This window comes from Dromiciops gliroides, chromosome 3, assembly GCF_019393635.1.
Source record: "Dromiciops gliroides isolate mDroGli1 chromosome 3, mDroGli1.pri, whole genome shotgun sequence".
NCBI classification, from domain to species: Eukaryota; Metazoa; Chordata; class Mammalia; order Microbiotheria; family Microbiotheriidae; genus Dromiciops; species Dromiciops gliroides.
Genome location: NC_057863.1, coordinates 305,842,426 through 306,130,783, shown reverse-complemented (window position 1 = coordinate 306,130,783; position 288,358 = coordinate 305,842,426). Strand labels below are relative to the sequence as shown.

Below are 288,358 nucleotides of genomic sequence, written 5' to 3'. Positions count from 1 at the left end.
ATAGAAAATGTTCTCCACATCTAGGAAAAAAGAACTGTGGAATCTGAATTCAGATTGAACCATACTGTTTCTACTTTTTAGTTGTTGCTTTTTGTTTGTTTGTTTTTTAATTGAATTTTATTTTCCAAAATATATGTAAAAAGAAAATTTTAACATCAATTTTTTTAAAACTTTGTGTTCCAATTTCTCTTCCTCCCTCCATCCCCACCCTCCACCCACAAGAACTCAAGCAATTCAAAATAAGTTATACATGAGTAGTCATGGAAAAATTCCCATATTAGCTAGTTGTGAGAGAAAACAGTAAAAAAAAAAAAAACCCTGAAGGACTTATGAAGATTGCAGCCCATCTGCAGAGAAAGAACTGATAGTATCTGAAAACAGATGGAAACACATTTTTAAATTTTTTTTCTTTTTTGAGGTTTTTCCCTTTTGTTCTGATTCTTCTTTCACAACATGGCTAATGCAGAAATATCTTTAATGTGATTATACATTTATAACTTATATCAGATTGCTTTCTGGCTTAGAGAAGGGAGGGGAAGGGAAGGAGGGAGAAAAATTCGAAACTCAAAATGTTATAAAAAACAAATGTTGAGTAGCTAAGGCACCGGCCTTGGATTCAGGAGGACCTGAGTTCAAATCCAGCCTCAGACACTTGACACTTACTAGCTGTGTGACCTTGGGCAAGTCACTTAACCCTCATTGCCCCCCCCAAAAAATAATTAAATAAAAATAAATAAATAAATAACAAAACAAATGTTGAAAACTATCTTTGCATGTAACTGGAATATAATAAAATAATTTTATGATAAAAAACAATAAATGTTGACTGACTGACTCAACTATGGGAACACTACAGGACAGTCACAGGAATGACTCCTGAGAATATCACATGCTTCATTCAATCAGTTCTGAAGCCAGAAGGAAGCTTTAGAAATCATCTAGTCCTAAAGTATCAATGTACAGCCTGAATCAGATTACAATGTAACTAGGAAGTATTTCCTAAAATAAATTAAATTGCAATAGAACATAATGCTAATCTGTGCTTTTCTAAGTCAACATGTAGCCAGCAGGGATCCTTATGTATGTGGTCTCCCTTTCTATTTGAGTTTAACATCCCTGGTCTAGTCCGCACTTCTCATTCTATGGAGCAGAGAACCGAGGCTCAGAAAGGAGACACCTCCTCATGGTCCCACGGGTGAGCCCAGAATACAAGACTTTGAAGTCAGTGTTCATTCTTTTATCAACCTGCCTTTCAGGTTGGCTCAAGGCCCGGGCTCACGCCTTCAGGTTGCTCTATGAGGTTTTTTGTCTTGTCCACAGTGGATTTCTGGGCCCATGGTCAATCTAACCAGAAGGAAGACCTGGATTACAAAACATCTCCATACCATGTCAATGCTTTGGTTGAATGAATGAGCTTTACAAATAAAGCCTGTTCTAAAGCTGAGTCTATTATCTCACTCATTTGCTATAATGGGGTGAGGTATGATGCAGTGGATGGTTCCATCCCTTGAAGATCATGACAATGTAAAGATTAAGTAAAAGGAAAATGCCTCCTCCGTTAACTTGTTTTCCTTGGCAATCCTTGGCAAGTTTACACAGCCCAGCTCTATCACTAGAGTGACAAAGGAGAGTTTATCCACCCCCAGATTGCTTTCTACTACCCTTCTCATAAAACAGGCATAAAGAAAAGAGAGAAATAGAGACCGTGTAGGTTAAGTATTTTTATTCACATATAAATTTAAACATATGTCAACCCATGCAGCTGTTACTTGGGAGTGCCTTGTTATCTCCATTGGGTCCATTCTACTACCAACAGATATCCATAGCAAGTGCTAGTGAAGATAGGGCATTGGGTGGATAATCAGCAAGAAAGATGCAAAGTCTCTGCTCCAAAAGCCATTCACCCATTAGCATGGAGGGCACGTTAATTCTGAGTTTACAACAGGATATTGTGCCTGGATCTGTGATTTCATTGGTATAGGGTACTCTCAGGTAATGAAACTCCCTCTACCATGGCCCATCAGCATTTTCTCTGTATCATAGCCTTAGAGAATTGCCAATGGCAATTGTGATTTTGCTCAGTCACACAGCCAGTATATGTCAGAGGTGGGACAGGATGAACCAGGTCTTCTAGGCTCCAAGGCCAGTGCACCATCCACTACACCATGCTTCTTCTAAATTCTGTGTTTAATAAGTTACAAATGGTTGCAAGTTTAACTCAGATAACCTAAGCCCCATCTCAAGGAAAAATAATACATATCTTTTTTCCATGTGCAACATCAGACATTAGGAGGATGGGCTAAATTGTCAGGGAAACCCCACTCAACCCTCTAATTCCATGATTAAAGTGCAAAGTGAACCATTCTCCAAATGTACACCTGGGCCTAAAATCAACACATGCAAATTCTTTAGCAAGGTGAGAGAATACAGTATGCAGAGACTGACCCTTACAGGAGCAGCTGCACAAAAGGGCAAAATAAACTATCTTGAAGTTGATTTTTACAAGGCTAGTCACATAAGGAAAAACAAGAATAAGAGCACAAACGTAGACAAACCATGTTTGCAGACATCAAAGTCAGAGCCTAAATGGAAAAAAGATAGGGACGCCTAACAAAATTAGATTTCTTCTTCTGATTCTTGGTCTCGTTCAACATTTTTCAGCAATCTCATGTCAGAAGGAAAGGTCTTCTTAATTTTTGATCGGATTAACCTGAGAAGAAAGAATAGTTTGTCATTAGACATAGTTAAACAGGTTTGAATTGGGGCCATTAAGAATCAGATGAAAGGAAATAAGACACAGTGAAATATTAACTTTGCAAATTAAAAGGGTAATCCAAAACAGTTCATGGTTGAACGATCACTTTCATTTTGCCACCTCCTCCTTTGTGGCAGCTTCTGCTCCCTGGCCTTTATAGTCATGGTTCATTGCCTATTTCTCTAACCTAATTCTGTGTCTCCCATGCCTACTCCTCACCCTCCTCCCCTCCCTTACAAGTGGTTTGTTGTAGATCCTCTTGTTTCTCTACATTGTCTCCCCAGGTGATCACATCTACTCTGATGACCAATTATTTTTATACCTATGACTTCTAAAGTTATATATTTACCATCACCCTCTTTCTAGAGCATCACCCACTTTCCAGTTCTGGAGTCATCATCAAAACCAACTCAGGGGCAGCTAGGTGGTGCAGTGGATAGAGCACTGGCCCTGGATTCAGGAGGACCTGAGTTCAGATCTGACCTCAGACACTTGACACTTACTGGCTGTGTCACTCTGGGCAAGTCACTTAACCCTCATCGCCCCACAAAAAAAAAAAAAAAAAAAAAAAAAAAAACCTCAATGCTCCTGAAAAAGGTATATCACTCCCTTATGGTCTGTCTTACCATCCCAATAACTTTCCAATCCAAAATATCCCTCTCTGGCCCCTGTTCTGCTAGATGTAGTATCTCTCCCTAGTAGAATGTAACCTCCTTGAGGACAGGGATTGTCTTTGCGTTCATATTTGTTTGCTATTTGGTGCATAAGTGCTTAAATGCTTTTTCATTTATTCATTCCTTTATTTCCAGATATCTTTAACTTTTCCTTCTCCTCAAAGTCACCATTTGTGAAGTGCACCTGAGCAATCTCTCTCCTCTCTATTGCACTCCCAGGAAAAACACCTTCATATGGAAAGAAATTCTCTAGACTATTATAATAGCCTCCTAATGGGGCTGTTTGTCTTAAGTCTATCCTCTCTCTAGCTCATCCTCTACACTGCTGTCCAAGGAATTCTAACACGCCACTCAGATTATGCCTCTCCTCTATTCAAAAACCTTAAATGGCTTCCTGTTTCCCCCTAAATAAAGTATAAACTTGTCTATGTATAAAGGCAATTAAGTATTGCAGTGGACCTGGAGTCAGGAAGACCAGAATTCAAATCCAGCTGTGTGACCCTGGGCAAGTCACTTAATCTCTCTGGGCCTCAAGTTTCCTCATGTGCAAAATGAGGGCATTGGATTCAGTGACCTTCAAGGTCCGTTTCCAGCTCTATATCTAGGATCCTGTGAGTCTTCAGACCTGAGCTTGGTAATTATAATGATTTTTAATCACACTAACACTAAATTAATTCCTTTTCCCTGCATAGGTACTTTGTGATCTCTTCCTGGAAGGGCTGAAATCACCCCCCCCCCCCAGATAACAAGATTGGAGGTGAACTGAGCCCTGCCTAAGCTGGCCTCTCTGCATAGGCACTGTTCTCTGAAGCACTTCCAACCCTTTCTTGTCCTAGTCCCCTAGTCCTTTTAGTAGTCTTTTTGTTTCTTTGGTAGCTTGCCATCTGAGGTGGGTTTTTGGGGGGGCAGGGGGAGGATGATTGGATTTTTGAGAATGAATGAGGTGAAAGGAGGGTACTTGCTACCTCTAGGCAGAAAAAGAAACACAAATAATTCAGTTGATTTTACCCCTTGCCCAGCTCTAATATAAACTAGATTCAGTCAAGTGCTTTCCTCATAGTCATTGTTACGTGAACCCATTAAAAACCATTTGGCTGTGTTATTTGTTGAGGAGAATGGGCAATTACTTAATTGTACATGAATAAACTATATCTGATTATTTACTAACTCAGGGAGGGGAGAGGGAAGGGAGGGAAGGAGGCATAAAATTTGGAATTCAAAACTTTAAATAAAAATGTTTATTATTTAAAAAAAAGAATGGGCTGTTACCAGGTCAACAAACATTGTTACTGTGGAATAACTGCAAAGACAAAGTCTGGTAGAGCCAGAGGAGACTTTGGGAATCATTGTGTTCTACCTTGTTCTATTACATATGAAGAAAAGGAGGCCCAGTGGAATTGAGTGGTGATCCAGACATAGCATGGTGCTTCCAAGGTCCCATAGTAATTGGGGAAGATGGGAGATCTGGGTCAGAAATTCAGTTTTTCTGACTCCTAGTAAAGTACTCTTTTCACCTTACCATACTATCCTCTCTTGCAGCTTTGTTAGAATCCTTGTAATTGGCTTTTATTTATATCTGTAGTAGCAAATACTTTGCTTTGCAAATTAATAGCACAAACCATATATTAGCTTGCATAAGATAAGGCTAACAACAGCATCATTTTTTTATTTGTGTAATTTTTCAATTCAGTAAACATTTATTAAGTACCTACTATGTGCCAGGCAGAGCAACTAGGTGATGAAGTGGGTAGAGTGCTTGGCCTGGATTAAAGAAGACTCATCTTCTTAAATTCAAATCTGACCTCAGATATTTACTAGCTGTGTGATCCTGGGTAAGTCACTTAACCCTGTTTGCTTCAGCTTCCTCATCTGTAAAATGAGCTGGAGAAGGAAATGGCAAACCCTTCCAGAATCTTTGCCAAGAAAACCCCAAAAGGGTTCATGAAGAGTAGGACATGATTGAAACTAGTGAACAACAGCAACAAAAATGTGCCAGGCACTATGTTGACATGTTAATTACAAATGAACCCCACCTAGTGTAAAAGTTCTCTAATTCTCCAAAACCATATGTCTATAGGCCCATCATTTAACCTCTTCAAGGCTCAATTTTCCCATCTTAAAATGAGGACAGTATTATTTGTATTGATTCATAGGAATGTGTGAGGATCAACTGAAACCATGTACCAAAGAGTTTTCAGACCCCAAAACACTATATAAAGGAGTTGTTTTGATCATTGCTAATGAGTAGCAAGGGTTGCACTAATTGGAGAAGGGGAATGACTAAACATGGATGCAATGGAATATCACTGTGCTATAAGAAATAATGAATATAGGGGCAGGTAGGTGGCGCAGTGGATAAAGCACTGGCCCTGGATTCAGGAGGACCTGAGTTCAAATCCAGCCTCAGACACTTGACACTTAACTAGCTGTGTGACCCTGGGTAAGTCACTTAAACCTCATTGCCCTGAAAGAAAGAAAGAAAGAGAGAGAGAGAAAGAAAGAAAGAAAGAAAGAAAGAAAGAAAGCAAGAAAGAAAGAAAGAAAGAAAGAAAGAAAGAAAGAAAGAAAGAAAGAAAGAAAGAAAGAAAGAAAGAAAGAAAGAAAGAATATAAAGGCTAGAGAGGTACACGGGAAGACTTGTGTGAACTGATGAAATGTGAAGGAAGCAAAACCAGGAAAACAATATTCATGTAACTATAATGATATAAATGGAAACCACAAAGACTCATGAAACTTAATGTATATAATTAGAATGACTAAGCTTGGTCCTGAGCTGCTTCTGGGAAAACAGGGAGCTCCTGCTTCTGAACAATGAGAATTTGTTCTAGGGTCTAAGCTGTGTTTCCTTCATGCAGATAACTGGGACCACCTGGCTCTCAGCATCTTGCTGAATAGCTTAAATTTAGCCTTGACTTATAATTATTACTTATCTACTGTAGGAACCACACAAGCCCATTTAACTTCTCTGTATTTGAGTATATCATAATTGTGAATGTCTTGCTGAGAAAGTGAGAACTCTAAGAGAGACAAAGGAAAAGGTAAGAAGGGGAGCTTATCTAGGAGAAAGATGGTGAATTTGGTTTTGAACATATTAAATTAAATGGTTTGGTCCATTTGACTTGGTCCAGTCCTATTACTTCCTCAGGAGTGAGACTCCTGGGGTACAAATTCCCTCCATGAATGAGGGTTTACAACTCACCTATATCTTAAATTCCTAGAGGGTTGCTGACATGCTGAAAAGATATGGCTTGTCCATAGTTACCTAGCTATTGTGTATCAAAGACAAGACTTAAACCAAGGTTTTGCTGAGTCCAAGACCAGCCTGTAACTACAGTGCCATGACTCTGTTTAAGTATCAAATACAAATCCAGTTGATGTTCAAAAACAAACAAAAAAATGAAGAGATAACGACTGTTTATTTTTTCAATACAACATTAATTTTTTTTAAAATCAGTCAAAAATCATGTGAATGCAACTTAACTCCTTCCCCTCATTCATGACTTAACTGGATACTAATGGTACCATGAAGAAAGAAAGAACGAAAGATGAAAGGAAGGAAGGAAGGAAGGAAATAGAAAACAAAAGAAAATTCACTTGTTAAGCAGCTTTACTTATCTTTCTGCCTAATATTGCTGTTTCATGACCCAATATTTGAGGAGAATTTAGCATTAAAGACCTCTCAGTGCCCCCCCAGGAAACTCTCTAGGACTTTTAGTTACAATTGAATAGTTAATGAGCATCCTTGAAGTTTCCATTCTAGGACTCCTAAAGTGCAGGTGTGACCATGTCACTCCCCTATTCAATCAACTATAGTGGATCCCTATTACTTCCAAGATCAAAGATAAAATCTTTGGTTTGGCATTCAAAGACCTTCATAATCTATCCTCCTCCTACCTTTCCAGGCTTCCTATACCTTATTCCCCTCCACACACTACAACCCACAGGCATCTTCTCCCCCCACTCCCACATCATTCTCAGTTAGTTTTGGAGGTGGCTAGAGAAACACCAAACAGGGTTCGGTGGCTTCAGTGGTGCCAAGAGTGGTTCAAGGGATTTCTGGGGCCTCAGATGATGCTCTGAATATTCAGAGGACCTCTCTAGATGTTTCCTTACACTGAATCAGCTGAGGTGATGAAGCATAGGAGGATGTATTTGGCATCTTCCAGGCTTCTGAATCCCTAAATTAGGGATTCATTGGCTGGCTAAGATGAATTATCATTTAACATCAGGATAGGCAATGTGCTAAAAAAAAAAAAACAATCAATTAAAACCACAGTCTTTTGCCTCTTTTTGTATCCCCAGTGCTTAGCACAGCACCTGGCACATAGTTAGTGCTTAATAAATGTTTGTTGATTGACTGATTGATTGCTAGCTGACAGTTCAGCCAAGTAATGACATTTAGAGAAAGAAGGAGCAGGAATAAATATTTCTGGGGTCCCATTACTATACAGTGCCCAGAAAAATCTTAACAAAATACAGCTGTGATCTTTATTGGCTCTTCTTACCTGCCAAATAAAATCTAAACTCCTTTGCATGGTATCCAGAAGCCTCAGTAAGTCCCTTTTTAAGCAGTAATGTTATTGTCTACACAAAACATTGAGTAAACTTTCCTTTTCCTTTACTTTCATTTTAAATGTCAAAGACCCTCTGAATGAATCAGAATTCAGTATCACCAAGCTTCTATATACCTTAGAATCTGTAGAACTGGGGACAGCTAGGTGGTGCAGTAGATAAAGCACCCACCCTGGATTCATGAGGACCTGAGTTCAAATCCAGCCTTAGACACTTGACACTTACTAGCTGTGTGACCCTGGGCAAGTCATTTAACTTTCATTGCCCCCCAAAAACAAACACACACACACACACACACACACACACACACACACGCAGAATCTGTAGAATCGATCCCTAATGACCAATTGCAGTTAACTTACCAGGTGATAAAAGCATAATTCACACCCAGGATGAAATAAGTGAATGCATAATGCCAGCAAAAGCACATGGTCAGAAACAGCATGTTGCCGTGATCTGTTTCGTTCCATTCGGGGCTTCCATTAGGAGGATACAGTACGAAGCCGATCTGTCAGAGAAAACAAAAAATCATCATTGAAGTCGTCAGACTCAGCATAAAGATGGTGAATTTTTAAATATGGTTTCAGGCTTAATGACAAGCCATATACCCAGGACCCTGATTGCCACAAACAGTTTTACAAAAATGAGCCTTTTATTCTTTCTAGTAATGAGGCCTGCAGCTGCCTTAAGCACATAAAGCTCAGGTGTAAGGGTCCACCACATCACCTCTCAGACTTCCTAGGATTTGGAACTAGGAGGGTGTAGAGGGGACAGCTAGTTGGCACAGTGGATAAAAGCACCAGCCCTGGATTCAGGAGGACCTGAGTTCAAATCCGGCTTCAGACACTTGACACCTACTAGCTGTGTGACCCTGGGTAAGTCACTTAACCCTCATTGCCCTGCCCCTCTCCCCCAAAATGTAGAAGTGTGTAGAGATCATCTACAAATTTCTTTTAACAGATGAGGAAACTGAGGCTTAGGAAGCCTGCTGCTCAGTCAACGAGCATTTTTACTTTAAATTTTGAGTTCCACATTCTCTCCTTCCCCTCCAGCCCCTCCCCCATATACTGAGAAGGCAAGAAATATGATACCCACTATACACATGGAGTCATATGAAACATTTCCATATTAAAAATATTGTAAAAAAAAAAAGCAAGAAAAATAAAGAGAAAACATGGCTTAATCTGTACTCTGAGTCCATCAGTTCTCTCTCTGGAGATAGGTAGTATTTTTTATCATGATGCCTTTGGAATTTTCTTGGATCACTGTCCTGATCAGAGTTGCTAAGGCTTTCACAATGGATTCTTATTACAATATTCTTCAACAAGCACTTACTGGGCACATACTCTATGCTGGGCACTGTGCCAAGTGCTAGGAATACAAAGAAAAGCAAAAAACACTGTCCCTGATCTCAAGAAGCTTATTTTCTAGAGTGGGATATGACATAACAATGACTACATACATACAAGATGCCTACAGGCCATCTCGGAGGGAAGACACTGGCTGGGAGGAGGGGAAAGGAGGAGGACTGAGGAAGGTCTCCTGCAGCAGACAGGATTCGAAATGAGCCTTGAAGGAAACTAGGGAAACTGAGAGGCCCAGCTAAGGAGGGAAGGCATGGAGTTGGGCCAGGGAAGCCAGCTGAACGGTGCAGTGTATGTGGAAGGGACTGAAGTAAAACAATGCAAAAGTAGGAAGTGGCTAGACTGTGAAGGACATTAATTGCCAAATGGAAGACTTTATATTTTATCTTGGAGATATTAGGGAGCTACTGGAGTTGATTTAGTAAGGGGTAACATAGTCAGGGGGCACTGTGGATACAGCAGTGGGCCTGGAGTCAGGAAGGCCTAAATTCAAATCTGACCTTCAGACACTTCCTAGCTGTGTCACCCTGGGTAAGTCACTTTCCCCTGTTTACCTCAGTTGCCTCATCTATAAAATGAGCCGGGGAATGAAATGTCAAACCACTCCAATATCTTTGCCAAGAAAATCCCAAATGTGAACATGGAGAGTTGGACATGACTGAAAACAACTGAACAACAACGACAAGTCAGACCTGTGCTTTAGGAAAGTCATTTTGGCAGCCGAGTGGAGGAAGTATTGTAATACGTAGGAGATCAATGAGAAGGTTGTTGGCATAGTCCAGGTAAGATGGAAGGAGGGCCTTTATTAGAGTGTTAGCTGTGTAAATGAGAGAAGGGAAGGAAACAAGTCTTTTTTGAGTACTTACTATATGCCAGGCACAATGTGCTACATGTTTTATAAATATCATTTGCTTTGATTTTCACAATCTCCATTTTACAGTTGAGGAGACTGAGGCAAACTGGGATTAAGTGACTTGGTAATTTAGTGAGGGTCACAAAGCTGGGAAATGTCTGAGGCTGGATTTGGACTCAATTCTTCCTAATTCCAGGCCCAGCACTCTACTCACTGCACTGGCTAGCTGCCTCTATAGATGTTGGGAAAAGAGAAACAACACAGTTTGATCACAGATTGGATAAGTGAGGTAGGTGCAGTCAAGGATGACACTAAATTGGTGAGCCTGGGAGACTTTGAGGTTATAAGTACTCTCACCAGTAACAAGAAAGTTGTGGGGGACAGAAAGTTTGTGGGGAAAGATAATAAACTTCTAGCCTAGAGGAGATAGGGAGACTTACCCTTTTTTAAAAATATAATTGTGATAACAAATTTTATTTACAATAAAAAATGATAATAAAATTATAGTAACTAATACAATAAAGGCCTATTGTTTTATGCATTACTGGCTTGTATGGTTCTCTGTGAAAGCCTCCTGACAAAACTGGGACGGGAATAATGGAGGAAAAGGAATGAAGGATTATTCCAAAGTTTAATCTGGTCCTTGACAAATAACAGGAAATTAGCAAGGTGAATCAACTGAGGGAGGAAATAAATTCATTTTTAGACAGTGTGGAGACAGTCATGACAGAGTGGGAAGAACATCGACCCCTGGAGTCAGAGACCTTCGGTTCAAATCACATCCTTGATGCTACCTGTGTGACCTTGTATAAGTCATTTAACTTCCCTAGACCTCAGTTTCCTTGTCTATAAAATGAGGGGAGAATCTAGATGGTCTCTGAGGTCTCCTCCAGTTCCAGATCTATACTCCTAGGAACCCAAATTGAGTCTGAGTTGAAAGAAGGAAAAATCTCTTTGTCAAGTATAAGGTACTATATCAATGCTATCTATTACTGTTGTTGCAATAATCAGCCTCATGGGTTTATTGTAAGGAAATCTCCCCTTAAAGTATATAAATATAGTTTACTATAGAAAGAAGGAAAAATCAAATGAAAATAGCCAATCAAGAGCTGAAGATGCAAGGCCAGCCTGAAGTCTAGAAGAGATTCAGGGACAGACCTGGGAATTTGCGATTTCTTTCACACAGAAATGACAAGCCTAGAATGCAGACAAGATTTCTAAGAGAGAGAAGGAAGAGAGAAAAAAGTCAAAGCCTGGGTACTGAACTCTTAAGGAGGAAGCCTACAAACTGGTGACCCTCCTCAACAAAAAGAAGGGGTTGAAGTGAATAATCTAAAAATAAGCAGCCACAGGAAAGTGGAAAACTACAGTGATTAGCTTGATAATTCATGAGCAAACCACCCAGAATATAGGATGGAGTCTTTTCTTTAGCTCTTTTCCTCTTTTTTTCCTTTTTTCCTTTAATTTTTAAAAACCTCTATCAATTTTCATATCACCTTTATTTTCTAATATGTCCCTCCACCCTCCTGGACCCAATGAGCCATCCCATGTCACAACAAATAAAATAATAAAGAAAAAAAGATCAGTTTAGGAAAATCAACCCTGAGTTGTTAGACCAAGTTTGACAGTAGATGCAGTATTCTTTACCCATAGTTGCCTGCCTCTGCAGAAGAAAAAGGAAGGTGCTTTTTTCCCTCAATTCTTCTCTATGACCAAACTTCTTAGTCATTATAATTGCATAGCACTAAATTTAGTTTTGTTGTCATTCTTTCCATTCACATTGTTCTAGTCATTGCATTCATTGTTTTCCTGACTATGATCACTTCACCTTCATCTATTCATTCAGCTCTTCTCAAAGAATTCTAAGCTGGTTAAATCAATGCTCTCATTTGCATTACCTAAACAGTTTTCTCCATTGGCAGAGACATTACCTGAAGACCTGGCCATCCAAAGAGCTCATAACTTTGTGTATAAAGAAAATAAGACTGTGGTCTCAAAGATGGTTCATATGTGGCAAGTCTGAGAAGGCAACTACAGTAGCAAATATCATGGACCAATTCACTGAATTCATCTAGACACAGTCATGGTGTTGGCCTTAGGCCTTCTCCTTACCCAGAAACTCACAAAGCACAAAGAGAGAGGAGAAGGTCTTCTGAGACTATAACAACAACTAATCACATTTATATGGTTCTTTAACAAGTAAAAAATAAAATAAAAAAGCACATTCCTTAGAACCCTGTAAAGTAGGTAGTATGAATAAGATTATACCTATTTTAGAAACAAGCTCAGAAAGATGAATCGACTTGCCCAGGGCCATACAGCTAGCAAGTGCTATAATGTGAAACCAGGTCTTTTAAAACCATGTGCAATTCTCTTTCCACCACCCCATAACTCTACTTTTTTGTTTGTGTCTCTGTGTCACCAACAACCAGTTACTTCGGTGGGGAAAAACAAACAAAAAATCAACCATAGAGTTATTTGGGATCATGAAAATAAAATAAGCAGCAAATTATCTGAGTTTTTCATTTGTCAATTAGCAATAGAGAAACCATGCTTTTATAAAGGGATAAAATATTGGAAATATCCGATTTTCCAGTGTTACTGAAGGCTTCACCATCATGGACTGTGACTCTCATCATGGACTGTGACTCTCAACAATGCCAGGAAGGAAGATACCTCTGTGTCAGAAAGAAGGAGAGATCCAAGGGCTTCACCCTTCTAATCCCAATTAGTAACAGAGATAACACTGATACTGACACTGAGTGATGGAGATGTTGCTCAAACACATCTAGTTCTGCTTATAAAGGCAGATAAATAAGGGCCTCCTTCAGAACTATGGCTCAACTCTGATGAGGCAAGGCATCAACCTGCACCACCAAGCAGGATTGCTGTCAGGCTTCAATCCCATGACTGAACACACCCATCATGAAACAGGAGATGCAAGTCTCTTAATAATAGGATGTCCCATAAAGCAAATGACTTCACTCCAACAACTCCACATAAGGAACTGGGAAATCAGGGTATAGGCCATGAAGAGAGCCCGCCAGCCCTGTCCTCTCCCCCCCATCCCACTGCTGCCTCCAACCCAAGAGCTACCAAGTGTTCTTTCTTTTAAAAGGGTCAGTAGATGTTGGGCACTGGCTGAATACAGTTCTACTATATGAAATGTAGACAAAGATGGTTTCAGAGAAACCTGGGCAGACTCACATGAACTGATGCAGGGTAAACGGAACAGAACAAGATGAGCACCAATATTGTAAAAATGAATAATTTTTAAAGACTTAAGAATTCTGATCAATGCAAGGATCAACCATGATTTCAGAGGGCCAATGGTAAAGAACTCTGCCTCATGACAGAGAGATGATGAACGAATAAGCAGAATGAGAAACACATTTTTTTAATGTGACCAATGTGGGAATTTAATGTGACCAATTTGCCTGACTATGCCTACAGGATACAAAAGCTGTGTATTCCTTTTCCTTTCTTTCCTCTTTTTTATTTGTTGGTTGGAGAGAAGAAAGGTAGAGAAATAAATGCTTGATAATTGAAAATATATAAAGAAAAGTTTAAAAAGAAAAGTCAGCAGATGGACAATGATATACTTAACTATCTTCCATAGCAAAAGCACCAACCTTTTGACCTTTGGTATCTGGAAAATAAGGAACGGGTTACTATCTTCTAAAAAAGAAGAAAGAGGAAGGAAAACTACAAGAAGAGACATGATGCAGCATCTCAGGTTTGGGCTGAAGGGAAAATCAGATCAACACCAGTCTGCCACCAACAGATATTCTTCCCCAAACCTGTTCACTCATACAGTGTATGATGGAGACCTGCTGGAGTATTTTATGGATGTGTATGGTCAAATAGTGGGAAGAAGAAAGGGGGCAGGAAGAGGTCACAGAAGATCTCTGCCTTCTGTCAACACCTTCCTTGAATCTCCACACCCCCTCCAAATTACCTCTTTCCAGAGGCCCAATCTCCTAATTTAGTAAATCCCTTTGTGGTCCCATGCATTGTACTTGATGCATTATAAAACATTATTGTGACAATAGGGTCGCTAGCATCAACAGACCTTCAAAGTTGGGGGGGGGGGGTGGAAGATTGTAAGTACCACCATGAACTTTCTATACACTGAGGAGTCTTAAAAGGAACTCTGTTCGAAAAGTAGAGATGCTAAGGCAGGCACATACCAAAGATAAAACTTCTGGTAGAGAATATTCATATACCCCAAGAGGAAATGTACCAACTAAGCAACAACAAATTCTCAGGCACTGGACATATTTCTCACAGATGGACTTTGGGAAAAGCTGAAGTTGAGGCTTTCATTTCCTGACAGTGTGCATGCTTCCTTTGGCCCTGGCCTCAAATATTTTAAAGTTATTATTTGGTCTGGCCACCAGGTAAAAAAGGAAACCAGTCTAGACGTTCATAGAGGAAAGGAAAATATTAAAAGAGTTATAGCATTAGTGCTTAAGAATATTGACCTCCTCTTCCATCTAAGAGCAGAGTTTTAGGAAACACAGACTCATGAACAAATGTGACCTGAATGTAATCTCCTTGAGGGCAGGAGCTTTTTCATTTTTGCCTTTGTAATGCCAGTTTGGCACCTGGGTGGCACCTCAGTGTTCATTGATTTAAATTAAATGCGTCCTTTACACATGAAAGGATGGTGTGATTCACTGGTTCTTTTCTAAGTCTGTTGATGGAGCCAATGGTCTTGTACTGGTACAAAGCTACAATAGAAACTCTAAATAAAACTCCTCTTCCCTTTCTCTTTATTTTAAAGGTGTCCAGAATTCAAAGACATGGAACTGTAGGAGGCAAAGTCATAACAATCAAGAATAAGGTAAGGGTTGACAAGTGTCCATGCCATCTTTGTCCTGTGCCATACTATATGACATGCTCACTATAAGAAAGCAGAAAACGAGTTTCTCCTTCTTTTCTTTAGGAGAACACAACTTAATTATATCCTCCCTGTCAAAGAAACACCATAGACACAAATTCATTCTTTTAAAGTCATCTAAATTATATTATTAAAATTAAATTATATTATTAAAGTCATCTAAATTTCCAGTGCTTAGTTTCCTGGAAGTCAAAGACACACTGCCAATATACCAATTTAGCTGGGATAAATTTACCAAAACTCAATCACTTGAAAGGAGGGGAGGGGATAAGAATTTATTAAGCACCTACTATGTGCCAGGTGCTACGCTAAGAACTTTACAAATATCTCATTTGATCTTTACAACAACCCTGAGAGGTAGGTGCTATTATCATCCCCATAATGATAATCACCATCATTATCACCCTCATTATTATTATAGCTAACATTTCTATAGTGCTTACTAAGTACCAGGCCCTCTGGTAAATGCTTTATACTTATTCTCATTTGATTCTCACACCAACCCTGGGAGGTAGGTGCTATTATAATCCCCACTTTCCAGATGAATAAACTGAGGCAGGCAGAACTTGATTTACTTGCCCAAGGTCTCACAGCTAGTAAGTGTGTGAGGCTGGCTTTGAATTCAGGTGTACCAGACACCAAGCCTGGTGCTTTATCTGCCACACTACCTACCTAGGACATCACTCCATCATTCCTGCCTCCTTGTCCTTTTTTCCCCAGTTTCCCACAAAGCTCAGCTCCATTTCCACCTCCCACACCCAAAAAATTATCTTGTATTTATTTTTGTATATAATTTATATGTAATTATACATGTACATTTCTCCACTGAGAAAAATGTAATGACTACTCATGTATAACTTATATTGAATTGCTTGAGTTCTTGGGGATGGGGGTGGGAAGGGAGAGAGGAAGAGAAGTTGGAACACAAAGTTTTTAAAAATTGATGTCAACATTTGTTTATACATATATTTTGGAAAATAAAATTCTAAATAAAAGGGCAAAAAAAGAGAGAGAGAAATGTAAACTCCTTGAGGGCAGGGATGGTTTTGTTGTTTTCACTCAATAAATGCTTGCTACTGACAGACTTGAGTGACTGATTTCCTTCTTCAGAATAACTACAAATCTGGTTTTTCTTTCACCAGCGTCCTCTTCCTCAGCCTTTTAATCAACACTCCTTTCTGCCCAAATTGTTACGTCTTTCCTATTGACTTAACGGTGTCCTCTACCTCCTCCTAAAGCCTCCCACAACTGCTTAATATTTATGAAATTATTGCTTAATTTTTATTAGTTATGAAATTATTATTTAATTTTTATTACTTAGCACTTATGAAATTAAAACTCATAACTAGACCATAAAATTTTCATCTGTCATCTTTCATTTGTCATCTTCTTTCTGCCCTTATCAGTGATCACTACAAATTGAATGTTCTCTTGGAATTCTTCCCTAATTAGTCCAGATCTACCCACCATTTTTCTACCTCCCTGAATCTGTATAGGTATGTTAGTCATTAATGTGTTCTTTATTACATATGCATACTTGCATCATCTGTAATTTTGTCATTGTGTGTACTCATTCTACCTACATACATCTCAATTCTGCTCCAACTTAGTAGACATCACCTGGACCCTGTTTTTATCATTCCATTAGACTGCAAGGTCTTGAGGACAGGAACTGCTTTCTAACTAAAACCCTGTAAATCCCCAGGAAGGGGCTCCTTCCCAGCCAGTCCCCAGTGAGGTTCCCACTGGGGTGTCTCTATGCATTCAGGACATCTCTTTCCCATTGCAAGTGCCACCTCTGGTGAGTGGAAGCACTGGCTTACCTGCCAAAACCAGCTGCCTTGAAGCAAGACAAAGCTTGACCTGAGGAGCTCTAAAACAATGTTGCTCCGGAAGAAAAATTCCATGAATATGCAGATTGCTGCTCCGATGACAGACAGGAACAGCAGCTGATGTATGTATATGTCCAGCATTGCCCGGCCATGGGTGTGGAAGTAAAAGATAAAACCTGATGGATGAGAGAAAGAGGCTTTTTACTTGAACTGAAGCCAAAGTTGATCTTAGTGCTTTACCACTAAGGGGTGTGTGTGTGTGTGTGTGTGTGTGTGTGTGTGTGTGTGTGTGTGTGTGTGTGTGTGTAAGAGACACAGAGACAAAGATAGACAGAGAAACAGAAAGACTGAGAGACAGAGACACCAAGAGACAGAGAAAGATAGAGATAGCTTTCCTCATTGACTGTTGTGAGAATAAAGTCACATGTGTAAAGTACTTTGCAAACCTCAAAATGATATATGTTAGCTGCTATTACCATCATTATTACTCTTGCCATTATTCTCTCTCTCTCTCTTTCTCTCTCTCTCTCTCTCTCTCTCTCTCTCTCTCTCTCTCTCTCTCACACACACACACACACACACACACACACACACACACACACACACACACACCACCTCATACAAATGTATAAACATTTACAGATTTGGATATTGTCAGATGGCAGCAACAGCATATCCCTGAAATGTGCTACACCTGAAGCTAGGCCTTATCCTTAAGTATTTCTAAGGCTTCACTTCTCATTGGCACCACCCAACCTTGGTGTGTGTTATATTTCCAGTCCACTACCATATCCATTCATATCCTTTTTCCATCTTTCCTCATCATGAAATTGTCAACTGATCACACTTGAATTTCACATGATGTTGACTCTGACTCCCTATACTTAAAAAAAATCCTTCATAGAAAAGAAAATTCTTTATCTTTTCATTTATATGGTAATGGAAGAAAATTCTAGTTCCAACAACCAGGATCAAAGAAAAGCTTCAAGGCTCAACAGACTAGCAAAAAGACTGGTACCCACACGAGTAAGCAGTCCTTTCCAGCTCTGAAGCTATGAGTAGTAACTATTGATTAGCTATTTTTCATCTTACTGCTCACCTCCAAAAATGGATATAATGGTAATATCAGGGCAAACCAAAGTGATATAGTTAGCAAACAAGCGCTACTACATGCAAAGTACTGTGCTTGGTGACTGGGGGAGATTCCAAGGTAAATAAGACTAGATCCCTGCCTTCCAAACAAATTCATTTTCGCTGCCTCTCAAAGAGATGGAAAATGGAAAAAAGGCATGTGGAGCACTACTGAGTTTTTATGGTTCTAGTAAAGACTGAAACATTTCAATACTTTCAATGATCTCAATTTCCTCCTTAGTGGGAGTGCTCCCTCTCCCAATGTTTCCTGGGCTGCTGTGTTCACAAAAGTTTATCACTTGGTCACTAATCTTCAGGTGATGAGTCTCTCAGAACTCAGGTGAGGCAACGCTCAGACAATAGCCCTTTACAAAACTAAACCCATTTCAGTACGATCTATCAGTGCTTCATCTTCACTGGCTGAACCTTCAAGAAATCAGTCACCTCCTTACCTTAACATGGTATGTCAATGGATATACAAGGCTACTACAGGAAAGACATAACACATACTCTCATCTAACAGGCATTAAAACTGTGCCACCACAGTGCAAGGTAAAGATGGTGAGGTAGGTAAGTAGATCTGTCCAACTTTTCTGGAAAAAGATTTGGAATCATCAGAGAAAAGTCACCTCCATTGTTCAGAGCCTCAGTGATCTCACTGCAAGGCATATATCTCAAGCAAGTTAAAAAAAAAAACAGAAGGAAAGATCCTATATATACAAAAATATTCCCAGATTTGGTTTGGTTTGGTTTGGTTTGGTTTTTTTGAGGTATCCAAAATTGGAAATACTGTGGGTAACTGTCAACTAGGGAATGGCAAAAAATATGGTGACACATGAATGTAAGGGAATACTCTTGTGCCATAGGCAATAATGAAGTAAGGGGAAGCTGGGAAGACCTGCACGAACTTGGGAGGTGGCATGGTTTAGTGAAAAGAGCACTGGCTCTGGAGTCAGTCAAGAAGTGGGTTCAATTCCCACCTCTAAAACAAGTTGTATGACCTTGGGGAAGTCACTTAACATCCATAAACCTCAGCATCCTGTAAAATAATAAGGCTGGAATAAACAGCCTCTGAGGGCCCTTCCTGCTCTAAATTTATATCCTATGAACTGATCTTGAGTAAAGTAATTAATCAATCAATAAACATTTATTAAACTGCTAATATGTGCCAGTTTGGGGATAAAAAAAAGACAAAAGGCAGTTCCTGGCCTCAAGGAGCTCACAATCTAATGGGGGAGACAATGTGCAAATAAATATATACATATATATTTATTATTTATTATAAATATATATGTGATATATATTTATAATAAATTAATATATTATATATAATATATAAATTAATTATAAAATAAATCTATTATAACTATAAATTTATTATATATATAAATACTGAATAAATATTGTTATTCAGTCATTTTTCAGTTATTTCCAACTTTTCATGATCCCATTTGGGGTTTTCTTGGCAAAGGTACTAGAGCAATTGGCCATTTCCTTCTCCACCTCATTTTACAGATAAGGAAACTGAGGCAAATAAGGTTAAGTGACTTGCCCAGGATCACATAGCTAAGAAGTTTCTGAGGCCAGACTCACAAAGATGATTCTTCCTGACTTTAGGCCCAGCATGCTATCCACTGTGCCACCTGGCTGCTCATGCAGAATAAACAGGAAATAATTAAACAGAGGGCAGGAACTGAAATTAAGCGTGGTTGGGGAAGGTTTCCTGTAGAAAGTGGTATTTTAGTTGGGACTTAAAGGAAGCCAGGAAAGTAGGCAGAGATGAGGAGGGAGATTCCAGGCATGGGGGACAGGTGGAGGGAATGCTTGCAGCCGAGAGATGGAACGTCTTGTTTGTGGAACAGCCAGAAGACCAAAGAGTACATGATCAGTAGCCAAGGGTAAAAAGCCTGGAAAGATTAAAGGGGGCTAGGTTACAAAGGGCTTTTAATACTAAGCAGAGGAGCAGCTAGGTGATGCGATGGATAAAGCACCAGCCCTGGATTCAGGATGACCTGACTTCAAATCCAGCCTCAGACACTTGACACTTACTAGCTGTGTGACCCTGGGCAAGTCACTTAACCCCTGTTGCCCTGCAAAATAAATAAATAAGTAAGTAAGTAAATAAATAAATAAATGAATAAAGGGAGCCAAATGCTGATTAGCTGCAGTATCCCATTGCTGTTCCAGGAGGACAGATGATAAAAAACACTTTGCTCCTCTTTGCAGAAAGATGGAGGCTTATGGGTATAGAATGGTTCCCATGTAATCACACACAGCTACTGGGTTGACTGGTTTAGTTTAATTGTCATTGTTACAAAGAAGGGTTGAAACTGGACACCTATTGCATGCACAGCATTCCATTGTTATCTTTGTTCAGGCTGCCTGCCCCCACCCACAGCCCTAAGTCTCTAATGCCCTCCCTCCTTGCCTGGACCTCTTAGAATCCCTAACTCCCAACAAGGCTCAGCTCAGGGGCCGCCTACTATATGAGGTGTTTCCTGATTTCCCCTCCAGTCACTCGCCTCCTCCTCCTTCTCCTCACCTGAAACATGTTCACTGGGCAGACATTTCCTATTTGCTTATATGTGTATATGTTGTTTTGCTCTAATTCCAGGGTTGGAAAAAGTTTAATTTTTATCTTTATTTCTTCATGAGGTAGGTGTTTAATGACTGAATAGGCATGTGCCTATTGGGGAATAAAAATGAAAAAGAATCAATAACAATGAAAAGAAGGCTAAATGTAGAGTCAAGGGCCCTGGGTTCAAATCTTGGCTTCATTCCTTCCTATCTATGTACCCTTAAACAAGTAAGTAAACCCCTGGGCCACAGTTTTCTCATAGGTAAAGAGAAGAGGTTAAACTAAAGTATGGTCCCTTTCCAGTTCTAAATCTAAGACTGGATAATGCTACCCTGTCTCATAGGACTGCACTGAGAAGTCAGCCATAACTTGCATTGAGGGCAAAGTATTGCCTCATCTATAAAATTAAGAAACTATTTTAAATGGCCTCTGAGAACTCTTCTAGCTTTAATATATAATTGTGTGTAGGTATATGTAGGTGTGTGCACATCTACATGTACACGTGTGTACATATGTGTGGGGCCATACACGTGCTCGTGCATGTGCACATGTATGCATTTCCTAATACTGAGTGGCGAATGATGAAAATACCCACTCAGGCTTACCTTCCACAAAGAAGGCATTGGAGAGCATCATCTTACTTAAGGAAACTGGCAGCGCGTGGGTGGTGAAGCACAAGATGTCAACCAATCCAGAGAGTCCAAAGAAGAAATACATGGTCGAGTGCTGCCAACCCATGAGGTGATCCCAGTGTTTCTCTTCATAGTTGTATAAGTTCAGGTGGGGTCCATCGGGAACAAACTGTTCTGCTGTCATGCCTACATGGGAGCAAACAAACAAAATTAAAGGCCCTTTCTAGTAACCTTGCCTATAATATAAAAATATACCAATTCGTAAGTGCCACATCTTGCCTCTATCTGATCCATCCTCTGGGATGGGCAAGGCAGTAGTCCTTCACTGGCATCTCCCCTTCTAAACAGTCATTGCCATGCTAGGGAAAGGCTTTTAGACTGATTTCTAAAACTTCACAGTGTGGGGGGCAGCTAGGTGGTGCAGCGGATAAAGCACTGGCCCTGGATTCAGGAGGACCTGAGTTCAAAATCTGGCCTTAGACACTTGACACTTACTAGCTGTGTGACCCTAGGCAAGTCACTTAACCCTCATTGTACCGAAAAAAAAATTCACAGTGTGGATCCAAGGCTCTCTTCATTCTAAAGTCATGAATGAGGATGATTCCATATCTCCTGCATCCATCCGAAATACAAAAGAACATACCTTGTTGACTTTAGGCAAGGCACTTAGTCTCTCTAAGCCCTGGTTTCTTTATCTTTACAATGACAACTAGAACTAAGGTGTCAAACCTGCAGCCTCCCTCCTGCTGAAGTCACAACATTCTCAGGGTCCTGCCCAAACCAGAATAAAATGTAGTTGGGAAACATTTGACAAAATAGACAATAGAACATGGATAATGTTAATATGTGGTTTTCTAAGTTGATATGTGGTCCACGGGGATCCTTAGAATGGTTGTATCCCCATTTCTATTTGAGTTTGATACCCCTGGACTAGAGGATTACTAAGGTTCCTTCCAGATTTAAGATGCTGTGGTTCTAAGTCTCAACGCAGTGGAGTACAATAGAAAAAAGTAATGGTAGTAAGTGAAAGACCTGGAATTGAAACCCTTGTCCATGTATTCCATTAAGTTATAGATAGTTGGGTTCTGCATTGGTAGAAGGAATTCCTAACATGGATGAAACCACAGCTATTGTAGGAATTTACACATATAAATGTCAGTCATTATAGTAAACCATTGATTTAGAAATGAAAGGAACCTGAGAGATCAACTCATCATTATAATGTGGTCTTTGCCTTCTCTGAATCAGTTTGGTTCAACCAGGTCAGCCTTGTAGAGGCTGAAGTGGCCTTCGTGGGCACTTCACTTTAAGGTAACTTCTTTTTTTTTTTTTTTTTTAGTGAGGCAATTGGGGTTAAGTGACTTGCCCAGGGTCACACAGCTAGTAAGTGTTAAGTGTCTAAGGCCGGATTTGAACTCAGGTACTCTTGACTCCAGGGCCGGTGCTCTATCCACTGTGCCACCTAGCTGCCCCTTTAAGGTAACTTCTACCAGGCAGATTATGGTTGCACAATCAGAGAGTTCATTTTCTCCAGGTATGGACAGCTATGGAAGAACAGAGATGACCCAACCAATTGTATGAATACAAGTAAAAGGTCATTTCCTCCCAGATGCCACTGAGTGATTATCATGCAGAACTCAGGCGTCCTTTTACCCCTTTTGAAAAAAAAAATCCTTTTATTATTATGAATTTGACCAATAGCAACAAACAGGAATATTTCTATAGAGAGAGAAAATCAGAAAAGGAAGTCATGAATTTCCACCATGTACACTTTGGTATTTAATCTAGATATCAAATTTTACACGTGTCCCCATCTGAACTTTCTTCAGTTTTCTCTTGTTTATTGTTTTAATGATTCATACATCGTTTTTCTTTTTTTTAGCATTACTAATATTTACCCCCATTGGACCCTAACTCTCTCCCACAAAAATTCTCTCTTTACAATAAGTATAGTCACAAAATATTGGACATGCATTAGCCATATATGAAAATGTCTTTTTGTATTGTTAAATTTTTCTCATTTATCAAACACTTATTTTTTTTCTTCTATATCCCCTGTTTGTCCATGAACTCTTCCCCTACTCAGAGATACAAAAGTTGTTTTTTTCCCTTGTTCTTCTCATGTGTTTATGACATGATCTTTACATCTAGGTCATATATCTGTTCTGAGCTTATCTTGGTATTCTGTGTGAAATGTTGCTTTAAAACTAATTTCTGCCAGACCACTGCAGGACTACTCTCCAACAGTTCTGGTCAAACAGTATGTACTTACCCCAGTGACTTGTATCTTTGGATTTATTGAATACTAGGCCAATAGGTTTTGTTTGCTTCAGTATGTTGTGTACCTAATTTATTACAATGATAAACAGCTCCATTTTCTAAGCAGTACCAAAATGTTTTGATGACTACAAAGCAGTCAGTCAGTCATCAAACAGTCAGCTTATAGGTTGGAATCTGATTCTGGTAGGTCGCCTTCCTTCTCACATTTTTTAAAAATTATTCCCCTTAAGATTCTTGACCTCTTTTTGTTCCTCCAAATGGATTTTGTTATATTTTCTATTACTATAAAGTAACCCTTTGGTAGTTTCATATGGAGATGAATCTGTAAATTAATTTAGGTACTATTATCATTTTTATTATATTGACACACCCCCAACCCTGGGGAGAAACTAATCTCTCTCTAATTATTTAGGTCTATATTTCTGTAAAAAAGATTTCATAGTTGTATTCATACAATTCCTGTGGTAGTCCTGTAGATGGACTCAAAGGTCTCTTACACATTTTCCAGTTTTTTTCTCTCTCTCTTCTCTTTGAGTTATGTTGGTAGTATATAGAAAAGTTGAATAGGTTTATTTTATACCCTAAATGTATTCATTGTTTCAATTAATTTTGTTTGAACTCCTAGGATTCTCTAACTAAAGAAGCAAGTCATCTCTAAAAAGTGATCATTTTGTTTCCTCTTGATCTATTCTTATTATCTCAATTTCTTTTTCTTGTCTTATTCATTTAGCTAGCATTTATAGAACTATCTAAATAATAGTGTTGACCACAGACATCCTGGTTTTGCTTTAGTCTTATGGGAAAGGCCTTAGTAGAAATGAGAAAACTTGTATGAATTGATAGAGTTATGAGAAAATAATTATTAATAATGGATTTCTAGGAGAAACCCAGACATTAATTTAGTTGCTCTCTCCCCCTCACCCCAGAAATGTCAGTTCCTGGGATGAGCCCAGGGGAACAAAGGAAATGCAGATTGATTATTTTGTTTAGCAAGAGGAAGAAGCACACCTAGACACAGGAATTTACCCTCTTTAAACCACCCTCAAGTCATGTCAATTAATGGAACTGAATGATGCTATAACCAATTAGCTTAGATCAATGTATTGGTGACCCGCCTCCATCTAAGAGGGATAAAACCCCTGGCCACACCAGGGTCAGGCTTTTTGTGCTGCCTGCTTGCCCCTCTCTGATTGCTCTCCTGCTTAGGGGTATGTTGGTCCATAGGCCCGAAAGCCTAAGGCTATGAGGAAGTCAGAGAGACACAAAGTCAATTCTTTACTGGTATATATGATATTAAATAATAAATGCTCACTGTCAAAACAGGTACAATAGCCATCAATATATAAGTAGCAATAATTTTAGAAAGTACAGTTTAGCAACAATAATTCAAAAAATGCAAAGTGAAGTGAGCAGAACCAGGAGAACAGTTTATGTAATAATAATAATTGTAAAGTTAAATAACTTTGAAAGACTTAAGAACTCTGATCAACACAATGACTAAACAAGCAGCATGCTAAGGACCTCAGGGAGCAGCATAAGAAATATATCTTTTGGACATGGTCAATATGGAAATTTATTTTACTTGACTATGCATATTTGTTACAAGGATTTTGTTTTTCTTTTCTTTTTCAATGGGGGCAAAGGTGGGAGGTAGAAAAAATAGATTTTTGTTCCTTGAAAGAAAATATATATAATTTAATTTTTAAAATATGTATTTTAATGTTTCTCTATTACAGATAATACTAGTCCTTTGTTTTAGATGGATACTATTTACTATTTTTAAATGGTCATATTATTTCAATATTTTTTAATTTTTTTAAAACATAAATGTGGAGGCAGCTAGGTGGCACAGTGGATAAAGCACTGGCCCTGGATTCAGGAGGACCTGAGTTCAAATCCGGCATCCGGCATCCGACACTTGACACTTACTAGCTCTGTGATCCTGGGCAAGTCACTTAACCCTCATTGTCCCGCAAAAAAAAAAAAAACCAAAGACCAAAAACCAAAAAAAAACATAAATGGGAAAATTAAAAAATTAAAAAATTAAAAACATAGATGGGTATTGCATTATATCAAAAGGCTATTCTCAATCTGAGGATATAATCATGTAATTTTTTTTGTTTTTATTATTAATATGGTCTAGAAGTTTACAGGCACTTGGATATCAACTGGGCCTGTTGATTTCATTGTTGTAGGGAACTTGTGGATGAGAAAATTGCATCCACTAATAAAAGTCAACACCTTTCCTGCAATTTATAATCTTAAAGAATTACCTAGAACAGTGAGAATATATGACTTACCCAAGGTCACAAAGCAAGTATGTGTCAGCGGTGGGATTCAAACCCAGATTTTTCTGGCTTCAAGGCCACTATACCATCCTAACTTTCACTTTTGTATTCATAGCTTTTCTAAATTAAACCAACCTTGCATTCCTGGCATAAATCCAACTGAGTCATAGTCTATAATTATTTTAATATGTTGTTATTGTCTCTTTGCTAATATTGTACTGAATATTTTTACCATGATATCCATTAATGATTTTCTTTCTCTGATTTCCCTCCCCTTGTTTTAGGTATCAAGACTACATTTATCTTTCTTTTTTCGTTCCTTTTCTTTTCTTTTTTTTTTTTCTGGGACAATGAGGGTTAAGTGATTTCCCCAGGGTCACACAGCTAGTAAGTGTCAAGTGTCTGAGGCCAGATTTGAACTCAGGTCCTCCTGAATCCAAGGCCAGTGCTTTATCCACTGAGCCACCTAGCTGCCCCCACATTTATCTTAAAGAATAAGTTTGACAACATCTTTTCCTCCTTATTTTTGCAAATAATGTTTGTAATATTTTAATTATGGTTGATGAATATTTGATAGAGTTACCTGTAAGTGCATCTAGTACTAGAGATTTTTTCTTTGAAAGCTCCTCTAGGGCTTTTTCTTTTTTCTTTTTTTTTTCATTTTTTTGAGATTTGTTTATTTACATTTTTATTTCTTGTTTTGTTTATCTGGGTATTTTATATTTGTAGATATTCATCCATTTCATTTATCAATTCTGTTAGCAAATTACTGAACAAAATAGCTTTTAATTATTTTCTTTACTTTCTTTTCATTCATGAATTTACCCTTTTCATTTATGATATTGGCAATTTGGTTTTCCCTTCTTTAAAAAAAAATCACATTAGTTAATGGTCTAATTTATGTTATTGATTTATTTCCCAAAAACTAAGCTCCTAATTTTATCGATCATTTCAATTATTTGTTTTGGGGTTTGTTTTGTTTTGCTTTTGCTTTTGTTTATATTATCCAACCAAGAACAGCTAACATTAAGATATTGAGCAAGTCACTTTTCTGGGCTTTAGCTTCTTCATCTCCAAGCTGAGTATCATAAAAAATCTGTTCTGCTTCCTTCACAGTGTTGATGCGACACATTAGATGGTACTTCAGTCAGGGCGCAATGAAAGAAAAGTAATGTGAGCTCCCCCAAAAGGAGTACCCTGAGTATTTGTGTGGTAGAAATTCACTCACTAAACTCATTAGAACTAAATAAGAATCAACAGAAAATGGATGAAGCTATACAGAATCAGAAGTCTCCTTCCTATCCTTACACCCAAGTGCAATTTTATCAGTGTAGAGACCTCTACCATAAGGACATCCCATCCTTCAATGCAAATTAGCACCTGTTCCTTAACTTATTACTTTTTTTTTTTTTTTCAGGGCAATGGGGGTTAAGTGACTTACTCAGGGTCACACAACTAGTACGTGTCAAGTGTCTGAGGCTGGATTTGAACTCAGGTCCTCCTGAATCCAGGGCCAGTGCTTTTATCCACTGAGCCACCTAGCTGCCCCTGTTCCTTAACTTATAAGTGACTTGCCTAATTTGTAAATATATCAATTATGGAACTGAGGGGAACAAGGGAAGAGTAAGGGGAAAGAATTAGTCTCACAGATCATGAAGGGATGATCTGAACTTTTATACTCAACTACAACAATTAAAAACTATAATTTGTCACTTAAGGTTTGGTTCAACAGGTGAGCAATTAAAATGAAATGCTAATCCTTTTACCAAAAAAAATCCAAAACAAAATGATAAAACGTTCACATTCTCCTAAATCCAGTCCTGAATCTGGATACACAAATGGAAAAGGGTGGAGGGGTGGATCTGAGAAATAACCAACTTACCAATTAAAGACATGGAGACTTTGATCAGTCCTTCAATAATTTCCAAACGTTGAAACCCTGCTCTGGATCCAAGGAAACAGGTCCTCTTGTTCTTTTTGCAGACATATTTCATTATGTACTTCACACTCCACCAGAAGCCAAAAAAAAGGAAAAAGCTCCCAGGGAGGGCGTGACCTCTGAAACTCCCCATCCTACCCTAGCACAGCAAAACCTAGAGGGGAAAAGAAAAACAACATTTATGTCATTTCGGAAAACATTTCAGGTATCCCCCATCCCCATAAATGATGAGTGAGTTGGATCATCTGACCCATGAAGATCCGGGAGTTTCCCTGTCAGAAAAAATATTTTGCTACCATGGAACTCTTGTGAGGCATTAGTTGTTGGGTTGTTGTTTTTTAAGGTTTTAAGTACATGCTTTTATTGATACTTTTGCTGTTTACATCACCTACAGATGAAGGGTGATGGTACTTAGCACAGTGCCTAGCACACAGTAGGTGTCTCACTGTTGTTTGCCCTTCTGTTCTGGAAGAGGACCATGACATCAGGGTGATGTCATGACTTGCCATGAATTGGAGTTTAGTGAGGGAGGGCTGTGCAAGGTCACTATCCTCAGTCACTCCCTCCTCCAGAGCCATCTGGGACGAGTGGCAAGATACATATCAGGACAACTGAAGATGACCCTGGATGTTTCAATGACTTGCTCAGGGTCACACAGCTAGTAAGTATCTGAATTTGAACTCAAGTCCTCTTGACTCTAGATCCTGCACTTTATCCACTGAAATTGGATAATAAAATAAATATACAGTAAAACATAGATCATAATAATATGTGGTTCTCTAAGTCATTATGCAGCATAGTTGATAGAGCAGTGAGCCTCAAGTCAGGAAGACTCATATTTGTGAGTTTGCCTCAGTTTCCTCATCTGTAAAATGAGCTGGAAAAGGAAATGGCAAACCACTCGAGTGTCTTTACCAAGAAAATCCCAAATGAAATCACGAAGAGTCAGATATGACAAACAACTGTACAATAAAAAAAGTCACCATGAGGCCCAAAGATAAGGAAACTGAGGCAAATAGGATCAAGTGACTTGAGCTAGTAAGTGTCTGGGGCCAGATTTGAACTCAGGAAGATGAGTCTTCCCGACTCCAGGCTGGGAACTCTATGTACTCTGGCATCACCTGGCTGCCCAATATGTGTGTTATTAGAACAAAAGCTCCTTGACAACAATCCTACCTTCCTTTTCTGTTACTATTTGCATTCTATTTTTTTATTCTATTTGTATCCCCAGCATGCTTTGCAAAGTGTTCTGCATATAGTATGTGCTTTAAAAATAGTTTTTCATTCATTTATTGAACAATACCTTTTAAACACCTACCTACCACATGCAAAAAAAACAAGCTAGGCTTAAAGACACAGTCCCTGTTCTCAAGCCATTAACAATCTAACAGAAAATAATAAAATAGAACGAGAAATACATTATAAGAAGTGCACATTGCTATTATACATAGGTCTGATCTTGTTATTTTTCTCCTCAAAAATCTTCAGTAACTTCCCATCAACTATCAAATAAAATCCAAACTTCTTAGCTTAGCTATGGAGGCCTTCTACAACCTGGCTCCAAAATACCTCTCCAGTCTTATTTCATACTACTCTCCTTCATGTACTCTATTTAAATATAAATAAGACCACAAAAGTAGAGCTAGAAGAGATTATCTAACCCAATTCCCTCATATTACAGATGAGTAACTGAGGTCCAGAAAGGATTATGTGACTTTCCAAAAAGTCAGGAAGGTTGTAAGTGGCAGAGACAGGATTCAAACTCAGATCATTTGATTCCAAATCCTGGGCTCTTTCCACTGATTTTTCTATTTTTTTTTTCATCTCATCCTGCCCTCTCCTACCTTCTTGCATTTGTGCACATCATTTCCCATTCCTGGAATGATTTCTGCCACATTTACTCATTTCTTTTCTTTTCTAGCTTTGGTACCATATTTGATATGAAGACTTTCTGATCCCAACCAGCTAGATACATAACTCCCCCTTCCTCTAATGGAAAATATGATTCTGTTTGATTTCTCCTATGCCCTTATCACATTCTAACTTGTATCATAATAAATCTATGTATATGTCATATCCCCACAATTAAATTACAAGTTCTGCAAAGGAAGGCTTTCTCCATCTTTGTGTGCCCAATGCTTTACATTTTATATATATATATATATACACACACACACACACACACACACACACACACTATCTATATATATACACACATATATACATATACATACACATGTATACATATATACATATACATACACATATATATATGTGTATGTGTGTGTATATATATTGCGGGACAATGAGGGTTAAGTGACTTCCCCAGGGTTACACAGCTAGTAAGTGTCAAGTGTCTGAGGCCAGATTTGAACTCAGATCCTCCTGTGTTTTATCCATTGTGCCACCTAGCTTCCCCGCTGTGTACTATATTTTAAAAAATATTTTATTCTGAACTTAAACACCAAAAAAGAGCATTTCATATATACAGAATACAAAAAAGATTGTATATGAAACTATGAAGCTATTTCATACTGCTAATTTTAAAGTATGTAATAAATTCCATATATTATTTTCAAAACTGTCCTGCTTGTGTATCTTTCTGAGCTTCTTTTTGTTCTCTTTTTCTCATTTTTTAGAAATGTTTCAATGGCTCTTTTTTTTTTCCACATCACTTTTGCTAATCCTCCCTTTCACTGAAACTACCTACTTAAAGTACATGGGGGGGGGGGGGAGGAGACTTGTTAACAAATGAGCACAGCCAAACAAAACAAATCCATACAATAGCCACGTCCAAAAATGCAGGTTTCTTTCTGCACCTTGAGTCCATAACTTCTATATTAGGAGGTGACTAACATGCTTCATGGCAGGTCTTCTGGACTCCTGGTCAGCCATTGCATTGACCAATTAAGTCTTAAGTCCTTCAGAATTGTTTTTCATTACAATGTTATTATAGCATAAATTGTTCTCCTGGTTCTGCTCACTTCACTCTGCATCAGTTCATAGTACTAAGGATTCTTTGAAATCATCTCTATCCTTACCGCATATGGTACAATACCATTCCATCTCATTCATATACCACAATTTGTTCAGCCATGCCACAACTAATTAGCTTCCCTCCTTAAATTCCAGTTCTTTGCTTGGCTTTTTTTTTTCCCTTTTAATCCCCCATTCAGAATCAGGAAGTTTGTTTTGCTTCTGACTCTTCTCTCCCTAGCATTATTTTCCCTCTTAACTTCCTCTTTCCTATTTCCACCTGTTTCCCTGTTGAATCTGATGTATTTCAAAACCTGTGTGTGTGTGTGTGTAGCCAACCTTTCTTTATCCAGCTCAGATAAGAGTAAAGTTCATCCAATGTCCCTCCTTGTACCCCTTCGTACATATTTGTACACTCTTCTTGTCACACCCCACAACCATGAGAAATATCAAGTTTCACCTCCTTATTTTTCCTTTCTATTAGTATGTCCTTTTTACTCTCTCTTCTCTTAAAATTCTTAGAACAGAATGAATCCTCTGTCCTCTCTTTATCCTCCCTCCATACCAAAAAAGACATTAAGATTCTGAAAAACCACTTGTTTCTTTTCTTCCTATTAGAATGTTAGCATGATGCCATCAAACATCTTCTAATTGTTCAAATAAATTTGCCTTTCTTGGTTTTTCTTGACTCTTGCGTTTGCATTTCAAAGTTTCTACTTGGACCTGGTCTTTTCCTCAGAAATGCTTGAAAAGTTCTCTCTTCATTCCCTACAGAATTTTATTTAGCTTTGAAGAGCAAATAAAATAGTGCTACATGCCCCTATCTTTTATGTTTTAGAATACTGTATTGCTACATTTCCCCTCTCTTGCTCTTTTTTTTTTAAGTTCCCCCATGTTGTATCATCCTGGCTAGAGTTCCTTACTATGTGGAATCCTTTGTAGATACTAGCAATATTTTTTCTTTTCTGTGGGAGGTCTGGATTTTGGCCATGAGATTCTTGGGACTTTTCCTTTTAAGATTTCTTTAAGGAGTCAATCAGTGGGTTCTTTCTGTCTTCGCTCTACCCACTACCACTGTCTGACCAACAGAGCTAGACAGTTTTTATTTAGAAATTCTTGAAATATAGTATCCAGAATTTTTTAAATTACAATTTTCAGGGAGTACAATGATTCTTAAATAATCTCTCCTTGACATGTTTTCCAGGTATGTTTTTCTTTAATCAGATTATCTTATATTTCTTTCTCTTTTTTCAGTCATTTGACTTTGTTCTAATATTTCTCACTGTCTCATTGAGTCATTGATTTATATTTTGTCTTTTTCAGCTTTTTAGAGTTTTTTTTTTTAGTTGGGTAAGGTTTGCCCCTTTCTCTTTTAAACTCTTTATTTCCTTTCCAAGTCTTTTCTCAATAGCTTTTATTTGATTTTTTTCCTGTTGCTTCTTATCTTCTAGGTATTCATGTAGTCCTTGTATAAAATCCAGTTATTTCCTTTGAATCTCTGCTTGCAGTTGATACAGAATTAATCTCTCCTTCCAGACTGTTTTGGGGAGATCTCTAATAATTTATTATACTGATTGGGATCTTCTTTGGCTTACTCATCTCTCTAGCTTTAGTTGCTGAATTGGAGTGTTGTGCCAGGGCCAAGCTCCACCCTACTCCTATGTGCCTTTGGGTAGGGTGGTTAGCCCTGCTTGATTTCTACCTAGTTCATCCAGACTCACCTAGTGACCTCCTCCTCCTCGGTTAGCCTCAGCCCATCCTCCAGATCTTTGGGTTTCATAGTGCTTGGTCTTCAGGGCCCACTCTGGCTCTCAGGACACAGTGCTAGGGACCTTGCTCTGAGCCTAGCCTAGTGTCTCTCCCACCCTCATTGACTGCTTCTGGTCGGGGGCTGCCAACATCCCCATTGCACACTTACAGTTTTAAATTTAGAGGTTCTTTGAGGGGTTTGCTGGAGTAGATAAATGGGGGATTTGGTCAGCCTGCCTGCATTCAGGCATCCATCTGGCCACCATAGACAATTAATAAACAGTTGCTGAGCTTAATTGCATTTGAGTTTACTCAGAGTTAACAAGAAGGGAGGGATAACTTACAATGGCATAGACCAGGTAAGGCTTTGTTAGAAGATGAGATTTGAACTGGGTCTTAAAAGATGTTTTTCATAGAGACAAAGGGGAAGTTAACTGAAGTATAGAGGTGGGAAACTCTAGGACATGTTCGTTGAACAGTGAAATATTGAGTAGTCCAGTTTGACTGAAGCATTAAGTATACGTAGTGATAGTAATAATAATGGTTAATATTTCTATAGCCCCTTAAGGCTTACAGAAATGCACTATACATATATTACCTAATTTGATCCTCTCAACCACCCTTTGAGGTAGGTGCATTTATTGTCCCCATTTAACAGATGATTAAAGGTTGGCCAAGAAAATTTAACCAGGTTCAGCCAGGTAGTGAATGTCTGAGGGAGTATTTGAAATTCATCTCTTGAGAAATAAGGCTGGTAAGAAAGGTTAGAACAAGATTGTGAGAAAGCCTGAATGCAAGGCTAAAGAATTTATTCAATTAAAAAAAAAAAAAACCAAAGACAGTTTTTGAACAGTGATATGAGATGATCAGATCCATGTATTAAGAAGATAACTCTTTCAGCAGACATGGGGTAGACTGGTACAGAGAAGAAATCCCAAGATCCTACTGCAATAAACCAGGTCAGGGGTGACAAAGAACTAGATAAAGGTAGTAGGCTGGAGGAAGAGAGGGAACATATCAAAGAGTATATGATTATTTATATACATTGTCTTAAGATGTTATCTTAGCTCATGTGTGTTGAGTACTTAAAAGCAATTACTGATAAGATTCTTTTGATAACCATTCATGATTTTCTGCCATCTCATAGACTGTTGTTAGCTAATTCTAGTAAGATAGAATGTAATACAGATAAATATAAAATCCAACACTCGGGTCTCTATGAGGCAGAAGTAAGGAGAAAATGGGCTCCGGGAATGGGGGAGGAAATGGAAGGCGAGGCACCACTGCTAATTCAATAAGCCCAAACGTCTATGATCCACAAGATGAAATCAAACTTAAAAGTCAAAATTTATTTACATAACACTTTAAGGCTTGTAAAATGCTTTATCATCTCCAATGAGCCTCACAACAACCCCATGGGGGGCAGGTACCACAGGTATTATATTCCCTGTTTTATAGAAAAGGAAATTGAGGCTCACTTCATTGATAACGCTCATGGTGTACTCGTATAGGACACCGGACTTGGAATCAGAAAGAATTGGGTTCAAATTTCTCTTTAGGAAAGAGATCAGGTATTAGTTGATGTTGTTCCATCGTTTCAGTCATGTCCGACTCTCCATGACCCCATTTGGGGTTTTTTTAGCAAACATACTGGAGTGGTTTTGCCATTTCCTTCTCCAGCTCATTTTACAGATGAGGAAACTGAGGCAAATAGGGTTAAGTGACTTGCCCAGGGTCACACAATAAATATCTGAGACCAGTTTTGAACTTATTAAGGAATGTTCCTGACTCCAGTCCTGGCATTCTATCTCTACTCTGTCACGTAGGTGCCCTATTATTAGGAAGCCAGAAGAGGAGATTAAAAAACTCTTTTCTTGGCCAGGTTATATCACTAGAATGGTGATGGTAACATTGCTGCCTGGGCTCCAAGCCACTATAAAGAAGTATGGGCAGCAAAGAGGCCAGGTCTTCAGGATCCAGTGGCATCTGCCTAGTCTGAGGTTATGCAGTCCGTGGCAGAGTGCCCATTTGTGCACTGCTTCATCCTTTCACACACTGCAAAGCCTCTAAAACAACAAAGCTACTCTATACCAAGTGACTAACAGACTCCAAAAGGACCCTCCCCTGACCTAACTTCTCCTACTTCATTTCTTGTTCCCTACGTGCACCCCATCCTCTGTCTACACTGAATTTACTCATGAAAACCAGCAATGGACTCTAATCTGAAAAACAAAGAAGGACAAGTGGGCATTGCACAAAGATATCGAAGAATTCTTGACCCACTGCTGGGGAAGGCACCTGCTATACAGGCCAAAGAGATGACCAGGGACCCTGCATATGAAGAAATTCTTCAACCAACAGCTTAAAGTTTTGACTCATAAAACTCTTAGAAAAGTGTTTCTTAGGGCCACAGGTGGTAGGGAACATACTATAGGCCCTGTCAGCATCCCAGGAATGGAACAGAGACAAACCCTCTTTAGGCTGCAAGCTAACTCACTTGATATTGAAGTTTAAAACCTCAGGAAACCCAGTGATAATTCCTGATGAGCTGCAAGGTGATGTAGTGGAGAGAGTGCTGGGCTTGACCTTAGATGATCACTATCTATGCAACCCTGGGCAAATCATTTCACCTGTCTGCCTCAGTTTCTAAATCTGCAAAATGAGGATAATAATAGTACCTACCTTCCAGAATAGGGAAGATAAAATGTAAGAATGTTTGTCAAGAACTTTGCATTTATATAGAGCTTTTTTAAAATATAGAGCTTTAAAAAAAAAGCACTCTAAGTGCTTTTGATTTTCTTAGTCATCTTAATATGGGCTGTGATCCTGAAGAGAATCTTTTCTCTTTTACATGTAAAAAAGTGGAGAGTGGAGCAGAAATGCGGGCTTCCTGAGATAGATAGCTGACTCTAGGCCTCTTTCTCTCTCTCTTCACCAAATTCTTATGCTCCTTAATAAATGCTTAAAAATCTAAACTCTTGCTAAAGCTTCTAATTTATTGACGACCACTGATTAGATTTTTAGAGTCTAGCTAGATAGCAACTTCACACTATCATCGTCATCATTATTGTTATGACGCACCTGGAATTTTGGAAAGAAAAGTCTGATATTACTATAATTTTTAAATAAATATAATTGGACCTGTTGCCCTTTTTGATACCTTAGAACTTCCCCAGTTTCATTTGAAACACTGTAGTTGTTGGGAATATTTCATGGAAATTAAATAGCTCATTTTTGTAGTAAGAGATGGCAACACCCTAACTAAGCAGAAAAAGTCTCATAGGCTTTGGCCTGGGAACAGTGATAAACACCAAAGCAAAGTCCAATGACAGCCTTACAAGAACAAGTCAGTTAAGTTGCACCTGTCAGACAGGACAGAGCAAGGAAGACAAAAACCATAGTTATGCACTGGGGAGAATGAGACCATCTCAACAGCTTTAATACAAGTTGTTTTCTTTGTTTTGGCTATATGTACAATTTAAGCTATTAAAATGTGTACAATATTTAGGTTCCTAAATCCCTTCTTAAACACTAATCTGTGTGGCCCTGGGTAAGTCTCTTCACTGCCTTGTGCCTCAGTTTCTTCATCGGTAAAATGAGTTGGACTAGTCAGTGAGGTCAAACTCAAAGTCACCTATGAAGTTAGAAAACTACACACTATATTGTATTGTGTCTTTATTTATATTGTTAACTATTTCCCAATTGCATTTCAGCTTGGTCCTAGCAACACTGGGGAGTTTTAGATGCCATAAATAGGCAGTGCATCTCAAGCATGGGGGCACAACCTGAGGAAGGAACAGGAAAGACAGACAGAATGTTGTGTGTAAGAAATAGAAGAGAGGGCAGCTAGATGGTGCAGTGGATAAAGCAGCAGCCCTGGATTCAGGAGGACCTGAGTTCAAATCCAGCCTCAGACACATGACACTAGCTATGTGACCCTGGGCAAGTCATTTAACCCTCATTGCCCTGCAAAAAAAGAAAAGAAAAGAAATAGAAGAAGGCCAGCTTGGAAACGTACGAGGGGAGCAGGCAATGGAGGAAAAATATCTTTGAAATGAGTTTTTTCTGAAAAGGGTCTCATTTCCAAGCTATATTAAGAACTGATTTAAAATTAAAAGATTATAAGAATAAGAACCATTGACCAAATGATTGGTAGTCAAAGGATATGAACTCTCTAAATAGATAATGTAGATATGTATATACATATATCTGTATAGGCATACATACATCAGGGCTGAGTGTGAGAGAAGGTTGTTAAGATGCCAACAATTAAGGGAGAATGAGTAGAATATATATATATATATATATATATTCGGGACATTGTAGTTGTTGGGAATATTTCATGGAAATATTCAGCCAAGTAATGAATAATAACAGAAGAAAGTGTCATAAGCTTTTAATCAACAAAACTAGAACCTCATGGAAAAATACTATGTTAAGGTCAATATACTAGCAGTGGGGTTAATGATCAGTAAATAATGAGAATTAGAGACCCATTTGATCATGTGCAATTTCCTGAGAATTTTTCATTTTAGCTTTCACACTCATTTTTTTTCTTGAGTTCTCATTCATACAACTTAGCTAACTAAATTTCACTTAAAATCTATATTAATTAAATAAGATCTTGAAGAAAATCACAAATTCTAACTCAAGTAAGAGAATTGATTTTTACATCTTACTAATAAATTCATGGATAATGCCTGATTTTGACTATTTCCCCTCTGCATAACCACAGATCATTTAATCCATCCCCCTGCTTCAGCAGAAAGGAATAAGTATTTAAGTGCCTATTATGTGTCAGGAACCATTAAGCATTTACCAATATTTTCAAGGCAGGGGTGAATTTAAACCATCTCAAAGTTTCATACCCCATCTCTAGAGAAAAAAAGATTCATAGAATCTCAGGATTGAAAAGGATCCAAAAAATAACTAGTCTATTCTCTAACTTAGCAGAATTCCCTCTTTACACCATATAAAAACTGGCCATTCAACAACTTCAACCTGCACACAAAGACTTCTTGTAGGAAGGTGTATATATGTGTGTATGTATGTATATTAAAACATACATACACATATTATGCATACATGCATGCATATACCTCTACTCTGCTTTTGGATAACTCTCATTGTTCAAAAGTATTCTCTAATATTGAGCCTAAATGTGTCTTGCCACAATTTATACCCATTGCTTCCAGCACTACCTTCCCTGGTAACATGTTCAAATCTCACAACCAAAAGCATTACAAGACAAATACCATTATGACAAATACTAAGTAATACAAGTTCCTTCTCCCCACCTTTAATCTTTTCCCCTTCCCCCAACTTCACTATGAAAAAAAAATATTTTTATAACAAGTAGTATTCATAAGTAGTATTCAATCAATATTTGCTACAACAAAGCACTTTGGACAGTTCCTTGCAATTCATTGTCCTATTTGCACACCACCCAAAGCCAGAGTGAGACAAGCATATGCAGTTTTTAAAAAGGTCTGGGTTGGTTTGTTTGTTTGTTTGTTTAACCTTCACTTACTTACTTCATTCATCTATACTCACTTTACCTCAGAATTCTATCCCCAATGCCCTCACCAGTTTTAAAGGATAGCAGATTTCCTTTGTCAAATCTCACCTTCACACTTCCCATCCAGGTGAACTACAACTTGCTGCTTCTCTTCTTCTAAGAGCTTGAAACAGCTCCAGTGATAAGGAGTGAAAACAAAAGACTACTGGCCCTAATTCTGAAGTTGCCAACTCTGTCTCCTCATTGGCTGAACTGAAGTCCTATCTTTTAAGCAGGAAGTGAAACAGATAAGTTTTCAGAATATGACACAAAGCTGTTCATGGCTTTATGTTCAAAGAGCACAGCCCTTGAAACATACTCTGTGTCTAAACTATCTGTGCCAAAAATCAGCTCTAAATTAAACTCACCCTCCTAACTATACCCTACCCTTTAAGGCTCTGAGGAATAATCATTAATCCTGACAATTAAGCAGACTGTGCAGACTGACTTGGAAAGCATATCTGTCAGGAACAATCAAAAGGGAGACTGAGATGAAAAGAAAGGACTGATTACATGAACATCAATGAACAATGGAAATAAAAATAACAAAATAATAATAAATAGTAATAAATATAATATAAATAATTCAGATGTAAATAAATACATAGGTAACTAAATAAATAATATTATTTTTTAAAACCTCTTTCCTAAGAGGGAATCAAACTTCCCATAAAGGGGTTAAACAAATCCTGGACTACAGGATAGAGTATACTTGACCTAGAGAGTTAGGCTGTTGATGTTCATTCATGTCAATTGTGTCCACCTCTTCATGACCCCAATTTGAGGTTTTCTTGACAAAGACACTGAAGTGGCTTGTCATTTCCTTCTCCAGCTCATTTTACAGATGAAGAAACTGAGGCAAACAGGGTTAAGTGACTTGCCTGGGGTAATACAGCTAGTAAATGTCTGAAGCCAGATTTGAACTCAGAAAGAGGACTCTTCCTGACTCCAGACCCAGTGCTCTATCCACTTCTCTAGCTAGCTGCCCTAACATATATACACATATACACATACAGGCATAGGATTTAAGGGAGTATTGGATCAATCAACCAGGTTCATCAACCCTAAGATGTTAGTTGCTATGAATACTGAGGATGTATAAACTCCATAGAAAAAAACCTAGGTTTCTGGGGACACTAGAGATTAAATAACACCTGCCTTCCAGAATCCTACAGTCTAAGTTAGAAGATTGAGCCCCTGAAATGTATAAACATGTCTTGCCAAGTGCAACTGTTCATCAATTTTTTTTTTCAACTTTAGTTATTCAAGTATGAAGTACTATCTTACATCAATCAGACTGGTAAGATTGACCAAAAAACAGGGAAATGATATATGCTGAAGATGTGAGAAAACAAGTACATTACTATACTGTTGGTGGAGTTGTGAACTGAGCCAGCCAGTCAAGAAAACCACTTGAAACTATGTCCAAAAAGCTATTTAATTGTGCATACTTTCTGACCCACTGCAGGTCTATGCCCCCAAAAAGATCAAAGAAAGACAAAAAAGAATCTAGATGTACAAAAATACTTATAGTAGCTCTTTTCATGATGGAAAAGAATTAGAAATGGAGGGGATTCCCACCAAATGGGGAACTGCTGAACAAATTATGAAATAGTCAAGAGATGCAATACTATTGTGCTATAAGAAATGGTGATGGGGGTGATTTCAGAAAAATCTGAGATGATTTGTATAAATTAATGCAGAGTGTAGTGGGCAGGAGCAAAGCGATTATAACAATATTGTAAATATTAATAATAGCAACAATATTGTGAAGATAAACATCTTGATGAAACATGTTAGTGTTGTGTTTGTGGGCATAGGATTGGGTAGTTATTATCCATTCACCAGGCAAAGATAATCTGAAATTGCTGAAAGACCATAGAGTGATGCAATTTTCTTACTGTAAAGAAAGTTGTAAAGAAAAGCATTGTTTCATATGCTATCATAGGATCACAGACTTAAAGTTATACAAGATCTCAGAGATCAACTAGTCTAACCCTCTTATTTTACCAATGAAGAAACAGACGCCCAGTGAGTTTAAATGACCCACTCAAGTCACAGATGCAGAAAGTTGCAAAGCAAAGCCCCCTACAGTACTAACATTGGTATTAACACTAACATTAGTGACTGAATTCAAGACTAAGAGATGATAGTCAATCAGATTCTCCATTTTTCCGTGTGTGTGTGTGTGTGTGTGTGTGTGTGTGTGTGTGTGTGTAACAGGGAACTAGCCAATAAACCTAGTCCCCACAAGCATGCACAGATTGCCAATAATGTAACTTATCATATGGAAGAGGCTGGGGAGATTATGTCCGGTTAAGTTGTGAAGTAATGGAAGTACCCTGATGAGACTTTAGAGCATGTATAGCCATGCTATAGCTGGTTTCTGGTCTGTTAACCACAGAGTGGACAGCAGCCTCTTAGATTGGCTGCATTGGCAGATCTGGAACTGGAGGTACCTTCAAAAGGTTTTAGTAGGCCTAGGCTTCTCTCTCTCTCTCTCTCTCTCTCTCTCTCTCTCTCTCTCTCTCTCTCTCTCTCTCTCTCTCAGTTAGTCTCTTCTCTTGAATAGATCCCTTCAAGAAGATTTAAACTTCTCATAATGTAGAAAACTCTAGTCTTCAGTTCTAATCCCTAGATAAGTTTCTTTCATAATAAACTTTAAAGAAGCACAACCCAGGGTCTTCAACTACCAAGGCCTCCCTTAAGACAGCCAGTATATGCCTTGCTGGAATAACCATTACATTCACACAATGATAATGTTGGTGGACAATGCAAAATAGTCAAATTAATTTCCTAACAACAAATTAAGCATAGTTAATAAACTACACGTGTGATGAAAATACAAAACAAATGTGCAAGAGAGAAAAATAATAAAAGAGGAGCAAGCAGCAATAGGAGTAATTGTTTCTCCAGTTTCACTTGGGACATTGTGAAGTTGGGCTGTTCACCTGTTAGATGCCCTTGCTTTTCTGTGACCTGCTAACCTGTCAATCCCACACCAGTGCTAGCTGATGGTACTAGCTGATATGAATTATAATCCTGACTTCTTAAATCTGAGTTTATGGAGGACCCAGGCTACCTAGCACTGTACTTAGTTCTTTTTTTGGGTGGGGCAATGAGGGTTAAGTGACTTGCCTGGGGTCACACAGCTAGTAAGTGTCAAGTATCTGAGGTCAGATTTGAACTCAGCTTCTCCTGAATCCAGGGCCAGTGCTTCATCCACTGTGCTACCCTTTAACTTATTTTTTGTGTGTGTGCGTGTGTACTTAGTTCTTATGTACTTATGTACTTAATTCAATATGCAAAGTCTTCTTCATTTGAAATATCTGCTTCTGAACCTGTTTGGGTCAGGTAGACTTTGTACAACTGACTAGTGGTCTCATTAGTTTAGAGATCTCCAAGATGAATGTCCATCATCTCAACTTGTTCCTTATGGAGTTCACAACTAACTTACTTATTAGCAGTAAGTGATTGTGGTATACCATCTTAACAGGGCCACTTATGCAATAAAAATGTTTGTCCTTTTGCTAAATCTCTGTCTCAGCTATTCCTTCTATGATTCTGGTGCCAGGAAATCTCCCAAATCAAATTTCTCTGGATCTATATTAGGAGTTGAAAGCAGAAAAACAGGAAAAAAAATTTATACCAAGTATCTTTGATCAAGGCCTGGTTTCTCAAATATATAGAGAACAAAGTCAAATTTGTAAAAGTACATCATTCTCCAATTGAGAGTCAAAGGATATCAACAGGCAGTTTTTAAACAAAGAAATCAAAACTATTTATAGTCATACTGTTGTTCAGAAAAATGCAAATTAAACAACTGAAGCTACTACTTCACACCTATCAGATTAGCTAATATGATAGAAAAGAAAAATGATAAAGGTTGGGAGGAATGTGGGAAAACTGGGACATTAAAGCACCATAGGTGGAGTTGTGAACTGCTCCAACCATTCTGGAGAGCAATTTAGAAATATGCCCAAAGGGCAATAAAACCATGCATAGCCTTTGATTCAGCAATACCACTGCTGGATCTGCATTCCAAAGAGATTTTGCTTTTTTAAAGAGAGAAAGAAAGACAATAACCCATTTTTAGAAAAATATTTATAGCAGCTCTTTTTGTGGTGACTAAGAATTAGAAATTGAAGGGAAAGGGGCAGTTAGATGGCGCAGTGGATAAGCACTGGCCCTGGATTCAGGAGTACCTGAGTTCAAATCCGGCCTCAGACATTTACTAGCTGTGTGACCCTGGGCAAGTCACTTAACCCCAATTGCCTCACCCAAAAAAAAAAGAAAGAAAGAAAGAAAGAAATTGAAGGGATGCCCATCAATTGGGGAATTCCTGACCATGTAGTGGTATATGATTATAACATAATATTATTATGCTATGAAAAATGACAAGCAGGGTGATTTCAGAAAAACCTGGAAAGACTTACATGAATCGATACAAAATAAAGTGAGCAAAACCAGAACATTGTACACAGTAACAGCAATATTATATGATGAGGAACTGTGAATAACTTAGCTATTCTCAGCAATATAATGATGCAAGACAATCCCAAAAGACTCATGATAAAAAATGCTACGTGCCTCCAGAGAAAAAACTGATATTATCTGAATAAAGACTAAATCATACTATTTTTTACTTTTTTTTATTCGAAATTTCTTGCACAAAATGACTAATATGGAAATGTTTTACATAATTGCACATGCATACCAGATTGTTTACTATCTTGGGGAGGGACAGAAGGAGGGATAGAATTTGGAACTCAAAACTTTTTTTTTTAATGTTAAAAATTGTAGGGGCAGCTAGGTGGCACAGTAGATAGAGCGCCAGCCCTGGAGTCAGAAGGACCTGAGTTCAAATCTGGCCTCAGACACTTAACAGTTACTAACTGTGTGACCCTGGGCAAGTCACTTAACCCCAATTGTCTCACCAAAAAAAAAAAATTGTAGTGGGGGGTGGGAAGGGAGGGAGGAAGAGAAATTGGAACACAAAGTTTTTTTTTTTAATTGATGTCAAAATTTGCTTTTACATGTAATTTGGAAAATAAAATTTAGTATATTTTTTTAATGTTTTTGCATGTAACTGGGGAGAAAAAAGAAAATACTATTTTTTTAAAAGAAGAAGCTGAAAGTCCAGGACTCTTATGCTTCTGCCCCAGCTGAATGGATGGTCAAAGTATGTAACATAATGAGTCTTAGCATAATGTTGACAGTATTCTGATAATATCCTAAATAGATTAGAATTATTCTAATCAAAGTTAACACTACATTTACCTATACTTATATCTGAGCATACAAGGACCAGAATATTCATTTCCTTCTTGACACCAGCAATATCTTCAAGGAATTCTAAAAGTTAATTCTATGTATCCTCACATATGGATAGGTTTTTGCCATTCGGTCCTCGAAGGCCAGAACCTTCAAGAGGCTACATGTACTTTCTTCAAATGTTTCTCATAGAATAATGAACACTAGGGGCAGCTAGATGGCGCAGTGGATAGAGCACCAGCCCTGCAGTCAGGAGTACCTGAGTTCAAATCCAGCTTCAGACACTTAACACTTAACTAGCTGTGTGACCCTGGGCAAGTCACTTAACCCCAATTGCCTCACTAAAAAAAAAAAATTAATTTTAAAAAAAGAATAATGAACACAACAATCACTTGTGCACCATTGTCTAGGACAGGCATTCAGTCTACATTTTCAATTTTCACAATCACCCCTGTACAAAATCTAACCCAAAGCTAGTCCTATTATCCTGAAGTGCCAGTACTTCCAGAATGATATTCTCTTTCTAGGTGCATGTGTCCTGTTTGTGGCTATCTCCTTCACAACCATAACAGAAAGACCATCTGACTGTCTGGTATCCCTCTGATGGTGATGTTTATGTTTTAGGCCAACTTGCCTTTCTTTCCTTTATATAAAATCTTGCCTGTTGATACATACCAGCAGTGTGTGGCCCTAGACAAGTCACTTAACCTCTTTGTGCTCTAGGAAAACCTATAAAATTCTCAGTTGGAGTGAAAGTTATTTTTCTGGGTAGGATGGATTGGTCTCTGGATACATCTTTCCCTATAAGTTCTATGAGTTCCTTCAGTTAGTTGAGTCACCACCTATAATAAGGCTGTCCCCCTGCTTAGTCCCTTGTTACCATGTTCAGATAAATGTCCCCTTATGGTTAGAAATGAGCATTTGTCAAGTGAGACAGTCTTCACTCTTCATCCACATATTCAAATGTTTCATATACATAGGTCTGTATTCATTTCAGTGCTGTGAAAATCTTTATAATTCCTTTCTGTTTTCAAAGAAACAAAAACAAGATTGGAACCCAGGTCTTCCTGACTCTTCTTCCTTCACTCTACCCATTGCACCACAAAGTGATGGGAATGTGTGCAAGCTTAATGAATTCCCTAATATCTAGGGTCACACTGATCATTGAACTGAAGATACCAGTACCCAGAACCCAGCAAAGTAAGGCAAAAAGGAGGTTTCCCTCTCTATCCTTGGCCTTGTACTCATCAGTGTACTCATCAGAGCTTACACAGCTCTGGCCGTGGCAAGGACTATCTGTGTAACATTTTATTGTTTTGGTTTGGTTTTTTGCGGGACAATGGGGGTTAAGTGACTTGCCCAGGGTCACACAGCTATTACGTGTCAAGTGTCTGAGGCCAGATTTGAACTCGGGTCCTCCTGAATCCAGGGCCGGTGCTTTATCCACTACACCACCTAGCTTCCCCTCTGTGTAACATTTTAAAAGCTCAAAAGACAGAGTTTCTGAGTAATTAATCATTTTATTAATACCATATTGCCAATAAAATTGGTCAGTGACACTCAAATGCCAAAGACAAAACATGGTGGTGGGCTCACAGTTTATATGCCCTTGGAAAAGTGACTGTTCCTGAGGGTGGCAATCAACTCTGATTGGTAAACAATTAATGAGAAACTACTAGGTCTATATCCCGAAAATATCATAAAAAAGGGAAAAGGGCCCACATGTACAAAAATATTTATAGCTGCTATTTTTATGGTGGCAAAGAACTGGAAATCAAGGGGATGTCCACCAATTGAGGATGGCTGAAGAAGTTGTCATATATGAAAGTAATGGAATACTATTGTGCTGTAAGAAATGATGAGTAGACAGATTTCAGAAAAATCTGGGAAGACTTACATGAACTGATGCTGAGTGAAATGAGCAGAACCAAGAGAACATTGTACACAGCAACAGCAACATTGTGTGATGATCAACTTAGCTCTTCTCAGCAATACAATGATCCAAGATAATTCCAAATGACTCATGATGGAAAATGCTCTCCACATCCAGAAAAAGAACTATGGAGTCTGAATGCAGATCAAAGCATTCTATTCTCACTTTTTTGTTGTTTTTGTTTTTTCTTTCTTGTGGTTTTTCCCTGTTGTTCTAATTCTTCTCTCACAACATGACTAATGTGGAAATACGTTTAACATGATTGTACTCTATGACCTATATCAGATTGGTTGCTGACTTCAGGAATGGGGAGGGAAGGAGGGTGGGAGAAAAATTTGGAACTCAAAATCTTACAAAAATGAATGTTGAAAACTATCTTTACATTTAATTAGAAAAAATAAAATAAAATACTATTTTTAAAAAAACAACTAATAAGAGAGAATGAATATTACAATGAGAGGTGGATCTATTCTAATGAGGAGCTGGGGGAAATGTAACTTTGATTATGTCATTTACTTATAAGTTGCCCGGCCTTGGGCAATCTAATCAAAGAATTTGTCCCCACCCATACCTGGTAGAGAACAATGGGTTTCCCCACCTTAGATTAAATTCCTTGTATGATTGGGTGGAATCTGAACAAGGTTGAAGATAAAGTTAATTCAATCTCATTATCATAATGTGCCTCTAAAAAAATCCTGGTCCTAATTCAGTAACAGATCATTAATATGAGCAAGAAATAATCCTTTCTCTCATATGCAAGACCTAATAAGTTTTTGCCAGGAAGATCTTTTATTCAGCCATCCCCAACAAGCCATGGAGGAGACAGCCGTAGGATTGGGTGGTGTGCCAGTAACAGGATATCCAAACATTCTGCAAGTTCCATCCAACACACTTCAGGGCAGTCCCCCCGGGGTGTTCTAACTGAAGCCAACCATAGCAGGGTGGATCACGTATTAGCCATGAGTCTAATAAAGAAAGCTTTCATTTAAACACTTGCCAGATTCTACACTACCCTTCTGAAATGCTAGCCAGCCCCCTTGGGACTTCAGGGAATGTAATAGAACTGTGAGGGTAATGGACTGATGAGAACAAATAAGGACAGTGGAACTATGTCATAACTCCCCCCACGGGAATGTGCATTTGCACATGGCTGTGTAACTGTCCCACTGTTCCCTGTGCTAGTTAGACCACATCTGAATTATGGGATTTGGTTCTACTATAACAGTATGTTCATTTTAAGAAGAGACGGACTAAGAATAGGGCAACCAAGACAGGGAAAGACTTGAAATCATACCAAGCAAAGCTTTTTTTTGTTCTTTAAGGGACTGGGGACATTTAACCTGGAGAAGTTAGGGTAAATATCATGAATAAATGAAAAAGCATTTGTTAAGTACCATGTCTCAAATGCTGGGCTAAATGCCGATTGCAGTTTTCATGAATTTTGAGGATTGTCAGATTAGACTTTTTTCTTCCTCCAGAGGGGAGAAGTAGAATCCTTGAAGTTACAGAGAAACAAATTTCAGCTCAATATAATAAAAAGGTCTGACAATAAGAGCTATCTAGAAAGAGAATGGGCTGCCTTATAAGACAGTGTGTTCTTTGAACCTGAAAGTGTATGAGCAAAAACGTACACATTGGCATGATGTTTTCTGGATAGAGAATTCCCAATCTGAGCAAAATAAGGCACTAGAAGACCTCCAAAGGCCATTTGAACTCTTGTAGCTTACCATTCTATGATATTGTCCTTATGCCTCAAAGAACGATAAAGATAAAAAGTCATTATTGAAGGGCAACATGGCTTATTGTTGTCCTTTGTACTTGAAGAGGACCAAAATGACATCACTTTGTTGGGCTCAAAGTATAAAGTGTCCAACTGTGGCTGATCAGACAAAAACAAGTTCAGAAAGCTCTACCACAGGTCTGGCACAGAACAGTCCATATGAACATCTGGAATGGAGATGTCCCTAAATTTGTGCATCTCACATTTCTTTTGAGCTTCTGAAATTCTGCTTTGCTCATAGAGCAGAGCACCTTCTTGGATTCGGGCAAGCCATGCCGGGCAGTCCTGTGCCAGTGTTTCCTGTGTCTCACAATCAAGTCCAAAGTCAGAAAGGGCAATGTAAAAGGTGAGTGATGTTCATAGACAGCAGAAGGGGCAGTCCCACCTATTTTGCCTTGCTGATTTAGGTGAGACGTGTGGGCTGATCTGGGCATCGATCACTAAGGGTCCCATCTTTTCTTTTCCATTCTCATTATTTCCATCCAGTGCAAGCCCTATTCTCTGGACTCCTGTAATAGCCTTCTGCCCATGCATTATAGTTTCCCTGAAATTTAAAGGGAACTTCATAGAAGAATCAGGCTGGATAAAAGCAAGAGGCCTTTACTAGACACACTTTAATTTATACAAGAAAAAACTTGAGATTTAAGAGATGGGGGGTAGTCAAAAGTGGGCACACAGAGAGGGGGAAGCAAGAGCAACAAGGGAAGAATATAACTAGGGTAGCACTTGTTTTCCCCTCCCACACACACACACACACACACACACATCTAAGGCAGCATCTGGCATTTCCAAAGCAGAGTGGAGAAGCACAGGACAGGGATACATAACCAGGGATAGCATTAGGGGTTTATGCATAATGATCTTCAGGCTAGGGAAAGAGGAGGAAGTACATAGTGGATCTTTAAGAGGTCATTCTCTGGATTTGGCATTTCTAAGTAACCAAGCTTCCAGGCACTCTTTGAACTTCAAAGAATGGAATGATAGTGTCTTATTAGGAATTAGGGCAGCTAAACAATGAAGATTAAGAGGGCCTGGGAACTCAAATGGGGGAAAAAATTATATCTTTATTTTCATTAACCTCTGAGTGAAATTTAGCATTTCCTTCAATAATATTATTCTTCAACAGGCTTCCCTAGACTGACAGTGGAGTTCATAACACATAAACAAACTGAGAGAAATTATTATGTTATTAAATTAAAAACTAATTATTAATTTTCAATCCACCCTTTTCCTTTCATTTCTGTTAAAAACCCAACTCCTGAAAAGGTCAGTCAGTCTCTGAAGGGCATGACAGAGTGATGAGACTACTTCTAGCCCCCTAGGCACATCCTCCTTAACTAGGTTGTGAAGGATACAACTGGGAAACCTAATTTCTGTTTAGAGTATAAACAAAATCCAGTCTGAGGGAGCCTTTGCCAGGGGGAGGAAGCCCCTGTCCTTGGTTCCCCTCCATTAGAGTTTGGGACAACCCAACTCTCAGGAGAAAACTAGACAGAGAGTCTGGATGGAAATGGCTTCCCTTGCCCAAATGCCTTGAGGCTGCTGAGTCTCATGATTAAGCCATGTTCTCAGCAGAAGAAGATGAAGACTTTTAGCCTACCTCTTCATTAAATGTCCACCAATCCAGCTTGAATTTCACTTGTCAGGGGATTTCCCTTTTAGAAGGGATCAAAGGCCTTCCAAAGTCTCTGTTATCATCTTTGGTTACTGAGAGAAACCACTTACCATCAATTTGTTAATTATAGGCCAGCCTAATCAATAAATTGATTATTAATTACCTGGAAATTCTGGCTCTCAGGGATTTTCATTCATTACAAAACAAAAGGTTAAGGAAGCATGATCTAGAAGCACTACACCTCTTATATCATAGAAAGAGGTGCCAATTACCAAAGTTTTAGGGGGCATTGAAGGTTCTAGGAATAGAAGATTACAGAAAGGGGAGCAGGTTGGGGTACCAGGCAGGAGAAAATGGAAGAGATATCTGTCACAAGAAAGGTTAGTCCTAGAAAACCAGAAATGTTTTTCTGGATTACCTCATCTCCTATCTCATATGTTCACTTCTAGGTACCTCCTCTACCCTATCTTATCTAGCCTACATATTACCACATTAGGAACTATGTCATTATCAGTAGATTTATGATTCCACTAGTACACGCAACACCCAGATGGGGAAACTCCCTCCTTACCAGTGCAGATCAGACCTGCTTTAAAACTTGTGGGGGATGTAGTGATCTCCCCTACTTTACACATCCCCCACCCCCCCTCAAGGTCTAGTTCTTCTTGAAAATAAGATTATACGTATCTCTTGGTCAGGGCCATCCAAATGAACCAGGTAAAAGCTATTGTGCTCCTATCAGCTTGGGTGGGAGTAGGATCTACATTCTTTCTTTGATGTCTTTTTTTTTTTTGCAGGGCAATGAGGGTTAAGTGACTTGCCCAGGGTCACACAGCTACTAAGTGTCAAGTGTCTGAGGCTGGATTTGAACTGAGGTACTCCTGAATCCAGGGCCAGTGCTTTATCCACTGCGCCACCTAGCTGCCCCCTCTGATGTCTTTTTGACCAGGATTTGAGTAGCCTAAGTCATGTATCCCAAGACCTCATTTTAAAATAATTTACCTTCAATCATGACAGCCAATTAGATCTGATTGCTATAGGAAGGGTATATAAACTGTGAGTCCACTGCCATTTTGGTCTTTGGTCTAAGAGAGATGACCATTGACCATCTTTTTATTAATAGCCTGCTGGCCCATTAATAAAAATTATTATATTACCCAGAAACTATTTCTCTCATATTTTTAATCCTCACAAACTTCAAGTATTAGAGTTACCTAGAATACTGAGAGGTTAAGTGAGTTGCCCAGAATCACAAAGGCTATAAACCCTTGCTCCCTCTCTCTCTCTTTTTCTCTCTCCCCCTCCTCTATTCCCCCTTTTTCTTCCTTCCCTATCCTTTATTTTCTTAAATTTTTTTCAATCAACAAAAACACACCTTTTTTCTTTCCCACTTCCTCTGCCCAATCAAGAAAGAAAAATGAAGCCCCTGTTACAAACATGTATAGTCAAGTAAAACAAATTGTTGTATCAGTCATGTCCAAATACATATACATTTATACACACATACATATACATATGTGTATATATACACATGTGTGTGTATGTCTATAAATCTGTTCTCTTAGTCCTTCACCTCTCTATCATGAGGTGGGCAGTGTGTTTCATAATGAACCCTTTGGAATTATAGTGATGGTTGTGTTGATCAGAGTTGCTAAGGCTTTCAGTGTTGTTTGTTCTTTTTTTTTTTCTTTTTTTTTTTTTTTAGTGAGGCAACTGGGGTTACGTGACTTGCCCAGGGTCACACAGCTAGTAAGTGTTAAGTGTCTGAGGCCGGATTTGAACTCAGGTACTCCTGAATCCAGGGCCAGTGCTTTATCCATTGTGCCACCTAGCTGCCCCTCAGTGTTGTATGTTTATAAATTGTTTTCCTGCTTCTGTTCACTCTACAGCAGTTCATACAAGTTTTCCCAGGTTTCTCCAAAATAGTAATTCTCAAAGTGTGGTTCAGGAACACTTAGGAATCCTTAAAACTCTTTGGGGGGGGGGGGCAGGAGCAGCTAGGTGGCACAGTGGATAAAGTACCAGCCCTGGATTCAGGAGGACCTGAGTTCAAATCCAGCCTCAGATACTTGACACTTACTAGCTGTGTGACCCTGGACAGGTCACTTAACCCCCACTGCCCTGCCAAAAAAAAATAAAAAAAGACTCTTGGGGGGGGGAATCTTTCATAATAATATTGACACTAATACTACTATAATAATACTAACACTTTAAAAATTCTGATATGGTAAATATCAATAGGCACAACACACACACACACACACACAAACCCCTTGGGGGAGGAAGGTCCTTGATAATTTTTAAGAATATAAAAAGGTCATGAGACCAAAAAGCTTGAGAATCACTGCTCTAAAAAATCCCCTTCATCAGTTCTAAAAGCATAAAGTATCCCATCACATTCACATACCATTTTAAGTTATTCAAACATTTTCCAATTGTTGGACAGCCCCTCCATTTCCAATTATTTGCCACCACAAAGAGACCTGTTATAAATATTTTTGTACATCATTAGAATTTGTTTTGTTTAGGACTGATCCCTCCTTTAACCTACCTTCCCTCTTATTCTCCTCCTCATCCTTCCCCATTCAATCTAGTTTCCCAATTGAGTGAAATGTATTTCTGTATACAGTTGTATGTATTCTTCCTTCCTCTGACCAATTCAAATGACAGTGGGGCTCAAGTGTTGCCTGATCTCCTCAACTCTTCCCCCTTGTTTGTATAGAATTCTACTAGTTCACTACAATTACATGAAATGATTTTCCCCATTCATCCTCATCCTTTCTCCTTTTCCCCCAGGGTGTTCTTCTTTCCCTCCATTTGCATCCTTCTTTTAAGATCATCAAAACATAATAAAACTACTCCCAGGGCCTCTGTCTAATTAGACTGCCTCTCTCACTCCTGATGATGATAGGGTTCGGAGAATACACATGCATATAGCATCTCCCCATATTAGAATGTAAACAGTTCATCCTTGTTTATTCCCCTATGATTGTTTCCTCATGTTTACCTTTTTGTTTCTCATGAGTCCTGTGTTTGGAATTCAAAGTTTCTATAAAGCTCTGGTCTTTTCATTGGGAATGCTTAAACGTCTTCTATTTCATTCAAAATCCATTTTTTCCTAGTAGGATTATATTTAGTTTTTCTGGGTAAGTTATTCTTGACTATATACCATATCCTTTGCCTTCTGAAATACTGTATTACAAGCTTTCAGCTCCTTTATAGGGATGGCTGATAAATCATAAATGATCCTGACTATGGCATCTTGGTATTAAATTCTTTCTAGCTGGGGACAGCTAGGTGGCGCAGTGGATAAACCACCAGCCCTGGATTTAGGACGACCTGAGTTCAAATCCAGCCTTAGAAACTTGACACTGACTAGCTGTGTGACCCTGGGTAAGTCACTTAACCCTCAATGCCCTGCAAAAAAAACAACAACAACAACAACAATTATTTCTAGCTGCTGACAGAATTTTTTTTTTCTTTGACCTGGAAGCTCTGGGTTTTGGTTATGATATTCCTGGGAGTTTTTATTTTAGGGTTTCTTTTAGGAGCTAACTTCCATGTTTATATTTTTACTTTGTTCTCTGGTTCCAAGAGATCTGGGCAATTATCTTTCACAATTTCTTGAAATATTATGCCTACATTCTTTTTTTTGGTCATGACTTTGAGGTAGTATGGAAAATCTTAAATTATCTTTCTTCAATCTGCTTTCCAGGTCAATTGTTTTTGCTATGAGGTATCATATTTCCTTCTATATTTTTCAATCATTTAACTTTATTTTAATTTTTTTCTTCCCTCACATAAACATTAACCACTATTTGGAAGACTTTGTTGCATGGGTAAGGTTTTGTATTCCTTGTGCAAATTTTTCATGTATTAATTCCTATAATTTTTCCTACAGATCTCATTTCTTTTTCAATTCTTTCCTCTAACACTTTCATTTCATTTATTTTTTAAAAATTGAACATTTAAAAAAACAACCTCAGGGGCAGCTAGGTGGTACAGTGGATAAAGCACTGGCCCTGAATTCAGGAGGACCTGAGTTCAAAGCTGGCCTCAGACACTTGACACTTACTAGCTGTGTGACCCTGGGCAAGTCACTTAACCCTCATTGCCCCGCAAAAAAAAAAAGTAATAAAAAAACAACCTCTTGCTTCATCTCTTCCATGAATTTTCATTGAACTTGTCCAGCTATGGCTTTTCTTTGAGGCTTTGCTTTTAAATATTTTGGAATCACTCTCTTCTAACTTTGGGGCTTGAGTTTCCATATCATATTGTGTTGTTATTCCAGGATCTCAGGGGATCTCAGACTGGGGACCTAAAAGTTTTCAATGCTCCCAAAGTGGTCTGACCAAGGGCAAATATCTGATTGCTGCTCTCCTACCCTGAGTTCTGCAAGTTCCTGACCTGGGTTTAGGTCTCAGCAATACAACTGTGAGCTTGCCCTGGTTGGAGTTTCAGAAGACTGATGCTGGAATCGGTCACTATCTATCTGCTTGTTTAGAGTGACAGAATTTCAGGCTCTCCTTTTGTCTGGAGTTCCTGCTCCTGTTCTTTCACTGCAGACTTCAGACTGTGCTAGAGGCTGGAACTGAGTCTCCACTTTGCTCCTGCAATCAGAGCCACATAGCTATTACTCACTTCTGAACTTGCTCTTTGCTCAGCACAAAGCTTAAAGAACACAGTCATTCCTAATCCTGGAAAGCCACCTTTAGCACAGTTCCTTCCTCAGTTGGCCCTTGTTTTGTGACTGGAACTGAGTAGTCAGCTGTCAGGGGGCAATCTATTCTTATACCCTGCTCAAGTTGAGGCCCCTAAGTGCTGGATCTGGAACTTCTTGGCTCTTTGAACTGTTTCTTCCTGTGTTGTGGCTGTTCCTAGTTAGTGCCCTCCCCAGTATCCACAGATCTTTCTATCTCCCTTTGTTCATCTGGGCTGGAAAAATGACTCACTGTGATTTTTTTTCTTACATGTTCTGATCAGGACTTAGTATGATGAGTTTTTTAGATCTGTGTGGAGGATTTATGGATTTGATCTTGGCCATACTTCTTCCTGATACTTCCCTGGCAGTGGTTGCCCATTGTCTACATAGATCATAGAATAGAAGAATTGGGAAAAGGCAAGATTTATATGAACTGATCCAGAGTAAAGCAAACAGAAATATGAAAAAATATACATAGTAAACACGACAATATAAGAGTAAAGAACAAAAAGATAAAAATGGATGTTGTGATTGTGATGACCATGAACACTGGTGCTAGAGAAGGAGGGAGAAAAAAATGTATCTCCTTCCCTTCTTCGAAGGTTGGGGAAAATGCACAACACTCAATACCCCAAGAAAGCAATAGCTATGGATATGAAATAGTGTACACATTGTCAGAGTCTGTTGATATGTTTGTTGATTATATTGAACCGTCTTTTTAAATTTTTTTAACTCTTAAGAGGAAGGATATATTTGGAGATCAAATTTATATAAAAACAAGATATCAATAAAAAAATAAGGGCATAGATTTAGAAATGCAAGGGACTTTCAAGGTGATTTGGTCCAATCTTAGCATCATAAAGTTAATAAAACTAAGACTCAGAAAGGTTAAACTTGCACAAGATAACAAAGGTAGTAAGTGGCAAGACCCCAGGTTTGTGTCCAAGTTCTCTGACTCCAAATTCAGCCCCCTTCTCCCCTCACTATATCCTATGCATCCTTTTCAGACATATTCACCTGTCTGCCCTCACAATGACTCCAGACCAGAAAATAAAACAGATTTCAACAGATTCTAAACCCAGTATTTCCAAGGCAGGGGATCCAGGGAGGTCAGGGACAAAGATCTTCCTTCAATCTTTGAGGATAGCTACAGTACCATTGTCCTTGCAGACACCTTTCCACTGTTTCCTCCTGACCCATCACTTCTGTACCTGTGCTGGATGGAAATTGTGAGTAGTTGGACATATTATAGTTTCAGCCAAAAAGGCAAGAATACATGCTCAGCCTCCCTTCTCCCATCAAAAGCCACCTACAGAGGTATAAGATGCATTTCATTATTTAAGGAACACACTTTTGCAAGCTTACCTGTATCCATCATCCATCAAAATTCCATCTTATCACAGTGACTTCTATGTCAAAACAACATGTTGAAAATAACCATTGGCAAGGTGGACTTGATTACCACTCCAACTTAGAACCAGAGTAGTCTAAAATATTTCAGCTTTTATCTAGTATTGGGTGACATTCTCAAAATACAATGGGCAAAGAGCCACAATGATCAGCATTAGGATATAAGAGGCCTCTGCAGTCCCCTCCTACTACTGGACCAACCCAACAACTACAGGTTGTCTTACAAATGCCAAGGTAATCCAAAGCTGATGCCCACCCCTATGCTATCTATACCTTCACCTCCTCTTGACTTCTATGGGAATAGTGTGTGCAGAACAGAGCAGGATGAGTGTGAAGGGAGGCGGCTGAAACTAAGCCTTGGCCTCTTACTGAATACTAAAACTTTCCCCAAATGTGGTAAATTCATTAGATGAAAACTGATCCCATACAAGCATCTTTCATATAGACTGCTGTTCACAACACTATGAGAAGGAATGTACTATATTAAAACTCTCTACCCACTTAGACTCTTGATCATCACCATAAGCTATGACTTTGGCCAAAATCTACCATAAATCAATCACCAGCCATAGAAGACGTGCCTGAGAGCAGCTGCTGCTCCTGGCAAATCTTGCTGGATCATCTGGAAAGACTAGCATATTACAACAGCATCAGTCTTGCAACAATACCAAAGAAACCACTTTTTACCTTCCCACTCACTTCTCTCGCCTTGGGGGCTGCAATCACTACCAGCAGCCTCCACCCCAGCTTATAGTATCTCATCCAACAAGCACCTAGTAATTACTGTCATAAGATTCAACCAGTCTGGCACTCAACCAATCATTTTCCAGTTGGAATCATGCCTCCAACTTATCATTATTCACTGCCCTTTGTACACAAAGTAGACACCATTGACTTGCCATTCTCTGTGTGGTTTCTCCATTAAGAGGTGATGGATTTTATTTGATCTATACACCCTAGCGCATACACACACACACTTTTTTCTGTGTCTATCTTGAGTCTACCACTACACATCCATTAAATAGGTTATAGCACATGACTGAAGCAGCGATGGAACCTGGCCCTTGCTTGTGTCATGAATATGGCATACTTATGATGACCAACATTTAACACCACCTTCTTCTGCATTCATGAACCCTTCCCTGATCCTCCCCAATTGCTAGTGCCACTCTCCCAAACTACCTTGTATTATAAACTGCTTCTTACATATTTGTATTGGTTCACTTTACATTTATGTGGCATATAGGCTATTATACATATTTGTCGACTCCTCCATTAGGATGTAATTTCATTGTGGGTTGGGATGGTTTCATTCTTTGTACCTATATCCCCACCACCACCACCACCCGCAAATTCCTAGAAGAGTACCTGGTGAATAGTAGGTGCTAAATAAAAGTTTGTTCACTGGTTGATTGATATAGTACTTTAAAGTACTATACCACAGAACTTCACAGACACACAAATAGCTCCTTTGAGTCATACCTCATTGGAAGGCAGTCAATTGAGACTGAATTTTTAAAATGCTTATTAAGTGCCTGCTCTGGGTCAGGCACTGTGCTGTGTTCTCAGAATACGTAAAGAAAAGATATTATAGTCATTCCTTCCACATCGCTGGGGTTTAGGGACATGGTGCCTGTGTAAAATATTTTGGCCCTCCCTTCATACCAGAGAAGAAGTCTGATTTTTTTTCTTTTTTCTGTTTTTCTTTTGTGGGGTGTTTACAGTACTGTATTGTAAAATTTGGGTTAAGTATTTGGTCATAGGTTATATGTAGGTCAATATTAAGTAAAAGTACTGTATGAAAAAGAACTTTTTCTGTGTCATCTGTAACCTCCACAAAACTCCAAAAAAATTCCTATTTAATTTTTTATGCTGACCTGTGTTATAATGAAACCGTGATGGGGAGAGCCGCAATGCAGAAGGGATAACTGTACTCAGTTGCTATCAGCCCCATTCTACAGATGAGAAGACTGAAGTTCAATGAGGTTAAATGCCAGAAGCTATATTTGAACTCAGGTCTTCCATATCAGAGGGTCAACACTATCCATTTTACTACACTGCTTTTTCAACTGCCAAACCAAGCAGAATCTAACAAATCATTACAGACATTCTAAAGCTATCTAACAGCAATGAATAGGCACAATTCAGACTTAAATGTGGTCCCCAGAATTACACCAGAAGGGGAGATATTTATAATGGATAAAAGAAGTATCTCCAAGTTTCTTACTACAAGCAGAGTAAAAACAGTTGACCACAAGACATTTATCAGAAGACAGTCTCTTTGAAGTTCTGGAATAGGGCTTAGCCTAGCCTGCTAAACTACAGGTGCAGAGCTGAGAAGACTGAAAGCAAGAAGACCAAATGAGACATCTTCATGGCTTTGGGGTGAGCCTGATATTCCTAACATGGCTGTGCTTATGTGACTGTGTTCCCCTTGGTTGTGTATGATCCTGGGAAATGTTTGTGTACTGAGACAAGCCACAGGCTATAAAGGTCCTTAGGCACAAACAAGGATGATGACTTGTAGTTATTGAGCCCTTCCCAATTCCCTCAGGCATGTACCTTGTGTCACAGGTTATAGATCCCTGACAATGACACCAGGATGTCATGGAAACTCTCCTCCCATCCCATCTATCCATTCCCATAAGCTTTGTTGCTGTTGTTGAGTTGTTTCAGTCATGTCTCACTCTCTATGACCCTGTGTAGGATTTTCTTGGCAAAGATACTGGAGTGATTTGCCATTTTCTTTTCCAGCTCATTTTATAGATGAGGAAATTGAGGCAAACAGAGTTAAGTGACTTGCCCAGGGTCACACAGCTAGTAAGTGTCTGAGGCCATTGTTGAACTAACAAAGAGGAATGTAGACCCATCATTCTATCCACTGTCCCAGCTATGAACTAGAAAGTCTAATAAAGGCAACACACAGGCGAGAGCATCCACTCTGCGATTACAACCAGATGATTGCCACAATTGTAGTATAGCAGGAAAGTCCTGGACGGGGGAGCAAGGCAACTCTACCAACAATGCCCTTGCAGCAGTGTTGAGCCAGTCGTTGCATCTCCAAACCCCTTTCTACCCTTCCAAAAGCAACAGGAATAGCATTTCCTTCCCAGACCACTGTGAGCCCCACTTTCACTTTACACCAGAAACATGGCAAGCAGAACCATAACAACGACAGGGCAACCAGTGCACTTCCCCAAGCCACTGAAATTTAGAGGCCACAAACTGCATTGTCCTAGGGGACGCTAGTTCCTCTACCCAGCCTCCATAGCTGGTAATGTACTTATGTACATATTTAAATATAAAACATATGCAAAGTCACTTCTGGAGTGGAGGGCATAGACCTAATATGAAGAACAATTAAGAACAGAATGAGGGTATCTGTACGGTGGAAGGCTAGCATAGAGAGAGATGGGCTTGGGGAGGGATGGAACCAACACAGAGGGGTCTGAGGGGGTGGAGAGAAAGACAGAGAAGGGAGCTTTCAGCCTATACAGCTCAGTTCTCAGAACCATGGGGATTCTGACTCAAAGCCATAAGGCAATCAATTGTCATGCTCTTTATTTGTTTTTATTTTTATTTTTGTGAGGCAATTGGGGTTAAGTGATTTGCCCAGGGTCACACAGCTAGTGTTAAGTGTCTGAGGTCAAATTTGAACTCAGGTCCTCCTGACTCCAGGGCCAGTGCTCTATCCACTGAACCACCTAGCTGCCCTGTCATGCTCTTTAATGAAGCAATAATAATGTTGATTATCAGCCTGAGCAAAAATAAAGAATCCTAAGCCTAGACATCTTGCAGGTGTGATTGATTTGACCATTTAGCTGAATGACCACCTAAAAGACAACAAAAAAGGGGCAGGCTTGGGACCAGGAAGCAAGGTACAGTGGAAAGAGCACTGAATGTATAGTCAAAAGGCCTGGGTTAGAACCCCAGTTCTTCCTCTTTCAACTGTTTTGATCCTGAACAAGATGATTAATTAGGCCCCAGTTTCCTCATCTATAAAAGGGGTTAGACTAGATACCTGTAAATCTATAATTTCCTGACTATACAGACTCTGGGGTAGAAAGTGATTCCTAATCCCAAGTGGCTAAGGGCAGTTCCATAAAAGGCAGAAATACAAGGCATAAGCTGATCCCCTTAGGGGTTCTTTGTGTGTGTGTGTGTGTGTGTGTGTGTGTGTGTGTGTGTGTATACGCACATGTATGTATGCCTATATGTGTTTGTATGTGCACACACATGGGCACATCATGGACCACTTTAGCAGTCTGGGAAAGTCTATGGACGGGGGCGGCTAGGTGGCGCAGTGAATAAAGCACCGGCCCTGGAGGCAGGAGGACCTGAGTTCAAATCTGACCTCAGACACTTAACACTAGCTGTGTGACCCTGGGCAAATCACTTAACCCCAATTGCCTCAGTTACCTAGAACAGAGATAAGGAAAGACAACCAACCAGGAGAGACCTGCTAGGAGCAGGGAAAGAAGCCCCAGAGGAATAATAACAACCATGGCAAGAAATAACAATGATGCAAAAATAACAAAGGAGAGGCAGTCAACGAGGCAGGAAGATATGAGCTCAAGTCCTGCCTATTACACATACTGGTTGTACATCCCTGGACAATTCATTCAACCTGTCAATGCTCTGCCTTCAGCAATTCTTTAGGACTCTACATAAATTGCAGCAGAGTTGTTTATTCAAGTGTATCTATTGAAAGATTTGCCTCACTGGTACACCAATGAGATCAGTACCATTATACCTCAAAAATGGATTGTTATTACTATTATTATTATTATTATTAACAACAATGAATAATAACATGGCATTTATGTTACTGTTTATAATTTGCAAAACCCTTTACATACATTATTTTATTCGATCCTCACAAGAGCCCAATTAAGTAAGGACTACAGATATTATCATTCTTATTTTACAGATGAGGAAACTGAGGCTGATGCCGGTTAAGTAACTTACTCAAGGTCATATAGTCAATAAGTGTCCAAGGTAGGAGGTAAACTCAGGTCTCCCAGACTCTGACTTCAGTGCTCCTTCTGGATATGAAGAAAGTACTTCCCTTGGGGCTGCTATGAGAGAAGTATATGGCTACAGGCAGTGGCCAGGGCAGTCCAGGCAGACATATGCCCTGTAATTCCAAGGTCTCAGGGTACCATATTGTCTATAGCTAAACAGTGAGGTGGACTGTACCACTCCAGAGGAAAATTATCCCTAGACCAATGTAGTAAACGCAACTTTCTTTAGATTATGCCACCTTGAAAGAACTGAAAATTTACAAAGCCCTAGAATTAGCTCTGAAAATAGCTACACACACACACACACACACACACACACACACACACACAACAACCTGAAGCTTGGGACAGTGCCCCTCCACCCTGGGAAGAGAGAGCCCAACTTTAACATCAAGTTAAAAGTTGGGGGCAGTTAGGTGGTGCAGTGGATAAAGCACCAGCCCTAGATTCAGGAAGATCTGAGTTCAAATCCAGCCTCAGACACTTGATACTTACTAGCTATGTGACCCTGGGGCAAGTCACTTAACCTTCATTGCCCCCTGCCCCCCCCAAAAAAGTTACTATAGTGATAGGGAAGATCAAAATACAAATTCAGAATAAGACAACAAAGTCAAAACTTCTTTATCTAAAGCCTCAAAGCCAAATGTGAATTGGTCTCAGTACCTGGAAGCACTCAAAAAGGATTTTAAAAAACAAATAGGAAAATCAGAAGAAAAATTGAGAAAATAAATTAGAGTGAAGCAAGAAAATCATGAAAAAAAGAGTCAACAGCTTAGTAAATGAGGCAAATATAGAAGAAAATGACTACTTAAAAAACAGAACAGGCCAAATGTGTTTTAAAAAAAAAAAAGGCAAAACAATCCAATGATGAGAACTCCTTAAAAAGCAGAATTGGCCAAATAAAAAAGGAGATATAAAAGCTCAATGAAGAAAATAATTCCTTAAAAATTAGAATTGAACAAGTGGAAACTAATAATTCCATAAGACATCGAGAAACAATAAAACAAAATCAAAAGAATGAAAAAAAATAAAAGAAAAAGTGAAATATCTCATTGGAGAAACAACTAACCTAGAAAATAGATCCAGGAGAGATAATTTAAGAATTACTGGACTACCTGAAAACCATGATCATAGGAAGAGCTTAGACATCATATTTCAAGAAATTATCAAGGAAAACTGCCCTGATATCTTAGATCCACATGGTAAAATAGAAATTGAAAGAATCCACCAATCCCCTCCTGAAAGAGATCCAGAAATGAAAACTCCCAAGAATATTAGAGTCAAATTCCTGAGGTCCCAGGTCAAGGAGAAAATATCACAAGCAGCCAAAAAGAAACGATTCAAGTACTATGGAGCCACAGTCAGTATAACGCAAGATTTAGTAGCTTGTACATTAAAAGATCAGAGAGGGCAGCTAGGTGGTGCAGTGGATAAAGCACCAGCCCTGGATTCAGGAGGACCTGAGTTCAAATCCAGCCTCAGACACTTGACACTTACTAGCTATGTGACCCTGACCAAGTCACTTAACCCTTATTGCCCTGCAAAAAAAGAAAAAAAGAAAAAAAAAAGATCAGAGGGCTTGGAGTGTGATATTCCAGAGGGCAAAGGAACTAGGATTACAACCAAGAATCACCTACTCAGCAAAACTGAGTATAATCCTTCAGGAGGAGAATAGATATTCAATTAAATAGAAGATTTTCAAGCATTCCTGATAAAAAAAAGGTCAACACTGAATAGAAAATTTGACTTTCAAATACTAGAAATAGAAAAAGGTAAACCAGAAAGAGAAATCATAAGGGATTCAATATGGTAAAACTTTTACATTCCTACATGAGAAAATAATGCTTGTAACTCCTAAGAACTTTATCATTATTAGGGTAGTTAGAAAGAGTACATATAGACAGAGGGCATGGATATGAGTTAAATATGATGGAATGAATATCTAAAAAAAATTAAGGGGGCAGCTAGGTGGCGCAGTGGATAGAGCACCGGCCCTGGAGTCAGGAGTACCTGAGTTCAAATCCGGCCTCAGACACTTAACACTTACTAGCTGTGTGACCCTGGGCAAGTCACTTAGCCCCAATTGCCTCACTAAAAAAAAAAAAAATTAAGGGGTGAGAACGAGGACTGTAGTGGGGAAAGGTGAAGGGAAGAAGTAGAATAGGGTAAATTGTCTAACAGTGGAGGTGAAGATGGGGGAGGGTGGGGAGTGTTTGAACCTTACTCTCATCAGAATTGGCTCAAAGAGGGGGCAACATCCATACTCTTTTGGATATAAAAATCTCTATTCTCCTACCAGAAAGTAGGAGGAGAAGGGGATAGGAAAAGGAGGGGCTGATAAGCAAGAGGGCAGATTGGGGGAGGCCATGGTCAGATGCAAAACACTTGAATATGGACGGGGGAAAGGAGAGAGAATAGGATAAATGGGGATAATAAGATGGAGGAAAATACACAGTAATCAGAATTTAGAAACATTTTGCACCAAGCTTCTCTGATAAAGGCCTCATTTCTCAAATATATAGAGAACTGAGTCAAATTTATAAAAATAAGAGCCATTTCCCAATTGAGAAATGGTCAAAGGATATGAATTGGCAATTTTCAGGTAAAGTAACCAAAGCCAAAATCTAAAATCACTATTGATTAGACCTAGACCTATCAAATTGGTTAATATGACAGAAAAGGAAAATGACAAATATTAGCGGGAATGTGGAAAAATTGAGACACTAATGCATTGTTGGTAGAATTAGGAACTGATTCAACCATTCTGGAGAACAATTTGGAATTATGCCCAAAGGACTTTAAGCCATGCACACCATTTGATCGAGCAATACCTTGGCATAGTGAATGGAGCACTGGCCCTGCAGTCAAAAGGACTTGAGTTCAAATCTCACCTCAGACATCTATGATATACATCTTGCCACTGGACCCAGATGGCTCTGGAGGAGAGTGACATTGATGACCTTGCACAGCCCTCCCTCACTTAAATCCTTGCAATTCAGTGCAAGTCATGACATCACCTTAATGTCATGGTTCTCTTTGAGAACAAAGGACAAACAACTACAACTACAACTACTACTAAATCTGTATCCCAAAAAGATTTTTTAAAGGGGGAGGAGGGTGGAGGGAAGGACTTATTTATACAAAAAATTTTATAGCAACTCTTTTGTTGGCAAAGAATTGGAAATTGAGGGGATGCCCATCAATTGGGGAATTGCTGAACAAGTTACAGTATATGAATATAATGGAATACATTATACTATAAGAAATGATGGGGCAATGGGGCAGCTAGGTGGCACAGTGGATAAAGCAGTGGTCCTGGATTCGGGAGGTCCTGAGTTCAAATCCAGCCTCAGACATTTGACACTTACTAGCTGTGTGACCCTGGGCAAGTCACTTGACCCCAATTGCCTCAGCAAAACAAAAACAAAAAGAAAAGAAAAGAAAAGATGGGCAGGATGATTTCAGAAAAGCCTGGAAAGACTTATGCAAACTGATACACAGTGAAGTGAGTCGAACCAGGAGAACACTATACATAGTAATAGCAAAATTGTACAATGATCAATTGTCAATGACTTAGATATTCTCAGTAAAGATCTAAGACAATCCCAAAGGACTTATGAAAAATACTATCCATCTCCAGAAAAAAGAACATTAGTTCTGAATGCAGATGGAAGCATAATCTTAAAAATTTATCTTTATTTTTCCTATTGTTGGGTGGTTGTCTTTTTTATCTGTATCTTCTTTCACAACAATGACTAATATGGAAATATTATTTTGGAATAATTGGAAATATATTTTGGATATATTTGGAATATATGAAAATATATTTTGCATGACTGCATATTTATAACCTATATCAAATTACTTGCCTTGTCAATGAGGGGGGGAGAGGAGGGGAGGGAAGGAAAGTATTTGGAACTCAAAAATTTAGAAAACAGGGGGCAGCTAGGTGGCGCAGTGGATAGAGCACTGGCCTTGGATTCAGGAGGACCTGAGTTCAAATCCAGCTTCAGACACTTGGCACTTAACTAGCTGTGTGACCCTGGGCAAGTCACTTAACCCTCATTGCCCTGCCAAAAAAAAAATTAGAAAACAAATGTTAAAAATTGATTTTACATGTAATTGGGGAAAATAAAATATTAAATATTTTAAAAGAAAGGAAAGAATTGAACACAACTGAAAAACAACTCTACACTGTAATTGTGCACCATTCATGCTGAAAGAATAAGGGAACCATGTAAAGACCTCTTTATGAAACTGTAGTATGGCTATGGAGGTTGGGTAACTTGGGAGGCTTTCCCTTGTTGTGTCTGTATACATCCATATTGTATCGATACCTAAGAAAGTCTTATGTATTGGGATAACTATTCCTCAAGCTACTAAAGATCAGAAAACATTTAAAGGCTGAGTGATGATGACTCCATACCAAAAAGACAATAAAAGTTGCATCTTTTGATGACATCCTCCAAATCCTTCAGGTGTGGCTGTCTCAGAGATCATAGAACCTTTGTATGCAGTAAGAGGTTACTGAACCCTAACACTTTGATTTGATTATAGGGAATCTAGCTATCAACAATTGTTTTCTATTATTTCTTAAGTAAGAAACAACATTTAATGGGGTGTGGGGAACATCCATGAGGACATGAAGTTGTGCCATGTCTCATTATTGTACGCAAAAGAAAACATTACATTCAAGAAACAGTTTATTTTACAATGACTATAAGCTCATGGCTGACTCATTGATTTAACTGTGGATCATGAACCAGTTTGGGGACTACCTTGATAAAAAAGCCATTGAGAATGATCTTAAAAGATTATAGGGGTCAGCTAGGTGGCACAGTAGATAAAGCACCAGCCCTGGATTCAGGAGGATCTGAGTTCAAATCTGGACTCAGACACTTGACACTAGCTGTGTGACCCTGGGCAAGTCACTTAATCCTCATTGCCCTGCAAAAAAAAAAAAATTAAAAAAAAAAAGCACCAGCCCTGGAGGCAGGAAGACCTGAGTTCAAATCCAGCCTCAGACACTTAACACTTACTAGTGGTGTGACCCTGGGCAAGTCACTTAACCCCAATTGCCTCACCCCCCAAAAAAAAAAGATTATATGCTAATTAAGTGAGTGCAATGAAATAAAGGAAGATGGAAAGAACTTTTAAAAAATTTTATCTGGGGCGGGGGGGGGGCAGCTAGGTGGCACAGTGGATAAAGTGCTGGCCTTAGATTCAGGAGGACCTGAGTTCAAATCCAGCCTCAGACACTTGACAATTACTAGCTATGTGACCCTGGGCAAGTCACTTAACCCTCATTGTCTTTTGTTATATCACCTTCATTTCTAAATATATCTTTCCTCCCTACCTTATCCATCAAGCTATGCCTAACAACGAATAAAAACAGGAGAAAAAAAAACAGTTCAAAAAAAACTAATCATTGATAGTGTCTTATAGTACATGCAATAAATAGTCTATACTCATAGCCCCCTATCTCTGCCAAGAGAAGTAAGAGGTGCATTTTCTCAATTCTTATCTATGATCAAGACACAAACTATTTTATAAAATATTCAACTGACTTAAAAGACTTGGATCTTCTGCACCTAGTGGACAGACAAAGAAGTATGTGGTTTTTTCCCCTCAATTTTACTGTGCCCTCCCAACCCCCAAATTGCCTTCCATTTTGGAAGTTTCTGCAATTCAGCCTCAGCTGTTCTCCCAAATCCATTGCCCTGAGAGATTTTCATCCTCCACATTCCCATCCAGAATCATTGATGGAGCACCACAAACCTGTTTCCAACTGTATAGTGGCTAAAGAGCGCACCTAAAGTTCAACTCATGTGAAATTTAGCTTTGAGAGTGTGAAGGGACCTGGAAGCTGTTACACAGTATGAGTGATGCTCCTTTACATCTCCCTACCCAGTTTCTCAAGTGTGGTCATACCCATTATAGTCTCTAAAAGCACAAGGAGAGAGCCCTTGTTGATTCTCACTCCACTCAGGTACAAGCTGGAGAGTAAAGGACAGGTTTTTCCTATCTTGAATAATACAGTCCAATATTTACCCAAGTCCAGTGTCTGTACATCATCAGCTAGTGTCCTTTTTACTTGTATAAAATTCACTGAGCCTAGTCTTGGCTTGCTGGGCAAGGATACAAGGGCTGAGTTTGCTGTAGTTTCAGAAGCTAAAGAACAATAGCTTTGTCATAACAATCCACCGCCTGTCTACATTGACCCAATGGACTTCCCCTTTGCCTAGTTTTACAGGACCTCTCTGGCCACCAACCTAGGAATATGGCTAAAACTCCATGAAGAGTAGGCACAAAAATACAGCAAGCATTTGTATGAATGAAGCAGGATAAATAAATTTGTTTTCCTTGGAAAACTTGTGAATTTTGTAATGAATACTCCTCTTCTATTCCCCATTTGGCTTTTCTGTAACTTCCTTTGATTGTTAATTCTCCATCTTCATTGTCTACCTCCCCCCAAACTCCCAAGCCCCAACTCAGCTCCAATCCCACCTTCTGCAAGAGGTCTTTCTGGATCTCTATCCCTACTAGTGCCTAATTTCTGAGGTGGTCTCTGATTTACCCTGTATATGTCTAATTTGGACATAGCTGTTTGGTTGATGTCCCTCCCATTAAAGTGTGAGCTCCTTGGACATAGACTTACTACCTTCTAGTTTGAGGCTGCTTCACCTTTTTTATGTCATAAATACCTTTGGCATTCTGATGAAACCTATGGACCTTATCTCAGAATAATGGTCTTAAATGGGGGCAGCTAGGTGGCTCAGTGGATAGAGCACCGGCCCTGGAGTCAGGAGGACCTGAGTTCAAATCTGACCTCAGACACTTAACACTTACTAGCTTGGGATCCTGGGCAAGTCACTTAACCCCAATTGCCTCACCAAAAAATAAAAAAATAAAAAATAAAATTAAAAAAAATAATGGTCTTAAATGCATAAAAAATACTCATTTTTTTAAAATTAAAGCTTTCCATAAAGGAAAGAAATTATATTGAAATAGTTATCCCAGGAGGCAGCTAGGTGGTACAGTCGATAAAGCACTGGCCCTGGATTCAGGAGGACCTGAGTTCAAATCCAACCTCAGACACTTGACACTTACTAGCCATGTGACCTGGGCAAGTCATTTAACCCTCGTTGCCTCACCAAAAAAAAAAAAAAAAAGCTATCCAAAAAAATTTAAAGTTCACAGAGTCCATATTGAGAAGCTTTTCTGTAGTTTTCCAAAGTCCCAATTGGAACTGAACAGAAGACCCTGTGCTCTGAAATCCTTTGCCTCATCTTGCTATATCCAGGGAACTCTGGCAAAGACATACTCAAGATAAAATAGAAGGGAACATTCCACTCCAAACAACTTTAAAATAGCACCTCAAATAAAATTTTAGAGCAGCAGAGCCAACAAAAACTCAGGGTCAGATTTTTTGCTGTCCTAAGAAAATTTAAAAGAGAGGTAGTAGTAGTCTGTAAAACCAAAGTGAAGGTCTGCTGGAGGTCTGCTGAAGCCCAGGCATGCCTTGGCAGCAACAGTGGCTGCAGCAGGAGGAGCAGCTTTGGGAACTCTCAGCCCAGAGACAGTAAGGGGGTCAGACAACTGCTAAGAAAGAGCTAGAAAAATAAGCAAATAACAACAACAACAAAAGAACCCGACCATAAAAATATACTACAGGAAAGACCAAGATACAGACTGAAAAGCAGACAACAGTGTGAAAACACCTATAACTAAAGCCTCAAAGAAAAATGCTAATTAGGCACAGGCCAAACAAAAATTTCTAGAAGAATTACAGAAAGAAATAAGAATGGTAGAGGAAAAATTGGGGAAAGAAATGAGTGATACAAGAAAATTATGAAAAGAGAATTTATACTTGGTAAAAGAGGCACAAAAAATACTAAAGAAAAGAACACTTTAAAAAACAGAAGTAGTCTAATGGTTTAAAAAGGCACAAAAATTCACTGAAGAAAAGAAAGAAAAAGTAAAAAGTAGAATTGGGCAAGTAGAAGCTAATGACTCCATGAAACATCAAGAAACAATAAAAACAAATTTGACAAAAATAGAAGAAAATGTGAAATATCTCATAAAAAAAATAACTGGCCTAGAAAACAGATCAAAGAAAGATAATTTATGAATCACTAAACTACCTGAATGTCATGATCAAAATAAAGGGCTAGAGCAGAATCTAATATGCTTCAAATTAAGTTAAAAAGGCAGGAGTAGGAGCATCTAGGTGGCGCAGTAGATAAAGCCCTGGCTCTGGATTCAGGAGGACCCGAGTTCAAATCCAGCCTCAGACACTTGACACTTAGTAGTTGTGTGACCCTGAGCAAATCACTTAACCCTCATTGCCCTGCAAAACAGTAGTAGTAGTAGTAGTAGTAGTAGTAACAATAAGGCAGGGTCAGAAATCATTATTTCAGACAAGGGAAAAACAAAAATAGACCTAATTTAAAAAGATAATCAAGGAAACTACATTTTGCCAAAAGGTACCATAGACAATGAAGTAATATCAAAAAATTTTGCAGCAAGTTTCTCTGATAAAGACCTCATTTCTCAAATACATACTGAGTATAGAAATCAGTCAAATTTACAAAACAAGAACCATTCCCCAATTGATAAATGGTCAAAGAATATGAACAGGCAGTTTTCAGAAGAAGAAATCAAAGTGATCTATAGTCATATGAAAAAAATGCTCTAAACACTATTGATTAGAGAAATACAAATTAAAACAACTCTGAGGGGGGCGGCTAGATGGCGCAGTGGATAAAGCACCAGCCCTGGATTCAGGAGTCCCTGAGTTCAAATCTGACCTCAGACACTTGACACTTACTAGCTGTGTGACCTTGGGCAAGTCACTTAATCCCCATTGCCCTGCAAAAAACAAAAAACAAACAAACAAAAAAACAACTCTGAGGTAGCACCTCATACCTTTAACAAATGCTGGAGGAAATGAGGGGAAAATAATCAACTATTAGTGAAGTTGTAAACTGATCCAACCATTCTGGAAAACAATTTGGAATTAGACCCAAAAGGTTATCAAACTGTACATATCCTTTGACACAGCAATACCACCACTAAGTCTGTATCCCAAAGAGATCAAAGGAAAAGGACCTATATGTACAAAAATTTTATAGCAGCAGCTATATGGTGGCAAAGAATTGAAAATCAAGGGGATATTCATCAATTAGAGAATAGCTGAAGAAGACAGTGCGTGAGATAATTCCATAATATCATGAATATTAGGTCTACAAGAGACCCTCATGATCATTTAATCCAAACCCCTTATTTTATTTTTTAAAAAACCTTTATGGGCAGCTAGGTGGTACAGTGAATAAAGCAACAGCCCTGGATTCAGGAGTACCTGAGTTCAAATCCTGCCTCAGACACTTGATACTTACTAGCTGTGTGACCCTGGGCAAGTCACTTAACAACCCTCATTGCCCCGCCAAACAAACAAACAAACAAACAACAATAACAACAACAACAAAACAAAATCCTTTGTTAAAAACTTAATAACCAGCTGACAAAAACCTGTTCTTTACTACCACAAAACGAACTGCTCTAATAGCTTTGTATGTATGAAACCTTTCCCTTTCTCTGATCTCTATATGGTAGGCATATACCACAAAGTGATATGATCATCTTCAATAATTTATTGCACTTGCAACTTGCAATTGTTTGACAATAATGCATGTCTAGGGGCAGCTAGGTGGCAAAGTGGATAAAGCACGAGCCCTGGATTCAGGAGTACCTGAGTTCAAATTCGGCTTCAGACACTTGATACTTACTAGTTGTGTGATCCTGGGCAGGTCACTTAACCCTCATTGCCCTTCTAAATAATAATAATAATAATAATAATAATAATAATAATAATAATAATAATAATGCATGTCTTTTCTGAACTTGAGACTGATATGAATAATTTCTGATTCAGAGGTCAGTTCTCTCTATTCACTTTACCAAATACATTATTCCTTTCTTCCAGATGTAAAAAAAAATAAAGATCACCAATCCAATTAGAGTTTATTGTAGTGGGTATAGTGAATAGAGACCTGACCTCTGAATCAGAAACCATTCTGGAAAACAATGGCAAACCACTCCAGTGTCTTTGCTAACAAAACTCCAAATGGGGTCAGGAAGAGTTGGGCACAACTGAACAACAACAGGTAGAAAGCTATGCCCTCATTAAGGCTATTAGTAGCACCTGATGTCTCACTGTCCCCACAGATCAACTACCTTCCCTTGAAGATTGTGGTAACAATATCCTCCCTCTATGGCCTAGGGCCTCATGCCCCTGGAGATAGGGAAGCAACCAGTGCCTTAAAGGTCTCTCCATATATACTGCCTGGGATCTGTTGCCTCTGCTGCCTCTCCATATAAAAAGACCTATAAGGCCTAGCTCAATGTATCCCTGTTCTGCAATGATTTTTCTTTTAGCTAGTATTCTATCCTGCCTTTTCCTTAAGGGCTATTTCAATTATCCCCTCTTGTATTTTCAAGATACTATCAAAAGGAGTGAATTCTTGGCTCTTTTGCTCCCTTCTCTTTCTATGGTCTCTACCTGGAGGTAGAAAGCACGCTTCCCCAAAGACTTCTCACCCCTGGGAATGCTGGTCCTACTTTACTTGAGGTCCTCCTCGGGGTTTTGACAACTTGCAACTCCTCTCACTAAGTGACTCTGGATTATTAGGCTCTTCTTTTGTAACAATAGCACCTAGTGGAGAGGTAGGGAAGGAAGGAAATAGACTCATCCCAGAAAACCATCTTACATATGTTCATTGCCCTTATATATAGTCAAGATGGGGGTCCTTTAATCCAGCAAACCCATCACTAGGTCTGTAACCCAAAGAGATTTTTTTAAGTGGGGTGGGGGAGGGGCAAAGACCTATTTGTACAAAAATATTTCTAGAATCTCTTTTTGTGGTGGCTAAGAATTGGAAATCAAAGGGATGCCCATCAATTGGGGAACAAGCTGTGGTATATGAATGTAATGGAATACTGTTGTGCTATAAGAAATGATGAGCAGGCAGTTTTCAGGAAAAAAAAACTGGAAAAATTTACATGAACTGATGCAAAATGAAGTGATCAGAAGCAGGAGAACATTGTACACAGTAACAGCAATACTGTACAAAGATCAACTATGAATGACTTGGTTCTTTTCAGCAATACAATGGTCCAAGACAATGCCAAAGGACTTATGATGGAAAATGTTCTCCACAAGCAGAGAAAGAACTGATAGAGTCTGAATGCAGATTGAAGCATACCATTTTCACTTTATTTTTTTTCATGGTTATTTTTCTTTTGGTCTGTTTCTTTTTTAATAACATAACTAATATGGAAATATGTTTTATGTACCTGCACATATGTAACATAGATCAAATTACTTATTAGCTTAGGGAGAGGGGAGGAGAAGGAGGGAGGGAGAAAATTTGGAACTCAAAAACAATTTCAATGAATGTTAAAAATTGTTTTATGTGTAATTGGAAAAAATAACTATTTTTTCAAAAAAGATAAGGGGGCAGCTAGGTGGCACAGTGGATAAAGCACTGGCCTTGGATTCAGGAGGACCTGAATTCAAATCCAGCCTCAGACACCTGACACTAGCTATGTGACCCTGGGCAAGTCACTTAACCCTCACTGCCTTACCAAAAAAAAAAAAAAGATAAGGACCCTGCTGCATGCTCCAATAAGCAAACTAAGCAGGGCTACCTCACTGAAAACACAGGTTCATACAACCCCTACATAGCCACAGTTTGGTGGACTAAGGATCTCTGGCTCACTCACATAATCCTAGCTTTAACTCTTTCCTGCCTTCTCTAGGGCTGTCTTTCATTGTCCCAAACCCACACTCATTAATGATGTAAGCCCAGATAGATGACCAAGAGTGCCACAGGCCATCAGGAGCCTATTATTGTCCCTGAGGACCTTGACATTGTTAGCTGATCCACAGTTCCACTGGCTCAGTTCTATCTTACCTTCTCAAGATCACCCCCGAAACATGTCTTTTTCAGGACTGAATTCAACTCCCCTTCTGTTCTTTTGGTTGGACATTTAGCTACATGAGCCTAACCATTAGCCTAGTCTATGTCAATAGTTAGTTTTCTTTTTTCTTTTTTTTCTTTTTTTTTCCTTTTTTGGTGGGGCAATGAGGGTTAAGTGACTTACCCAGAGTCACACAGCTAATGTCAAGTATCTGAAGCTGGATTTGAACTCCTGAATCCATGACCAGTGCTTTTTCCACTGCGCCACCTCGCTGCCCCCTGTCAATAGTCTTCTAATTGGTCTACCTGCCCCAAATCTCTCCCCATTCCTGTCCATCCTCCATTCAGCTTCCAAAATGATTTTCCTAAAACATAGGTTCATGTCAGTACCCCCACCCCTGACTCAATAAACACCACTGTCTCCCTATCATGTCCTTTTTTTGGCATTCAAAACCCTTTTTAACTTGTCCCACATACAACCACCTTTCCAGTCTTCTTATACCTTACTCCCCACCACACAATCTGAGATCCAGTAGCATTGGCCTCCTTGCTGTTCCTCAAGTAAGACACTCCATCTCCAGACTGGGCATTTTCTCTGGCTATTCCCCATGCCAGAAATTCTCTTCTGTCTCCTGGCTTCCTTCAAGGCCCTGCTAAAATCCTACCTTCTACAAGAACCCTTAATGCTAGTGCCTTCCCTCTAAGATTATCTCCAATTTTATCTAGTGTATATCTTGTTTGTACATAGTTGTTTGCATGTTGTCTCTCCCAATAAACTGAGATTCTTGAAGGTAGGGAATGGTTTTTTTACTTTGTTTTGTAGCCCCATTGTTTAGCACACTTCATAGACACTTGAATGCTTGTTGCCTGACTGGCCGATATTAGACTACATTGTCTGAGAGGACAAAATGCCCTTGTCAACCAATCTTGGAACTCCTCATTTAAATCCTTCCCAGGGTATTCCTACATTCCTCCTAGTGCTTGATTTTTATAGTTATTCCACAAACCTCTGCATCACAATTGCAATACCTTCCAAGGTGATGTTCCCTTTGGAGAAGTCAAATTCTTATCAAGCCAGAGTCTAACAACAACTAATATAAGGATTCCCAAGAGAACAGGGAAGGGCTCAAATGGTATTGCCCAGAACTTACCTTTTTGCTTGGTTGTGTTGGGGGGGGGGGTGTTATAAGGAGGGTTTTACTAAGGTTAGAGAAATGACTAGGAAATGGTGCTATTTTTTAAAAGAGCATCAGTAAAATATTTTAAAAGAAAAATAATGTCACAGTCTCTGACCTTGTTGTATGAAACAGAGTTAGTACCTACCAGCCACGACCCACATCCTCGGGCAGCTTATAGCATAGCCCAGTGAACAAGATTTGCTCATGTACACACATCAAAGGAAAGCACAGACACATGAGAAAAGTCATCCTGGGGTCTAAACCAGCCCCCAAGACAATAATATTTTTTCCAGAAAAAAAAAAAGAAACTCTCTTGCTCCCCCTTCCTGAAATCCCAACTTAATGACTAGCCTGAACACTATAATAGTTTTTGTTGGAGAGGTATATATACATATACATACATGTGTACACATGCATGTGTATATGTATATATGTACATGTGTATACATGTATATGCGTGCATATAACACACATGCGTACATAGATGCATGCATACGATGTTAGAATCAGGAAAAACCTGGACATGTATCCCATCTGACACTTGGGAGCTATGTGACCCTGGTCAAGTCAAATACTTCTCAGCCTCAGTTTCTTCATCTATAAAATGGGGCTGGCTTGTAGTCTACAACTTTCCTCATAGACATGTAGTGAGGAAATTGCTTTGTAAACCTTAAAGTGCTCTATGAATGCAAGCTGTTATTATGGTCTATGACTTTTGAAAGCATGAAAATCTCATTAAAGTTACAAAAGCTTTTCAGATTTCCTTTTTCTTGTTTCTGCAAGACTACTTATGAGTCAACTCTATCTTCCAAGTTTGCTATATCCTCTAAAATAAACAGCCATCAAAAAATTAAAAATAAAATAAAATAAATGACTATCATCTGCCGAAGCGGCACTTAAAGGATCGTGCAGGTCTAAATTTCCAGCCAACAAGACAGGTGAGGTGAAAATCAGTATGGTTCTCAACAAGTAGGATTCTAAACAACACTTTGAGGGGTATCATACACCCCAGTGAAGGAGTGCTCAATAACTGTTTTGCATATTTCAATTTTTACAAACACCAATTTTATCCCAAAGCAGTGACCCTTCAAAATCACAATTTGTGACACCCACCTCACCCATTCAGTGGCTTCCCATCACTCTTTCAAACTGCTCCTCAGTTCCTAAGACATTGTTGTGAGGGAAGGGGAGGGTTAGGGTAGTAGCCAGAACAATAGAATCTCTTGATTTAAATTTACAAGTAGATCAGGAACTCCAACCCAAAAATGAGGGAGGGGAGAAGGAGGGAGGGAGGGGGAGACAGATGGATGGAGGGGGGTAACAAACAGATGGGGGAAGGGGGAGGGAGAAAAGGAGGAAAGAAGGGAGGGAGGGCGGGAGGGAGGGACGGAGGGAGGAAGGGAGAGACAGAGACAGAGACAGAGGAGAGAGAATATTCTCCTGCTGAATCTTGTGAAATTTTTTGTGTTTATAAAGCCCTAAAGAGGGTTACTCATACAAGTGAGGTTAAATAGAGAAGTCAAGTGGAAGAAGGGTGTGAGGGATTTGTAGAGTGAGGATGAAGGGAAGGGACAAAAATTAGAGAGAGAAAAGTACAAGGCTTAATGAGACTCCTGTCAAATATCCACTAGTAAACATAACTTCCAGCAGTACCAATGAGAACCCAGACAAAAGAGTTCTTAAAATTTGGTGTCCACTTGTCTCACTCAACACCAAAAAGCACTTAATGCATCCACCAAGATTAATGGAAACAGTGGCCTAAATTTGGAGAAGACATTGATGAGCTGCAAATGTTTCTGACTTTGTCACACCAAGTCATCACCTCACACAGTTCAGATTAAAGCTGAGTAGATACAAGATTCCCCAACATAAACACAATAAAGGAAAGCAGAGCCACACGTAGCCCTCAAATCTGGTGTTTGCCAGAGCAGACATGATCATCATCACTGGTCACATCCATCAAGCAAAGTGCATCCCTATGCTAATTTTGAACAGTGTGGCAATACAGAAGACACACCCCTCCCCAAATAAGCCTGTTAGCACCCTGCTAGACAGTGACCAAGATTCCTTTTTGCCCACTTCTCTGTTGTGAAACTGATGACTTTGTTGTGCTCACTAAAAGCATTAATAGGAACCTGCTTTTTCCCCTAGTATGATAGGCGGAAGAACTATTATGCCTTTAGATGGTACACCATCCTTACCTGTTATTAAGTATTCATAGACTCAGAGTTTTAGAGCCAGAAGAGACCTTGGAAATCAACCCCTACCTTCATTTTACAAATGTGGAAACCGAGCCCCAGTGATTTGCCCAAAGACATACATGTGGTAAGTAAAAGGGCTGGAATTTGAACCTAGGATTAGAGGGATGGTAATCATTCTCCTATGAGTGAAGGTGTCACACTCAAGAGCATTCTGGGTCACACTGATATTGCTAGACAAACAAAATGGTAGAGAAAAGTTAGTTGGAAGGAAGTGGTAACCATGTTCCCTGCAGGAAAGGTCACTAAAATCAGATAGGGCAATAAATTGAGTGTGGTCATGGGACAGGGGATGATGTTGCAGTGAGAGGAAAAAGGTTTTCCTGACCCTTTCCTAGGAAACCAGTGTTCGGCTCCCATAAAATATTCCTTTTTTCCATAGTTTCTTCTCTATCCATTTCTGAAATCATGGGCTTTCTAAATGTTCCAAATTATTTCATACCTTTGCAATTTATTGCATAGTGCCTTTTATTCTAAAAGTGCAAAGAGTTACTAGAATATTTCCTTTAGGATCTGTTTTCTCCTCTATAAAATGGGGGGGGGCAGGATTTGATGAGATGATTTCTAAGATCCCTTCTGGCTCTAAATCCTATGACTGTATGATTGGATTCACAATAGTCACGGAAGGATATTTTTAAATTGCCCATCTTACAGAGAACCAAACTGAGGCATTCAGAGGTGTGTCTGCAAATACAAACTGAGTATGAATACTAGCAGGCTTAACTCATCAAAATGTCACCAAAAAGAAAGTCACATTCTGTGAGGGTAGTCCAATTCATACCCTATTCAGCCACTAAAGTGGTTTTCCTAAAACACAAGTCTGATCATGTCACCCCCGCTACTCAATAAACTCCTGTGCCTCCCTATTGTAGCCAAGAGCAAATACAAAATACTCTGTTTGGCATTCAAAGCCTTTCATAACCTAGCCCCTTCCTACCTTTCCAGTCTTCTTACACCTGACATATGCTCTTCAGTCCAGTGACATTGGCCTCCTGGCTGTTCCATGAACAAGACACTCCATCTCTCAGCTCCAGGCATTATCTCTAGCTGTCCCCCATGCCTGAAATGCTCTTCCTCCTAATCTCCTACTGACCTCCCTGACTTCCTTTACATCCCAGATACAATTCCACTTTCTACAGGAAGCCTTCCCAACCCCTCTTAATTCAGTGCTTTTCTCTTTTTAAATTATTTCCTATTTATCCTGTACATGCTTTGCTTTGTATATATTTGTCTGTATGTTGTCTCCTCCGTTAGACTATAAACTCCTTGAGGGCAGAACTGTCTTTTACTTCTTTTTGTATCCCCAGTGCTTGGCACAGTGCCTGGCACATAGTAAAAGTTTAATAAATGTTTACTGAATTATTGAATTGAATATAACAGTGTGAGGAAGAGGTATCATTTCATCTCTGATCCTGTGTCCACTACAGAAATGGGGAAGCTGAGGTACAATACTGTAAGTCAGTGCTGTTTGCTTTTAAGGAGCTTACAATCTATTAGTAAAAGGAAACTATATAAATGAAACAAAAAAATTACAAAGTAACACTTTTAAAATATATACACTGAAAATAAATGTCAAGGATATAGAATAATAGATTGACCAGAATCCAAAATGGTCCATTTTGATTTAAAAAAAAAGAATGGCAGAAAGGGGAATACCTTCAGGAATCAATGAATTTTGAGTCAGATCTTAAAAGATGCCTCAGATATTGATTGTGTGGGAGAGGATAAAAGGATTCAAAAAAGGAGGGACATGCAATGACCAGTTGGGATATAGCCATGCTAGGGATGGCATTTGGGTTCTTGAGTAACACCATAGATACTGCAATGAAAATGGTGTTTCAGGAAAATAGTTTCATAGTTTAGCAATTATACACAGGGTAGAAAGGAAGATGGGGGCAGCTAGGTGGCGCAGTGGATAGAGCACCGGCCCTGGAGTCAGGAGTATCTGAGTTCAAATCCGGCCTCAGACACTTAACACTTACTAGCTGTGTGACCCTGGGCAAGTCACTTAACCCCAATTGCCTCACTAAAAAAAAAAAAAAGGAAGATGGAAAATCAAGAGGCAGGAAAATTAAACTAGAATAGAAACAGATAGGAGATGTATATATGTAATTCTGAAGAGAGGACAGACTATTTCAGACTTAAGTTTTATGATGCCCATTGCTCATCTCTGATCATTGGAGTCCATTTGCTGCCTGCTACTACTGAATTTGGACCTGGGTATTTAACAGAAATCACATGGATGGAGTTGAGAGGGAGGGTATCATCTTATTATAAGAACAACATATTTGGGAAAACATATCCCATTATTGAAGAAGTGCTGCCAATTTGGGAAATTGGAAGAGTGTCAAATGTCAGGCCAGATCAGTCATTCTACTCCCTTAACACAGTGACCTACACCAGTCACACAAGCAAAGCTTGCGGCTGATGATTACATCAGGTACCCAATAGATGCCTTCTGCTGACTACAGCAATCACCCAATAAATGCTTGCTGCTGTTTATAACAGGTACCCAATAAATATTTGCTGTTGATTACAGCAGGCACCCAATAAACATTTGCTGCTGATTACAGCAGGCACCCAATAAATGTTCTCTGCTGATTACAGCAGGCACCCAGTAAATGCTTACTGCTGGTTATAGCAGACACCTAGTAAATTCTTGCTGCTCTGGATTATATCATTCAAGTCCTAAGATCTACTCCAGGTCCTAAATGATCTTTTTAATATTTTATTCTATACTACACCATGCCCTGCTTATTTCTCCACCAGGTTGAACTAGGACAAAACACCCATTTTTCAGGTTAGCATTTGAGTGTCTCCCCAGTCTGGGGAGACATCTATCTTTCCAGTGTGATTTCATGTTATCCCCCAAAACATCACCATCATTACTATCATCATCATTGTCCAATAATAAAAATTTATCATGTAGTAAAACTAGTTTATTAGATGTTGCCTGTGCCAGGTATTTTAGTTTGTCTCTGAAGTCTTTGTAAACTTGCTCTCAGATCTGGGATTCACTCTCTCCTAAACTCGAATCCCTACTGCACAGGCACTGTGCTAAGTGCTAGAGATCCAAAAGATATCAAAAAGAAATCCCCTCCCTCAAGAAGCTGATATTTTAATGGTGAGAAAACATGTAAATAAATAGGTATATAAAAGATACATACAGAGTAGATGGATGGTAATTTTAGAAGGGAAGGCTTTAGCAAGTGGGGGAAACCAAGAAAAAAGTCCTTTAGAAAATAAATAAATAAATAAATAGAAAATGGATGAATGAATGAATAGGTGAATAAATGAATGAATGGATAGATAGATAAATAAGTAAATGGATGAATGAATGAATACATGAGTGAATGAATACACGAATAAATAAATAAATGAAGAGTAGACAAATAAATAAATGATTGAATGAATGAATAAGTAGATAGATAGATAGATAAAAGTAAATAAATAAATAAAATAAAAACCTCCTGTAGAAAGTGGCATTTGAACTGAGATTTGAAAGAAGACAGGGATTTTAAGAGGTGCAGGTGAGAGGGGAAAACATGGGGGAGAGGATGGGAACAGCAACGGCAAAGGCATGGAGTGTCATGCATGGAGAAGTTCCAAGAGAGCAGGAATAATTTCATTTTTACCAAGCATAGGACCTTAGATAGAAATGCTTGTTGAATTATAACTAGAACAATCTAAGCTTTGCCATAGAATCTGAAGAGTATTGAAATTTTATAAGCTTTAAAGTACAATGTCAATATTTTTGTTACCATCACTATGTCACTTTGTGGGGAATGATAGAATCAGAAATAGAGAAAGAGGGGCCAGTGTGGACCTTAGTGCCAGGATATTATGTCTAGTGACCAGACAGTGGAAGAGTTTGCCCAACATGTTCTGTGGAGACCATCTGGCCCTGATCAGGGTCAGAAGGGTTGACCAGTTTGGTCTAGTCCTTAGGGACAATAGGATATCAGAGCTAAAGGAAAAAAAAATACTTTAGAGATCATCTAGTTCTACCCCTTAACTGACCAAATATCAGACAATCATTTTCTATTTCCCCAGTGGTTGACTTATCCAATCAAGAGCTAAGGAGGCATAATTGCTTCAAATCTCTCATGATCAAGGAGAAGTAACAAAAGGACAATAAGAAAAGAATGGCAAAATGGAGGCATCCACAGAAATGAGAAAACGACAAGCATATGCTTCCTTTGGTAACATTGGCTTTGTCTGGAACAATAAATTAATTGTAGAGATAGTTTAAGGGGACTTTTGAGAAGATGGTGATTCAAGAAGTCATTAGGGAGTCTACATCTTTGGAGTGCCTGATACAATCACTCCAAAAATCTCCAAATAATGCCATAAGACAATTCCTGGAGCAACGGAACCCATAAAAGGACGGGCTGAGATCATTTTCCAGTCAAAGACAGCTTAGAAGTTTGGCAGGAGGGATCTGCTGTACCGGGGCAGGAGTAGAGCCCAACCCCATGGTCACACCAACACAGATCCAGCCCCAGGCAGGCCATGACAGAGAAATTTACCCCCAGAGCCTCCAAATCAGCTGCACTGCCAGTGTCTTCTGGAACTAAGCTCAGTTTGGTGAGAGGGCTGAAGGGTTGGCGGGGCGGGGTGGGGGGGAGAATACAGGGGTCTCTGCTGGAGCTGAAGCAGAATTCACTTGTTCTTCCCCAGCTGCTAGGAACCAGGAAGCAATCTTGAGTGGCAGCCCAGGTTGGGGAGGGGCACAGGCTCACCGGAGCTATTAACCCAGTGAAACAAAATTTTGTTTCCTGATTGGATAGCAAGTATGCTTGGGGTTATTTACAGACCAGAGTACAGGCCAGGTGAGTGAAGAACCTGCCCCTCCTTAAAGCATACCACCTTGGACCCCCTGAAGCTTGGGACAGTACATCCTGGAAGCAGTGCCCCACTTTAAGAAGGAGTTAAAAGTCAAGAAATAGGTGGGCAAGATGAGCAGACAGAGAAATATGCAGACCATAGGAAGTCTACATCTTCAAAATTTTCCTCAAAACTGATGCCTGGGGAGTCGTGCCTTCTTGTTGAAGGCAAATGAAAACAGACTATCTCCATTCAATTCCCAAAGTCTTTCTTTGAGGGATTGCATTGGATTATAAAGATGACTATTTTCTTTGCCCCTAAAAACTTAATAGCCAATTTAAACAAAACACACCCTACAAATTAGCAAAGATGATAGTAAATCAGAACACTCAATGATAGAGAGGCTGTGGGAAGGCAATCAAACTAACTGTTGGTAGAGTTCTGAATTAGTCCAACTATTTTAGATAATAATTTGGAATTATGGAAGAAAATAACCACACTGAGGTACCACTTCATATCCATCACATTGGCAAAGTTGACCAAAAAAGACCATGACAAATGCTATCTCTAGTATCTGGGTGGGGGTGGGGGAGGGGGAGAGATATACCGATACACTATTGGTGGAATTATGAACTGGTCCATCCATTCTGGAATGAAATTTGGTACTATGCCCAAAAAACATAAAGTGTGAAGACCCTTCAACCCAGTGATATTACTACTAGGTGTATACCCCAAAGAGATCAAAGAAAGAAGAAAAAGATCCATATGTACAAAAATACTTCTAGCAACTCTTTTTATGGTGGCAAAAACTTGGAAACTGAGGGGATGTTCATCAATTGGGGAACAGCTAAACAGTTATGGTATATGAATGTGAAGGAACATTATTGTGCTTTAAGAAGTGATGAAGGGGATGGTTTCAGAGAAACCTGAAAAGACTTGTATGAATTAATACACAGTGAAGCAAGCAGAACCAGGAGAACAATTTATACACTAGACACAAATACTGTAAAGATAACTGAAAGACTTGGGAACTCTGATCAATACAGTGACCAATCAAAATTCCAAAGGACTCATAATGAAACATGCTGTCCACCTCCAAAGAGAACTGATGGACTCAAAGTTCAGATTTAGGCATTTTTATTTTCATATGACTAATGCAGGAATTTGTTTTGCATGCCTATACATATTTGTAATGAATTTTTTTCTTGCTTTCTCAATGGAAGGGAAGGGGGGGCACTGTTTGGCCATTCCCCATTTGATGGGCATCCCCTCAGTTTTCCAGTCTTTGCCATCATGAAAAGAGCTACTATAAATATTTTTGTATAGATGGGTCCTTTTCCCCTTTCTTTGATTTCATTGGAATTGGGGAAAGTGGGAGGAAGAGAATTCAGAACTGAAAATAAAATAAAATTGTATTTTTATAAAAGTAACTCTGCTGTTCATACCCACTGACCCATGATCTCACTATTGGACTCACTCTGCCTGGCACAAACTTGGCCAAAAGAATAAGAAATTTGACTGAGACAAAAACAAATATTTAGTCACTCCTCAAACCCCATTGACTTGTTTCCTCATCTAGACAATGGGGATGATAATGCTTGCACTGCCTACCTCAAAGTGTTGTCACTGTGGGAAAAGCATTTTGTAACCATTAAAATACTTTATAGGGGCAGCTAGCTAGGTGGTGCAGTGGATAAAGCACATGCCCTAAATTCAGGAGGACATAAATTCAAATCTGGCCTCAGACACTTGACACTTACTAGCTGTGTGACCCTGGGCAAGTCACTTAACAACCCTCATTGCCCCGCAAAAACAAAAAACAAAAACTCCATAAACAGAAGTTATCACTACTCTTCTCAGGCCTGTCCTCTTCAGTGCCGAGCCTGCAATGCCTCTCAAAATAACCTCACATGAGTCAAGGGCCACAAAGAGGTAAAAGAAAGATCAAAGGTGGAACAACAACAGGGCCCCTCCTAAAAGCTGGCTTATAAACACTGACCCCGATTCTCTCAACTAGCTCTAGAAAACCTTGTCTCCTCTATTGCCCTTCATTCTCCATACCCAAAATTACAAGTGAATTTTTAAAAATTATTCATTTTATTTTCAATTAACATACACAATACCTGGTACAAGGAGAAAGACCACTGGCTCTGTAACAAGAGGAACTGAGTTCAAATTCTGCCCCTCACAATGACCTAGATAACATAACCTTCCATGGGCCTCAGTTTACTCATATGAAAAATGAGAGAATTGGACTAGATGGCATGGGAGATCCCTTTCACCTCTGGTTCCATGATCCTATGATTTCTTCTGAGCTATAATTATAATATTAGTTTTCATTATGATCAGTTGTATAGCATTCTCATTTTTTCAAACTTAGTACTAAACAAAATATACAAAATACCTAAGTAGAGTTCTCTCTGTTGTAAATTTGTCCTTTTCCATCTTTTTATCCATCCACCAATTTTGGTTTTTGCTGTCCCCCATTTAACACTCTGGCTCTCAATATCATAGGGTATACAGAACAAAACCCTCTTCAATGTGGCCAGGAGAAACATCTCCTCTGTTTAATCCTATAGGGGTTGTTGTTGTTCAGTCATGTTCAACTTTTCATGACCCCAATTGGGGTTTTCCTTGGCAGAGGTATTGGAGTAGTTGGCCATTTCCTTCTCTAGCTCATTTTACAGATGAGGAAATTGAGGCAAATAGGGTTAAGTGACTTGCCCAAGGTCACACAACTAATAAGTATCTAAGACTGGATTTAAACTCAGAAAGATGAGTCTTCCTGACTCCAGGACGAGTACTCTATCCACTGCACCACCCAGCTGCCCCATTCTATAGGGGAAGAGAAGCCAAATTCTCCCACACTCACAGAAGCTTCAAGACATAGATTTATGACACCCCAATCTCTAGTGGCCTAATTAATTCTTCCAAGGCATTAAGAGAGAGTAGAAGTACTGGCCCTAGCAACTAACTTCCTACAAGAAAATGACTTAGCACTGAAAAAAAAAATTGGTTATCTAATCTCATACTACAATGGGAATCCCTTGTCTACATCTAAGAGAAAAAGACTTTCCTATCCAATTCATTCATTATTGTAGCTACGACCCCCCCCCAAAAAAAAAAAAACCATTTTTTTCAACACTAGAAGTTGAGTCAAATCTGAATACTGAAAGAAGTGAAAACTAAGTGTTATAATAAGATTAAGAACCATTACCCTGAGAGTGAAATCGTGCTTGGTTGTAAGCTCATTGAGAACCATGAACAGTGGTTTTTACGTAACTCCTGAGTTTGCTGGTACCCCCCCCCCATTCTCTCCTATCCTCTACTACTTTGCATATATGGAAGAAAAGCAACTACACCGAACTACTACCTCATAGCCATCATATTGAAAACGTTGACAAAAATAAAAAATGACAAATGCTGGATGAGCTGTGTGGAGAAAAGGCACATTAATACACTACTGATGGAGACTGAGATACATACATACATACATACATACGTACATACATACGTACATACATACATACATACATACATACATTTTCCCTCACTTATTAATGTACAAAAATAGAATGTGAACTCCTTGAGGGCAGAGACTATTTAATTTTTGTCTTTGAATCTTTAGTGCCTTGAAAAAGGAGATGCTTAATTTGTTGAATGAATGGATAGAAGGGAGAAAAACTCAGATTTATAGTAAGAAGACCTAGATTTGAATGACTTTCCACAAATCATTTCATTTCTTCGGGCCTCAGTTTCCTCATATAAAATGGAGGGGGTCAGGGAGAGAGAACTACATGATCTCTGAGGTCCCCTTCCAGTTCTAAATCTATGATCCTATAAACCAGAAATAAGCAGACACATTACTGATTTTCTTTCTGCCCCAAAGGGGCAGTTAACTTTTTAGCCAAAAGGATGAAGTCAATCAAGCTCATGAGAATAGCAGATAATTGTTCCAGGGCAGCCAAAGAGGGTGGCTCTCTAAACATCACACAGAATGGTCTGTATCACTCAAGGGCCTGAGCCTGAGCAGAAGTGATGGTGGTAGAGAAGACAGTGGGGAAAGCTTCTCATCTCCACCAGCTCCTGTGCACAAGGAAAGTGTTGGCATGAGCTCAAACTCCTGGAAGAGAAAGTTATCTAAACAAATGTGCTTACATGCCTAGTATAATAGTTAATAAAATGACCACTAATCCTCTTGTTACCCACAAAATAACAATGCAGATGACTCCCACATCTTTCCCTCTACTTCTGATCTCTCTTCTGAACTCCAGACCCATATCTGTCACTGACAAGAGAGAGCCAGAGTTAGAGACTGGGAACCTGGACAGACAGACAGAGGGTGACCTCTAGTCTAGCTCTAAAATCTACGAGCCTTCAATTTCCAATTGCCTATAGGACCTCACCACTCAAATGGTCCACTGGTACCTCCAGCTCAGCAACATCTCCAAGAACGAGTTCATTATCTTTTCCCTTGAGGCTGATTCTCCTTCTGATTTCAGCATTTTCTGTCTATGGAACCATTATTTACTATCTCCAGTGGGGTTAACTCTTCCTTTCCCTTCTTTCTCAATCACCTCCCATAGCCAATCAGTCACCAAATTTTACAGGTTCTACTTAATTTGTTATCACTTCCATCCCTTGAGGGCAGGGTGGCATTACCACCTTCAGGCCTATTCCAATAGTCTCCAAATAAGTCCTACCACCTCTGCTCTCTTCCCCTCCAATCTATCCTCCAAACCACTTCCAAATTATTCTTCCTTATGCATTAAGGGGAATGCACAGTGGATAGAGCACTGGGCCTAGAGTCCAAGGGACCTGAGTTCAAATCTGGTCTCAGAGACTTACTAGCTGTGCTACCTTGGGCAAGTCATTTAACAATTCTGTTAGCCTCAGTTTCCCTTTCTGCAAAAGGAGGATAATAATAGCACCTGCCTCCCAAGAGTTTTGCAAGGATCAAATGAGATAATATTTATACAGTGCTGAACACAGTACTTGGCACATAGGTGCTATAAAGGTACTAGCTATAAGTAGTATTATTATAAATATCATTCATCTACTCAAAACCCTCTATTGGTGCTCTATGATTTGCTATGTTCAAACTCCTATATCTGACCTTCAAGGCTATCCACAATCTGGTACCACCTCATCTGCCCATTTTGTCTCATATTATCACCTTTCTCTGATTATATGCTCTAGCCAAAATGGGCTTCTAATGCTGCAATTCAAAGCTGGAACTTGCTAATGAACTCTATTGAATGATTGATGAGGGGTGGAGAAAGGGAGGTTCACGAGCCAAAAATAGAAAAGACATAAGAGAATTCAAAATATAAACTAATTTTAAATGAAACTGTATATTTTAAAGAATTCAAATGACATTATATTTTAAAATAGCTGAAACAAGTAGTTAAAAGTAACATTAAGGGGCAGCTAGGTGGTGCAGTGGATAGAGCACCAGCCCTGGAGTCAGGAGTACCTGAGTTCAAATCCGGCCTCAGACACTTGACACTTACTAGTTGTGTGACCCTGGGCAAGTCACTTAACCCCAATTGCTTCACTTTAAAAAAAAAAATAAAAGTAACATTAAACCAATATATGAATCTTTCTAATAGGGCTAAGATGAGCTATCTCTTTACCATCACTCAATGTAGCCTTAAACAAGTTACTGGGCTCCACATTCCTCATTTATCACATGTTGGGGGCCAGAAGAAATAGTGAAGGGTTCATTCACTATATTATCTCCAAGGGCCCTTCCAGGGCTGATATTTGTGAACTATTTCCACAAAATACACAGGGCAACTTGTCTTGAGAACAAGTCACTAGGTGGAGTTCCCTGGAGACAGTTTGCCAAAAGTACAGTGGCCTGACAGTTCCCAGCCTCACCTTTCCAGCCATGCCCCACATTAATTAAGGACAGAATGGAGGAAAAACAAACAAATAAACAAGATAGAAAGTAGAAAGGTGTGGCAGCCCAAGGAAGGGAGGGATGGTGTCAGTGGTGATTACTTAATGGCAAGGATATCCAGGTGACAGCAACAGGTGAGGAGGTATTATGAGTGACATGGCTTCCTTGAACTGCATCAATGATGCCCGCCTCATTTGTTTCACCCTTTTCCATCTACCTTTATTTTTTCGGTAACAAAAACACACTTGCTCTCAAGGTAAGGAAATTTCCTCCTACTTCATTTACACTCAAGAATTGTAAATCAGACTTCTTAGCCTATTAATTTTTTAAAATTCCAAATAAGAAACTGAATATTACAAGCAGAAAAAAGAAAGAAAGAAAGAACTATGGTTTTAGGTATCCTAAAGGGGTCGGGCCTCAGTTTGTTCAAATCATCCGACTATTTCCTAATACTTTCTGAATATTTAAATATGCAATCATAAGTATTTATAAATCAAATGTAATAATTCTTACATCATCCCACTTTTAAGCTACTTTTAAAAGGATATTGTTGAATAACATGCACTTTCTTCTGTTAAATATGTATTTAAAATAGCAAGATTAGCAGGGTAGGAGAAATCTTCGGGCTGTATCTGCACTAAAATGTAGTGGAAAATCACAGTCATTATTTAAATAATTAATGTTGAAAGCACTTTAACCCGAAATATCTAGATAATTAAAGCAAATTTTTTCATCTATCCTGCTATTAATAAAATTGCCTCAATTCTCCAAGAGGAAATACATCAATGAGTCAATCAACAAGTATTTACCAAGCCCCTTCCATGTGCCAGGCACTGTGCTAAGTGCTGGGAATTACAGCCTAAAAAGAAGAGGACTAAGGAGGTATAATTAAAAGGACAAGCTTCATTCTCGGTTTAAAAAAAAAAAAAAGCACAGTATATCCAACTTCAGAGTTGGGGCGATTTACTAGAAAATACCAATTAACATCTGCCTTTCCTTCCAACATTGGGAGGGAAAAAAAAAACCGTGTAGATTAGGGGTAGGGTAGGGGACAGGGAAAGGATATTAGCAAATAAGAGACAGAAGGAAGGGGGGAAGAGTTTATGCAGTTTCTGGCAAAACGAAGTGTTTTTCTCTCCTTCATCAACCAGTAAAAGCGCTAGTGAGGATATAGCGGCCACTACTCACAACTAAAATTTAACATTAGAAGTACAATACCCAAGGCACACAATACCTCCCCTTCGTCCCCGCCTTCACTCCCCCCCCCCAAAAAAAAAAAAAAAAAACCTTACCTAACTTGTCAGTTTCTGTACGACTCAGTCAGTCTTCACCACTTGGTTGCTATAGCCGATTTAAAACCAGACAACAGCTGGGCTTTTGTTGATGGGGCTGATTCTGTTCTGATTGCTCTAAATCCAAGAAAATTAGATTAAGTACTTGGTCCCATTTCTCTGAGAAAAGTTTTGAATGCGGGTCCTCGATTTCTTCTTTGGGACAGGCAATAATAAGTCACTAAATGGCCAGAGGGAGAGAACGAGGGCTAAGTAAGAAACTAACCAAGTGGAAATGAACCAACCCTCAAGCAGCGCCGCGCAACTGTCCAGATGTGCTTCATTTGCCCGCACCCCTGGCAAGGACTTGGGCTGCCGCGGCTGGCAGCAGCCCAAGCTCATTGGTGGCTACGACTGCCCTCTGCTCTCTGATTGGCTCCTCGCCCTGCCACTCTCTGGCCATCTCCAGTCCACTGCTAAACCTATGCTCTCCAACCTCCCTCTACAGACAGAGAGCGGGAGCTGCAGGCGCGGCCAGTGATGTGGCACTGAACAGCAGGGCGGGGAGGCGGAGTCCTGGATGGGGATGGGAAAGCAAAGCCGGGCCGGAGGGTAGTGAGGGGAGCTAGCTGGAAGAAGGGAGGGGGCGCCTGCGGAGGTAATTGCACGACTTAGCTAGTCTTCAAATACTTCTCCCTTTCAGACCCTTATCTACAGACATCCTGTTAGGCAGCGCTGGAAGTTCGCAAGCCAGTTTGTTTGGACAGGATGTTTTCAGTACCACCTCTGAGCAGAGATGGGAGGTGGACAACGGTGCAGCACACACCCTCCATCCCTCCACCCTTTACCACCCAAGCTAGCCCTAAAGCAAATCTCACCCTATGTCCCAACGTCACTCTGCTAGCCAGACTCAAAGACGGAGAAGCCTTCTGGGTCCTGAGCATCAAGAATGCCCGAGGCAGGGGCGGCTAGGTGGCTCAGTGGATAAAGAACCAGCCCTGGAGTCAGGAGGACCTGAGTTCAAACCCGACCTCAGACACTCGACACTTACTAGCTGCGTGACCCTGGGCAAGCCACTTAACCCCCATTGCCCGCAAAAAAGTATATATTAGAAGAAGAAAAGAAAACTCATAATCCCTTGGTTTCCTAATTTTATCAAAGAAACAAAGTTTGTGGGGAGGGGGTGCGAAGGGAAGAGGAGAGAAATTAGGTAGGATTAAAAGTTATTCATCTTTAAAGGATTCTCTCCTTTGCTGAATCTTCTTCCAGGCTAACTTTGGATATCCTGGGGACCTTCTCTCCTCCCTCTTTACTATGTCACTTGGTGATTTCGTCAGTTCCCTGGATTCAAATATCTCTATGCTGATGATTTTGTTATTGTTCTTGTCCCGCTCGTTTTACAGATGAGGAAACTGAGGCGAACCAAGTCAAGTAATTTGCAGTCACACAGCTAACGAGTGTCTGATGTCAGATTTGAACTCGGGAAGATGAGTCTTCTGCCTCCAGAACCAACACTTCATCCACCCAGTGGCCCCCTATACAACCCTGAACTACCTTCTAACCCCCAAATTCGAACTACTTATTGAAATCTCAAACTAGAAATTCTGTAGATATCTTAAACTCAATACTTCCAAAACTAAACAGTTCTCCCCCTCGTCCTAATTAATCCACTCTGTTGCCAAGTGCTGCCAATTCTACCTTAAAAACATCTCTCCTCTTCACTCCTTTCTTTCAACTGATAGTCACCACCCTGTCGAGGTCCTTATCACCTCACATCTGGAAATTTGGTCTCTCCCCATGCCAATCCATCCCCCCACCCCCACCCCGTTCAGCTGCTGAATTGAATTTAGTAAAGCCTAAGTCTGACCACATAACTCCTCTATTCAATAAACTCTAGTGGCTCCCTATCACCATTAGGATCAAATCTAAAACCTTGTTTGGCTTAGAAAGTCTTCCATAACATCATCCCTACCTACCTTTCCAGATTTCTTATACCTTACTCTTCTCCATTTATCCTATGAAACAGGGACACTGGACTTCTTCCTTTTCCTCACATAAGATTCCAGCTCCTCACTCTAGGCTCTTCTCCGTGCCTGGAATTCTCTCCCTTTTCATCTCTGTTCCCTAACTTCTGTGTCTTCCTTCAGTTCCCAACTAAAATCCTATTTTCTGTGCACGAGCACACTCGCACACTCGCACACACACACCCCTTTGCCAATCCTCTTTAATGTTCATGTTTTCCCTCTGTTGATTATCTCCAATTTATCCTGCTTATTTCCTTTTGTTCATATCTGTTTGCATATTGTCTCCCCTATGAAAATATGAAGGCAGCTATGTGACTCAATGGAGAAAGCCTGAAGTCAGGAAGACATTGTCAGATTTCAAATCTGACTTCACACCCTAGCTAAGTGACCCTGGACAAGTCACTTAATCTTGTTTGCCTCAGTTTCCTCATCTGTAAAATGAGCTGGAGAAGGAAATGGCAAACCACTCCAGTATCTTTGCCAAGAAAACCCCAAAATGGGGTCACAGTCAGACATGACTGAACAACAAAATTACATTGAGTTCTCTGAAAACAAGGACTCTCTTTTCTCTTCTATTGTTTCTCCAGCACTTAGCACCATGCTTGCCACATAATAACTACTCAGTAAATGTTTATTGAATGACTTTTCTCCACTGAAAACCCCAGCAGAAGCCACCAATCTTGGTCTGAGGTTTAGTAGAGAAAGAATAAGTTATGTGAGGATAGGGCTCCTCTTCCTCTTATTTATTCCCGCACAATAATATTCCTTTAAAATCACATACCATAATTTGTTCAGCCATTCCCCAACTGATGGGCATCCCCTCAGTTTCCAATTCTTTGCCACCACAAAAAGAGCTGCTATGAATATTTTTGTACATAGAGGTCCTTTTCCTTTTTCATTGATCTCTTTGGGATACAGATCTACTAGTGGTATTGCTGGGTCAAAGGATTTTTATAACACTTTGAATGTAATTCCAAATTATTCTACAGAGTGGTTGGACTGTTTCACAGTTCCACCAAGAGTGCTATACTGTGTATCTATTTTCACACATCCCCTCCAGCATTTATCATTTCCTGTTTTTGTCATCTTCACTAATTTGATTGGTGTGAGGTTGGTACTTCAAAGTTGTTTTAATTTGCATTTCTCTAATTATTAGTAAAGCATTTTTTTCACATAGCTATTGATAGCTTGGATTTCTTCCTCTGAAAACTGATTATTCATGACTGTCAACTAGGGAACGTGGGGCTCATTTCATTTGCCTGTAAAGTGAAGAGGCTGATCTAGATGAGCCCTAAGGTTCCTTCTTAAACATTCTGATATTCTCTGAAAGAGCACCAGTGACTTTCTGCTGCCCAGACTAGCACTGCAGAGAATAGCCCTATCTTTACAACTATGACCAATGGATGGACTCAAAGTTTTTAACCGATTAATATCATATTAATTTCTATAACACAGATTTGTAATTGTGGTACATGGAAGTAATTGTCTATTATTGTTCTATAAGAAATTAGAAGCAGGATGAAAAAAGAGAATTATGGAAAAACACAAACTGAACCAAAGCAAAGTAAGCAAAGCCAGGAAACAACATGTTCAATGACTACAATGTAAATGGAAAAAAACAACAAAAAACAATTGAAACTGAATGTGACACAATCATAAAACCCATAAGAAAAGATATAAGAACTTCAGCCTGCTCTGTTGCACAGGTCAGTCCTCCAGTGTGAAGTGCGCATATAGCATCAGTTTGGGGGGTTGTGTAATTGTTTTTGTTTTTTTGATGTGTTGATTGGTTTTGTTTTATTTTTTTCTTTATTTAATTATTTTCCTTTCTTTTTTAGTTTTCCTTTTCCTCTTTTTTCCTTTTCCTTTTTATAAAAAATTTCTTTAAATACTTTTATGATTTAAAAAAATTCTTGTTATTAGAAAGGGTCTAGAAGGGAAAGTAAAAAAAAAAGATATATGGGGGAAATTTAGGTAATATGAAAACAAAATGTACCAATAAAAATCTATCTAAAAATATGACTGGAAAACATCTCAGTAAGTGGAATTAATTCATTTCTTGCAGCTTATGTCTTGGGTATTTAGGAGGAAAGCTCTCTTCACCTGTACGTATAAATAGACCACAAACACTGTCTAAGAATTTGGAACTGAGGGCACTTCATTGTAACTTGCATCATTGATTATAATAGGTTCCCTGGAAAAAGTCACAGTAGGCAACTGAATAAATAAATGTTCAGAGCCTCTGTACCTCCCTACCCCTCCTCCCCCAAAAAAGCAAATTACTTCCCCCAGTAATTGCTGATACTGAAAATTCCACTATTGGAAATTCATTGCTTTGACATAAATTTTACATTCATCGCTTTGTTCTTTGTTAACATATAAACACTCTCTGAGAAAGTTAAAAAATGTTAGGCTTAATATATCTTTTTTTTTTTTTTGCGGGGCAATGGGGGTTAAGTGACTTGCCCATGGTCACACAGCTAGTAAGTGTCAAGTGTCTGAGGCCGGATTTGAACTCAGGTACTCCTGAATCCAGGGCCGGCGCTTTATCCACTGCACCATCTAGCTGCCCCCTTAATATATCTTTGTATGAATTAGTTTACGAGACTGTTTCCAGAGATTAACATTCATTAGGGCCGGGGTGGGTCAATCTGAGGACGGAAGGAGACCATGTGGACAAATGGAAAACAGGGGGTTCGGAGGACTGGGTATCACTGACATAAAAAAGGGTATGGAGAAGGAAGACTGAAGTTCTGAAAGCAAATTTCACTTACTTCAAAATTCATATAGAATTTTCTATAAGGTTGGTATTCATTATAGACTTCAACTTCTCTTTATCTGCTTGAAAACCCACCAAATGTCCAATATGGACTGCTGTCTTTAAACTAACCTGAAACACACACACACACACACACACACACACACACACACACACACACAAACATCTGAATTTATATAAAAGGAAAATTGGTGGGTGATTATTCACTTTATATTAGAATTCATAGTAGACCCCCTTTAAATAACAGCTATTTTTACATGTTTAAATATTTTAAAAATATGAGTTTCACACAATATTCCAGAATTGTACCCATTATTGCAACTAGGGATCAATTGATCTACTACAGTGACCAGCCAAGTCATCATTCATTTACTGGCTTGGAGGTGAAGAAGGAGGAAGAGATATTGAGAAGTGGAAGACAGTATCTCTCTCTCCTTCTTGAGTAAAAATGGGAGATAATGATTTGGATTAACCAATAATTAGTAGTATAGTCAGGGCAGCTATCAGGCCTGGAGTTAGAAATACATGAGTTCAAATTTAATCTCAGACAATTACTAGCTATGTGACCCTGTACAAGTCACTTAACCCTGTTTTACCTTGGTTTCCTCGTCTGTAAAATGAGCTGGAGAAGGAAATGGCAAACCATTCCACTATCTTTGCCAAGAAAACCCCAAATAGGTTCACATAGAGTCAGACGCAACTGACCGACAAAGAAGTGAAGTCAGGGATCTTGCCGGGAAATATTTTGCTGAACCTCAGACTTGACAATGCAGACAAAGTGGCAGCTAAGGTATGGCGATAAGACTTTGCCCCAGGGCACCAATACTTAGAGAGCACTGAAAGCATCCCTATTCCTTCAGCACTTAGAAATAGCTAACCTTATCATATGTTTAATAAGTGTAATTAAAATATGAAATCACCCAATGGAACTCTCTTCTCTCTAGGAAAGTAATCTCTCTAGGGGCAGTACCTCAAATGAGAGTTTATAAGATCACAGAATGGTAGCTGGAAGACACCCTATAGGACATCATATCTAACCCTTTCATCTTATAGTGGAGGAAACTGAGACAGAGAGTGCCTTGCTCAGGGCAACAGAACCAGTAATTATCTGAGAGAATTGGAAATCAGGTCTTGCTGACTCCATATCAGAACTCTTTCCAAAGTTACCACCAAGCTCTTCTCTTCTCTGGGTCCTCCATCACCCATGCTGGATCACAGAGAAGCAGCCCTAGGTGTTCTGAGACCACCCATTCTGCCTCTTGAAATTACTTTGTTTTGTTTGTTTGTTTTGCAGGGCAATGAAGGTTAATGACTTGCCCAGGGTCACACAGCTAGTAAGTGTCAAGTGTCTGAGGTCAGATATGAATTCAGGTACTCCTGAATCCAGAGCCAGTGCTTTATCCACTGTGCCACCTAGCTGCCCTTTGAAATTACTTTGAATGCATTTTGCACTCACTTACATGCATGTTGTCTCCTCCCCACCAGAATGTAAGCTATGTTGGGGGCAGCTAGGTGGCACAGTGGATAGAGCACCAGCCCTGGATTCAGGAGGACCTGAGTTCAAATCCAGCCTCAGATACTTGACATTTATTAGCTGTGTGACCCTGGGCAAGTCACTTAACCCTCACTACCCTGCAAAAAGTAAACAAATAAATAAATGAATAAAAGAATTTAAAAATTAACTAATTAATTTTTTTTAAAGAATGTAAGCTATTTAGGGGCAAGAACTTTCATTCTTGTCTTTGTATTTCTAGTGCCTTGCAGAGTGTCTACCATAGCAGACACTTAATGTTTGCTGTTTTGAATTAACTTGAATTTACTCTCCAGTAGGCTTATCTAAGAGTCTCTGTCTTTTTGACACCTGAAGGGGTCTCTCCCCACCTAAGGTCTTGTGTCCTGAAGCCTCATATCTCTCCCTTAAGTCTCCCCCTCTCTCTTCCTCTAAGCTGCTTGCCCCCCGGAGCATTTTGACTGACACTGTGGACTTATCCTGATATAACAAGTTGATTCAGAAGACTAGAATTTCATCTTTTCCTGTCTTTTTCCCCCCACCCTCATCCCACATGCATTTGCTTGTAAGGACAGTTATATCCCACGAAGGTTCCTTCAGTTACATAATTCAGTTACAGTTTGTGAAATGAGATCATTGCCCCATTCATAATTTGTGTCTTCTTAGGGTTCTTCCAATTGATAAACTGAACTTTCAGAGCTCATGGTTTTGAAAAGTAGAAGGGTCTCAGTTTCAGATATCATCATGTTTTCACTGTTACATTTTTTTGTTGGAGTTTTTGGTCCTTTTTTGTTTTTTAAAATAAAGTCATATAAAGCTTGTGAATTAAACAAAATAAATTTCTAAATTTAAAAGTAAAAAATAAAAAATAAATGTAGTTATGTTTCTTAGTTCAGGTGCCTGGTTGGAAGGGGAGAGGGTGATAAAAAATGGTCAGAGAGAAAAAAAAGTTTCTACTCACACACCTTCGACATACATACCTACACGTCTCTATTTATTCCTATTCCACCTTTAACCACAGGTTGTCTACCACTAATTGAAAGTCAAATACATCTCTTTTTACTGGTACTATTAAAAAGGATGGGGGCAGCTAGGTGGTGTAGTGGATAGAGTGCTGGGCCTGGATTCAGGAAGACTCATCTTCCTGAGTTCAAATCTGGCCTCAGACACTTTTTAGCTGTGTGACACTGGGAAATGCTGTTTGCCTCAGTTTCCTCAGCTGCAAAAACGAACTGGAGAAGGAAATAAACCACTCCTGCATCTTTGCCAAGAAACCCCCAAATGGGGTCATGAAGAGTCAGACATGACTGAAAAGACTGAACAACAATAATTATGAAGGGGGGCAGTGGCCTTCATAGAATATGACTGAATAGTAGATAGCTATTTGGATGTGTGCAAGAAGGCTATCTGTATACACTCAGCTCCCTCCCCAACTTGGACAGTAGATAAGAGAAGAAAGAAATTGTGGTTAACTGTTAGATGATTCTCCATAGAGATATAACCAAGGACAACACCAGAGCCAAAGTGACTTTGACTTCTAAGGACTTTAGCCTTGCTCAGATGCACAGTGAAATAACTTAGGTTCAAATCCTGGTAATGATAGGTTTGGAGGGGGTGTGCACAGAATATATAATAAAGGTGATAGAGAGGTGAGAAGGGTGAGTAGTAAAGCTAGTTATCTCTACTTGAGTAGGTTAGAGACATACCCAGCTGAAGTGAGGGAAATTGGGAGGAGTGAGTGGAACGTGGGACTGCTTGGGTCTCCCCTGCACCTGATTCATTGTAATCCCTATAACTCTGAAGGGAATGACCACCCTTACATACCCTACTCAGAGGGCTTTTGGTGAAAAACAATAAACCCTTTGGTGAGCCAAAATTTATCAAATGCTTTATATATAAAGTGCTGTTATATACAGTGTGGAGGATACCAAAAAGTAGAATAGATGATCCTTGCATTTGTAAAGTTTACAATTTACATAAGCTCCACCCACAAGTAGAATACAATTTCAGTAGCTTTTCATCATTTTTCCAAACCTGTGTTCAGTTGAATATCATTCAGACATACCCTATACAACATTACCCCAACCAACATAATTTTCCAGTAACATCAATACATCATAACCAAACACCACCAACAGTAACATCCCAAAATTCCTCAGGCCAATTGCCCGAGACAAATTATAGCATTGTTCCTATAAAATTGACTCCCTGATTCTAAAACTAGGTTTTAGTCTCAGCTCTAATTAGCTTGTGATCTTGGAAATTTCAGAAAGTTTCTGGGCCTCAGTTTCCTCATTTGGAAAACTGAGATAATTATAGCTGTCCTGTGCATCCCAAAGGAATATTTTGAACATCAAATGGAATAATGAATGTGAATTATGGGAAATGCATATAAAAATACTTGTCTGAATGAACTATATGACTATTCCCACCTTTGATGAGTCTATTCACTTTGCCTGGGGTGGGTTTTCTTCCTCCTATATATCTATTCAAATTCTAGCTATCCTTCAAAGACGTTTTTGACAGTTGCTAGAATAATAGGTAAGAAAAACGCCATAGCCATAGTTGAGAGGAGAAGGACCATGTACATATGAGTTATTAGTATTAGGATCACAAATCCAGACCTTTGATTTCATCAGTATTGGAAGCTTCTGGAGAAGAAACTCCCTCTAGCATTGTGGATCAGAAGCCATTTTGTAATAGTCTTAGAAAGCTACCTAGGGCTCTGAGAAGTTTTGACTTAGCCATGTTCACAAAGTTATTATGTGCCAGAGTGTATTGATCAGTTTTGCTTGGGCTATTTCTATTCTTTCTTTCTTTTTCTTTCTTTTCTTTTCTTTTTTTAAATTTAATTTTTACATGTAACTGAGAAAAAATAAAATATTAAATTAAAAAATATTATTTGTTATGTGGGAATGCTCTCTGCGAGGGGGGAAAGAGGGATTCTGGGGGAAATTTTGGTGAATAATTAAAAAGCAATACAAAACTTATTTTTAAAAAATACATTTGTAATACTTTCTTTTTAGAAAGATGGCATAAGGCTTCTATAAGAGAGGAAGATGGCAAAATGTTCTGCTCATAATTCATGTGTCACTGTAACTGTTGGAGACAAGAATTATACCTGTTATCTGGACCTTCTGCCTTCCAATTTTGCAGAACCTAGAGTTTCAGTAACCCACCTCCTTTTCATGTAAGCTTTTTGTTGTTGACCCAGTAATACCACTAGTAGGTCTGTATCCCAAAGAGATCATAAAAAAGGGAAGGAGAGGGGGCAGCTAGGTGGTGCAGTGGATAAGGCACTGGCCCTGGATTCAGGAGGACCTGAGTTTAAATCTGGCCTTGGACACTGGACATTTGTCACTTACTAGCTGTGTGACCCTGGGCAAGTCACTTAACCCTCATTGCCCTGCAAAAAAAAGCGGGGGGGGGAGGGGGAAGATACCCAAATGTCCAAAAATATTTCTAGCAGCTCTCTTTGTGGTGGCAAAGAATTGGAAATCGAGGGAATGCCTATTAATTGGGGAATGGCTGAACAAGTTGTGGTATATGAATGTAATGGAATACTATTGTGCTGTAAGAAATTATGAGAAGGCAGATTTCAGAAAATCCTGGAAAGATTCAAGTGGACTGATACTGAGTGAAGTGAGTAGAACCAGGAGAACATCGTACACAGTAACAGCAACATTGTATGATGATCAACTTTGATAGACTTGGTTCTTCTCAGCAGTGCAATGATCCAAGACAATTCCAAAGAACTCATGATGGAAAATGTTCTCCACATCCAGAAAAAAGAACTGTGGATTCTGAATGCAGATTGAACCATACCATTTCTACTTTGGGGGGGGGGGTTGAGGTTTTTCCCTTGTGTTCTGAATTCTTCTTTCACAGCATGACTAATGCAGAAATATGTTTAATGTGATTGTACGTGTATAACCTATATCAGATTGCTTTCTGTCTTGGGGAGGGGGGAGAGAGGAAGGAAAATTTGGAACTAAAAATCTTATGAAAACAAATGTTGAAAACTATCTTTACATATAACTGGAAAATAATAAAATACTTTTATGATTTGAAAAAAGATGAAGAACAGGTTTTGTATTTGGTGTTTGATCTAACTTGCATTTATGTTGACTAAATAAATGACCAGATGTTTGACTAAATAGAAATTTTCTACTTTTTCTTTTTTCAGGTGTTCTCTCTCTCTCCCTCTCCCCCACTCCATTTTATTGTTTCTGAATCCTCTATAATATAGTTTTTGATTGGTGTTGAATTATTTATTTTGTTCTTCATACTTCTCTGATACCTTCTATCACCTTAACCTTTTGACTTTCTCTTTGTTGGTGATTAAAAGTATCAAGCATTTCTGATACACTTTTGTTTCCTGAATTCACTCAATGTTTCTTTTCCATTACCTTCAGTCAAGCTATGCAGTGTTTTTCTACTGTGTCTACCAGCTAGATAGTGATGAAATCAAAGCATCATGGATCATTGGATACGAGATGTAGAGCTAGGAAAAAAATCTAATCCAAGCTCTTTGTTTTACATGTTAGGAAACTGAGACTCAAAGAAGCTAGGTGACTTGTCCAAGGTCATACAAAGGCAGTTGATTGGTACATTGGAGGAAACCGACTTCTTAGTTTCTTCAACCACAAAATAAGAATAATAATAATACCCATCTCATGGGGTTGTTGTGAGAATCAAATGTAATAATATTTGTAAAGTGTTTAGCATGGTGCCTAGACCATATAATAAATGCTTGTTCCCTTCACTGTCCCCTTCATATGGGTAATAAGGGTAATAGGCAGGATTTGAACCCAGGTCCTCTGACTCCAAAGGCAATACTATTGGCCAGTGTCTATCCACAGTTCTTCAGCAATTTTTCCAAACCACTTCTTCCATGGTGGTATTTGACACCTGTCCTTAGGACAGGACCTAATAAGTTCAACTTTTCCTCCAGTGGTTCTTACCATGGCAACAGCTGCCACAGACACTATTCTGTTGCTATTTGGTCATTTCAGTCATGACCAACTCTACAGGACCCCATTTAGGGTTTTCTTGGCAAGGATACTGGGGTGGTTTGTCATTTCCTTCTCCAGCTCATTTTACAAATTAGGAAAACCAAGGCAAAGAGAGTTAAGTGACTTGCCCAGGGTGACACAGCTAGAAAATGTCTAAGTCCAGATTTAAACTCATAAAGATGAATCTTCCCAACTTTAGGCCCCACACTCTATACACTGTGCCACCTAGCTGCATACCATTATGTGCAGGTAGGTCCTGAAATGGTTTTGAACTCTGTCAAATATAATGGGAGAATGCGTTCATTTATGATGGTTATAACAGATAACACTTTTTTAAAAAATTACTCTGTCTTTATTTACTTAGTATATTAGTTGAATCTGTGCCATCAAACTCAAAGAGGAATTTTTGAAATTCTATTCTGCATATTCACCCCCCCTTTCAAAATCATTCAATACATCAGCATTATTTTTCCCAATCAGTTTCTTTATAAGGTAATACTTCTGAAGTTTGTGTTGTGTCTATTTTTGATGCCTTCAGGTTCTTTATCTTTCCCCTCTTCAGATGAAGAAACACTTCAACTTCCATTCTTATTTCATCTAACTTGGGCTTAGGAATTAAGTTATATCCTAAGATTGCTTTGCATTGATCTGTTCTACCCTATTGTGTAATTTAGAGCTGAGTATATCACTGACAAAAAACAGGATGAATTTCTTGCCTATACCTGGCAAGATCTATTGCCAATTGTGTTATGAATGCAATACCAGTATGTGATAAAAGCATTAATACCTACAGTCCATTTCATGTTCATATGGTACCCCCCCCCCTCCTGTTTATGGTCAGTATCAATTCCACCAAAGTATCTCTGATAGATATGGTTTTAGTGTTTCTAATTAATTCCCTCTTGTGGCTTTGTTGTTGTATCAATTGCACCAAAGCATCTCTGATAGATATGGTTTGGGTGTTTCTAATTGATTCCCTTTTGTGGTTTTGTTGTTGTTGTTGTTATTGTTGTTGAATTGATTAGTCAGGCTAGACTCTTCTCAGCTTAAGAACACAAAGGAGTACTACTTGATCCCCTGTCCTTAATAACAAAGTAATCAATGAGTCCATCAATGAGTATTTATTAAGCACTCAGTATATGCCAGGCAAACAGGTGGTACAATAGATAGAGCGCAAGGCCTGGAGTCAGGAAGATTCCTCTTTGTGAGTTCAAATCTGACACAGGGCAAGTCACTTAGCCCTGTTCATCTCAGTTTCCTCATCTGTAAAATGAGCTGGAGAAGGGAATGGCAAAACACTCCAATATCTTTGCCAAGAAAGAGGCTGACATGATGGAAAAATGACTGAACAACAGTGTATGCCAGACACTGAAAGAAAATCAGACCCTGCTCTCAAGGGACTCAGATTCTAATACACAGATGACATATAAATAACTAGGTATATACAAGATCTGTATAGAGCACATGGAAGGTAATGTCAGAGGAGAAAGCAGTTGCTGAGGGAACCAAGAAAGTGGGACTTGAGTTGAAATCACAAAGGAAGCCAATAAACCCGAGACAGAAATGAAGAGGGAGAGAATTCTGTCACAGGGAGCAGCCAATGGGGACATGGAGATGGGAGAAGGAATGTTCTGTGAGAGGAACAGCAAAACTGAGGCAGAAGTTAAGTGATTCGCCAAGGTCACACAGCTAGGGAGTATCTAAGGTTGGATTTGAATTCAGGACTATCCTGACTCCAGGCCCAACTCTCTTATTTACTGGACTACTCAGATGCCTATAGTTAGTTGGATTCAGGATTGGCTGAATAATTAACCAAGGAAAGTGGGGAAGAGAATAAGCATTTTTATATGGCAACTATTATGTGCCAGAACTATGTGCCAGAAACTATGCTAAGTGCTTTAGAAATATTCCCCATTTATAATTTTTTTTGGGGGGGGCAAGGCAATGGGGGTTAAGTGACTTGCCCGGGGTCACACAGCTAGTTAGTGTCAAGTGTCTGAGGCCAGATTTGAACTCGGGTACTCCTGAATCCAAGGCTGATGCTTAATCCACTGCACCACCTAGCTGACCCCCTCCCCATTTATAATTGAGGAACCTGAGGCAGACTGAGGTTAAGTGACTTGCCCTTGGTCACATAGCTAATAAGAGTCTGAGGATGGATTTGAACTCAGGTCTTCCTGATTCCAGGCTCAGTGTTGTGTACACTGACCAAAGAATAATAATGAGTGGATTTATATGGAGTCTGAAAGAGCATGGCCTAGCATGAAAGTCTTGAATCTGGTATCTGGAGACTTGAATGTGAATTCTTCGCCATATACTTACTATCTAGGAGGCCATGGGCAAGTCACTTAATATCTCAGAGATATAACTTCCTGCTATTCTTTTGCATTTGTTCTCAGTAATTTGCCCTCATTTCCATCTTCTCTCTTTTGACCTGCACAGCCTATATGATTTTAGGCCAATCACTTAATCTCTCTTGGTTCTTGGCCTTGATTTTGGACATCATCCCTTATATCAATGAAACCACAGATCCAGTCCCTATGCCAGACCATATCCTTTTATCTTCTAAAATGATTCTGAGGGGCAGCTAGGTGGTGCACTGGATAAAGCACCAGCCCTGGATTCAGGAGGACCTGAGTTCAAATCCGGCCTCAGACCCTTGACACTTACTAGCTGTGTGACCCTGGGCAAGTCATTTAACCCCAATTGCCTCACCAAAAAAAAAAAAAAAAAAAACCAAAAACAACAACAACAACAAATAAAATTATTCTGTCAGAGTACCTCAAATTCACATCATTCTCTTTAGATACCTCCCCTTTTCCCTACTCATTGAATCATTTTTCTCATGTCTTTAGAATTTCACTTTTCAGATTCCCTCCTTTTAGACTGACTCCTATGACATATTAAGGCATTCAATCCTCCCTATCCCTTTTCTGAACTGTTTGTAATCTGCTCAACCAAAATCTGATCAAAAAATACCTGAATTTCCTCTCCTTCATCCTTCTGTCCAAGTGATCTAAATAGAGATAGGGACTGGTGGTATATATCCAGAATGAAATTACTTCTGTTTCTCCCATCATTGATCTTTACTCAAATACTCTCTACTTTGTTTTCCCTATTGAGTCCCTGGATTTCCTCATATGAGTATATCTTCTTTATATACAATGCTACTCCACCTCTCTCCACTTAGGGAGTTTCCACCTTTCCAAAGGGACCTATAGAGTCCTCCAGACTTTTGATACTGCTTTGCAGTTGAAGCCCTCCAACTCCACAAGGGGAAAACATTCAAGGTTACTCATGAGTCAAGCAACTCCCCTATATGTCATCAATATAGTCCTCCTGACTTAAAACATTTGAGTGGGGTTAAAGTCGGATCGTAGGGGGAAAAAAACAGGATTTGCTAAGGCGGTAACTCCCTTCCTCCCAGACCTGCACAGTTGGCATAATTCAGAATACTAGTGGAGGGAAAGGTTTTAGGTGGCAGTGTATCTTGATACTCCTTGGTAGCAGTTCTGTGTGTTCTCAGAATTTGATGTTTTCCAGAAATTTCTCTTCTTTCCTTTAGAAACTTTATTCAGAAACCCAGCATCATCCAGGAATTCTTCCTCAGTGTCCTAAATTCTTCCACTTCTCCATGAGTTCCTCCATTGTTTAATGACTTCTCTCCACTGTTGGCAGCTAACATTCCTGCAACTCCCAACATGCCCCAGGGATTACTCATAGCTCTGTCACAGCCTCCAACAACTGTCATCCCTGGTACAATGTGGTCTCCTTCTTTCCTAGTGTTATGTAATTCCTCTTCTGGGGAGACATACTTTCTTGGAGAAGCCTTAAAGATACTCAGGCTTTTCCCACTAGAAAACCAAGTTTCTCTGTGTTGTCCCTCTTATCTGCATCTTTTTGCTCTTATTCTTTCTTTTAAAGATTAATTCCATTACCCTGGCTCAAGTATTTGACCAAACCATTGATTCATAACTGAATGAATCATCCCCACATGTTTATGGGAATGTTTCCTCATTTCATAGAGTCATGTCTTCATTGCCAGAGAAAAGTCTTCATTAGTGGATGACAATGAGGGCCCAGGATAATTCTTGAGTGTACATTTTCTGGAGAAGGTATTCATTTTTCTTATCCCAAATGTCACTAATGAATTTCATCCTACCAAATCTCTGTAAAATATATGAAGTCAAATTTTCCTTCGTACTAATATCTCTGGTTCACCATGGGTTTTACCCATATATATATTTATATTGTAATCTGAAGTGATGGGTTTTATTATTGGCTCTCTTCAATCAACAAGTATTTATTAAATACCTACTTAGGTTCAGGGTCTTTGATAGGCATTGAGTCAGAGTACCTGAAGTGCACATCATTCTCTTTAGGCAACTCCCCTTTTTCCTCCTCATTGAATCATTTCTCTCATGTCTGGAATTTCATTTTTCAGATTCCCTCCTTTTAGACCGACTCCTACAAAATAGTATGGCACTTGATCCTCCCTATCCCTTCTCTGAACTGCTTGAAATAAGTACAAAGAGTAAAATAATCCCTATTCTCAAGGAAATCAAATTCTAATGCTAATGGAAGGAGGAGAGAGACAATTACATATAAAAATGTATACAGCATAAATATGAAGTGAATAAATACAAATATATAAAAAGTAGTTAAATCAAAGGGAATTAGCGAGGAAGGGCATTATTATTTAGGGTGGGGTGGGGGTCAGGAAAGGTTTCATGCAGAAGATGGTGCTTAAGCTGCATTTCAAAGAGGGACTCTCTGGCTAAGGAGGGACTCAGAGGTGAGGAGGCAGTGAGTTGCAGGCATTGGGGACAGACAGTGACAAAGGCCCTGAAAATTGGAGGTAGGATTTCATGTATGAGAAACGGAGAGAAGATTAAATTGGCTGGATCAGAGTGTGGGAGGAAGAGTAATGTCCAATGATGCTGGAATGATAGATTGGGGCCAGGTTGTATAGGGCTTTAAAGGCTAAACAGAGATTATATTTGATCCTAGAAGCAATAGGTCAACAGAGGAATTTATTAAATAGGTGAATCACAGGTCAGATGTGTGAACTTAAGGAAAGTAACTTTGACAATAGTTTACAGGATAAACTGGAGCAGGGAGATATTTGAGGCAGGGAGAGCAATTAGAAGACTCGCAATAAACTAAGTGAACTAAGGTGCTAGCTATGTGGGCAGAGAGGAGTTCACAGAAAGAGATGTTGTGAAGGTAGAAATGGTAAAATTTGGCAACTGATTAGATATGTGGAAAGGAGAGTCAAGAATAACACTGAGGGGGGCAGCTAGGTGGCACAGTGGATAAAGCACCAGCCCAAGATTCAGGAGGACCTGAGTTCAAGCCCAGCTTCAGACACTTGACACCCATTAGCTGTATGACTATGGGCAAGTCACTTAGCCCTCATTGTCCTGCAAAAAAGTAAAATAAAATAAAGAATAACACTGAGATTACAAACCTGAGAGACTGGAAGGACTGTGGTATCTCTGACAGAAAAAAAGTGGAGTTAGAAAGAGAAGAGAGTTTAAGTAGAATGATAATGAATCAACTGTAGATAATACAAAATATTTGGGAGTCTACCTGCCAAGACAAACCCAGGAACTATATGAACACAACTATAAAACACTTTTCACAAATAAAGTCAGACCTAAGCAATTGGAAAATATTAATTGCTCATAGGGAGGCTGAGCCAATATATTAAAAATGACAATCCTACCTACATTAATCTATTTTTTCAGTGTCATACCAAAGTATCAAAAATTATTTTATATATCCAGAAAAATAATAACAAAATTCATATGGAAGAACAAAAGCTCAAGGATATCAAGGGAATCAATGGAAAAAATGCAAAGGAAGATGATCTAGACATACCAGATTTCAGACTGTATTATAAAGTGATAATTATCAAAACAATCTGGTACTGGCTAAAAAATAGAGTGGTGGATCAGTGGAATAGAATAGATATGAATTACACTATAGTAAATAAACAAAGTAATCTAGTGTTTGATAAACACAAAGATCTAAGCTTTTGTAACAAAAACTCATTATTTGACAAAAACTGCTGGTAAAACTGGAAAACGATATGGCAGAAATTAGATATAGACCAACATCTCACACCTTATATGAAAACAAGGTCAAAATGGGTATATGGTTTACATAAAGGGTGATACCATAAGCAAAATAAGAGAGGATGGAATAGTTTATCTGTCAGATTTATGGACAGGGAAAGGATCTAGAACCAAAGAAGATATGGAGAGCATTATAAAATGTAAACTATATAATTTTGATTATATAAAATTAAAAAGCTTTTGCACAAACAAAACCATTGGAACCAAAATTATAAGGAAAGCAGAAAACAGGGAAAGAGTTTTTGCAACAAGTATCTCTGATAAAGGTCTCATTTCTCAAATATATAGAGAACTGAGTCAAATTTATAAAAATACAAGTCATTCTCCAATTGATAAATGGTCAGAGGATATGAACACTTTTCAGACAAAGAAATCAAAGCTATCTATAGTCATAGGAAAAAATGCTCTAAATCACTATTGATCAGAAAAATACAAATTAAAACAATTCTGAGGTACCACTTCACACATATCAGAGTGGCTAATGTGACAAAAAAGGAAAATATTGGATATTGGAGGAGATGTGGGGAAACTGGGAAGTTAACCAGTTGTGAACTGATTCAACCATTCTGGAAAGCAATTTGGAACTGTGCCCAAGGGGCTATAAAACTGTGCATACCCTTTGATACAGCAATACCACTGCTTGGTCTATATTCCAAAGACATCCAAAAAAAAAAAAAGGGAAAGGACCTATTTGTACAAAAAACATTTATAGCAGCTCTTTTCTTGTGGTGGCTAAGAATTAGAAATCAAAGGGATGCCCATCAATTGGGGAATGGCTAAAGAAGCTGTGGTATATGATTGTAATGGAATATTATTGTTCTATACGAAATGACAAGCAGGATGATTTCAGAAAGGCCTGGAAAGACTTACATGAACTGGTACATAGTGAAGTGAACAGAAGCAGGAGAATGTTGTACACAGTGACAGCAATACTGTTCAGTGAAGAACTGTGAATGCCTTAACTAATCTCAGCAATACAATGATCCAAGACAATCCCAAAGGACTAATGATGAAGCATACTATCCACCTCCAGAGAAAGAACTGATATTGATGGAATACAGACTGAAGCATGCTAGTTTTCACTTTCTTTTTTTCCTTTTTATTCATCTTCTTGTACAAAACAACTAATACAAAATTGTTTTACATAATTACACATGTATAACCTATATCTGATTGCTTACCACCTCAGGGAGACAGGGAGGGCAATCAGGGAGGGAAAGATAGAATTTGGAATTCAAAACTTCATCTCATTTTATCTTCACAACAACCCTGAGAGGGTTTGGATTTGAACTCATGTCTTCTTGACTCTAGACCCAGGCTCTATCCACCAAGTCACCTAGCTGCCTTTACCAGTCCCCTCCCCATATTTCTTTTCCCCCAAAATCAATAGCTTATTACATTATGTTTAAGGTATTTTAATTGTACATCACAACTCACCTTTATCCTTTTTTTTTTTTTTGGTGGGGCAATGAGGATTAAGTGACTTGCCCAGGGTCACACAGCTAGTAAGTGTCAAGTGTCTGAGGCCGGATTTGAACTCGGGTCCTCCTGAATCCAGGGCTGGTGCTTTTATCCACTGTACCACCTAGCTGACCCCTAGAATTCAAAACTTTAAATAAAAATGTTTACAATTTTTTAAAAAGAATGAAAATGAGTTTAGTTTCAGACATGAGTTCAAGATGTCTCCAGAATATCCAGTTTGAAATGCTCAATAAGCAATTGGCGATGTGGGACTGAAGCCCAGAAGAAAGACTGGTGCTATATATGTAAAATTGGGAGTTATCTATGTAGAAATGATAGTTAGACTCGTGGAAACTGATGAAGTTACTGAGAGAGGATATAGAAGAAAAAGGAAGAGACTAGGACAGAACTTTGGAGAATGCCCACAGTTAGAGAAAGTGATATGGATGATGAGTCAGCAAAATAAAGTGAGGAGTGGTCAGATGGACAGGAAGGGAAGTGGGGGAGTGTAGCATCGCCAAAACCCAGAGTAGAGAAAGTATCTAGTAGGAGAGTGGTCAAGAGCGTTGAATGCAACAAATAAATCAAGAAGGATTAGGACTGAGAAAAGACCATCAAATTTGGAGACTGAGATCACTGATTACTTTGGAGAAAAAGTTTCACTTGAATGAGTTTAGAAGCCAGATTGAAAAGGATTGAGAGGGGGCAGCTAGGTGGCGCAGTGGATAGAGCACCGGCCCTGGAGTCAGGAGGACCTGAGTTCAAATCCAGCCTCAGACACTTAACACTTACTAGCTGTGTGACCCTGGGCAAGTCACTTAACCCCAATTGCCTCACTAAAAAATTAAAAAAATTTAAAAAAAAAAGAAAAGGATTGAGAGGTAAGTGAATTAGAGGAGAGGAAGTAGAGATGGTAACTAAGAATGACTAAAATGTTCAAGAAATTTAGCTGAGAGATGGAGGAGAGATATTACACAGTATCTTGAGGAGATGGTAGGATCTAAGTGAGGAGTTTATAAGGAATTAATAGGGAAAGGTTGGAGATAAGCTAGAGAGGGTGTGATTCAGGATGCAATAAGCAAGAGAAGATGGGAAGGGATGAGATCAAGTACTTATATAGAGGGGGTGGCCTTGGCAAGAAAAAGGGCCATTCCTTTGCCAGATATTGAGGGAAAGGAAGAGGCTGGGAGATGATAGCAAGGGTTTTTGTGATGAAGAGAATGGATGATGAAGGAACTCACATCAAGTGGCCCCATTTTTCCCCAGTAAACCTAAAGGCAGAGTCCTGAGCTGAGGTGGGAATGTGACAGGGACAGCAGGTTGGGGAAAGGGTGGAGAGAGGAGGGCACAATTGGAATGGGTAGAGAGTTTGAGGAGGGAAGATAAGGTTTATGATAGCTACTGTGGGGAGTGAATTAGGAAATCAAGTAGAGAGAGTTAAAAGATCTGCCCTCTACAAAGAGGACCCGGCTGAAACTGGATAACATGGATTTTAATGTACCCATTCAAGCAGGGTTGTGAAACTTCCTCTGTTTGTATTCAGTGGCTTGTGAGTAGGAACAGAAGAGTACATGCAATCTGAGACTGATCTTTGACAAGAGAAGAGGAGCAATAGGACAGAGGGCCAAGGAATTCAAGAACAGAAAACACTGTTGGGTTGCAAAGACTATGGGGTTAAGGTTTGAGAAGGAGGATAGTGAAATTTATTTATTAGGGTAATAAATAGCCTGGGAAAGCCCTGAGGGACAGGTAATGAAGTTCTCAATGGGCACAAAGAACAGGTTTAGGAAGGGTGAGGCACAAGGATAGATGGAATGATAGGAGGTTTCAGTCAGATAAGGGAAGGTCAGAATTTCTAATTAGGGATGTAGATCACACATGAGCACAACATCTCTTCTTGGATACTGGTTTTTTTTCAGTGGTTTACTTCTTACCCTGTACCTGCTTTTCCCTTCGTTACCAGGTTTATCATCTTTAATTATAATAACAATTAGACCTGCTCTCTTTTCAGTTTAAAGTCCTAAATAAAATTCACAAGACTCTAGGAAAAAAATGTTTTTACCAACTCATGTTGGGTGCATTCCATCTCTGGTCATGAGATCATCATTCCTATATTTTAACCCATGGTCCAGAAGTCAAAATCTCTTTCTCAAACAACATCTTCTTAGCCAGATGTTAACTTTCAAGATCTGCTTTTCTTTTATGGATCCTTTACCATCAATCAGCAATACTGATGAAAACACCACCCTTCCTCCTAGGATTTTCGATTGTTTGGTCCAGTACTTTTATAACCCCTAGAACTGCTTCTTAGCTTCTAACAGGTAATATCATGAATCATAAGAAATGAGTAGCATTCATCCAATCTGGTTAGGGAACCTCCATATATGCTGAATACCTGCCCTGGGAGGACAGTGGACTTTTCTGTTGTTTATGTCAATTGATCAGCTAGAATTTACCATATCCCTACTATGTGCCAGCACTGGGTTAGATGATGGGGATACAAATACAAAAATGGAGCAATGTCTATACAAAAAAAAAAAAGTTAGAATTCTAATGGTGGAGACAAGGATACATAAAAATATATACTGCCTAACTGTAACATTAACTAATATGTATCTATAAATTATATATTACATATATAATGATATTTATAAAAAGTAGTTAAATAAAAGGTGCTTTGAAAAGGAGAGTATGAGCAATTTAGGATGGGAGGGATCAGCATCTGTATCTTAAAGAAAGAGTGACACTCTATGAAAAAAAGGGAGTGCTTTCCAGGCATGGGAGACATTGTAAAGGCACAGAGATAGGAAATATGTGAAAAACAATGTGAAGAACAGAAAAATCAGTTTGGCTGGATCACAGAGTGTGGGAGAAGGAATAATGTCCAATAAGACTGCAAATGAGGGTAGTAACTGTATTTTCCTTTTTTTTTTTGTATCCTGAGTGCTTAGCACACAGTTCCTAGAATATACTAAGTGCTTAATAAATGCTTGATGATGATGATGGTGGTGGTGGTGATGGTGGTGATAGAAGATTGATTAAGTCCAGGTTGACAAATACCTGTCAGAGAGTCTTAAAGCACCATTGCTCATCTCTTCCTCTACTCCAATCCCTTCCTTTCACAGAAGAAAAAACTGAAGCACAGAGAGCCTGTCCAAGATCACAAAGGTAGCAATCAGCAGAGGAGAGATTTAAATTTGAGTCTTTAGCTTCAAGTCTAACATAATTTCCAATGTGCCACAGTGCCTGTCATTGGTAAAGTGAATTAAACCTATCCATCAGTCTGGGAGGGGCAGATTGGAGCAGAGCTTCAGCCATGGTACAGGATAGAACATAGACAGATCTCTCAGCAGAGGGTGTTACCACACACAGCAAGACCAGCGGTAGTTAACAGGATGGGGTAGGGAAGGGAGCAGCTGCAATCACTATAATAGGGAGAAAAAAACACCTCACTGTTTATACACTGTCTGGAGTTGCAATTAAACTCTGTACTAAATCAGAGAGGAGCAGAAGCATGTTGCTGATGGTGTCCCTTAATGATTGGTCCTCATGATCACTTTAGAATGGTCACTTTAGAATGGATGGGAGCAAAGAAAGAAGGAAAGCAGGACTCACAATGTTCTGAACCCCACAGAAGCCTCCCCCTCCTTGTATCTTGACTGTATAGTCCCATCTGGAGAAGGCAGACAGAAGAGAATAAATATCCTATGTTTGTATATTCCCCTAGGTGTGATGTCCATACCAATAGGCTGCTAGAACACCTGACACTAGAAACTACAATAGGGAATCCAATGGTGTCAGTTTGAGCCTCAAAATCAATTCCTGCTGTGGATGTGATGTGGTCCTCTGAGACCTCTCTCATTCAAGGCAGACCCAGAATAGTGGTTGGGGACCTTGGGGTGGAAGAGAAAGGGAGCAGCTGCCAAGTAGTAAAAATAACAATAATAATAATGGGCATTTATGTAACACTTTAATATCTGCAAAAAAAGCAAAAAGTATTTAATATTTGTAAAATGCTTATCGTTTGTTCTCTCATTAGATCCTCGAAACAAACCTGTGAAATAGGTGCTATTATCCCCATTTTATAGATAAGGAAATAGAGATTGAGAGAGGTTAAGTGATTTTCCCAGCATCACACAGCTAACAAGTGTCTGAGGTAGGATTTGAACTCAGGTCTTCCTGACTCCAGGTCTCACATGCCATCCACTGTGCCACTTAGCTGATTTACATAGAAAAAAAGAGAAAATCTGTATATATGCATGAATTGTTGTTGCAATGTTTTTTTTTCTGAAATCTGGCACTCAGAAAATAGAATTGTTGGTTACATTCACCATTTATAACCCACTACCCAGTTTAAACATGGAAAATTTCATAATCATTGTCTTATATAAATAACTTCTTTTCAGGGTGTCTAAGAAGGTATCAGAGCTTATACAAACCTATGTTAATCATGCTATCAGGATATTAGTGGTATCTTGTTCAAAGAGCACTTTAAATAGTAGAAACTTTGAGTCAAATATATTCCAGTGAATAGAATTTGAATTTATATACCAGTTATGGGATTATAATATAGACAATCTGTAAGGTCCCATCAAGCTCTAAAATTCTATGCTTTTTTTTGTTCAGTCATGTCCAACTCTTCATGACCCTATTTGGGGTTTTCTTATCAGAGATATTGTTTGCCATTTCCTTCTCCAGCTCATTTTATAGATAAGGAAACTATGGCAAACAGGGTAAAGTGACCTGTCCAGGGTCACACAACTAGTAAGTCTCTGAGGTCAGATTTGAAGTCAGGAAGATCAATCTTCCTGACTCCCAGGCCAACACTCTATCCACTATACAATCTAGCTGCCCCTTTCTGTTCTTGTTATAGGGAACTTGTTATAGGAAGCAAGTTATTGACTACAACATATTCACATGAACCTAACTTTCCCAAATGCTTGGTGCTCCTTAAGACAAAAGGTTTTCTTGTATTCTTTTATATTTACACACGCACATATGTACACACATCATCCAAAATACTGAATAATTGGGGGGCAGCTAGACGGCGCAGTGGTTAAAGCACCGGCCCTGGATTCAGGAGTACCTGAGTTCAAATCCGGCCTCAGACACTTGACACTTACTAGCTGTGTGACCCTGGGCAAGTCACTTAACCCCCATTGCCCCGCCAAAATAAAGACAAAAAAACAAAAAACAACAAAATACTGAATAATAGCTCACACATAATCTCCTACTTACTTATCTTCGTATATGTTTTATCCCCCAGTACAATGTAAGGTCCTTGAGAGCAAGGATTTTAACTTTATATTCCCTCATGCCTAATATAGTACTTTGAATATATTAGATGCTTAATGTTTGTTGAATTTACTTATTTATTTATGTAACACAGTTTATAACTACTTCTATTGCATTTGTTGTCTATGCTTCATAGTTTAGCACTTTGTTATTACATATTATCTTGCTCTGTAATTAACTTGTGGTTGAAAATCTTATTTCCCTCATGATATAATAAGTCCCTCAAGCACAACAAAACCATGTCTTATTTTCAACGTATAAACTGATAGCAATCACACTGTGTGCCTATCTTTCCTCTGACTTCCCCACCACAAGCCTGAATTTTCTCCCGTGCATAATATTTTTATACAAATCAATTTTAAATGAACATCAATAACCACCTTGATAATAAAGTGCTTAGCACAGTGCCTAATACACAGTATGTGTTTAACAAAATGTTTACAGACTGACAAAAGAAATCACCGAAAGGCAACACGTAGCCTGAGTTTGCCTTGTATGTAAGGCAGGTGTCTATCCTGATTATATAGGTATGAACCTTAGCTCTTCCCTATCCCATCCCAGACTATTGCTGTGAGCTATAGTTATGGCCTTTGAATCATAGTACTATGACACCAAACACTATCAGAATACATTCCTGTATAGAATTGAAAGGGTAGAGAACACAAGTTATTCAGAGCTCAGCCAGCAGATGGGGCTGGTACATCACCCTTTCTCATTGCTTATGCGGATGGACAGCTCCTCAGTAGGAAAATTCCAAAATATATTAATTAGACAACTGAAACGATCAGTTTTTGTGCTTAGGGGCAGGAACCCTGGGATATAGTAAGGCCACTGTTGGGGTGGTTGCTACTGGAGGTGGGGGGGGGGAACCTATGACAAAACTACTGGAGCATCTTATTTTAATTCTTTATTTTTATGTGCTAAGCTGTGTTGTTTCTACTGATAAATTGTACTGTCATGACCTACATGTACAAAAATAGTCATAGCTGCTCTTTTTGTGGTAGCAAAGTATTGGAAACTGAGAAGATGCCCATCAATTGGGGAATGACTAAAAAAAGTTGTGGTTTATGAATTCAATGGAATACCATTGTGCTGTAAGAAATGATAAGCAGATGGGTTTCAGAAAAACCTGGAAAAACATGAATTGATGCTGAGTGAAATGAGCAGAACCAAGAGAATAATGTACACAGTACCAACAACATTTTGTGATAATCAACTGTTAGACTTAACTCTCTCAGCAACAAAATGATCCAAGACAATGCCAAGAGACTTAGGGTGAAAAATGCTCTCCACATTCAGAAAAAGAACTATGGTGTCTGAATGCAGTCTGAAGCATAATATTTTCACTTTTGTTTTTTCTTTTTTGTTATTGTTCATTCTTTCTTGCATTTTTTTCCTTTTGTTCTGATTAATGTGGAAAGATATTTAACATGATAGTAACATATAACCTATATCAAATTGCTTGCTGGCCTCCGGAGGGGAGAAGGAAGGGAAGGGGGAAGAAAAATTTGGAACCCAAAAAATATCTTTACATATAATCGAGAAAAATTAAAAATTAAAAAAAAAACTACTGTCAGTGTCCTCTAAATTTCAATGCTCTTCAAGAATGACAGAGGGGTAGAGCCAAGATGGCGGAGAGGAAACAGCAAGCTGCCTGAGCTCTTCTGTTCTCTCAAAAAGAACATTAAATCAAGCCTCTAGACGGTTTCTGAAACTACAGAACCTGCAAAGAGACAGAGAGACACAGTCTTCCAACCAGAGATAATTTAGAAGACTTCAGGAAAAGGTCAGTCTGACTCAGGCAAAAGGGAGGCCCAGCGCAGGGCAGCAGCCCAGCACCAAGGGGGTCAGGGCAAGTCAGCAGGAGCTGCGGGCCACAGCCAAACAACTGAGGCCCCTAGAGCCTGGCTCAAAAAATCTGGTGGCCAAGAAGGACAGTGGAAAAACCTACCTGCACCAGCCAAGAGGGCAAGTTGCCAGCGGTAGGGCCACGAACAGGATAGGCACGACCAGCCACACAGACGCAGCACTCTTAGACAGGAAGTGCAGGGGGGTGAACTGCACACACTATAAAGGCCTCAGAGTAAAAAGCCGGTCACACAGCATCTATACCCCTGCACAAGAAGCCCAAAACAGGGACCCTGGTGCCCCCAGAGCAGACCTCAACTTAAAAAATAAATAAATAAGCTGCAATAATGAGTAAGAAGCAAAAAAGAGCCCTCTCCATTGAGAGCTTCTGTATCAATAGCGAAGAAGCCAACACAAACTCAGATGAGGACAATACCTTCAAATTGCCTACATGTGAAGCCTCACAAGGGAAGGTGAATTGGTCTGAAGAACAAAAAGCCTTCCTGGAAGAGCTCAAAATGGATTTCAAAAATCAATTGAGAGAGGTAGAAGAAAAAATGGGGAGAGAAATGAAAGCAAAACAAGAAAACTATGAAAAAAGAATCAGCAGCTTGGAAAAGGAAGCACAAAGATTGACTGCAGAAAACAATTCCTTAAAAAATTCATCTGGCCAAATGGAAAAAAAAGTGCGTAATTTCACTGAAGAAAACAATGCCTTAAAAATTCATTTGGCCAAATAGAAAAAAAAAGGTACATAATCTCACTGAAGAAAACAATGCCTTAAAAATTAAAATTGGACAGTTGGAAGATGAGGAATCCATGAGGCACCGGGAATCAGTCAAGCAGAATCAAAAGAATGAAATAGAAGAAAATGTGAAATACCTCATTGGAAAGACAACTGATCTGGAAAACAGATCAAGGAGAAACAATTTGAGAATCATTGGACTGCCTGAAAGCCATGACCAGAAAAAGAATCTAGACACCATATTCCAGGAAATTATTAAGGAGAACTGCCCTGATATCATAGAATCAGAGGATAAAATCATCATTGAAAGAATCCACCAATCACCTCCTGAAAGAGACCCCAAAAGGAAAACTCCAAGGAATATTGTAGCCAAATTCCAGAATTTTCAGGTGAAGGAGAAAATACTCCAAGCAGCCAGAAAGAAGCAATTTAAATATCATGGAGCCACAGTCAGGATTGCTCAGGACCTGGCAGCTTCAACATTAAAGGACCGTAAGGTTTGGAATATGATATTCTGGAAGGCAAAGGAGCTTGGATTGCAGCCAAGAATCTATTACCCAGCAAAAATGTGCATTCTCTTTCAGGGGAAAAGATGGACATTTAATGACATTGGGGACTTTCAATCATTCCTGATGAAAAGACCAGAACTGAATAGAAAACTCAATCTTAACATACAAGACTCAAGAGAAGTTTAAAAGGGTAAACAGAGGGGAAAAAAAAAAAGGTTAGTCAATTAGGTTAAGGTGTTTATACATGGGAAGATAATACTCGTAACTCTTAAGAATTGTAAATGTATTTGGGCAGAGAGAAGGACTTTACACAGAAGGTATAAATATAAATTGTCTTTGATGTGATGATACAAAGAAAACTAAGGGGTTATAAAGGGAGTCTATGGGGAGGAGAGGAAAGGGGAGCTGGAATGGGGCGAATTATATCATATGAAGAGGTGAAAAAAAAAACCTATTACAATAGAGGGAAAGAAAGGAGGGGTGAACATTATTTCAACCCTACTCTTATTAGATTTGATTCAAAGAGGAAATAACATATATGTTCATTGGGATAAAGAAACTTAACTCATTCTTTAGGGAAGCAAAAGGGGAAGGGAAAGGGGAGGGACTGATAGAAGGGAGGACAAAAGCAAGGGAGAAAAGGGTAAAGAAAAGAGAGGGGGGTGATAAAAAGGGAGGGCAGATGAGGGAGGCAGGGGTAAGAAGTAAAACATCGGTGAGGAGGAATAGGGTGAAAGAAGGGGGGAAAAGTACAAAGGGGGTAAATAGAATGGAGGGGAATAAACAGTCAGTAATAATAACTGTGAATGTGAATGGGATGAACTCTGCTATAAAACAGAAGCGATTGCAGAGTGGATCAAAAACCAGAATCCTACAATATGCTGTTTACAAGAAACACATTTGAAGCAGAGAGATACACACAGAGTAAAGGTAAAAGGCTGGAGCAGAATATATTATGCTTCAGCTAAAGTAAAAAAAGCAAGGGTAGCAATCCTTATCTCAGACAAAGTGAAGGAAAAAATAGATCTCATTAAAAGAGATAAGGAAGGGAATTACATCTTGCTAAAAGGTACTATAGATAATGAAGTAATATAAATATTAAATATGTGTGTGCCAAGTGGTATAGCATCCAAATTCTTAGAGGAGAAGTTAAATGAGTTACAAGAGGAATTAGACAGTAATACTATAGTAGTGGGGGATCTGAATCTTCCCCTCTCAAAATTAGATAAATCTAGCAAAAAAATAAGAAAGAAGTGAAAGAGGTGAATAGATTACTAGAAAAGTTAGACATGATAAATGTCTGGAGAAAATTGAATGGGGATAGAAAGGAATATACCTTTTTCTCAGCAGTACATGGCACAATTTCAAAAATTGACCATGTATTAGGGCACAAAAACATCATAGTCAAATGTAAAAAGGAAGAAATAGTAAATGCATCCTTCTCAGATCATGATGCAATAAAAATTACATGTAAGAAAGAGCCAGGGAAAAGTAGAATGAAAATCAATTGGAAACTAAATCATTTCATTCTAAAGAATGAATGGGCCAAACAACAAATCATAGAAACAATCAATAACTATATCCAAGAGAATGACAATAACGAGACAACATACCAAAATCTATGGGATGCAGCCAAAGCAGTACTTAGGGGGAAATTTGTAGCTCTAAATGCTTACATGGATAAAAAAGAGAAAGAGGAGATTAATGAATTGGGCATGCAACTTAAAAAGCTAGAAAAAGAACAAATTAGAAATCCCCAATTAGACACTAAATTAGAGATCCTGAAAATTAAAGGAGAAATTAATAAGATTGAAAGCAAGAAAACTATAGAATTAATCAATAAAACTAAGAGCTGGTTTTATGAAAAAACCAATAAAATAGATAAAATATTGGTTAATTTGATTTAAAAAAAAAGAAAGGAGAAAACCAAATTACCAGTATCAAAAATGAAAAGGGTGATGTTACCACCAATGAAGTGGAAATTAAATCAATAATTAGGAATTATTTTGCCCAACTGTATGCCAATAAATTTGACAATCTAAATTAAATGGATGAATATTTACAAAAATACAAACTGCCCAGTTACCTGAAGAGGAAATAAAATACTTAAATAAACCCTTATTAGAAAAAGAAATTGAACAAGCCATTAATGAACTCCCTAAGAAAAAATCCCCAGGGCCAGATGGGTTTACGGATGAATTTTACTAAACATTTAAAGAACAATTAATTCCAATATTATACAAATTATTTGGAAAAATAGGTGAAGAAGGAGTTCTACCAAATTCGTTTTATGACACAAATATGGTGGTGATACCAAAACCAGGCAAAGCAAAAACAGAGAAAGAAATTCATTCCCTAATGCATATTGATGCTAAAATCTTAAATAAGATATTAGCAAGGAGGTTACAGCAAGTGATCACCAGGATAATACACTATGACCAGATGGGATTTATACCAGGAATGCAGGGGTGGTTCAACATTAAGAAAACTATTAACATAATTAACCACATCAATAAGAAAACCAACCAAAATCATATGATTATCTTAATAGACACAGAGAAAGCTTTTGACAAAATACAGCACCCATTCCTAATAAAAACACTAGAGAGTTTAGGAATAGGTGGAGCTTTCCTTAAAATAATAAACAGTAGCTACCTAAAACCATCAGCAAGCATTATATGCAATGGAGATAAATTAGAGGCCTTCCCAATAAGATCAGGGGTGAAACAGGGATGTCCATTATCACCCCTATTATTTAATATTGTCCTAGAAATGTTAGCTTTAGCAATCAGAGAAGAGAAAGGAATTAAAGGAATTAGAATGAATAGGCAAGGAGGAAACAAAACTATCACTCTTTGCAGATGATATGATGGTATACTTAAAGAATCCTAGAGAATCAACTCAAAAATTACTTGAAACAGTTAACAACTTTAGAAAAGTAGCAGGATATAAAATAAATCCACATAAATCATCAGCATTTCTATACATGACCAACAAAGTCCAGCAGCAAGAGATAGAAAGAGAAATTCCATTTAAAGAAATGGTAGATAATATAAAATACTTGGGAATCTACTTGCCAAGACAAACCCAGGAACTCTATGAACACAGCTACCAAACACTCTTCACACAAATCAAATCAGATCTAAATAATTGGAAAGATATCAATTGCTCATGGATAGGCAGAGCTAATATAGTAAAAATGACAATACTGCCTAAATTAATTTACTTATTCAGTGCCATACCAATCAGACTACCTAAAAATTATTTTATAGAGCTAGAAAAAATAATAACAAAATTCATCTGGAAAAACAAAAAATCAAGAATATCCAGGGAAATAATGAAAAAAAAATTCACAGGAAGGTGGGTTAGCAGTACCAAACCTGGAGCTTTACTATAACTCAGCAGTCATCAAAACTATCTGGTACTGGCTAAAAAATAGAGTGGAGGATCAATGGAATAGGCTAGGCAAAGGAAATACAGTAGTAAATGACACTAGTAATGTAGTGTTTGATAAACCCAAAGACTCCAGCTTCTGGGATAGGAACTCAGTATTTGACAAAATCTGCTGGGAAAACTGGAAGATAGTATGGCAGAAATTAGGCATAGACCAACATCTTACACCCTATACTAAAATAAGGTCAAAATGGATACACGATTTAGACATAAGAGGTGATACCATAGGTAAATTAGGAGAGAAAAGAATAGTCTACCTATCAGATCTTTGGAAAGGAAAACAGTTTATGACCAAACAAGAGATAGAGTATATTATAAAATGCAAAATGGATGATTTTGATTACATTAAATTAAAAAATTTTTGTACAAACAGAAGCAATGCATCCAAAATTAGAAGGGAGGCAGAAAGCTGGGAAACAATTTGTGTGGCCAGTACTTCTGATAAAGGCCTCATCTCTAAAATATATAGGGAATTAAATCAAATTTATAAGAATCCAAGTCATTCCCCAATTGAGAAATGGTCAAAGGATATGAACAGGCAGTTTTCTGATGAAGAAACCAAAGCTATCTATTCCCATATGAAAAAATGCTCTAAATCTCTAATGATTAGAAAGATGCAAATTAAAACAACTCCGAGGTACCACCTGACACCTATCAGATTGGCTAAAATGACAAAAAAGGAAAATAATAAATGTTGGAGAAGCTGTGGGAAAATTGGAACACTAATGCATTATTGGTGGAGCTGTGAACTGATCCAACCATTCTGGAGAGCAATTTGGAATTATGCCCAAAGGGTGATAAAACTGTCCATACCCTTTGACCCAGCAATACCACTTTTGGGTCTTTTGCCCAAAGAAATCATGGAAAGGGGAAAGGGACCCACATGTACAAAAATATTTATAGCTGCTCTTTATGTGGTGGCAAGGAATTGGAAGTTGAGGGGATGCCCATCAATTGGGGAATGGCTGGACAAGTTGTGGTATATTAATACAATGGAATACTATTGTGCTGTAAGAAATGAGGAGCAGGAGGAGTTCAGAGAAACCTGGAGGGTCTTACGTGAGCTGATTATGAGTGAGATGAGCAGAACCAGAAGAACATTGTACACGGTATCATCAACATTGAGTGTTGATCTACTGTGATGGACTATATTCTTCTCACCAATGCAATGGTACAGAAGAATTCCAGGGAATTCATGATAGAAGAGGATCTCCAAATCCAGGGGAAAAAAAAAAAAAGAACTGTGGCGTATAGATGCTGAATGAACCATACTATTTCTTTTGTTTTTGGTGCTGTTGTTTTTTCTATTTTGAGGTTTTTCATCATTGCTCTGATTTTTCTCTTATAACATGACTAATGCAGAAATAGGATTAATGTTATTATGTGTATATATATATAACCTATATCAGATTACCTGCTGTCTAGGGGAGGGGGGAGGGAGGGGAGGGAGGGAGAAAAATCTGAAATTGGAAAGCTTGTATAAACAAAAGTTGAGAACTATCTATACATGTAATGGGAAAAAAATAAAATACTTTATTACTTCAAAAAAAAAAAAAGAGTGACAGAGAGAGGACAGCTAGGTGGCACAGTGGATAAAGCACTGGCCCTGGATTCAGGAGGACCCAAGTTCAAATCCAGCCTCAGACATTTGACACTTACTAGCTGGGCAAGTCACTTAAACCTCATTGCCCCACAAAATTAATTAATTAAAAGAGAGACAGAGAGACACAGACACAGAAAGAGAGAGATTAGTAAAACACGGGGGTGGAGCCAAGATGGCAGAGGAAATACATTAAACACACAGAGCTCTTGACACAATTACCTCCAAAACAGCAATAAAACAAGCCCTGGAGTGGCAAAACCCATAAAAAGATGCTGAGATTATTTTCCAGATTAAAGGATGCTGTACTGGGCTGCGAGCAGAATCCAACACAAACACACCCCACCCCCAACACGCCAATACAGACCCCAAATGCTCTGAGCAAGGGGAATTTATCCTCAGCCTCCAAACCAGCTGCAGTACCAGCGTCTTCTGGAACTAAGCTTACCATCAAGTGAGAGGGCTGAACAGCTGGCCTGCGAGGTGGAAAACACAGGGGTGTCTGCGGGACCCAAGGAGGAGTTTAGATATCCCACCCCAGCAGGGAACCAGGAAAAAATCTTGAGCAGCAAGAGGCCCAGGTGGGGGAGAGGCACAGGCTCATCAAAGCTGAAAACCACCACAGCACTCTGCTGGCTGGTTAACTAGCAAGTTGGCTTGAGGTTACCTTCGGACCAGAGAACAGGCCAGTCAAGAGAAAAAACCTGCCCTCCCTCAAACCGAAACACCTAGGACCCTCTAAAGCTTGATACAGTGTAGCTTGCAAGTAGGGCCCCGCTGTAAAAGGGAGCTAAAAGACAAGTAAAAAACTGCAAGATGAGCAAGCAAAGAAATTTGCGAACTATTGAAAGTTTCTTTAGAGACAAGGAAGATCAAGGTGCACTCTGAGAAGAGGAGAACAGCCTCAGGGCCCCTACGTCCAAAGCTTCCGAGAAAAATATGAATTGGTCTCAGGCCATAGAAGCTCTCAAACGGGACTTTGAAGAGAAAATAGGAGAGCTAGAAGGAAGATTTAGAGAGGTGGAGAAAAGAATGGAAAGAGAAATGAGAGTGATGAAGGAGAGCTATGAGAAAAAAGTCAACAGCTTGAAAAGCCAAATGGAAAAGGAGATAAAAAAGCTCTCTGAAGAAAATTATTGCCTAAGAACTAGGATTGAACAAATGGAAGCTAGTGACTTTGAGATTAATAAGACACATACAAACAAAACAATTAATAGTGTGGACAAATCCATCCACCTTTCTAGCCAGCAAACATAGTCCCCAAAGTAAACTCAAGATGAGAGATAGGAATCTAGCATTCCAAGCCTCAGTGCCATGCTCCCTCCACCTCCCAGAAGACTCTGTTGTCCTACTTACTCCTTCAGTGGAACAGCAAGGAAGAGAAGAAGCATTGGAGCACTGAGCCTTTTCTGGCCACAGCACATGCTCAGTAACATTTTGAACCTTAGTCCTATTTACTTACCCCTTAGAGCCAATCCTTATCCAGAAATTACAGATCTGTCTTGCCAACTTTCTCTTACCTACTATGAGAGATAAAAAATAAAACAAATAAAATGAAGTAAATCTTGTTCTCTTTTGAGGGAGGCTGCCGGTTTCCTTCCTTGCCCCAATATTGCAGTGAGCCGCTTAGCTAGCACTCCCCAATTAAAAATTGGTCCCCACATAACCAAGAATGGCTTGGAAGGTCAGAAGGAGGGAGCTGCAGTGTTGATACAGGAGTGGAGCCCAACCCCACAGTCACCCTGACACAGAGAAGGAGACCAGAGAAGGAGACCCCCAGAGCCTCTAAAACAGCTGAAGTGCCAGTGTCATCTGGAACTAAGCTGGAACAGTCTGGTGAGAGGGCTGAGCCCTTGGCAGGAGGGAGACTACAGGGGTCTATGCTTGTGCTAAGGCAGAACTTGGGTTTTTCACCCCTGCTGAGAACCAGGAGATGGGCTTGAATAGCAGTGGCCCGAATGGGGGAGGGGCACAGGCTTGTCGGAGCTGACAACCACAACACACAAAAAGACAATTCTTCTGCCCTTATCTCTTCTTGTGAAATCCTTCATGGTTCAATGTCTCCTAAAAGGAACAACTAATTGAGTGGTCCTGATAGAGGTGGTGCTGATTTTCTGGCCAAGATTACTAGAGGCAATTGAAGCCCATAAAGCAATTAACATTTCTTAATTGTCAGAAGGGCAAGATCATCCACAGCTGAAAGCCAACCCACCTTTCCCAGTTGCAACCAATTGTGACATTCCCCAAACACCCAGAACTCTTCCTTTTCCTGTGTCTCAATAAAGAGAATTTTCTCCTTATTGTGATTGCTAACCTGACTGAGGAGGCCTGTCTGACCCATTTCATTAACAGCTATATTTGTCATTGTTAATAAACTGTTATCTTGCTCAGAGAACTCATGCCTCAGTTTTCCCTTGTTGCATTTTACTCTCCACACTACATTGTTCCAACATACCAGAGGCTATTTACTATTATGGAGAGAGGATATTTTGCTATATGCAATTTCCACCTTACATGCTAACTTTAGAATCTAACCACCATATTGGATATAATTCCACTCTAAGTCATAAAACAGACAGAGTCATAATGAGCAGATGAGCCAGAGGTTGATACCAGGAGTTCCAAGACTAGGTTGCTGGGGCAGAACTTGACTTAGTTTGACAAACAAGACACAAGCAGGTTACCAGATAAGTAAGTTGTACCAATAGAGTTCTATTCACAGGTACTGACTCTTTTAAAAAGTACCTAAAATCTCCCCTTCTTGGTGACGGCAACTTGTCTTAGCCTTACAAGGAATCTTCTTTTTTAATATATATTTTGTATTTTGTTTTCAGTCAGGAAAAAAAAACCACTTTTCACCATCTCTCCTCCTACCCCACCCCCAATTGAGATTTAAAAAAACCCAAAACTGTTGCAAATATATGTAATCATGTGTATGTATGTATGCATGGTATGTGTGATTAATTCAGTACTTTTAGTCCCTCATTTCTCTGTCAGGAGGTGGGTAGCATGTTTTATTATCACTCCTCTGGGATCCTGATTGTTCATTACACTGATCAGATTTCCCAAATCTTTCAAAGTTATTTGTCTTTACTATATTGTTGTCATTGTTTACTTTCCTGGTTCTTTTGACCTTACACTACTTTGGTTCATAAAAGTCTTCCCAGGTTTCTCTGAAACTATTTCCTGCATCATTTCCCACAACACAATAGTAAACCATTGATCTTATTTATATACCTCAACTTGTTCAGACATTCTTCAATGGGTACCCCCTCCATCAGATTCCCATTCTTTGCCACCTCAAAAAGAATTATAAATATTTTTGTATATCCTTAGTTTGTTTTGCTTAGGACTGATCCCTCCCTTAATCTACCTTCCCTCTAATTCCTCCTTTCTCTACTCCACATTCCCTCCTATTTTCCTATTTTCCTGTAACTTGAAATGTACTTCTATATCAAACTGTGTCTGTGTATTCTTCTATCTTTTAAGCAGTTCACACAAGATTGAGGTTTGACTGTTAGCCTTTCCCCTCCTATCCTTCCTTCTTGTTTATATAGATTTCTACTTGTGTTCCCTGATTATGGGAAATAATTTTCACTAACATTTTTTCCCTTCCCTCTCCTACCCATTCTTCTTTTGAGATCATCAAGATATAACAGAATTGGGAGGGGGCAGCTAGGTGGCACAGTGGAAAAAACACTGGCCCTGGATTCAGGAGAACCTGAGTTCAAATCTGACCTCAGACACTTGACATTTACAAGCTGTGTGACCCTGGGCAAGTCACTCAACTCTCATTGCCCTGAAAAAATAATTTAAAAAAAGATATAACAGAAGCACTCCCAGGCCTTCTGTCTTTCTGACTACTCATCTGAGCCCACTGTCATTCATCTTGACCTATGTCCTACCACTGAGGCTGATGACTTTGCACAGCCCTGCCTCACTTAAATCCAATTCATTTGCAAGTCAAGACATCAGTCTCCAGACATAGTTGATCCTTTTTGAGAACAAAGGATGAACAACAAAGAACAGGTAGACACCCTCTATGACCAGGAAAGGGAAGGAGAGGGAATGGAAAGAGAAGGAAAGGAATATTGGTTAGATCAATAGGACTTCTATATTTTCTACATGATCCAAATCCCTCCCTTCCTCCCATTTATTCATCTCCAGTGGCTCCCTATTACCACCAGGATCAAATACAATGAATGATTTGACTTTTACAAGCCTTTCATAATTTTGTCCCTACCTACCTTCCTAGTTTTCTTATACTTTACTCCTCTCCACTTATTTTATGAACAAGCAACACCAGCCTCTTTGTTGTTTCTTGAACAAGACGCTCCATCTCCTGACTCTGGGTATTTCTACTGGTTGCCCCCCATGTTTGGAAGTCCCTCCTCCTCATGTCTGTTGCCTAATTTCAGTGGTCTTCTTCAGGTCCCAGCTAAAATCCTACCTTCTGCAAAAAGTCTTTACCAATCCCCCTTAATGCTAATGCCTTCCTTCTGTTGATTATCCCCAAGTTATCCTGTCATCTTGTCTATACATGGTTGTTTTCCCCATTAGACCATCAGCTCCTTGAAAGCATGTGCTTTAGGAAGTTCAATTTGACAGGTGAGTGCCTTTTCCTCTGTTCCTCAATCTTACAGTTCAGAATTTATGAACATTATAATTAGTTGCATAAATAAAGAAGGGAGATAAGAAAATGGTGGCAATTAAGTCTAGCTCACCCAAGGCTTTCCTCGCAAGTATGATTTCATTGCATAGAGATGGAGGCTCTCATGGCTTTGGCTGGGGTCTGTGAGCCATTCCTTATCTATGTAATCCCAGTGCTGAGGGCAGGCTATTGCAAAAGTCCAGACATGACACTGGACTCCTTGCTGTTCCTTGAACAAGACATTACATCTCCAAACTCCAAATATTTGACTTTGTCTCCCATACCTGGAATTCTCTCCCTCCTTATCTCCTGCCTCCTGGCTTCTCTAGCTTCCTTCAAGCCTCAGCTAAAGTCCTACCTTCTGCAAGAAGTCCTTCCCAGCCTTCTTTAATCTTAATGGCCTTCCTCTGCGACTACCCCCAATTTATCCTGCATATATCTTCTTTATAAAGGGAAAAGGACCCACATGTACAAAAATATTTATTGCAGCTCTCTTTGTGTTGGCAAAGAATTGGAAAGAGAGAGAATACCCATCAATAGGGGAATGGCTAAACAAGTTGTGATATATGAACGTAATGGAATATTATTGTGCTGGAGAAGGAAATGGCAAACCACTCCAGTATCTTTGCCAAGAAAATCCCAAATGGGGTCATGAAGAGTTGGACACAACTGAAAAAATGACTTAACAAAAAAATCTTGTATTTACACAGTTGTTTGTATGTTGGTTTCCTTTATTAGACTGTGAGCTCCTTAATAACAAGGGCTGGCCTTTGACCCCAGTTGTACCACTGCTAGGTCTGTATCCAAAAGAGACCATAGAAAAGGGAAAAGGACCCACATGCACAAAAATATTTATTGCAGCTCTCTTTGTGTTGGCAAAGAATTGGAAAGAGAGAGAATACCCATCAATAGGGGAATGGCTAAACAAGTTGTCATATATGAATGTAATGGAATATTATTGTGCTGTAAGAAATAATGAGCAGTAGTTCAGAGAAACCTGGAAGGACTTACATGAACTGATGCTGACTGAGAGGAGCAGAACCAGGAGAACATTGTACATAGTAACAGCAACATTGTGTGATGAACAATGGTGATAGACTTGGCTCTTCTCAGCAGTACAATGATCCAAAACAGTTTCAAAGAACTCATGATAGAAAATGTCCTCAACATCCAGAAAAAAGAACTGTGAATTATGAATGCAGATTGAACCATACTGTTTCTACTTTTGGACTGCCTTTTCCCTTCTTTTTATCGAGGTTTTTCCCTTGTGCTCTGATTCTTCTTTCACAAGATGACTAATGTAAAAATACATTTAATGTGGTTGTACATATACAACCTATATCAGACTGCTTTCCATCTTGGGGAGGAGGGAGGGAAGGGAAGATGGGAGAAAAAAAATTGGAACTAAAAATCCTGTGAAAACAAATGTTGAAAACTATCCTTATATGTAACTGGAAAATAATAAAATACTTTTTTTAAAAACAAGGGCTGGCTTTTGCCTTTGTTAAAAGGAAAATTCTATGTTCAGGTTATCTTCCTGATTAAAGAGGTGAAATTCAGGAAGAGAAAGTTGAAGAAGAGGTTTTGGTTTTTTTAATAGAACAATGCATAAAAGGGTTGGCTGGTTTGCCAACAAACCAACCAGATTATCAAACCAGGCATTACTTTCATAGATAGGAGTAAGCAGTTTCCAATAAGGGCAAATGTATTTTGATTAGATCATGTGATTGTGAGGAGGGGGAATTAGTTCCACCTCAGCTCCTCCCTAAGTATGTTGACTGGTCCACAATTTTAATGAGGAGATGGAATAAGTGAGTTTGCAAGGGACTCAAGTGTCATGATTCTTGATGAGAAGGAATTATCAGTAAGAAGATATGATTTAAAGCTACCCTCTCCTGAAGGATCCGCCCCCCACCTCCAAATTCAAGCAAGGTTAAAATACTCAGTCACTAGGGACAGCTAGGTGGCGCAGTGGATAGAGCACTGGCCCTGGATTCAGGAGGACCTGAGTTCAAATCCAGCCTCAGACACTTAACACTTACTAGCTGTGTGACCCTGGGCAAGTCACTTAACCCCAATTGCCTCACACCAAAAAGAAAAAAAATACTGGGTCACTTCAGAACAACTCTGTACCCATGAAAGATTTTACACATCTTTCTTAGTATCCCCAGTGTCTGTCACATAGTATATGCTTAATTTTGTTCATCCTTAATTTTCCAAGAGGACTAATGACATTAGGGGGTAACATTATGAGGTGCTATCTTGACTGCCTTGTGAATTGGATTTAAGTGCGGCAGAGTTGCACAAAGTTGTCAGCCTCACTTTCTCTTCTAGTGACAGGATAAAGGTCAAGATCACTGGTGATGGCCTGGGGTGCAGTGAATAACTTTGGCATGTGCAATGTCTGACTGAGCTCTAAGTGCTTCACAGAACCTGCTTCAGTCACCTTCATGACCATTAGAACAAATTGTTCTCATCTGCCCATTCCGCCAGAGGAAGTCTTCACATGCTTGGGGCAGACATCCTTCTAACTCACTGATGGGTATGAGGCATGTCAGTTACCCTCAATATGGCTAGCAAATGTCTGAAGTAGGATTTGAACCCAGGTCTTCCTAAGTCCAAGTCCAGCACTCTACCCACTACTCCACATTGCCTATGAAATTGGGAAAAAGACAATGGTCAGCAAATGGAACAGATTTTCTAAGTTTCTATTGGTGACAGTAGAAAGTAAAATTTAGACCCCCTGTTTTCAAAAGCTAAGGCCCAGCAAGCAAGCTGTGCCCTGAGCTTGGCAGGAGAACAATCCTTTGATCACCCACTGGATGATCTCACCCTCTGGGCTAGTCACACAATTCACCAGGTGTACTCTTATCAAAGAAAAACACTGGACAAAGTCAGAACGTCCTGGAGCGAATCAAACTTGTCACATGCTTGCTGCTACCTCATTGTTAGGGCTACAACTCACTGAGCAGCTACTAGGATAAATATTAAGATCTCACATTGCCTCACCACCCCCACTCCCCACATTTTGCCTGGGGACCCAGCACATGTGTCTATAGCTCTTCCTTGCTTGCAAACATTTTTCCTCACTTAGAAAATAAACTTTCTAATTCCTGACACACCTGTCTCTAACCTATTCTGTGCAACTCAGGCCATACACAGGTTAGAGACCAGTTCAAATCAGGTTGACATAGCTCACATTTTTTTTTAGCACTTTGTGTTTTATATCTATTTTATAATCAATTACACTGGAACAATCATGTTGTTGTTTTGGGGGCAGGGCAACGGGGGTTAAGTGACTTGCCGAAGGTCACACAGCTAGTAAGTGTCAAGTGTCTGAGGCCGGATTTGAACTCAGGTCTTCCTAAATCCAGGGCCAGTGCTTTATCCACTGCGCCACCTAGCTGCCCCTGGAACAATCATGTTTTAACTATCAATCCAGTATGTGATTATGTTCTGTGAGGAAGTCGAAATGACTTTAAGAAGAGGAAGGGAAGAGGGACAGAACCAAGACCAACTGGTAAGAAAAAATATGGTGAGTTCCTTTCCAAAAAACTCCTCTAAACAGATCTAGAAAATGTTCCAGATTGAATCCTGATAGGGAATCCAGAAAAGGTCATAGTGAGTCATTTGTCAAAACAGTTCAACATAGAAAGATGTTCAGGGAAGTCGGCAGACACTGGGTCTAGGTTGGCCGGGAGCTTGCTACATGAAGCACTTCAGAAGCCAAGGAGAGACTGTGCTCCAACAAAAGAAGAGATCTCAGACCTCTACCAAACAGCACCAGACCCATACCAAGGCACAGTAACAGAATTTGCCAAGTGGCAACTTTGTCACCCACTAACCCAGTTCTGGGCCACAGATCCAGAGAAAATTGAGAAGGGAAAATCCACACAAGGGTGGCTTTCTCTGGCAGTGAGTCCCCAGGCAGTATATGGGGAAAGGAGGAAATTCAGAAGCCAGGAAAAGGAGTAGTATGGCTCAGATCCCAGGCTCAGAGGAGAGTTCTGTTCTGGCATCTAGCTCAACCTGCAGAGAAATAACCAGGGCAGGAATTAAAGACCAAAGGTGAGCCTATAGTTTTGCCACTCTAAACCAACAGAGCTTTCCATCTGGATGGTAGGGGAGGTATCCAGCAGCAGTTGTGTCCAACTCTTCATGACTCCATTTGGGGTTTTCTTGGGCAAATATAATGGAATGGTTTGCCATTTCCTTCTCCATTTTAGAGTTGAGGAAACTGAAGCAAACAGGATTAAATGACTTGCCCAGGGTCACACATTTAGTAAGTCTCTGGGGCTGGATTTGAACTCAGGAAGATGAGTATTCCTGACTCCAGGACTGGCACTCTATCTACTGTGCCACCTAGCTGGCCCAGTAGCAGCATTCTACTTTTGCATAAACCCAAACCCATGTCAGGAATTTGCATAGCTCAGAGTAGGGGGGCAGTAACCAGTTGCCCTAAATCACTTTGAAAGCACTAAAAGCTTGTATGTCTCCAACCTGTCAGTGAAACCCTGGAATAATAAAGCATTTAATACCTCCCATGAAAGCAGCAACAGGACCAACCCAGGCCTTCCCTCCAGAAGTGCTGCAAAGCTCAACCCTAACTTCAAGGACAATATCAGGAATTAAGCTAAAAGAATGTGCAAACAAAAAAAATAACCTGGCCCCCCACCCCCCAAAAAATATGTTATGGTGGCAAGGAAGTTCAAGACAAAATTGCAAAAGAGGCTAACTCCAAAACGCCTATAAACAAAGTCTCGGGGGGGAAAAAAAGATGCAGCTTGGTCACAGACTCAACAAGAATCCCTGGAAAATATGAAGCAAGAATTTTTAAAAGAGTTTTTAAATATTTTTATAAATAGAATAAGAGGGGGCAGCTAGATGGCACAGTGGATAAAGCACCAGCCCTGGATTCAGGAGGACCTGAGTTCAAATCTGGCCTCAGACCTTTGAAACTTACTAGCTGTGTGACCCTGGGCAAGTCACTTAACCCTCACTACCCCACCAAAAAATAAAAATAAAATAAAATAAATAAATGGAATAAGAGGAAAAAATTGGAAAAGAAATGAGAGTTACAGAGGAAAGAATTGGAAAGGGAATTAGCAGCTTGACACAAGAGATACAAGATCTTGTCCTAGCAACAAAACTCTCTGAAAATTAGAAGAGACTAAATAGAAGTAAATGACTATGTGAAGTAACAAAAAATATTTTTTTAAATATGGTCTAGAAAAATAGAAGGAAATCTAAGATATCTCATTACCAAAACAATCAACCTGAAAAACAAATTAAGGAGAAAAAAATTTAGATTATTGGACTATCTGAATGCCATGACTAAAAACAGAGCCTAGACATTATTTTAAGAAATCTTAAAAGAAAATTGCCAGAACTCCTAGAACCAGAAGACAAAGTGGAAATGGAAATAATCTATATCGCCTCCTGAAAGAAATCCCCAAATGAAAACTCTCAGAAATATCTTAGCCAAAATTCAGAATTTCCAAGTCAAAGAAAAAAAATAATGTAAGCAGCCAGAAAGAAAGAATTCAAGTACCATCATGATCATATATGATTTAGCTGCCACTACTTGAAAAGAGCAGAGAACTTGGAATACAATATTCCAGAAGGCAAAGGATATTGGCTTACATCCAAAAACAACTTACCCAGCAAAATTGAGTATAATGCTAGAGGAAGGGAAACAAACCTTCAAGGAAATAGAAAACTTCTGGCATTTTGATGAAAAGACCAGAGTTTTTAAAAAACTTTGAAGTTCAAACATAATAGTGAAGAGAAACACAAAAAGGTAATAAACAATGATAAAGGATTACACAAGAATTAACTCTTACATTCAAAAATGAGAAGACTATACATATGTCCCCTCTAAACCCCAATATCAGCAGGAGTGATAATTAGACAAAGCCTGGGAATGGTCCTCTTGTGTCTTGATCTTAAGAGGAAGAGGAAGAGAATTGCACTGGAGTAGAAGGGAAAGGAAGGTTAAGGGAAATGATCTCACAGAATTAGAGTGTCCACATCTATACAAGCAAAGAAGAAAGGATGGGGATGGGCAGTGGCTGACACTTGAACCTTACTCTCATCTGAACTGGTCAAAAAAAGGAAGAACACACATAGAAGAGAGAGGGAGAGAGAGGGAGAGGGAGAGGGAGAGGGAGAGGGAGAGGGAGAGAGAGATTGGGTACAGAAATATATTTCAGTCAATAAGGAGATAGGAGGAAAAGGGGAGATGTGGGGAGGAAGATTAGAAGGGGATAGATTAAAGGAAGGATTAGTCCTAAGCAAATTCTAATGATGGATAAAAATATTTTCATAGCTGTTTTTGAATTGGTAAAAAAAAAAAATGGGAATCTAAGGAGTTGCCTATAAATTGAAGTGATAAACAAGTAATGGTTTATAAATGCGATAGAATAAGATTTGTTGAACTTTTGAAGGTTTAATTACCAAGCCCAATTTCAGAGGACTGATGATGTAATATGCTACACACCTCCCAGTGGAAGGGAGCAGGACTCAGAGTACAGAATGAGACATTTTTTTTAATATGGCCAATGAGAAAAATTGTTTTTATTTACTATGTTTTTCATAGATTTAGTTTTCCTTGTGATCTCAATTGGGGTGTGGGATGGGAGAATGAGAGGTGGATTTGGGCTGATTGAAACAAGTAAAATATATTTCTTTTAAAAGAATTAGGGGGCAGCTAGGTGGCGCAGTGGATAGAGCACCAGCCCTGGAGTCAGGAGGACCTGAGTTCAAATCCGGCCTCAGACACTTAACACTTACTAGCTGTGTGACCCTGGTCAAGTCACTTAACCCCAGTTGCCTCACTAAAAAAAATAAAAAGAAAAAATAAAAAGAATTAGAAAAAAAGAGAAGAATGGGTTGGTTGGAAGAAATGCATGCTGTGGGTGACTGGAGGCACCCAGGATCACCTTCAAGACATCTTAAAAGGGGAATATTCCAAAAAACTGAAAATGCTCACATTTTAAAAAAAGGTTTCATTATTAACTATTGCTACATTTGCCTATATAAAATTGTCATAAACACAATCCTTCTATACACATTTTGTGAGGGCATCCTTAATGAAAATGTGAGAACAGAACAGGAATCACTTCTACCCCAGCACCAACATAAGTTATTTCTGAATCAAGACCATGAAAAAGGCAGCCTGAATTATCATTGAAAAGTGTGAAATGATGTTTACACAAATAAGCATGAATGGAGAGAGGAAGATGTCAGTCAGTAAACACTTATGACATGCCTACTATTTTCAGGCACTGTGCTCAGCATAGGAATGCATACAAGAAATGTTATGAAAATAGAAACAAGATTTAGCAACTCATTGAATACATGGGGTAAGTGAGAACGAGGAGTCAAAGATGACACTGAGGTTGTGAGTGTTAAGGATAAAATTCTAGCTAGTCTGTCTAAAATATCTAATGAGTGGTCGCCAATAAATTATAAGCTTTAGCAAGAGTTAGACTTTTAAGCATTTATTAAGGGTGAGTGGAAGGATGCTAACATTTAGTACAGTGCCTAGTCCATAGTGAATATTAGTAAGTGCTGGTTGACTAACTGGTGCCCTGGACAACAATAGGGAAGTTTTGAGAGGGGAGCATTTGGAAAGAAACCTGAATTCTGTTTTGGATGGTTGCATTTGAGATGCCTACAGGATTATCTAGTTAAAACTGTTCAATAGGTGGTAGATGGTGTGAATCTGGAACTAATGAGAAAGACCAGTGCTGGTACATAGATGTGGGGAGTAGATATCTGCAGAGAGAGGATAAATCCAAAGGGGCTGATGATGATCACAAAATGAGAACCCAGGACAGTCCTGGGGGATATCAACAGTTAGTAGTATAACATGAATGAAGAACTAGCAAAGTAGATGGAGAAAGGGTGGTCAGACAGAGAGAAAAAGCACAAGGAAAGAGCCGTGCTTTAAAAACTCAGAGAGAAGAAAGTTTACATCTCAGTCTAGGAGGAAAAGGTGATCAACAAGCTCAAATGCAGCAGGAAGAAAATGAACTCCATAAATTTGATGGCAGATTGGTACTTGGAGGCATTTTAAAATGCTGGTTCTTCTAGTGTTAATGAACAAATCTAACGGCAGTTTAAAAAACATTATCCTTCTAAAGAGGTCATTGGTAACTTTGGAAAGAGCAGTTACAATTTAATGAGGCTGGAAACCATATTGCAAAGGATTTAGAAAAGAGTGAGATGAGAAGTAGAGGCAGAAGTGAATATAGATAGCTTTTTCAAGAATCTTAGCTGATGAGGGTAGGAAAGATATGTGATGATAGCTTATAGGGATGGTAGGATAAAGTGAGGGTTTGTTCAGTGTGATGGAGGAATGGATGGGTTAATAGGAAGCAAGTAAGAAAGGGGCCATTAGATAGGGAAAGATTGAAAATTGAGAGAGAGAGAGAGAGAGAGAGAGAGAGAGAGAGAGAGAGAGAGAGAGAGAGGGCGAGAGGGAGGGAGGTAAGAGAGGGCACAGCCTCCTAGAGAATGAAGGATAAGGTGAAAGAAGAGTGCAAGTAGAGCCCTGGCACTGATTTGGCTGCTGTCAGGAGCTGACATTTGTGGGAGCAAAACCAACGCCAGGAGAGTGGAAAAAGGAAGGAGCAGCAGCCACTTTGGGGTAAGGAGACCAGGTACCTGAGGTTCATGAGAGGGGAGGTTTTTTTCACTAATATTCAACACATCACCCTTGGAACATGAGGGATGTATATGCTCATCTCTTCAAGGGATTCCTCAGCAAAAAAAGACATGCAATAAGGCACCAGCCCTGGATTCAGGAGGACCTGAGTTCAAATCTGACCTCAGACACTTGATACTTACTAGCTGTGTGACCCTGGGCAAGTCACTTAACCCTCATTGCCCTGCAAAAACAAAACAAAACAAAAACAAAACCAGATTCTTACAGTTGGTCTAGATGCTACATGAAAAACAACTGCTTTGTATAAATTGAAGCTGGGTGAAATAATAACTACTATTCTCACTATAGGTTTCAATGTAGAAACTATAGAATACAAAAACATTGGCTTCATGGTGTGAGATTTAGAAGGCCAGGACAAGATCCAAGTCCTATGCCACCATTATTTCCAGAATACGCAAGGATTGGGGTGAATGGGGTGTTTTTTTTATGGTTGACTAATGCCAAAGAATGAATGAATGAGGCCCTAGAAGAACTGATGAGCATGTTGGCAGAAGAGGAACTTAGAAATGCCATCTTATTAATATTTGCTAACAAACAGAATCTTCCCCATGCCATGAATGCAACTGAAATCACAGATAACTTGGGCTGAATTCTATTCATCACAGAAACTGCTCCATCCAAGCCTCCACTGGTAGGGGTGGGCTCTATGAGGGGCTGGACTAGTTTCCAATCAGCTCCAAAACCAGAAATGAAACAACAAAAATTCCTCTTCCCTCTTTTCCTTCTCATCCTCTTATTACTTCCTATTTGCCCTTCACTTCACTCTACTGTGGCAAATTGTGCTGCTTTGTGGTACTGAATGCCAGTAACTGGTTGTTTTTTTTTCTATCCCTTTTCACAGTATATATTAAAGGTGGTATTTAAGACAAGTAAAAGAACTGAACACACAAAAGGGAGAAATATGTTTAATGTAGGTTTTGCAATAGCAACTTGAATACCAGACCATTTCAATTGTCTGCAGTTCCTATTTTGAAACTTGGGAAATGAAGATAAAAATCAAACAAGTGAACAATTTTGCATGGTTAAAATAGAGATCCATGAAATGCTATGTCTTTGGGTTTTAAGTATTTTATATAGTTTGTGCTTGTTTTTGTGCTCAGATGCATATTTATTAGGGAAAAAAGCTGTGAGGCTGTGGTCCAGAGCAAGCTGCACTTTGAGATGATTAGATCTTCCATCATGTGCTATTTCTAACTAGACTTTCCCCCCCTGCAGTTTAGGTCAAGCTGTGATTATTTCTCCATCATATTTGAATAACTCTTAAGAAGGACACAATGATGGCTGGTTATAAACATTAAAAAAAACTTTTCCACATATTTTGAAAACAAAAAAACAGCTTTTAATTTGGTCAAGTGTGTGGCCCTTCTGCTTGAGACTAATCTTGAAACCTCTCTACTGTAAACATAGCCTATGTCAGTCCCAAAGCTTGGTTGGAGATATTTCAAAAACATGGGCAAGAACACCAGACATTTCTCTCTGGTGTCTGGGTTTTGAAAGAAAATAAATTGAGCATGAGAGCTTGGGGAATCACTCCATTCTAGAAATATTCAGTCTTGTTTTGAAACAATCACTCTATCTGTGTATGTGTGAAATGTCCTTTAGTACCCCTCATACCACAAGGGTCAGATTTGCCATCTGGAAAAAAGAATTACTTTTTTTTCCCTTTTTTCTTTTGATAAACATCAAAGAAGCTGGAACTGTTAAACTTTATCTTGGGAAAAACTCAACTAGTTTGCTTGGTGTTGTGGAAACTCTCACTGCTTACAATACACAATTAGTAACCAAGTACTGTTTTGTATACTTGTTTTTGGTTTTTATTTCGCTAATCAAGTACTGTAATTAAAGGGATTTGAATAAAATCTCTGAACTATTTTTTAAAAGAGTGCATGGTAAGGGATGGGCTTTGGTCAAGAGAAAGATTACATCTTCATCAAAGCCTGGAGTGAAGGATATCTGAGGTATGTGAGGTAAAGAAAAGGGGAAAAAAGGAAACTCTTGACAAACAGCTTCAATTTTTTTTCAGTCAAGTATGGATGGGGACCTCGGTGGAGAAGATGTGGAAAAGGATGCTGTGAGAGGCTTGCAGAGAGAGACAGAGACAGAGAGGAGGCTTTGGAAGAGCTGCTGTGGTAAGTGGAGTAGAGAACTGAATAAGGAGGAGTAAAAGCATTGCCTTGCTGTAGTAAGAATTTAGTTGAAATAAGATAATATAAATTTGGAGTGGAACCAATCAGCATGGTTTCCAAACTCTTTCCAGCTCCATTCCACAGCATATGAATAGAAGTGATGGAGGAGAATGGTGGGAGTAATCCAGGGTTGGGAGGTTGTCAAAGCATAATAGGTAAGAGGACAAGGGGGAAAGGTATTTGAAAGAAGAGGTGTTAGGGGCAGCTAGGTGATACAGTAGGAGAACCTGAGTTCAAATCCAGCCTCGGACACTTACTAGCTGTGTGACCCTGGAAGAGTCACTTAACCCCTATTGCCTAAGAAAGAAAGAAAGAAAGAAAGAAAGAAAGAAAGAAAGAAAGAAAGAAAGGAAGGAAGGAAGGAAGGAAGGAAGGAAGGAAGGAAGGAAGGAAGGAAGGAAGGAAGGAAGGAAGGAAGGAAGGAAGGAAGGAAGGAAGGAAGGAAGGAAGGAAGAGAGTAGAATTGATTTACCAGTGATCAACACAAGGGAAGATAGTATAATCAGTGTAGGGGTGATAGCTTGAAAAGATCTTAGGAGGTGAAGGAATTAGAGGTGTCAGTGAAGATGAAGAATGGGATAAAGAGTTGTAAAGGCAAACTGAAATGATGAAAGATTTTGATGTGATAAAAAAAATTTTAGAGTTCATGAACCTGGAAGCAGATCATTTGTGAGTGATAATCAAATCAAGGGTATGGCCACCTCTGTGTGTGGCTGAAGTGAAGTGAACGAATAGGTCTTAGGAATTGAGTAGGCTGAGGTAGTAGGAAGTTCAGGTGTTTAAAGGAGTGTCGACATGTGTGCTGAAGTCCCCTAGTATGGGGCAGCTAGGTGGCGAAGTAGATAAAGCACCAGCCCTGGATTCAGGAGGACCTGAGTTCAACTCTGATCTCAAGACACTTAACACTTACTAGCTGTGTGACCCTGGGCAAGTCACTTAACCCTCATTACCCTGCAAAAGAAAGAAAGAAAGAGAGAGAGAGAGAGAGAGAGAGAAAGAAAAGAAGGAAGGAAGAAAGAAAGAAAAAGGAAAAGGAAATAACCCATATGTGAAGTACCTTAATATAAGGGTAGGAGTTAAGTCAGAGAGAAATACTATGAGTCAAGCACTCAACTCATTGAGGAAAGAAATGGCTGCCAGAATCAGGACTGGGTGATAAATCTGGATAACATGAAGGTCAAAAGAGAAGTTACAGAGTGATGATGATATAGACTAGGAGGAGTATTCTGTTTCTCCCACCATGGCAAAGGACTCAAAAAGATGAGAGGAAGTATAGATATCATGGGAAAAATGGGCCAGGGAATTGGCATTATGGTGGGCGTAGGTCTCCCTGAGTGCCAGAAAATGGAAGGAATGAGAAAAGAAGTTTAAAATTAGGGGCAGCTAGGTTGCCCAGTGGATAGAGCACCGGCCCTAGAGTCAGGAGGACCTGAGTTCAAATTCGGCCTCAGACACTTAACACTTACTAGCTGTATGACCCTGGGCAAGTCACTTAACCCCAATTGCCTCACCAAAAAAAAAAAATGAAGAAAATGAAATGAAGTTTGTTAATTATGGAGCAGGAATTTCAGAGAGCATGGTGGAAGGGGGTGAACAGGACTGGCACAGGACATTAGGAGGGAGTCTCTATCAACTGAAAAGAAAAAGTATAAAGGGTTCAAAACATGCCTAACATTGGTGAATTAATCCAGGCTGAGTATTAGTGGGAGAAGAGAGCTTCCCTGAGGGAGGCAGATGATTAAAGGCTTCAAGGTCATGGCTTAGGGCCTGACCTTGTGGCATATGATGTGTTCAAGGTGGTTCAGGGAGGCTTGCCGCTCAATAGACAGAAGCAGAAAGACCCAACGAGGACCTAATCAGGACTTTGTGAACTGGGCTTAGCACTGGAGGGGGAGCTGGCCAGGGGCCTGATAGAAGCCAGGAGGTAGATGACTGTGTCACCTAGCCTCCAGGGAGCTCCAACGGTAGAGCTTAAAAGTTTATGATCTGTTTCAGAAAAACCTGGAAAAACTTAAGTGGACTGATACTGAGTGAAGTGAGCACAACCGAGGAGAACATTGTACACAGTAACAGCAACATTGTATGATGATCAACTGTGATAGACTTGGCTCTTCTCAGAAGTGAATTGACCCAAGACAATTCCAAAGAACTCATGATGGAAAATGTTCTCCACATCCAGAAAAAGAACTGTAGATTCTGAATGCAGATTGAACCATACTGTTTCTACTTTTTTGTTGCATGAAACTGGAAAATAATAAAATGCTTTTATGATTAAATTTTTTTCAAAAAAGAAATATCCAAAAAGAAGTTAATTATCTCTCCCTTGCAAACTGGGAGGTACACAAGTAGACTCAAGTTGACTAAACAAAGTGGGTTTTTATACTGACTTGATTAACATGTCAGTGCAGGCTAAATAAAGAATTACATAGTCAAAGGTCTGAAAGGGGCTCTGAGACATCAGCTATTCCATTCCCACACTTACAGATTAAGATAACCTTTAAATCAGAGGTTCTTAACCTGGGTTTCATAAATATTTTTTAAATGTTTATAACTGAACTTCAGGGTAGCTAAGTGGCTCAGTGGATAGAGTGCTGGGCCTGAAGTCAGGAACGTATCTTTCTGAGTTCAAATCTGGCTTCTGACACTTACTAGCTGTGTTACCCTGGGAAAGTCACTTAACCCTGTTTGCCTCTATTTCCTCATCTGTAAAATGACCTGGAGAAGGTAATGGCAAACCTTTTCAGTATGTTTGCCAAAAAAACCCCAAAGGGGGTCATGAAGAGTCAGACATGATTGCACAAACACAAAAAAAGAGAGTGAGAGGAGAGAAAGTGGAGGCACCTATTATAGACAGGCTTCTGGAGGACTATAGCCACAAAGGGTAGATGAAATAGAGGATGATATTTAGAGGTGATGGAACGATCAAGTAGGAGTTTTTTTTTAGTTTAGGGGAGACATGGACATGTTTGTAAGCAGTAAGGAAGGTAGCAATAGGCAGGGAAAGATTGAAGAGAAAGGATAGAATGACAGAGGGTGCAATCTGTTGAAGGAAACAGGATGAAATTAAATCACTTGTGCATGTGGAGGGGGGTCTGCCTTGGTAAGTATCAGGGTCAACTCTTCATGTGAGACAAGGGTGAAGAGAGTAGCAGAAATCATCTGAATGATATGAGATGAGGAAGAGGAGAAATGAGGGAGGTCACAGCAAATGGTCTCTATTTTCTTCTGTAAAATATAAGGCAGGGGGCAGCTAGGTGGCTCAGTGGATAAAGCACCAGCCCTGGATTCAGGAAGACCCGAGTTCAAATCTGGCCTCAGACACTTGACACTTACTAGCTTTGTGACCCTGGGCAAGTCACTTAACCCTCATTGCCCCAACAAAAAATATATATATAGGGGCAGCTAGGTGGCACAGTGGATAGAGTGCTGGCCCTGGAGTCAGGAGGACCTGCATTCAAGTCCGACCTCAGATACTTGACACTTACTAGCTGTGTGACCCTGGGCAAGTCACTTAACCCCAATTGCCTCACCAAAAAAACCCATTTATATATATATATATATATATATATATATATATATATATATATATATATGACAAGGGGAAGCTGGGTGGCACAGTGGATAAAGCACCAGCCCTGGATTCAAGAGGACCGGCATTCAAATCTGGCCTCAAGGGGCAGCTAGGTGGCACAGTGGATAGAGCACCAGCCCTGGAGTCAGGAGTACCTGGGTTCAAATCCGGTCTCAGACACTTAACACTTACTAGCTGTGTGACCCTGGGCAAGTCACTTAACCCCAATTGCCTCACTAAAAAAAAAAAATCTGGCCTCAGACACTTGACATTTACTAGCTGTGTGACCTTGGGCAAATCACTTAACCCTCACTGCCCCATGCAAAAAATAAATAAATAAAAAATAAATAAATAAATGAATGAATGAATGAATAAATAAATAGATAGATAGATAGATAGATAGATAGATAGATAAATAAATAAATGAATGAATGAATAAATCAATAAATAAATAAATAAGTAAGTAAGTAAATAAATAAATAAATAAATAAGGCAAGGCTCCTAGCTCAGAAGGTGGGGAAAAGGGAAGCCATGGGAGAATTGAGAGGGGATGAAAAGATTTGGAAGAACTGCTCTAGAGAGTGGGTAGCACTTGATAAGGATGGTATAGAAGGAGAATAGTCTAGGGGCACAGTCTCAGAGCAGAGGCACCACCATTAAAGGGGATCAGGAATAGCTTTTTGTAGAAGGTGGGATTTTGTCTGGGACTTGATGAAAGCAGAGGTTCCAGGAGACAAAGATGAGGAAGGAGAACATTCCAGATATGGAGAACAGCCAGTGAAAATGCTGAGAGGAATGCTGTGCCAGGAACAGCAACGGAGGCCAGTGTCACTGGACCACAGAATAAGAAAGGAAAAAGGAAAAGAAAATTGGAAGGGAGGAAAGGGACCAGGTTATGAAGGATTCCAAAAGCCAGACAAAGAATTTTATATTGGATTGCTTACTGCCTCAGGGAGGGGAGAGGGATAGAATTTGGAACTTAAAACTTTTTTATGTTAAAAAAATGTTTAACATGTAATTGGGGGGAAATAAAATATTATTTTAAAAAAATATAAGTATTTGATCCTGGAGGTAACAGAGAGTCAATAGAGTTCATCAAAGCGCAGATCTGTGCTTTGAAAGCAGAAAGGAAGATAGAATGGGGAGAGACTAGAGGGAAAGAGAACAACCAAAAGGCTATTGCAGTATACCAGGCTTGAGGTGAAAAGGAACTGCAGCAGGGTGGTGGCAACATCAGTCCAGAGAAGGGGGCTTGGGTGAGAGATGTTATTGATCCACAAGAGTTAGTAACAGATTAAATATGGGGGATGAGAGAATGAGGAGTTGGAGATGACACTTGGTTGTGAGCTTGGGTGAATGGGATGATGGTGATGTATTCAACTGTAATAGGGAAGTTAGAAAGAAGAGAGGGTTTGGGGAGAAAGGACAAGGTGAGTTTGAGCTGTCTATAGGATGAGACAAAAATAGTGCCTTACCTCCCTTTCTCTCTCTTCCTGCTGGGGTTTAGTATGGCTCCAGCTGCTGGAAGCTTCCTCCATATGGGTCTTGTCTCATGTCATTCTTGTCTTGTCAGATCTTGGAGGCTTCAGTGGTTTTACTGCCTCCCAAGGAGACCAGGAAGAATGACAGAGCTGAGACCCAGACAAGCAGAGCATTTCATCTGGGCAAGCTTCTAGGTTCCCACTGGCTTTGGGAAACATGATCAAACTGCTCTCCTGGGGGCAGGAGAAGACCAAAGACTTGGACTTTGCAGATGGATGAAGAACAATAGAGATTAGAGCCAGGATATCAGTCTAGCTGGAGCCTTCATGCTGAACTTTGCTTCTTAGAGTATATCTGCAGACTGGTCAGTTAATCATCCCCCTTGAGTAGGATTTGGAAGAGTACCTCTATGAACCCCAGATATTGAGATCAAAGGCATGGAGGGGGACTCCAAAAGCCTGTCAATTCCTGGCTGACTTACAGGAATCCAGGTTTGATGATGAGACTGTGACCTGCAGATTACCTCTCCTTCCCAGCAACCCACCTCCCACCTGCCTTGCTTCACTCTGCCTTTACCTATTCCTTAATGGAATGCTGGACAAAGGAGAAGCAAAGAGTACAGTATAACTAAGAGGAAGTCATGATAGATAAGGGAGCAGGGTAAGCCTCCCACAAGGGATGCAGAGAAAGGTAGTCTCTATAAAAAGAGTGGAATTGCAACAATACAGAAGTCAATATGTCTGGTGGAAGGGAGAGAGCCTGGGGGCAACGATGCTCCATAGTGATGTAGGCTGACAGAAGAGTGCAAGGCAAGGTGCAGGGAATGATGAGTTCTCTAGGGAAGAAATATGTTCTTCCAGGGAAGAAGAGTGTAGCCCCACATCAGTGCCCTAGGGCAAAGTTCAGTTTGCCCCAGGCTTGTTACAGCTCTGGGTAATAGATCTCTCACCACTAGGCTGTTGTTTATGTTCTTCCAACCTCCTTCTAGAGATCGATTCACAATAGCTCCAAGGGCTGGCTGCTGTGGATACTCTCCAAGGAAACACAGCTTCAGACTAGCACTTTCCAGTAAATACAATGGGCCTGAGTCTTGTACTTTTTATATCTATCTACTGTCATCTTGGGACAGCAAAACCTCTTCTATCCCAATCATAATTTTCTCTTGGTTTAGGTGTCCAAAATCCTCAGGGGGGGGGGGGGGGCGCGTAGAGTTCTCCTAGCCATCAATCAGCAGCCTTGAGCAGTTTTAATTCTCATAGAGTTATGCCACTCCTCTACAGTGGCATGTAAAGTCTTTTCACTAGTGCTTGCATCACCAAAACCAATGGAACTTGGTGATGGTCTATCCAGAGATTCTCCATTTTAGGAGAGTGCCCAGGCCAGCCATCTCTTCATTTCCCTGGACTTCATCATGCCCTCACACTAGGTATTCCACACCCTCGCACACCCATTCAGCTTCTTTTTATGTGTTGTCTTTCCCTTTTACATTGTGAGCTGGTACTGTCTTTTGTCTTTCTTTGTATCTCTAGCACTTAGTACTGTGCCTGATGTATAGAGAAGTGCTTAATAAATGTTTTTGACTAGCTGACTGACTGCTCAATAACAGTCCTCTGTGGTAGGCACGCACCCCTTACACAATGATACAACATTCCTCAGGCTCATGCCTACTCTGATACCTGAAGAAGCCAGTCTCTGATTAGTGAAATGCTGGTGCAGGCTGACTACTGATACAAAACTGGTCCAAGCAGCCCAGACTCAACTGCATCAATGAATCCTGGATGGACTGTTAAAATACAATCTGTGTGATATGGTTTTGATAGGAAGTTGGGAAGGGTCCTGACTTTTTAATCATAGCTTCATGTTATCTAACACTTTTTTTTTTAATCCCACACCTTGGATCAGTCTCTCCTCCCCAGATATCAGCTCATTACTGAAGTTCTGAGCTCACAAGGACAATATTCAGTTTTGAAGCTTTTCAATAATTATTCTCTTTGCCTCATGCCTCCACCTGGGATTTTACCCCCAAAATATCAGATTCTGTCTAGTTTCTAGAGCTTGTCAGAGTATCCTCAGTTCCTTCTCCAAGCACCAAGCCAATAAAGCATGCATCATGGGGAAAAGTCTATCATGTATGACAAAGAGTACAGAAGTGACTCCTACTCAAGCAATAGACAGTCCAGAAAAGTTTCCCTCTATTGATTCCCTGCCACATTCCACTTAAGGAATGACTCAGGGTTTCTAGAGAAATAAGCAACTCACCATCTTTTATGAGCTCCACTTTTCCCAGGACCTAAATTATAGCACCACCCAGGAGTGGAGATTTTCTCCCCCCCCCCCCCTGCCAAGTGGTAAAAGAAGTTGATGTTGCTAGACAAAGACACTCTCCTTTCCCACACCTACACAATCCACATGGCTCACAGTACCAATTAAGGGCAAAGTTTATGTTTGGTCCTCCATGTCATAGCTTTAAACCTTCCTCCTCAGCTCTAGCTCTTCTAGCACTGACTTGAACTATGAACCTTTCTGCTTTGACTAGAAACCCCTTGCTGCTCCACCTGACATTTGTCCTTTCCAAATGAAATTGCTTCTGCTACTACTATTGGATGACCTCTATACCTGACATCCTTTTCCTACTTTATGTCTTCTCCAGAGAAGTCTTTTTTTTTTCAGGGCAATGAGGGTTAAGTGACTTGCCCAGGGTCACACAGCTAGTAAGTGTCAAGTGTCTGAGGCCAGATTTGAACTAAGGTTCTCCTGAATCCAGGGCTGGTGCTCTATCCACTGCACTACCTACCTGCCCCCAGAGAAGTCTTAAAACTCTTAAGTGAGAGAGCCAGGGATCTGTATGACCCTGGGATAGTTAATACATTTCTACATATTTTGTTAATCTGGTCCAAAGCTTTCCCAGGAATGACTAAGCAGGCTTCTCTAAAGATCAGCTGACCCTTCCTTTTCAGTTTAAGAAGACTAAATACTATTCCCCTCAAGGTGCAGGCAATAGGAATACTTCCTCCACCCCACTCCCATGTCACTGAACACCATCAGCTGTGTCTTTTTTGGCCCACAGACACATGTCCTGTAATATAATTAAAATATACAACCCTAGGTTCATTTACACATTCACATCTCACACAGTTCCAATTCCATAAATGTCAAGATTGAATCCTTAAAGCAAAAATGAGACAATAAGCACACAGCTTTTAAATCACACAAATGATTTTTATTTAGGATTAGAGGAAGCAAGAGTGGGGGATGGGATGGAGATGGGGTTGGTACTTCTTTAAATATCTTTATTTCCATTTGTGAGAATTAATTTACTCTATTAAAATTACTTTGGTACTCTTCCTTCTCCTGAAATGGAAACAAAGGAGATTACTAGCATATCAAAGGGAAGAGGGAAAACATGCTGAATACCAGACATGGACAAAATCATCTAGGGTTTTTGTTTGTCTGTTTGCTTTGCTTTTATGCCAAGCTCCAACTCAGAATGTCTTCTAATTACTTTCTTTTACAGATACTACTCTCCAGTCTCATCCAAGATATTCATCAAACAAGCTTCGCCTACTTTACCTATGGTTGTCATGTGAAAATGATGAGCTACTCCTGGCTCTTTTTGGTCACAGCTGCCATGTTGGCTTCTTCCTGTTCCTTCTCCTTTGATCTCCTTCTTTCCCCTGTTTCCTGATGGGCTTTTGTCCTGCTTCTCAGGCTTTCTCTATCTTTTCTCTCCTTTCTGTCCTCAGGTTCCTGAAAGAGAAAGATCAGGGAGCTATAAAGTCACAACAGCAGCTGACAATGCTTGGTATTTCTCCTAGCATTGCAAACCAGGCATGGTAACAGCATTGGTCATGGAAGTTTTCTATTTCTAAACAAAGCAGACTTTATGCATCAGGCTCCAAATCTGGATGTTCTCATAAAAGATCAACTTAAAACTAAAGCTGTTATAAAAGTGTAGGTCAGTCATATTTTGGGCATATATGAAAAAATAAGGAATAAATATCATCTTAAAGCAATGAAAAGGGGCTTGTTATATATCAGTCCTGTGTCAAGATAATGGAATGTGGTAGATAAGGGGATTTAGCAGATCCTCAAAGGCCCACCTGGAGATTAATCTAAACTGAGTGAATTGTGAGAGTGATTGACTACTGATTAGCCTACTTCAAGTTAACTGGATTGTAAGCACATCTGTCTGGCCTTTAAGAGGGTATTGTTCTCAGAAGCTAAAAACGTTGAACTTAACTCAAGACCACCTTTGGGTCCAGTGAACCAATGAATTTGAATGATGCTAGCCAGTCAGCTTGAAGAACCTCCCATATCTGGGAGGAGAACATGAAGGAAGAAGTGGACGCTGGCTGATGGTTGATTTCCTGATTTGGTTCGAGACATTGGCATGGTGGGAGCACTTCACATGGGCTGGTAGGAAAGCTAGGATTTCCATGCTATAAGAAATCTGTTCTCAATCTTTCACTTTCTTTTACTATCTTATATCTTAAAAAACCTAAACTCATTTATCAGCGATTTTAGTCAGGTTCCCCCCAAAACTGGGGGGACAGATTAGAACCCACATTTAGATTTTTTTTTAAGTGAGGCAGTTGGGGTTAAGTGACTTGCCCAGGGTCACACAACTAGCAAGTGTTAAGTGTCTGAGGCCAGATTTCAACTCGGGTCCTCCCAAATCCAGGTCCAAATCCAGCTTTATCTGCTGTACCACCTAACTGCCCCCAAGTCATTTAACTTCTACACATCTCGGTTTCTCTATCTGTAAAATGGTGCTAATAATAGCTTCTACCTCCCAGGTTTGTTGGGAGGATGAAATGAGATAATATTTTTAAAGTGCTTTACAAACTTTAAAGCAATATATAAATGCTATCTATTATTATTATAGTAGGAAAGATGGAGCTAGGAGAGATATGCATAGTAGCAGAACAGTGGGAACATTCTGCAGACAATGCACTCGTTTGGATGTATAGCTTGGTGGGAGACCATGAGGCAAGGCAGAGGAGACAGTAGTTGCTGCAGAGAGGAGCATGCCCCTCTCTGATGAGGAAATGCAGACCTCTGAATGTCAGTACCCTGGGGCAAAGCAATGATTCCCCAACCATAGCAATGGCTCTCTATCTTACACAGTCCCAATCTCTGTGTCACATTGCTAGATAATAAGTGGCATGAATAAAGCTTCTGAAAATGTGCAAAATTCTTTACCTACAATCCTCTTTTCAACTCTTCATTGTATAGAATGATGTCTTTGTTCTTCAATGTTTGTCGAGCTCTTTATGGAAAAAAAATAATGTAAAAAAATGATGGATTGGTTTTGTAGTTAGAAAAAGAAATGTGTTCCATTGATATTTATGTAGCATAAAGAGAAACTGAGGAAGTCCCTCAGCACATTGGATGAACCTTCCTATGATGAACTTCTGGGAGAAAGAAGAATGAGATCTGCACAGAACCAATAGGAATGACCAAGTCACACTCTGCATCTTTGAAGGGAATGCTAACATAAATGAGATCATAAATTCATTGGAATAATTGTTGACATTATTATTCATTTAGATTCATGCAAATCAACAAAGGGAATGCTTTATCTCCCCTATCTCCTCTCCTCTGCATTTCTTCAATCTCCTTCAAGGAGTCCAGGAACATCTCAGAATAGCTGCTGCTCCCTAAATAATCTCCTATCAATGGTGCCATGTGGTGTCTACATCAATTTTTGCTACACCTTTTAGACACACAGAGCAAAGTGTTATAGTCAAAATCCAGCATGGACCACTAATTATTAGAACTGAATACCAGAGAGGGGCAAAGTCAAGATTTTCTTCTCTCTTCATGTTGTGAAATGTAGAAATGAGCAAACTACTTATGGGGGGGGGCAGAAAGGGGGCACCCAGTAGGTTCTTAGTAGAGGGCAGAAAGGAGACTTACTATGTGTGATGATAATAGGCAAAAGAGCCCAAAACATCGCTATTTAGAGTTTCCAGCAATAATTACTCTTCTAAGGAGTCATTTAATTGTAGAAGGACTAGGCATGTGATGTAAAATTTGATTATAACTTTATCTTGAAATGACATTTTCCATCCTATCTCTATTTTCTTTACCTTATGTATATATATTTTTTAATACTTGGCATTAGCTAACACAGATCAAAAGTCTTTCAAGGTATTCTTTGATTCCCAAATTATTGTTAACAACTTGTGATCATCAAGGTCATTACTACCTAATAGTACTAATACTAATAATACTACCTAATAATACTAAAATACTAATATTTAATATAGAATCACAGCTCTTTGAACATAGATGGTAGTTAACAAATACTTTCTCATTCATTCATTCAGAATCCCACACTAAATAAGAGTAAATAAAAAGTAATGTGACAGGGGCAGCTAAGTGATACAGTGGATAGAGCACTGGCCCTGGATTCAGGAGAACCTGAGTTCAAATCTGGCCTCAGACACTTGACACTTACTAGCTGTGTGATCCTGGGCAAGTCACTTAACCCCAACTGCCTCACCAAAAAAAGAAAGAAAGAAAGAAAGTAATGTGATCTTAGATCTAGTTTTCAGTGAACAAGGTGATTCCATAAAAACTTGTGGGAAATGTGGGGCCCCCACTCAAAAGCTGATTGAAGTAGTCTGGGGAACAATTAATGTCTGGGAGGTGAATTCAGATTCAGCTGGGAGAATGGAAACAGGTGCTTAAAATGCTAATATCTACAAATAGGGGTTGGGCTCTTCCCAGTCTTAAGAAGGGGCTGCCTCTCCTCCCCCTCCCCAGCAAACAGGATCATATGATGAAGGAGACCCAAGGCTGGTCAAGTGGGGAGGAGTTTAGAGGGCTGTCCCTGCGCTGCCTCCCCCATTGACTATATTGCATTCCAATTGGCTAGTTTGGGGTGCCAGTCTTTGTCACACAGATTGTAAGTGAGGAAGAAGGGAGGGGCCAGTCATGTTAAGAAATGAAAAGGCTCACGAACCACCATTTTTGTGCCATTCCACTAGGGAACAGGCCCATTCTTGCGAGAATATAAAGACCTTTGATACTTCTCCAACACTGAGTCCCAGAAATTTTTAAATAGGGTTTCTCACAAACCCACATTTCTAAAGTGGTTCCAGGTATGAAATAATGTCTCTTTACTTACCAAAGAGACTGATCTTTTGGTTCTAATGCAAAGTTGCTGCTCAAAGTGCTCTGAGAATTCCTGGATGGAATGTGATCTGCCCTTGGGTTTCATTTGCCCCTGCAATGAACTGCTCTGGGAGCACATTTCGCCTGCCCTCATGTGCCGATGGCCTTGGAATCTGTGGTCCTCATGAGAATGCCTTCTGGGGGGGTCAGAAACCGGAACAGCTGAGGAGGGTCCATATAGGCTGGATGTGGAAAGGGCAGCAAACTGTGTCTAAAGAAAGGAAAAAGAATGTCAGTTCAAATGTTACATAAGGGTTTCTTTTTTATGCCATTGTATGTATATTTTGAAATCAATAGTATGAGTTTATTTTCATAGAGATTTTCATTCTTTTTAGATTGTGGTCTTTTTTTTTTTTTTTTTTTACTGAGGCAATTGGGGTTAAGCGACTTGCCCAGGGTCACACAGCTAGTAAGTGTTCAGTGTCTGAGGCCAGATTTGAACTCAGGAACTCCTGAATCCAGGGCCAGTGCTCTATCCACTGTGCCATCTACCTGCCCCCTAGACTGTGTTTTAAGCCAGTTTGAATTTCATTGTTTTTTATTCTTTCATGTGTTCTTTCATTGTTCCTCTAAACTGTTTTTTAGCTAATTATTTGATCAAATTATATAAAGTATTTCCTTGGTAAATTGATTACCATGACAAGTATAAATTAATTCTAGAAATACTATTTTTACTAAAAAAAATATTATTTGGAATTGTTGCACATTGTAATTTATATTCTGAGTCAAAACAAATTCACATTTTTTTGTGATCATTATTATCCTCAATTTTTAAATCCATATGATACTTGGATTATGGGAATTTATCATTTAAAACATTAATTGCCTTCATCCATGAGAGGAATACATACATACAAGAGTGGGCATTGGACTGTCACAGAAGGGGAGACACACATGAAGTCCAGATAACTGCACTGCCTTGGGAGAGGCTGAAAGAATAGCTATTGGCAAGAGTTGAGGTTGGATTTTCTTGGTTTAATTTTCCCCCACATGGCACTGGGTGGCTAGGCTATGCCATCTCATTGGATACCTGACTTCAACTCCCCTTCTATATGCCTAATGTAATGGACATCTCAATCCTATGCATCTGATTAAGCCTGACTCAATTATTTTTCTGTTCTTTTATGGTAACCCCCATAATTATCTCAGGTGTCATGATAAATACAATATTGGATCTGGCCTTGACATCTGCTACCAATTATATTAGATCCTTTAATTTCTCAAAGTGTAATAAGAATAATTAGGCAGAGTTACAAGAGGAATTAGATAGTAATACTATACTAGTGGGGGATCTGAATCTCCCCCTCTCAGAATTAGATAAATCTAGCCAAAAAATAAATAAGAAAGAAGTGAAAGAGGTGAATAGATTACTAGAAAAGTTAGACATGATAGATGTCTGGAGAAAATTGAATGGGGATAGAAAGGAATATACCTTTTTCTCAGCAGTACATGGCACATTTTCAAAAATTGACCATGTATTAGGGCACAAAAACATCATAGTCAAATGTAGAAAGGCAGAAATAGTAAATGCATCCTTCTCAGATCATGATGCAATAAAAATTACATGTAAGAAAGAGCCAGGGAAAAGTAGAATGAAAATCAATTGGAAACTAAATAATTTCATTCTAAAGAATGAATGGGCCAAACAAGAAATCATAGAAACAATCAATAACTTTATCCAAGAGAATGACAATAATGAGACAACATACCAAAATCTATGGGATGCAGCCAAAGCAGTGCTTAGGGGAAAATTTATAGCTCTAAATGCTTACATGAATAAAAAAGAGAAAGAGGAGATTAATGAATTGGGCATGTAACTTAAAAAGCTAGAAAAAGAACAAATTAGAAATCCCCAATTAGACACTAAATTAGAGATCCTGAAAATTAAAGGAGAAATCAATAAGATTGAAAGCAAAAAAACTATAGAACTAATCAATAAAACTAAGAGCTGGTTTTATGAAAAAACCAATAAAATAGATAAAATACTGGTTAATTTGATTAAAAAAAAGAAAGAAGAAAACCAAATTACCAGTATCAAAAATGAAAAGGGTGATGTTACCACCAATGAAGTGGAAATTAAAGCAATAATTAGGAAATATTTTGCCCAACTGTATGCCAATAAATTTGACAATCTAAATGAAATGGATGAATATTTACAAAAATACAAACTGCCCAGGTTAACTGAAGAGGAAATAAAATCCTTAAATAAACCCATATTAGAAAAAGAAATTGAACAAGCTATTAATGAACTCCCTAAGAAAAAATCCCCAGGGCCAGATGGGTTTACGGGTGAATTTTACCAAACATTTAAAGAACAATTAATTCCAATATTATACAAATTATTTGGAAAAATAGGGGAAGAAGGAGTTCTACCAAATTCGTTTTATGACACAAATATGGTGGTGATACCAAAACCAGGCAAAGCAAAAACAGAGAAAGAAAATTATAGACCAATCTCCCTAATGAATATTGATGCTAAAATCTTAAATAAGATATTAGCAAGGAGATTACAGCAAGTGATCACCAGGATAATACACTATGACCAGGTGGGATTTATACCAGGAATGCAGGGCTGGTTCAACATTAGGAAAACTATTAACATAAAGAATAATTAGGCAGATGGTGCAAAAAGTGATGAAACAAAGATTTTTTAAAAAACATTCTTTTCTAAATTAATATCATAATTTTCTTCTCAATTTATCACCCACGGGGGGAATATAGTAATATTAAGTTTTAAAGAATGTTTCAATTTTTGTTTTTGTTATATGTTTCATGCGTAATAACTGGGTAATAATTGTAAAGTCTCTAAAAGATTCTGAATTTCCTTAGACATGTTTTTGAAAACTCTCATTGTTTTATTTGATTATTGGCAAAGCTATTTAAATTTGTGTTAAGCTCAATTTTGTAGGAAACTTTCCTAGCTGATTACCAGTATCTGAAACACCTAAGGGACTGTACAACCACATCCAGAACTCTACAGCTGAGACTTGTTAGTTGATCTTCAGCATCCATACCTGAAAGACTTCTTTTCCACAACTACACCCAGAGGATATCCCAAGAATCATCTGAGAAAAGACTTCCAAAGACTTCAATGGACATTTTTCTGTTTTCCTTTTCCCCATTGTATACACTTTTTATAATGTCCACTTACTAAAGGGGAGTGCCCCCTTTAGTTTTTCTCTGTTTGTAATGTCCTTCTGATAAAAGGGGAGTGCCCCCCTTTAGCCTTTGTTAATGTGTCAATTTCTTTTCTCTCTTTTCATTCCCTTTACTTTGTTAGTCATAAGTATCTAATGCTATTGTTTCATTAAGGAAACAATCGTTTCTTAATGAAGGGGGGGGGGAAATGTGATAAAATAATGGGATTTGGCAGAGTCCAGGGGCCCCACCTGAAAATTGATTTAGAATTGATTGAGTTGGGTGAGACTGAGAAACTGATTGAGAACCTACTTAAGAATGATTAAATCAAGACCACACATGGTAGGGTGTTGTTCTCAGAGGCTGTGGACTGTGACATCAACAGGAAACCATGCCTGGCTGGCCTTGAGTGGCATGTTGCTCTCAGAGGCTGTGTACTATGCCATCAACAGGAGACCACTCTCAACCAATCAGCTTGAAAGACCTCCCCTTTTGGGGAGAGAGACAGGAAGTAGGAAGTTGAGGCTGGCTCACTGGATCTCTCTCTTTTCGTCCAGGATTTTGGCTTGGTGGCATCAGGGGCAGAACAGAGTAGAAAGATCTATTCCATGTGTTCTCTATAGAAGCATGAATAGCTAAATAAAGGTGGCTTTCTCAACCTCTCTCTCTCTTCACTAACTTCTAATATACTTTAATAAATCCTTAAAAGCCTAAACTCTTGCTGAATTTATCAGTAACCTTAGCCAGTTTCCACCCCAAAACTGGGGGGGGGGCAGGTTAGGACCCACAGTTAGATTTTAAACATCACAGTTCATACATATACATATACATATACATGTACGTAGGTTACATCAACTTGTGAGAAAATTCTTTGCATCAATCTTTGTTTCTGACCTGGTTTCTGGTCAGCTTAACATAGGTCCTTAGTTAAGGGTCTCTAAGCAGCAGGTAGAAGAGGTCCAGCTTCCCAGTCACACAGGGCTAGGTTCAAAGAATGCAACAAAGTCATTTCACAATTCCCATAATTGAATAAAAAGACCCACAACTGAATAGAAAGGAAACTGAGCTAGCTCCAGAATTGAGTCACAAGATGGAGTCAGTGTGGTTCATTCGATTACTACTACCACTTGCTATTCTAATGTCCTCAATTCCCTCAATGCATAAGGACAGAATTGGGACAAATCTGACTCTTTCCTGGTGGCAATAGAAAATTTCCTTAAATCATATAATGAAGGCAGCTACCTAGTTCACCAACTTGTAAATCAATTCCTGAAAAGTACTATACATCCAGAAAAAATCACAAGTAAAGGAATTCGAAATTTCCACCACAGATCAAAATTTTTATCTGGAATAATATATGATGCCACTAAGTCTGGGAGCCACAATCAATACAGAGTAAGTTAAAATGTGGTTTGTGATGGAAATCTTAAACCTCTTTACCAGTGATTTTGCTAGTTCTAAAATGACATGGCTATAGGGATGACAGAACAGAAGTGGAATGCACTGCTAATTTGCAGAGATAATAAGCCATTTTGATGCTGTTTCTTGGTCCATTCTATGGTTTCTCTCAATCCACTAGCTATGTCACTGAGTAGGGAGGAAGCAGATAAATAGGGAAGGGGGCTTCATATTCCTTAGTTCTGATTTCATAAAGGTCACCAAGCCTGTAAATTTCTTTGTTCATTTTAGCTGCAGTTGCAGATTATAATGAGGCCTGCCAGAGAATAGGGTTTCCTAAGGGTAACCAATGTCTGCACATGGTGCTTCATGTTCTTGCATGCTAAATATAAATATGCCCAGTCCATTACAATGGTTTAGGATAGATCATGGGACTCATAAAGCTTTAAGACTCTTGCTTTAGATAGAAGTATGTAACATGTAAATGGATCGCTGATAGCAAATTCTTTCATTGTATGTGATGAGGCAGATGGCAGGTTATTTATAGTTTAAAGAGGAAAGAGAGCCTGGAAAGAAAGCTTTTGGAATCAGAGGTTATAATTAATATTCTAGATTTGCCACTTACTGGTTGCATGACCTTAAGCAAGTTACTTTATCTCTCTTGACCTCAGTTTCCTTCTCTGTAAAATGAAAACAAACAAAACTTCCTAAGAACAGAGAGACATCGTAATCAACTACTAGAAAGACCACTTAGGAAAGGAGATATCCAGGAAAACAAAATGAGAGAAAGAAAAAAGAATAGATGATTTCAAAATTCCCTGTGAGCTCTAAATCTAATATCCTTTTTTTTTTTTACCTCAAATGGGTCAATGTAGGGAAAAGGTAAAGTTATAGGAAATAGGGATAATATTAATAACATGATTTTGTATAAAAATGAATATGTACAATATAGTATGATATTTCCCTATTAATCTCCATATTTAATGAGTTTTTCTCTCTGCTTTCACTCTTTTGGAGCAGGGTAGGATAGGTTTTAGGGATGTCCCTGAGGGTTTGGGTGTTTCTAATACTATCAGCTTAAATATTCCAAGTATGTTCCCCACCCTCTGTTAGCCACCAATTCTAGTAACCAGTTAACAATCAATTAGCTTTTGGTAGTTGTTGTTCACTCATTTCAGTCATGTTTGACCCTTCATGACACCTTTTGGGGTTTTCTTCACAAAGATACTAGATTAGTTTGCCATTTCCTTCTCCAACTCATTTGGCAGATGAGGAAACTGAGGCAAACAGGTTTAAGTGACTTGCCCAGGATCACACAGGTAGTAAGTATGTAAGTCATATTTGAACTCAGGAAGATGAATCTTCCTGACTTCAGGCCTGGCATTCTAACCACTGTGCCACCTAGCTGCCCCAATCAATTAGTTTTTCCAAGGGGATATTTATTTCAAAAATAGAGTAAGAGGGGGCAGCCAGGTGGCGCAGTGGATAAAGCACCAGCTCTCGATTCAGGAGGACCTAGTTCAAATTCGGCCTTGGACATCTGACACTTACTAGTTGTATGACCCTGGGCAAGTTACTTGACCCTCATTGCCCCACAAAAAAAAAAAAAAAGAAAAGAAAAAATAGAGTAAGGGGTAGCTAGGTGGCGCAGTGGATAGAGCACTGGCCCTGGAGTCAGGAGAACCTGAGTTCAAATCCAGCCTCAAACACTTAACACTTACTAGCTGTGTGACCCTGGGCAAGTCACTTAACCCCAATTGCCTCACCAAAAAAAAAAAAAATCAAACAAACAAAAAAAAATAGAGTAAGAAAAGAAGTGCAAATATTTCCCCAACCTCCTCAGAGGCATAAGGGCACAGTCTCATTTATACCACTACAGTGTCCAGGGAGAATGGGCTCAGACTTAGTAGTTTGTACATAATAATAGTCCCACTAAGTTCGAATACAAATTCAGCATTGCTGCTGGATGAGTCCACAGCTCAGCTACCACTAGGCTGTTTCTTGAAAGCCACTCCTTACTCCTTGGGGCATCAGTGTTGCCTGGCATTGACTAATTTCCTAGACTCCTAGACTTCCAGATGGCTTACAATCGTGACCTTTTCAAACTCACAAAGATGTTGCCTACTACTTACTTTATCTACAAAAAGAAAGAAAAAAGAAAGGATGAATGAATGAATGAATGAATTCCAAGGCACATCAAAAAGTGAGGACTATATTTATGAAGCTACATTACAGCCTTGGCTAGGGAGGGGTCCTGAGGCCTCCCTCCCTATGGCAGCTTTTTAGTCAGCCAAAGGGCAGCTAGGTGGCGCAGTGGATAGAGCGCTGGCCCTGGAGTCAGGAGTACCTGAGTTCAAATCCGGCCTCAGATACTTAACACACACTTACTAGCTGTGTAACCCTGGGCAAGTCACTTAACCCCAATTGCCTCACTAAAAAATAAATAAATAAATAAGTCAGCCAAAGAAAAATCAAACCAGCTCTGCTCATCTGGACTTTTTGAATATATTCACACACACACACACACACACACACACACGCACGCACGCACCCCAGCCATTCAAAATGGCTCTTTTTCATCATGTGGCCTGCAGACCAGAACCATTTTCAGAAGTTCTATGCATGCTCCAAAATCTCTCCAAGACACTTATGTTCCATATCATCATGACTTTCTCAGAAGCAGGTTTCCCAGCACCTTCCACTGGGAAACTGCATTGGCAATACTTTGTGAATGCTTACATGGATTACTTGGTGGCTAGTCCCCCAGTGCACTAATGAGGGGAAAAAAAAGGAAGAAGACTGATAGACGTTTTGATAAATGGGTTAAAACTTTCAGAAATCCTTCTGGAACACACAGACACCACTTCTCAATAGTAAAGGTTAATAATAGGTATATCCCACTTGACTTATTAATTATAACTGATACGAGTTTGCTTTGAGGTGGAGCCTATGAAGTAGGTAATCTCCAAGAATGGAACTAAAAAGCTGTCTTTGGGTAACATCCACATTCACTCAACCAACAATGTGTCAACAAAGAAATAGATTCAAACAAATGGTTGAGTCATGTAGATTTATTTATAGAAATGGAAGAGTGTATTATAAAAATAAAAGATTAGGGCACTTCTACCAGAAATTACAGAAAGATCACCCTTAAGGAACCCAGACTTGATCCATACAGATTTTGCAAACTGAACAACATATCACTTCAGGTTACAAACATTTATGACCTATTGACTACCTAGAAAGACATGATCATGAGGCCATAATGTTATACCAGAAACTCACTAAACCTCATTATCTAGCAAAAAACCAGATTCCCCATGCTATAAAAAAAAAATTCACTGAAAATTCAATAGATAGTATATATTAGAGCCAGATCATCATCACAGACCAAGTTGCTACAAACAATTGCCCAAATAATGTTGACTTATAAAAATTTAGATAAATTTTCAATAGATGTGGTCTATAGCCTCCAAAGTGCATAAAATGAAAAGCCCTCAAAATATAGAGACCTAATAAAGAAATCAAAACCCTGAGGGAATGGAATAAAGTACATACCTGTTGTTCTGTCTGCTCCTGCAGTTGTCCTGAAAATGACTTAAAGAAGATTATAGAAGGTGACCTTATGGCCCATACTTTTATGCAATTCTGAGAAAAAAATAGGAATCTATTAAACATAAGACATAAAATTGTAACTTCTCTCAAGGTCATTTCTGTTTGAACTTCATAAAAGATGGGAAAAAGGAATAATAATAGTACCTCACATTTATAGAGAACTTTAAGAGTTGCAAAGCACTTATATATATTTTCTCATTTCATCCTCAGAATAACCCTTTGAGATTGATGCTATTATCATCCCCAAATTACAAAAAAGGAAACTGAGGCTTCCAAAGGCCAAATTATTTGCTAGGCTCACAGCCTTTAAATGTATCAAAACAGGATTCAAATCCAGGTCTCCCACACTCCAAGTCCAGTTATGCTATCCACCAGGCCGCAGAAAATGAAAGCAGTTGCATAAATACAAGCTGTGAAGGTTGGTAGGGAGAAGCAAAGCCAAGGAAGCCAGTTCAAGTTCAGGTAAATGTGGAAACCCTTGGAGGTTGGGAGGGGAGCTGGGACAAGAAAGCCAGCACAAGATCCCTTAAAGAGACCTGAATCCACATAGGAACCTGAAAGGGAAAATAAGGGAAGGTAGGAGGCAGGTGACCCTGTCAGAACAAGCACCACTAAAGGGTGAGATTTGAGCCCTGACTAGTCAAAACAGAAGAAACAGTAAAACCAGGACCTATAAGTCACTGAGCTAAGTGGCCGAACCCTGACATATATTTCTCAGAGCACAGTAAGAGACAGAGCTGGGTCAACCCCAGCAGTGGCACCCATGGTGATGGGATGGGGCTGTGTAGGAACACAGAGACTGGCATTATCTCCAACATCAATATCAGCTGGTTATCGTGCAGAGAGAAGACAGAGACCAGCCAAGGCCAGAAGCTGCAGTGAACCAACACGAGAAAAGACAGGGACTGAAGGAAAAGGCAAAGTCTAATAGCACCCCTCACCCCACCCATCAAGATCAATCGAAACCACAGCATCCAGACTACTTGTCCTATTTGATCTATCCAAAGGTATCGGAGGGGAAATATCCCAAGCTAAGAATCCCAAACCAAGAACATGGGCTAAATAGAAGAAAACATCAAGAACAACAAAGAAATATGTTGGGTTAGGAAAAGCCCACAAAGTAGGAAGAAAGGAAATAAACATTTTATTAAGTGTTTTACAAATAGTATCTTATTTACTCCTCACAATAATGCTGGCAGGTAGGTACTATTATTGTTTCCATTTTATACTTGAGGAAACTGAGGAAGGCAGAAGTTAAGTGACTTGCCCAGGGTTAGAAAGCTAACAAGTGTCTGGGGCCAGATTTGAACTCAGATTTTCCTAACTCCAAGTCCAGCACTCTAGCCATTGTCCCACCACGCTCTCCCAAAGATAAACCCAGAAGATGAGAGTAACTCAATTACAAGCAGGGCCTCAGAAGGGGGGAAATGGCTTAGCTGCAAGGACTAAAAGAGGGGCTGAGAGAAATAAAACAAGAGATTAAAAACTCACATTTAAAAATGAGAATTTAGGAGGAAAAAGTAAAAGGAGAATAATAGAACAGAAAGTGGAAAGCCTTACTCAAGTAGTGAACTCATTGAAAAATCAGAGCAAACAGAACTTAATGACTCTATTAGACAATCAAAAAAATATTAGAACAAAGTCAAAAAATTGAAAAAATATAAGGTATATACTGTCAAAAACAACAGACTAGGAAAACTGGTTAATGAAAAATAATCTAAGAATCATCAGACTTCCTGAAAACCATGACCAAGCAAAAAACAAAACAAACATAAGGTATTTTTAAAAAGAAAAAGAAAAAAACTGCCCAGATCTATTAGAACCAGAGGAAATTGTGAAGAAACAAAACAAAACAAAACAGAATGTACCTGTCACCTCCCCAAAGAGAAATCAAATTGAAGTCACCCAATAATGCTCAAAATCCAAAGTTTCCAAGTCTTAAAAAAAAGAAATACCGGAATTGGCCAAGAGAGAAAGAGTTCAATTGCCACAAAGCCATAGAAAAATATAAGACTTAGCAGCAATCATTAAAAAGAAGATAAAATCTTAGAATACAATATACCAAAAATTAAAAGGTAAAGACTTACAAAAAAAGAATAATTTAGCCTGGAAAATATATACATATATATATAATTCTACAAGGGAACAGATGGCTCTTACTAGAATGGAATGTTTTCAAGCATTCCTGATGAAGATATCAAAGCCGAAACTTTGAAATGCAAATCACTCTAAATTTGGAACTCTAAATCTCTGAAAATGAAATGCAAATCAATCAATCAACAAATATATATTAATGTCTACTATGTGCCAGGTACTGTGCTAGGTATGGAGGATATGGGTACAAGGAGAGAACAATCCCTCCTTTTAAAGAGCTTGAAGAAACAAGTACATATATAAATATATACTGCATCAAGTTCATAAATACAAACATATAGAAAGTAGTGACATGCACAGTGGTTAGTAAGGGAGGGCATTAGCTATTGGGGAGATCAGGAAAGATTCCATGCAGAAAATGGTGCTTGAATTGCATCTTAAAGGAAGAAAGGACCCCATGAGGCAGAAGTAAGAAGGCAGTGAATTGCAGGTATGTCAGATAGCTCTCATGGAGGCACAAAAATTGGAGATAGAGTATTTTATGTGAGAAACAGAGAAGGCTAATTTTGCTGGACCGTAGAGCATAGGAGAGGGAGTACTATTTTTTTTTTTTTGTGGGGCCATGGGAGTTAAGTGACTTGCCCAGGGTCACACAGCTAGTGTTAAGTGTCTGAGTCCAGATCCGAACTCAGATACTCCTGAATCCAGGGGTGGTGCTCTACCCACTGCGCCACCTAGCTTCCCCTGAGGGAGTACTTTTTAAAGAACCTGAAAAGATACACTGAAACAGGCTTTGTAAGACTTTAAAACCTAAAAATGGATTTTTTATTTGATGCTACAAACAAGAGGAAGCCGGTAGAGTTTATTGAGTTGGGGAGTCTCTGACAGAAATAGAAAAGTTTGGAAGAGGGGAAGGTTTGGAGGAAAAGATAATTAGTTCAGTTTTGGACATGTTGAAATTGGGATATCTTCAGGACATGTAGTTTGAAATGTCCAATAGGCAATTGGTATATATATATAGAATTGAATCCCAGGGGAGAGACAGGGGACATATATAGAAATCTAAGAATCATCTAAATAGAGATGATAGTTAAATCCATGGGGGCTGGTGAGTGTACCAACAATTAGAGTATAGAAGAGAAGAGGGCCTAGTGCAGAACCTTGGGGGAAAAAACCAACAGTTTGGGGTGGGCAGGAGTTAGGGGGAAGGAACATGATAAGGATGAAGAGATAGCAAAGGAGACTGTGAAGGAGCTGTTAGACGCGTAAGAGGAGAATCAGAGGAATGGGGTGTCATGAAAACTCCAAAAGGAGAGATCAGAAGATGGTGGTCCCCATTGTCAAATGCAGCAGATAGGTCAGGAAGGGTAAGGACTAAAAAAAGGTCATCATATTTGGCAATTCCTGATGAAAAGATCATAGCTGAGTAGAAAACGTGAAACTCAAACACAAAAGTCAAAAGAAACCTAGGAAGGCAAATACATTTGAGCAATTGGAAGGATAATCAAGTCCTTACCTTCTAGTGAGGGAGAAGAAACATATATCCATCCCCTCAAAATTCTAATATCTTCAAAGGTAACAGAAGGAATTTTAAAAGTCAAATATAGGGCTTGCTGTGGTTTGTCCTATTGTGTTGGTTTTAAGAGAGGAAAGAAAAGGGAGGAAGAAAGAATTATCCTTGGGAAATGAGGGAGGAGGAGGAGGAATTGACTATTTCACATAAATGAAATGCTTGAGAAGAAATGTATACAAACATAGAGGAAGAGTTAGGTAGAATAGGCACCTAATGAACTCATTTTTATATGAACTAGATAAAGAATGGTTGAACACACATATATACAGAATTGGGTGTAAAAATATTTTAAGCTCAACAGAGAAATGGATAGAAATGAAGGAGATAGTGAAGTATGAGAGAAATGATTGTTTTTCTCTTATATTAATAACCAATTATTAATTGAGATTAAGGTTTGCCCTTTTCTATTTCCTCATTCAGAAATTAGCCCCTTGTAGTCAGCCTCTGAAGGACATTGTTGATGATAGATGAGATTGCCCAAATCCTTGGTGTACATGCTTTTTTTAATGTAAAAGATTACCAAAATAGTAATTTCGTATAAGAAAACTTGAATAAAAGAAAACAATGAAAAAAAGTGAAAATAGCATGTTTCAGTTTGTGTTCAATCAATATCAGTTCTTTCTTTGGATGTGGATAGCATGCTTCATCGTTAGTTCTTTGGGATTATCTTGGATCATTGTATGTAAATGCTTTTTAATCTCAGGTGGGACTCCACCTAACTAGGAGACCTTACAAACAGAATCCAGTCTAAATTAGATTTTGCCCTTAGGAAATAAGGCCCTGTATGCCCTTGAAACTTTCCATTAGAATTTAGGGTGACCTAGTTTATGAGGGGGAAAACCAAACAGCATGGTCTGGGTAGAGAAGGATTTTTTTTTTTTTTTTGCCCAGATTGCTGGAGGCAGTGGAGTCTCATATTAGATCATGCTCTCTGCAGGAGAAGCTGAAGACTTTTTGCCCACCTCCTCATTAATATGTCTATTGCCTCATTGATCGTTAGCCAATCATAGTTGATTTCCACCCTCAGGCACACCCCCTTTTTCTAAAGTCTTTATAAGTATTCAGAGGTTCCCCAAGATTCATCTTTGGTTTATGAAAGAAAGCTAAATGACCATCCTTTTATTAATTATTTGCTATCCATAATTAATAAAATTATTGATTACCCAGAAACTATGTTTCTCAAACTTTTCATATGTTTTCATATGATAATAGAGTCAGGAAGAGAATAACCATAAACAAAACAAATTTCACTGGTGGGGGTGAACATAAAAAGTAGATTTAAAAAGTATAAGAGGGGCAACTAGGTGGCGAAGTGGATAAAGTGCCAGTCCTGGATTCAGGAATACTTGAGTTAAAATCTGGCCTCAGACACTTGACAATTACTAGCTGTGTGACCCTGGGCAAGTCACTTAACCCTCATTGCCCTGCAAAAAAAAAAAATTTTAATATATGAGCTAGAGATTGGGGTCTGATTTAGTGAAGAGAAAAAGAATAGAGGAGTGGAATCAGACCATCTCAATTATCAAATGCTAGTTTTGATTTTTTCTTTGTTCAGCTCCTTCTTCTTTGTAAAGAGGGGGTCAGATGGAAAAAAGGAAAGTATATAAATTGTTATGATGGAAATACATAATTAACAATAATAACCATGAATACGAATGTGATGAAATCACTTTTAAATTGGAGGAGGTCAGGAAACTAGATTAAAAATCAGAACCTAACAATATGCTATTTACCCTAAACAAACTTGAAACATAAAGATTCACAAAGGGCTAAAAGGAGGAGCTGAAGTAGAATATTTTTATACTTCAGGTGAATTCAAAATAGTAGGAATGACAATCATTCTCTCTGACAAAGAAATAGTAAAATAGACATGGTTACAAGAGATAAGCAGGGAAATTATATTATGCTTAAAGGTGCCATAGATAATAAAATAAAATCAGTATCAAACATATATGCAGCAAATGGCATAGTATCTATGTACTTAAAAGTTAATTGAATCATAAGGATAAACAGAGAAGAAAAGAATAATAGATGGTACCTCAATTTGCCCTTCTTTAGACCTAGACAAATCTAACAAAAATAAGCAATAAAGTTAAAAATCTGAATAAAATCTTAGGAAAGTTAGATATGATAGCTCTCTGCTGATTACTGAATGAGAATAAAAAGGAATATACATATTTTTCCTCTACAAAAATTGACTATGCACTAGGACATAAATACCTCATAAACAAATACAAAAAAGTAGAAATATTAAACATATCCCTTACTGATGACAATACCACAAATATTATAATCAATTTTAAAAGGCCTTTGAAGAAAGGATTCAAGTTTAAGTAGACACTAAGTAATTTGATCCTAAAGAATGGATTGATCAAAGAACAAATCATAGAAGCAGTATATAATTTCCTTAAACAAAATGAAAATAATGGGAAAATATACTAAATCTTTTGGGATATAGTCAGCATGGTCTTAATGGGAAAATTTACATCTCTTCACATTTTCATTTAAAAAAATTTTTTTAATCATTGAACTGGGTATGCAACTAAAGCAATTATAAAAGAATAAAACAAAATCCCTAGCCAAATACAAAAATAAAATTTCTTAAAATCAAGTAAGAGATAAGCAAAATTGAAAAGAGAAAATTATTAATAAGACTAGGGATTAATTTTTCAACTCACAAAATAGATAAACCTATTTGATTATTTGATTTTAAAAATCTAGTTGTCAATATAAAAAAATGAAAAAAGACAATTTACAATAAATGAAGAGAAAATAAAGGAAATCATTAAACTATTTTTCCCCAATCACATGCCAACAAATTGCCTACTTAAATGAAATGGAAGAATATTTATCAAAAATACAAAATACCAAAATTCACTGAACTATAAACAGAGAATTTAATTATCCCAGTCTCAGAAAAAGAAATTGAACAACTATAAAATATATTTTTTTTTAAATTTATGGACAAGATAGATTCACAAGTAAATTCTACCAAACTTTAAAAGAATAATTATTTCCAATGTTGCATAAATTGTTTGCAAAAATAGGGAAACAAAGAATCCTACCAGCACCCTGCTTTGAATCTAAGATGGTTCCATTGCCCAAACCAGAAAGAGACAAAGAAAGGAACCTATAAACCAATATCTCTAATGAACAGTAATACATAAAATATTGATAATAAATTAGAAAAAGGCTAAAACAATATATTAAAATGTTTTACACTACAACCAAACTAATACATGACTTAAAAGAGAGAGAGTAGAAGGAAGTTCAGAAGAGGACACAAATGCGTAGGCCAGTGTTGCAACTATCATGCTAAATTTGAAGTATATGAAATAAAATACAAAAAACTAGAATCCCATCTCCCTGCTTCCTATCCTTTCCACTCCCAACTCCCTTCACCCACATCTTTAAAAACATAAAGGGAAAGGAAGATGGACTCTCAAAGGCAAGAATCTTGGAAAAGTTTGTTGCAAATGAAGTTATGTGTACTAACATCTACATAGTCATGCCTTCTTATGCAATACTCTTTTTCAGTTCTTTGTATAAAGAGATGTTCATATTTGTTAAAGGTTGTCAACTTCACAAAAATAAAAAGGATTTTTAAAAAACACAAACTGTTATAACTGCCTCCACTGTAAGCCAAGGTTGAATATGTTTATCTATAAAAGTAAAGTACTTTTTCAGTCTTTATTCAGAATCAAAGATAAAAGAACTTTGAAATCATCTAGTCTGATCCCCTCATTTTTTACAGATGAGAAAACTGAAGCCTAGAAAAAATTAAGTATATTTATCAAGATCATTATCTGATAAGTGATATGGGTCTGAAAGATAACCTATTACTTGAACTGATAACCTATTTTTCATATTTCTGGAGAATAGAAGAAGAGAAAATAAATATAAATTCCCCAAAACAGATTCAGGGGAATCCAGTGCTAAAAATTAAAAATCCCCACCCTCCTCCCAATATATCTCCAACATCTTTTGGCCTTGAAGAAACTTAGAATGGAGGGCTACTTCCTGGTTATTGGTGGCACAAGAAGTGACATAAAGAACTGGATACCTATACTTCTATACAACAAATAGTGATGCTCCCAGCAAAAGCTGAAGAGTACTGACATTCTGAAGACAAGAACTATTGCTTCTGTTTATCTGGGAGTTTCAAGGTGACTACACTCAACTATTTCCCTTTCATTAGCTTCATAGACAGGGCTTTGTTTCTATCACACTGTAGGAAACATTGCTGGTTTCCTACCTTAGAGTAGAAGGATTTGGGCTGTCTCTCTCAGTAAAAGCTCGGATGAGCTCAGGGAAGGGAAAAAGATTAAATTCATTTAAGGTCACGAAAACTTGGCCATGCCAATGGAGTCTTTAAAAATTACTTTGGAACAACCCTTCCTTTATTCCCCCACTTCCGTTCTGCAGTAATAACTTACTGGACAAGGCAGGGAGGTTCTTCTATTTCTGATTTCCTGGGATCGGCGTTCCCTATGGTTTCTTAATTCTCTCTCATTTTCATCAATCCAGCTGTGGCCCCAGAAGCTGCTCATCCATTTGGCAAAAGAAACATCATCATCTTCTTCATTTTCCATATACAGACGATTCAAAACAGCAGAGTTTGTCACCCAATATGACAAAAGCAAATATTATAAAACAGAGCTCCAACAAGATCTCTCCAAAACATGAAAAGAGAATGGAATTTCCAAATGGTCTCTGATAATGAGATCCTTAAAAAAAAAAAAAAAGATTTATAAAATAATGACATGCACCACAGGGAGCTTCAGGCAGTGTCTATTTATAAGTTAACCTGCTCCCTCTCCTCCCCCCTTTTCAAAACAAGAGGCTTTTTAATCTTTTCATTACAGGGATGCTTATGCTACATAGCCTTAAGGGTGGGAAGCCCAGTCCACTGCTTGTTTTCCTATGCACTCAGTTATTTAATGCATCTCCAGCTGTCAATAACATTGGAATGCTACCAGCCAAAACATGCCTGGAAGGTGTAGGCTGGCTTGGAAATGGGGCCATAGTTCGAAAGTATAGGAATGGATATATTGACCCAAGCCTGAAAGATGAACAGCTATGGGCAAACATGCATCAGGAAGTCATTCAATTCCTATTCCCTACTGTTACAAAAAAATTTTAAAGATATTCTGGCTAATGCAAATTATTATAATAATTCATATACAAGTGCTTTTCTCACTAGAACTCCGAGATAAAATCAAGGTCTTCTGGGAAAGAGTTCTATGTTTATTTTCTCAAGGTAAAGTGGAGGGAATATGCTCCATAGAGAGAATTTTATTTGTGGTAAAAAATTAGAATCTCATCTCCCTCCTTCCCTGTCTCCCTACTCCTTTCACCCACAAGCTTTATAAACATCAAGGGAAGGGAAAAAGGATACTCAGAGGCAGGAGCCTTGGAAAAGACTGACTGTTACAACTGAAGGACAAATGCCTAAGTTCTAAAGTATCGAGTACTGTAGAGTTTTTGTTTTTGTTTTTGTTTTATAAATAGATATACAGAGAACTGGGATAAACTCAGAGGAGAAGAATATCATTTCAGCTTCAACATGAAGGATCCATGACTCAGGGCTCAAATATAAACACCTTTTTAGCTTTTGGAGTTCTTCACAACTTGGCCCCAACCTATCTTTCCAATTATGTATGTCATACCTTACTTTCTTTCATGCATTCAACTCTCCACCCAAAGCAACCAGCTTACTGTTTCTCACTTATGATGCTCTGTCTCCTGTACCTTTACACTGGCAAGTTCCTCATGACTGGAATACTTTCCATTCTGCCTCTTAGAATCCTTTGTTTCAGGGTGGGGCAGCTAAGTGGTGCAGTGGATAAAGCACTGGCCCTGGATTCAGGAGGACCTGAGTTCAAATCCAGATCAGACACTTGACACTAGCTGTGTGACCCTGGGCAAGTCGCTTAACCCTCATTGCCAAAAAAAACCCCAGAATCCCTTGTTTCCTTAAGCAATACCTTCTGCATGAAGCCTATACTGACTGCTCCCCCCCTTCCTCAGTAGATAGTACCCTCAAGCCACAAAAATTTACATTGTATTTATTTTTATATACTTTATTTATGTTATTGTCCCTAATAGAATGTAAGCTACTTAAAGGCACGAATTATTTCTTTTTTTTCTTTATATCTCTAGTATCTAATACAGTTCTTGGCACATAGTTGGCTTAATAAATACTTTTTGATTGCTATAGGTTAGGTACAAGGAAACACAATAGCAGTCATGTCTGTTAGATCTTTGAATAGACTATAAAGAGATACTGTAGGCATCCCCCCTTCACTGGGTAACCTTACAAAAACTATAGATTTTTATCTTGTCAAAGATGGATTAGGCATAAGCCTGATTACAACCATCTCTATTAACTATGACATCTCAAGGTGATTCTATAAACAGATTACTCTAGGACATATACCTACTAGCCTGCAAAAACTGTACTAGCCCTACTCATCTGCATCATAAGTTTCAATTCTAACCCTAAGCAAACATTTTGGAAAGAATCCACTCTGAAAAAAAATATGAAGAAAGAAGAAGGAGGATGAGAAGGAAAGGAAGGAAGGAAAGAAAGAAAGAAGGAAGGAAGGAAGGAAGGACCTAAGCCTACATAATTATTGGCCCTGGAGAAGAATCAAGAAAATGTACATCTCTTTCTTTATCACAGAGGTGGAGGACAATGGATATAGAATAGTGCATACATCATCAAAAGCAGTCTGCAAAAAATTTTATTAGTCCAGTTCATCTATGTCCTATGTTTAAATTCTAGGTCTAAGTAAACATTTTGGAAATAATTTTTTCTAAAAAACACACACACAGAGAAGTTCAATGGGGAAACCCTTCTGCCTATGGCCTCTCTGTAAGACAAAGATTATTTAGACAATATTCACATCTGAGAAGAGGGAAAAAAGGAGGCAGCTAGAGAAAGGATCTTCTTTCTCTAAATTTAGCTTTCTTATTTTAACTCTCATTGAATGTCCATTGCTTTCTACTTTTTCCATAAGGATGCAGTGCACATGCAAATGTTCTCTCAACAAGTTAAGAACTTGGATGATTTACAAATGTATAGAAAATAGTGGAATTGAGTGTTATGTAGCAGCACAGGAACTTTCCAGCACTCTAAAAGCATTTCAAATATAATTTATTGAATTAGCAGATGGTTTACCTGGAATAGGTGGTATCATATTTGGACTCCTGTATTTTTCTTCTTAGGCTTCTTTAATTATTTGACAATAGTTGCACTTTTGATACTTACCAATGTCATTCATGCTAATGTCATCACACATACTGGTATCATTATATTCATGGCAAATAGCATCAATTTCAAGTCCATGCCAAGTCCAATAGCAAGACTTAGGGTCATGTTTTCCACTTTTATTTAAATTCTTATGCAACAGCCTAATTTCCTTAAAGCCCTGTGATCTAATATATGGTATAGTGTTGGTCATAAAACCAATAGTTAACATTATTAAATGCCCACCTACTGAGTAGCACAGTGCCTGGCACAAAGTAGACACTTAACAAATGTTTCTTAATTGTCTACTCTGGGAATATTGAATAGAAAACCTGAAGAACCAGTCTCAAATTCAGTAAAACCTGCGTTTAGATTCTGCCTTTGACAAACACTAGCTCTGTGACCCTGGGTAAGACACTTAAACTCTCAATTCCATAAGTAATACTCTGAGACTATGAGCTACAGAGCAGTTGTTGATCTGCATTGGTAGAGGGCATTTCCCCACTGAGATTTCCTTACTAAAATCACAGATCCCATCCAAATATTTCAAACTACTTTGTGCAAAGCACTGTGTAAGGAACTGGGGAAAATACAAGATAAGATCATTGCTTAATGCAACTGACAGTCCTGTAGGAGGATCTCCCTCTCTCTCTCTCTCTCTCTCTCTCCCTCTCTCTCTCTCTCTCTCCCTCTCTCTCTCTCTCTCTCTCTCTCTCTCTCTCTCTCTCTCTCTCTCTCTCTCACACACACACACACACACACACACACACACACACACACAGATAATTAGAATATAGGCAGGGATTATTTGCCCTGAGTGGAACCTTTCCAGTGAGGCCTCAATTGCCTACTGTCACAAGCCAGGGCATTTTAAGCTGCATTGGAGAGGTTCCAATAAGGGCAGAGGCAAACACAACCCATATTACAAATATATGAAAGGTTAAAAAAGAAGTACTGTGCCAGGTCCTAGAGAAAAGATTGTTATTGACAGGGAGGATTAGGGAAAGCTTCAAGGAGGAGCCAGTATTTAATTCAATAGATGAAGACTAGAAAGAAGGGCATTCCAGACAGAGAGAAAATCATGAGCAAACACCTGGATGCTTTTGTTCATAAGGCATTTGTTGGGGGGAAGAGGGAGGGGAAAGGTTAGTCCAATTTGGTTGGAAGATAGACCATTTATAAGAAAGTAGAATGTGAGTGATATGTAGAGTGTAGGTGAGTGATATGAAATAAAGCTAGAAAAGTTGCATCACATTGGCAAAGATGACAAAAAGATGAGAGTAGTACATTTTGGAGTAACTAGGAAAACAAGCACAGTAAATGCACTCTTTGTGGAACTGTGAATCATTCTGATAATTCAGAAAAAAACAATTTGGAATTATATCAAAAAAGTTACTAAATTGCTCATAGCTTTTGAATCAGAGATACTATTAGAAAGAATCCAAAGACAAAGGAAAAGTCCCATCTATGCAAAAATATTTATAGTTATAATTTTGAAGAAGGAAATAACTGGAAACAAAGGGACCTGTAAGTTAGAGAATGGCTAAACAATTTGAACATAATGGAATATTATGGTACCATAAAAAATAACAAATATAAAGAAAACAGAGAAACTTTGGAAAACTCATATGGACTGATGCAGTAAAGTAAATAGAACTAGGAGTACAATTTACATGATGAGCACAAAAAGAAAACAATATTGAAAATTTTCAGAATTCTGAATACACTGACTAATCTGATTTATGCAGCATGCCTTCCAGGGGCAGCTAGGTGGCACAGTGGATAGACCACTGGCCCTGGAGTCAGGAGGACCTGAGTTCAAATGTGACCTCAGACACTTGACACAACAGCTGTGTGACCCTGGACAAGTCACTTAGCCCCAGTTGCCTCACCCCCCATAAAAAAAAAAAGAAAAAAAAGCATGCCTTCTACAGAAAGGTAATGAACAAAGGAAAGAAAGGCCGCATCTTTGGCTAAGGAGACTGCAAAGAATTGAGCAGGAGGAGGAATCTGGGCTCCCTTAAGTCCAGCCATGGCCTCATTATGTCGAAAGTTTCATTTAAGATCATGCTGACCTCGGACCATGGTTGCTGTATAAAGTATTCAGTGTTCCTAAAAAATATTCCTTTCACAGCAGTATTAAAGTTTGTTGCAGAAGAATTTAAAGTTCCTGGCAGAAACAAGTGCTATAATTACAAATGATGGAATACTGCTGGGAATGTTTCACTAAAGCATGGCTCAAAACTACAAATAATTCCTAGAGATTGTGTTGGGAGTTGTTAATTTCAGCTGAAGGGAAATTTACCATCATATTTCTAAATAAACATTGCATTCAGTCTGTCTACAATTTGATGTATCTTCCTCTATAAGGACACTGACCCTTTGTCTTAAGGAAGGAATACATCCTGTGAATAAAACATCTGCTGCCTTAAGAAAGAAACCAAGCTCTCCACTGCTACCTCACTACATTTATGAAAGGATTTTTTATTTTAGCTTTAAAATAGAAAGATCTTATTACTGAGAAGTAATTCTTTCCCAGTAAAATAAGAAAACTAAAATTGTGTGAATTTCCAATCATGTGTCAACCATAGATTAAATCATTTGAGTTATAATTAAGAATTGCTAGAGAACATAGAAAGAGGTGAATAAATATGTATATTTTGCATACAATATAAGAATAGCAGATAAACTAATTAATACATAAATATTTGTGTTTATTATCATTTGGGTTTTCTAGGTCACAATTGAATCTTCAGTTAACTCAGAAATACCATCAACTGAACAATATGAACTTATTCTAATTATAGAAAAAGCCATCTCAGGGCAGCTAGGTGGCACAGTGGATAGAACACCGGCCCTGGAGTCAGGAGTACCTGAGTTCAAATCTGGCCTCAGACACATAACACTTACTAGCTGTGTGACCCTGGGCAAGTCACCTAACCCCAATTGCCTCACTAAAAAAAAAGAAAGAAAGAAAGAAAAAGCCATCTCACACCAACTAGTCTACCTATGTTCCTGCAGAACTGAATTTGGTAGTGGGAATATATCTATTTTTGAATTCATCCTTTCATGAGTAAATTCTAAGAACTCTCATATAATTGTGTGCTTTTCATATGGATAATTTTGCATTGAAGTCTGAAAGAGAATGAATGCCATTGAGAAGACCTGAAATCATACAAAGCTTAAGAAAGTGCCATGATCCACCCATTAGTGTGCTGAACCCAAAGTTAAAGGGGCCTGGCAGGGAAGAGAGAGACAGTTTAAGCACCATGATCACTGAAAACAGAAAAGTCAATTTAAAACTGAAGTAGTAGGAAAGAAATAAAGGAGTAAATCATACAGGAGATAAGAAGTAACACAAGATGACCCACAAAATCCAGAAAGAAATAGAATGAATGCCCCAAAAAAAGTCAAGATGAGGAAAAACAAAGCAACAGAGTAGAGAAGAAAAAAGTAAATATTAAATTGTGTAAACAAGTAGGAGAAGAGAGCCAAGTATCTACTCTTTTAATTACTGTCGAGGATAAAACATCTATGCCTTTCCAAAAACCTATAAGGAAAAGAAGAGATAAACCCTTAAACGAAAAGGAAATGGGTTGTAATAGTAAAATGTTAATGCACAGGTATGATACTTAGTATGTTGGCTCATGTAAATTGTATGAAATCAAGGCTCAGAAAAAAAGCAGCTTAAATTCTTTGTTACTTTTTTTTTTTTTCCGGTAAGGCAATTGGGGTTAAGTGACTTGCCCAGGGTCACACAGCTAGTAAGTGTTAAGTGTCTGAGGCCGGATTTGAACTCAGGTACTCCTGACTCCAGGGCCGGTGCTTTATCCACTGTGCCACCTAGCTGCCCCTCTTTGTTACTTTTTAGTAAAACACAGCTGGTATACACAGTGATATCATCTCATGATGTTCCTGTTTTTGACCTAATGCTCATTGAAAAGGCAAAAGATTCTTATGAAAAAATACAATTATCTAGCCATGTGTATTTTCTGAATGATGTTTTTGGTATTGTAAAGTTATATATGACATTAGAAAGCTAGATTTGATTGATCTTAATTATGATTAAGGTACAGCAAGATTCTTAGCTATCACAACGTGGTGAATTTAGCAAAGGCAGTAAAATTAAGACAAAAAAGTAAACTATTATATTTTTGAAATATAGAAGAATTAAATATTAGCCATTACTAACACAGACCCATTCCCTAAGCATTTCAATTAACTACAGTTATACTTTAATACTGTTTATAGGCCAAAATATGCTTGCATTTATGTATTGCAGAAAAATAAAATGGTGTGATGAAATAATTTACATTATTAGGTTTTAATCTGTATCAAATTATCCTTAAAGATAAATTACATCAAAAAAAAGAAAAGTAATGAACTAAAGTTGAGGCATACATTTCCAGACATGGCCAATGTGTTGATTAATTCAGCTTGACCATACCTATTTGTCACAAGGGAAAGTTCTATTATGGTAGGAGGGAGAGGGGTTTGGTCCAGTCAGTGGGAAGTGACAGTGATATAAATAGCAACAGCGGCGATGATGATGATGATGATGATGATGATGATGATGATGATGATGATGATGATGATGAAGAAACATCCTTAATGCATTTTAAAACTAATTTTACTTGGAAAAAAAGAAATAAAAGTCAAATTTTTTTTGTTTATTTTGATGACCTAACGGTTGAAATGAATTAAACAACTGAGTCCCGGGGCAGCTAGGTGGCGCAGTGGATAGAGCGCCGGCCCTGGAGTCAGGAGTGCCTGAGTTTGGATCCGGCCTCAGACACTTAACACTTGCTGGCTGTGTGACCCTGGGCAAGTCACTTAACCCCAATTGCCTCACTAAAAAATTAAAAACAAAAAAAACCAACTGAGTCCCAAGAAAATTAAGAGCTACAAGGGAGCCTGAATAAAATTAGGAAACTAAAATGCCAAGAATGAATTGGTCATTTGCTAAATCAACCTGATAGTGGGGTTTTTATCATAAAAGTATTTTATTATTTTCCAGTTACATGTAAATATAGTTTTCAACATTTGTTTTCACAAGATTTTTAGTTCCAAATTTTTCTCCCTTCACTCCCCAAGACAGAAAGCAATGTGACATAGGTTATATATGTACAATCACATTAAACATTTCTGCATTAGTCATGCTGTGAAAGAAGAATCAGAACACAAGGGGAAAAACCTCAAAAAAGAAAAAAAAACAAAAGTAGAAACAGTATAGTTCAATCTTCATTCAGAATCCACAGTTCTTTTTTCTGGATGTGGAGAATATTTTTCAGCATGAGTTCTTTGGAATGTCTTGGATCATTGCACTGCTGAGAAGAGTCAAGTCTATCACAGTTGATCATCACACAATGAATCAACCTTATTATTAAGAAGTTTAATATTATTGCAGAAGTTTATCTTTCCCCTCCTGTCCCCATCATTGCAGATATGTTTGCATCACAATGCATGGGGATCATCATGCTTCCTTCTGACTCAGCTACCCCCACTGAATTGTGGATATGTACACCATCTCTCTCACCAAAACACTCCTCTGGCAGCAGCTTGGTGGTACAGTGGATAAAGCACTGGCCCTGCATTCAGGAGGACCTGAGTTCAAATCTGGCCTCAGACACTTGATACTTACTAGCCGTGTGACCCTGGGCAAGTCACTTAACCCCCATTGCCCAGGAAAAAAAGAAAATAAAAACAATAAAAACACTCCTCTTCATAATAAAGATATTGCATGAGTGGACAGTCTCTACTGGTGATGGCATATGTGCAATGTGTAGTGGCTTTTATGAGTTTTTTTTTCCTTTCCCAGCCCTTCTGCCAATTCACTGGATACTATAGGAAGTTCTTTTCCTCTCCAAAAATTGATAATACACTAAACAATATGAGCTTCTTTACTATCCACCATTACTAGTATGGGCAAGGACTCAGAGGATGTAGTAAATAAGCCAGTAATAATGATGACTGGTTGAACATGAGGTAAGTAGGGTAGTCTTTGCCAACAGGCCACTCAATTGATTACCTGAATGATGGAATTAAGCAGGTGAACATTCAATCTCAGTACATTTTCAGGAAGGCTTACTAATGAAGTTTCAAGCGAAGAGCCAGACCTGGTCCCCTCTCCTCAAGGGTTCATTGGGAATTCAATGGTAATCAAGCCTTATGTATATGCTATTCTGGTTACATGTACAGTACACTAAAAATCAATCTAGCTACCAACTCTCCCAGAGTTTGATTATAGGATCTTGATTATTTGACCATTGATTATAGGAGTTTCAGTGCTTGTAATGAATATAGTTGAAAGCGGTAGTTAGGATAGAAAGACAAAGGATCAAAGATCTAGAGCTGGAAGGAACCTCAGAAACTATTCCAAACTCCCAATCTTATGGATGAAGAAGCTAAGGTCCTGAAAGTTTAAATTTAAGTACCCAAGGTCACTCTGGTAGTAAGCTTCAGAGGTGAAATTTGAACTCAGGATCTCTGAATTCAGAGTCAATGCTTTTTCCATTGTGCCAAGCTATATTCTGGCTAGATAGCTGATTATAGATAGGTGACTATTATAGTCATTATAATAGAACTCCATAGTAGGAAATAGGACCTGGAGATACCACTCTAGAATTTGGTTTATATATTCTATCAGTCAATTAAACTGAGGCAAATATGTTAAGAAAAGCTGACTTTTTAAATGAACAGCTAAGAATAAAGTGCTCCAGGAATTTGAGATAAATTGGAGGTCCTGCTAAGAGATTCCTTTCCTGAAAGGAAAGACCATAAAGATGGAAAATTTCTTTTAAAAAAATTTTTTTAATTAGAAAATGTTTTTTCAATTACATGTAAAGATACTTTTTGAGTTCCAAATTTTTCTTCCACTCTCCCTTCCCTCCCTCTCCTGAACCCAGCAAGCAATCTCATATAGGTTATACATTACAATCATGTTAAACATATTTCCACATTAGTCATGTTGTAAAAGAAGAATCAAAACAAAGGGGAAAAATGAAAGAATAAACAATGACAAAAACAAAGCAACAACAAAAGTGAAAATAGTATGCTTCAATCTGCATTCAGACTCCATAGTTCTTTTTTCTGAATGTGGAGAGCATTTTCCATCATGAATCTTTTAGCATTGTCTTGGATCACTGTATTGCTGAGAAGAGTTAAGTCTACCACAGTTGATCATCACACAATGTTTGATGCTGTGTACAATGTTCCCTTGGTTCTGCTCATTTCACTCAGCATCAATTGATGTAAGTCTTTCCAGGATTTTCTGAAATCCATCTGCTTATCATTTCTTACAGCACAATACTATTCCATTACATTCATATACCACAACTTGTTTAGCCATTGCCCAATTGATGGGCATCCCCTCAATTTCCAATTCTTTGCCACCACAAAAAAGAGTAGCTATAAATATTTTTGAACATGTGGGTCATTTTCCCTTTTTTATTATCTCTTTAGGATATAGATATAGTAGTGGTATAGCTGGATCAAAGGATATGCAGTTTTATAGCCTTTTGGCCATGGTTCAAAATTGTTCTCCAGAATGATTGGATCAGTTCCCAGCTCCAACAGTCCATTAGTGTTCCAATTTTCCCACATCTTCTCCAACATTTATCATTTTCCTTTTTTGTCATATTATTCAATTGGTTAGGTATGAGGTAGTAGTACCTCAGAGTTGTTTTAATTAGCATTTCTCTAATCAGTAGTAATTGAGATCATTTTTTTCATATGGCTATAGATAGCTTTAATTTCTTCATCTGAAAACTGCCTGTTCATATGCTTTGACCATTTCTCAATTGGGGAATGACTTGTATTATTATACATTGAAATAATTTCTCTATATATTTTAGATATGAGGCCTTTATCAGAAACACTGTTTCCCAGCTTTCTACTTTCCGTGTAATCTTGGTTGCATTGGTTTTCTTTGTGCAAACCCTTTTTAATTTAATGTAGGCAAAATGATTCCCTCTGCATTTCAAAATGTCCTCTATCTCAGCTTTGGTCACAAATTCTTCCCCTCTCCATAGATCTGACAAATAAACTATTCCTTCCTTTTCTAATTTGCCTATGGTATTACCCTTTTTTTCTAGATTATGTACACAATTTGGCTTTACTTAGGTGTATGGTGTAAGATGTAGGTCTATGCCTAGTTTCTGCCATACTATTTTCTAGTTTTCCCAGAAGTTTTTGTCAAGTAGTGTAAAGAATTAATTGGGGCAGCTAGATGGCGCAGTGGTAAAGCTCCGGTCCTGGATTCAGGAGTACCTGAGTTCAAATCCGGCCTCAGACACTTAACACTTACTAGCTGTGTGACTCTGGGCAAGTCACTTAACCCTCATTGCCCTGCAAAAAAAAAAAAAAAAAAAGAATTAATTGTGATTTGAGGTTTCTATGACCCCATCTTTGGCTAAAATTAGAAGTCCCAGCATGGACCCCAGCTGGCCTCAGGTGCCGCCGCCCCCACGTTGGCACGGTGCTCCACCCAATGACTGTGGCTGTCTCCATGGCTCTGCAGCTCATGTCATCACCATGTACTGATACCTACATGGGCCTGGCCAAATTACCATGACTAGAAGCCTGGTGAGGGCAGTCAGGTGACCTACAGTATTCGGAAGCTGGGAAGGCTGGCAGTTCTACAGCTGCCTGTTAATTCTGTCAATCCTGGCTGCCAGCCAATTAGCTTGGGGCTGTGTGAGGTCGGCCTGGTTTTTCTTGTTGGAAGGAGGACTTTCTGGGAAGGAAAAGGGAAGAGAGATTCATTTTGGCATGAGAGAGGGAGAGAGACAGGATGCAGCTATTTGCTCTTTGGGAACTGCTGTGTCTGGGCAGTGGTGTGATTGCAGGTCATATAATTTTCCTTCTCCTATTCCCTTTTTCTTTGTCCCTATTTTTATTAACCTTACTTGTATTTTATTTGTTTGTTTTTGCAGGGCAATGAGGGTTAAGTGACTTGCCCAGGGTCACACAGCTAGTAAGTGTCAGGTGTCTGAGGTCGGATTTTAATTCAGGCCCTGAATCCAGGGCTGGTGCTTTATCCACTGTGCCAACTAGCTGCCCCATGTATTTTAAATTTGTTCCCATCAATAAACCCTGTTTTGTTTTTTTCTGAAAGAGGCTGTTAATCTCCTTTCTTACCCCAATATTACAGTGAGCTGCCCAATTAAGTCCCCCATATTAAATTTGGCCCTTACAGATTGGCGAACTACGTAGGAGAGAGAAAGAGGCCAAGATTCCTTCATCTATCTATCTTAGGGAGCCAAAATATCTGCTCCAATCAGAACAAGGTCCTGGGCAAAAAAGAGCTCACTTACTCCTTCCTCCTCCAAGAAACCTCCTCTCCAATAGGAAAGAGTGCCATCCACTCACACATAGCTCCAACCTAATTGGCTGGTAGCTCTGATTGACAAGTCCCACAGGTGGTTCTATAGATGTAACTTCTAGATGCTAAAGTCACATGGTCTCTAAATCACATGTTTTCTCCTCATGGCGGAGCTTCCCTACAATATCTCTCCAACAGGGGTCCCATTCCAATTCTCACAATAGTGAGTTATTATCAAACAGGAGATTTCTATATTTGTTTACTGCTGTGTTTTGTGTGCCTAGTCTATTCCATTGATCTACTACTCTATTTCTTAGCCAGTACCAAATAGTTTTGATGGTTGCTGCTTTATAATATTGTTTTAGATCTGGTATAGCTAGGCCACCTTCCTTTTTCTTTTTTTTTTTTTTTATTAATTCCCTTGATATTCTTGACTTTTTGTTCTCCCAGATGAATTTTGTGATTATTTTTTCTAGCTGTATGAAATAATTTTTTTGGTAGTTTGATTGGTATGGCACTGAATAAGTAAATTAATTTAGGTAGAATTGTCATTTTTATTATATTAGCATGGCCTACCCATGGGCAATTAATGTTTTTCTATTTGTTTAGATCTGATTTTATTTGTGTGAAAAGTGTTTTACAATTGTGTTCATACAGTTCCTGGGTTTGCCTTGGCAGGTAGATTCCCAAATATTTTATATTGTCTACAGTTATTTTAAATGGAATTTCTCTATCTCTTGCTGCTGTGTTTTGTTGGTCATATATAGAAATGCTGATGACTTATGTGGGTTTGTTTTATATCCTTCAACTTTGCTAAAGTTGTTAATTGTTTCAAGTAGATTTTAGTTGATTTTCTAGGATTCTCTAAGTATAGCATCGTATTATTTGCAAAGAGTGATAGGTTTTTTTTCTACTTTGTCTATTCTAATTCCTTCAATTTGTTTTCTTCTCTTAAATGCTAAGGCTAACATTTCAAGTATAATACTGAATAATAGTGGTGATAATAGATACCCTTGTTTCACTCCTGATCTTATTGGAAAGGTTTCTAACTTATCCCCATTACATATAATGCTTGCTGATGGTTTTAGATAGATACTGTTTATCATCTTAAGAAAGCTCCATTTATTCTTATGCTCTCTAGTGTTCTTAATAGGAATGGGTGCTGTATTTTGTCAAAAGCTTTCTCTACATCTATTGAGATAATCATGTGATTTTAGTTAGTTTTGTTATTGATGTGATCAATTATGTTGACAGTTTTCCTAATATTGAGCCCTGCATTCCTGGTATAAATACCACCTGGTCATAGTGTATTATCCTGGTGATAAATTCCTATAATCTCTTTCCTAATGTTCTATTTAGAACTTTTGCATCAACATATATTAGAGAGATTGGTCTATAATTTTCTTTCTCTGTTTTTGTTCTTCTTGGTTTAGATATCAGCACCATATTTGTCTCAGAAAAGGAATTTGGTAGGATTCCTTCTTCACCTATTTTTCCAAATAGTTTGTATAGTATTGGAATCAATTGTTCTTTAAATGTTGGGTAGAATTTATTTGTAAACCCATCTGGTCCTGGAGATTTTTTTCTTTGGGGGTTCATTGATGGTTTTTTTCAATTTCTTTTTCTTAAATGGGCTTATTTAAGGATTTTATTTCCTCTTCTGTTAATCTAGGCAGTTTATATTTTTTTAAATATTCATCCATTTCCTTTAGATTGTCAAATTTATTGGCATGTAGTTGGACAAAATCACTCCTAATTATTGCTTTAATTTCCTCTTTGTTGGTGGTGAGTTCACCCTTTTCATTTTTGATACTGGTAATTTGGTTTTCTTCTTTCTTCCTTTTTTTAAAAAAATCATATTAACCAAAGGTTTATCTTTTTTATTGTTTTTTTTTTCATAAACTGTGAGGAAATGGGGAATGGTCTCCTCTCAAAAAGAATATAATAGTCACCATTCAAATTTTACTCCTCTGGACCTGTTTGAGGAAAAAGGTTTCCTTCTCCTCCCTCCCCCACCCCTCCAGCAAACAAAATCACATGGTTCAGGGAAACCCTGAGCTGGTCTCAATTAGGTCCACTCCTGAGCTGTGTCCATAGAAGTGAGGAGTTTAGAGGGCTGCCCCTTTGACTGTACTGCATTCCAATTGACTAGCATTTGGCGCCAGTGTCTTGACTCAAAAATTGTAACTGAGGAATAAGAGAGGGGCCAGCCGGTTGAGATAAAAGGGCTCCTGAGTCCCACACTCGATGACATTTCCATTAGGGAGCTGGCTGATTTGATTTTGAATGTATAAATAAAGACCTTTGATACTTCTCCAACACTAAGTCTCAGAAATTTATTTTATTTATTTATTTTTTTGTAGGGCAATGAGGGTTAAGTGACTTGCCCAGGGTCACACAGCTAGTAAGTGTCAAGTGTCTGCGGCTGGATTTGAACTCAGGTACTTCTGAATCCAAGGCCAGTGCTTTATCCACTGTGCCACCTAGCTGCCCCTTCAGAAATTTTTTAATGGGGTTTCTCACACCTTTTCATGCTTCTCTTGAGTCTTGTATTTGTAGACTGAATTTTTCTGTTCAGTTCTGGGCTTTTCATTAGGAAAGTTTTAAAGTCCCCTATTTCATTGAATGCCCATCTTGTCCCCTGAAATATTATGCTTAATTTTTTTGGATAGTACATTCTTGGTTGTAATTCCAGTTCCTTTGCCAGAAAGTTTCTTTAAGGTAAGGAATATTTTATGGACAAATAAATTGCTATTCTGTCAGGGTAACTGATCAGCTTATAGTGTCCATATTCAGGTGGTTTTTTTTTTCAATATTGCATCTGCTGACAGATGTTTGGTGACAGATGACTGATGTTTGATGACTTTTGATGTTTGGGAGCAAAGGTGATGACAAAGTTAACTATTGAAAAATAATGCCCAGAGGATCTGGTGTTGAGAACTGCCAAGCAATCTGAAGGTTATTCTACAGTTTTATTTCTCTATGGCTTTATCTCTGGCTCCTTTGTTGTTGGAAACAGTTTATATGAGTTATTTTTTTAATGTTTGTTAGAATTCAGTTATAAATATATTTGGGCCTCTTGGTTTTTTTTTTCTTTGAGAGTTCTTTTATGGTTTGTTCAATTTATTTTGCTGAGACTGGGTAATGCTTTTGTATTTTCTTGTTCTGTTCATTTTAATATTTCATACTTTTGTAAATATTCATCCACTCTAGTTATCATTCTGGCTTTTATATAATTGAGCAAGATGGCTTCTGAATTCTTATTTTATTAGTTTGGTTTTTTATCTCTTTAAAACTCAAATTAGTTAATGTTTTGTCCATCTTATTAGGCTGTTTTTTAGAAATAATTCTTCCTCTAAAGGAAAGGCCAGGACCTAATCATATAAAAGGACCCACAATGAGGTGTTTAACTTTAAAAGAGGCAGCAGAAGCAAGTAATCCTTTATAAGGTGTGAATGACTATCCTGAAAGAATTTTTTTTAAAGCAACACCATGGAGTGAATAATGAGGGTGACCTTTAAAATTCAGTTCACTGAGTCCAGGAGACAGATTAAAAGAGGAAAGCTGTTGATAAAACCAGTAAAATAAATATCCATGGGATTCAATCCCAAAAAATCCAGAGCTGAGGCCATCCCCAGAAGAACTTGGGTAGGGACTGGAAGACCAGAGGCAACATAGTTGATGGATCTAGAAGATACTCTAAGACAATAATCATCAAGATTCAGTCCTTAAGGACACAGAGCATACTCACATTGTTCTCTCCTTGCTTGATGGCCAGAGCTAGTTTCCTCTCTAATATCCCAGGAGTAATGTCCTCTCAGTAAGCAGTCATAATCTCTAGACATGACCAAAACACATACCAAAAGTACGAATATCAGTCCTGGCTGACCTTCCTCTGTATTGCCCATTCCCAACTTCAATAAGATCATTATCTTCCAATCCTGAATTTCTACACTATTTGTAAATTGGGCTGACCCAAAGCAGTCAAATCACCTTGGAATTTATGTTCAGTATCATAAGCAAATGAGATACTAGTACAAAGGTTGGCAAACAACCGGCAGACCAAGGCTCACAGCCCATTTTCATACAGGCTGGAGGACCAGATTTGGTCCTCAAGCTATAGTTTGCCAACTACTACTTAGCACTTGGTAAATGCTGCCCCTGAAACACAACTCATCAGCAGGGCAGGATGTAGTGATTTGTGCAGTTTTAGGACATCTGCCCTACCTTCAAGTGGTTGGGCTTTTTAATCCCCTCAGATGATTAGGAAATCATTTTAGTGGCAGAAAGCTGCATTAGGAGAGGAACAGCTTGATCCATGGCACTTGAGACAACCAAGTTTTAAGGATGGTCCCAATACATTTTAAGGAAAGCTTAGCCTATCATGAATGGGATAAGAAGCTGTCTCAAACTGAGTGAGACCTGGGAAAGATCTTAGCTTAAAAAGCCCAGGGACTTCCACAGCATCCAGGGCCATCACCAGTCATCCTGACCTACATCTTGCCACTGGATTCCAATGACTCAGGAGAAAAGAGTGAGGCTGATGACTTTGCACTGCCCTCCTTCACTTAAATCCAATTCACTTACAAATCAAAACATCACCATTTTGATATCATTAGTTCTCTTCAAGAATGAAGGACAGGGGCAGCTAGGTGGCACAGTGGATAAAGCACTGGCCCTGGATTCAGGAGGACCTGAGTTCAAATCTGGCTTCAGACACTTGACATTTACTAGCTGTGTGACCCTGGGCAAGTCACTTAACCCTCATTGCCCCACAAAAAAAAAATGGACAAACAAGAAGTTAGGATATTGCACCTATCATATAATGTCTCTAGCTAGAGTCTAAAAGAAAAAGAATAAAGAAAATTACAAATCCATAAATGCTATTTTCCAGAGTAGAAAAGGAATAATGATACCAGAAAACCCATCTGAGGAATATCCATAGTAGGATGAGGGGAAAAATAAAAGTGGTTGAACGGTCATGATCACCAATGCATTTACCACTACATTAGTTTTATCAATTCAAGATTTTTTTTCATTTTTAATTTCTTCTTTGTATTTCAAAACTTCTACTCTTCTGTTAGTTGAGGCTTTTGTTTCTCTAGTTGCTTTCAAGTTGCATGTTTGTGGGAAATGTGGGCCCCCCTCAAAGTTAATTAGGACTGTCTGGGAATATTTGGGAGGTAGATTCAGGCTTGGTTGGGAACAGAGGTGGGTGTTTGAGATGCTAGTTCTTGATGCCGGTCTTTGGCATGCAGATTGTGGCTGAGGAAGAAGGGAGGGGCCAGTCATGGAATAAAAGGGAATCACTATTTTTGCACCATTCCACTAGGGAATGGGCCCATTCTTGAGAGAATGTAAATAAAGACCTTTGATACTTCCTCCAATGCTGAGTCAGAAATTTTTGAATGCTTTTGTTTCTCACAATGTTCAATTCATTCTTTCATTTCTTGATTAAAGTGTTCTTGTTCTTGTTACTGTTCAGTTGAGTCTAACTCTTCATGACCCCATGGACCCATACTATCCATGGGGTTTTCTGGCAAAGATACTAGAGTAGTTTGCTATTTCCTTCTCCAATGGATTAAGGCAGAGGTTAAGTAGCTTAACCAGGGTCACACAGCTAGTTAAGTGTCTGACATCACATTTGAACTCAGATCTTCCTGACTCTAAGCCTGCAATCAATTCATTGAGCCACCTGTTTCTTGACCAAAACATTAGAGATATAAATTTTCTCACAACTATTTTGATTTTATCCTCAAAGTTATGATGTATTATTGTCCTTTTCTCTGATGAAATTACCTCTTTCTGTAATTTGTTCTTTGAGTTGCCTATTCTTTAAGATTATGTTAGATTATTTAACTTTGAATCCTTTCTTCAAAGAGCTTTTATTGAATATAAATTTTATTGTGTTCTGGTCATTATAGGATGTTTAATTTTTTCCCCATTTATTTATGACTTTTTTGCCCTAGCATATGGTCAGTTTTTCTAAAGGAGCTATACGGAGCTGGAAAATGTGTAACTTAATATGTACCAATTTTTTAAAAATGTCCTAAGCTTTCCTTAAAATGTATTGGGACCATCCTTAAAACTTGGTTGTCTCAAGTGCCATGGATCAAGCTGTTCCTCTCCTAATGCAGCTTTCTGCCACTAAATTATTTCCTAATCATCTGAGGGGATTAAAAAGCCCAACCACTTGAAGGTAGGGCAGATGTCCTAAAACTGCACAAATCACTACATCCTGCCCTGCTGATGAGTTGTGTTTCAGGGGCAGCATTTACGAAGTGCTAAGTAGCAGTTGGCAAACTATAGTTTGAACTCAAGTCCTGAATCCAGGGCCAGTGCTTTATCCACTGCACCACCTAGCTGCCCCCCAGAATTCTTAAGTCTTAAGTTTCTTCTAATGTTACTACTCTTGTGTAAATTATTTTCCTGGTTCTGCTCAATTCACTCTGCTTCAATTTATACTGTGTAAGACTTCCTGAAATTTTCTCCTTTGTCATTTCTTATGACTCAATAATATTCCATTACATTTATATATATATATATATATATATATATATATATATATAAAATTTGTGCAGCCATTTTCTAGTCATCAAAGTGGTGATCCTAAGGCACTCTCTAAATTTTAGTTCTTTTCTTTTCCTCCTCCTTTTAAATCCTCCTTTCTGGATCAAGAAGTTTGTTTCACTTGTTCTTTCTCTGTTATTATCTTCCTTCTTAACTGCACTGTCCCCTTTCCCGCCCCCCCCCCCCACAGGTGGCACAGTGGATAGAACACTGGCCCTGAAATTGGGAGGATTTAATTTCAAATCTCACCTCAAACACTTACTAGCTATGTGAACTTGGGCAAGTCACTTAAGCCCAATTGCCTTAAACATCTGTGGCCATCTCCAGTCATCCTGATGTATATCTTGCCACTAGACCCAGATGACTCTGGAGAAGAAAGTTAGGTTGATAACCTTGCACAGCCCTCCCTCACTTAAATCCAATTCACTGCAAGTCATGATATCACCTGGATGTCATGGTCCTCTTCAACAATGAAGGACAAACAACAAGAAGGCCCCCCCTGCCCCATTCCATTTCTTTTCTTACTGAATTTTATTTCTACAACAAACTGTGTTCAACCCTTCTTTTAGATAAAAATTAGGTGCATCTGATGTCTACTCCTTCATCTTTCCCCAATTTTTATATACTTCTCACACATCCCAATTATGAGAAACAGCAAATTCCATCCTCTTCTTCCTCCTTTCTACACTAGTATATAACTTTTACCCTCCATTCTCTTTCCCCATATCAAACCCTCAGAACAAAACCAATCTGTCCCCAAGACCTGTTTTTCTTACCTCTCCAATACCATTTGAAGACATTAAGTTTCTGAAGGGTTACTTGTATATCAACCCCATTAGAACGTTAGCAATACATCATGATACAAGTCTCAAATTTGTCAATTTTATTTTTTAAAATTTCTCTCTGGACTCCTGTGTTTTTATTTCAAAGTTCCTAATCAGCTTTGGCCTATTCATCAGAAATGCTTGAAAATCTTGTACTCTATTTCTCCCCATGTAGGATTATAAAGATCTTTTCAGGGTAAATTATTCTTGGTTATAAGTATATATATCAGGCAGCTAGGTGGCGCAGTGAATAAAGCAATGGCCCTGGAGTCAGGAGGACCCGAGTTCAAATCTGGCCTCAGACACATGGCACTTACTAGCTGTGTGACCCTGGGCAAGTCACTTAACCCCAATTGCCTCACTTAAAAAAAAATAAGTATATATATCACTTACCTTTTGGAAGACTTGACTCCAATACTTCCTTTTTTGTCTTTTTTCCCCTGCTGAATTGTTAAATTCTTTCCCCCTGTCTTCTATTGTATTTTTATTTATTTTGTTAAATGTTTCTCAATTAAATTTAATTTTTAAGTATAAAGTTTATTTGTTTTAGTTAAAATTTTTATTTAAAATTTTGAGTTTCAAATTCTGTCCCTCCCCTTTTCCTCTCCCTCCCTTCCCCCCTCCCTGAGGCAGTAAACAATCAGATTATAGCATATACATGTACAATTATGTAAAACATTTCCATATTTGTCATTATGTACAAGAAAACTCAAAAGAAAAAAATGAAAGAAAGTGAAAAATAGCATGCTTTAATCTGTGTTGAATCAATATCAGTTGTTTCTCTGGAGGCAGATAGTATGCTTCATCATTAGTCTTAGATCATTGTATTGCTGAGAATATCTAAGTCATTTACAATTCTTCATCAAATAATATTGCTATTACTGTGTACAATGTTCTTGAGGTTCTGTTCACTTCACTATACATCAATTCATGCAAGTCCTTCCAGGTTTTTCTGAAATCATCCTGCTTGTCATTTCACACAATAATATTCCATTAAAATTATATACCACAGGGGTAGCTAGGTGGCACAGTGGATAAAGCACTGGCCCTGGATTCAGGAGGACCTAAGTTCAAATCCGGCCTCAGACACTTGACACGCACTAGCTGTGTGACCCTGGGCAAGTCACTTAACCCCCATGGTCCCGCAAAAATTGAAAAAAAAAATTATATGCCACAGCTTGTTTAGCCAAATACCAAATTGATGGGCATTCCTTTGATTTTCAGTTCTTAAGCACCACAAAAAAGAGCTGCCACAAATATTTTTGTACAAATAGGTTCTATTTTCTTTTGGGATATAAGCCTAGCACTGGTATTGTTGGATCAAAGGGTAAGTACAGTTTGAAAGCCCTTTGGGCATAGTTCCAAATTGCTCTCCAGAATGGTTGTTGGATCAGTTCACAACTTCACCAACAGTGGATTATCTCCCAGTTTTCCTACAACCCCTCTAACATCCAACATTTTCTTTTTTTGTCATATTAGCCACTGTGACAGATGTGAGGCAATACCTCAGAGTTCTTTTAATTTGCATCTCTCTGAACTGTCTGTTCATATCCTTTGACCATTCTCAATTAAGGAATAACTTTTGTTCTTATAAATTTGACTCAGTTCTCTATATATCTGAGAAATGAGGCCTTTATCAAAGATACTAGCTACAAAATTTTTCTGTTTTCTGCTTTCCTCATAATTTTGGTTGCATTGGTTTTGTTTGTGCAAAAGCTTTTTAATTTCATATAATCACAATTATCTATTTTGCATTTTGTAATGCTCTATCTTCTTTGGTTCTAAATTCTTCCCCTGTCCATAAATTTGACAGTAAACTATTCTATGATCTCTTAATTTGCTTATGGTATCACCCTTTATGTGTAAATCATGAACTCATTTTGACCTTATTTTGGTATACAGTGTGAGATGTTGGTTTATAGCTAGTTTCTGCCATAGTTTTCCAGTTTTCTGAGCAGTTTTTGTCAAATAATGAATTTGTGTTCCAAAAACTTGGATCTTTAGGTTTATCAAAAACTGGATGACTATAGTCATTTATTATAGTGCAATTAGTATCTATTTTATTCCACTGACCCACCACTCTATTTCTTAGCCAGGACCAGATTGTTTTGATAATTACTACTTTGCAATACAATTTGAAATCTGGTATGTCTGGACCACATTTTTTCTTATCTTTTATTGATTCCCTTGATATCCCTGAGCTTTTGTTCTTCCAGATAAATTTTATTATTATTTTTCCTAGATCTATAAATGTTTTTGACACTTTGATTAGCATGGCACTAAATAGATTAATTTAGGTAGGATTGTCATTTTTTATTATATTGGCTCAGCCTATCCATGAGCAATTAATATTTTTTCAATTGTTTACATCTGACTTTGTGTTAAAAGTGTTTTATACAGCTAGATGGCGCAGTGGATAGAGCACCGGCCCTGGATTCAGGAGTACCTGAGTTCAAATCCGGCCTCAGACACTTAACACTTACTAGCTGTGTGACCCTGGGCAAGTCACTTAACCCCAATTGCCCCGCAAAAAAAAAAAAAGTGTTTTATAGTTCTGTTCATATAGTTCCTGGGTTTATCTTGGCAGGCAGACTCCCAAGTATTTTATATTATCTACAGGTATTTTATTTTATTTTATTTTTGCAGGGCAATGAGCATTAAGTGTCTTGCCTAGGGTCACACAGCTAGTAAGTGTCAAGTATCTGAGGCCGGATTTGAACTCAGGTCCTCCTGAATCCAGGGCCAGTGCTTTATCCACTGTGCCACCTAGCTGCAGGTATTTTAAATGGAATTTCTATCTCTTCCATCTGGATTTTGTTGGTAATATATAAAAATGCTGATGATTTATATGGATTTATTTTGCATCCTGCCACTTTGCTAACATAAATATTTTCAAGTAAATTTTTTAGTTTATTCTCTGGGATTTTCTAAGTATAACATCATATAATCTGCAGTGATAGTTTTGTTTCCTCACTGCCTATTCTAATTCCTTTAATTTCTTTTTGTTATCTTATTACTATAGCTAACATTTCTAGCTTAATATTAAATAACAGAGGTGAAAGTGGGCATCTTTGCTTTACTCCTGATTATATTGGGAAGGCTTCTAACTTATTCTCATTACAGATAATACTTGCTGATGGTTTTAGATAAATAGTACTTATCATTTTAAGGTAAACTCTATTTATTCGTATACTCTTTTGTTTTTAATAGGAATGGGTGCTATATTTTGTCAAAGACTTTTCTGTACCTATTGAGATAATCTCATGATTTCTGTTGGTTTGCTATTGATAAGGTCAATTATGATGATAGTTTTCCTAATATTGAAGCAGCCCTGCATTCCTGATATAAATCCTACCTGGTCATAATGTATTATCCTCATGATATACTGCTATAATGTCTTTGCTAGTATTTTATTTAAAGTTTTTGTATCAGTATTCATTGGAGAAATTGGTCCCTAATTTTCTTTCTCTGTTTTGGCTCTTTATGGTTTGGGTATCGGCACCATATTTGTCTTGTGACAAGTAAAACTAAATGTGTGGTCGCCTTAATTTCGAAGCTTTTAGCACCAGTCTTTGGGCATTAAGCATTTATTAAAGCATAGTAAAGAGAGAACGCATGGAGTTCAAAAAGTTTAAGAAGAAGTCTATCTACCCTAGGGGTAAGCCTGGCCTCCTTCTTCTTCCCTTCTGCCACCACGAAGTTCCAGCCACAGAAAAAAGAACAGAGCCAGGGAGCCAGCCTTACTTCCTATTTCCTGCCTTCCCTCCCCCAAAGATGCCTTCTTTCAAGCCGATTGGTTAGAGTGGTTCACTGGACTTGAGGGTGGTCTCATTGTTGAGTTCAAAGTCCTTAGCTTCTGGTTACAATCTAATTAACTTTAAATTAATCAGCAGAGTCAATCAGCCTCACTTAATTCAAGCAGTCTAGATTAATCTCCTCTGGTTGGGGCATTTCAGTGTTGACAAAAAGCCCATTATATTTTACAGTCTCCTACAATGAATTTGGTAGAACTCCTTGTTCACCTGTTTTCCCAAATAGTTTATACAGTATTGGGATTGTTCTTTAAATGTTTAGTAGAATTCACTTGTGAATCTGTTTGGTTCTTAGGATTTTTTTTCTTAGGAAGTTCATTGACATCTTGCTCAGTTTCTTTTTCTAAGATTGGGTTAAGTATTTAATTTCTTCTGTTAATCTGGGTAATTGATATTTTTTAAAGTATTGATCTATTTCATTTAGATCATCAAATTTACCAACATATAATTGGGAAAAATAGCTCCTAACAATGGTCTTAATTTCCTTTTGATTGGCGGTGAGTTCACCCCTTTCATTTTTGATACTTGTAATTTGACTTTTTAAAATCAAATTAACCAATGATTTATCAATTTTATTATGTTTCTCCTAAACCCAGCTTCTAATTTTATTAGCTCAATGGTTTTCTTACTTTCAATTTTATTAATCTCTCCTTTGATTTTCAGGATTTCCAACTTGGTGTTTAATTGGGGATTTTTAATTTGTTCATTTCCTAGTTTTTTAGTTGCATGCCCAATTCATTAATCTGCCTTTTCTCTATTTTATTGATGTAAGCATTTATAGATATCAATTTTCCCATAAGTACTGCTTTAGCTGTATCCCATAAATTTTTGTTATCTCATTGTCATTCTTTAAATGAAATTGTCAATTGTTTCTATAATTTGTTCTTTGACCCATTTGTTTTTTAGGATTAGATTATTTAATTTCCAATTAATTTTAATCTCTTTCCATTGTCCATTATTCAATGTGTTTTTTATTGCATTATGATCTGAAAAGGATGTGTTAACTATTTTTGCTTTTCTGCATTTGGTTGTGAGGCTTTTATGTCCTAATATCTGGTCACTTTTTGTGTAGGTTCCACAAACTGCTGAGAAAAGGGTATATTTCTTTCTATTCCCATTCAGTTTTCTCCAACAACCTATCATATCTAACTTTTCCAGAATTTTATTCACTTACTTAACTTCTTGTTTATTTTTTGTTTAGATTTATCCAGTTCTGAGAGGTGAAAGTTAAGATCCTCCAGGAGTATAGGGGTTTTTTTTTTTTGGTTTTTTTTGCAGGGCAATGAGGGTTAAGTGACTTGCCCAGGGTCACACAACTAGTAAGTGTCAAGTGTCTGAGGCTGGCTTTGAACTCGGGTCCTGCTGAATCCAGGGCCGGTGCTTTATCCACTGTGTCCCCTAGCTGCCCCCAGGAATATAGTTTTATAATCTATTTCCTCCTGTAATTCATTCAACTTATCCTTCAAAAATTTAGATGCTATGCCATTTGGTGCATATATGTTAAGTATTGATATGACTTCACTGTCTATGGTACTTTTCAGGAAGACATAATTTCCTTCTTTATCTCTTTTAACTAGATCTACTTTTACTTTTGCTTTGTCTAAAATTATGATTGCTATCCCTACTTTCTTTGCTTCAGCTGAAGCATAATAAATTCTATTCCAGCCCCTTACCTTTACCTTGTGTATATGTATCTCTCTGCTTCGAGTATGTTTCTTAGAAATAACATATTGTAGGATTTGGGCTTTTAATCCAGTCTGCTATCCACTTGTTTAATGGGTAAGTTCTTTCCATTCATGTTTATAGTTATGATAACTGTATTTCCCTCCATGCTTTTTTCATTTTTTTATCCCCTTACCCCTCCTTTCCCTTCTCACAAGTGTTTTACTTCTGATCACCATCTTCCCCAAATACCCTCCCTTTTATTATTCCTCCCTCCCCCTTATGTTATCCCCATCCCTTTTTATTTCATTATAGGGTAAGATAGATTTCTATATCCAACTAAGCATGTATGTTATTCCCTCTTTGAGCCAATATTAATGAAAGTAAGGTTTAAGCTTTGCCTGCCACCCCACCCCCACCTCCTCCCCTCCATTATAATAACTTTTTTGCACATCATTTATGGGGGATAATTTATCCCATTCAATGTCCTCCCTCCTTCCTCTTCCAGTGCAATTTCTTTCTCACCCCTTTATTTTGTCCCTTGGGGTATCATCCCATCACTGTCACCTTATATCCACACCCTCTGTCTATATAAACTCCCTCTAATTGCTCTTATAATAAAGTTGTTAAAAGTTACAAATATCATCTTGCCATATAGAAATAAATATAAACAGTTTAACCTTATTGAATTTTTTTTCTTTTTCACCTTTTTATGTTTCCTGAGTCTTGTATTTGGAGTTCAAATTTTTTGTTTAGTTGTGATCTTTTAATCAGAAATGCTTCAAAGTCCTCTATTTCATTAAATATTCATTTTCGCCCCTGAAAGAGCATATTCAGTTTTGCTGGGTATGTGATTCTTGGTTGTAAACCTAACTCCTTTGCCTTCTGGCATATCATATTCCTAGCCCTCTGGTTCTTTAATTGGAAACTGCCCAATCCTATATAATCCTGATTGTAGCTCCATGACACTTGAATTGTTTCTTTTTGGCTCTTTGCAATAGTTTCTCTTTGATTTGTGAGTTCTATGATGTTCCTGAGAGTTTTCATTTTGGGATGTCTTTCAAGTGATGATCAGTGGATTCTTTCCATTTCCATTTTGCCCTCTGGTTCTAATATATTAGGGCAATTTTCTTTGATAATTTCTTGAAAGATATTGTCCAGGCTTTTCTTTTTTTTAACAAGGCTTTTCTTATATTATTTATCCTGGATCTATTTTCTAGGTCAGTTGTTTTTCCAATGAGAAATTCACATTTTCTGCTATTTTTTTTTACTTTTTTTATTTTATCATATCTTGATGTCTCAGTCATTAGTTTACACTTGTTCTGTTCTAATTTTTAAGGAATTATTTTCTTCAGTGACCCCTTGAACTTCCTTTTCTAACTGGCTAATTCTGTTTTTTATGGAGTTATTTTCCTCAGTAAATTTTTGTATATCTTTTCCCTTGCTATTGACTTTTTTTTTCATATCTTGCATTACTCTCATTTCTTTTCCAAATTTTTCTTCTACTTTTCTAATTTGCTTTTAAAAATCCTTTTTAAGCTCTTCCAGTAATTCTTTTTGTGCCTGAGATCAAATTATATTTTTCTTTGAAGCTTCACCTGTAGTCATTTTGGTACTATTGTCCTCCTCTAAGTATATACCTTGATCCTCCCTATTAGCATAGTCACTTTCTATAGTCAAGCTTTTGCTTGTTGCTCATTTTTATGCTGTGTATCTGTGTGTGTGTGTGTGTGTGTGTGTGTGTGTGTGTGTGTGTGTGTGTGTGACTTGGTTGAGGGTTGGGGCCCCCTGCTTCTGGGTTGTTATGGAAATAGTCTCAGTAAGCTCTAGAGGTGGGATCTCACTGATCACACTGTAGGCACTCAGGGTGAAGTTTCACTACTGATCAGCACTGGGGTCAAGGTCTCCCTGCTGGTCCATGCTGGTGGGTGTGGGGTCGCTGAAGTGGGCTCGTTATGCTAGCCCAGATTGATCACTTGCCTAGGGGGTTGCTTGTTTGTAGGAGGGTGGGACCTCACTGATGGATTGTACCAAGCCTAGAGCCTAGCAGCAGGTATGTTGCTGTGAGGCTCATAGCTTCAGCTACCACTGCCATTGTCTTGGGTCACTGCTACTACTGTTGTTTGGACTGCTGCCACCACTGCAACTGCTACTATAGCCTCCACTGCTGCTGCAGCCATTGAACCTCACTCACCTCTCAACCAGGGAAGACAGACCTTTCCTGCCGGGCTGATAAGCTGTTTCCCTGCTCCTGGAACAATTCAAAAGCAGTTAACTAATTGTTTGGAGGGAAATTTTGGAAGACCTTCAGAGGGTTCCTTCCTCACTTCACCATCTTGGTACTAGAAGTCCGAATTGTTAAATTTTGTTGAATCTTTTTTTTTTGGGGGGGGGGGCAATGAGGGTTAAGTGACTTGCCCAGGGTCACACAGTTAATAAGTGTCAAGTATCTGAGGCCAGATTTGAACTCAGGTCCTCCTGAATCCGGGGATGATGCTTTATCCACTGCACCACCAAGCTGCCTCCCTGAATCTTTGGACTAGAAAGTACATAAAAACAGCTCTAGACAATTGTTATATAATATAACCAAGGAGATCATGAAACAGCACCCCACTGTCTTGGAGTTTTACTTTACTGGTCTATATGAATTACATCCTGGAGTACTGAAAGGCCTGGAAGATGTAGAAGTTGCCAGGTCTTGTGTGATGCTGACAAGGGTTCCTTGATACTTGAACCAATTTTCTTGATGCTTGCAGTGGTTTTTTTTTTAATGTGGAAACTGGATTTTGGATCTCATATTTTTTGGACTTTTCCTCTTGAGGTTCCCTTCAGGAAGTAGTGGGTTGATTCTTTCTATATTTACTTTGTCCTCTAATTCTAATACATCTGGGAAGTTTTTTGTTGTTTTTGTTTATCTTACTATTTCTTGAAATATAGTGGGGGCGGAGCCAAGATGGCAGAGAGGAAGCAGCAAGCTGCCTGAGCTCTCCTTCTGTTCCCTCAAAACAAACATTAAATCAAGCCTCTGGACGGTTTCTGAAACTACAGAACATGCAAAGAGACAGAGAGACACAGTTCTCCAACCAGAGATAATTTAGAAGACTTCAGGAAAAGGTCGGTCTGACTCGGGCAAAAGGGAAGCCCAGCACAGGGCAACAACCCAGTGCCGAGGGAGTCGGGGCAAGTCAGCAGGAGTTGCGGGCCACAGCCTAACAACTGAGGCCCCTGGAATCTGGTTCAAAAATCTGGTGGCCAAGAAGGACAGTGGAAAAACCTACCTGCACCGGCCAAGAGGGCCACGAACGGTTCAGGCGGGATCAGACACCGGGGTCCGGCGCCTGGCTGGCCGAGCACAATCAGACAGGAAGTGCAGGGTGGGGGATCTCCACACACCATAAAGGCTTCAGAGTAAAAACCCGGTCCCACAGCACCTATACCCCTGCACAAGAAGCCCAAAACAGGGACCCTGGTGACCCCAGAGCAGACCTCAACTTAAAAAATAAATAAATAAGCTGCAATAATGAGTAAGAAGCAAAAAAGAGCCCTCTCCATTGAGAGCTTCTGTATCAATAGGGAAGAAGCCAACACAAACTCAGATGAGGACAATAGCCTCAAATTGCCTACATGTGAAGCCTCACGAGGGAAGGTGAATTGGTCGCAAGAACAAAAAGCCTTCCTGGAAGAGCTCAAAAAGGATTTTAAAAATCAATTGCGAGAGGTAGAAGAAAAAATGGGGAGAGAAATGAAAGCAAAACAAGAAAACTATGAAAAAAGAATCAACAGCTTGGAAAAGGAAGCTGAAGAAAACAAAGCCTTAAAAAATTCATTTGGCCAAATGGAAAAAAAGGTACATAATCTCACTGAAGAAAACAATACCTTAAAAAATTCATCTGGCCAAATGGAAAAAAAGGTGCATAATCTCACTGAAGAAAACAATGCCTTAAAAATGAAAGTGGGACAGTTGGAAGATAAGGAATCCATGAGACACCAGGAATCAGTCAAGCAGAATAAAAAAATGAAAAAATAGAAGAAAATGTGAAATACCTCATTGGAAAGACAACTGATCTGGAAAAAAGATCGAGGAAAGACAATTTGAGAATCACTGGACTGCCTGAAAGCCATGATCAGAAAAAGAATCTAGACACCATATTCCAGGAAATTATTAAGGAGAACTGCCCTGATATCATAGAATCAGAGGATAAAATCATCATTGAAAGAATCCACCGATCACCTACTGAAAGAGACCCCAAAAGGAAAACTCCAAGGAATATTGTAGCCAAATTCCAGAATTATCAGGTGAATGAGAAAATACTCCAAGCAGCCAGAAAGAAGCAATTTAAATATCATGGAGCCACAGTCAGGATTGCTCAGGACCTGGTAGCTTCAACATTAAAGGACTGCAAGGCTTGGAATATGATATTCCGGAAGGCAAAGGAGCTTGGATTGCAGCCGAGAATCTATTACCCAGCAAAAATGTGCATTTTCTTTCAGGGGAAAAGATGGACATTCAATGAAATTGGGGACTTTTGATCTTTCCTGGTGAAAAGACCAGAACTGAATAGAAAATTCAATCTCAACATACAAGACTCAAGAGAAGTTTAAAAAGGTAAACAGAGGGGGAAAAAAAAAGGTTACCCTATTAGGTTAAACTGTTTATATCCCTACACAGGAAAATAATACTCATAACTCGTAAGAATTGTAAAATGTATTTGGGCAGAGAGAAGGACTTTACATAGAGGGTATAAATATAAATTGTCTTTGATGTGATGATGCAAAAGAATTAAGGGGCTAAAAAGGGAGTCTATGGGGAGGAGAGGAAAGGGGAGGTGGAATGGGATGAATTATATTATATGAAGAGGTGGAAAAAAAACCTATTATAATACAGGGAAAGAAAGGAGGGGGGGAACATTGTTTCAACCCTATTCTCATTAGATTTGACTCAAAGAGGAAATAACATATACGTTCATTGGGATAAAGAAACTTAGCTCATTCTTTAGGGAAGTAAAAGGGGAAGGGAAAGGGAGGGACTGATAGAAGGGAGGACAAAAGCAAGGGAGAAAAGGGTAAAGAAAAGAGAGGGGGGTGATAAAAAGGGAGGGCAGATGGGGGAGGCAGGGGTAAGAAGTAAAACATCGGTGAGGAGGAATAGGGTGAAAGAAGGGGGGAAAAGTACAAAGGGGGTAAATAGAATGGAGGGGAATAAACAGTCAGTAATAATAACTGTGAATGTGAATGGGATGAACTCTGCTATAAAACAGAAGCGATTGCAGAGTGGATCAAAAACCAGAATCCTACAATATGCTGTTTACAAGAAACACATTTGAAGCAGAGAGATACACACAGAGTAAAGGTAAAAGGCTGGAGCAGAATGTATTATGCCTCAGCTAAAGTAAAAAAGGCAGGGGTAGCAATCCTTATCTCAGACAAAGTGCAGGCAAAAACAGATCTCATTAAAAGAGATAAGGAAGGAAACTACATCTTACTTAAAGGTACTATAGATAATGAAGTAATATCAATATTAAATATGTATGCGCCAAGTGGTATAGCATCCAAGTTCTTAGAGGAGAAGTTAAATGAGTTACAAGAGGAATTAGACAGTAATACTATACTAGTGGGGGATCTGAATCTCCCCCTCTCAGAATTAGATAAATCTAGCCAAAAAATAAATAAGAAAGAAGTGAATGAGGTGAATAGATTACTAGAAAAGTTAGACATGATAGATGTCTGGAGAAAATTGAATGGGGATAGAAAGGAATATACCTTTTTCTCAGCAGTACATGGCACAATTTCAAAAATTGACCATGTATTAGGGCACAAAAACATCATAGTCAAATGTAGAAAGGCAGAAATAGTAAATTCATCCTTTTCAGATCATGATGCAATAAAAATTACATGTAAGAAAGAGCCAGGGAAAAGTAGAATGAAAATCAATTGGAAACTAAATAATTTCATTCTAAAGAATGAATGGGCCAAACAAGAAATCATAGAAACAATCAATAACTTTATCCAAGAGAATGACAATAATGAGACAACATACCAAAATCTATGGGATGCAGCCAAAGCAGTGCTTAGGGGAAAATTTATAGCTCTAAATGCTTACATGAATAAAAAAGAGAAAGAGGAGATTAATGAATTGGGCATGCAACTTAAAAAGCTAGAAAAAGAACAAATTAGAAATCTCCAATTAGACACTAAATTGGAGATCCTGAAAATTAAAGGAGAAATTAATAAGATTGAAAGCAAAAAAACTATAGAATTAATCAATAAAACTAAGAGCTGGTTTTATGAAAAAACCAATAAAATAGATAAAATATTGGTTAATTTGATTAAAAAAAAGAAAGAAGAAAACCAAATTACCAGTATCAAAAATGAAAAGGGTGATGTTACCACCAATGAAGTGGAAATTAAGTCAATAATTAGGAATTATTTTGCCCAACTGTATGCCAATAAATTTGACAATCTAAATGAAATGGATGAATATTTACAAAAATACAAACTGCCCAGGTTAACGGAAAAAGAAATAAAATCCTTAAATAAACCCATATTAGAAAAAGAAATTGAACAAGCCATTAATGAACTCCCTAAGAAAAAATCCCCAGGGCCAGATGGGTTTACGGATGAATTTTACCAAACATTTAAAGAACAATTAATTCCAATATTATACAAATTATTTGGAAAAATAGGTGAAGAAGGAGTTCTACCAAATTCGTTTTATGACACAAATATGGTGGTGATACCAAAACCAGGCAAAGCAAAAACAGAGAAAGAAAATTATAGACCAATTTCCCTAATGAATATTGATGCTAAAATCTTAAATAAGATATTAGCAAGGAGGTTACAGCAAGTGATCACCAGGATAATACACTATGACCAGGTGGGATTTATACCAGGAATGCAGGGCTGGTTCAACATTAGAAAAACTATTAACATAATCAACCACATCAATAAGAAAACCAACCAAAATCATATGATTATCTCAATAGATGCAGAGAAAGCTTTTGACAAAGTACAGCACCCATTCCTAATAAAAACACTAGAGAGTTTAGGAATAGGTGGAGCTTTCCTTAGAATAATAAACAGTAGCTACCTAAAGCCATCAGCAAGTATTATATGCAATGGAGATAAATTAGAGGCCTTCCCAATAAGATCAGGGGTGAAACAGGGATGTCCATTATCACCCCTATTATTTAATATTGTCCTAGAAATGTTAGCTTTAGCAATCAGAGAAGAGAAAGGAATTAAAGGAATTAGAATAGGCAAGGAGGAAACAAAACTTTCACTCTTTGCAGATGATATGATGGTATACTTAAAGAATCCTAGAGAATCAACTCAAAAATTACTTGAAACAGTTAACAACTTTAGCAAAGTAGCAGGATATAAAATAAATCCACATAAATCATCAGCATTTCTATACATGACCAACAAAGTCCAGCAGCAAGAGATAGAAAGAGAAATTTCATTTAAAGAAACGGTAGATAATATAAAATACTTGGGAGTCTACTTGCCAAGACAAACCCAGGAACTCTATGAACACAGCTACCAAACACTCTTCACACAAATCAAATCAGATCTAAATAATTGGAAAGATATCAATTGCTCATGGATAGGCAGAGCTAATATAGTAAAAATGACAATACTGCCTAAATTAATTTACTTATTCAGTGCCATACCAATCAGACTACCTAAAAATTATTTTATAGAGCTAGAAAAAATAATAACAAAATTCATCTGGAAAAACAAAAAATCAAGAATATCCAGGGAAATAATGAAAAAAAATTCACAGGAAGGTGGGTTAGCAGTACCAAACCTGGAGCTCTACTATAAAGCGGCAGTCATCAAAACTATCTGGTAATGGCTAAAAAATAGAGTGGAGGATCAATGGAATAGGCTAGGCTCAGGAAATGCAGTAGTAAATGACAGTAGTAATGTAGTGTTTGATAAACCCAAAGACTCCAGCTTCTGGGATAGGAACTCAGTATTTGACAAAAACTGCTGGGAAAACTGGAAGATAGTATGGCAGAAATTAGGCACAGACCAACATCTTACACCTTATACTAAAATAAGGTCAAAATGGATACATGATTTAGACAAAAGAGGTGATACCATAGGTAAATTAGGAGAGAAAGGAATAGTGTACCTATCAGATCTTTGGAAAGGAAAACAGTTTTTGACCAAACAAGAGATAGAGTATATTATAAAATGCAAAATGGATGATTTTGATTACATTAAATTAAAAAATTTTTGTACAAACAGAAGCAATGCATCCAAAATTGGAAGGGAGGCAGAAAGCTGGGAAACAATTTTTGAGGCCAGTGCTTCTGATAAAGGCCTCATCTCTAAAATATATAGGGAATTAAATCAAATTTATAAGAATCCAAGTCATTCCCCAATTGAGAAATGGTCAAAGGATATGAACAGGCAGTTTTCTGATGAAGAAACCAAAGCTATCTATTCCCATATGAAAAAATGCTCTAAATCACTATTGATTAGAGAGATGCAAATTAAAACAACTCTGAGGTACCACCTGACACCTATCAGATTGGCTAAAATGACAAAAAAGGAAGATAATAAATGTTGGAGAAGCTGTGGGAAAATTGGAACACTAATGCATTGTTGGTGGAGCTGTGAACTGATCCAACCATTCTAGAGAGCAATTTGGAATTATGCCCAAAGGGCGATAAAGCTGTGCATACACTTTGACCCAGCAATTCCACTTTTAGGTCTTTTTCCCAAAGAAATCATGGAAGGGGGAACGGGACCCACATGTATAAAAATATTTATAGCTGCTCTTTACGTGGTAGCAAGGAATTGGAATTTGAGGGGATGCCCATCAATTGGGGAATGGCTGGACAAGTTGTGGTATAGGAATACAATGAAATACTATTGTGCTGTAAGAAATGAGGAGCAGGAGGAGTTCAGAGAAACCTGGAGGGTCTTACGTGAGCTGATGATGAGTGAGATGAGCAGAACCAGAAGAACATTGTACACGGTATCATCAACATTGAGTGCTGACCTACTGTGATGGACTATATTCTTCTCACCACTGCAATGGCACAGAAGAGTTCCAGGGAACTCATGATAGAAGAGGATCTCCAAATCCAAGAAGAAAAAAAAAAAAAGAACTTTGGAGTATAGATGCTGATTGAACCATACTATTTCTTTTGTTTTGGGTGCTGTTTTTTTTTTTCTATTTAGAGGTTTTGCATCACTGCTCTGATTTTTTCTCTTGTAACAGGATTAATGCAGAAATAGGATTAATGTTATTATGTGTATATATATATATATGTGTGTGTGTGTATATATATATATATATGTATATGTATATAGATATATAGATATAACCTATATCAGATTACCTGCTGTCTAGGGGAGGGGGGAGGGAGGGGAGGGAGGGAGAAAAATCTGAAATTGTAAAGCTTGTATAAACAAAAGTTGAGAACTATCTTTACATGTAACGGAAAAAATAAAATACCTTATACATAAAAAAAAGAAATATAGTGTATCCTTTTTTTTTAAATTATGATTTTTCAGGAAGTTCAGTGATTCTTAAATTATCTATTTGACTTGTTTTCCAGGTCAGTTTTCTTTTAATTTAACTATCTTATATTTTCTCCTATTTTTTTCAATCTTTTAATTTCATTCAAATAGTTCTTGCTGTTTTATGGAATCATTGATTTGTTTAGTCTATTCTAGTGATTCTGGGTGAAGTTAAATACTTTCTCTTCTAAACTACTTTTTCTCCTTCCAATTCTTCCATCTATTTCATCCATTTCATTTATTATCTCTTGCTTCACTTCTGTTCACATAATTATTGTGGAATTTTTTTTTTCTTTTTCTTTGAGTCTTTGCTTTCAGTTACCTATTTCTTCTTTTGGGGATCTCTAGATTTGCAATTTTTTAATACTAGTCAGCATTTTTTTAAAAATTTACTCATCTTGAAAAGAAAAAGAAAATAAAATGTAATCATCTTCCTAGCTTTAGTTCTTGAACCGGGGCTTTGTGCCAGGGATAGGCTCTGACTCCTGCTATGATTTTGGGTGGAATGGTCAGCCCTGTTCGCTATCATTGGGTTTCTTTACTGACCTACACCCCTAGAAGTAAGGCACATTCCCTCTTCTTCCTCCCCCTGATCTTTGAGGTTATTAGTTTTGGACCTTCTGAGATCTTTCTGGCATTTTACTACAGTGTTAGAAATCTTAGAGTCCCTGGCATCCCTTTAAATCTTTGCCAGAGTGTTTGTCAGAGGAGTTAGGATTTTCCATATCACCATTTTAACTGGAAGTCCCCCAAGCAGACCTCAGGTTTTATCTGAATAGGCAAAATCTACTCAGCTCAGCCATCTGACAATGTGATAGCTTGACAACTGACACCTAGCTATCTGAATAGAGATTTGGGGGTATTGCTTCCTTTACTTTGCTCCAAAAAGTATAAAAAGAGTGTTGACAAAGAGATCATAGATTGAAGGGGAGACTTTCTATCATAAATGAGGCAGGATTATGCCAATCAACTACTTCAGTCCCCAGTAAGTCATGTGACCTGTATTAAAGAGGTAGCTTTTAATTAATTCCAACAGAAACACATCAATTAAAAGTTAACACAATTAATTGGCAGAGTTTAGAATACAGGATAAAACGATGTGGGACCATATTACCTAACTTGATGGTTCAGCAGATAGAACTTCAAGATCAGGCTTTCTGAGGCCTTTCTCTTTGACCTTGATCTCTCTTCCTTTCCTGGTCCTTGTTCTGCATCTGTTACAATGAATCACTCAGAGTCCAAGAGTTTAAATAAATAGTCCTTTTACTAAAAAGAGATTACAATGCTCTAAGGTAGAAGCAGTTCTCAGATTTTAAAAATTCAGGAAGATTCTTCAACATAAATAAATAAATGCCTTTGGCAAGGAGATTCCCAGGAGGTTTTGGCCAACATTTGGCCACTTTTATACTCTTGTTGACCAAAGGACCCATAGCTGGGTCATAGATCAATCCACCTGGCAACAAAATTGACCCAAACTGCTCCTGGTCTGCATTACAAATTCTTTGCACATAATCCCTGGCACTTTTTAGGTTCCTTCAAGAAATACTCAAGTGAGTCACTAGACATGGATAATGGTTTTCAAAGAACCAATTTCCCACTGTTGGTAGAGTTATGAAAAGATTCAACCATTCTGAAGAACAATTTGGAACTATGCCCAAAAGGCTATAGAACTGTGCATACCCTTTGATCCAACAATACCACAGCTAGGTTTATATCCCAAAGACATCCCCCAAAAGAGAAAAAGGCCTATTTGTAGAAAAATATTTATAGCAGCTATTTTTGTGGTGGCTAAGAATTGGAAATCAAAGAAATGCCCACCAATTGGGGAATGGCTAAACTAACTGTGGTATATGATGGTGATGGAATATTATTATGCTGTAAGAAATGACAAGTAGGATGATTTTAGAAAGTCCTGGAAAGACTTGTATGAACTGACATACAGTGAAGTGAGCAGAACCAAGATAACATTGTGCACAGATACAACAATATTGTTTGATGAAGAACTGTGAATGACTTAACTATTCTCAACAATACAATGATCCAAGACAATTCCAAAGGACTATTGATGAAATATACTATCCACCTCCAAAGAAAAAACTGACATTAACGAAACACAGATTGAAACATGCTATTTTTCACCTTCATTTTTTTCTTTTATTCAATTTTCTTAGAAAAAATGACTAACATGGTCATGTTGTACATAATCATACATGTATAACCTATATCTGATTGCTTACTGCCTCAGGGAGGGGGGAAAGGAGGGAGGGAAGGAGGAACAAAAATTGGAACCCCAAATTTTAAATAAAAGTGTTTATTACTTTAAAAAAAGACCCAATTCCATTGAGGATGAAAAAAGAAAGGTACCAAAAGAAAATGAAATGAATGGGAATAGGATTTATGCAGACCAGCTTAAAATTTTTTTAAGTCATGCACAGAAAAAGGAAATAAGGGCAGGCAATGGAAGATGAATCCACAAGGGTGACAAGGATCTTTAAGAGTAGTGTTAGGAATGCTAAGGCTCAGAATGAGCTGAGGTTGGCAAGACAAACTAAGGACAATAAGAAAGATTTGGCAGAGTTTTGATTTTGTTCTCAGCTATATTGGAAGGGGTATGAAAGAAGAGGCATAACTATTACCCAGAAGAGATGGAGTGATGATAACTAACGATAGAGACAGATGGCAGATGTGCTCAGCTCCTTTTTAGCTTTTTTTTTTTTTGTCAAAGAGAATGAAAACTGCTAACTGATATACAAGGTAACTAGGGAGATCATAAGAGAATATCCCATTGCCTTGGAAGATGTTTAGCCTTCTGATCCATATGAACTACATCCTGAAGTACTGAAAGAACTGACAGATGGAGGACAAGATCTTTAAATTTTGTTGAGAATAGCTAAAGGACTGAAGGGAAAAGATAGTTCTAGTTTTTTAAGACATAAAGAAAAGGATCCTGAAAGCTATATCTAAAGTGTTATGAATCAGAGGAATCCTAGATTAACTGTCTTCTGACAGAGATTTTAAATTACCTGATTAGTTTGAAATCAGAATCTAGACTCCTAGCAAAGAAGGAAGCTATCCTTGAAAGCACCAGCTTTGTGAAATGTCCTAGGAATAACCCCGTGTTTGAGAGTTCCCGAGTTCAAGAATTAAGGCACCAAACCTTCTAGAAATTTCCTGATGTATCCTGTTCCTTGTGCAGTGTCCTACTTGAAGAAGTCAACTTACTCAGGGATAGGATTAAAAGGGGGTCTGCTTGTTCAATCAAAACATGTTTGCCTTTCAGAGGAAGTCTATGAATCTATGATGGTTCTATGAATCCTAAGGATTCTGTAAGATTCTGTGAGAGACCCACCAAAAGGACTACCCCAAGAACAACTCCAAATTTAGTATTTCCTTTCCCTGGAGAAACCGATGGGCTATTTGAATCCTTTATGCTTCTGTGTTTCTTTTTTTGGTGAGGCAATTGGGGTTGTGACTTGCCCAGGGTCACGCAGATAGTAAGTGTTAAGTGTCTGAGGCCGGATTTGAACTCGGGTCCTCCTGACTCCAGGGCCGGTGCTCTATCTACTGCGCCACCTAGCTGCCCCCATTTCTGTGTTTCTTAAAAGGATCCTGTGAATTCTTAATATTTCATGAGAAATTCACTCTATGGAGTAAAATATAGACTATCTGTTAACTCAGTAACAATGCTGGGTAGTGAGTGTCTGTGCAGGTTTTGGGGATACTGCCACCTACATTTTGGAACAACTTAGACAAAAGTTATACAAGTTTTTATCCTGAAGACTTTCCTGGATTGATCCAGATAGGGGCAACAAAACAAAGGAAAGGGAACCTTATTCAGGAGAGTCTAGAGTGATTAGAGGATCTTAGGCTATGGGTTACATATAAACCAACTAAATCTGATTCTTGGCAAAATCTCATTATTTTTCTCTCCACTGGATACAAATCCATGAAGCAGCCCTCCAATTCTTTCAAATAGGGCTTACTTTCAAACCTAGGCTCACTCAATATTTCTTTTTCTTTTTTTTTTTTAGTGAGGCAATTGGGGTTAAGCAACTTGCCTAGGGTCACACAGCTATTAAGTATTAAGTGTCTGAGGCTGGATTTGAACTCAGGAACTCCTGAATCCAGGGCCGGTGCTCTATCTACTGCGCCATCTAGCTGCCCCTCAATATAACTTTCTAACAGACTGTTTAAACCCTCCCCATATAGGCTTCAAATGACATCAAAAAGGAGGTCCACAGGGGGCAGTCAGGTGGCACAGTGGATAGAGCACCAGCCCTGGATTCAGGAGGTCATGAGTTCAAATCCGAACTCAGACACTTGACACTTACTAGCTGTGTGACCTTGGGCAAGTCACGTAACCCTCATTGCCCCACCAGAAAAAAAGAATGAAAAAGGAGGTCCACTCCAGTCTACTCAGCCCCTCCTGCCCAAAATGCTGTCAAATAGTTTAAAAACAAAAAAAAACTTTTGAAGACTAGTTTTATCACTCTCTCTGTGCAGATTTCCTATTGTCCCCTTTTAGAAAAGGATTTCATTTCTTACTAGACAAGGAAATCTCTAGAACCCTGATTAATGAAAAGCACTCCTTATATTCTAAGTATTACTGAATTGCCCTCTTGAGAAGGTCTCTGGTTTAGAACACTCAAGTAGTCATGTAGCCTGATTACCCTATTAAAAAGACCTCCACACCTATGGAAACAAGGACAATCTGCCCCACACCATGGTAATTATCCTACCTGTCCCTTCCTGTAAATCAAGTGATCCTGGGCCATTTAAGGCAACAGTATACTGAGGAAAACAAAATGACCAAAGGTTCTTCAGAGTCACTGACACTAGGTCTTAGTTAATTTCAGGTAGCTTTACTAAATTTAGAAGAAAGTTAATAATGGAAAATATGAAATGTGACTGAGGCAAACCAATCCTACTCACTTGTCAGTAAGCTGCTAGGAACAAATGGAGCATCAGATAGTAATTGCCTCATCCTGAGTGTATTATTGGAACAGATATTTTGGGGACTCAGTCTATTCCTATCTGGGTAGGGCAGCCACAATGCAGAGTGAGATGAATTAACAGTCTGAGAAACATCTTTTCTGGATAATAATCAATTTATTAATTAGGCTAGCAGATAATCAATAAATTGAGGTCAGTGGTTCTCCTGGAAACCAAAGACCCCACATGAAGGCTGCTAAATGTTTAAATACCCTTGGAAAAAGAGGTATCCCTGCTAGGGAAAATAAATTCTGATTAACAATTAATGAGGGGCAGCTAGGTGGCACAGTGGATAAAGCACTGGCCCTAGATTCAGGAGGACCTGAGGTCAAATCTGGCCTCGCCACTTGACACTTACTAGCTGTGTGGCCCTTGGCAAGTCACTTAACCCTCATTGCCCTGCCCCCCCCAAACCCCACAATTAATGAGAAGAAATATTATAATGAGGTGCTCTATCTCTAATTGGGGGGGGGAGACAGGACTTTGATTCTGTCAGCTATCTCCACCCAGACCTCTTAAGTTGAACACAATGGTCCAGAATTCACCTAGATTAGATTCTCTTTATCAGAAATAAGCTTTCTCAGTTGAGTGAAGAAGATTGAGGAGAATGTCTCATTTTCAGCTGTCCTTGACAAGGACTGGGCTTTGGATGGGAAATAAAAAGAGGAAGAAAAAACCCTACTGATAACTAACCTACTAATAACTAATAATCAAAAAGAGGATCTGTGGGTACTATATATAAAATTGGTTATTAATGTAATAAAATCTTTTTTTCTTAGGAGAATGATACTTTAGGCAAAGTAAAATGGAAAACTATTGTACTACTCCACTGAATTCACAGTGGCACAACCAAAATAGCCCAGACCAAGAAAATTATAACAAGAAGGGATGGTGATCCTCTTTTTTTTAAAGTAATAAACATTTTTATTTATAGCAATTTTTATCCCTCCTTTGCTCCATCCCTTTCCCCTTCCCTGAGGTGGTAAGCAATCATATATGGGTTATACATGTACGATTATGTAAAACATTACCTTATTAGTCATTTTGTGTGATCCTCACTTCTTTCAATTCCCCACTTCATAAAGGCTGATGATTCAGCATCTTAAAAGATGAACTTAACAGTCCTGATAATGTTACCCAATTTAAAAAGTAACCAATAAGCATCCTTGAAATTATTTTTTTTTGTTTTGTTTTTTTGGTGTGAGGCAATTGGGGTTAAGTGACTTGCCCAGGGTCACACAGCTAGTAAGTGTTAAGTGTCTGAGACCGGATTTGAACTCAGGTCCTCCTGACTCCAGGGCCGGTGCTCTATCCACTGCACCACCTCGCTGCCCCTGAAATTATTTTTAGGGGTTTCCACAAGTTTCATTCAATCCTAGAGAAAAACAAACTTAGGAATTTGGAGGAAAGGGGGTTTTTTGTTTGTTTTTTTGTCCTTAGTAGGAAAAGACCATTCAGAAGACAAGAGAGATATATCCTGGCTAGGAGTTGATGAAAGATTTGTACTTCTATTGACCTTCAAGTGCCTTGTTATCAGGAGGAAGACTGAATGTAGAAATTCTCCAGAGCATGCATAGGCTTTATAGGACAAGGGCAGTACTAGGGAGTAACGTCATGGAGGATTCTAACTTACTTGAAGTCTACTATAACTGCTTGGCCCGGGGAAGGGGGCGGAGGATAGAATAGCAATTTAAATAGTGCCAGTAATTCAACCATCTGTTTCATTCAATGAGTTTATTCTCCCATACTGAACATGAGATGGAAGATGTAACTTTACTGAGGTGGGATCAATTCCAGGTTCCTCTCACAACTTAAGTATCTCATCCTACTGAGTAGGATTTTAGATCTCCTTTTCATTACACTCACACTATTCATTCTAGTTTGGCTATAGAGTTAATGACGGCCTGAGTTGACCTTCCTAGATTTCCTTATGTTCTTTTTTGTCATATAAAGTAGGAAGTTATATGATTGTGTGATTTCTAAAATGACCACACATGTGTGAAGTCTTTGAGGACCCATTTGTACAAAAATATTTATAGCAGTAGTTTTCATGGTGGCAAAAGAATTGGAAATTGAGGGGATATCCATCAATTGAGGAATAGTTGAACAAGTTGTGGTATATGATTGTAATGGAATATTATTGTGCTGTAAGAAATGATGAGAAGGTAGATTTCAGAAAAATCTGGAAAAACTTACATGAACTGATACAAAATGAAGTGAGCAGAACCAGAATTTTATACACAGTAATAGCAACACTGTATAATGATCAACTGTGAATGACTTAGCTATTCTCAGCAATACAATTATCCAAGTTAATTCCAAAAGACTCATGATAAAAAAATGCTATCCATCTCCAGAGAAAGAACTTATGTAATCTGAATGCAGATTGAAGCATGCTATTTTTCACTTTTTTTCCTTTTCATTTGGTCTGTTTTCTTTCATGTTTTGCATGACTGCACATGTAAAACCTACATCAAAATTGCTTGCCTTCTCACTGAAGGGGCAGGGGAAGGAGGAAGAGAATTTGGAACTCAATTTAAAAAAAAAAAAAGAATGTTAAGAATTGTTTTTACATGTAATTTGGAAAAAAAAATTTTTTTAAAGGAAGTACTGTTCCCTCCAACCAACAGTTTTCCTGACAGTGAAGCCTTTATTTATTTTTATTTTCTTCCATTTGAGTAAAAGTCTTGGTTTCTGACTTTCTCTTGATCAATACCATAGCTGGGTGCATGTTCAACCACCCCAGATTCCTCTGTTCTCTAAAACAGACAGACTTGAGGGCAGCTAGATAGCACAGTGGTAAAGCACCGGCCCTGGATTCAGGAGTACCTGAGTTCAAATCCGGCCTCAGACACTTGACACTTACTAGCTGTGTGACCCTGGGCAAGTCACTTAACCCTAATTGCCCTGCAAAAAAAAAAAAGAGAGAGAAATAAAGAGAACCTTGGCTCTATAGCAGTTATAATTGTTTAAAGATATTGTACTGTACTTGATGAGTGATAAAGTGGGAATTTCAAGGGCAATTTTGATGATCCATTTGCACTGATTTCAGAACCTAACTTCCTCCTAAGTAAAATGTGGCATGGTAAGATTTTACTCTGCTCTACCTGCAACATAACCTTGATACTTTAAGAGTCTGGCTTTGGCATGTCTTTGAAGAAATTTTAAAGCCTCTGCTGTACAGTGCAATGTAAATATAATACAATTATACTGTAAAAGGTTTTTTAATGGGTTGAAGGGTTTTATGCCCCCTTTAAAGGCACAGAGCTCGGCTGTGAGATTTGCCTTTGGGCTTTTTGGAGATGTAAATGTGATTGAAGTGAACTGGAGTAAAGAGATGGCATGGGAAAGTATTTTCCAATAAATATATTCTATAGGAATATATCTATATGTGTATATATATATATATATATATAAATATGTACAACATACTCCAATATACACAATAATCAACAAACATTTATTAAGTACCAACTGTGTGCCAGGTACTATAAATGTATACACAAATGATAAGCATTTATTGAACATTTCCTCCAAGCCAGGCACTGTGCTAGGTGCTGGGACTAAAAAGACAAAAATGAAACAGACTCTGCCCATAACGAGTTTACATTCTATCAAATGAAACAAGCACTAACACATATAAGTTTATACAAAACAGATACAAAGTAAATCTAAGATAACGTGAACGGGCACTAGCAGGTGGCAGGATCAGGAAAGGCCTCTTATAAGGAAGTAGGGCTTGAGCTGAGTTCTACCCTGCTCCTCCTCTGGCCAGTCCAGTATTTGGAATCTTTGATTCCAGGTTAGAAATGTCAAGTTTCTTAACTAACTGGCACTTCCCTGACTTTGCCCTCAGGGAGGAGAAACCAGTCTGACCTGCCTGAGCTGCATGCATGGATGGAACATGGCTCCTGGAGTCCCAGTTAGAGGCCAGGGTAAGAATTCATCAAGTCATGGGCCCCCCCTTGCAAGACCTCTGAACCCCTAAAGAGATCAAAGAAAGTAAAAGGACCCATGTGTACCAAAATATTTTTAGCAGCTCTTTTTGTAGTGGCAAAGAACTGGAGACTAAGTAGGGAGGGAGCCAATTGACCAGGGAATGGCTGGACAAATTATGGTATATTCATGTAATGGGATTGTACTATAAGAATTATGGAAAGGACGGGTTCAGAGAAACCTGGGATAACTTGTATGAACTGATGCAGTAAGAAGTGAGGAGAACAATTTATATAATAATGACAATAATGTAAAGACAAACAACTGTGAAACACTTAAGAAATCTGGTCACAGCAATGACTAATCATGATTCCAGAGGGCCTTCATCACTACTTTCCCGGCTATTGCAAAGCCTCCCCCATTTTCAATCAATCCACTATACAGCTTTCAAAATAAACTTCCTAAAGTAGTATTTTGACCATGACCTTTCCCTGCTCAATACTAATCTATCAATTGTGCCACCTAGCTGCCCTATAACATTGCTGTTCCAGAGTTGCTATTAGGATAAAATGAGAGCATAGTTGCAATAAGCAATATATAAATACTAGCTATTATTCAGCAGGGAAGTGTCATGATCGAACTTCTATTGGGGGCATCCTGGGAAGATGGTGGAATAGGTCACACTTTTTGAGCTTCTCCAGATTTCCTCCACAGACAGAAAATCACCATAAAACAAACTCAGAAGAGCAAAAATAAAGGAGTATAACAATTGTCCTCCTGAGATAACTTGAAAGGACCTCAAAAAAGACAGGGCCTCCAGGGACTGAGGTTTGGCCTGAATGAAATATAGACAGCTCCAAGTTGACTGCACTGAATAAACAAACAGCAGGCCCTGGAGCAGCTCACCTGGGAAGTTGACTAGGCCTCAAGAAATTTTACTTTACTCCTGAAGAAATTTTACCTCATGAACTTTCACCTCATGGCCTCAGCTATTATTGTTATTATCATCATCCCTATTTTTACAGATGAGGAAACTGAGGCAGACAAAAATAAAATTAAGCAAGCATTTGTTAGGAGCTTACTATGGGCAGGCACTATGCTGGCTGCTGGGGATACAACGAAAGGCAAAAAATAGTCTCTGCTCTCAAGGAGTTCATAGTCTAATAAAGGAGACAAAATGAAAACAACCATGTACAGACAAGATATATAGGATAAATTGGAGATGATCTCAGATGAAAAGCTATAGTTAATCCTTCATTTTCTGATCCACCTTGTCACCAAAGAAACTTTAACGGTCCACTGCTTTTTCTGCCTGCTCATCTTGCCTGCCTATTTCTTGACTTTTAATTCCTTCTTTTTTATTTTGTTTTTTGTTTGTTTTTTGCGGGGCAATGGGGGTTAAGTGACTTGCCCAGGGTCACACAGCTAGTAAGTGTCAAGTGTCTGAGGCAAGATTTGAACTCAGGTCTTCCTGAATCCAGGGCCACTGCTTTATTCACTGCACCACCTAGCTGCCCCCTTAATTCCTTCTTAAAATGGAGCACTGCTTCCAGGACACACTGTCCCAAGCTTCAGGGGGTGCCAGGTGTTACAATTTAAGGAGAGGCTAGTTCTCAGCCCACCTGGCCTGTAAGTAACCACAAGCCTGCTTGCTCTTTAACCCAGAAGCAGAAATCTGATTGGAATCTGATTCTCTGTAGTAATAAGTGTGTTGTGCCTGTGCCCCTGCCCTACTGGGCTGTTGCCACTCAAGTCTGCTTACTGGTTCAGAACTCAGGAGCTCCCCAGCTCCAGCAGAGACCACAGCTATTTCCCCTCAGACAATTGTTGGACCCCCTCACCGGTCCTTGAGCTGAATTTTAGAAATAGCCACTGACACTGATGGTTCTGAGGTTCTGGAGATGTGGCCTGCCTGGGGCTGGATCTGAGCTGTGCACTGCACTCCTTTTTTGGTTGGTACAATAGACTTTCCCTGGAATTTTCTTATGGCATTTTTTTGAAGGTATGTGGATGGATCTTGGGGAGCTCCGAAAGTTACAGCCTTTCCTCTGCCATCTTGGCTCTGCCTAATCCTTCATTTTCAGATGCAACTGTTTTTTTTTTTATTATTATTTTTTTTTTTTGGTGAGGCAATTGGGGTTAAGTGACTTGCCCAGGGTCACACAGCTAGTAAGTGTCTGAGGCCAGATTTGAACTCAGGTACTCCTGAATCCAGGGCCAGTGCTTATCCACTGCGCCATCTAGCTGCCCCAATCCTTCATTTTCAAAGAGGACCAATGACATCATAATGTTGGGGTCAGGGTACAGTATGTTCAGCTGTGGTTTTTCAGTCCCTCATGACTTCAGAAGGCTTTACCACAGGTAGGGCACAAATCATCAATTAAAACATTTAGAGTGGAAGTGGCTCACATTTCCTTTGAGCTACTGCGATTCTGCTTTGCTCATAGAGCACAGCACCTTCTTTGATGCAGGCACAGCATGCTGGATGATCTTGTGCCAGTGTCTCCCATGTCCTCCAATCCATACTAAAGTTCTCCAGAGAGCCCTTCAGTGTCCTTGTATGCTTCTTCTAACCACTGACTGAGCACTTGCCTTGTGCAAGTTCTTTGTAAAATAGTCTTGTAGGTAAGCTTGCATTTGGCATTCAGGCTATATGACCAGCCCATCAGACTTGTACTCTCTGCTGTCAAGAAAGGATCTCAGTGACCAGTACCTTATCACGGTAGGTAAACTTCAAAATCTTTCCAAGACAATTCAAGTGAAAGCAGTTCAGTTTTATGGCAAGGCCCTGATAGACTGTCCAGGTTTCACAAGCCATACAACGAGGTCAGCACAACAGCTCTGTAGACCTTCAGTTTGATAAGTAGCCTAATACCTCCTTTCCCATACTTTCTTTTGCAGCCTCCCAAACACTGAGCACTAAGCTAAGGAGGACTGAGTAAGGCTTCTAGCAAAAGGTGGGACGTTAGTTGAGACTTGAAGGAGGCCAGGGAAGCTAGGAAACAAAAATTAGGAGGGAGAGCATTCTAGGTCCAAGATACAATGAAAATGTCTTAAGAGTTTCAAGTGCAAGGAACAGCAAGAAGCAAATGCCACAGGATCACAAAGTACATGGATTGTTGTTTGTCCTTAGTTCTTGAAGAGGACCATGATATTGGGGTGATGTCATGACTTGCAGGATTTAAGTGAGAGAGGGCTGTGCAAAGTCATCAGCCTCACTCTCTCCTCTGGAGCCATCTGGGTTCAATGGCAAGACTGGAGATGGCCCTCGATACAGTGGGAAACCATGGTCTTTTAAGCTAAGGTCTTTCACAGGTCACAGTTTTCCTGAGGCAATGCCCACTCAGTGATTAAATCTAGGTAAGAAATGAGGCAAAGAAAGACCTCTTTTACCTAGTCAAAAAGAAAACAAACAAATAAATAGATGGAAGGAGGGGTGAGGGTGAAGAAGACCCTCAGAGGGTTCTGGCCAATAGAAAAATAATTGCTATTTAAGCCCACTCTGAGCCATTAAGAGGCCAAACAATGGTCAAATGAGGCGTTGTAGTAGGTAAGGGTGTAATTACTATATGGAGAGAAGAAAGGAAGGGTAGGAAAGGGAAGAAAGACAAAGGGAAACAAGGAAAAAAAAGGAAGGAGCCGAGTTGCTCAGGGAGTAGATGTAACTAGACCTGGAAAGGTAGGAAGGAGTTAGGCTATGAAAATACCAAACATAGGACTTTATATTTGATCCTGGAGGAAAAAGGGAATCAGTCACTGGAGTTTATTGGTTGGGGGGGTGGGGAGGAGGGTGTTACATTGTCCAACTTGTGCTTTGGAAAATTAATTTGATAGATAAATGGGGAATAGACTGAAGTGGAGAGAGACTGGGGTAATGGAGATAAACCATCAGGTTACTGTGATAGTCTAGGCATGAGGTGATAAAGGCCTAGATTGAGGTTACAATGCAAAACTGGGTCTGAAAATATTCCTTTTTCAAAGAATTACACACATGATCCAATCAAAAATTTAAGTAAAAGTGTTTATTATTTGGCACACAGAGGTATGATCAGGAGAAAAAACCTAAACTTCAACTCCCTGAAAAAATGACAGGGTGATAGTTTTATAGAGAAGAGAAGTGGGGTGGGGGGAGAGACTTAGGACTGAAAAGTTACAACAGTTTGGAGAATGATGATGATAGGTTATTTGAGGAGTGGGATACCTAAATAATAAAAATTCCACATTTCTAACGTGAGATTATTGTCACTATCTGGTCCTAATCACATAGCAAACACAACTGGCTCTCAACTAAGCTCATGCTATAAATTTCAAGATGCCCAGCTTTCTGGGTGTCTGACACACCTGCTTTGTTATCTGTTTGACTAAATACTATCTGGTTAATTAACTACTTTGCTTCTCCAAGGAAAGAGTAATCTCTAACGAACCCCAGCAAGTTGATCAACCATCTCTCTCTCCTCTCTCTCTCTCTCTTTTTTGGTGGGGCAATGAAGGTTAAGTGATTTGCCCAGGGTCACACAGCTAGTAAGTGTCAAGTGTCTGATGCTGGATTTGAACTCAGGTCCTTCTTTATCCACTGTGCCACCTAGCTGCCCCCAATCAACCATATTTCTCCATGGTCAGAGTGTCCCCCTCAGGGACAGAGTATCCCTAACTGGGCCCAGGCCTACTAGGCTGCTACTACATATAGATAATGCATTTCGGAGGCCACATTTGAACTCATTTTCTTAACTCCAGGTCTGGCACTCTCTAGTGGACTACCTAGATGCCTCAAGAACCTTTAATGGCTCCCCATTTCCTCAACCAATCAAACAACAAACATTTATTACATGTCTACTATGAGCCAGGAACTATGCTAGGTCCTAGAGACAAAAGTCTCTGCCCTCAAGTACCTTACATTTTTTTTTTAATTCTTTTTTTTTTTTCCTGCGGGGCAATGGGAGTTAAGTGACTTGCCCAGGGTCACACAGCCAGTAAGTTTCAAGTGTCTAAGGCCGGATTTGAACTCAGGAACTCCTGAATCCAGGGACGGTGCTTTATCCACTGCGCCACCTAGCCGCCCCTAGTACCTTACATTTTTAAAAGATAAAGTACAAAGACCTTAGTTTGGCTCTTAAAACTTTTCACAACCTTGTTTCAGCCTACCTTTCCAGACTTATTATTTCATATTAGTTGCCTTAATACACTTTAAGAGGGAAGAAAGGGGATAAACATTTATATAGCACCTATCATGTGCCAGGCACTGTGCTAAGTGTTTTACAAACATCTTATTTCTCACAACAATATTATCTTATTTCTCTCTTTCCTCTTCAAACCTCCTGTACATATTTATATACTTATACGCTTCATGCCTTCAGTAAGCTTCTTGAGAGCAATTGCCTTAAACTATAGACTTGTTAGAAAGGACCAAATACAGTGCATCAAAATATAAAAGCTACAATATAACCTATTTTTAAAAGTTATTGATTCCAGAAAATTAGGAGTGTAAACAAGTAAAGATACTGTTAGCCTTTCTTAGAGAAGTTTAACCAGGGTCTCTCTGTATCTGTCTGTGGGAAGAGGAAAGAAACTAGGACATTGATTTGAGTTGGTCACATTCCTAGGGGTGAGACTATTGCAGCTAAAAATTTTCTCCATAACATTCATAAAAAAAAAAATCAGCATATTTAAAATCTCTATTTTAGGTAAAATTTGATGGAAAGAGCATGTAGCAATTTTGAGTTTGTAGGATTACATGAATGAAAATAACTCTAGGTCCATTAGATTCGACATTTCAATTTGACACAGAAACTTAGTTGTTAGGATGAAAAATATTCAAGAACAGGATCAGAATGCCAAATCAAAAGTAGTAATACAGCCTGCTTCTGAGTTAATTTTAATTGTCTATAGCACATTCTCCTAAGGTGACTAGTGCATCATTTAATAAAGGTTTTTATGTAAGCCTTATAAGGTCAACTCTTATGTCTTAAATGCAATGAAGAGCAAACAGACTCAAAACTGGTGATCTCACTGGTGAACATCAGCATGATTAATCAATTACAATGGAGTAGGTGAAACACATTCAGCATTAATTTTCTCCTTCCAGAATTCTTAAAAGAAAATTTGAAAGACTTCCATTTGGAGAAACAGAGTGCTATTAAAAAAGAAAATTTTATAGGAAAATCTCCCAAAGAATTATGACTCACATGACTGAACTCTTCAAAGCAAATTTAGAAATTGAAAATTTACTCAGTAATTGCAACTATTCCCTCATAAATACCTTCAATCTTTAGGTGACAAAAAGGGATCATGCACCCACTTTCTTTTCTAAGAAAGCAGTCTGAAAGAAGTCCCTTGAAGAAATTTGCTTAGGTCATGAGATTTAAATACCTCACACCACCTCATAAGTTTAATGAGTAGAGAAAATATTTTTTTCTTTAAATTAATTAAATGAAATTCAGATGTTTCGTAGGTAGGAGGAAAAAAGTTGGAGGACAACCCAAACCTTACTGTGGTCATCATGAGGTAAAACACACTGAAACAAGCATTTAATATATGGTCAAGTGTTAGGTAGATTGAGTGTAGTAGAAAGAGTACTGGAGTAGAAGTCAGAAGATCTGAGATCTAGCCTCCTTTTTTTTGCCACTGACCTTGGAAAAATCACATAACCATTCTGTGTCTTGACTTCACTCTCTGTAAAATGCAATTGTTATTTGACCTACCTCCCTCTAAGTAAGTTGTTATAACATATGAGACAGTATCTGAAAATGGTCTGAAAAGCATAAAGTACTTTATAAATACTTAGTTTTTGTAATAGTGATTACTAATTGCTTGTGTCATTTTACTTGGTTGTGTAAATACCATCTGTTTATTTCCCAAGAGGAAAGAATACAGATGCATGGTGACACTTGCTATAATATAGGCTTGAGGGAGATAGTGCCTGGAACCTTCTTTATTCCAAGCACTCAGATTTCCATTGCTATTATTTTTAGCTCTCCTCTGAGTTCTGTTGCTAGGAAACACTCCATTGCCTCAAAGCAATTTACTAATGAGGATCTACATACAGTATTGAAGAAATGAATCTATTTCAAATTATGTCATCCTAATTTAATCAGTAAGGTCCTATTGGTGCCAATTAATGCAATTTTAAATCTTAATTGTAAGCACAGCACTCTTTCTACTACTAGTATCTTGACCATACACTGGCACCTGAAAAGCAAATAGTTAAATGTACAAAAATCCAAAGGACACTAGAACAGGCAGTCAAATTCTAGATTTTAGCTTTAGTTACATTGCTGACTCTATACCTAACTTTCTCCATCTATAAGGTAAAGCTATTAACTCTTGGCTCTATCTACTTCATGGAGTTATTGAGTTTTGAACAAGCACACTTAAAAGTGATCTTTTGGAATATAACCTATTTGTTAGTCCGGGCAGCAAAGGGTAGTGTTAAGACCTCAGTTCAAATCTACCTTTGACTTACTAGTGTTTTCAGGGAGGCTGCCGGTCTCCTTCCTTGCCCCAATATTGTGGCAAGCCGCTTAGCTAACACTCCCCAATTAAAAATTGGTCCCCACAGTTTTTGGCGAGTCAGCCAGGAGTTGATTAACCTAGTGAATTTCTTTAACCCCCACCCCCCCCTTATTTGGCCACAAGCCAACTAACCTGGGGGACCTTCTTGCCCCTCCCCCACTGCCCCCTTAGGCAATCTCCCTTGCTCTTAAAAAACCTTAGCATTTATCTTGCTGGTCAGAGAAAAGCCGGTCCATTTTGAACTGCACCATGATTGAATATTTGGCTCCCCCTTGTATATTCTAATTGGCATATTTTGGGACAGCATATTGTCCCGATTTAAACTATTGGCCTGCTCGATACTTATTCATGGCATTGCTGGTTTCCTCCTCACAAACACAGTAAAAAATCTTTGGAACAATGGTATGGGAGAGTTTATTTTTCCCAGTAAGCACATATCCAATATTACTGGAAGCATTACAACTAAATTCGAACTTTATTATACTACTATAATTATAGCTCAAATGGCTATAAATTTTATTCTCATTATTGTCATTATTGCAATGTGGTATTTTTTCCAAAAAAGCTGTAAAGAGAGGAAGGGATATGACCATAGTAGAACATGTGTTCAGAGGGAAACCAGAATGGGTCCCTCTATTGGAGATGACCTGAGTTCAGAAACAGATTTAGACCAGTCTTTAGAATCAGATCAACAGAAACTGCTCCCCCTACAGAATGTTACAGCCCGCAGAGGAGCACAGCGTAAAATATATAGCCTATTCAGTCCAAAGGATCTGTGTGCATGGAAGAAACTTATACCTAGGTTTGATCATATCAACCCACTTGGGCTGATGTCACTTGTCTTATGGAAATTATACTATCCCCAAGTGAAATTGCAGATGTTGTCACAGCAGGAAATTCCTTGGTGGCCTCTGGCAAAGCTTTAACAGAATGGCCTTTCCAGGAGACGATCCACGGCAATTCCAAGAATTAAAAAATGCTAGGGAAACACTACTAAAAGGAATGGAATCCTGTTCTAAGAAATCTGACAACTGGCAAAAATTTTTAAAACTTGCTCAGGAGCCTAATGAACAACCTAATAGATTTTATAATAGACTTTGTGAAGCTGCTAGGCAATTTACAAGACTGGACCCGCTAGACGCAAAAGACTCCTATTTTGTACATAATACATTTGTATATCAATCATTGCCAGAAATCCAGGCTGGAAAGATATGGCTGTAGACAGGCTTAAAGAAATTGCCACCTAAATCTTTGAGGCGAATGAAGACAATACGGCTAAGCAAAGCATTCTGGCACCAGCACTTTCAGGTCAGGCATTTAAAGGTCAGGACAAAACCCCTAAGGTGTGTCAGTACTGTGAAAAACAAGGACACTCATTGAGAGAATGTAGAATTAGAAAGCAAGAACTCAAGTGGGCAGTAACTGAGGGTCTGGAATATTTTTTCAGGAGAAACCAGAATAATTATGGAAATTTTTACCAGAAAGGAAACAACCAAGATAATTACAGACCTTATTACAACCAGAATCAGTATAATCATAGACCCTATCAGGGAGGTACAGAAGGACAGAATCAGAATCGGGGTAACTCTAGAATCCCTCAGAGGGAGACACAGGACTGATGGTATCCAGGGGAGGAGTGGAAAATAAATACAGAAAGCTTTACTTTTCCAGACCCTGAATTTTTGTACCTTCTTGTACCAATCCATTTACCTCCACAGAGTAACAAACTCCATGTGACCCTCAAAGTTGGGGACACATATTATAATTGTCTGTTAGATACAGGATCCTCTAAATCAATGTTAGTGCATAAACCAGACCCTGGATGCAATGTTATTGGATCTTTAAATGTGGTAGGAGTCTCAGGTAAGGCCCAAAGAGTGGCAGAATTAACCCCTTGCATGGTATCTATGGGGCCTTTAACTGTAGAACATTTAACTGTAGAACATTCATTTACTTATGCCCGATGCCCCTGTAAATTTATTAGGTCATAATCTACTTTGTAAACTTAGAGCAACCATATCTTGTGCTCCAGATGGGGCTGTCTCTCTGTGGTTGCCAGAGGATACTGTTCATTTATTACCAATTTAGATTGCAGATGCTCAAGGAGCAGTAGGGGATACATCCAAAATCCCCTTTGACATTCCTAAGTCCCTATGGGCCTCATCCTAAAGTTTAAACTTGTTTTGTATATTTTGAAGAACTTTCATTGTTTAATTTGAACATTTTTGGACAATGCTATGCTAAAAATTAATGAAAATCCAGCAGTTCCAGAGACAACCAGAATCCAGACCAGAGTCCAGTTCCCCATATGACATCTCAACCCTCCTTTGAAGACAAGATTTTAAGGACTTTAAATGGACATTTTTGTTTTTTGTTTTTCCTTCTGTTACTATAAACATCATCTGTAATATGTATTTTCCCTTTCCTATATTGTTATCGGCATATTGTTTGTTAGTATTGGTTAGGATATTCTGTTATTTTTTATTGTTTATTATTTATTATTCCATCAAGGAAACCCCCCCGCCCCCCCCCCCCCGTTTCTTGACGAAACAAAGGGGGGAATGTAAAGAATTAATTTTTACTTGAGGTTTTTATGACCCCATCTTTTGACTAGAATTTGAAAAAAAAACCTCGGTGTGCACTGGCCTGGGGCTCCACAAACCGCAAGGTTCTCCACCCACTGGTTGTAGCTGTTGCCATGGTGCTGGCACCTCGCGTCATCACCATTCGCCGACACTTATATGGGCCTGGCAAAATTATGATTGGAAGCCTAGTGAGGACAGTCATGTGACTGTCAGAGTGGCCAGCCAATTGGCTGGGAACTGTGTGGGAGTGCTGGGAGAAGGGAGATTTTTTTTCTGGCATTCTGGCTGGAAGGTGCTGGAAGAGGTTGTATAATTTCCCTTTCCCCATTTTATTTCTTTTCCCTTGATCCTACTGATCGTGTTTGTGTTTTGTTTTGTTTTTTTTCAAGTTCGTTCTTGTTAAAATAAATCCTGTTCTGTTTTGAGGGAGGCTGCTGGTCTCCTTCCTTGCCCCAATATTGCGGCAAGCCGCTTAGCTAACACTCCCCAGTTAAAATTGGTCCCCACACTAGCTGTGTGTCTCAGGACAAATCCTTTAGTGTCTTTGAACCTCAGCCTGGTAATCTGTACAATGGTAAATGATAAAATGGTAAATCTGTAAAAATAATTATGGTACTTATTACCTCACTTGGGGTTTTCTTGGCAAGGATAGTGGAGTGGTTTGCCATTTCCTTCTTCAGCTCATTTTACAGATAAGGAAAATGAGGTAAACAGGGTTAAATGATTTAATCAGGGTCACAAAGCTAGTAAGTATCTGAGGCTGGACTTGAATTCAAGTTATGGTGCTCCATCCACTCCACCACCTAGCTACCCAGCTAGAACCTAAGTTAAAGTCCTGTCTTTGATACATCTGACACATAGAACTGCTAACCTGGAAACTGATGAAACAATCAATATAGGAGAAATAAGGTCTTTAATCAGGGCAGAGGAGTTACAGCTCAGAGTGCTGCAAAGCAAGAATGCTAGGAATACTCAAAGGAGGGTACTGAGGACAGGGTTTCTAGGGGTAACAGAAGAAAAGGGAACTATGAGACTGCCCAAGAGCTAAGTATAGAGTCTACTTAACTCTAAATAGAAACTACTTAATGTAAATGTATCCTTTTACATAATAACCTAAAGTTCAAGGAGTAAGGTGGGGAAATCTTTGGGAAGGGATAGTTTGTTTGGGAGAGATCCATAAGACAATAAAGAGTCTGGAATTGACAAAGATTGGTTAGCCCCAGGCAATTCATTGATCTGGGAATGGGAAGGAGGTAGGGATCAGTCCTCAGTAAATTTGTGGTTATCAGAAGCTATGTGGCCAGGAGCAGGTTACTTAACCTTTCAATGAGTACACTAGGAAACTCAGTGAGACTATAAACTATAGAACAGTTTCAGATTTGCATGGAGTTCCAAGTATAATGATAAAATCACAGGCTGCACCCAAAAAGAAAAAAAGACCACTGGGCTTAATTCTGAGACTTAACTTACTGTGTAACCATTAGCAAGTCACTCAACCATGATATTCACTTTGCTCATCAATAAAATGAAGATTAATAATTAACACATGAGAAGCAACTTGCCTTAATATGTGAGTGTTGGCCTTGGAATTAAGACCCAGGAGGTTCCAATCCTGCATGTGACATTATTTATGTGACTACGGGTAAGTATATTATCCTTAGTGTTAGGGACTAAACCCTATAAGCCCATAAGTTTATGTGATCATAGATTGAGAACTGGAAAGAACTTTAGAGGTTTATCTCATACAGCACTCTCACTCTACTGGTGGAGGAATTTAGGCTCAGAGATTATGTGGCTTGCCCAAAATTACACAGGCAATAAATAGCAGAGTTGGGATTTGAACACAGGTCCTCTGACTTAAAATCCAGCATTTAATTATTAGGATAAGTGTGTATGTGTATACACACTGAGAACTACTGGGACTGACTGTCTTTGTTATTTCCAGACCCTGGATGGACTTATGGACCTTCCCCCAAGTAACTTATCCCCTCCCAATGTTCCCTACCTTGCTCCTTTATGTAAAAAGGGTCCACCTACATTAAGTAATTTCTATTCAGAGTCAGTAAGGCCTATACTTAATTTAGGAATAGTCCTATTATTTCTTTTGTCAAAGGTTCATTTACATTAAGTAGCTATACGTCACTCTGGAGCAATCTTTTGGTTCCCTTTTGTTCTGTTACCCCATTAAAAACCCTGTCCTCTGTTCCCTTCTTTGGGTATTCCTAGCTTCCAAGCTCAATACCATGAGCTATTTAATCGGGGCAGAGGAACTATAGCTCGTGGTATCGCAAAGCTCAGAAGCTTAGGAATACCCAAAGATGGAAACAGAGGACAGGGTTTTTAATGGGGTAACAGAACAAAAGGGAACCAAAAGATTGCTCCAGAGTGACGTATAGCTACTTAATGTAAATGAACCTTTGACAAAAGAAATCAGAACTATTCCTAAGTATAGGCGTTACTGACTCTGAATAGAAATTACTTAATGTAGGTGGACCTCTTTTACATAATAACATAAAGTCCAGGGAGTAAAGTGGGGAACATTGGGAGGGGATAAGTTGCTTGGGGGAAGGTCCACAAGTCCATCAAGAGTCTGGAATTGACAAAGACAGTCAGCCCCAGGCAATTCATTTGCCTAGGAAAGAGGGGACTGGGTGGAGAATCAGTTCTCAGTAAATTTTGCAGTTCTCAATTGTTTCCTTAATTTCCAGGTTAACAACACATACACACACATATATACACGTTTACACATATACGTACATATATACATATATATATATATATTTATCCTAATTTTAGACACACACATACCTCTCCCTAAAGATCTTTATGGATCTCCCCTGTAGTTAGTACCCTCTCATCACTGCGTTTGTTTTGCATATATCCTGTGTTTACTTATCTATGAAGATGTTTTATCCTCTAGATAGATTATAAATTCACTGAGGTCAGGGACTGTTTCACTTTTGTATTTATCTCCAGAGCCTAGCACATAGATGGCTCTTAATAAATATTTGTTGAATGGCTGTTATGGATCTTCTTTTGGTTACACCATTTAACAGGGTTAAACCATGTTTTGATCAGTGTAGAGAACTCTAGGTGTGGGAAATCCTACCAAAACTGACTGGCTAGAGCTCAGCAGTTTATAGCTCTGAGAGTTACCTGGAGCACTGACAGGTTTAAGCAATTAACAAAGGTCACACAGCCAGTATTTAAAGGAGGAAGAACTTGAATTCAGGTCTTCAATCAATCAAATGGCATTTATTAAGCACTTGCAATGTGCCTGGCTCTGTGCTAAGCTCTGGGAATACAAATACTTGTATAAAAGAAGAAAAGTCCCTGTCTTCAAGAAGCTTACATTCTAACTGGACAAGACAGAACATAAAAAGGGGGGAGGGGGGAGGAAGGAAGGAGAGACAACATATCTGGCTGGGAACACTGTAGAGAAAGTCCAGTGCTGCCTGGAGGGCAATGAGACATGGCTGGTTTGGAAACGATCTGATCAGAGGAGAGGCAGAAGTGGCAGAGGATACTTTCAGTGTGTGAACTCCAGGACTGGATTGGTGGGGCATTAGTAGCAGAAGGCTACTGAATCCAAGGTGTTCTTTATCCACTAAACGAGGTTTCCTCACAAGAGCAGTTTGGGATAATTTAAATCTTTTACCATGGTAATTTGTAAATGAGAGGCCTCACCCACCTCTAGTGTAATTAAATAAAATTCTAACAAAATTAGCTATTGACAGGAGTGAAGAATTAGTTGGATTTAAGGAGTGAATGCTTAATATACTAACAGGTTATTTAGACATCAATAACACTGGATTTCCAGAAAGACATTTAGGTTGGAGAAGTTAGGTCTTGTCGAACTGGCAGCAACAGAACCTGAGGTGGAACAAATTTATAAAGGCAGAAGAGACGAAGGAGTAAGTTGGGAGAAAAGATAGAGTAGGTATTGGGGTAGGACTGCATAGAAGGGAGTCCCAATCACAGTGTAGTGCATGGAATTCAACACAAAGAATATTTAAGGAGCTAAAGGGAATGATAAACTATGGCTTTGATTAGAGACAGCCTGAGGAAACTAGAAGGATAAGCAGAGGCTTTGCAATAACAGCTCAACACTGTGACATGAACTTGGTTAGACGGCTCGACCCTAGCAGGGAAGACCCATCTCTTGTGGCTGAAGGGATTATGGGGGGGGGGGGGTTGGGGAAAAGTGTTGCAAGCCTCGAACAAAAGTACAATCCGTTTCTAGTATGTCTCCTTTGCTTACAATAACCTCATGCTCACTAAAGCTACTGGGAAACTGGTTCACCGCGATAAGACGCAGGTTGAGTAATCCTGGAAGGAGAACCAACAGATCTGTACAAAGCATAGGGGAGACTACTAGTAGACTGAGCCGCCCACGAGCCCCGCCCCCCTTCCGCCCCGCCCCCTTCGGTGAGCCAACTACCCCTCCCGAGTAACGGACGGACGTTTAAATAACACCTGAAGGTTAACAAACCTCTCAAGATCCATTATCTCGTTGAAGGCTTATTACAACCCTCCCCCCCAACAAAATCACCGCGCGCTCGTTCCATTCACGTCCCGAGTCCCGACTCCTCAGGGGCGAGGGACAGAGACCCACACAGGACGCCTCCACTCCGCACCTCCCGAGGCACGAGACAGTAGAAAGCTCCTATCCAGACAGAGGGTGGTCCCGTGACCGGAAGTATTAGCCTCTCTCTCCCGCCCCTCGAGATAGTGAGGAGGCCGGAAGATTGGCCCGGCATGCCCCGGGTTTCCGGTGCCCTCTGGCCCTTTTCTGTCGCCCGCTCTCCCTGCTGCTCTCGCTGCCTGGCGTGCTCGCTCCGGGACTGGAGCGGCCGGAGAGGGGCGGCGGCTGAGGATTGGGCAGGTCGTCATGGCCGCCTCTAAGCCCCTGGAGGCGGCGGTGGCGGCGGTCCCCAGCGCCGGGGCCGGGGTGGGGAGCGGGGCGGCGGGTCCCGGCGCGGGGGGCCTGCCTCGCTGGCAGCTAGCTCTGGCGGTCGGGGCGCCGCTCATCCTGGGCGCGGGCGCCGTGTACCTGTGGAGCCGGCAGCGACGACGGCGGGACACGGGCAGCGGTGGCCGGGGCGATGCCGGGGGCGGAGGCCTCAAACGGAACAGCGAAAGGAAGACCCCCGAGGGCAGGGCCAGCCCGGCTCCGTCCGGGACGGGCAGCGGCCACCAGGACGGTACTGGTGCCCACGAGGAGATGGTGAGAGACTGGGGTGGAAGGGCTCGGGGACGCCGCAACCCCCGCTCCGCCGCCGCTCTCAGGAGGCTGGCTGTCGGGCATTGTCCCCACGTGGGTCTGAGGATCCTAAGGACAGGGTTGGGAGGGGCAGGCCGGTTTGGGGAGGCGGGGGGGGGGGGGAGATTGATGGGGGAGTGGCTTTCGAGGGGGCAGAATTAGTGTCTCTGGGTGTCTTCCCTCTCCCAATAAAGGGGAAGATGGTGGGGTTTTTTTGAGAAAGCTCTTTGGATGCTTTTTTCCCCCTTCTGTGACACAGCATTTCTTTGATGGCTGAAGCTTCAGGCGTGGGGAGTTTCAGAGAAGTCTTGTGTCCCCTTCACTTTAGCTCTTAGCCTGGATCCTTTAGAGGCGTAGCAAAGGGTCATCACACATCACTTGTTAAAGCTGGAGGGGGTCCTCCAAATTTTGTCCCAACCCTTCAACTTTACAGATGAGGAAACTGAGGCCCCAAAAGGAAACCAGATTGCCCAAGGTCACACAGCTTCCAGGTACAGGTTCAAGCCACGTCCAGTGTTCTTTCCACAACCAACTACATGCACAGGCATGCTGCTTTTAGCAGTTATCCTGATTTAACTTTAATTGTGACAGTGATAGCACCCCCCCCCCTTTTATTTGGGAGAAAGAAGGAATGTTATTGACAATGCTACACTCTTGATTAGCCAATAGAAATGACTGATTATATTTTAGAGACTACATGCCTAAAAGTGGAAGTGGATAACATTGGTTTTTTTAATGGGTTTACATGTAGTTCTAAGCATACTGAAAATTCGTTTTTCTTTAACTGCCTTATCTTCATCAATGTAAATGACAGATCAATACTAAGGTATCTATCTTAATTGGCAAACATTTATTAAGCACTGGCCATATACTAGATACTTTGCTAGGTCTCTTGGGATAATTTCGAAAATTAAAATTTACCCGATTCATAAGGATCTTAATCTAATGGCGAAGAAAAGTATACATACAAAATAAATATAAAGTGAATAAATACAAGTAAATGTAAAATAGTTAAATACAAAATACAGATCTCAAATCTAGGAGTGGAAAAGGCAATCTATATCTAGTCCAGTTTGCTAATTTTGCACATAATGGAAGCTGAGGAGATTAAGTGACTTGCCCAAGGTCACACAGTAAGTAGCAGGTTTTTGGAATTTAACCAGGCCTCCAAATCCAGTACTTTTTGCCCTCAGTCTCTGAATCACTAAGATTTTTCTGCTCTGAGTACAGGGTTTTTGGTGTATTTATTTGCCTTTTGGCATCAGGTAGCAATGCAGGCTTGGCTACACTGGACAGAACAGGGATTGTGTTGGTGGTGGCTCTTAATTGTCTCCTCGATTTTAATGGGAAAAATCCATAGTACTCCTTTCTGCAGCACCTTATTTGAAAATGTTGTACATAAACTCCATTTGCATCTTAAATAATCAACTGGCTAATACCTTAAAGGCCATATACCCACTTTTCTTCCATATTCACTCCAGAGAGGCAGTGTGGTGCAGAAAGAGCAATGGATTTGTAGTTGGACAACTTGAGTTCAGATCCCCGGCGTGTCTTTTTACTACCATGGTGACCTTGAGTAAGTCACTTCCTCTTTGAACCTTGATTTCCTTATCTATAAAATGAGTGGCCTCTTCGGTTCCTTCCAACTCTGTATGATCCTTTGTAGAACTCATTTCTTTTGGAATTGGTTAAAAACTTATCTTATTTGTATTAAGAAAAGTAGTGGGGTTGAGGGAAAGAATTCTGCAGTCAATCTGAAGCTCTTCCTTTTCCTGCTACCTACTTGGTGAGTTGACTAGGCAAGTCAGTTAATCTCACTTCTGTATGATGAGGGTATTGAATTAATGATTGCCTTGCAGTCACTTCAGCTATAAAAGAGCTGATTCTACATAGTTGAAAAATTATTAAGTTGTTATTTGAAATAGCTATCACACATGTACCATTATTTTTCATTGAGTTAAAAGAATGATTCATTCTTTTCAATTAAGTGAAAGAATAATGAAGTGAAAAGCTTAAAAAGATATGTTAAGAATTTTTCTTAGTTTTGAGGAGAGATCTGGTTTTCTAAATTTTGAGATTGTTTTCTTTGATAAAACTAAAAACTGCTTAGACACTGATTTTTTAAAAAATTATAGTCTTTAAGTCCAGGCCCACCCTTCTCCCCTGCCCCATTTCTCTAGCATTTTGCTGAACTTTGTTAGAACATGTTGAAACTTTATACAAATTTTTTTCTTTAGTTGGGTAATATTTCCTCAACTTAAATGTATCTTGTCTCTTCACTAACATTGTGTTTTGTATTTTGTCATTCATTTAATGGTACTGATAGAAAATCACACTTTTATCCCCTGAATTATTTGTATATTTGGGGCTGCAACAGATTTTTAAGTTTGGCTTAAGCATAGTAAATTTCAGGGAAAAGCAAACACTTCCAAATTCCAGGGTTTTGCCTTTTTGACAGTACCATGGGAAGCTGTGTATAAGCAGATAAAAGTTAAGTCCTGCTTCAACATAAAAGATGTTATTAATAACAAAGGTTTGGGTATCCTTGTCCCAGCTTTTAAAAATGAAATTGAGGGGCACTTAGGTGGTGCATTGGATAGAGCACCAACCCTGGAGTCAGGAGGACCTAAGTTCAAATCCAGCCTCAGAAACTTAACACTTAACTAGCTGTGTGACCCTGGGCAAGTTACTTAACCCCAATTGCCTCACCAAAAAAAAAAAAAAAAGGAAAAGAAATTGGAACTCAAAGCTAGAAATAAAAATGTTTATTGAAAAATGAAATTGATAAAAGAAGGGGAAATAGAAAAGACACAGATGAAGAAAATGTTAAGGTGTGTTAGATATTTTTGGTTACCATGGTTTTTTTTTTTTTAATCAAATTTGATTAAATTATTCTTTTATTATTGGGGTGATGTAGAAATGTTGAAAGGGACTTTTTCATAATTTTGGTGTTTCTTAGGTCATTAGCATTATAGTTAATCTTGCTTTTCTTTTTTTTTCCAAAGTTGAGAGGTTCCCTTTCAGGTGTTGGAAAATCATTGCTTTAAACCTGCTGAGGGTGGAGAATTTGAGTTCTTTTTTAACTGATGGAAAAATTGTTACATTGTTTTGTTATGCTCTCTCTTCTGGGGTATAGTTGGATCTCCAAAAATAGATATGGCCAATTGAAGTAATTTTATCTTCTAAATATTTGATGTCTATTGCTCCAACTAGGGTGGAAAATATAGATGTTTGTTGTCTTCTGATTTATATAAATATGGGAAAATTCAATTCATACATTTTCCAAGGCTTGCAGTTTGTCTCTCCCTTGCTTACAGTCTTAAGTTGAGAGATAAGATGCAAAGACAAATAACTCTTAATACATTTACTATATAAACTCTTTGTTATGACAGTTTTTGAGATTATTAAAGGTGTGTGCACATTCAGAAACAATTCACACCTTTTATTTAGTGCTTTCCCCCTCAATTGCATTGTGTTTATGTTGTATATTTTAACTGTATAAAATAAGCTGAGTGTCATAGTGGGAAGAACATTAGATTTTTGAGTCAAAAGGTGTGTTCTAATCCTGAATCTCACTAGTTGTTCAGGCTGCTTCAGCCTCTGTGATCAAGAAAGTTCTTAACTACCAAAGTCCCTGACACTATTGAATACTTCAATGGAAACCAATGTGATTTTATCAATGTACATTAAAGAATGCATGTTGGGGGCAGCTAGGTGGCGCAGTGAATAGAGCACCAGCCCTGGAGTCAGGAAGACCTGAGTTGAAATGTGGCCTCAGACACTTGACACTTGCTAGCTGTGTGACCATGGGCAAGTCACTTAACCCCAATTACCTCACCAAAAAAAAAAAAAAAAAGAATGCATGCTAAACCCCTTAAAACCTTTCCACTTGACTTGCAGCTGAAAGCTACATTTTTTTTCTTCCCTTAGTAGATGGAATGTGTGCTAGAGAGAAGTTCTTGCTTTTCTACTTATAATCCTAGTGTTTATGCATATAAGAGCTTTTTTCATTCATTCAACTTCTCTGATCCTCTTTTGAATTTTTAAAATAAAGGATAAATAATCTCTAAGCTTCCTTCCAGTTCAATATTACGCCTCTGCCTTGTGCAGGCACAGAACCACAATCTGGTATAACAGAGAAACAATCCCTGTCCTAAGGGAGCTTACATTCTATTGGGGAGGCCCATAGATAGATAAATGCAAAGTAATTGGTGGGAGCACTAATTGGGGGACATCATGTAGGAGGTAGGGTTTGAATTGAGCCTGGAAGATTGGTATTCTGAAAAGCTGAGATGAAAGACTATTCTAGGCATAAGCTTATACAAAAGCACACGGCACAAAAACAATATCATGAGAACAATGTTAGACCAGTTAGGCCCTAAATAGAAAGTATAAGGATGGAATATGAATCATTTTAGAAAGGTAGGTTGAAATGTGTTTTATCCTAGGGGATATAGGGAGCCACTGAAACTTCTTGAGCTAAGGAGTAGTGTCATGGCCAGTTGGGGGCATGGCATCACCAGTTGTCTTAAGTCTTGTCACTGAACTTTGACTCCGGAAGAGAAAGTGAAACTGAACTTTGCACAGCTCTTCCTCACTTTAATCCAGTTCAATTGCAAGTCAAGACATTATCCTCCTGATGTCTTTGGTCCTCTCCCAGAACAAAGGCCCAACAACTGTAAACAACTGTAAACATGGTCAGTGTTGTAGAAGAAAAAACCCAACATCCCTCCTCTCCTTATCTTGTAGTACACAATCCCATCATCCTAGTTTTTGGAGGCCAGTGATGAGGGTCTATCTATCTGTCTTGTCTTGGGTAGAGTTGAATTGGCAGGACTTTGTAAATGGTTGTATGAGAGATGAGGCAGAGGGGAAGAGTCGGTTAAAAAAACAAGGTTTCCATTGTGGGAGACTGAATGAGTGGTCCTGCCAGTGACAAATGTCAAAGAAGAAAGAACAGATTTAAAGTGAAAGATGATCTTGGTTTACACATATAACTGGTGGAACACTCTATAAAGGAGTTTTAGGTTCCTAATCCATCTAGTCTTAAATTTTTCACGTGTGGGTAGATTGTACCAGTCACTTATTTTGGGAATTGTAGAATGATAAATCAAAGAAAATGACATTTAAATTATCTTAGCTTTTAAATATTAAGCAGTTGGGAAAGTGTCTCAGGATATCTGGTGAAGTAAATGTAGCTACAGTTGAGAAATTGAAATGATTTGCAAAGGAACTCAATTTCATTCTATTTGGTACCACTTATTAATAGCACCCTGAAGTACTAATCTTGCTTCAAAATTAAAGAGACAGAGAAACAAGTTGCTTATTAGTATTTAGTTTTATACCCCTCAAATAGTTTATATGACCAAAATGATAGATTCAATATCTTAAAAGATCTGGTAACTCTTAAATTCAGGCTCATTTTTTACATTTTTTTGGGCAGCTTCCTAAATTGTTTGGTATGAATATGGTCTAAATTATTTTAGATCAGTTGTAGAAATGAACATAAGTTCTCTAAACTGTTTGGACGATCATACACAAATTTTACTATCTAGTGGTGTTATCTAGCCTTGTTAAAGGCTGCTTGACTTTGCATTGCAGTAAGTGGCCCTGAGCCATCTGAAAGTGTTGTTTTTTATGGTTTGTTAGTACTATACAATAGAGGTTAGTGTTTAGCCTATCTTGGTGGAGTTTAAACAAAGGAAAAAATTGATTTGGGGAATGAAGTTGAAGTTCAATGAAAACATGACTTTGATAAACTGCCCTAAATATGCCCAGCACGATATTCATTGCATCATGAGTAAAATGACTTGCACTCGATTATTGCCCAGTGTCTCCACATTTTACACCTGAATTATTGCAGTAATCTTCTTTGCTTCTATGACCTTCCCTCTTATGTGTCATTGCCAAAATAATCATTTGAAATGCTAGATTGATACCCTCAAGTACAGGTTTACCCATGTCACTCTTAAGAAATGTCAGTGGTTCTTTTAATGGTTTTTAGGTCAAAATGAAAACTTTGGCATTTAACCATCTCAATCCAGCCACATTGACCTATTTGTGATCCTGATCCCCTTGTACATGACATTAAATCTACTTCTGTGCTTTTATATAGGCATATCTCCATTTTTTCTCCTGCCCCCTTCCCTTTATATGACTAGTAGCTTTCTCCTACCTCTCCTTGGAACCCCTAGCATCCTTCAAGACTAGGCCACCTATAAGAGATCTTTCCTTCCTCCTGCCCAACCTCAGTTGCTTCTGCCCTTCCCCTAATCAAACTACTTTGTATTTTATTTTGTATGTGCCTTCCACTAATCTACCCACAGGTTGTATTTCAGTAGTATATAAGTTCCTTGAGACTGATAACTTTTTTTTTTTTGGTCTTTGAATTCCCAATACCTAGTACAGTGCCCAGTGTTTATTAACACTTTTTTAAATGCCTTAAAATTTTTTTTAAATAACCCCCCCAAAAGAATATTTCTGTAATAAAACATAATACAAGTGTTCTGTATGAAACACGAATATGTTTCATACCTTGGGGTGGGGGGGCAGCAATGGAGGTGGCAGTGGGGGTTAAGTGACTTGCCCAGGGTCACACAGCTAGTAAGTGTCAAGTGTCCAAGGCCAGATTTGAACTCAGGTACTCCTGAATCCAGGACTGACCTATGCTTTATCCACTGCTAGCTGCCCCCTCATACCTCTTTTGAAAAAAATGTAATTATACATATTATTTTCAAAATTCTCCTGTTTGTGCTTCCTTTTGAACTTCTTTTTGTTTGTACATATTTTGTTTTGTTTGTACATATATTTTTTTTTAAGTGAGGCAATTGGGGTTAAGTGACTTGCCCAGGGTCACACAGCTAGTAAGTGTTAAGTGTCTGAGGCTGGATTTGAACTCAGGTACTCCTGACTCCAGGGCTGGTGCTCTATCCACTGTGCCACCTAGCTACCCCTGTACATATTTTTAAATGTTACATGAAAGGGGGGGGGTGTCACTATTGCTGCCTTCCTTTCCTCCTCCCTCATTGAAAATGGAAAGAAAACGAATACCCTTATGTCAAGCAAAACATACAGGGGCCTTTGTCAAAAAATGTCTATCTTGTGGGCAGCTAGGTGGTGCAGTGGATAAAGCACCGGCCCTGGATTCAGGAGGACCTGAATTCAAATCCAGCCTCAGTCACTTGACACTTACTTAGCTGTGTGACCTTGGGCAAGTCACTTAACCTTCATTTCGAGGCCCCCCCCCCCCCCAAGCATGTCTTTCTGGTCATCACCTTGATCATAAATCCTCTGGAAACATTGATTAGACTTGTCTTTTTAAATTATTTTTTTTACAATGTTGTATAATTGGTCTCCTGGTTCTACTCATTTCATTCTGCAGTCAGTATCTACTACCTAGGATTCTCTGAAATTCTTTTTTTGTCATTTCTTGTGTATTAATATTCTGCTACATTAATGTACCACTTTGCTCAACCATTCCCCATTTGTTTGAGAAGCAAACTAAGATTCTAGTTCTTTGCTTTAACCCTAACCCTTTCAGTCTCTCAAGAAGCTTGTTTTGCTCATCACTGTTCCCTCCTGTGTTTTATTCTCCTTCCCCCACCCTTACTTATTTCCCTATTAAGTTTGCTGTATTTCTACACCAAACTGTTCAGCCCTCTTAATAAATGCTATCTGAATTGCATTGGTTAAAAATGTTAACTAACATAGAACCAAGCACATGGTTTCTTGGCTTATTCCAGAAACCTTCCGAGTTGACATCAAAGTATTATTGACTACTTTTGGGGTCTGGCCTTCCAAATAAAGTCATATTTTTCATTTTCACATGATGCTGTTCATACTTCTTACTGTTTTTGTTTAAAGGGTCACCTCTTTCCAGAAGTCGTCCTTAACATCACCACAGTGACAACCACCCCCCAACCCCCCCCCCCCCAATCACGTATGCTCAATTTGTACCTATGTGTAGCTTTTTCCCCCAAAGTCAATTTTGAACTCCTTGATTTAGGAACCATGCTGTTGTTGTCTGTATTTGATACAGTGCTAGGTAAAAGGCTTTGCATTCAACAGCCAATTATGTTTAGACAAATTTGTTGGTGACTCAATATGTTTCTTCATAATAAATTGCCACCTGGAAAGTAGTATTTTTTTACTTTTCCTAAGTAGTGACTTTGTAAGTGCATGATAATTTTCTACTACTGTAGGCTCACAAAAAACACAGAAGATGTTTGCCCTAATGTGTATGTAAATTTCAGTGTTTTGATGTCTGTAGATCTTAGCAAAAAATCTAAAAAAAGTCCCAGAATTTTGCTGCTTCTGGGAGATTGGAAGATGGAAAGCAAAACCATAATTAATTCCTAGAAATTTAGAGGTATGAGGTTTTTTCTTATGGAATATTGGAGCTTTGGGTAGTATCTTTGTTTTCTTTAGGGTTTTTTTCCCTTTCTAAATTTCAAACTTCTTAACATCATGCCTCATTCTCTCCTTCAGTACTATACAATCTCTGATTATGAGGTGTCCCCTCCTACCTGGCCAAAACCAAAAAACCTTTCCATTCTGTTCTCGTCTTTTCTAGCACATTGCCTTCCCACCTCCACAAACATGTTCAGTTCTCTCTCATTCTAAAACAGATCTTACCCTGTCCTTAGTCTTCATATCATACCCACTATCTAGCTGTACCCTAAAGCTCCATCCTTTTTGGTTTTTTATCTCTATCTCTCAATAACCCCAGAATTTCCTTTGGGGCCAGTGATCTCTACACAGTTGGTTACCATATCTATATAGTCAGCCTGCTCCAAATCTTTCCTACCTTCAGTCTTGACATTTCAAACTAGATGTCACATGAACATCTCAAACTGAGCGTGTTTACAAAAGAATTCATTTTCTTCCTTTCCCCCATCCCCCACAAAAACAACCCATTCCCCTTGAAATTCCCTGTTGCTATGGAAACAGGGTTTCCAGGTTTCCCAGGTTCCCCATGTAGGCAGTATTCTTGAATCTCCCACATCCTCCACCATATCCAGCAAGCCATTTTAAATACAGGCATTTTTACTTCCACAACATTAAATGCACATTCCCCTTTCTCACTACTCTTAGCCTGGACCATTTTAATAACTTCCCAATTGATCTCCTTGCCTCAAGCCTCTCCCCACTAATCCATCCTCCGCACTGCTGCCAAAGTAGTTTCCTTAAGAGTAGTTGTTTTTTATCTTAGTTGCAGGTCTAATCTTGGCTCTTCTACTTAATAAACTTTCCTAGGTCAAGGCATCTTTTAAAACTTTTGTGTCATGGAACCCTTTGGCAATCAACAGGTGGGCCTCTTCTCAGAATGTTTTTAAATGCATGAAATAAAATATAAAGGAAACCAATTATATCAAAGTAAAGTTAAAAATGATTTTGTTTTTGTTTTTAAAGAAGTTCATGGATCCCAGGTTAAGAATCCATGTTCAAGGATCAAATACAAACTTCTGAAGTCATTCACTACCTGGTCCTGGCCTGCCTTTTCAGCATCATTCATTGTAGATTACTCCACTTAGCCACGTTTCACTCTACTTTCTATCCTCTGGCCATCTGCTACAGCTTCCCCCTCACTTTCTGGAATGTCGAACTATGATCAAATCGACTATGAACCATGCAGATTTACATGGGTGGGCATGGCAATTTCCTCTCCTATGACTGCTCTGTGTCGCTGTAATTTTCCCAGACCAAAGTCGTTTTACCTGGCTGCCTTTGTGTCTGGTCCCCCCAGTTAGAATACATAATTCCTTGAGGACAAAAACTGTCTTGACTTTTGTGTTCATATGGCCTGGGCTTGATAAAATAAATGCTTATTTTATAATGGTTAGTATAGCCTCCCTCTCTGATTTTACACTTTCTGCTCTGTGGTGACCTCCCCCCAAGTCCAAAATATCCTTTAATCTATAGAGTTTAAGGTAATAAATGACATCCTGGTGGAATTGGAGAGGTTGGTATAGGTATGTAGATTTGGGGGTGGTTAGCATAGAAGAATGTAGGTAGAAAAGGAGGTTCAGGATAGTGACTTGAAGAACTGTTGGAAAAAATTTGAAAGGTGAGAATAACTTGAGCCTAATTTAAGCAAAATTAAAGGTGCAAGGTGGCTTTTGCTGTTAACACCAATTTCTCAGACAGATGGTAATAGTTTTAGGTCAACTGTTTTTTTTTTCCTTCCTCTCATATCACATACTTTAGCCATTTTAATCATCCATATTAAAACCAAACTGTAGGCTCCTGTTATATTTAGATACAACTAAAGTATAAAATTACACTCTGCAAAAAAGGATTAGTACCTAGCTTTTTTTAAAAAAAAAAAATCTCATTTATAGACTGAAGGAACATTGAAAATTTACTTAAGGAAAATGGAAAGGCCTCCTGTTTTCTTTGGTGGTCTTTTTTTTTAAATTCAGTTTAATATTTGGAAACTAAACAAAATACAAATCAACAGTCATTTTGGAAGCTGACTTTCCAGTTTTGTAGTTTCTTATTCTTTTGCTTAGCCTGTATTTTCAACAGTTCATTAGTAAAAATAAATGCTGGAAAGCTTTCTAAGAGGATACATGGAGAAGCACATATTATATAATAAGCTCCTTGAAGATAATAATTGCCTTTATTATTCCTTTTTGTATCACAAGAACCACCTAGCAAAATTCCTGAAACATACTTTATTCTCCATCGTTGTAGATGGCAATTTCTCTAGTCTTGTAGGGTATGATTCTTGGCATTCTTTCTCTCCACCTTTTTAGGTCTTTTAACATCCAGTAGGTACCAATTTAGTGTTCCAGCTATTCATTGACTAGTATTTCTTATTAGTACATGAATAACTTAACTTTTCCAATCATACATTTCCTGGTTGATAGCCCTTTCATAGCTTTTTTAAAATCTGGATTTTTTTTCTTTTTCTTTTTTTTTCATGACTTATAGTATAAAGACCAGTCTAGTAATCTATGACTCTTGTCATAGAATGTATAAATTGAATGGGAGGAAGAGTTGAGTTGAGTGCAGTTTTCCAAATGTAAAACAACTTTCCCTGATGCACAGACCTATCACAAGTGTTGAATTAAAACCTAAATAAATCTGAATTAACAGATTTCTTGGTGATCTTCCTGTCAGCACTTTCACTCAACCCTTATTATATATATAAGATACCCATTTGTCACTTTAGACACTACCTAGTAGTCTAAACTACTGTAGTTCAGTATACCATGATCCTTCAACACTAACCCTATTTTAGTTTTTATCTTAATTCCCTGTTTTTCCTACATAACTACTCTACTTTTCCTGGATGATTTGTAAATTCATTATTAACCAAGATACAGCCTCCCTGTGCCCATCATGTATCTCTCTCTCCATTGCTGTTATAGGTTATCCACAGTTTTGATTCTTTCATGATTATGTTCCATAGTTTGCAGCCTTTCCCTAATCCACTTGTTAAGTGGTGGTACTTTTAGAGTTAATGAATAAAGTGCTTGATGTCATTGGGCAATTGAAGCTAATGTCTCAGCTCTTCTGAAAGTGCTTTTAGGCACACACAAGTGTTTCTGTTTTTCTTTGCTGTTGAGAATTTTGTTGTGTATGCAAGAAGCTTAGATTTTGGCTGCAGGCAGTAAATATGTTTACAAAATTTTAAATGCTCAGAAATTCCTTGTTAAGCAGTCAAATTCATAAAAAAATTTTAAGTATGCTAGCACTGGCAAAATTTTAAATGTAGATAAGATACAGTGTTTGACACTCATGGAACTTAGCTCTAGGATGCATGCAAAAAGTGTAACAATAAAGTGCTTAAAATGGGGCTCGAGTAGAGAGATTCTTGACTAAAGGGTGAAGGAAATTTTCATGGAGAAGGTTGGTAATGTTTAAGTTGAATAGGTGGAAAATTCAACATGAAGACAGGTGGGAGATTAATTTATTTATAAAGAATAAGGAATAGAAAGGCATAGAAGTGGAAAAGCATAATGCATTGTTGGTGGAGTTGTGAACTGATCCAACCTTTCTGGAGAACAATTTGGAACTATACCCAAAGGACTGTGCATACCCTTTGACTCAGTAATACCACTACTAGGTTTGTATACCAAAGAGGAAAAGACCCATATGTACAAAAATATTTATAGTAGCTCTCTTTGTGGTGGCAAAGAATTGGAAATTGAGGGAGTGCCCATCAATTGGGGAATGTGTACACAGTAACAGTAACAGCAACAGCAACATTGTGTGATCAACATTGTGTGATCAACTGTGATAGACTTAGCTCTTCTCAGCAGTGCAGTGATCCAAGACAATTCCAAAGAACTCATGATGAAAAATGTTTTTCACATCCAGAAAAAAAGAACTGTGGGATCTGAATGCAGATTGAACCATACTGTGTCTATTTTTTTGTTGTTTTTGTTTTTAAATTTTCTTTTGAGGTTTTTCCCTTGTATTCTGATTCTTTAACAATATGACTAATGCAGAATTGTGTTAATCACATTGACACAATCACATTATACATATATAACCTATATCAGATTGTTTTATGTCTTGGGGAGGGAGAAAAATTTGGAACTAAAAGTCTTATGAAAACAAATGTTGAAAACTATCTTTGCATGTAACTAGAAAATAAAATACTTTTTTTTTGTTTGAGTGACAAGCAGTCCAACACAGGTCAGATGTAGAGGAGTCATTTTGATGTAACATTGGAAAGGTGGGGGATATTACCAAATCATGGAGTGCTTTGAATACCATGCAAAGGAATGTGAATTGTATTCAAAAAAGAATCACTGAAGTGTTTTGAGCTGAAAAAATGCAATGACCCGTGTATTAGAATTAGCCAGAGAGGAAAGATTATGGAGTTCAGAAGACCAAACTGAGTCCTTTGCCATACAGTAGTTGAGGGTAGGTAGTAGGGAGGACCTTTATCAGGCAATGGAAGTAGAAAAGAAGATGGAGATAATCTGGGTTATAGAACTAATCCTGAAATGGTGCCTACTTGCCCCTAACATCTTCATTTAAATATACCAATTCTTTAAAGGGCTTGGGAGTAACTTTTATGTTGGGTACACACAACTTAGGTGTGCTTTGTGCTGTTTATAAGTTCAGCTCATGGACAAAATAGTGTTGGAAGACAGGTTGGATTTTATGGTATTTTTATGGGGAAAGGGTTATCACCTGGGCCTAGGAAAGTCTGCTTTCTGTGCCATTGAACCCTCCTAAATTAGGATGAGCCTACTGTTTTGGGGCCTTCTCTTCCAGTTACTATACTTCTATTTAATAAAAGAATCTGTCTTATAGTAAAGTAGGAAATTAGTAACCTGTTTGCTGTGTCCATACTTAGATTGACTTCCATTTTAAAGTAATGGGTTTACTTCTGGTTTTTATTCTTTTGATGCAGTCATGAATTTTCTATTAAATTTTATTTACTTAAAAGGGAGGGTGCAAAACAGATTTTTTTCTCTTAAATATCTGACTGTAGTTTAAATTCATAGGCTTATGGTTTTAAAGTTTAAAGGTCAACTAGTCCAGTTTCTGATGAGAAAACTGAGGATTGAGGGAAGCCACACAGGTCATAAGCAGTAGAGCTGGGATTTAATTTCAGGTCTTTTTATTAGAGCACATGGCAGTACTAGTAATTCATATATGGAGTAGAAGTGGGGTTTTGAAATGTATAAAACTTAATTTGGAGACTTGTTAACTGATTTTCCATTAAAAATAGCTATATATACACCTTGTACTGACTAGGAAGATATTAATCTGTTGTATAAATAAATTAATGTAATATGGCAAAAGTTTCAAGATTGAGTGCCCTCACTGGCACTACTTATTCAATAGTTTGGGAAGATATTAAAGAAAACAAGCTAGAAAACCTGTTTTTCTGACTACCTGTGTGCAGCCTAAACAGTCATTCATCTTCATCTGGTCCTCTTGCCAGGGAGCATTGAACATACTACCGTGTTAAATAGGCATTGCATTGTTTCACTAGCTTTATTCAAAGAATTTACTTTTTTAGCTGGAATCCAGAGAGCTTGTTTATTTACTTTTTGATGGTTTTTTTTCCCCATAAAGTCTTGGAAGTTCTGTTTCTCACGCTGGAAGTGTCTCCACCCTTTTCACTGGAGGTATTTAAGCACAGAACTGGGTAACCACCTGTCAGTATATTTAGAGAACACTTTGATTTAGTTTCAGCTCAGACCAATTGGCCTCTTGAGGTGCCTTCAAAATGAATGTCACTAAACTGAAGAAAATACTAGGAGCCAAATATATTTTCAAATGGTCTCAAATTTGCCTCCTTATAAGTTCAGTGTGATCCACTTGAGAAAGGTTCTTTAATCTCTTGATATTTTAACCAGCAGTTAAAGTTTCACCATCCTTTCATTGTAAAGACATTTTTTAATCAAGCATTTAATAAAGTGCTAGCTTTGGATATCAGGAGTTCTTGGCTCTGTCACAATATGTAGTTGAACACCCCCCACCACCACCACCAAGTCTTCCTGAGTATCCTCCAGTTCTGAGATTCTGTCATTATATTTCTAGATTTATTTTATTATGGTTATTTTTTTGAACTTTTGCTCACTGGTACAATTGTAGAAATGAGGATATTTAAAGGATTTCTTTAGGGCATAGAGCCAGTGCCTTAGCTTATTTCTAAATGGTGAATATTCTCATTATTAAGATGGTCTTTATTGGATCTACTACATAGTTGTTATACTATGTCATTTAAAACCATGTCATTGGTTACTATGCATCTATCTTGAGTCTGTTTCTCTGTTATATAGTAGATAGTAATTATTCTCTCCTTTTTCAGAGCCCTCTTGATAGAGCCCAAGCAGCAAAGAACAAAGGCAACAAGTATTTTAAAGCAGGAAAATATGAGCAAGCCATTCAGTGCTATACGGAGGCCATCAGCCTATGCCCGACAGAGAAAAAATCTGACCTTTCTACGTTTTATCAGAATAGAGCTGCTGCATTTGAACAATTGGTATGTCCTATACATTTTCTGTTTGCTTTTATGTCAATTTAATTGACTGCTATTTACTCAAATCCAATAACTGATTTGATCTTTGGGGGGTTATTTCCAGACTAACAAATGATAATTTATTTTCTTTTTGTGACTTAATGAAATCAAAATTGGCACCCTGTCAAAAGTTTATTCCTTTTGGATGGTGTTTTTGCTTTAAATTGCAGCAAAAGTGGAAAGAGGTGGCACAAGATTGCACAAAGGCTGTTGAGCTTAATCCCAGATATGTGAAAGCTCTCTTTAGACGTGCAAAAGCCCATGAGAAACTAGACAATAAGAAAGAGTGTTTAGAAGGTGAGTGCGTTTTTATATTTACGCTGTAGATTTGGCCTTTACAAAATCCCTATTACCAAATTATTAGCTTTTTGTGTCTTTCCTGCTTAGGTCTGAGATTTTGCTTCATTTCTTAAGGACTTTAAGAATATCGAACCACATTAATTTTTTAATAAAAGAAATAAATAATCTTAGAAGGAATGGTATCAACAAAAGCGGACTAGGACAGACAAAAATTAGTATGAGAAATTGTGAACATATTGACTGTGCTATCACAGAGAGAGAATTAAAGTACTGAAAAAGGAGGTAGCAAAGGTAGTTAGTTTGAAGGTATAGAAAGGCACTGTTTGGAGCCTTTGAATGTGGCATTTAGTTGCCATTTCTCTTACCTTGAGTAATGGTAAAGCTTCATGAAAATAATTTTTAAGGTTGAGTAATAATTTGGCAGCTTTCTGGCAATGGGAGTCAGGCATGAGTTTCAGTATTTTTGATTTGGGCCATACTGGCTAATAATTTGCAAGAGATTGAATGTTATCTAGAGAAGAAATATCCCATGAATCTTAACCTGGGATCCGCAGACCCTTTGTGGGCTATAGATTTCTTTTTTTTTTTTTTTTAAGTGAGGCAATTGGGGTTAAGTGACTTGCCCAGGGTCACACAGCTAGTAAGTGTGTGTTAAGTGTCTGAGGCCGGATTTGAACTCAGGTACTCCTGACTCCAGGGCTGGTGCTCTAACCATTGTGCCACCTAGCTGCCCCAGGGCTATAGATTTCAGTGGTTCTGGGAACTTGGAGTAGGGGGGAGAGAAGAATTACATCTTTATTTTAGTATAATTGGTGTCCTTTGTAATTCTGTGTACTTTATTTTATTCATTTAAGAACATTCTGAGGAGTCCAGAGGTTTTATCAGACTTCCACAGAGGTCCCATGAAAGAAAAAAGATTAAGAACTCCTGCACTTATTCATAAACTACTCATAGAATTTATAGCAGGGAAGGACCTAAAAGATACCTAGTCCAGGAGTTTGGGGTCTCTGTAGTAGTCTAGTGAAGCTTATGGAGCCTGGAGCCCTTCTAAAAATAATATTTTAAACTGCATTTTAAAAATCCATAGGATTATAAAGGAAACCAATTATGTTGAAATAAAGATGTGATTTTTTTTGTCCCCCTCCAAGTTCATAGATACCCTGAAATCTATGCATGGACTGCTGGTTCCTAATCTAGTGCAATCCTCTTAATATGACAGGTGAGGCCCAATGTGAAGGGGGTTGACCATACTGTTTGTAGAGTACTTTTTTGGGTCAGGTTGAGGCAGTGAGGGTTGGATTTGAACTCGGGTCCTCCTGAATCCAGGACCTATACTTTATCCACTGCAGTAGAGTACTTTAGAAAGCAGTTCATAAATCTTCATTGTTTCCTGTTTAGCTACAAGATACATAATTAGCTTGTGAGGGCTCAGTTTCTTAGTTTTAAGTAGCCACACCCTAAAGTTCACTTTGCTGCTTTTTAAATTTCTTTTCATTGTTACGTTAATTGCTGATATTTAAATTGTCTCAGTAATTTAATGGATAAGGATGTTTATTTTTCTCTCTATTCCTAGATGTCACAGCAGTTTGTATTTTAGAAGGTTTCCAGAACCAACAAAGTATGCTGTTAGCTGATAAAGTTCTTAAACTTCTTGGGAAAGAAAAGGCCAAAGAGAAATACAAGGTAAATGCTATTTGTGTTCTGAGAGATTATTCAGTGAATGTGTGGAAAGATCAGCACAGAAAGATCAGCACACCTGTGCTGCCAGTACTGAAGATCTTAAATTAGAATGTTTTGGATAATGTAGCTGCTTCGTGTGATGCGTCTGTAGCATGAAAGTTTTCAAGAAACATGTTTTACAGAAGAGTGCGTTTTTTAATGGCTTACATAGCTAATTAGACAGCTGAGTGGTTTGACTTGATTGTTTGTCCTTTGTTCTCAAAGAGGACCATGGTATTGGAGTAATGTCATGACTTTCACTGAATTGTATTTAAATGAGAGGGCTGTTGCAAGGTCATCAACCTCACTCTCTCCTCCAGAGTCATCTAGTGGCAAGAATACAAAGAATGTCTGGAGATGGCCCCAGATGTTTAAGGCAATTGGCATTAAGTGACTTGCCCAGAGTCACACAGCTAGTAAGCATCTGAGGTGAGATTTGAACTCAGGTCCTCCCAACTTCAGGGCTACTGGTCTATCCACTGTACCACCTAGCTGCCCCAGTGTGTGAAGTGATTAGAGCTCAGAACTTGTAGTCAGAAATACCTGAGTTCAAATATTGCTGCAGTCTTAATTAGCTAAGTACTAGCTTACCCTGAAAAAAGTCATTTTAAACCCAGTGCCTCTTTCCTCATCTGTAAAATGAGGAACCCACTTCCCAGAGTTGTTGTGATGATCAAGAGAATTAATACATATAAAGCAATTTGCTAGCTGTTGGTATTGATTATTGCAAATAGCTTCTGGACATAGGGAGTGGCTGATGGGTCATTTGTTCGTTCCATACCGCATATAGCTTCTCATTTTTGTTACTTCCCTGCAATTTGTTCTATTTTTTAAAAATTTCCCTTATCCGCATATATGAGGATAATTAGATGGTAGAGTGGATAGAGTGCTGGGAAAAGTGTCAGGAAGACCTGAGTTCAAATCCAGCCTCAGACACTTAACTAGCTATTTGACCCTGGGCAAGTCATTTAACCCTGTTTGCCTCAGTTTACTCATCTATAAAATGAGCTGGAGAAGGAAATAGGAAACCACTCCAGTATCTTTGCCAAGAAGACCCCCAAATGGGGCCATGAAGAGTTGGGTGCAGCTGAATTAAACAGCACCCACATATATTTTAAGCATTTCTAGGGGCACTCAGGATGAAAAAAATCATGGAATAATAATTTTGTTTTAATTATGTCTTTATTTTGTTTTTAAATATTAAACTTTTTTTTAAAAAAGGCTTGTTGATCTACAGCAATTCTTGCTTTCCGGACCTTCATATCTCCTGTGTCCCTCTGCCTTTTGACAGGCTGGTCCTGTGTACTGAGTGCTTAGCTTCATCTTGGCCTTAATGTCTGCCACAGCTAGCCTCTGGCTACTTCCTGTCTGCTCCTCTTTGGGGTTGTCCCCCGTCCCCTGTCTTTCCAACTCCTTCAGTTATTTTGTCTTTACCTTGTGTATTCTTTGCATTTGTGTGTATGTGTTGCTTCTCCCAAAAGAATATTTCATTTTTACCGTTATAGCCTTCCAGCTCCTAGTACAGTAACCTGGTACATAGTAGCCACTAAGTAAATGCTTGTTGACCAAATATTCGCAAGATTTAATGATAAAACCCATAACCAACCTTGGTGTAGAATTAAGCTTTAGGACTCTGCTTTGTCAGTATGATCCTTATAGTCCTACACATGTATTAACTATGGCTTAGGGTATTAGGAGTTTCCTGTGTTCAAAAGACAGCCTCGGGAAACCCCAAAACAGTCCCTGCTCAACTTGTTAGGTAGATTGTGTGGAGGAATCGTTGGAAAACCATGGACAAGAGTGGCAGAAGTAAAGAATTGGATGATGTGTATTGCTCGCTGGCTCCTTTGTTTTCTCTCTATCTAGCTATCTAGCTATCTTTGAGGGAGTATAGTTAGCCAGGATTCTGAAGCAGTAATACTACACTTAGGCCTAGAAATAACTTGATTCCTTCAGATAGGAGAATTTGGTCCTTCATCTTTGTCTTCTATAAGTATTAATGAAAAAGGCATAGTCTTAACTAAGATGCACATATGAATGATTTACAGCAAAGACTCCTGAGAGGCAAAATATAAAAGAAACAAACCCCGACTGAATGTGTTTCAATGCGGATTTAAGCTTAATTCAACTGATATTTGAAAAATATATTTAATATGGATTTTAAAATATAATTTATCCTATGTCCTAAAAATATGCCTGCTTTACATTTCTCCATTTTTAACATTTCATCATAAAATTAAATTGCAGAATCGTGAGCCTCTGATGCCATCTCCACAGTTTATTAAATCTTACTTTAGTTCCTTCACTGATGATATCATCTCTCAGCCTATGCTTAAAGGAGAGAAGTCTGATGAAGACAAAGACAAGGAAGGGGAAGCTTTAGAAGTAAGAGAAAAGTAAGTATGCCCAAGCCTGTAGTTTCATTTTGTTAAGGCATATTTCAGCTTTCCAAATATTAGGCAAACTGCTGGTACCTTCTGATTGAGGCAGTGCCTTGTGGTATCTCCAAAGAAATATGAATCCAACATGTAGGAGTATTTTAAAAGCATAGCTTTTGGTTTATTCTGTGCTGTCTGCCTTGCTTGTCCCAAGAAGGTACAGTTATTTCCTCAGGCTGCAAATCTTGTCTAGATCAGCTGTAGGATCAAATGTATGTACTTGAAGGTGGATCATTGCTAGGTCTTGGTTAGTATAAATAAGGAATCCCATTAAGTTATCTCACTATTCAAATTCGTATTGCACATTTCCCATTGGGTTAGAACCAGTTAGCATAATTTACATAATTATATCTTCAAATAGTGTGAATTTTAATACATGCAAGCACTTACTAGGCCCTACCTATGTCTTACCAAGTATGCAATTTAGCCAACTATGATACTACAGGTAGACTAAATTCATGAATTGATGCTATTAACTCCCTTCTAGAAAATGTGGTCTTTTCAAGGCATGGAAAATATGTAGCAACACATGTCTTCACAGCATGAATGTGTGTACTCTTCAAATTTAGGGAAACTGATCTTGCTGTGTCACACAGTACTATACACAATGACTATGTGTATCTACCCAAAGCACAATCCACTGGTGTACACTGAGCCAGCCTTACTTAGTAGACAATCTTAAAGAATTACCTGAGACAGAGCACATTTGCCCTAGGTGAGACAGCCAATCACATGGCTCTTAAGTATCAACCCAGGTGTTCCAAAAGCCCAGCTCATTAACTATGTGACTTCTGTATTTTGCTTCTGTGGCATTTTGGGTGAGGAAAAATAACAGCTAACATTTATCAAGTGCTTATTGTGTGCCAGGCACTGTGCCAAATGCTTTAAATTTATCTTTACTCTGGAAGGTAGGGGCTATGGTTATCCCCAGTTTAGAGATGAGGAGAACTAAGGTTGAGTGACTTGCCCAAAGTCACAGCTAGAAAGTGTCTTAGGCTACATTTGATCTTCCTGCTCCAGACCCACCCCTTCATTTTATTGGTTTTGGTTTTTTTTTAAGTGACTAGCCCAGGGTCACACAGCTATTAAGGGTCTGAGGCTGGATTTGAACTCAGGTCCTGAATCCACGGCCAGTGCTTTATCCACTGCATCACCTAGCTGTCCTCCTTCATTTTACAAATTAGGAAAGTGAGGCCCAAAGATGAAGTGACCTGTACCAGGCTGAAGTAATGGTACCTAACAGACTTCAGATGTTCTAATGTCCAGTATTCTTTATAGTGTAACAAATTATCTCCCTTATTGGGCAGCAGTTGAGTGACTTTTCTCCCAAATTTTCCACCTGTTGTTAAATCATTCTTAGGAGATACTTTCAGATTTAATAAATCTTATACAAACAAATGTTGAAAACTATCTCTGCATGTAACCGGAAGTAATAAAATACTTTTATGGGGAAAAAAAACATGTAGCTAATGAATGGTTCTCTCTATTTACATTTATTTCCAGCTCTGGTTATTTAAAGGCCAAGCAATATATGGAAGAAGAAAACTATGATAAGATCATAAGTGAGTGCACAAAAGAAGTAGATGCTCGAGGTAAATATACAGCCGAAGCATTACTGCTACGAGCCACCTTCTACTTGCTTATTGGCAATGCCACTGCAGCTAAGCCCGATTTAGATCAGGTCATCAGCATGGAAGATGCTAATGTGAAGGTAAAAAAAGTTATTGTTTTTTCTTTTTTTTCTATTTTTTCCTATTTGATATGCCCTAGTGTTGTGGGAAGGGAAATAATTGTTTAACAGTTTGCTCTGAGATAGTTCCCATGCTGTTCAGTTGTTTTTCAGTCATGTCTAACTCTTCTTGACCCCATTTAGGGTTTTCTTGCAAAGACACTAAAGTGGTTTGCCATTTCCTTCTCCAGCTCATTTTACAGATGAGGAAACTGAGGCAAACAAGGTTATGTTATTTGTCCAGGGTTGTCACATAGCTAGTCAGTGTCTGAAGCCAGATTTGAACTCAGGAAGATGAGTCTTCCGGACTCCAGGCCTTGTGCTTTATCCATCATACCACCTAGCTGCCCATAGTACCCCATATGCATCCTTTTTTTTTTTTTTTTTTTTTTGCAGGGCAATGAGAGTTAAGTTGACTTGCCCAGGGTCACACAGCTGGTACGTGTCAAGTGTCTGAAGTCACATTTGAACTCAGGTCTTCCTGAAGAATCCAGGGCCGGTGCTTTTATCCACTGCACCACCTAGCTGTCCCCCATATACATTCTTTATAAGGATATTTCTTCTGGAAGTAAAATCCCCCAGTGATGTTTGAGTGAATAGAATGAAACAAAATATCACTGGTCTTTCCGCAGGATCACTTTTCCTACCCAGAGGAAAATAGGGATCTACAGGGCAGACATTTGTGGGTAATGGAGGACACAGTGATACAAGCTTATAAAGGCACTCGAGCACCGCAGAAGTTTACAACAGTCGTTTTATTCAGGATATTTAGCAGAAAAGTGACTTTAATTTGCAAAAATTGAGGGCCTTAACACCAGGCAGCTTGGGTGATTTACTTGGGCTTTCCATACCTCAGGTATTTTATCTGTGAAGTGATTAATCTCTAGTCTGCTTCAACTGGTGTTTCTCCCAGGATATTTATCATTGATTGTTGGTGGGGGTAATTGTCTGATGTTGATCAGCATTACCTTGTGAACTATTCAACTAGTAAATTTTCCAGGAGAAAACACCCAGATAATTACATGCTTATTTTTTGTCTAATGCTAATTATCCAGTGAGATTAGAATAAGATAATATGTTTAGCTGGTTTTGAGAAAGAAATTGATATATGCTTCCATTCCTAATCTTTGACTTAACATCCTTTTTTCACTTCCTTATCATAAATACTTCTGTATTTCTCTAATACTTACCACCTGGGGGGGGGGGTTGTGGAAGGTTGTGTTGAGGGACTGGGGAGTGAAGAACTAGAAGCTGAAGCCACATGTGTCCGTGAGGAGTTTGGAGAAGGATCTGGGGCCAGGCCTGCTGTGATTCATCAGAAGGGGAGGGGGAATTCCAGTAGAAATCCACTCTTCCATTGCTGGTAGCAGTTTATCTAAAGAGTTCGAGTCCCTGGGACTTTGAAGTAGGACTTGAATCTGAGGCCGGTGCTCTATCCTTTGGCTGTGCTACCCCTTTACAGTGTAAATTTGTAGAAAGAAGTATAAACAAGTAGCTGTGATACAATGTAAAATGTAATGAGCTCCATAAGAAAGACAGTAAAGTTATGGTGTTATAAGAGCTCAAAGAATGGTGTTGCTAACAGCTGATAGTTTTGAATCTTTCATTTTGTTTGGATCAACAGCTTCGTGCAAATGCCCTAATCAAAAGAGGCAGCATGTATATGCAACAGCAGCAGCCTTTGCTCTCTACTCAGGATTTTAACATGGCTGCTGATATTGATCCCCAGAATGCAGATGTCTACCACCACCGAGGACAGGTAAAAACAATTCTCTGCTTAACATTCTGACCTTTGGAAAAGATCTTATGTTTTGTGCAGTCTTTTTAGTAATCTCAATTTATAATGCCTTCATTTGTTTACTTGTCTTTTTGCCTCCCTCATGCCAACAATGCAAGGCCTTCACAGTCGGAAGCGTTATGGATGTAGTCCCATAGTCATTAAAAGCAGTCTTGGGCCTTAAGAAGTAGCCACTAATGATCACGTTAACTATCACTTTCTAACGAAGTATAAAGTGCTGATTTTCTAGAAACAAAGTGTCAGACAGAATGTCCCTTTATTTGGAGTGATGTATACAACTAAGCTTGTAGCTTTTAGAAAGCTGAAAGCCTTTTTCACTTCTCACAGTCTGTTTCCCTCTTCTCTAAAATGTAGGTGAAAGACTAGATTGACCCAAGGCCCCTTCCAGCTCTGGATCTAGGATCTTCTCATCCTAAGGGTGGTGAAGCAGGAAAATGTTTAGAAAATTTTCCAGTAGGATGTGAAACATGAACAAGATAAATGTATTAAGTCGCCACAGAGCAGTAGAATAATCTTACCTGTATGTTAGGAACAACAATGTTGCAACTATTAATCTAAAGCTTTTTATGTTCTCTGTGTACCTTGAATTTCCCTCTGACCACATCACCTACAGCACCATAGTGTATGTTAGGCCTGTTTTATAGGGCAGGAAATGTGTTCTAAATTTTTAAAATTAATTAGATTTTGTAGCTGGGCACCTTTTGCTTTTCTCATTGTCATGATTTCTTTGCTTAGGAGTGTAATCTTAATTATTTTCATCTTTTTCCAGTGGAAAAAAACCTGTTACATGGTTATTTCCAGGAATATAATCATGCAAGATATGCAGGTTTTTCTGATGCTTATGCAATAGAATAATTTCAGTTTCTTTAATTAAAAAAAATTCTTACCCAATAGAATGGAGTTTGTTAAAACCGACATCATGGATCAAGGGGGAAATTGATGTGTTAGAACAATATTCCCTGTTACTTAGTTTATTAGGAAAGGGGAGAGTATTTTTGGTGAATGCTCATGTGTGGTTTAAAACACTAAGTTAGGGGAAATCTTTTCTTTCAATTAGAAGGGGTTTAATCAAAAAAAATTATAATGCAAAAATGCTGACTTCACTTTCTAGCAGTTTCTTTGAGATTCTAAGTCAGTGTTTCATAACAAATCTTCACTTAGTATTTTAGTGTTATTCAGCATTGTGCTAATAAGTTTTATATACAAAAAGTATTTTTTCCATGTTGGTGCCATTGCTTGCTTTTTAATGAATAATTTGGGGACATGAATTTTGTTCTTTCTTTAGTTAAAGATCCTGCTTGATCAAGTGGAAGAAGCAGTGGCAGATTTTGATGAATGTATTAGATTACGACCTGATTCTGCTCTGGCCCAAGCTCAGAAATGTTTTGCATTGGTAGGCATTTCTTCCTTAAGTATTTTAAATGCTACTAAAGTTGATTCTATTTCATTATATAATTTATCACTGTTCTACAAGAGGCATTTCTGTATGATATTGTTATTCCTCATCTTGTAGATGCCAAGTCCTGCTGAGCTCAGGACTGTATTTAATGTCCCATGACCCTAAAGCACTTGCTCCTCCAGAGTTAGAACTGGATTTACATCCAGCTACTGATAATTTAACTAGCTGTGTGACTTTGAGCAAATCACTTAACCTTCCTGGGCCAGGCTGCTTTCTTCAGCTGTAAAATGCGAGGCTTGGACTAGGTACACTATAAGGCCCTTTCACCTCTAGAGCTATGCTCCCACTTATAAATGTTTCATAATAAACATTCTCTAAGCATTTGACTTAAGATATATATTTACTCTGACTGCTTATGTTCATATGGGTAGGACTGAAAACATAAAATTTGAATTTTCATTTCTAAATGGTGAAATAAGTCTAAGGGCTTTTGTGTTCAGATTAGGAAACTCTTTTGGCTAGGATTTGGTTAACTCACTTCACTAATGCAAATTGACAACTCTTTTGTAACTGCTGAGATGTGCCAATGAAAAGGTAATTTTGCAGTCCATGAACCCATTTTTCCTCTGATTCTGAGGCTGGCCCCTCTGTGCACTGTTATACTGCCTCTGAAAAGAAATCATTCCTTTTAAATGAAGGATGTGTTTTATATAGCTATGTGAACTTTTGAATACAAGTAAACATTGAATTGTCCTTTATAACTTTGAGGCTATTATGAATTTCCTCTTTTCAGAAAGCACCATTATAATGACAGTGACAGATAATAAAAAATATTGCCCACATTTCAAAGACTTTCCAATTTATCTGCAAGTTGTTCCTCTTGCAAGTAAATATCTAATGATGTGGCCAACATCACTGTCAAAATGCCCCCAACAAATCCTCTTGCTGTGTGAGAATTGGAATGACACCCCTACTGGGAAAGATATTGTAGGGAAGCTCCACCATGAGGAGAAAGCATGTGATTTAGAAAACATGTGACTCTAGGGTCCGGAAGTTAATCTATAGAACCACCTGTGGGGACTGTCAATCAGGAGGCTTCTGGGGGAAGCCGAGGAGTGAGTGGGCTTTTTATGTGGGAGACTTTGGCTGGGAGCAAGAGACAGGCAGGATAGGGAGACAAGCAAATTTCATACTTGATCTATGTGTTTCTCTTTACTCACCCCTAATATACTTTAATAAATGCTTAATGCCCAAAGATTGGCATATTTCTCTGGAATGTGATTAGAACCCAAAACATTTTATACAGTCACCCCAACTAAAAATTCTGAAGAATGTATACATCATAGTCCTTTTACTGCTGATTTTCATGATTTGGGGGTTCCTAGTTTGACAGGTCTGCTGTGAGTGTGTATTTTGTTTGTTTTCAAACAGTATCGTCAAGCTTACACAGGAAACAATTCTACACAAGTCCAGGCAGCTATGAAAGGCTTTGAGGATGTCATAAAGAAATTTCCAAGATGTGCTGAAGGTTACGCATTGTATGCTCAGGTAAGAGATGGTAAACATTTTATTAGTCTTGCTAATTTAGTCAGTCTTGCTAAGCAAATTCCTACTAAAATCTTCTAACCAGTTCTCACTAAATCCCAAATTCTGGTAATTCAGAATAGAAAGCTGTAGTACTCAAATCTCTCAAAGTTTTACTGTACCTTGTTTGGATATATGTAACTGCTATTTTATGTTGCTTTAGATCAAGACTTCTTAACTTAGGGACCATAAATTCTTTTTAAAATATTTTGTTAGCCATTTCACTGTAACTGGCTTTCTTTGTAATTTCATGTATTTAAAATACTTAAAACATTAATCTAATATTAATCTGTGTCCATGACACAAGATAGTTAAGAAACACTGCTGCTTCTGATGCAGACAATAGTGCTCTGATATGGCAAAAGTAGACCAACCATGTGTTGGAATTCTAGATTATCCAACAGATTCCTCTTGAAGAAGTACTTCTTACTCCAAAACACTGGTGACTAAAAAATGAGCTAGCCCCCGAGCATCATCCACCTTATTTGAACCTTTGAGTTGAGTTTGGAGACCTAATCATTGTCCATTAACCAGTTCTGTATACTATGGCAGTTTTGTTAAAAGTACCTTTTTTATTTTTTAACTTAGAAAAGCAAAGTAACATGTAAAAATTGCTTTCTTACATGGCTATCAGTTTTTCTTTTGATTTTTTTTGGGGGGGGGGGGTGGTAGGGCAATGAGGGTTAAATGACTTGCCCAAGGTCACACAGCTAGTAAGTGTCAAGTGGCTGAGGCAAGATTTGAACTCAGGTCTTACTGAATCCAGGGCCACTGCTTTATCCACTGTGTGACCTAGCTGTTCCCCAGTTATCTCTTGTTTGTTTTTCAGTCCATGTCCTTCTTAACTTGTGTAGTATTTGACTCTAACCATCTTCCTCCTGGATACTCAGATGAAGAGTATTTTTTGAGTTTTTTGACCCGCTCTTTCTTAGCTTCTCCCCACCCCTGCTATAGGTGTACCCGCAGTGCTCTGTCTGAGACTTTTCTCTTTACATTGACTCCCTCCCACTAGTCTCATTGGCTCCTGTGGAGTCAGTTATTATCTCCATTCAGAGAATTATTCCCAGATCTTTATTACTCACCCTAGTCTTTTTTTTTTTTATTGCAGTCTCACATCACCAACTGTCTTTTGGACATTACAAATTGAATGTCCCATAGGTATTAACTCCTTCCTTTCTTCCCTCACCTCCCCTGAAATTCATCCTGATTCAAACATTCCTTCTTTAAGTCACCCAAGATCAGAACGTCACTGTTGTCCTTGACTCTTCATTTGCTCACCTACATATCAGTTGTCTTGTTTTGTGGATTGTGCATCCACATCTTTGAATTTATTCCTTTCTCTATTCTCATTCAACACTCTAGATCAAGTCCCTGTCACCTCTTTTTTTTTTTTAAAACTGATTTTTATATTGCCTAGATTTCCTCTATAATCTCCAACCCCCAAGAGCTATTTCTTATAATAGAATTTTTGGTAAAGGAAGAAAAGGGATGTAAAAGTAGCAAAACTTACAAAACCTCAAAAAATCTTGACATTATATGCAGTGTTCCCTATCTGTGGACCTCTCACCTGTGCAAAGGGAGTTAGAGTCAGGGGAGGAAAAAGAGTCCTCATATCTCTTCTTTGGCCAAGCTTGTTCTTAATATCATAATATTCATCTTTGTTCATGGAGGTTGTTTCTGATTACAATGATGTGTAATCATTGTGTTCGTCGTTTTCTGACTTTGATTATTTGAGTTTTCTTTCCATGCTTCAGTATTTGTTTTTCCTTAGGACACAGTAACATTCCTTTACATTAAAGTCTAGAGCTTGTTTAGTCATTCCATGGTAGATGGACATCCACTGTCTTCCATATTTTTGCTACTACAAAAAGTGCTGCTATAACTAGTTGGTACCTTGCCTTTTTTTTTGCCATTGATCTCTCTGGGTCACAGGGTATGGATATTTTAGTCATTTTATTTGTATTTTTCCAAATTGCCTTCCAAAATGATTATAATAATTCACTGCTCCACCAACATTGCATTAGTGTGCCCATCTTTCCACAGCCTTTCAAACAGCATTTACTTTCCATATTTTCTTCATCTTCACCAGTTTTCTGGATATGACTGGAAACCTTGTGATTGCTTTTCTCTTACTAGTATTATATCCTTTGACCACCACTATCTGCAGATAGTCTTACCATTACACTCTCCATGTACTCTGCAATCCAGTGACACTGATCTCCTCCTTGCTGTTCCTTCAAGATCTTCCATCTCCAGATTCCCAGGTGTTTTCACTGGCTGTCTCCCATCCCTGGAATGCTTTTCCTCCACATCTGTGCATCCCAGCTAAAATTTCAACTACAAGAAGGTCTTCCTGATTTTACACGTGCACGCACACGCGTGTGCACGCACGCGCACACATTATGTTATTATCTATAAATATGTTGACTATTTCCAGTTTAACCCACATATATCTTGTTTGTACATAGTTGTTTGCATGTTGTCTTCCCCATACATTGAAAACAGAAACCGTCTTTGCCTTTCTTTATTCTTTCAGAGCATAACACATGGCCTGGCGCTGGTGGATGCTTAATAAAGTTTATTGACTGACTACAAAACCAGGGAAAACTTTTTGGAGAAGTTGGTTTTGAGTTTTTAAAAAAGATGAGTGGGCATTGCATTCATAGATAGGATTCACAATTGAAGGGATTAAGGCATTCTGTGGGTTGATGAAAGCAAGGAAGATGTCAGTGCAGACCTGCTCTAAAGGGTATAGGAATGTGCTGGAACCAGGCACCTTTTGGGAAGAGTTTTCTAAAGAAATATGTGGAGAGAGAGCTGTAATAATAGTCTTTAAGTGTCTGTGCTCCCTGCATTTGATTAGCATTATGAATGGAAGTGAAGGTACATTCTAGTTTTCTATGTTTAATGCTTCATCATGGGTAATATCATAGGTGTTTTTTAAAATTAATTTAAAAGTACAGGGTCCTGGTTAAAATTATCACTGAAGAGGAGATTTGAGCATTTTTTAGAAACCCATGATTAAAATGTGAAGAATTAAAATAACCAGCAATTATAATTTCAAATTCATTGAGTGACTAACGTCATTCAATTTCATTGAAATGTCACCTCACAGGCACTAACAGATCAGCAACAATTTGGTAAAGCAGATGAAATGTATGATAAATGTATTGACTGGCACCAGACAATGCTACAACGTATGTTCATAAAGGGTATGTATTTTTGTGGTTTCTGTCATTTCATCATATTCTCATAATTAAATGGTTTGTATGGGGGTGATAAAATAAAATGTTAAATCAAACCTCCCACAGCACCTAGCACATTTCAGTAATTTTCAATGTAATATGACTTAACAGGTGAAAGGACACAATGTTTGAATAACAATCTTATTTTAATATTGATGTGTCCATGTCTTAGCTTACCCATACACATGGCTTTAGTTAAGAGCTGTGGTGAAAGCCAGTAAGTATGAACCCACCACTTTTTGTTGAGTCGTGTCCAACTCTCTGACCCCATAAACATAGGAGTGATTTCCCACTTCTTGTTTTTTAGAGGAGAGAAACTGAGGCAGATGGAGTTAAGTGACTTGTCCAGGATCATGCAGCCTATCCAAGGTCACATTTGTCCTTGGAAGATGAGTCTACCTGGTCTCAGGCCCCAATACTCTATCCCCCGGCCATCTAGCTCTACCCCCTAATCTGATAATACTGTCAAACTAAATCAGTATACGACATTCTTATAGAGAAACTGACAATAACTGGTGGGAGGAACATATAATTTTACCAATTCATGATTAATCTTACATATATGTAATCTATCTAGTTCTTAGAGCATTGTTGACATGCAGCTAAAGATTCTGAAAATGTCAAATGCTCATTATGAAATGATGTACATGCCAAAGATGGTTGCCTTATGTATTGAGATCTATCACAAGGTAATCGGTTCACAAAATGTTTGGCACAGTCTTTTTATAAAATTTATAATGGAAGAGACCTTGAAGGGAAGATCCTTTTACAACTCTGTTTGTATAGTACCCTGTCATCTCTAGGTATTTGACTTAATTACTTTAAGAAGAGTCACATAGTTACAGAGGGAAAGTATGTAACTGTAGATACAAACAAATTGTACTATTTTATATGAGATTGATTAATAAAACCTAAACTGAGTTTCCGATAGGGTAGTCTTCTCCTTGCCCTTCCCCCCTACCCTTTTTACTTTGCTCATGCTTCCCCCCAAAAAACAACAACAAAAAACACCAGCCTCCTCCCTCATCAAATGATCTTTTTTCAGAGCCGATCTCAAATCCCACATCTTCCAGGAAACTTCCTGTTGGTGCCATCCATGCTCTTTATTCTAGTATCACTTATCTCTACGATAAGATTTGTCATTAATTTGTATGCACCATTTTGTATCACTTGCCTCTCCAACTAGATTACATCCTCAGAGGGTAAAGACTAAACTTTTTACCTTTCGGGAGGACAGGGACAGAACAATGAGGATTAAGTGACTTCCCATGGGTCACACAGCTAGTAAGTGTCGTATGGCTGAGGCCCGAATTGGACTAGGTCCTCCTGAATCCAGGGCTGGTGCTTTCTTTATCCACTGTGTCACCTAGCTGCTCCCTTACTTTTTACCTTTCTTTTCTGGCTGAGATGGGTGTGTCATTTAGGAAATGTCTCACTGAACCTTCTTTCCCTTTTCTAGTTTGCTTCAGCTTCAGTGGAAGCAAGATCTAGACAAAGGCTTGGAACTTATTAGCAAGGCCATTGAAATTGACAACAAGTGTGATTTTGCATATGAAACAATGGGAACTATTGAAGTGCAGAGGTAAAAATATAATGTATTATTGAGCCTATTTCTAGAAAATTGGTGGTGGGGGGGGATCTTAAATTTTTTTACACCTCTTCATAGTATTGGTGAACAACAAAGCCTACTCAATTTTCAAAATCATAATTCCCAAAGTTGGAAGGGACTTCAGTGGTCATGTAGTCCAGGGCTTCTTAAACTTTTCCCACTCACAACCCCTTTTCGTTAGAGAATTTTTTGTGACCCCAGGTATAGAAGAGGTATGCATAAACTTTTACTGTTGCCCAATTTTTCACAACCCCACATTCTGTTATGTGACCCCATATGGGGTCTCAACTCACAGTTTAAAAAGCTAGGATCTAGTCCAAGTTGCACCCAAAAGGAATCTCAACTATAACTTATTAGGCAAATAGTTCTTCAGCCTTTAAAGACCTTCAGGGAGAGCAATCTAACCCACTCTTGTAGCAGCTCATTCTACTCTTCTACCACCAGATTTTTGATGCCATATAATACTCGCATTTGAACTCAGATTTAGCTAAACTTGAATATTCCTAATTTCATTTCATCGGTAATAAGAGCCTGGTGCTACAGAAGTATATTGTTATCTTTTTTTTGATCTATGAATATTTAAATCAGGATATGCAGTCACTTAGGTAAAATAGAAAGCTCATTTCCTAAACACATGAGGTAGTAATAGAATGAATATGGGCTACATGTTCCCTTGTTAAGAACTGAATATTGCTAAGGCAGAAATGAGAAGTATAGATTGCCCAGAATTGAATGAAACTTGGAATCTGTAAGCCAACCAGAAACGATCCACAGAGATGCCAGTCTTCCAACTTGTGCTCCTCCTCTAACCTGCTTTGTTCCCAGGGCAGGGACAAAATGATGTCAGGTTTGATGGAGCACTGTAAAATTTGTGTAGAGGAGATACAAGTTGAATGACTGACCTTGCTGTTCAATGAACAGCAACTAAGTTTTGTGGCCAAAATAAGCCGACCTTGAATTAGTGCTATGAAATGCTATTGACTTCATTCATTCATTCATTTAGTTAGTTAATTTATTTGGTGAAGCAATTGGGGTTAAATGACTTGCCTGGGGTCACACAGCTAGTAAGTGTTAAGTGTCTGAGGCTGGATTTGAACTCAGGTCCTCCTGACTCCAGGGCTGGTGCTCTACCCACTGCACCACCTAGCGGCCCAATGCTATTGACTTTAAACAACTACGTGTAGTTTTGATGTTTTGCTATGGTTTTTGCTTGAGTATCTTGTGCTTCAATGAAACAGCTACTGGTTATTAAACCCCATTTGAAAAATAAAATTTACTGTCCTGGAAAATGTTGCTGATTTACACTATGTCTACCCAGCCCTCTAAGAATTGCTATCTTTTATAAACAATAAATGGGAGTTTCTAACCTACGAAATAAAAGTGGCTTCTAGCAAAGGTTTTTATAATTGATAGAGGTCAAAGTTTAATATTACTGTTTAAAATGACTTGTGGTTCTTGGCAGGTATTATTTTAAAACCTGATTCGCCCTGATAATTATATCTCATGAACAAAAATGCATTAATTCCTTCTTTCTGACATTGCCCAGAGGCCCCATATTTCACTAGGTAGGGGTTCAGGTATGAAATAGTTAACTTAAGTAGGTTTAAGTAGTCAGGTCCCTACCATTTGCTTACATTACTGTCCTTCTCTCCCCCCCCCACCCCCACCCCTTTTTTAACAGTTATAAAATGGTTGGTGTTTTGACTTTGATTTTTGTCCTTTCAGAGGAAACATGGATAAAGCCATTGACATGTTCAACAAGGCAATTAACCTAGCCAAATCTGAAATGGAAATGGCACACCTCTATTCACTTTGTGATGCTGCCTATGCTCAGACAGAAGTTGCAAAGAAATATGGATTAAAACCTCCTACATTGTAAAACAGCTGGGAAGGGGGAAATGACCCTCTGTTTTGGCGTTTGCCCACACTTCAACCGAGCCCTACTGATGCGATCACAGACCGTGGTGAATGGTGGAACGTAGTTTTTCCGTTTGTGGTGTTTGTCCTTTGTTACATCTGTTTAATGTTTAGGTTTTGTGGGAGTGGCTGTTTAAGGAAGTTTGCAGTGTTGAAGCTTATTCCCCATGCAACAGAAAGGGATATCTAAAACGAAGTTGCAAAAGGGAACAAAGGATATTTTGGCCATGCAAATAAAAACTCAGATTTGGGGGGGGGGGGAAGGAGGGAGGGGGGAGTGATTATGTTTTGGATGATTTTGTTTTTATATATATGAACATTTTGCAGCATGTTGGTTTTAAAAAATATGGCGAGTGCTATAAAATAGATTTCTTTTATATACAATTAATCCCTATGGGTTGATTATTTGTTTTTCAGAGGAGAAAGTATGTTTTTGGTTTTGTTTTTTAAAGCTAAATTGAGAGAGAACCTTAAATATGACCAGAGACACAATGCCTTTGCCTTCTGCATAACTCTAGGAAGAACCTGGTGGCAGCTATTGATCAATTTGATCATTTTCCAGTGACATTAATAAATGATGAGAGATATAAATAGCTTCAAATCTAGAGCAACCATAAACTCCCTATAGTGAACTATGCAGAAGCAAAACAAATCTATTTTGAAGGACTTGTAGGCTGGAAGACTTAGAAGATGACTAATAGCATTGCTATTGCTGGGGGGAGTAGACCATTCAAGAGGTAACTGAGGTAGGTTTTTATTAAAGGCCTAAGACTATTTTCTGAACTTGGTACTGCTAGATTTAATGGTGTACACTTTCAAGAAATTCAAATGCTGGCTTATGTATATAACCCAAATAAAAATGGAATATGTGTGAGATACATGGAAACATTTTATTTAAAATAACTAGTAAAGAAAATTTGGTAAAGGAATGTGTATTCATTAAGGACTTAAATGTTATTGCCAAGAGTATTTCCTGAAATGGCAAGTGTTTGAGTGTTTCACCAAGTTACAGTAACAGAGTTAGAAAAAATACCTTTTCTGAGGCACTACTTTTTATGTAAAAAGTGTGTGCGGGACGCCTTTAGTTTCAAATCAGTTAGCCTTTTGTTGTAAGGTCCTGAGTGCCAATTCTAGCAATTTGTTGATAATTTTAGGAAACCTAACCATCTGTTTACATTTTTATCTTCACTCAGTCTGCAACCCATACTTCAATTCATTGTGTATTCCTAGTTATCATTTTATTCAGACTCCTTTTTGGTTACAATTCTAATTTACCAGCAGAATGTCCCATTTTGTTGCTTGGGTTTTCTTTTTTTTTTCCTTTTCTAAGTAGTGGGTCATCCAATTGTTGTCTCACCTAAGCCTGAGCCTTAGAGAATACATACCACAGTCTATAGCGTCTTGTGCCATCCCTTTTGGGAACTAAAATCTAGTATACAGGACTGGGGTGAGGAGACTCTGTTTATCCAAAGGGCCAGCATTCACTGGGTGCTTATACTTCTGAAACCAAATACACTTTGTCAGTGCAAACACTACTACCTTTTTTAGTACCTATAAGAATGGTCCCTCTTTCACAGTAGGGTTAACACGAGTTTAAAGGTAGCAAGTTGGGAAGTGGAATTTTTTTGATAGCTAGGATAGTGACAATTCAGATCTAAGGGCTTCTCTCTCCATTTTTAGTCTTTAAATTATGTACCTTCCAGGACAACCACTGCTGACTTCAGGAGGGTTATGTTACTAATCCCCAACTTAAAATTCCTCTGATTCTCTAAAAGGGTTTTTATTCGCATGGCCTTATTTTCATTGACACTGACATTTTCTTCTACTCTTCTCCCTTCCTCCCCCCTGGGGAGGAGTAGAAAAAACCACACAAAGGAAAATGACGCATGTGCCGTTCAATATTATCATTCCAAATCCTCACGGACTGTTGCCTGTTCTTAAAATATTTGAAACTGCACTGAAAGCTACATTTGTCTGTAACTTTTCTTTTGTAAATGAACTCACATGTAAATTCACCAAATAAATATTACATTCAAGTTTTTCTTAACTTTATTTTTTAAAGATGGAACAAGTAGGTAAACGATCACCCAGTAGTAGCAGCTTACTGCTTATAAGGTAATGGGAGTAGTTAGAAAATACCAGAGGTGTCAGATGTTAGAATGGAGACAGATAAATTCAGCCCTTTGGAAATGATGTACACTCAAGGATAAAATAAGACAGCAGGGGTCAGCAAACTATGGCTTTTGACACCTGTGAGCTCATGGACCCTACAAGAGTAGAAGAAATTACATGAAAAAACAATGTGGCAGTTGACATTGGGAAGGGAACAAAGCTCAGTAAATCATCAGTGCAATTCTGGACAAACAAGAATAAATGATCACTGATGTTACAAGACAACTTTTTTTGGTAGTGAGGGTGATGGTCATGGACTAATGGAGACTGTCCTGCACTGCCAACTCTAGCTTTCGTTTTGTAGTGTCAGTCAAAGTAACACCGCCCTACTTAGTTTTTCTTTACCCCATCTAACTTAAAACAAGTTATTAATCAAGGAAAAATTTCCCATGTTTCTCAGTGTTTACCTCTCCATTCAAGAATGAAAAAGAACTCATAGTCCCTCCCCACTCCCTTTGCAAAGGAGAATCCTTAGATTCTTTAGGGCCAAGCTTGCTTATAATTTAACAGCATTCAATTTTAACCATTTTTTCTATGTTGTTGCCATCGTGTATATTGTTTTCTTCATTCAACCTCTACTCCACTTTGCCTTGATTTGTCTTCACTGCTCTGTATTCTTTTCTTACAGTTCCTTCATATTCTGCTTGTTTCACCATTCCCCCAATTTAAGGTTTTCTACTGTTTCTCTAGTTCTTTGCTGCTAAAAATATGTTGGTATATGTGAGGCTTTTTTATCATTAATGTTCTTGGGGCATATACCTCACTTGACCTTGTAAGGCAAAAGGTATGGACATTTTGGTCAATTGCTTAGTACAATTCCAGAATGCTTTCCATAATAGACAACTTCTTCCTACCCCAAACCCCAACTTAAATCTTTCAAAAATAATTTTCAATAGTACTGTTGGCCTTGAAAAAAACAAGTAAACGAGGGGCAGCTAGATGGCGCAGTGGTTGAAGCACCGGCCCTGGATTCAGGAGTACCTGAGTTCAAATCTGGCCTCAGACACTTGACACTTACTGGCTGTGTGACCCTGGGCAAGTCACTTAACCCCCATTGCCTGCAAAAAACAACAAAAACAAAAACAAAAAAACTAGTAAACAACCTTTACTTAAAGAGCACTTCACAAAGATTTCTTATTCCAAATCCATCACATAGTTTGCTATTATATCCTGAAAATTGAAATTAATCAACACTTTAATCATAGCACTATACTAGATATAAATCTATAAATAGGTCTTCCCCACCACAGAATAACCAGACTGCCACACAACACAATTCTTAGACAATGAGTCAGAAGCCTTAAGGGGTGAACATGAAAGGTTTGGGGTGAAGAAACAAATCATCAGTAAGACATCCCTAGGGATGACAGTGAAAAACTAAAGCAGGAAGAAATCTAATAAACTTCAACCTAATAAGGTAACTAAAAATAAGGGGTTTTTTCCCATCACCCAAAAGGAAAAGGCCTTAACTCTTCCACCAGAAGATAAAAAGTCTCTTTCCCAAGGAAAGGGCTTCAACCAAGTCCAAACACAAAAGGAAGAGGGAACTTTGTCATCCATACATAGTGGGGGGAAAAGCATGGGTTGAAAGGGGCCCTAACTTAGATTCTGGCTCCATGAGTAAAAGGGGAGTTCATTAAAGAAAGATCTCTGGGGCAAAGAGCCCTCAATTTGACCTGATACCCAGGGAATGGGAAACCTAAAACTCAACTGAGGTCTCAGCCACAAAAACGAAAAACAAAAATTTTAGCACACAAACCTAGAACAAAAGCCTAAAAGATGGGAGGAAAAGCCCCTAACAATTAGAATTCCTTAAATGACATAAAGGAAATAAGTTATGGAGGAAAGACTTGGAAAAGTGAACACAAGGCACAAAAACCATGTCCCTAAGAATCAGAATGGACCAAATAGAAGTTAATGACTCCAGGAAATGAGAATCATTAGTCAAGATTGAAAAAATGGAACAAGAAACTGGATCTATACAGAAATATTTAAATGAAATTGCCCAAATGTTAGAACAAGAGGGCAATGTGAAAATAGGAAAAATGCACTAATCACCTCCTGAAAGAAACCTCAGAATGGGAAGTCCTAGGAATGTCATTGTCAAAGTAGTTTCCGGATAAAATACTGCAAACAAGCCAAAAAACTCAAGCACTGAGGAAATCAGGATCATACAAAATTTAACACCTATTTTAAAGAATATGGAATAAAATACTGAAAAAGCAAAAGATTATGGTCTACAACCAAGAATAGCTCTGGAAATTTATTTTGATTTGGGAACCCTACCTTTGGGCTGAGATTAGAAAGCCTTGGGCCCTCAAGGTTTTTTCTGTGTGAAGGGCTGGTGTCCCTCCCCCTCCGCTTCAGCTAAGCAAAAAAAAAGCCCAGTGGGCTGTACAAGATGTCAGGTCAGACAGCTGGGGGAAAAAGCCCCAGTTCCCTCTACCCTGGGCGGATCTATCCCAGAGATCCCAGGCTCGTCCAGGCTGGCCTCTGGCATAGCCTGTGCAGAGGTCCCTGGGCGCATAACAGGGGGCACGGCCCCTGGAGCCCTGGGTGTGGTACGCACGAGACACTCGAGCACCCCACCACCACCACCCCAGCCGCAGCCCTAGGGCAGCTGGCGGATTAGCTTGGGGGGGGAGTGTGCCGCAGGAAGCCCCGAGATTTGAGTGGAGAGAAGGAATATATATATAAACTGGAGAGTTAGAAGGGGGGCTGACAAGATTAAGGAGAACTCTGGAGACTAGAGACACTGAGAGGTCGGTGAGAAAAGGATGCCAGAGGGGCACAGGGAGCAGAGAGTACAGAAGCAGTCAGCACAGGGTACAGGTTGGAGAACAGAAAAACGCCTGAGGACTAGGAGATTAAGAGGACTCTGGAGACTAGAGACCCTGAGATGAACAGAACAGAAAAGGACTCAGGAGATTAAGAGGACTGGAGAAGGAGAGGCTAAGAGCAAGAAGGGGCAGACTGACAGAACAGGAGGCAATGGAGAGTACAGAAGCGGTCAGCACAGGGTACAGGTTGGAGAAAGTGAAGATTAAGAGAACAGGAGGACACTGGAGCACTAGGGAAACGGAAGGAGAGGTCAGTGAGAGAAACACAGGGGTTGAGTGGTGGCAGTACAGAGAGGAAAGTTAGGCGCAGGGGGATCTACAAAGTGAAAGGGGATTGGAGTTAGAAGAAAGGAGCTGAGCAGTGAAAGTGGAACATACCCTGAGGCAAGAGGCAGCAAGGGCCCTTATTGTATTAGAAAAGTTCCAGGTGCAGCAGGTGGAAAGAGACACAGTCAGGTTGTACATTTTATTTCCCAGTATTCTTAATTTTAAATAGTATCTCATAAATAAACTCTGCTTTGATTATTTAGTTAAGAGGCTTCTTAATCCTTTGCTTATCAATTTGGGAGCAGTGTGGAGAGATTTTTAAATGGCCCATACTAAATTAATAGCAGTCTGATAACCAAACAGTCAACAGTCCCAGATTAAGTACCCCAGTCAGATTAGGCCCCCCCACAATTAGCCCTAGTCAGCTTAAAATAGTTCTACATTTGAATGGCGACCACGAAGGAATTTATGGCCCAATTATAATTTTTCTAAACTTATAATTTTTCTAAACTTATAATTTTTCATAAGTCCAATTATATAATTTTTCCAGATGAGATTAGCTAGTTAATAATTAATTTTTTTTACATCTCATAAAACTGAGTAATTCTACAAGAAAAAAAATGGCTCTTCAATAAAAGGATTGGGGGGGCAGGGGTGGATAAAATGTTTATTCTAATGGGTTTTTTCAGAATCCTACTATCCACAGGTCAGAGAGGGTCAAATGAGACTAAAGACCTATAGTTTTGTATATTTTGGCAATCCTTTAAGATGCAAAGTTGGGGAGGAAGGGATGGGACAATAGCACATAGACATGGAAGTACATATAAACACAGGAGAAAATGACTCCAACTTAAATTTCATCCAAACTGGTAGGCAGAATACATACCCATAGAACTTGATTTTGGGGGGATGCTTTTAATCAAACTAGGATGCAGATAGGAACAAAAAGAGAGGGAAGGGGATTCAGGGATATCTTAAAATGAGCTCACAGGGACTTGACAGAAAAGGAAGGTGGTGTCAAAGGTAGGTGATAATTTTTTAAAAGGCCATTTACTTGAAGGTAAGTAAGCCTCTTGTAAAGCTACTTAAATATATGGGAAAGGAAATTATGTTTACCAATACCTTTTTAGAGGAGTATAAAGGATTTTGTACAAATAGGTCCTACATTGAACCTGGAGGAAAGAAACACTTTGAATTGTTTGTGGGTATGTAAGCCAGTGGAATGAGACCAGGTGTTAATCTATTTTGAGAAATGGTTTTCACTATTTCTGACCCAGCTGAAAAAAAGAACTGAAGGAATAGAAATTCCAGGATGGCACTAGCCACGGAGTACCAATTTCTCCTGAGAATTTTGTTCCTGTGCTTACATAATTTTATCCATTAAGTGGATTTTCAACAAGTTAAAGCACTGACTACCACTGGGAAGAATGAGGATATTAGAAAAAGGAGTAGTTACTCAAAACTTTTTCTATATCAACCCAGACTCCAACTTACTCCCCCTTTCCAATAAGTGGCCCTTTCCAGGCAGGAAGGGTTAGTAGTTTGCTGATTGATATTGACAAGCGAAAATGAGAGAGTAATCAGTAACACGTGTTGCTGGTAATTCACACTTCACACAAGACTATTAACAAGGACAATCCTCACATTTCTGTGTATGTAGAAACTTAAGCATCTATTTGTTAGGCTGCAAGGTTCTTAGCACTTTCACTATCAGAGGGCCTGATAGCAAATAGAGGGGTCGATGAGTCTCGGTGCTCATATAAGACGTAGGAAAACGGTAGGAGGCAAGCAGGATAAAATATTTAGATTCACTTAGGAAGAAACTGCAAAAAACTGTCAGAGGTTTGATTGGTCAGGCAACCACACTCACAAAGGAAGTGAAATTAGATGAGATAGGATGAGGGGCAGGGACGAAGCCCCATTATTAATTTTAATGGAAATTTAATGTTAGCCACCTTTAAAACCTTTTTTTCATTTTGTGCTTAGCATTTAAATGTAACAAACATTTAAAGATACAAAGAAGAACCTTTTGTAGTTCAACAAAAACATTAAATTTACCCATAAGAAAACTGAACTTATTTTTTTTCCTGTTTTTAATGTATTTTAATGTATAGTCTTCCTCTTTTCCTATCTCTTATCACTAGAAGTAACTCAATATCCAACCCCCACTGCAAAATAAACTCTCCCTTTTAACATACAAGTATAATCAAGTGAAACAATTCAACATATTGGCCAGGTCTGAAATCTTAGGCACTTCTGGGGAAAAGCAATATAACAAAAGTTTTCTCTACAAAGAACCTCCCAACTCCATAAAATGGGGTGATCACCTTAGTGCCCATAGACACCTTGGTTTTATGTGAATTTTGTACTTAACCAGGCTTTAACACTTCATTCAGCTAACTACTTCGCCTGGTCAGCATGTCTTCATGGCAAATATTGGTTTTCCTTCCATTACAAACCAATGTCTAATTAAAGACTACTAATAAAAATGTTCTGTAAAAACTCCATGTTGGTCTATCATCTCAGCGATAGGCAATATTAATTTAATATTAATTAAAAAACAGGGAGATCCATATAAGAATTCAAAGATCCAGACACGGAAGCCCCTCCTCATCAGCAACACTGGCCCCTCAGGGCTTTTTCCACTCCACAGCATAGAGATCTCCCCTCTTCTGAGTGAGAACAGGGATTTGTTGGCGAACTTCAACCAACTTCTTCAGGTCTGCAAGAAGAGCAAGTTCTGTTACTAAAACAGCCTCTGGGAGCAACGCCTTATTACTGGGGGTTCCCAAAGAAAGTCCCAGGGTCAGAAATCATTACCTGGGACTGGTCTGGGTCTAACCCTGGAGGAGGGGAAAGGGAGGTGGGTTTGTTTTTAAGGGTTTTGTTGTTGCTTTTATTACATTACTGTCACTACTCAAAGATCCTGCTTACTCCTAGAGGAGTTAGTCAAGTGAAACAAACCAGCACATTGGCCATTTCTGAAATGTATGCATGCCACAATCTGCCTACAGTGATGCTCAGCTGGGAGGAAAGACCCCTCAGCATCATGTGAAAGCTGTGTTGAAGGGCTGTCATGGGGAAGAGGCATCCAACTGGCTTTCTAGCCCCAGAGGGGAGAACCAGGAGCAATGGGTACAAGGTACCACTTAGGCTGGATGTCAAGTATAACTTCCTAACAGTAATAGTCACTATACAAAAGTAGAATGGGCTGCTGCCTGGATGACCACTTTTGGTTCTGTGAGGGGTTAGGGTCCCCTATTGTGAGGTTGGTAGGACTGGAATGGCTTGTTTCTCATGCTCTAGAGCATTCTGTGCCTCAGTTTACTCTCTTTCCTGAGAGGCAGAAGGCAACTGACCATCCAGTCTAATGAAGTCAACTAGAGTGCAGTCACAGGTTTAGAAGAGCAAAGCCAAAGTCCACTATTGTACGCTTGGAAATAGGTTAAGGGATTAGTGTGAATTAGTAACCAGTTACCTATATTTGCATACACAATGGATTCCTTCAATGCCAGCTTGGGCAGGATTTCTCCCCTGCAAAAGGAGCCATTACAGAAAAAAGGACTTAATTTAGTAAGTGCATTTTCTAGAAGTAAAGGATAATGTGTAATTTGGTTTGTGTTAGTGGAAAGAGCAAGAATATAATTCTGAAATCTCATCACTCATATGGTAGCTGTGTGACCTTGGGTAAGCCACTAAATCTCAATGACCTTAGTTTTCTATACCCTGTAAAAGAAGGGACCGAATGGTGTCTTAGGTTCTAGGTTCCTTCTAGGTCAAACATTCTGTTATCTCCAAGGTTGAAGACTATGCTAACCCTTATTCCCCCCTAATGTAGTAATAATATGACAAGAATGCACATTAATATGATTAAGTCTGATGATGAGCACAGGCCTATTAATTCATTTCCATCTCCAGTCACAGTGCTGAATCCCAAGAGAAAGGCTGACCTGGAGAATGTTCAAACCCCCACGTAAAATTCTGTAATTTCTCTCTTCTAGTAATCAAATAGTGTCCAGGCAGCTACCAAATGAATTTGTTTTATAGATAATTAGACATGAACAGATAGCCACAATTCCCTTTCCTGCACATTTGGCTTGGCTAATAAAATCTGATTTAGATTATAACCTAAACGTATGTGTTCCCAAATGGCTCCTACAACTCCTATAGCTCCAATTTTGCACAACCACTTAACTACTCTGCTGATGAAGTCAGTATGGCACTGTGGAAAAATCTCTGATTCTGAAGTGAGAGAGGGGCAGCTGGGTAGCTCAGTGGAATAAAGCACTGACCCTGGATTCAGGAGGATCTGAGTTCAAATCACCCTCAGACACTTGACACTTACTAGCTGGGTGACCCTGGGCAAGTCACTTAATCCCAATTGCCTCACCAAAAAAAAAAAAAAGTGAAGTGAGAGGGCCTGTGTTCAAATCCTACTTCTGGAAGCTTACTATTTTTGCAAGACCTTGGGGTATGTCACATGAGCTTCCTGGGCCACACCCACCAATGCACAGATAAAATTGACAAATGCTAGAGAGAAACTTGAAAGGGATTTTTGGCACTGAGATTTTATCATAAGGGAATAATAGAATCCCAAATTTAAAACTGGAAGTGGCCCTTAGAGATTAACCTCATTCTGCCCTATTTTACAAATAAGGAAAACCTGAAGTCCACAGAGGTCAAAAGACTTGATCAGGGTCACACAGTTAATAACAGTATTAGGGTTTGAACCCAGGTTCTCTGACTCCAAATTCATGCTGTTTCCCTAACACAGGATATCTCCCCAAAGTCCTTCCTGTTGGGACCCAGAATGAAGAAACTTACCAAGGACTCACACACAGTACTATGTCCCCAGGCCACATATGGGGCATCTACATCCCTGGCAGGGGAGGCGGTAGCCCACAAATAGTTGGTTGTCTACAGCACTAAAATTTAAAGATGAGGGAAAAAATAAATTATCCCTTCAAGAAAAATTAGCTCATCACTTTGCAAAATTCCTGCCCCAGATGCTTTACATGATGCCTCCCCTCTTAGAGCGTAAGTTCCTTGAGGGCAGGGACTGTTTTCTGCCCTTCTGTATTTCCTGGTGTTGGTCTAGTTGCATAGTGCCCTGCAGATAGTAGGCACAATAAATGTTGACCAATTAATAATACTTTCCAATCTAGAGAGGACATTCCCAGATGCCACCCTTTTTGGCCGAACAAGATGGAAGAGTTTCTTAGGAGACAGAATACCAAGGGATTGGATAGACCAAGGAAAAAGTGCAGGAGCTGGAGGCAACAAGTTGATCCAATTCCAGACATTGTCTATACCACAATATGGCTCATGTACTTCATACCAGTGTCTTCATGTTCAATAATAATTGACAAACACTTGAGGGGCAAGCCAGAATAAATGGTCTAGCCATGCCACAGCCACAGACTAATTCATTTCCCTCCATGGCTTAGGCTTTGAGTAATACTGAATATTTTTTATTTAAAGTTTTGAGTTCCAAATTATCCTCTCTCTCATTCCCTCCCCACTCCTTGAAGCAGCAACCAACCAGATATAGGTTATAACATGTGCAATTACATAAAACAAGTAATAGTGAAATAAAACAGGATTCTGGGGGAAGCAGTCTTCATGTATGAATAAGACATATCAGGTCATATGCATGTCTCTCCAGCATTTTCTAGCCTCTGACATATCTGTGACCTTGTCAGGACACACCACCTACCCCTGTAATCATTCATTCCTCATGACATCAAGAGAACCCAAGCTAGGAAAGCTCTCAGAATATTACATGAATATCTCTCCACATCCCCTCCCCCACAAACAAACAGGTGGCTATAACTGAACACTTCACAGGACAGACTGGCATGGATTGGTGCAAATCTGCAAAGCTGGACAAGAGCTGTCGCCCACAAGGCCACAGATTCCCTGGAGGCTGCAACGAGCACCTACTGTGTACAAGGCACCGGGGGACAGAGACAAAGCCAAACCCCTGCCCTCCAGGAGCTGGTATTCTCTTGCTCCTCCAGCAGAGTCGGCCCATCCACCCCATCCACATCCCATTCCCATCTCACACACCAGCCATCCACAATTCACACTCTCTTCTTCACCCCCTGGCCACAAACTGGCATGGAAAGCTGAAACATGTCTAAAGGCAAATTTGTAATGAAATATGCTTTTCTGGCCTCAGTTTTCTCATCTGTAAAATGAGCAGGTCAGACGAGAGGAACTCTGATCTATGATGAGACCATGATCAGATGAGAGGGGTCCTTCTATGGTGCTCTGACCCAAAGGTCCGATCAATTTCTGAATACAAATGAATAAAAGTGTGTTAACACTTATATAAAGTCTATTAAAGCACAGTCTATTCATGGTTATAGACAGGCATGACTAGCATAATGGGTACAGGGCCAGCTTAGGGTCAAAAAGATCAGGTGTGAATCCTGCCCTAACCCACACTTGCTGTGTGAGCCTGGAGGAAGCTCACTTAACTTTTTCTCTATCTCAGCAACTCATGAAAATTCAGTTTCAGGGCACTGGGAGAGGAAAAATTTTTCCTCACGAAAAGTTCCCAATTCCAATGAAACCACAAGTTTCCAATTTTAAAAAAATGGTTAATGCACTTAAAAACAATTTTTTAATTTCTTTTGGGGGGTAGGTCAATGAGGGTTAAGTGACTTGCCCAGGGTCCACACAACTAGTAAGTGTCAAGTATCTCAGGCTGAATTTGAAAATCAGGTTCTCCTGAATCCAGGGCTGGTGCTTTATATCCACTGCACCACCTAGCAGCATTAATGCATTTTAGAATTAAGCATTATAAACGAGTAAGAGTTGGATAATCAGTTGCCTAAACACGAGCAAATATTTGGAGATGTCAAGATCAAGTCCCTAAAGGACACAAACACTTTATCCATTTTCCCTAAACAAAACACATTATCCCATTTCCCTAAAGCAACAAAAACAGTTGGATTTAATAATAGCTGAAATTTTCTAGTAATTTAAGGTTTGCAAAATGTTTATGTTTTATTATCTCACCTGAACTTCACAACAACCTGCCAAAGCAGTACTGTTGTTACCACAATTTTACAGATACGGAAACTGAGGCTGAACAGAAGTTAAGGGATTGCCCAGTAACAAGGTGAGTAGATATTCTGAGGTGGGATTTGAAAGCAGGTCTTTCTGATTCCAAGGACAATACCCTACATGCCATGATGTCTCAAGAAACTAAAACCAGGATTCCTGACCCCAGGCCCAGACAAGGAAAGACATAACACTGGTTCCGGGGCTCCTGGGGATCAGACGTGTGGTTTGGTTAGTTACAAGTTGACTGACATGCAGGAATTTTTCCTTCCCACTGGAATCCTTGCTCAAATGTGGCCAAGCTGGGGTTCCCTGGTGATATCCCATTGTGTGTGGAAGGTTTCTGGTGTGTCAGCAGTATACCATGCTGGAAATTGTTCTGGGGGGAAAAGCCCTAAAAAAATGATCCTAATCCCTTTCTTTACCGGCCTCGCTGAAGCAGCTCCCAATGTGCTGGTCCAGTGGTCAAATTAAAAGCACCAGGGTACACCAGCAGCTGGCAACCTTAAAGAAAAGACACTGAAAGATGATGTTGGCATGTTATGGCCCCTACTGGCACATCTCACAGCCCCAAACCTTAACACCAATCAGGTCAAGCCTCCACAAGCCCCCAAAACACAAAACCCTGCTGTGGGTCCTCCCAGAAAAATGAAAAGAACCTTGTGCAATTTGGGCCAAACTCTCTCAACTCTGCGAAATGATGGGTCTTCAATCTGAACATTAGAATGCAGGATCTGACTTCTACTGCTTCACGTGGCTCTTGACAAGTTCACTAAGGACACTAAGATAGCATGACCCCAGCTACCCTCTATTTCTGCCAAAAAGTCCTCTACCAGGTCATGGCACTGAACATATAAAAGACATTCATTCTTTCAATCAATCAATTTACATCTCTCTACTCTCTCTCCTCTCTCCTCTCCTCTCTTTATATATTATATATATAATTTTTTTTTTTTTTGCAGGGCCAATGAGGGTTAAGTGACTTACCCCAGGGTCATACAGCTAATAAGTGTCAAGTGTCTGAGGCCGCATTTGAACTCAGGTTCTCCTGAATATAGGGCCCAGTGATTTATCCACTGTGCCACCCCAGTTGCCCCAAAATACATAGTAATTCAACTAAAACAGTAGCCAATTTTTGAGGCAGCTGGTGGCTCATTAAACTAGAGAGCTGGGTCTAGTGTGAGGAAGACCGGAGTTCAAATCCAGCCCCAGACATTTACCACCTCTGTGACCCTGGACAAGTCACTTAACCCCCTGTCTGCCTCAGTATCCTTAACTGTAAAATGGGGACAATAAAAGCACCCATCTCCCCAGGGTTACTGTGAGGATCAAATAAGATAATAAATTGTTAAAGCCCCTTAGCACAATAACTGACACAGTACAGTACCTATATAAATGCTTAACTCCCTTCCCCTTTCCTTCCCAATTAAATGTAGCTTTTAAAGGCCTTTGCTCATCTCTCTACTGGGTGCTAGGAATAAAAAAAGGTGGAAACGACATGGTCCCTTGTCCTCAAGGAGCTTACCAGGAGCGTTTACTACAAAATAAGGCAGTTAGGTGGTGCCCTGGCCCTGGAGTCAGGAGGACCTGAGTTCAAATCCGACCTCAGAACACTGACACTTACTAGCTGTGTGACCCTGGGCAAATCACTTAACCCAACTGCCTTACCAAAAAAAAAACAAAACCAAAACCACAACGGCAGTGTAACTGAATCACTGCTCAAAGGAAGATTCTGAAGAGTAAACAGAACCAGGGAAGGCTTTGGAAAGGACCTCTCTCTGCAGCTTTAAATGGCAAGGGCTCTGAAGTCATGCATTATTATATAGGTCAGAAATGTGCCACCTACAAGATGGAAAGTGCTGCCTGGGGAGCAAGTGGCTTGATTGATGGATCTCCAGGCAAATACTGGAAGAGCCGTGCCCCAGCATGTTTGTGAAGGTGAATATCTTCAAACTGCCCATGATCCTGTTAGTCCACAGCTATCTGCATGTTGTCCTCCCCCATTAGACTGTGAGCTCAAGAGGCAGGGGAAAGGGTGTTTGGGGGGGGTGTTTTTTTTTGCCTTCCTTGATATCCTCAACACTCATAGCTGTGCCTAGCACAAGGCAGGAACTGAATGAGTGCTTGTTGACCTTGATGCTTTACTGGTTCCCAGTTCCCCAACCTCAAAATAATCTAGGACTTCTCTTATACTTGTTTACTGACCAAGAACTTACTCAGGCTTAGGCAATCCCAAAGCCAAAACTCAAGGCCACTAAGTATTCTAGCAGCAACAACAAAATGTCCTCACCTCTCTGAGAGTAGACTTGTGCAAGTTCAGCGAAGCGAATGTCATAGCAAATCCCCACGCCCACTTTGCAGTAAGCTGTTTCTCAGACAAAAGAGATGTAGACAAAAAGTCAGTGTCATTAAGCAAAGGGAAACGTAACAACAAAAGCAACAGCAGCAATACTGGGGGTGGGGGGTGGGAGAGGAAGTTTCCAGGAAGAGAAGAGGACTTGGAGCCCAGGGTCAGGCCCTCCTTCACCCAAATATACCCCAGCTTAGGCGGGCTTTAAGCTAGAGCCTATGACTTAGGTTTAAAAAAAAACCTTTTGATGATTGCTTTTCATATAATTGATTTCCTTTCTGATTCTTCATATTTTATGCATTTAAAATCATTCTGTGCAGAGGCCCCTGGGTTTCAGCACTGCCAAAGGGATCCATGACACACAAAAAAGAAGCACTAGTCTTCAGGATCCTGGACAACCTGAGTCTCCCAATAGAATGTAAACTCCCTGAGGACAGGGGCTGTTTTAGTTTTAAATCTGTAATCTCAATGTCTAACACAGTAGTTAGGACACTGGTAAGAACAAATGCTTCTTTACTGACTCAACTTAGGAAGTGTGGATAGGAACACAAAGTAACCCTCAGATTCATAAGACTACACTAGAATTGCAAAATAATTGCTAGTCCTTTTTGTTAGAAAATTGAGATGGTGCATAAATAGCAAAATAATCTTAATTTTGCTCTCCTCATTTATCCTAAATTAGGCCTTTCTGGATGGGAGGCCTGGCTATGAGTGGAAGGCTGGAATAAATAGCAATTCAGCAAGCAACTCAGTGCATAACTCCTCACATTTTTCATTCCACATTTGTTCTCCAGCCTAGTGTATGTCAGTTGGTCATTCAACAAGCATTTGTTACTATGGGCCAGCCCTTTAAGGGAAAAGTGAATGGGGCAGGTTGGGTATTTTTTGTTCTACACCTGTGATTTCACTGGTGAAGGAAAATCCCAATGTAGATCAAAAAACAGCTATTTTTCAACTCATACTTTTAGAGTTCCCAGGGGACCCAGGAGACTTGTCTGGGGTCACAATCCAGTATATATAATGGCAGGGGTTGAACCCGGGTCTGCCTGACTCCCAGACCAGTTCTCTCACCCCTACTCCAGGCTGCCTCTACTATCCACTTACTTGTAAGAGGGTTTTGCAAAATTACTTACTTTGGTGTTAGGAAAAATATAACTGTACTTGGAGTAAGAAGACCTGAGTTAAAATGCTGATGCCTCTCGTTAGCTTTGTGACCTTCGGCAAATCACTTCTCTCTTGGTCTGCTTACCCCCACCAGTAAAATGAAGGCATGGACTAGACCACGTCTAAGCTCCCACATCCCAGTGTGGGGCTGGGAAAACATGCAGAACAAGTCTAAGAAATGTTGCCTCACAGAACTAAACCCATGTGGGCTATCATAAACCAAGAAAAAGCTGGACTCGCCTGCTACTCTTCACTGACAAGTGGGTGAGAAAGAGGCAACCCAAAGGTCAAGGTCACACTTAACTCTGGTACATACGGGTTTCAAACATGGAGAAACTGTCACCAGCACTCAACGTTTCTGATTCTTGGAATCGAATCCTTCCAGGAACATCAATGTCAAACAAGTGAAGCTGTCCCAAAAATAATTGGTATGGTTACCAAGGAACGCTCACAAATCTTCAAAAAATTAATTAGTTTACAAACGCAAATATGGAGAGTGGTGGAAATCCTATAAACACCCTCCCAGTAGATCTTACCTACTAGCTGAAGGATCACTTATTTCTAATCTACAACATAGATCTCAAAAATCTTCAGTGGTTCCCCTATTTGCCTTTAGAATGCAATATAAATATCAGCTGAGACCTGAAAGCCCTCCCCGATCTGGTTCACATGCCCCTTCCCCGGTATAGTCTTCACACTTTGTGTTCTAGTCACATAGGCCTGGTGGCTGTTCCCCATGCACACTCTGATGCTTTGGTACAAGTGGTCCTCCCACACTGGGAATGCTCTTTCTTCTCCCCCTCAACCCACATAATCCATGGCCTACCCTTCCCCTTTAAAGCACAGTCCTAGTGCCCTGTCTGACCCATGGATTTTGCTGACCTCGTCAGGTGTCCCCACACTCACTCACACACACTTTCTCAAAACTATTTTGCATTGGGAGGGGAAAAAAACTACTCTGCATCATTTTACATATATTTCGTATTTATTTGTGCATATGTTGTACTGTTCCCCCATCCTTTCCCAGTAAAAAAACAGGCTCCCTGAGGGCAGGAACTGTTTCATTTCTTTTTGTTTCTTTGTTGGTTTTGCAGGGCAATGAGGGTTAAGTGAATTGCCCTGGGAAACATAGCTAGTATGTGTCAAGTGTTTGGGATTCAAATCCAAGCCTCTTGTTCCAAATCCAGCAATCTTTCCATTGTACCAAGCTACCTTCTTCCTGGGTAGTCACCTGAGGTAGATGGTCACTTATTCCCTATATACTTAGACATATCTTTCCTGCCTTTGGAACATGGACAATAATCAAAGCAAGAGAGTTGAATTGTCTAGAAGTTTTGTATCTTTCTTTAGCAGATCATAGAGTGCTAGATACCCAAGGTGGTTCTTTAATTAAAAAAAAAACTAAGTAATTTTGACTAAACTGACCTAATGATGATTCAGTATTAAAGTAGGATTAGAATTCCATTTCTAGGTCACAGGGAAACTATATGTATATAGGCCATTTGACCTAGATAATTTCTGATTTGACTTCAATGTCAATAGAAAAAAGTGTACTTTTCTTTATTTGTTTATATGAGATGTTGGTGTTCAGTTGTTCAATTGTTCAGTAAGGTCCAATTCTATGTGACCCCGTGGTTTTCTTGGCAAAGATACTGAAGTCGTTTGCCATTTCCCTCTCCAGTGTGTCCCCATTTTACAAATGAGGACCTGAGGTAAATGGGAGTTAAATGACTTTCCCAGGGTCACACAGCTAGCTAGTAAGTGTCTGAGGCTGGATTTTAACTCAGATCTTCCTGACTCCAAACCTGGCTTCTCTGCCACCTACCTGCTCCCTAACTTACCCAAGCTAAAAGTGCAGTAGTCACTCATAGGATGGACCCCATTATGATCTACACAAGAAGCTTTTGACCTGCTCCACTTTCCTGACCTGGACTTGTTCACCCTCCTTTAGTAGCCTTCTGGCTCTCTGCTCTATGGGGATTAGCACACTGGTAACAGACAGAATAGACACCCAATCAGCTTCAGCCCTACTGTAGCTCAGAACTCCCAAACTCATGGAATCCATCAGCCTCAAACCCCCAAGCATCGGGGATTACAAGCATGTACCATCAAACCTGGTAAGAGTGTACCATTAACAAAGCATTTCAAAAGAAATGTCTTTTGTTTAAACCACATGTCCCTAATTTTCTTCTTTGAAATCAAAGGGATTGCCTTGTCAATTAGGGAATGGCTAAACAAGCTGTGGTATATGATGGTAATGGGATATTATTGTGGTGTAAGAAATGACAAGCAGGATGATTTCAGAAAAAACTAGAAAGACTTAAATGAACAGAACTAGAACATTGTACACCGTACTAGCAATAGTAATAGAACTGTGAATGTTTTAGCTCTTCTCAGCAATACAATGATCCAAGACAATCCCAAAGGACCTAATGATGAAGCATACAAATAGTAATTGCAGCTATGTGGCACAGTGGATTAAAGCACCTAGCTGCCCCCAACTGTTTCATTTGTTTTTGCATCTCATCCATTTCTCAAGCCTGACTATGTAGAGGATCCTTAAGTGAAAACACTTTGTTCAAAGACCTTTTAAACTGCTAAACCTGATGACTTCTTCTCAGTCCTGGCTGAAGGAACTGGGGATGTTAACCTGCAGAAGCTGCCTACAAGTATTTGAAAGGACTATAATGTAAAGAAAGGGTTAGACTTACTCTATTTGGTCCCACAGGTCAGAACCAGGAAAACCTGGTGGAAGTTGGAAAGAAACAAATTTAGGGTGGAAGATGAGAAAAGGCTTCTGGCCATCAAAGCTGACCAAAAGTGGAACGGCAATGCCTGGAAAGGTGATGGGCTCTCTGTACTTGGAAGGCTTTTCAGGAAAGTAACAGGTTTGTTACAGTGAAGAATTCCCTTGTGTATATGAGTTCAATAGATGGTCCAATAAGGTCCTTCCCAGCCAATTCTTCTCCTTCCTCATGCCTAATCTCATTCCTTCCTTCCTCTACAGTCGCATCTCTATGTTCTTCCTCTTCTTCCACCCACCAGCTCAGATGCTCCAGGCTCACAATCACCATCCAGGAAGACATTGCTGTGTGACCTCCTCTGTTCAACAACCTTCAGTGTCCTCTGAATAAAAACTTCTCAGTCCAGCACTGAACACCATCCACAAAATGGATCCAAGACTTTGCTGATCTAACTCCCCTAATACATTGCTTCTCCTTAAGATTATAAGATTACAGTTCTTTCCACAGGAAATAACCATATGTGAAATATTCATTTCTTTCAAGTGAACATTCTTCTCAATGTTTTCACTCTTCGGCTCATCTCAGTATACCACCCACCCCCAAGCCCATACTCATCACAGACATTTTCCACTGTCCTTAGATGTTTCCAAGCACACCCTTGGGTTTGCTTGTTCACATACTGGATCTTCCTCCCTTTCTTCCCCCACTAGGGGCTGTTTTCTGTGGCCCCCTTGCACAAGACAGGTGTTTCAACCCCCACACTCAGTCAGTTATCAGGTCTTCATTTCTCACACCAACATCCTTCTCTTAATTTACTCAGCCATGACCATCAGGTCCTCATCCCTTCTTCCCCAAACTATTGAATGACCTCTTGATTCAATTCCACTCTCCCACATCTATCCTCCAAAGAGCTGTCCAGCTCAGATTCCCAAAGCACAAATCTAACGGTTTCATTCCTCTCTGAAGGAACTTTAGTGGCTCCCTACTCCCTCTAGAGTAGAAAGCAAACTCCCCTGGGCACTTACAGCCATTACTAGATGCTCCTTCCATGACTAAATGTTCTGCCCCTCATTCCTCGTTATACCCCAGCTCCCTGCATACCTTGTAATTAGTTTGTATATTTCCTGTATTTAATCAAATTTATCTATGTGGCTGTTCCCCCACTCCACCTCTCAGTACAAGGTAAGCACCTAGAAGAAACAGGGACTATCACCTTTCTGATTTTTGTAGTCCTACATACCGACCATGACATAGGTACTTAATAAATGCTTCTTGAAATTTGAATTAAATTTCCCTGCCAGACTCACAGCTTACCCACTGCTGCACATTCTTCTAATCTGGCTTCTAACCCTCTGACACTCTCTCTCTAAACTTCTGAATCCTCCCTTCCCGGCTAAGTCCTCAGCTCTTGCTGCCCTTGACTTCCCCTCCTCCTGGAGATTCTCTGCCTTGACTTCTGTGGTAAGGCTTTCTCTAGTCTCCTCCTGCCTCTCTGACTACTCCTGCTCAATCTCCCTGACAAATCATCATTGCTCTCTCATCCCTTTAAGTGTGGCTATTCTGCAAGTCTCTGTCCCAGGAACTTTTTTCTTTTTATACTTTCTCCATCAATGATCTTTCCTCCTTCATCCATTTATATAACACATCCATAAAGATTACTCCCAAATTTACACATTCAGCTCTTCTCTTTACTGAACTCCAATCCCACTTCACTGACCGATGGCCAGATAGCTTTACCTAGAGGTCTTACGGGCATTTAAATTAAACTCAATCACCATGTGTCACTGGACATACAAAGACAAAAATAGAGCAGAGCAGCCAACAAGGACAAATGAGACTCAATCACATCCTTTACCTTTCTGTGCTTTGTCAGGAGAGTTCCATCAGGACCAAATACAGTACAGGTATTGTAAAATTTGCCTCCATCTTCTTCGGGAATAGAACCTTTCATTAAGAGGAAAAAATATCATATATATATATATATATATATATATATATATATATACATATATACACATATATATATATACATATATATATATATATACAGCAAGTCAAACTTTCATTTCCTTGTGGAAATTAATTAATGGCTTGTCAATATTTTCTAATGTGCCAAAAATAAGGCTATTTGATCATATACTTTTCAAAGTGATGTTTCTCTCTCTCTCTCTCTCTCTCTCTCTCTCTCTCTCTCTATATATATATATATATATATATATACATATATATTTATACACACACACACTTCCAGAAATAAGTTCCCACATGTATGAGAAATAGTATCAGGGCAGATAAGAAAAATAGGTTTAAAAGAATCCAAATGTCTCTTTTTTTTTTTTTTTTTTTGGTGTGTGTGTGAGGCAATTGGGGTTAAGTGACTTGCCCAGGGTCACACAGCTAGTAAGTATCAAGTGTCTGTGGCTGGATTTGAACTCAGGTATTCCTGAATCTAGGGCCAGTGCTTTATCTGCTGTTCCATCTACCTGTCCCCCAAGTGTTCCTTAATTTAAATTTTGCCCTTAAGCAATTAGATGTTAATTTGTGACATTATTTCAGAGGTAAGAAACCTCCAGCTCTCAACTTAATTCATCTGGCTTGTGGGACAAATTTGAAGAGGCATGATTTTCACTGAAGCCTTAGTAAGAGTCTTGAAAATGAGACAAAACTTTAAGTCTTTGGTAGCAATATCTCAAAAGGCCACAAGTTGGCAATGTGAGAAAAGTCTGATTCATTGAGTTTTTCTGTCTGCTTCCCTTTTTTTTTAAAAAGCAAAATATTTCATTTTTTAAAATACTGAGCATCAATACAACTAGCTAAATTTGCTTATTAACTGGTTTTACTTAAATGAATTAACTTCAACCAATTAAATATAACAACAATTTTTCAGTCACTCTTTTAAGTTCCTATCAGAAATCTTTTGTCTATTCTCATTCACTTCTCCTATTATAAGGTTATAGTTAGTGTGTACTTTTTAAAAAAACCTGCCATGACTCCTAAAGGTCTTTCCAAATTTGTTTTGCTTCTAAAGTAGTTTCCAACGTGAAATACATGATCCTAGGATTTCTTTGCATTCCTTATCAGTGTTGATAGTATTATACCACAATTCCTTTACCCTAGTTATGAAATTTTTAGGTAATTTCTAGTTTTTCTTCCAGTTACATATATAATATTATGAAAATTTTTCAACAGATACTGGTGGTGCTGTTTTTAATAACAATTTCAGAGAATTTTGTCAACAATGAAATGTTGGTCAAAGGGTGTAATTATTTTTGTAACTTTTACTGCCAGATTGCTTTCCAAAAAAGGTTCTACAAATTTGTAATTCCACTAATAATGAACTAGTGTACCTGTTCCTTCATATAATCACCACCACTGGGTTTCACTTCTTTTCTCTCATCTCTACCTTTTACCCTTAACTGAACATAACAAAAAATTTTTTAAATTGTTGGATTTATTGAACCAAATCTTATATTGCTTATTCTTAATTTTAAAAGCAGAGTAAGTAAGTATGGTGCAGTGATACAATGGAACAAAGCATTGGGGATTTTTAGGCCAGTTCTGGCTTTGCCACATTCTGTGTAAATTTAGGCAAACTGTTTAATTTCCTTAGGATTTAGTTTCCTTACCTGAAAAATGGAGACAATATCTACACTGCTATACATGTCACACACTCAAATGAATTTCTGATTTCATCAATCTGGGAGTTTCCTCCCATGATGTAAATTGCAAACCATCCATGTCTGGGCAACTCTCATCACATGTAACATATCTAACATACACAAGACATCAAAAATAGAACTATACAATAATATATTTATTACAGGGATTGGTGAGGAAAGTAAACAAAATGGTATATAAATAAAAGCTTTTATCATAATAGAATTTTAAAAATTTCTTTAAAAAAAACCTCCCCGAACAAACCTAAGTTAATGCTGAGTTTACTTATGTGACCTTCAAGAAGGAAGTTTCTTTACGCCTCACATTAGAAGCCTCACAACACAGATATATTGGACATATGTTGATGTGACTTACCTTTCATTTCTTACTGAAAAATATGCCAAACATCAAACATTTTCAGAAAATTGTTTTTATAATGCTTGGGAAAATGCCATTCACAAAATCCATGCTATGGAAAACTATGTCTTCAATATCACTTTGGTGGAAATAGGGGAGAAGAGGCAAACTCCCAATCAATTTTTTTCATACCAGAAAACAAGAATGGTAAAAGTAAAAGTCACATAAGAACCCCTACCAGATGTGACAACACCTACATGGACATAAATTTGACCCCCACCAAACATATTTTTACAGAAATATATAGCCCCAGGGTCCCAGAAAGCTACCTCCAACAAGATAAACTTGGTATTCCTTGGCTAAATCCGAAAGCCGTTTTGTCGATTCGCCAGGGATTGTCTCTGCATATTCAGGAAAGTAGTTTGTGCCATAGGGAGAATTAAAGCATTCCTAGAAGTGAAGGAGGAAAGGGGGAGGGGGGGAGAGAAAGAAGATGTTAAAGCCCCTCGGTTAGGCCAAAGAAGTGGTTTCTTCCAAAACTGTTTACACTTAAAGAGAACAATGTCTTCTAGAAAAAAATGTCAGCTCTTACATGGCCCTTCAAGACAGCAATGGCACTGAAACTTAAGATCCGACCCATTCCCAACCATGTAAGACAAGGGCCAAGGGCTCACTTTGTTGACCAACAAGAGACAGAATCAGTTCCTATCTCATCAAGGTCCTATCTTAAAAGAAAACAATAGGTACCTAAGAGAAGTATATAGACTTGCTGCTGGGATTATCTAATCTTTGGGCCATAAAATGTTATAAACTTTATGCATATGGACTGGGTAAATGATTAACTAAAAATGAATTTGGTGACCTTGAACAAGTAATTATACCATAAACCACCTCTCTGGTCTTCCTTCTGGTGATTTGAAAAATAAGGAAATTGAACCAGGTGGTCTTTAAGGTTTATTCCAGAGTGAACATTCTATGATTTTATGTTTCTAGAGATAATAACTACTCTCATGACCTGCTGAAAATTCCCTCCGGTGGTTTCTTCCCACCCACATAAAGACTGACGTGGGTAAATATATGTACAAATTTGGCTTAACTCTAAGAAAAGAAGATGGAAGAAGTGCTGAGAATTTCTCTCATGTCTTTTTTTTTAGGGGGGGGGGAGGTCCTTTCACAATGAAGATGGCCAGGCTTTGATTAGCTGTCCTTAAAAGTCAAGCTTATTCTAAATTTGTCTCAGGAATAATTATCTTTTTAGCCAATTATTTACTGAGTGACTATAGAGGGGCAGGGCTGAACAGGTATTGTGTAAAGTATTTTTATTCATTTACTATGCATTTATTAAGCATGTACTGTGAGGCAAGCACTTTGATAGATACTAAATACAAAATTTACAAAAGGTTCTGCAAATTACTTGGAACAGGTGATAATTTTTATATAGTTTGTGGGGAAATCAAATATTTCAAGTATCACTCATGATCAGAAATAGGATTAGCTGCACCAAAGTTCAAAAGAAAATGTGGCCAAAACAAAAACAAAACAACACGAACTGGGAAACTACTGCTGCCAAATAGCCTTATTAATCCTCTGTGTAATTTAAGATTCTAAATGTGGATTCTATTCTGTTCCCCCAGTTTGGGGGGAAACTGACTAAAATCACTGATAAAACGAGTTTAGGTTTTTAAGGGTTTATTGGAAAATAGAAAGAAAAAGATTGAGAACAGAATTCTAACAGCCTGGCATTCCTATCTTTCCTCAAATTTCCTGTGAAGTCCTCTGCCGCCACCACCACCAAGTCAGGAACCCCAAAAGCCCAAGAGCTCTCTGCGCAGGCTCCCTTTCCTCCTTCCTGTCTCCTCCCAGAAAATAAGAGGCTCCTCAAGTTGATTGGCTGGTAGCCTTGATAGACAGCACCCATGAGCAAACGTCATTTCCTGATGCCAAGGAAAAGCCACAATGTCTCTGAAGCATTTTCCTCATGGTGGAGCTTTCCCACAGCAAGTCCCCAGTAGGTGGCATCATTCCAATCATTACATCTCATAAGACAAGACAAGGCCTTCAGACAGATCTGGAAGCTGGAGAGGTTGTTACTGATTGTCCTACAGTGCAGCACAGGTTTCTTCAAGTTGGAAGAACAAAGACTAATAAAACATACAAACTGCCAACTACTGTTATAAAGGGAAAAAATGCTTTTCATGGGCAAGACAATACAAAGACCAGAATATTGAAGACTAGAAAAAGTAATGTTTACTTATCAAACTCTTTTTCATTCAAGGACTATCATTGGAAAGAAACAAGTCTAGGGGCAGCTAGGTGGCGCAGTGGATAGAGTACCGGCCCTGGAGTCAGGAGTACCTGAGTTCAAATCGGGCCTCAGACACTTAACACTTACTAGCTGTGTGACCCTGGGCAAGTCACTTAACCCCAATTGCCTCACTAAAAAAAAAAAAAGAAAGAAAAAGAAAGAACAAGTCTAAGTGAATGTGTAAGAAATAGGCACTTTCATGAAATCGGTAAAATACACACTCACTCAACTGTTTGGGGGAATTTTTTACTTCCAGAGGGTCTGAAAGTTTTGTTCTCATGAAGAAATTAGTGATAAAATGTCCCAAAAGTCTAAGTGCAAAAGCTTAAAATTAAAGTCTTTTGGGATAGCCATACAGTGATATGGTGAGAAACAGATCTGTTCTTGAATTACAGAAATTCCCAAATAGAGAAGAATTACTACAACATGACCTTATAATCATGCCACATATCACAAAAGGTTAAGAAATTTACCCAAGAAATAGAGATAAATATGCTTTAGTGGCCGGGAAACTTTCCTGACTTAAAACCCATTGTAAATCTTTGTGCTATAAGGGCTAGACTTAAAAAAACAAAAACAAAAAAACCTGGTTGTCAAAGGTGCACTTAATAACCAATGTGATAAAGGTATGATTTGATAAAGAAGAATTAATGAACATGTATCAAATCTTGTGAACTCTATGTCAAATCATATAAAAACAAGTGGCTGCAGACAAAGGACATGTTGCATATTAAAGTTTCTTAGAAATATAAAAAGTTGTAAAAATGTGTTGCATTAGTCAACAAATTTAGTATCTGTCCAGCATTCAGCACAGTGTGGGCCTGGCACATTGTAAGAGCTTAATAAAGGCTGGCTGACTGGACTTTTTGCCTTACCAAGTAATTCAGATACCAGTGTAGCTAAGGCAGCTCCCGAAGCTTACAAGCTAATAAGAACAATTATAATCATAATAAGATAAGCACATCAAAGAGGTGTAAAACAAAGTGCTAATTTGAGGACTGAGGTTATTACTAACACCGGAGAGCAGGGAAAGGTACCTAAAAGACTTCCTAGAGGATGTTCCATTTGACTATGAATTTAAGGATGCATAGGAATTCGACAGGAGTTGAACAGGAGGAAGACATTGTAAGAATAAGGAAGACTGTGAGCAGAGACATAGCTTGGATGGAGCAGAGTGCACAGACAAGAACACTAGGGTAAGTGGCTCCCTATTGTAGAGAGCCATAAATGACAAAGAAAAAAGTTCCTTGACAGATAACGGGGAGCCATGGAAGATCTTTGAGAGGGATAGTGGTGTAACCAGATGTATATATAAGGATTCTCCTGGCAACAGGAAAGGTAGATAGGAGGAAGGGTATAAGTAGGAAGACCTGTTCAGAGGCTGTTACAAAAACATAAAAGGGTGGCAAGCAGGGCCTACTTTACAATTCTGGTAGCAGAAACTGAAGGGAAAGGTCAGATAGGATCAAGGTGGAGAAGCAGAAGGACTAGCAGTTGACAACTGGCTGGTTGTGATAAATGTGAAACTGGGACTTGTTAAAGTAAAACCTGAAGTTTGAACATGAAAGATGACGTGATGCTGAACCTAAAATAAGAAGGACCAAGTCTAGAGAGGGGGGAATAAGAACAGGCTTGTGGGGAACTGGAGAAGCTTATCTGAAGAGCTTAGGACTGAAAACCAAGATTTGGGAGTTAAAGGCAGAGGTAAAGTGATGGTTAAATCTATAATAGTAAATGTGATTAGCAAAGCAGAGATTGTAAAGAAAGAAGAACAAGGATAAGCCTGTGGGGTACAACCACACTGAGCATCTAGGAAGAGACAAGGAAATTAAAGAGAATTAAGAAAGTGTAGTACTGGCAAAAAGAAAAATCATTTGTGTCGAGGGGTGGCCAACGGTGTCAAAAGATGCAGTGTTCAAAGAAGGTGAGGACTGCAAAAAAAAAAAAAACCAACAATAGATTTGGTCACTAAGGAATGACTGAGATTTTATAAAAGAATATTTTAAGTACATTGCTTATTAAAGATAGGTGACAATACTGGTGAATAAGCAGAATCCACCCCAGATAATATTCTGGTACTCTTCCCCTGTAGCCTCCAGGACAGGAGCTGAAATACATGGTGAGAATCAAAATTTTATTAGGTGTGTAATTCACAGATGTTCCCTTTATACTTACAGGAAGAGCTATAATTTTGGCTCCTTGGCTTGCTGCCTCCTTGATAAACTCACCAGCTCGATTCAGGTTATCTGACTTGACAGAAGACACACGAAGCTGGATGAGGGCCAAACGAAATTCTAAGAACACAGGTAAAGGAAAATGAATACTAGGGAAGGCTAGACATTAACATTTACTACACATGTAAGGCATACATAGAATTTGTAGACAGAACTAGAGACCATAAATATCGAATGCTCTGAAAGACTGTGGGACAACTTCCCTTCCCTCCTAGCCAAAGAACTCATCACTCTGACCAGGAAAAATAGCACCAATTTTATATATTATGAGGATCAAATTAGATAATATATGTAAAGTACTTTGAAAACCTAAACAATATGGAAATGTTAGCAATTTATTAAAGAATCCTTCCCCATACACCATAGTATCATAGTTTTTGTTTTGTTTTTTGGGCAGGGCGATGAGGGTTAAGTGACTTGCCCAGGGTCACACAGCTAGTGTCAAGTGTCTGAGGTTGGATTTGAACTCAGGTCCTCCTGAATCCAGGGCCAGTGCTCTATCCACTGCACCACCTAGCTGCCCCCCAGTATCATAGTTATTATAGCCAGAAGGACCTTAGATGCGAATTAGCTCAACACTCTCATATAATCAGTGAAAGAGCCAGGATAGCTACCCAGGTCCTCTGACTCCAAATGCAGTGGTTTTTTGGTTTTTTTTTCCCCCCACATCACACAAAATCTAATATCCCTGAAAGAGGTTTCACATTAGGTCACCTACACGTTCATGTAGGGCATGGGAGAAGAGTCTCTTTTGCTTGGGGCCAGACCTAGAAATAGGCAACTCAGATGCTCTAATCATCTGTCTTCCCAACTATGCAACAAGGAGAGATAAATCTACAGCCACTTATGAAAGTTTCAGAATCCAGTTGAATAGGAAATAAAGTGTGGGTGACTTTCATGGTGAGCAGAAACCAGTTATGGGTTCCAATATATTTTATTTTATCCTGTGAAGCTGATTTTTAGAATTTTATTTTCCCAAATTACATGTAAAATACAAATTTTGACATAATTTTTTTTTAAACTTTGTGTTCCAAATTCTCTTCTTCCCTCAAGCAATGCAATATAAGCTATACATGAGCAGTTATACAAAACATTTCCACATTAGCCATCTTGGTTCCAATACATTTTATTTTGTTTTGTTTTGTTTGTGAGGCAATTGGGGGTTAAGTGACTTGCCCAAGGTCACACAGCAAGTAAGTGTCAAGTGTCTGAGGCCGTATTTGAACTCAGGTCCTCCTGATTCCAGAGCCGGTACTCTACTCACTGTGCTACCTAACTGCCCGAGTTTCAATATATTTTAAAGATTTTATTACATAATCTTGGGCAAGGTTTATCTTTGGTTCTGAAGACAACTGAAGAGTCCATTCTCCTTGCTTTTAGATGTTTGGGGTCTTTTCCCTTCGTGACATCTCCTACCAAGGGTCTTTGTGTGAAGTCAAGAATTGTAATCACTTGAGAGTCTAAAAATTATTCCTTTTCTAGAACTATACTTGCCACAAGGATCAATCCTTCTCATTACTGTGAGTTCCTAGGGCAGGGTCTGTCTTTTGCCTCTCTTTGTATGTCCAGCACTTAGCACAAATAATAAATGTGTACTGACTATGGACTATTGACTTTAGAGAATGGTCATCCATCCCCTGTCCTGTCCCCAGGGCACCAGCTGTCACCCAGTTCTGCATCTCCAGCTGTCTGCCGCCACCTCCACAAAAGGTATCTCAAACTCAACATGTCCAAAACAGAACTTCATATCTTTCCCTCTAAACAGCCCTCTCCTTCCTCTTTACTTGCTTATTTACATTGAGAACACAATCCTCCTTCCAGTGAACCAAGTTCAAAACCTAGGTCTTATCCTCAGAAGAACAATTTATATAATGAAAACACTGTAAAGACAAACAATAATTAATGACCAACCATAATTCCAGCTGACTTATGATAAAGCATCCTACCTAGCTCCTGACAGAGAAGTGATGGACTCAGATCGTAAATGAGTCATTTTTTTGAACATGGCCAATTCAGGAATTTGTTTTGTTTGACTATGCCTAAGTATTTACAAGGGCTTTTATCTTAATTTCATTTTTCAAGGACAGAGGGATGGAAGAGATAGAAAACATTTTTCTGATCATTGAAAAAAATTTTAAAGGAGCTTTTAAAAAGTTTTTTAAAAACCCAACTGAAGTCAAAGGTATTAAGTGGCTTGCCTCAAATCATACAGATAATAAGCAGAAGGACTATCACTTGAACCCAGGCCTCTGATTCTTAAAGTCAGGTTACAGAGAGGAAACTACTCGGAATGATGTTATTAGCAGAACCAAATCTAGCATTCAGATCTCCTAATGTTCAACCCCAGGTCTTAACACCACATAACAATGCCTCTTATAAAAGATTTAACAAAGGCCCAGTTTGTATTTGGCTAGAAACTCATTTCTTAGTTTTTCTCTTCAATAAATAAATCACTAAGTATTTATTAAGTACCTACTATGTACTAGGCCCTGTGCTAAGTACTGAAGATTCAAGTACAAAGAACCAAACAATCATTCCTCTCAAGGAGTTTACTTTCTAATGGGGGAGATATACAAATGTATCCATAAATACCTAACACATAAATATAAAGTGAATAAATACAAATATATACACAAAGTAGTTAAGGATACAAGGTAGTTTGGGATAGAAGGCACTAGCAGTTGGGGGATCAGGAAAAATCTGACGAAGTTTGAGCTGCATTTTAAAGGAAGAGCTCAGCTTTGAGGAATTACAGACTGAGATTTCCATCTATCCCAGCCAGAGGTCTGTTGGAGCCAGCTCTAACTAGTTTGCAGATTGTTAAATTTTCAATGCGAACATTTGCACCATGTAAATCAACAAATTAGGGCCTGATTTTCTGTTTTGTAGATTGTTAGACTTAAGTGCTAGTAACATAGATTAAATTTAAGAGTATTTGTGGGGGCAGCTAGGTGGCGCAGTGGATAAAGCACCAGCCTTGGATTCAGGAGCACCTGAGTTCAAATGCAGCCTCAGACACTTGACACTTACTAGCTGTGTGACCCTGGGCAAGTGACTTAACCCCAACTGCCTCACCCCCCCCCCCAAAAAAAAGAGTATTTGTGTACATTTTTTTCTGAAGAGCCCAGTTGCAAAACATTTACCAGTGTATCCCTCAGCCAAACCTATAAATGAAAACAAACAGAAAACCTGGCCTAAAAGAAAGGTAGTAAGGTAGTGATAGCATGGACTTGGTTGCTTCCCCTAAAATTGCACAGCTCAGAATACACAGCTCCCCACATTTTCAGGGTATAGACAATAAATACATCATCTGCCAAAGAGCAGCTTTCTAAGTTCTGGGTGAGGGGGTGTACAGAGAAGGGGAAAGGACAGATTCTCCAAATATTTTCTAAAGAACACAAAGTCCATAAGTGCTTCGTCATCATGTGGCAGGAATGTTATCGATTAACAGCTAAAAATAACGAATAATTAGGATAAAGGGTTACATATGAAGTCACCAAGATGCAAAAACTAGATAGTAAAATAGAACACGTTTTTTGGTATTTTCTCCCATACACAAAAAAAATGCCATAGTCTAAGGAATCTTAAACTGTCATTAAGAATAGCTTAATGATGCAAATTGTATGCTAGCTTCAGAATTTGAGCTGATTTTGCCAATCACCCAAGAAAGAGGTTGCATTTTTTTTCTTTGCACAAATGTTTTCAATTCAATTAAATATGTACAAATGACTTTCTATGTGCATGTCATACCTGATAGGTCTGGGGGATACAGAGACAAGAAGGCAGGGAATGCTTACACTCTATTGTAATATGGATTTTAAATCTATATTTAATCCAATACAAACTTTTAAAGACCTATTTTCCCCTACTTTTTTTCCTCTTCACTAATTTTACATCTCCCAGGCCCTCAAAATCTCCCAACCATTGCTTCATCCTTCTCCACTCTTGGCCCTTCGGGGATCCCAGGCCTGATAGCCTGGGACTTACTTATTGTATTTAGCCTAAAGAGGCTGGACGGGCTGTGTGTTCTGAACAGTGAAGATCGGCATTTTAGATTCCCCCAGAGGGAATGATTACACTGAACATTTCATTGGAGCAGGAGAGGCCTGGGCTTAAGTTCCAGTTCTAGCCTTAGGACTGGTGGGCCAAGTACCCTAACCCCTTTAGGCAGGTTGCCAGCCACCAACAGGTCTTTCTGGTCCTGTTTCCTTACACATTAACACAAGGGGGTTGGCCTAGAATCGAAAACCTTTAAAGACCCTCCCATCTCTAAGCCTGTAAGTGCACGTAGTTTTTTGTTTTTTGTATTTTTTTCTGATGTCATGGATCACTGGACTGCCTGCCAGTGGATAAACTATAATACACAGAATTACAAAGAAAACCCATTATGCTGAGATGGTTACTCAAAAGATCACCGAACCCAGGCTAAGAGGCCCCGCAGAGGGCGGAGAGGTTTCAGCGCCCCAGCTCCTCCCCACAGCCCTGGCATTCCCGTGTAAATCTCGGCTCTAGGGTCGGAAGGTACTTTGAGGATTCTTCAGCCCAACTCCCTCGTTTCTCACAAAGGAGGAAACTGAGCTCCCAGACAGGGTGCGTGATTTGCCCAGTGTCACACTGTCAGGCATCTGTGTCGGAGGCGGGATTTGAACCCAGGTCTTCTTGACTGCACGTCCTGCGCACTCTCCCCTACGCCAGGCCTCGAGGTCGCTGGACAAACGGGCAGAGGGGCCGACCCAGGCAGGCTCCCCCAGGCAGGCTCGGGGGGCAGCTCCCCAGCCCCGAGCCCTAGCCCCGGCCCGGCCCTGGCTGGAGAGCTCCGGCTGCCCGAGAGCCAAACTCGCTCCAGGGCCGGGGGAGCCGCCCCAGGGAGCAAAGGCGGAGCGCTCCCGGCCCTGCACTTACGAGCCATCGCTTTCGACACAGGTTCCATGGAAGGAAAGCCCACCCCACACGGAGAGGAAGCTGCGGGGCCGACCGAGGAAGGGACAGGAGGGGGAAACCCAGGAGACCGGAACCGGAAGCGGGAAGAGATGGCCCCGCCCACAGCGGAGAGGTCCGGAAGGGAAGAGGGGGGAATTAGGAGAGGGAAGAGAGACCAGAAGGGATGAATGGGAGGGGACGAGACGGGGGACGAAAAGGGAGGGGCCTGCGTGCCCCGGTGGCCGTGGCCAGGACAGCCTCGAACTCCCGGGGCCCCGCCCCTCCTCAACGCTCGGCCGGCTGCTGTCTGGCTGCTGGGCTCGTCGGAGGCGGGGTGTTGAGCGCGTCTTGTATCTTCGAGTGGCCTCCCGCCGCACAGGCTCTGCCAGCTCCCCGCAGGGGTTTCCAAGGGTTGTCCAGGCTGGTCCTTCCCGAGGAGCAACGCACGCCCCTTAATAGACCCTGAGCTTTTCCCGGGCTCGAGTTCTGCCCCCCCTTCCCCCTCCCCGTTTGCTCTCCGATGGGCCCCCTAATAGAATATATAAGCTCTTGGAGGGCAGACGGTTTAGTCTTTGTTGTGGGATGCCTAGAGCCCACCGCACACTGAGTAGATGCTTAATAAATGCCTTTGGAATTGAAGTGCTCCCAACCACAAGCTTCCATTGGCCCATACTGGGGGGCAAGAAGGTGGGAAACAGTGGAAGAGGATGTCGGGAAGTTGAGGCTGGAGCTGCACTAGAAATAGGAAGCTTAGTCCGACAAACATTACGCACGTGCTAAGTGTCAGGCAAGAAGCTAGTTTAAAGAGGACGTCCAAGCACGCGCAGTTTCATTCGTCTCAGGCTGTTGCGCTCCAGGCTTTGTCTACCAGGCTCCAACTCTATCCTGAAGCCTCAAGACGTCTCTGGAATTCAGACATTAGAAGCATCTTTGCCCTCCGCTGCCTCTCCCTTTGATTGCATGGCTCTTCTCAGAGCCCCATTTAAGGAAGGCACCCCGACTGGCCATGGCTTATTGCCCTCTGGGCTGCACTCCTTCC

The 288,358-nt window shown here is 38.9% G+C and overlaps 4 protein-coding genes and 2 pseudogenes across 7 annotated transcripts; 3 read left to right on the top strand and 3 right to left on the bottom strand.

Moving 5' to 3' along the window:
• Window positions 1-1,768: 1,768 nt before the first annotated feature.
• TMEM45A (transmembrane protein 45A) lies at window positions 1,769-87,587 on the bottom strand. The gene is made up of 7 exons (XM_043997191.1): window positions 87,547-87,587; window positions 87,263-87,379; window positions 27,745-27,955; window positions 21,268-21,480; window positions 16,945-17,129; window positions 8,364-8,509; window positions 1,769-2,710 (listed from the first exon to the last, which is right to left on the bottom strand). Exons 3-7 carry the CDS (start codon window positions 27,932-27,934, stop codon window positions 2,617-2,619), a joined length of 828 nt encoding a protein of 275 aa, XP_043853126.1. The 5' UTR covers window positions 27,935-27,955; window positions 87,263-87,379; window positions 87,547-87,587; the 3' UTR covers window positions 1,769-2,616.
• Window positions 87,588-133,000: 45,413 nt separating this feature from the next.
• On the top strand, window positions 133,001-133,694 carry LOC122750570 (annotated as a pseudogene).
• Window positions 133,695-143,473: 9,779 nt separating this feature from the next.
• Window positions 143,474-221,926, bottom strand: LNP1 (leukemia NUP98 fusion partner 1). Of its 4 annotated transcripts, none has more exons than XM_043992459.1 (5): window positions 221,735-221,925; window positions 163,678-163,968; window positions 147,377-147,634; window positions 143,812-143,988; window positions 143,474-143,592 (listed from the first exon to the last, which is right to left on the bottom strand). In XM_043992459.1, exons 2-4 carry the CDS (start codon window positions 163,831-163,833, stop codon window positions 143,839-143,841), a joined length of 564 nt encoding a protein of 187 aa, XP_043848394.1. In that variant the 5' UTR covers window positions 163,834-163,968; window positions 221,735-221,925; the 3' UTR covers window positions 143,474-143,592; window positions 143,812-143,838. The 4 variants fall into 4 exon arrangements, with proteins under 4 accessions (XP_043848394.1, XP_043848392.1, XP_043848393.1 ...); XM_043992460.1 differs by lacking the exon at window positions 143,474-143,592 and adding an exon at window positions 145,444-145,510 and having other exon boundaries at window positions 143,872-143,988; window positions 221,735-221,926; XM_043992457.1 differs by having other exon boundaries at window positions 143,496-143,988; window positions 221,735-221,926.
• On the top strand, window positions 168,537-168,776 carry LOC122746661 (annotated as a pseudogene).
• A 60-nt stretch (window positions 221,927-221,986) lies between the features above and the next one.
• TOMM70 (translocase of outer mitochondrial membrane 70) lies at window positions 221,987-257,274 on the top strand. The gene is given in 13 exon segments (XM_043992456.1): window positions 221,987-222,469; window positions 237,291-237,464; window positions 237,671-237,797; window positions 239,374-239,483; window positions 241,767-241,915; window positions 243,461-243,668; window positions 245,311-245,445; window positions 246,770-246,877; window positions 248,315-248,431; window positions 251,583-251,640; window positions 251,643-251,679; window positions 253,172-253,294; window positions 255,047-257,274. Coding segments are annotated over 13 exon segments (1,836 nt in total). The 5' UTR covers window positions 221,987-222,133; the 3' UTR covers window positions 255,201-257,274.
• Window positions 257,275-262,415: 5,141 nt separating this feature from the next.
• NIT2 (nitrilase family member 2) lies at window positions 262,416-287,439 on the bottom strand. Its single transcript, XM_043993483.1, is given in 11 exon segments — window positions 262,416-263,239; window positions 263,996-264,103; window positions 265,362-265,416; window positions 265,418-265,442; window positions 268,014-268,092; window positions 269,879-269,953; window positions 271,419-271,512; window positions 275,702-275,790; window positions 278,190-278,310; window positions 282,341-282,459; window positions 287,302-287,439. Coding segments are annotated over 11 exon segments (885 nt in total). The 5' UTR covers window positions 287,330-287,439; the 3' UTR covers window positions 262,416-263,147.
• Between the last annotated feature and the right edge of the window lie 919 nt (window positions 287,440-288,358).

Coding starts and splice junctions, on each gene's coding strand:
- LNP1 (XM_043992457.1), bottom strand. CDS start 163,833: ATGGAAAATGAAGAAGATGATGATGTTTCTTTTGCCAAATGGATGAGC. Junction 147,635..163,677: donor GAACCTCCCTGCCTTGTCCA/GTAAGTTATTAC, acceptor TCCTTTCTTTAG/ACACAGTTTGCTGCCCTTTC. Junction 143,989..147,376: donor CCAAAAGATCAGTCTCTTTG/GTAAGTAAAGAG, acceptor TTTCTCTTTCAG/GAACCTGAGGACAGAAAGGA.
- TMEM45A (XM_043997191.1), bottom strand. CDS start 27,934: ATGGGGAGTTTCAGAGGTCACGCCCTCCCTGGGAGCTTTTTCCTTTTT. Junction 17,130..21,267: donor CAATGCCTTCTTTGTGGAAG/GTAAGCCTGAGT, acceptor CTCATCCATCAG/GTTTTATCTTTTACTTCCAC. Junction 2,711..8,363: donor AATTATGCTTTTATCACCTG/GTAAGTTAACTG, acceptor CTTTCTTCTCAG/GTTAATCCGATCAAAAATTA.